Source organism: Eulemur rufifrons, chromosome 2 (assembly GCF_041146395.1).
Source record: "Eulemur rufifrons isolate Redbay chromosome 2, OSU_ERuf_1, whole genome shotgun sequence".
NCBI lineage: Eukaryota > Metazoa > Chordata > Mammalia > Primates > Lemuridae > Eulemur > Eulemur rufifrons.
In genome coordinates this window covers 97,409,531-97,697,888 of record NC_090984.1, presented here as the reverse complement: position 1 = coordinate 97,697,888, position 288,358 = coordinate 97,409,531, and the positions used below count along the sequence as shown (strand labels likewise).

The following is a 288,358-nucleotide window of genomic DNA, read 5'->3' as shown; positions in this document are numbered from 1 at the left end:
AAAGCAAGCACCACCAAAACTCCACAATACCTGGAACTACCAGCTTATAGAGGACCTGAAATATTCCTTTAAGTGAGACTGTAACAATGAATAGTTTCTGTTTTCCTCTTTTCTTACACATACTCCCTGTTACTAAGGCCTGGCAAGACAATGCCCTGATTCAAATTTCCCAATCTATATTCTTTTGTGCTAATTTGTCCTGATGTTGGATATGCCACCCTAAGCCTTGTTCTATTCATGATCATAATGATCTGCTGATACTTTCAGTAATAACACCTCAGGGCTCTGGTGCCTCCAATCCCATACCACCCCAAAATTTCAGGTTACTTATTGGGTCAGACTCATGCATCTTCCAGAACAACCCCAACCCACACTCTGTTTCTTTAAATGTGAAACTCCTGCTGAGGATCAAGGGATAGGCCTACCCTCAAATTTATGCAAGGCCTTTGATCCCCATAAGGGATGATCTTTACCAATATGTGGAAATATCCCTATTTTAATATTACTCAACTTCTCCAACATGCCACACATAACGTTGAGTGTCCCCAGCTACATTTTTATATGCACATGGGATGGCAAAGAATGGGCATCACAATATCTAGGCAATGAAACTTATAATGGAATTTGTCTTATGGGAACTTCAGTGGTCCTTTTTTCCATTGCCAACAACACTGTAGCCAAACATTGGACTAGCTCCCTTAAATTATTCACTAGGGTGGCAAGAGACTTACCAGGAGGTATCCCAGATGTAGACAAATATTTTTTTGGTTATTCCTTGCTCCCCTACTGGGGAGTCGCAGTTCATCAATGGGTATTGAGAAATCTTTCAAAGATCATAATCATAAAAGCAAATGAAACTGCCAATTCTTTAATTAATCTTCAAAATTCACTAGATTTGCTAGAATAGGTAGTTTTAGATAATAGAATAGATCTAGATTATATGCCTGCTGAACAAGGAATAGTTTGTATGATAATTGACTCCTCTTGCACTTACATAAATACTTCCTCACAAATTGAAACTGGCATAGAAAAAATAAGACAGCAAGCCACTTGATTATAACATACCTTAGATAAACATACTTCTATATTTCAGGCAGCAAGAGACTGATTTTCTGGTCTATTTTCATGGATTCCAGATTGACAGGAGTTAGCTACTCTCCCAGCAAAACAGGTCCCAGGCAGGATCATCGCAAGAGATTTGGAAATAATAGAGACAGAGACAAAGTGTAGTTTAAAGTGATGGGGGAGTCAGGGGTCTTCCAGCATTCCCATGAGCCAGGAGGCATTGAGTGAAGTCTCACATCAGTATTTATTGTTACAGCAAGCAGTTGTCCCTGGTCACAGAATTATGTGTACAGATCATTTGTTTAGGTTTCAAGGCTCCCCAAAGGTTTCAAGAGACCCTTACAAGAGTAAACAGTTCCAAAATTTTTCTAAGATAAACATTTTAAGCCCCAAGTTAAGAATAGACCTAGCTGAGCATACAAGTTAAAGATAAAAATGAATAAAGCAGGAACACTGAGTCTGTATACTAATCTAATCTATTTCTCTATATACAGAGACATGTGGTCAGGAGTGAAGCAGGAATAGCCTTGAAGTTTAAGATACTTCCAGCTGCATGTTGTCTGCTGGGCTGGAATTTTGATCAGCTTCTTAGCCTTGGGCCCAATGCCAAGCACTGCCTTGCACAAGCTCCAGGTGATGGCTTGCAGGCCTTGAGGTCATGCCACCTTGCATACGCCTCTGATCGGTGCAGTGCTCCCCTTGTTGCTAAGAAGCTTCTGGTCTGTGAACTAACATGCCCATAGGTTCCTTCAAGGCAAAGCCCTGCCAAACTCCTGAAACTTTCCATATCTCTTAGCTCTATATTCCAACACCAGGTTGCCTACAATCTCTTCTTATGGGCATTGTCAAACTGGGTTTAAGCATTTTACTAATTATCATCAGATGCTATTTGATTTTTAAAATAATTACTTGCTGTATTCAAAAGGGGTACAGACAATTAAATCAGACTATTGATAAACAACTGCCTTTAATTACCACACCTCTGGAAAAAGGAACTAAAAGTTATTTATTCCATCATGCCAAGCTGTTCCATTATAATCTCCCCAATCACTGCCACTGTTCAGCAGGAAATAGCCAGAACAGAGTCAACACCCCATTTCCCATAGAAATGGGAACAGCGATTGACAGTGGTAATTTGTAAGCAAATCCTAAAAGACATTCAGACTATATTGCTAAGCCAGCAAAAGGGAAGCCATTTTGCTTCGAGGATGCTTTTGGCTTGTTCTGTCTTAAAAGTTTAGAATTAACCCGCTGCTTGCTTACACAGCTGCTGGGCACAAGATCAGAAACTGACCTTGAGGAAAAACAGATCAAGAGTCCAGAACAGGCCAACTGCAGAGTGCTGATGACAAAATCCACCAGACAACCTATTGTTTTCTGATACCCATTGAACAAGTCATGATGACTTGTACAAAGCTTGCTTTCTGCCACAAACCCCCTTCACTGCTTCCCTTTATAAGATGTTCAATAAGCACAGAATGATGAGATTGGCTTTGAGACAATAGTCTGCCATCTCCTCAGGCTGCTGGCACTTCAATAAACCACCTTCCCTTCACCAACACTTGCCTCTTATGTCTGGTTCTCATATGATGGATAGTTGAACCAGCATTGGATAACAGTAGTCTTGCCTGCCTCCCACTAGACTGCATTTTCTTTGGTCAAAGGCTCCCTTATTCATGGAGCCTGCCTGTGTCCACATCCCCCTTGACAAGTGCTTTCTGGCTACTGGTGTTCTGGGCACTCCTGTCCCCTGTCTGCTACTTTCATGTCTCACCAGGATGGTGATTCACTTCCTCTGAAATGTTAATCCCCAGGAAGGTGCCCCACAGGATGGGTAGAGTTGAGATGCCAGACCAGCTCTCCTATAGCATGAGGCCAAATACACATGATCCACATGAAGACCAAGAAAATTTTGCTGCACAGCCATTTTCCTGTTATTACTGATGATGATCAAGGGGCCACACAAGAGGCCTCTTTATCCCCTGAGACTGCTGCTACACAGCTACCTGGAAGTGGTTCCTGAGTCTGTGACCACACTGAACCCCTATGGAGATCTGTGTGGCATGCTGCAGGTGGATGATTTGACTGACTTATGAAATCAAACCACTGGAGACCTTATCTCAAAAAAAAAAAATTTAAAAATTAGCTGGGGGTGGTGGCATGTGCCTGTAATCCCAGATACTCTGTAGGCTGAGGCAAGGGATCACCTGACCCCAGGAGTTCAAGGTTACAGTAAGCTATGATGATGATGACAGCGTACTCCAGCCTGGGTGACAAGGCAAGACCCTGTCTCTAAATAAATAAATAACTAGCAGTGATAAGAATACATTTGGGTTTATATTAGAATAAAAAGGTTTTGTCCCCCAACAGCAGTGTCCAATAGGGCCAATTACCATGAAAGCATGAAATAGTGTCAGCAGAGGCCAGAAGAAATATCTTCTAATTTTAAAGAGATTTTGCCTGTGTATATAAAAGCTGCAAAAAAGATGCAGAATTTACATTTTAGCCATTTCTTAGCTATGGGACAAAATATTTTCTTTTGATCGTCTGAAGAAAATGAGGCTGCCTTTTGAAGCTGAATATTCTGGATTCATTTTGAGGGCATCAGTGATGGTAATGAGAACAGCTGAGAGGAATATAGGCAACAGAACCAGGACACTAATGGCTGCAGCAGGTGATGAGGCAGCAAGTGACAACTGCAGTGTGACTTAGCAAGTGACTAAATTTAAGTTTCATCACTGAAATTCATTTATTTATTGAAGGCCTACTATGTGTTGGCAACTCTTCTAGATACTGGAGATAAAACAGTGAAAAGAAGTAGTGGGGGTATATGGCATAGCAAATGCAAAGATCTAAAGCAAAACCAAACTTAATTTGTTTGAGGAACAGAGAAAAGTGCAGTAGAGATGTCAAGTAACAAATGGAGCAAGGCATTGTGGTAGTACATGAGTTAGAGGGCTGGACAAAGGCCAGATCATGGGGTCTTAGAGGTAATATTAAGGACACTGACTTTTTTCTAAGTGAGATGGAGTTGATTAAATATTTAAATCAGGAGAATGGCATGATCCAATTTACATTTTTGTAAGATTACTCCAGCTGAGGGAAGAATGGACAGGGGATAGAGAGTGAGCAGCAGGACAAACTATTAGGAAGAACAGCAGTAAAGGCAATAAATACTGGTGGTTTGTAATAAGATGGTAGTAGCAGAGATGGTCAGACATAGACTATATTTTGTACATAGAGACAACTGGACTTTCTGAAGGGTTGGATGTGAGTGCAAGGGAAAGAACAGAATCAAGGGTGGTTCTTAAGATTATTATACGAACTGGATAAATTAAGTTACTTAAGAAAAGGGAAAGATTAAGGGAGGTATACATTTAGGAGTATAGGGATTAGGCATTCTGTTTTCATCATGATAATTTAAGATGTCTATTAGACATCTACATTTTGATATGTCAGTAGGCAACTTGGTTACACAAGACTGATACTCTAGAACACCCATTTGCTCCAGAGGGTTAGGAGCAACCACCTAGGACAGGCAACTAGGTTGGCCTTCCAATATCCATCCCTGCTTTTTCTAATGGTATCAATAGTCACTCCTCTTTCAGTGGTGGTTCCACCTCTAGTTCACCTCCAGAATCAAAACAAAAGCACGACTGCATGATTTGCTTTAAGAGTGAAGTTATTGCCTCCTTAGTTCCATGTGGTCACAACCTCTTCTGCATGGAATGTGCCAAAAAGATTTGTAAAAGAGAATGCCATCATGTCCAGTTTGCCAGACAGCTGTTATTTAGGCAATCCAAATTCACTCTTAACTATATACATATATATAAAAATACTATATCTCTATATGGACTCATAAAGGCATGGGTATAATGGTACCCCTCAGTAAACTTCCTAATGAATTCTCATGGTTGTTATCAGGCTTTATTGCCGTTAGGCTAAAGTTGTTAGTAAACTTGTAAAAGATGGCTACAGTAACACTAAACCTAAGTGGTCTCTTCTCTATTACTTTGGTTTAAATTATTTATACTATCCTTTAGACCCAGAGACATAGCTTATTTAAGAATTGCTAAAGCTGAAGTTTAATTTTGCTGAGTGAAGATAATCATAGGTTGTGTGAGCCTATGAGAAAGTGTATACATCTAAGATTTCAAAACAGTAGGTTCCAAAGCCTAACCACATTACGAGTTTATGGAGGGTACTTGGCATTACAGATGATTCAGACACTTCCAGTGCTGCCTTCTTTACACTGCCAGTTTGGACAAAACAGGTTTGTTTTTTATTTTACAACTTAGGCCTAATTATGCAGGATTGCAAGTAATTTTTAATGCATTGTGATTACTTATTGGTAATAATAGGGCTGATGGCAATTTACCAGATCACTGATTATAATTTCAAACAAAACTGTTACAAATCTGCCTATGTCTCCTCTTGTTTGGTAAACAGTAGTTGCTGGTTTGGCTTTTTAATCTGAATTTGAATATCTTTATATTGGCCCTGCATTTTCCAATCCTCTAACATCCCCACCCAATCCCTGTCTTCTAATTCCAGGTTTCTTTGCACATTTATTTCACCTTCCTGGCTCTTAAGGCTTTTGTGTTTTTGACCATTGCAGTTTTGTTCAAGCTCAGTTTGGAATGTCTGACCCTCACAATCAGAAAGGCGGGGCTAAAGTCATACCTAGGCCATGAACTAATCTTATTGTAAGAGTGAAAAATTAAAAAAAAAAAAAAAAAAAGATTGAATCCTCCCTGTTGTCAAAAGGAAGAGACTTTTTTCCTCTCCCTTTTCTTAAAGGATTTTCTCAAGCAAACTTGTAATTATAATCCCTCCTCTGTATCTATATCCATATCTTTTAAAAAGCTAAATAAGTCTCTTCTCAGATACAGCCCAGAAATCTTTTTCTTAAGGTCCTGGGAGTCAACTCTTTGAAACGTAAATGTTAATAAATATCAAGGAAGACAGTGCCTCCATCTCCCATACAAAGGGAGCTTAAGTGCCTTGCTCCAAGCTGAAAGGACCTGCTTGTCATAGAGATGAGAAGTTTTATTTTTTCTTTGGATAAAAGTAAGAGAAAGAGCAGACACAGACCGCTACCCCAAGAGTGAACTACCAACGAATGAGTAGCAAACAGTGTTGTCTACTCCTCTTACGTGACGTGAGAACATGCATGTAACGGATTGTAACTGCTTGGCCACATAAAAAGTGAAATTTTTGTCTGTCTTTGCACTCTCATTAGTGGATTGCTTGTGACACCCATCCCAATCTGGTTTGATGCTTACAGAATAATTTTTTTTTTTCTTTTCTACATTTGTGGAGATTTTCAGCGATGGCCAGGATATTTTATTTTTAATTTTTTCTGAACAATATCAGTTTATTTGTGTCCCCTGCTTTTACTAGCCTCCCCCACCCTCACCTTCCCACCTGCTTGTTTCAAAGGCAAATTTGATTGGTAACTTGTTGCTTTCTCACCTGCTACTTTGCTTTGAGAACCGCGTGAGAAACGACCATCGGCCGGCGGTGAAGACCACGACTCCCAGCGCTCCCCGCGCCCGACTTCCTCTTCCGGTCTGGAGGCTGCTGAAATCGAAAGTGCTGTGCTTTGGGCGCAGCGCCGAGATTGATTCACCTTCATCTGTGCGGAGCCCCAACTGACCCCAGCAGGAAGCCGGGCGACCAGTAGAAAATGAACGGAGGAGTGGATTATATGGTTGCTGAGGAAGAGATCAATCTTACCAGAGGACCCTCGGGTATGTGTGAACGGGTCATATCTGGGAGTAAGGAACTTGCTGGTGTAATTGCGGTTATCTCGTCTGCTGAACCAGATTCACCTGGCCTTGGAGTAGGCAGGCCCCAACCTAGAGGTTTCCTGCAACGCTTTAGGGCACTTAGAATACATTGGCATCCATCGTTAGCCAGGTTCTGAAGAATCCACTTCATAATGCAGTCGGATTACCACACATATTTGTAGGCAGGAAGGGTTTCTTTCTACTAATGGTGCTAGAAAGTCTAGGAAAACAGCCTGCTTTTTAAAGCCAACACGCTGTGGACACCACACCCTTCGGCCTGCTGTATCCCTAGTCCTATGACGGACCGTTTAGTAAAAGTGGGAGCATAAACGGTGTGGAGTCTGAATGCATAGCCATTTTCCTGGAGCTAAGATCCCTCCCTCTCTCTTTTTATTTCTGGGAAATTCATTTACAGCGTCAGCTAGAATGGTAAAGCAGGAAGAGACCATAGAGATCTGTTACAAAAGTTCCCAATTTACAGAAGTTTTACCATAAAATTACCCAAAGCTTTTGTTTTTGCTTAAAAAAACAAAAACATTAAAATGTTAATCCCTAGGTCCCATCTCTAGGGATTTGGATTCAATACGGATTTTTTTTTTTTTTTTTTTTATGAATGCCCCCTGAGATTCTGATATAACCAAATCTTCACTTACCCTCCTCACTTAACCCCTGATATCCTGTTCCTCCTTGACGTTCTTCACTAGACTGGGCTCCTGAGGTTACTACATACTGCCCACTTTGAACTTTGTTGCTTTTCCTTTACAGCTGTTTATTTTATCAATTAAGAGCTTTAGCTGTGGAATTACTCTACCTATGTTCTAATCTTATATCTAACCTCTTACTAGTTCTTTGATATTTATTGGCTTAATAACTTAACTGATGTAAGCCTTAGTTCATCATCTGTAAAATGGGGATTTTTATACAATACACTTCATAGCGATATGAGAAATGAAACGACTTAATCTATGTAAAATATTTAGAACATTGCCTGACATATGATAAGCAGTATATGTTTGCTACTATTGTTATCGTTAACGGATGAATGGCTAGACTGACATAGTAAGTCTTGCTGAATTCTGTATTCCAAGAGTCTCTAATAAATCAAATACTAGAAGCTCTATCTCTGAAATGTTTCTGAAATTTTTTCACTCCTTTGTGTTGTCATTGCTACTACATAGAACGGTAGTAGCTTTTGTCTGCAACTTTGCAGTAGCTTAATCATCACTGATTATTTTTTGTAAAATATGGCTGTTAGAATTATACATACTTTATTTCTTCCTGGTACAAAAAATTGAAAGTTGGTTTTACTTATGGGAGTATAACTCATTGTTAATCTTCTTGGATTAGTGTCATGCTCTCCATATTAGCTCCTAAACTTTGTCAAAGGCCTATTCAGAATGCCCAGGTTTTTTGGATTTATTTTTTCTATTTTATATAAATTTTGCCTTCTCTTGCTCTTAATATTGACTTTTGAGGCTAACATGGAAAGTTATTTTTAAGCCAAAATCTGTTTTTCTATACTTTTCATTCATTGATACTTGTTCTTTTCTTAGGGCCAATTATAACAATGCTACTTCCTTTTCTGATTGCTCTGCAAGTTTTTAAAGGCATCTAGTTGTTCTCCTAATCTGTCTCTTCCTTCTTTAGCCTAAATATCCCCAGTTATTATATTACCTCCTTTGATGTTGTTTAAGGTTTGATTCTTCCCTCTTGCTTAAGAATTTAATGTACTTTGACATAGTCCTTTTGCTGTGGCGACCACAGTATTTCCAGAATCTCCTTACTGGAACAGAACAGAACCCTGATACTGTCTTTCTTGTTATAAGCAGTAAATATTTTTAAAATTCAGTATAATATCACTTCATCTTTGTTGCCATTTGCTTAACAGTATAGCCTAATGTTCAGCTCACCATTTTAGTATTTACTAAATACTAAAGGCCTGTTGACCTTGCAGACTTAAAGTTCCTAGTATTAGCATTTTTCCAAAACATTGGCATTAGGACAAGGTCTGAAGGACTAATTAAAAGGAATGATTGTATCTAGCTAATGTATTTCACCCAACAGTGCTTGAATTTATGTATTGTGTATGTATTTATTCAAAATGGAATGGCTTTATTCACTAAGTGACTTCTTGAATTTTCCTAAGCATTTTCATGTCTTAGGCATATAAGTCAATTAATTTACTGGGAAAGTAGAGCCTTAACTTTAGGATTGAATTTTGATAAAAACAGTCATTTGAAATTTGGCTGGTTCATTTAACAAGGAAAGATTTCAAGCTCCTCCTGTTTATCACTCCCCAGAGCTGGTTTCCTGGTATGTGGTATTGGTCTCTGTGTCTAATTCAGCTTTTCTTCATGGTATCATCATGAAGATACACAGGGAAGAAATCAATAGTCACCACTAGAAATTTCTATATAATTTTGGTAGTTCCATAGGAATCTTTCTTTCTATAGAAGAAATATGAAAAGCCTCTAATTCTAAGTATGCATTTCTGTTTGTAGGCAGCGTTGTCATTCTTTGCCTTTGTACAGGTTTCCATTCAGGGACCTGATAGTTTAATCAGGTAACTGCAAGAATGTATATACTGTTGCCCTTTTGTGCCAGCATTCTGTCAGGGACAAGAGTCTTGGATATTTCCAGTGTTTGGGCCCATATTATAAGGCAAATGAATCTATTCTCTGTGATTCTGCTTACTGCAAAGGAAATAATGCAATCTTAGGAAAATTATGACAATAAAATGAGGGGGCAAAAAAGAAGCTTGACATGTAGCTTGGCATCTCTCCTTTGTCTACTTTTTCAACTGTATAAGGAGTGGATTGGGCTAGATGACTTCAGAGGTATCTTCCACTTCCAAGAATTTGTGATCCTTTGGCCCATTCCACATGTTATTTTATGATTCCTCCCATTTTGAACTAACTAGTTGTCTTAGTCCATTTTGTGTTGCTATAAAGGATTACCTAAGGATGGGTAATTTATAAAGAAAAGTTTATTTAATCACGGCTCTGCAGGCTGTACAAGAAGGATGGCATCGGCATCTTCTTCTGGTGAAGGCCTCAGGAAGCTTTTACTCATTGCAGAAGGCAAAGGGGGAACAGTCATGTCACATGGCAAGAGAAGAGGGAGTGCCCATGCTCTTTTAAACTAATAAAACAAAAACTAATAAAGCAAAAATTCACTCATTACTGTGGGGAGGACACCAAGCTGTTTATGGAAGATCTGACCCAAACACCTCTCACTAGGCCCCACCTCCAACATTGGGGATCAATTTCAACATAAGATTTGGAAAGGACAAATATCGAAACTATATCACTGAGTTAGCTGAAGAATATCAGGCAGTGGTCAAAATCTCAAATGCCTTCAAGGGTTGAACAGTTCACCTTTTATCCTTTACGGAAAACTGCCTCTTTTCTTTCTATGAGAGTCTAGCTTGCTTATAGTCCCTAAGGCTCTCACTTTTTCCTTTATCAAATTGAAAGTCTGTTAATGAGTCTTAAGACTCAGTTACTCTAAAAAGTGTGACAGGACTCTAATTATAGTTTTTCTTCACTGTAAATGATAGAGATTGGCCATAAAGGCAACTCTACTATACATTGGGTACCATGATTAGGATTCCTGTGTTCAGGCCTAAGACCTCATGGGTTTCAGTAAGTTACTCCTCACATACTATCTTTAAGGAGGGTAGAGACTCTCTGTTTTCTTTCTGTAAAGGCTTTGCAGAGGATGATGGATTTATACAATGTTTTAGCCATGAATAATTAAGGAAGTATTGTCTTTCTGGCAGTATGCTAGTTACTTTATGTAAATATTAACTCATTTAATCTTCACAGCAACCCTGAGTGGTAAGTGTTTAGTCCACATTATTAGAGGAAGAAATTATCTCAGAGAGATTAAGGACTTGCCCAAGTTTGGATGCCAGTAAGTTTCAAAGGATTTTAACCCAGGTCTCTTGATTCTACTATTCCATATACTACCTCCCACTATAGTAGTCATGCTTAAGAAGTTGATTGCCAACCTTTTTCTGACCTTTATTTTGTTATATCATGCCTTACTACCAGAAGAATTTGAGGCATCTTAAAGGACTAACACAATTTACAGTGGAAAGTTTTTATAGTTTGCTTTTGATAGAGTTGAGTACATATCAAGGTGAGAACCTAAAAACAAGAAGCCCCATTAAGTCCAAGCATTTAAGCCTTTACAGACTTGTCGTGTACTTTGGGCTTAACCCCAACTGAAACTGTTGCTAACAGTTTTCTGATCTGTTCCTTCCTTCATGTATCAAATATATCTGAGACTAAAGTGCTATATCTGTACACTATCCTCTCTTGATTACACAAAGTCTAGCCCTTCATGGAATTTACAATCCAGTGGAGATGTAATGTTCTCATATGAAAGCTAAATCCCAGAGTAAAGGTGCAGATGGTTAGGGAGTGTGATGAGCGTGTATGTAGTGGGAGGGCATAGAAGTTTGGAAGGGAGCATGGTAATCTGACCCTGTGCTGGAAAAGTTCAAGGAGTAGAGCCACAGCTAAGGACCCGAGTGGTCAATTAAAAGAAGGTGGAACTTAATGTTTATCTTGTAGAATGGCCAGGCTTTAGGCTAGGGCCAGGGCCAGGGATCGGTAAAGCCTAAGCAGGAATAGAAGAAAATAAGCAAAGCATATTCTGAGGTCAGTGAGTAAACCAGCCTGAATAGAAGGGAAGTTTCTTTTAGGAGATTCAAGCAAAGAGGTTGCTGAAGTAGGTAGAGGTTGGATTATGGAAGGTCTTCAGTGTTAATGTGGAAACTTAACCTTTCTCCAAGGTTCCATCTTGATTCCTTCCTCTTCCTATTCATTGGTGAAGACTCAGTTCAAGAGTTACCTCCTCCAGGAAGCCTTCCTTACCCAGAATAGATGCTTCCTTATTATCAATATCATATACCATTTATAGATTGCCTATCATGTATCACCAAGCTAAGCACTTTACCTTAGCTCCTCTTTAAAAGGAACAGATGAAATGGTTATTGTTCCCATTTTACAAATGAAAAAACCTTAACTTTTATATAACACAGCTTTATAAGTCACAGATTGAAGATTTGGATCCCCTGTGTGACTTAAAAATCCAGGCTGGGAGCCACTATAGATAATTGTTTTTTCTGTTTGCTTTCTCGTTTGTGTTTCCTCCTCCCTCTGCTTCACTCTGAGCTCCTCTGATTCAAAGAATATATATTTCATTTCTTATTTTCCTAATACTTTGTTTAATGTATGACAAAGTGGTCAGTAAATGTTCTTGAAAAGGCTGGACAGACTGATGGATACCAGAATAATATAATGGAATGTTTTGAAATAAAGAGAACTAGTAACATGGTCTGTTTCAGCATCAAAAAGTCATAAACAAGGTTTCCCAGTAAATACAATTTGAGAAAGAGAGAATAAGGTTAGATATAATGTGTTATGTTGGATAGGAAACTGGCTAAAATACCAGAAATCAGAAGGAATAGATGGAAAACCCATGGTACAAGTCTCTTAAAGATTGCTTCAAGGATCAATCTAAAGATCTTTTCAAAACAATACTTAAGAATAACTGTAAACTAATATATCTAGGAATTACTTTGAGGAAATAGAAAGGCAAGCTGGTAGATGTTCAACTATAGATACATTTTGCAAAGCCATGTGACTAGGGAGAAAAGTAGCCAGTGACTATATTTGAATAAATGCAAAATTATTTATTGAGGAGAAATATCCAAAATATACTTAGATAAAATCAGAACTGTTGGTTTCAGAAGACTCAACGTGAAACTATTTTTTAAAAATTATTTAGAGTTTCCTATGTGCCTATACTATGATTAGGAATCTTGGATACTAGAATAAATAATAAGAAATTATCCCTGTTTTTAAGAATCTTACAGTTCAATAGGAGGGTAAGTATGATAGGCATGTGCTAAGTACCCTCAAAAGGTAGTATAACCAAAGAGCTATGGACCTTCATAAGACATATTCTATTTCAAGTAGATTCAGACTCAGTGGACCATTATAGACAAAAGACCCAACAAACTATTAAATGCCTTTAGAAAATGTTTTGAAAACACATTAGACAATGTAATTCTCTTCTTATAGAAAACTATAGGCCGGACGCGGTGGCTCACGCCTGTAATCCTAGCACTCTGGGAGGCCGAGGTGGGCGGATCGTTTGAGCTCAGGAGTTCGAGACCCGCCTGAGCAAGAGCGAGACCCCATCTCTACTAAAAATAGAAAGAAATTATATGGACAGCTAAAAATATATATAGAAAAAAAATTAGCCGGGCATGGTGGTGCATGCCTGTAGTCCCAGCTACTCGGGAGGCTGAGGCAGGAGGATCGCTTGAGCCCAGGAGTTTGAGGTTGCTGTGAGCTAGGCTGATGCCACGGCACTCACTCTAGCCTGGGCAACACAGTGAGACTCTGTCTCAAAAAAAAAAAAAAAGAAAAAAGAAAACTATGGGATATTCCTGTGTCAAACCAAATAAATGACTGAGGCAAAAATTTCAATCAGTGGAGGTTTTTTAAGCCAAGATTTTGAACATGCATCTGGGAAAACACAAACCAGGACAAGTGTTACTGAAAGTTTAGGACTTGTCCCTGAGGTTGTATCACAATAATGAGGACAAGTGATTTGAGGAAAAGGAAAGAGAAGTTTCCTAATTTGCCAGCAAATAAAGAGTATGCCAGACTCGCATCTTAAAGTACCATAGTCCTTTCTATAAGCAGAAATACAGAGATTTTAAAAGGATTTTTCAGCTTGGGGCTATTGCTGTTTAACTATGGGGTCCTGATCGACCCCATCTCCGTTGAAAACAATCTCATGACCTCCACCTAGATAATTCCATCGAGGCATCTCCTGTAGAACAAAGGACACTCCTCTGCCCTTGGCCTTGGGCAGGGATGCAGGTTTTAATTCCCAAAAGAGTGGGGCGGGGGGTGGTGATATGAAAGAGACAACTCTTAAAACATTTTACGATTTTCAGGCGTTCCCTGTGTTACATATTCCTCACTGTCAATTTTATCCTTCATATCTATGGGAGGAGGAACAATGTAGTCATTGAGCTACTTCCCACTGAATTGGGGTGATGTTTTAGATGGAAGGTTTATACTTACGGATGCGATTTCAAAGCTTTGGCAGTGGATTTACAAAAATAAAGAATGCAACAGGTGAAAAAAGGCATAAGCAACAACTGCAATTGTGAAGATTAACAAGGTGAAGTGGAGGAAGATACCTGGTAAGAGAGTTTACCCCACTTGATATCTAAGACACCAGTAGAACTGTGGGTTTTTACTGTCACCTTGCACACAATGTCTGATACAGGGCCAGGTAAGAAAGAAACATGGGAACTCTGAGTGCAGAGTTATTAGTTGCACCCTGTAGGTGAACCTAGAGACCGGCTTCTGCAAATTCAGAAATCATATACAGGAATATTTGCACCAAACAAGGTTTAGGATGACAAACCCAGCAGCGAGACAGATCAGCAGAAGAGGCGATAGTTTGGGAAATCCTCACTAAGGAGTTGTCTCTCCATCCTATAGACAAAACAAATAACCAAAGAAAGGTTAGCAAAAATATCAACATTTTCATTTTTCCTTCTTCTTAAACAGATACTTTAGATTGCCAAAAGGCAGGCCCATCCACTGGGGGCCTGGGTCCTCTTCTTCCTTGGGACACCTCTTTACTCTGGTATGATGGACCCAAGGTTTTACTCCTGACAATTTCAACAAAGTGTGAGTTGTTAGAAGCACTTTATAGGGTCCCTTCCACTTCTCTGCCAGTGGTTATTCGGGTCTTTGTTCTTTCCAAGCTTTAAGCAACACCTGGTCTCATGGTTTGAAGGGATGGGGAGGGGTGCTTCCAACTGAGGTGAGGACCTGAAAGAGGCAAACCCATGCATAATGGTTAGTATCTTACCCACTCATTTGACATACTGCTTTACTCTGCTTTCCTTACTTATGTTTATATTACCACACCTACTGCGGGGTGCATGGACACCACTGTGGAATAGCCAATCACGGTGATACCTTGTGAAATGCCTACAGCTCCGTAGATAGATGCTCAGACAGATTTAGTATGTTCCTGGGTCCTCCTGACAATGGGGCATTTGGTCCAGAGACTGGGCCAATAATTAGAAGCCAGGGCGGCAACATGGATACACAATAAGAAGAAGATGCTCAGGAAGGAGATGAACAGTCTGATGGTCTTCATGTAGTCCCAGGATACAGACAGCTTGACTATCTCAGTCTCATAGTTTCTGAGGTCTGTTGTCAGTCTTACTCTGTTGTACATTGTGTCCTTTTTTCCTCTAGCTATTTTTAAACTTTTCTCTTTGTACCTGGTTTTGAGCAATGTGTTTATGATATGCCTTTCTGTTGTTTTCTTTTATATTTATACTGCTTGGAGTTTGTTGAGCTTTTTGGATCTATTTGTTTATAGTTTTCATCAAATGTGAACCAGTTGTATTTTTAGATGTTTTTTCTGACTCCCATTTTTCTCTCCTTCTGGAACTCTAGAAACATATATTAATATATTAACTCACTTGCTGTTATCCCACATGTTACTGTGATTCCCCTGCCCCCAGCCTTTTTTTAATCTGTGATTCATTTTGGATTGATTCTGTTGCTGAGTTTTGAAGTTTACTGATCTTCTGTGGTGTCAAATCTGTTGTGTTAATCAAAGAAAGTGCATTTTTTTCTTTCAGATACTATATTTTTCAAGGCTTTAAGTTCTGTTTTTAAAAAATCTTTTATGTTTTCATCATATTTGTCTTCCTTGAATTACTTGCACATAATTTTAGTAGCCTTTTAAACATCCTTGTCTGCTATTTTCATGCTCTCTTATTTCTGGCTTTGTTTTTATTGACTGGTTTTTCTCTTGATTTGGGGTATTTTTCTTACTTAGGAGGCTAGCAGTTGTTAATTACGTTCTGGATATTATGAATCTTACATTATCAATTGTCCACAATTTTTTTCCATTAAATGTTGAACTTTGTTTCAGCAGGCAGCTAAATAACTTGCAGGTCAGTCTGACTTCTTTAAGGCTCATTTTACGCTTTTCTAGGATGGTTCTAAAGTACTATTCAACCCTACAAGTGAGGTATGATTTCAGTGGATCTCCACTGAATTGCCAAGTAAATCATTGAATATTTCTATTTTGGCTGGTCAGAACTTGTTTTCTCTGCCTTGTGTGAACTCTGAGAATTATTTAGTTTAGAATTTCCTGGTTGTTGCTTGTCTAGCTTTGTGGAGTTTTCTCTACATATGAATGGCCTAGTGCTCAGTAAAGACCCATGGAGAGATCTGGAGCTCTTTTCTTCCTAACTTCCTCTTTTCCAGAACTCTGTCCTGCAATTTCCAGCAACCTAACCTTCCCTAAATTTGATCTCCATTTCATCAACTCAGTGAGGCTGTCAGGCTCTGCTTGGTTTCTCCTCTCTGGCCATGATCCAGAAATTAACCTGCACTCAGAAAGTTAGAATGCTTATAGAGCTACATTATTTATCCCTTTTTATTAGATATTTCAGTCTTGCACTGCCTTGGCCTGGAAGTATGTATTCTATATATCTGGTTTAGTTTTCTTGGTTTGTTTTATGGTGAGAGGTTAAGTCCTATCCTTGTTCATTCATCATGGTTGTCACACATAAATGTTTTAGATATATCTTGCATCTTGTTATTTTATATCATCCCACAGATACCTGAGGCTCTATTCTGTTTCTCTTTGTTTTTCAAATTTGTATTTTTCTGCTGATCAGCCTTCAAGTTCTCTGACTTTTTTTCTGTGCTCTCCAATCTGCTGTTAAGCCTAGCCAATGAATGTTGTATTTCAGTTATTGTAGTTTTCAGTAAGTCTTGTACCTCCTTGGATAAATTTATTCCTAAGTGTTTTATTCTTATTGATGCTACAGTAAATGAAAGTGCCTTTTTCCTTTTCTAATTATTCATTGCTAGTGTGTATAGAAATACCTCGGAATTTTGTGTGTTGATCTTACATCTTCAAATTTTCTTAATTTGTTTATTAGCTCTTGGAGATTTTTTTAGGATGTTCTATATATAAGACCACATCACCTGTGAAAAGAGGGAGTTTTACGTCTTCCTTCCCAGTTTGGATAACATTTATTTCACTTTTTTTCCCTCTAATGTCTAAAACTTCTAGTATAATGTTGATAGAATAGTAAAAGCATGCATTCTTTTCTTATTCCTGCTTTTAGGAGATAAGTTTTCAGTCTTTCACTATTGTGTATGATATTAGCAGTAGATTTTTCATAAATGCCCTTTATCATATTGAGGAAGTTCCCTTCTATTACTAGTTTGTTGAAGGTCATTTTTTTATTTTTAAAATCATGAGCAGGTGTTGGATTTTGTGAGATGCTTTTTTTACATTGAGATGATCATGTTTCTCTTTTCCTTCCTTCTTTTAATGTGCTATTTTACATTGATTTTCTTATGTCAAACTACCTTTGCATTCCTGGGATAAGTCCCACTTGGTCATGATGTGTACGTAACCCTTTCAATGTGCTGTTGAATTCTGTTTGCTAGTATTTTATTGAGGATTTTTACATCAATATTGATAAGGAATATTGGTCTGTAGGTTTGTGTGTGTGTGTGTGTGTGTGTGTGTGTGTGGTGTCTTTGGCCCTCATATCAAAGTAATGCTAATCTTATAGAATGAGTTAGGAACTGTTTCTGACTTTTCTATTTTTGGGAAAGTTTGAGAAGCATTGCTGTTCATTTTTTAAAAAATGTTTGGTAGAACTCACCAAATGAAGCCATCTGGTCCAGGGCTTTACTTTGTTAGGAGGCTTTTGGTTACTTATTCAAAAATCTTTGTTATAGGTCTGGGTAGTTTTCTGTTAATTGATGAGTCATTTTGATAGCTTGTATATTTTAAGGATTTTGTCCATTTCACATGGGTTGTTTGTTGATATATAGTTCATATAGTATTCTCCTATAATCCTTTTTCTCTCTATAGTATTGGGAATATAGTCCCACCTTCATTTTTTATTTTGGTACTTTCAGTCTTCTCTCTTTTTTCTCCATAGATAAAGGTTTGTAAGTTTTGTTGATCCTTTAGAAGAACTAAGTTTGGTTTTATTGATTGTATTGTTTTTCTAGACTTTATGTTGTTTATCTCTGCTCTGATATTTATTATTTCCTTTCTTTGACTGTGAGTTTACTTTGCTCTTCTATTTCTAATTCTAATATTACTATAATTTTCATTTGTAAATTCACTTTTTATTTTCTACAGGATTTAAAGCACAAATACATAAAAAATAATAAGTCTATGTTATCAGGCAAATGGTATATGAGCATGTAATTTGTGACATCGGTAACATAAAGGGGGAATGGAGTTGTATAGGAATAGAGTTTTTGTGTGTAATTGAAGTTAAGTTGGTGTCAATTCAAATTAGCTTATCATCTGGTTTGGATTTTATATGTAATCCCCATGGTAATCATCAAGAAAATATTTGTAGAATATACACAAAAGGAAATGAGAAGAGTGTCAAAAAGTGTCATTACAAAAATAGCAATTAAAGGACATGAATAGAAATTTTTCAAAAGAAGATATAAGAATGGCTAACAAACATATGAAAAATGTTCAACATCTCTAATCATCAGGGAAATGCAAATCAAAACCACAGTGAGATATCACTTAACTCCAGTGAGAATGGCCTTTATCAAAAAGTCCCAAAACAATAAATGTTGGCGTGGATGCGGAGAGACAGGAACACTCATACACTGCTAGTGGGACTGTAAACTAGTACAGCCCCTGTAGACAGCAATATGGAGATACCTTAAACAGATTCAAGTAGACCTACCATTCGATCCAGCAATCCCATTATTGGGCATCTACCCAGAAGAACAAAAGTCATTCTATAAAAAAGACACCTGCACCCGAATGTTTATAGCAGCACAATTCACAATTGCAAAGATGTGGAAACAACCCAAATTCCCATCAATTCATGAATGGATTAGTAAAATGTGGTATATGTATACCATGGAGTATTACTCAGCTATAAGAAATAACGGTGATATGGCATCTCTTTGGTTCTCCTGAAGAGAGTTGGAACCCATTCTATTAAGTGAAGTATCCCAAGAATGGAAAAATAAGCACCACATGTACTCACCAGCAAATTGGTTTCCCTGATCATCACCTAAGTGCACATTTGGGAATAACACCAATTGGGTATCGGACTGAGGTGGGGGTGGGGGGAGGGGATGGGTGCACACCTACTTGATGAGTGTGATGTGCACTGTCTAGGGAATGGACACGCTTGAAGCTCAGACTCGGGGGGATGGGGGGGCATGGGCAATATATATAACCTGAACTTTTGTACCCCCATAATAAGCTGAAATAAAAAAAAAGAAAAGACAAAAGAAAGCAGTAATGGATGAAATGAAGGACTAAAAAAACACTGTGAGACATACAGAAAGTAAGAGCCAAATAACAGAAGTAAGTTCTTCCTTAGTAATTACTTTAAGTGTAAGTAGATTAAATTCTCCAATTGAAAGGTAGATATTGGCAGAATGGATTTAAAAAATGATCCCACAATATGCTGTTTATAGCAGACTCACTTTAGAACTAAAGACACAAGTAGGTTGAAGTGCAAGGATGGAAAAAGATATTCCATAGAAACAGTAACCAAAAAAGAGCTAGGGTATCTGTACTAAATATACAAAATAAATTTAAGGTAAAAACCATCACAAGAAACAAAGAGGAACATTATATATTGATTTTTTAAAAAAAAATCAATTCATTAGGAAGATATAACATTTCTAAACATATATGCACCAAACAGCAGAGCCCAAAAATATTTAAAGAATTGAAGGAGCAAATAATAGTTAGACTTCATTTTCAGTAATGAATAAGACAACCAACAGAAGATCCATAAGGAAATAAAGAATTTGAACACTATAAACAAATTAGACCTAATGGTTGTATACAAAACACATCACCAAATAACGGCAGGATACACATTTTGAAAGGTGGTGTTGGGAAAACTGGATATCCATATACAGAAGAATGAAGTTGGATTCTTGCCTTATACTATACACAAAAATTAACTAAAAATTCATTAAATACCTAAATTCGAGAGGTAAAACTTTTAGAAGAAAAGGTAGGAAAAAGCTTCATGACATTGGATTTGGCTATGATTTCTTAGATGTGACAGCAAAAACACAGGCAACAAAATAAGAATAAACTAGGTTTTATTAAAATTAAACATTTTTGTGCATTAAGGGACACTATAAGGAAAGTTAAAGATAACCAATAGAATGGGAGAAGATATTTGCAAATTTACATCTGATAATAAGTTAATATCTAGAATATATAAATAACTCTTACAACTCGACAGCAACAACAAAAAACACAACTCAAAAATGAGCAAAGGACTTAAATAGACATTTCTCCAAAGAAAATGATACAAATGGCCAATAAGCACATGAAAACGTAGTCATCAGGGAAATACAAATCAAGACCACAATGAGTTAACACTTACTATCCATTAGGATGACTATCATAAAAATAAATGACAAGTGTTGGGGAAAATGTGGAGAAATTGGAACCCTGTGCATTGCTTGTGAAAATGCAAAATGGTGCAGCCCCTGTGGAAAACAGTTTGGCAGTTCCTCAACTTGTTGAACATAGAATTACCACGTGATCCAGCAATTCCACTCCTGGATGTATACCCAAAAGAATTGAAAGCAGGAAATCAAACAGATACTTGTATGCCGATGTTCACAGCAGCATTATTTACATTAGCCAAAATGTGGAAAACAACACAAATGTCCACTGACAGATGAATGGATAAACAAAATGTGGTATACACGTACAATGGACCATTACTCAGCCTTAAGGAATGAAATTCTGACACATACTACAATATAGATGAACCTTGAAGACATGCTAAGTGAAATAAACAAGACAGAAAAGAACAAATATTGTATGATTCTACTTATATGAGGTACCTAGAATAGATAAATTTATATAGACAGAAAGAGTAATAGAAGTTACTAGGGGCTGGGGGCAGGAGAGAATGAGGAGTTATTGTTTAATGAGTAGAGTGTTTTTATTTAGTGAAGTTCTGAATATAGACAGTGACGATGGTTACACAATGTTATGAATGTACTTGATGCCACTGAATTATGCACTTAAAAATGTGTGAAATGGCCGGGCGCGGTGGCTCACGCCTGTAATCCTAGCACTCTGGGAGGCCGAGGCGGGTGGATCGCTCAAGGTCAGGAGTTCGAGACCAGCCTGAGCAAGAGCGAGACCCCGTCTCTACTAAAAATAGAAAAAAATTATATGGACAACTAAAAATATATATAGAAAAATTAGCCGGGCATAGTGGCACATGCCTGTAGTCCCAGCTACTTGGGAGGCTGAGGCAGGAGGATCGCTTGAGCCCAGGAGTTTGAGGTTGCTGTGAGCTAGGCTGACGCCACGGCACTCACTCTAGCCTGGGCAACAAAGTGAGACTCTGTCTCAAAAAAAAAAATGTGTGAAATGCTAAATTTTATGTTAAATATATTTTACCACAATACAGATAGACGGGGAGTTGTGTGTCCAATAGAATTTGATCATTGGGGGGAAATTAGTGGGATTGATCTTGGGATAGAAAAAGCCTCTAGATAATGAGAGGGAAAGTGGGGTCTATATAACTCAACAAGCGGCTGTAATCCTTGGTGTTAATGGTCTATTTTGTTTTGTTTTAATTATGTTCAGAATTATTATTTCCAGAATAACAGGTTAAACACTGGTCTTTTTCTTTATAACTTTTAGATTTTATAGACAAGAATTTGGATGAAATGAAGGGTTTCCCTTATCTGATCTGAAGGTAAGGAATAGGGATTCTGACTACAGTAATAGAACTCCAGAGTGATGAATTCTTCCTCTGGACTATATTACCCTTGGGGACTGTTCTACAACCATTGCTTATTCATAGCCAGCCCAAAGACCAGTTGGCTCCCAAGATAACCAGCAATGTCTAGAGGATTTTTTTTTTCTAAAACAGTTCGTTTTCTGCAAAGATGCAGTATACCAAAATGGTTAAAAACTCAAGCTTTGGAATCAAACAGCCTGACTAAGAGTCTTGGCTATGCAAAGAGCTAACCATGTGATCTTTTTGAAAAGTTGCTTAATCTCTCCATGCCTCACCTTTTAAATTTATCTGTGAAAAGTGAGTAATACTTCATATTTGTTAAAAAGATTAAATGAGATAATGTATGTAAAGTGCATAGCATATTCCTTGGTATATAGTAAGTACTCAATAAATATTAGTTGTTGCAGTTGCTATTGCTCTTACTCACAAACATGCTCAGGGTACAGAACTGTAGTCAGGAGTCCAGAAAAAGATATTTCTCGTTTAACTTCCAAGGCTCTTCTGCTAGGACACTTTTCTTTCCCAATCCTACAGTGGTGTCATTCTTATGCCACCTTTACTTTTTTGCATTTAATTGCTTATCTAAATTAGATATCAAACAACCCACTTTACTCTTGCCATGTTTTAAAAATTTGTTAGACCCTTATAACCAGAGTTTACTAAGCAATACTTTTTCATTTACTCACTTTTTTAAAAAGTTATGTCGAGTCCCGGTGTTTTTTCTTTCTCCCTTTCCCCTTAACCCCTTTTGGACCCTAGATGCTGAAAGCTGAATTAATTATACCCTTGAGCTCTAAAGCACACTGCTATCATCAGTACCTTCCTCTCTAGTTCTGTTTTTGTCCTTCATACCTAAACCCCAATCAGTATCCTTCCCTCCACAAGTACCCACTCTAATGTGTCTTTACATGTTCTTAAATATGCATGCATTTTTGTATATAGGTAATATTGTTTTCTGTATATGTACTTTTATTTTTAGGAAGTGTTGTGCTATGAATATCAACATTACATTTTAAACCTATCTTTGTAACTTTATATATGATTATTAAATGCTTATAACTTTTAACTATATTTTAATCTGTTCCCTGAAGGACGGACACCTAAATTACCATCGATTCCATACTACCACAAAATATGCTACAGTGAACATATTCTTGCATTACCCTTTATAGATGGGATGATCCCATTTGTCCAAATGGGATGCTTTTGAAATTGAAGAGAGACTGTTAACGTACACTGGGGCAACAGGTATATACCAAGACTATCAGACAAACCAGGATGTGTGGTTACTCTACTTAGGAAAGATTTTTCTGGGATGCCGCTGATAATTAGCAGATATGTACTGAATAGGTTTTCCCCTTCTCGTTGTTTCCACCTGGCATCTATTCCAATTGGTTGGTGCATGTTGGATGTCTGTTGAAGATTTTAAATGTCACCCTTGCTAGAAACTATTCATGAGGGAGATTTCTAGGTCACAGATTATGGATATACTTAACTTCAGTAAGTTTGAGTTCTAATCAGTCTTTTCTTCTTTGTAGATGAATCGACTTTTTAAATCTGTCTTCCCATTGCTCAGGAGGTTTTGCATTTGTACTGTGTATTTATTCATCCTTTCTCCACCAGATTTTCTTGTTTGAGTCTATAGCAGCCACTAGTTTGTTGACAACTACACCTAGTCCCTTACCCCAATATGGCAATCACTATGTAGTTTATAAAGAATTTTTTTTAACTTTTATGTTATTGGCCCCTAAAAATTACCCTTTGAAGTAGAAAGGGCAGAATTTGTAATCCTTATTTTACAGAAAAGGAAGCTGAGGATCAGAGGTAAACTGACTGGCTTCCATCCACATATCTGGTAAGTTATAGAGTTGAACTTGGAACCAGGTCTTATTTTGATTTGCTTCTGTAATATCTAAAAGGGACAGGGAAAAGGGTAAACTTCTGTTTGTGGTTAAAGTAGGGACTGTCCAATTTAGCTTTATGTCTTCCTCAGAACATAACATCATGTCTGACACATAGTAAATGATCAGTAATTTTTAGTGAACAAATGAACGGGGGATTATGTAGGTATCCACAGGGCCCAGCTTTGAATTGGTATTGCCACTAATCAATGCTGTGGTGACTCTCCTTCCCTGCAGCAATGCTTTGAATTATAAATAAGCTCAGTTCTGTAAATATTCTGGCTGAACAAAGGGCTTCAGGTCAATCCAGGAGTTCTCATGTTAAGTGTTTTGGTTCATTTACAACAGAAGTAGCAATGGGTTATAAATGTACCTATATAAGGTGACTTTACGGGGGTAAGTAGTAGACTGCACTTCTTTGTTCATGGTAAATCTCAGTAAGATTTCTTCCGCTCTGCTTTTTTTAGACACTGTTCTGTAGCCTGTTTAAGGCTTCCAGAAGCAAAGCCCCTCTTCTTGCTAACTTCTCTATTGCATTCAGCTGCTTAACACTTGCTTCCCATTCCCAGGATCCCCAGAGGCAGCTGTAGTGTTTGGTGAGAGAGTCCAGTGATAGTGAGGATGGATTTCATTGGAAGATTTTTCTCCACTTGATCTTATCCAAAAGGTCAAGAAGTGATGAAAAATTTTCTCTAAGTAGTTTTTTCCAGCATTGGGAGAGGTTGGTTGGCCTGAGCCCCCTTGCTCGAACCTCACAGTTTTGAAGTCATTTCAAAGCCTTGCATAATCTTGTTCTACCTACCTTTCTATCTCATCTCAAATTACAGTCCCCTGTCCAAAACTTGCCACCTTTTATGAGACAAATTAAGGGTGCTCTAAGAAAACTGTTTAGTAATTTAAAGCTCCTATTTTTCATACCCTACCCTTCAAGGTAGTTAAAATTGTCATCTTTCAGAAGTAGCACTTTCTATCATGTATCTTGTATCCTTTTTATTCTCTAGCTGCAGGAGACTCTGCACAGTGTGTGGCATTTAAATTAGATGCTTCCTGCTGCTGCTTTCTTTGGTCACGTTTTTCTTTAAATCACAGTTGATTTACTATCGCTTATGTTAATACTATGAGCTTCACGTGTAAGCTTTCCTCCCACCAATGGGAAGAACTTTTTAGAAAGCCCATATATGTCTCTTTAAGAATCTGTAATTATGGCTTATTCCTTCCAATTGCACCACCAAATTTTTGTTTTTTAATTGTTTCCAAACTATCTCTTTTCTCTTTACACTGTGGCCCTGAATTCTACCATTAGCTGACATTGAAAAACCCCTAGGGAAGTTCAAATTTCTTTTTCTTTTCTTTTCTTTTCTTTTTTTAATGCATAGGTAACTGTCACAATGGTTTCTGTAAAGTGAAATCTTTTCCACAGCTTAGTTGTTGGTCCATGGAAATAGCACTGCGGTAGTCAGCTTGCTTTCTTGTTTTCTTTCTTTCTTTCTTTCAATATCTTATTTTATTGTGGTAAGAACATTTAACTTAGATCTACCCTCTTAACAGATTTTTAAGTGTACAATACCAGTTTAGGCACTATAGGCACAATGTTGTACAGCACATCTCTAGAATTTACTTATCTTGAACAACTGAAATTTTATACCCATCTAAAATATTCAAACTCATAGAAACAAAGAAGAGAATTGCGGTTGTCAGAGACTTGGGAGTGAGGAAATGGGGAGTTGCTAATCAACAGGTAGTCAGTTTTTTCTACAGGAATAAAACTTGTCTGTCACTGTACTTAGGTATGTCCCTAATCCAAAAATCTGAAATCCAAAATGCTTTAAACTCCAAAACTATTTGAGCACCAAAATGACGCTCAAAGGAAATGCTCATTGGATCATTTCAGATTTTGGATTTTTGGATTAGGGATGTTCAACTGGTAAGTATTAATATAATTCAAATATTCCAAAATCTGAAAAAATTCAAAATCCAAAACACATCTGGTCCTAAGCATTTTGGATAAGGAGTGTTCAACCTGTATGTGGTTGTTTGTACCTGAGGTAGAAAAGGAAGGAAGAGTGAATTTGGTGATTTAATCATACCATGAAGCAGCAGAACCTTTCTGGTTCTGAGGTTTCCTGCCAACACCTATACCACTGCCCCCCCAAACCAAAATAGAAAAAAGAAATGAAACTCCCAAGACCATATCTTCTAAAACACTACCATCCATAAACTCTGTTAGGAGCTTGGGAGAAGAAAAATATGGAAGAGAAAATATGGTTAGGAATCTCTTTTCCACTACATCAGGAGTTCATTTGATAATTGGTTAAAAAGCATAGCTTCTTTTCCAGAACACAGCTAACACTGTTACATTCCTGACATCAAGAATGTCAGGAATTGGGTCCTCTGAATGCCATCAACAGAATCATAATCAAATGTGAGTAGAACTGACATCTTACAGGAATCATCATTATTCTTTACCTAAGTTCTGTATATATTTCTCTTTATATATTCAGCAAACCATGTGGATTGCTGTGTTTGTATTTTTAGTCCTGCCTGATCTAAGTGGGCAACTCTGAGTACTCTTGACCTCAGTTGGTGATATTACTGACCTTGCTCATGGCTATCCACCAGCTACGTCACGGTCTGACTTGCCAGCCTCATCTCCCCACTAGGCCTTTCCTCTCTTTCTCTAATCCTTCTCTAATCCCTTTCTTTCTTCTTCACCCCCATCTCTTTTGCTCCTCCATGATTTTCTCAGGGCTGGGCTTCAACATCGTCGGTGGGACAGATCAACAGTATGTCTCCAATGACAGTGGCATCTACGTCAGCCGCATCAAAGAGAATGGGGCTGCGGCCCTGGATGGGCGGCTCCAGGAGGGTGATAAGATCCTCTCGGTGAGAACTGGCTTCGGCCTTCTTCACTGTCTTTTGCTCCCCAGACCTTAGGTCCTACCCCCAACCCCTTCCTTGGGAAGCTTCCTGCCTGACTTTTTGGATCTGGAAATATCCAGATTGTAGAGTTGAATGGGAGGAACCTTGATCAGTCATCCTTTCCAACCCTGTTATTTGGCATGGAGGATATTTTCCTCGTTTGAGAATCAAGGCAAGTTAAGCAAAGAGTGTGGAGTTACTTGCCCAGGTTAGAAAACACAAAGCAGGAAACGGTGAGGTACTGGAATGGGGGAAAGATATTTAAAATTCACAATTTTTGTCTTTCTTCCATTATTTACTACCTCTTTTTGTTGATTAAAACACTAATGTGTTTCTTCCTTTGGGGGAATGTCAGCCCTTATAGTTGGATTTAACTTAACTTAAAAAGACGACACAAAGAAGGAAGGTTGGAATTAAGTATCCTTTTCAGACTCAGAGCTTTTTTCACTTATTTAGATGAAAAATTGGAATGCATCTTGATTTGATTATCTGTCCACGTGTGTTCCCATTTCATCCTGCTAATGTCTTTACTAAGACATTTACTACATGGTAATCATTAATTTTATTCTTTTCTGGAATTTCTCAAAGGCAGAGATGAGATCTTTGAAATCTTTTTTTAACTTTTTATACCCTAGCATGAGACTGAAAGGGAAATTTGAAATAGGTTAAGGCTTCTCATGGCAAAAGCTCCTACCTTCTTAAGAGGAGAAAACTATTCCCTCCTTTCTCCTATGAATTGAATAGGGTAGGATAGCTAGATTGACTTTCGGTTGACATAAATGAAGGAAGTACAGACTAAAAGAAGTCTTGATTGTCAGAATTATGTATTAGTCTCAGAGACCTGATTTTGAACCTCCCTGCATAAGGCAGATTCATCCCCCCCTTTTTCTTTTTTTTCCCAGAGATAGGATCTCACTCTGTTGCCTGGACTACTAGAGTGCAGTGGTGTCATCATAGCTCACTGCAACCTCAAACTCCTGGGCTTAGGCAATCCTCCTGCCTCAGCCTCCAGAGTAGCTGGGACTATAGGCACATGCCACCATGCCCAGCTAATTTTTCTATTTTTTTGTAGAGATGGGATCTTGCTATGGTGCCCAGGCTGGTCTCGAACTCCTGGCCTCAAGCAGTCCTCCTGCCTTGGTCAGGTGGTATCCACAGTGCTAGGATTACAGAGGCATGAGTCACCGTGTCCAGCCCAGTTAATCCCTTTAAAAATTTTGTTACTATAGCTTTGTTTTGAATTTTCCCCTTTGAATTACTTCTCATACAATTTGATTGATCAGTGGTTAAAGGCCATATGTGGGAAGTCTCATGGTCCTCTTATTTGCCTGTTTGTTGGACACTTCTTTCCCATCCAGCCCATTTGGTAGCCATACATGAAGGCACAGATACAAAGGAAAGTTCATTTGGCAACTTAATATTTGAGAGATCAAGCTTAGCAGTGTGGTTCTGAACGCTTCTTCAAGAAGACTTTATGACTCCACTTAGTCCCCAGAAAAGAAAGAAAATCAGAACAAGTAGTTAGTAGAGCTACCTAAATTAACTCAAGAATGTTTCTTAAGTAAAATCCTAGCTTACATGATGTAAATATAGTATTTATATATAATATATATATAGTATTGTGGATGGCAGTATTTGAATCCTTCTTACTGACTGTTGGCTCTCTTCAGTCAATTAACGTTCTTGTAGACCCTATTTATTAATCTGTGAGATGGAGACAATGATAATCTACCTTTCATCCCAGAAGGATAGTGAAAAATTTAGAAGTATTTCCTGTAGCTCCCAAGAGAAAGACATTCTTAAAATATGAATCAACTTGGCAATGGTACAGTAAGGAAAAATTGAGAATGGGTTATTAAAATAAAGGTATAGCATATACCTAGAATCTATGCAGTTTAATATTTGACACATAAATCACATTCTCTTCACCTGTGCTCCTTGGATGAAGAAGGACTTGAACAATGTAGGGGTTAAGAAGAGCGCTGTATTATTTGAAAAGCTTTAGTTAAAAATAGATTATTGCAAAGTGAGGATGGTGAGAAGTCTTTTGAGCACTAGCTACCAAGTAGCATGTTAAGAACTTTAAATGTCTGATGTTTAATATTATAGTAACCCTCTGAGGTGAGTGTGATTATTATGCCTGTTTTGCAGCTAAGGAAGCTGAGGCTTGGTGAAGTCAAGCAGCTTGTCCAAGATCACACAACTAGTAAGCAGTAGGGGACTAAAACTTTGGTCTGTCTGAATTTGGAGCCTCTGCTCTTAGCCAGTATACTATGCTACCTCCTGAAAGGTAAATGAGAAGCTAGAATTAGTTATCCTAAAGAGAAAACTGCATAGTGAATTAATTGTAGATTGTATTTATGGTTAGATATAAAAACTGCAATTAGTCTTTCCATAAGAGTAGAAAAGGGATGTAAACCTCAGTGTGAAAGAATTTATTATATAAGCTGAGATGAGGAATCTTTCTTATGTGGGCCATTGCCTCACAGAGAAAAGAAATTATTGGAAGGCCTCAAGTTTTAAAAAGGCCAGACAGTAGTGATGGATGGTGAGAAATAAATGTCAATGAAGAGAAAAGTGGGCATCTAAATTCATAGCAAAGAGTTTACTTTATGAAAATATAAGAACTATAAGAAATATTACAAATGTATGTTTAAGATACTAAATTTTACAAAGATATATAAGATATATTACAAAGAATTGTATGTTTATGTTCTAGCCCATTAAGGAAAAAGCATGGAAAAGAAGAGAGGGGAAAATGCCAGGGGAAGGAAAGGCAGAAATAGAAGACATAAGGAGGGAAATTAAGAAGACAAAGACAAAGATGGAGCATGTACAGGAGTAAAGGCAGCAGCATATCCTCTCCACTCTAAGCCTACATTTCTTTGATTCCAATTTCCCTTCTAAGAGTTTACTCCAAAATTCTTCTTTCTAGATCCTGTTCCTTAAGAAATATTATAAAACAGCTTCTGTTGTTTCACTCACCCACGACATCCGATTCCCTCTCCATCCTTAAGTGAACTGTCAGGACGTAACCATTAAATGCACCTAAGTATTCATTTATTATTGACTTTGAAGTCTCTGTAAAATGATGCTAAATTATGTATTAGCCTATATTCCCATTTATTTTTTTATGGATTTTCCTATTCTCACATGGGTTATTTTTCCATGTTATAAATAAAATATGCCCATTTTTTCCTAGTAACTTTTGGATACTGGATAATCAAACTAAAAATGTTTCTCTTCCTTAACACATATTCATTTTAGGTAACTAATAGAAGTATCATTAAATGATCTGTAAAATCCTTGTGAGTTTCTTTGACTATTAATTTAATCTTTCCATTCTCCCTAAGTAATGCCCACATAGTATCTTGATTTCAAGTTCTAAAATTAATTAACTACGTGAGTATTTTCCTCTTTCTCATCAAAAGTGAAATTAAGATCACTGTGGATGATTTAAGCTAAAAAAGAAAAAAATAAATTTTCTTAACTAATGAATGTAAATGATTTTTTGAGGCCATGTTGCATCTAACAACCATGAACTGAAAACGTGTATTAGCAATGGAAGAACAGATCTGGCGTTGAGATGAGGGCTAGAAATTCCTCACCCGTAGTTCATTTTTGTATGTGTTAGTTGGCGAAGAAGGTTTAATACTGGAATAGGTTACTATGGAACCTGGGATAATTTTCTTTTTGTTAAAAAAAAAAAATGTGAACTGTCTAGGTTTCTCATTTTCCCTGTATGTCTGCCAAAATGAAGGGAGATGGATAGTCAAGAATAGTCAGTCTAGTGAACATTATGTTTTTGTGAAGCTTAGGGTGATGCAGCTGGTTATTTTGCTGCACAGTTGAATATTCTGTTTTAACCAAATCTATTATATAACAAAATGGCACAGCTTGGGCCATTAGCCAGCTGCGTTTCATAATCTATTCAAGTACAGTTCTTAATGTGGTGAATGAAATAGTTGGTTAGTCACCAACATTTATCAACTATTGTACTTGATGGCCTTTAGGGCACTATGCCAGGAGCTTTGGAAAGTTGCAAAGAAAATGAAAGATTGGTCTATGCTCTTAGCTTAGAAGTCAATGGGAAAGACTCAGCAGAAACCCCATTCAATCAGCTGCAGAGACATTGAAATACCAGGGCTGTTTGGAAAGTATCTAGCCATGTAATATGAAAAATAGAGACATATATTGAAGAAGATACAAGAAACATTGTACATAGGACAGTGACACTTCAGTCCCTTCATAGTAGGCACCTTGGGACCACACACAGTTCTCCCAGAGTCTCTAACCTAACCCGTACACATTCAGCATTCTCAGGTGTTCTGCTTGTTATAGGCCTTCCAGAATGTGGATCACTTTCAACAGATTCTTGACCATTTTGAAGCATTTGTGCCACACTTTTATTTGCACTGTACTCATTGCATCGTCTCCAAAAGCCTTCTGAATTATCCACATAGTTTCCGCAGAGATGCAGATTTGTTGCTCTACTTGCTCAGTCATTTTGAATGCGACGGCCACACAGTACACGTGCTCACTCAGTGGTGTCTAGCACCCCACTGAGTAGTACAGTGAAGTGTCACTGTTCACGCATGCACATTTCCAGTCCACTCTCCTTGGCTGCCAGGTTACATCCATGTCAGGCAAACTGTTTTCATTATATTAACAATGGCTGGATACTTTCCGGATGGCCCTCGTATATAACAGAATCCATCAGACAACTTACCTGTAGGGAAGTCTTTGCCTTCTCATCTGTCCATGTGCAACATCTAGGCCTATGTCTGGCACAGAGTAAACATCTAATAAGTTAATTGTTCAGTGAATTAACCACTTCATTGTTATGCACTGACCTTTTTGGTTGGGCCTGATTAATTGGATCTAGATAATCTATTTGATTTTTATTCCTTCAACTTTGATGAAAAAAGAGACCAAAAAAAAAAAAAAAAAGTGATTCATTTCAGGATCTTGGTAAAAAAACTAAAATATCCAGAATATAATCTGAGGTCAATGCTTATTCAGTTGAACCCATTCTTTCTCTATGCTTCTCCATTTGCATTTATATTAGAGCTCTGTACTCAGAACTCCTACTTTAGATTATTCTGAGGCAATTCAAAATTCTTAAAACTAATTTTAACTCAGCTTATTTCATAAGGCAGGAAATAGGAAACACATTTTTAAAGACTGCCAACAACCAGAGTTAAAGCAAAAAAAATTTGTTTCCCTATCAGTTAACTATTAATACAACAACACCATCTTGATTCTCTGAACATTCAGAGTCATCAAAATTTTCTAGCATGTTGCAAATCTGCATATCTCAGGTTCAATAAAACTTACTATGCCAGGAGTTAAGGAAGTTGGAGTAGCAAGTTAACAATTCTAGGATTACTCACCTGAGTAGCTCTTGGTACTAAAAGTGAAGTCCAAGGACCAGCAGTCTGACCGTCTCCTGAGAACTTGTTAGAAATGCAGCATCTGGCTGGGCACAGTGGCTCACGCCTGTAATCCCAACACTTTGGGAGGCCAAGGTGGGAGGATTGCTTGAGCACAAGAGTCTGAGGTGAGCCTGGGCAACATAGTGAGACTCCGTCTCTACCAAAAATGGAAAAATTAGCCAGGTGTGGTGGCACATACCTGTAGTCCCAGCTACTCAAGAGGCTGAGGTGGGAGGATTACTTCAGCCTCAGGGTTCAAGGCTGCAGTGAGCTGTTATCACCCCATTGTACTCTAGCCTGGGCAACAGAGCAAGGCCCTATCTCTTAAAAAAAGAAAAGAAAAACACAGACTCTCAGATCTCCCCAGACCTAGGTAATCAAAATCTGCATTATAACAAGATCCCTTGGTGAGTCTGTGCACAACAATGTTTGAGAACCACTGCAGTAGGTGTTTTTCAAACCTTTTAAATTATGACCTTAATAGGAACTACGTACATTTCCTATTCATCAAGTAAGAATGTGTGTGTGTGTGTGTGTGTGTGTGTGCGTTTGAAACAAAAATTTAACAAAACAATACTTTTCTATAAGTGATACATTCTGTTATTTTGTGTTTTCTTCTAATTTTGCTTTTTTGAAATTAAATACTAGTCCTGACCTACTGGATTGATTTCACAATCTTCTGTAATGGGTGAGCAGACCCATATTTGAAAAATGACTGCTCTAGTAAAGGGAAAATCACTGATGAAATCTGCAGATGCAGGGGAGGTAGTCTGGGAGTGGAGACCGCTTGGAAGACTGTTCAGGCAGTTTAGGTTAAAACTAACTCAGACTTGAGAATCACTTGAAGACCTTGTTAAAACAAAGGATGAAGCCTAAAAATTTACCTTTTTAACAAGTTTCCAGGTGACACTAATGCTGCTGATCATGGGACCACACTTTGAGAACCACTGGTCTATGTTAGTACTGGTGGTGATAAAAAGAGTGGATTCCATAGATATTTAGGGTAAAATCTGCAGAAATTGGTGGTTAGTCACTAGGCAACTGGAATATGTACAACTGCTTAGAGGAGGTCAGTGTTGGAGAGCAAATTCAACTTTGGAGTAGACATTGTCAAGGGAGAAAGCCATAATCATGACATGTTTTATGGGGCTGTTTACCTTGGGCAAAGGATGAGAACTGGTTCTTTAAAAAAGAATTCCCTTTGTGTTTCTAAAAGGTCTCTTATTTGGGGTTTTGTTTTTTGAATAGTAATTAGAATAACTTCTCTTATATTAGAATACCTTTAGGCTTAACTGGGAGGGTTAAAAGGCATAATTGGTGTAACTGGCCTATGCCCTTTATAGCACCTTCTTTTGCCTATGTCACCAATGTCTTTCTTCCCTGTTAGCAGAAAGACTCAAATGAGGGGCAAGATTACACACTGAATCATTGGCAGGTGAAGCTGCTATTATAGTCCAGGCCTTTCAGCTTTGTATAGTACTGAGATTACGTCAGTCGGGCTTTGTGTAGTTACGGCTCCTGCAGGGTGCACTCTGCAGTCATACTTCAGGGAAACGTGAAATTTATTATGCTTAAATGTACAAAGTGCTCTTCAGGTATTACAGGGGTTATAATGATGAACTGAGATACCACCTCTTCAAGTCACTTGCAATAGAATATAAGGTTATATAAGGCAGTTCAATTTGAACTTTGAGATACATAGCATGGAGATTCAAGGAAGTAAATCACATCTAGCGAAGCTGTCTAGAAAGGCCTTGTCAATCAAATGGCGCTTAACTAAATTGCTTTTTAAATTTTAATGCTACTTCAGTGTATACAAATGAATAAAAATAATACACAAATACCATGTGTTTTTATACAACTCTAAGATTTTTAAAAATATAACAAAACTGCCAATAATTTACAGCATAAATGTGATGGATAGTGATATGTGGCTGAAATAAAATCCTTGCTTACAATGTAAATTTGTATAGGTTAGTGTTTTAAATTGAAGGCTTTGGGGCCAAGCTGCTTAAGTTTGAATTCTGGCTTTGCTACTTGCATTCTATGTGCCTCTGGACAAGTTGCACAGCCTCTCTATACTTCAGTTTTATCACTTATAAAATGAGATTCTTAACTTATAGGACCTGGAAGATCATGTTAGCTGTAGGGAAGCAAGCTAATAATGCTCATGGAAGACATACAAATACAGTGACAGAATCCCAAGTGTCAAAATGAGACAGGCACAGAAGGTAAGAGAAAGGAGATACCACATTTTATTTTATTTTTACCTAGGTTCTTTTCAAATGGCCTGTGGAATGTCACTTCTAGGAAGACATAGCTTTGAAAATGAAAAAAGTTCTGAGTAACTTTGCCCATGCTCCTCACCCTTGGAATTTGCTCTGAAAGTTTGTTTTTTAAAAATTTGGACTCATGAAAATAAATTGTTGAATTATACCGTTCTTACTATTCTTTCTTGCTGTTTTGACAGGTAAATGGCCAAGACCTAAAGAACCTGCTGCACCAGGATGCTGTAGACCTCTTCCGTAATGCAGGCTATGCTGTGTCCCTGAGAGTGCAACACAGGGTAGGTGCCACGTATAGCCAGAGACCTGGCTTCGGACTTTTGCTCCATTCTTGTGAATAACCTGGGGGTGTAATCTTCAGTGTTGTTTTTTTTTGTTTGTTTTACCGTCACTCATTTGAAGAGCTTGTCTGACACAGGAAGGGGTCCTCTGGTGCTTCTGCTTAATCATTAAGGAAATTCATAACAGTATGCGCAACCCAGGTTCTAGCTTCAGAGTAATATGCCTTAAAGATAAAGCTTGACAACCAAATTAAAATAGACGATGAAAAAAACAGAGTCAATTTTACTTTTTGTAGGGAAGAAACCATGTCTACCCTTGAGATCTTATTTATAAAACCAATTTATAGGCCAGCCTGTGGCTCACACCTGTAATCCCAGCACTTTGGGAGGCCAAGGAAGAAGGATGACCTGAGGCCAAGAGTTCTAGACCAGCCTGGGCAACATAGGCAGACTCTGTCTCTACAAAAAATTTAAAAACTAGCCAGGTGTACTGGCACTCACCTGTAGTCCTAGCTACTCAGGAGGCTGAGATGGGAGGATCACTTGAGCCCAAGGGTTCAGGGTTACAATGAGCGGTGATTGGGCCACTGCCTGGGTGATGGAGCAAGACCCTGTCTCTAAAAAAATAATAATTTATAAAACAAAACTCCACCTACAAAGATGATGAGTTTTCTGATACCTACAATATGCTTTTTCCTATCACTGCCATGAACCCTTCACTTATCAAGTGGGTGACCCTCTTGACCAAAGCTCTAGTGTTCAAAGGAGAGCTCCCAGAAAAAAGAAATGGAATTCAGAATTCAGTCAAGGCAGCACTTATCCCTGTCTCTATTTCTTATTTTCTTGTGTCTTATAATTTGGATGATGTGAAGGGAACCCTGGGTAGATATAATTCCTCCAATAGCACTGAGGATTTCTGAGTGTATTCACAAGACAGGTTCAATATGCCTTTAAGTTGCTCCTTCTTAAATTGGTGCACTGTTTTTCTTACTCAGTAGCTGAGTAAGGCTTCACAAGCTGAAGAAGATAGAGAGGACTCCTAAAAAAGTAGAGAAGGCAAAACATGAAAGATATCTGAGAAAACAACCAGGGTTGCAAGCAGAATCTGGGTGTAATGGATTAGTAAACAGGTCAGTAAGAGACAGTATTGGTCATCAGCTGCTTCTGCCTTGGCTCTTCTGTGTTTCCAAAGCATGGGAGAACTATGCATTAGATAAAGACAAGTAAATATAGGCATACACTTCAGATACGATTACAGTTCTTTTTGAAGGTATGTGGGAAGTGATTTCCAATGTTCACTTTTTAGGAAACATCCAAAATCATTCCTAATAAAGCAGACCCTTCTGCTCAGGGAATTGGCCTACCCCTGAAAACCATGTCTTCCTGTTGAGCATGCCCTCTCAGGATATCTCTTCAGCACATGAAAGATGTAGAGGTAAAATAAAGGGTATAATGGTAGTTCATGCAGTCTTCCCTTTCAGATTGAAGGGTCAGAGTTTTATGGATTGTTATGAGGAGCTTAAATCTAACTAGAACAAGATGGCACCATGATTATTACAAATTAGCCATTAAAAGTTGGTATTAGGAAGAGCCACCCTGAAAGAAATGACTGAAATGAAGACCATCCAGCCTCAAAAGGAAGCACTTAGGCAATAGAAAATTATAACCACTAGGATACAGTTTCTTTTTACTTATTTATCTCAGAGTTTTTTTTTTTCCTTTTACCTCTGTTCCATATAGGTTTCAACTTTATCTCTCTCTCTAGTATTACAAACTAGGAGATGAAGGACAAGACCCCATTTTTGGAGGAAGTAGGTGCCTTCTGGGAATTGGAAAGCATTTTCAAGTGATGGCATTGCACTTACGTTGACATTGCCCAGATCTGCTCTTACTGCATTTTGATAGAGGATAATCTTTCTAAGTAAACATTTTCAGAAAGATCCCCCTCCTCCCCAGCAATAGGTTTCATTTCATATCTTCATTTTCCTGATACACAAATAGCAAGATGGGAGGCAGTACAGAAAGAAGTTATCTGACCTGACTTCAGGAGTTCCTTTGGGTCAGTAGCAGTTCAAGGTTAAACACCTCCCCATCAGACCTATTTTCTTTCCAAAGATTCTGTGACACAGATGCATCAGCTCAGGACAAAGAGAGGAATCCTTCTGCAAGGTAGTGCTTGGGATTACAGCTTTGGGTGGTCTACAGACTATAGACCCAGGTGATACATCAACCTGTACATTTCAGTTGGGATAAACACACAGTAGTCACTAGAGTTAACATTTTTCTTTCTCTTGCAGTTACAGGTGCAGAACGGACCTATAGGACATCGAGGTGAAGGGGACCCGAGTGGTATTCCCATATTTATGGTGCTGGTGCCAGTGTTTGCCCTCACCATGGTAGCAGCCTGGGCCTTCATGAGATACCGGCAATAACTGTGAAGAACTTGCTTTCTTTCAGTGTTCCCAATGAAGATACATTTCTCCTCCCCTCCTCCCCTGCCATTCTCCCATATCTTTTCCTCTCTGCATAACCAACACATGATTTAAAATGACTGCTACCAACCCTGAACCTTGTTCAAAATCTTCAAATCTTCATATTCTAATGGAAAAGTAAAGGTATTGTTTGAAGGAAAGCTGAAGAAAAAACTTGCTTAGAACAAATGAGGAGTTATATATTTTACTAGGACTTTCAATAGAAATTCAGCTACTACCCAAAGAGGGAAAGGTCCAGTCTTCCTGTTACCATGGGTGATACCTTTTTTCTTAGCTGCATGCCTTAAAGGCCAGCTATGTGATATTAGAGGAAGAGAGGATTTTCCTTTTTAATGATCTTTCTTGGAAAGTTTTTGTGGCCTTTATTTAATTTCTAACTACATACCTGGTGCCTATATCAGAGAAAGGAGAATGAGAAGAGCATTTTTACTTTTTTTAAAAAACAAATACACATACATGATGATAGTATAATAGTGATGCCTATGGAGAAGTAAAGAGGTAAGAAAGCTCCTCTGTAAAGAGATACTTGTGGAGCATGTATAGTAGGAATGAGGGAGCGAGCCTTAAAAGAGGATGTTCAGTCTGGGTCATTTAAAAAATAGTAACTGAAGCGACTCATTAAAAATCTTAGAAAAACAATATTTCTTCTCATAATAGCAATGGTGAGGTAAGTTGCCATAATCCAGCTCTGCTCATGTCAATCTATTCAAAAAAGTTTGAGGGGTAAAGGTAAATCTTACCAGTATCAGGGCTATGCTAGTGACTTTTTTGGTACCTCACAGTCCTGTTAAAGAATTAGCTGGAACAGTTGTGGTCAGGGCTATGGTGATAGGGCCAAACTAACCCAGCAAGAAAATTCCGAAAGAACAAAAGACAGCACCTGAACCCTCTCAGGCCATCAACCAGTCTTTCTGGTTTCTAGTAACAGGCAAAGCTGAGAGAAGGAACTGCCTCCCGGGTAGGATGGGCGTGAACTCAGCTCTGCTTCTGATTTAGTTAAAATGAGAGGGCCTGGATTGGTAGTTGTGTTTTTTTTTTTTTTTTTTTTTTGAAGCTGCTAAACACTGGTTATAGCTTTTAATTAATAAGTTGTTTTGCATGAAAAGGGAGGAAAAATGTTTTGTTTGCTTTAGGGGCGAGGGAAATTTGGTGGGTGCTTCACGGGGCCTGGAAGGAGGATATGGATGAATGGCTACTAGGGAACCCCAGGGACATTTGTGAGACGGGAACCATCTTGTTCATGTTCGTTCATTTAAGGTTGGTTTTAAGCAGTAAGGATGGCTGAACCAAGAGAATTTTCTAGTTTTAAGAAAGTCATTTCCGTTCTCCAAATATACTGGCCATACTTAGGCCTTATATAATTTTGACAGCAAGATTATGAGGACTTTCCCTCGGGCAATGAATTCTATTCAATTTTTAGCATGGTTGCTCTGGTAACTAAACAAATGTTGATTGGACATCAGCTTTGTCAAAACATTTTACAAACAAGTAAAATGTATATCATCCATCCCAAAGGGCTTTTCAGTTCCAATCAGAAGAGAATGCTTAAAATGGAATTAGCCACACAAGCAGGACAGTGTAAGTTGGTGTCAAGTTTATATTGTAGAAAGCAAAAGAGAAAATTCCTGAGAATTGGGGCATTTGAGAAAGTTCCATGGAGGAAGGAACCAAGTTAAGGACCCTTGAGAAGCTCATAGTCTAGTTCAGAGAATTCATAAACAGGTAAAAAGTTAAAAGTATGATTAGATTAATAATTGGAAACAATAATAAAAGAAATGGTACCATGCAGAACACAATGCAGCAACGAAGATATGCAGCCAACCATCATGTTTTTTTTTAGATATTCAGAAAAAGAAAGCTGTCACATAATGGCATCAGACTAGATTGGAAAGAAAAGTTTTTGAAACTGAAAGGTCCAGTAAGATCAGGCTGCCTCTTGGTCAACTGTTGGTATTGGGAGAAACTTGCTTTAAACAATCCTGGCATAACTTATGCCTTTTAACCTGAACTGTTCAGTACCTTTGAGACTCACTTAGACAGCTGGACTCATGGTAGGTTCCACGGAGAAACACTGACAGTATTCCAGTTCTCAGTTCAACCAGCCACACTATGGAGGCTCAGCCTCTGGTGCCCGCTCTGTGGCTTCCATGGTGTGCATGCTTACACCTCCCAGGATTCTTCTCAGGATTGGACATTAACTGCTGAGAGGACTTTGAGACATGCAAAGTGAAACAAATGGCAAGCAGGAAAGAAAAGCTCTTTAGTTTTTTGTTTGTTGGTATATGTAAATAAAAAAACACCTATCCTATCCCATTGTTGGTAGAAGTTTTGCTTTGGTTGATAATAGGGGCTCTGATGCACTTTAATAATTTAGATTGTCTCAGAAATCAAGTAGCACTTAAAGATCAATATATTAAAGTTTTAGGCAGGTACACTAATTGTATTCTGATTTTTATGGAAAACTAAAATTATCATAGATGAGGTATCAGGATCCATTATAGATTGTCAAAAAAATTCATGTTCTTTATAGATTGAATCTAATATTCCTGCCATTTTACAGATTGTAATAATGTTCCTACTACCTAATTATTATGTTCAAGGTTTTGAAAATTGAACAAAGGTATTTTTAAAACCCTATACTTTAAAACATTTCTCTATTTTTTTTATTCTGTATTGTATATAATTCCAATAAGATATTGTTTGCTTTGATTGTTTCTATTTTCTTTTCCTGGAAAGTTTTAACTTCTGTGTTATTGATTTAACTTAATTGTGCCATCTAGCCATGTATAGTGGAAAAAAGAAGTTAATATTTGTTATTGTGTTCTATGTCAGGGACTGTACCAAACCTGAATTGGTACACTATTTGCTCATGCCTCACAACTCTGAGATTTAAGTATTGTTAGAAAGAGACTAAAGATGAGTGAATAAATTACTTCCTAGTAGAATCAGGACTTAAACTCAGGACTTCTGGTGCCAGCATCAGTGATACTTCTTCACTGGTAGTGTTTCTCAAAGCAAGATTTCTGGACAAAAGCAGCAGCATTACTGGGAACTTGTTAGAAAAGCAAGTTCTTGAACTTCATCCCAGACCTGCTGAATCAGAAACTCTTAAGCATGGCACCCAGAAATCTGTGTTTTAATAATCCCTCCAAGTGACTCTCATTCATGCTAAAGTTTAAGATTCACTGCTCCGTACCAATAATTAATTGTCCCCTTTTCTCAGGTTAGAATCACCCGGAGAGCTTGGAAAAGTCCTTATGCCCAGGCTGCACCCCAGACCAATTAAGTAGGAATCTCTGGGGGTGAGACTGAGGCAGCAGTAAAATAAAGTTCATCAGGTGTTTCCAGTGTCCAGCCTTAGTTGAAAACATTCTATGGTATTTAAACCTAGACACTATTTAAATTATTAAGTTATATACAGACATTGCTCCAGCCAAAATGAAAAACTTCACTTGGGCCTTTCCAGAGCCCAGCTCTCTTGAGCTTCTGTCCCAAGTAAGAAGTGGAACATTCTTTCCCTCCTGATTTGCTAAGTACTGATCAACCTACAACAAAATGTATGACTAGTGAACGTTTCAGTTTGTGCGTCTGTAAAATTAGAATCAAATCATAGAACAGTGACACTAATAAGGAACCAGAAAGATTCTAGAATGCATTTGTCTTAGAGATGAGAAAATCAAGGCTCAGAGAGGTGAATTAACTATGATCAGACTTACTCTGTTGCAGAGGTGAACTTTCTGTCTCATATTTAGGTCTTGAATGTATTTACCACATAAACACATACAAAACTATCCTTTTTATCTCAGTCCACTTCCATCTTCTCTCTTTGGGCCTGAATAAAGACCAGAAAACTGATAGACAGCTAAAACGTATTGCAAGCATCATTACTGGAAGATTCCACAGAACAATGTGAGAAAGATCTAATATCAAATCCAATCAGATGAGTTCTGTGACTAATTCTAATAGTTTTAAACTAGGGACATATGTTTTTCGACAGTAAATAAGCAATTTTTAAAATATATTTAAGGAAGTGAAGCAACATACGGGACTATAAGGCAGTCAAGTATATGGGGAAGTAGAGTTCATGTTGTTTCATGTAGAGCCAATAAAGATTTTATTCTAGTCAATTTTAGTGGAAATTTATCTTTGGACAGAGGATTTTTTTCTCTTCCTTTAACAAATAGCTAAAGAGTGCTTACTGTGTGCTAGGTGCTGAAGATACAAAGATAAAATACAGTCACTCTAAACTGAAATAGCTCAGCATATTAGAGTGGGGGGATATTTATGGGTGCTCCTGATGTTAAAAGTATTTTTCTAACATTACCTAGAAGATTGAGTTATGAAGCTCTCTGCCTCTTACCTATAATAGGTTTAGGTTGGTTGCTATCCTGGGTTAAGCCCTTTTTACTGTTTCTATTTTACTTGTAAATCTTTACATCCAAAAGGGCAATTATGATCAAAAGGAAGACAGTATTTTAAGAAATTCTCCTCTGATCAGAACCAGATTTTTAACTGCCATAGACTCTCACGTGATGTTGATATTTATGTATAGAATATAAAGCACCTGATCTGCTTACCTGATGCACTTAATGATACTGTATAAAAACCTATATTATAAGAAAGCATTGCTGCTTCTAAGGAATCAAATTATAGCAAACACTAGGTCTTGTTTCTAAAAGTTTTCCACAATGTTCATGTTCTTTTTCTTTTTGCAGGGGAAAAGGGAAGGGTAGAGGGCTGAAATATGTTTTCTAAATGCAAGTCAATTATCAACCAACAGTCATTTACAAGACAACTTTGTATTTGCTGTAATCATTAAATTTATTGACTAATCACTGGAAAATGGGATGATCCTTCTTCCTAGTATGTAGATTTTCAAGTGGAGACATAGAATTGAATCCCATTTTAATCTTCTATCTGCAGTGCTGATTGAATATGAAATTTCTACTGGACACATGTGCATTTTACCTCCAGGCTATGTTCTTCTAAAATTATTTTCCTTATGAAACTTATCTTGTTTTGCTGCCTTTCTACTTGATTCTAATGTCACATTACATCCGTGGATGTAAACAGCAGTCAGTTTCTCAGATCTAATAGAGCCCTACGTAGAGCAACTTGGAAGACGTGTGGACATAAAACACTAGGGAATATCACTACAGATTAAATATGTTAATGAGCCATCAAAATCTATGATGATCTCTTTTAAGCTTTGCTATTTGATACCAGATAACAGCAAATGAAATAATAGTGTACCTAACTACCTAGCCAGTGCCAGTATTGGCATTCAATAAAAACTTGTTGAATTTGTCATTGAATCTTTACAATCTTTTTTTCACCCTACTTTGGAAACTGTTGGCTAAATATCTATTTTTCTGCTACCTTCTTAGAGCAATATCTCTGACAGAATAAAGAAAAGAGGAAAGAAATCTCAATGATCGATTTAAGGCTTGGCTTTGGCATAGGAGATAAGGAACTGGATATTGCAAATGATAATGGGCTAACAATTATTGAGTTCTTACCAATATTCCTGCTATTGTTCTAAGCCCTTTGCATGTATTCATTTAAACCTCAAAACAACTGTAAAATAACTGCTCTTGTTATTCCCATTTTACAGATGAGATAAGTGGGGCATCGAGAGGTTAAGTAAATTGCCCAGGTTGTAGAGCTATTAAGTTCTAGAACTGGGATTTAAACCCAAGCAGTCTAGCTTCAGAACCTACATAAATAACCATAACAACACTATACTGTCTTCTGCTTTCCGTGGCATCAGGCACTACATTGGGCCATCCTTTTGCATAATTAATACCAAATGCTCACAGCTCTGCAAAGCAGCATCACTATTCCCATTTTTATACATGAGATAACTCAGTGCTTAAAGAAGTTTATAACACGCTCAAGATACATAGCTAGTCAGTGCCAGACCTGGGAATTTACTTCAAGTGAATGAGGAGTCCACTGGTCTTCCACCATTCTAGAAATTAAAGTTTATATTCAATTTGATTCAATTATACTGTTAAAACCTTCCGTTATGGATAATAGGAAATTGCACTAGGTTAAATGTTCTATAACAATAGCAGTAGCAGTACCATTCTGTACTTATATGATGTTTGAAAACAATTGCCAACATTTATTATCTTGTATCCATTCCACGCCCCAAAGCCTTACACATGGAAGGCAGAAATGGGTTTGTGCCACAGGATAAATAAGGACTTGTCAGAACTGAATATTGAACTGTAGTCTAAGTTTGCATATAGCTGACTTCGATATGAAGAGAAAAGGCAGTTTGCACTGGTCATTGTTGCTGTGTTACATGGCTTACGCAAAGTTCAGACCTGAAATCAAGTTGCTAGTAAATGACTAGTGTGTATAGAATGGCCTTTTTCTTCCTTGACGGGCAAAGTTGTGTCAGTTATCAGTTACATAGTCAATTACCCACTGCAAAACTATGGCTTAAGACAAATATATTAACAATTTTATTTAAAGATTCTGCTGGATGACTAAGGGCTTTTTCTGCTGATATCACCTGGAATCACTCATGCAGCTGCAGTCATCTGATGGCTAAATAGGGTTAGGTAGTCCAAGATGATTTCTCTCACATGTCTGGCAGCTAGTGCTGGCTATTGCTAGGTACGTACCTTGGTTCTCCCTGTAGCCTCTCATCTTCCAGTATACTAGATTGGACTTCATCATAGCATTGGGGGCTTTACGGAAGTATTCCAAAAAGGCAAGTCCCAGTGTGAATACACTTACCAAGGCTTTTGCTTTGTCACATTTGCTAATATCTTACTGGCCAGAGCTGGTCATGGCCAAGCCCAAAGTCGTTATTGAATGGGACTTCAACTCCACCCCTTGATGGGAGTAATGCAAAGACTTTGTAGACATTTTTTAATCTACCACAGAAAGAAACCAGACTTAAAAGAGCAAAGACCAATGGTTAGCAAAGTTTTTCTCAAAGGGCCAGGTAGTAAATATTTTAGGCTTGCAGGTCTTAGGTCTGTAGTATGAAAGCAACCATAGGCAATGTATAAGCAAAAGAGTGTAACTGTATTCCAAAAATACTTACTTACAAGAACGGGAGGCCCTGCCAGACTTATAGTTTGAACATCACTGGTAAAGACTATTGTATGTTGAGATGGACATTGAGGAGTAAAAATGAGAGGAGAAAGCTCCCAAATGTTGACCGCTTTGAGTCCCAAATTGAAAGGCATTGACATATTTCCTAGGAATGGCTCTTTTAAAAAAATCTGTTCCCCAAGAAAGAGAATCCAGGGAAAGTCCAACAAAAGTTTCCCCTGGTGTAATTTTGGAAATGAGCAGTGAGTTGAGCATTATCAGACCTGATTGAGCACCTATCATGGCCAGGACTCTATCCACCATTCAAGGATTCACATAAAAATACTAGCTCTATTGAGTGCTCACTTTATAGAAGTTATTTTGTTTAATGCTTAAAATAAGCCTACTAGATCAAAATTATTTCCCCCATTTTAAACATGGAAAAATAGAACATTAGAGATGTGAAGTTACTGTCCCAGCTAATACTAGGTTTTTAAGAGAGTCAAGATTTTAACCAGAACTTTTTCTGTGCTCCTTCTATACCACCCCATTACCTTTGCCTTTGGATTTAAGAGGAAAATGATGTAGAAGAATAACTTTTTCACAATAAAATTATTTGGTAATAGTTATAAAAAGGTATCTATTCAGGTACAGATAGAAGATAGGGAATGAATAAGTATTGGTAGTTTTCTCTTAACCATTGTAAAATAATGTATAGTAACAGAAAAATTTGAGGTATAGTAAGGTCAAAGGAGATGATTTCCATTGAAAAGATAATTTGTTAATCACAGTTCCCAAGAGAAGGAGGCACGCCACGCCACAGTGAGCCCTACAGGGAAGCATTGGGGTTCATCAGGAGGCAGAGGCAGGAGGAGGAATTGCAGGCAAGAGCCTTTATTGTGGTTTTCATGGGAAGGAACAAGTGAGGCAGGGTAAGCAAGTTTAGAATTGGCTAGTTTGAATATATTCATTGGTCTCTGTGATGTAGGGGCTGTCCCTAGTTCTCTGGTACCTAGCCCTGGGGTGATTAGGCAAGTGGATAATGGCCTGGAGTATGAAAGCTTGAAAAAGGAGGTGGGTTAGGATGTGGGCTTTGAATTGGTTGGTTTGTATTTGAAAAGTGCACTCCAAGAATTGGCTAACCCTGGGAGAAGCAGTCCCTCCAAGATCAGCAAGACCCCAGATGTCAATGCATCAGAATACAAAAAAATAAAAGACATGACTAATACACTGCCACTAGTACTGTAGTGGATTCTATGTCCCTCTAATTTCTGCCTTTACTCCCAAATGACTGAGAAAATAGCCAAAAATAAGGAAGGAAGCAAAACAACAAAAATTAAAAAACCCAAGCAACCAAAACAGGTGTTGGCAAATCCATGCACCAAAAGGTCTTAATTTTATTTTATATACCTTTCTAAAAAGCTTGGTTAGCTAATTCCCTAGCACTGCATGCTGGAGTCTGGCAATGGTACCTGCCAGGACCCCAAACAATTAGTGGGGAGTGATTCTTGCATATCACAACTTTCATCTATCTTCAACCACAGTGGAAATGCATTTCAAACTTTTTAAAATTCATATAAACATTATCTCAATATACTTTAGACAGGTTGTTAGGCAAATTACAGATAATTACATTAAACAAAAAATCAAAACCAACACATCCCTCTTTAATGACATATGTAATAGCTTATGTTTCTGCACATTTTATACTAGTCATTTAATTACTTGCAAAATCACGTGTACTTATGAATGGGGAAAAAAAGCTAAGCAATCTTTGCACCATGACTAGTTTTGATTTCACAGGCACTGACCATATCTTCTTAACATTGCTGCCAACATTCAGCCCCTTCTGGAATTAACTGGGGGGCATAAGGCTGAGTAATCTGTCACCTCTCATGGGGTGACATGAAAATTTGAATTTGTAACCAATTCCATATGAATCAAAAGTCTTTAATATTAGAACAGACGTTTCTGTTTAAAGGGAAGTTTTAAAAAAAGAGTGTCAAATATGTCCCAAATTTTTCCAGTCGTGTGCCAAAGATCCAACCCCTCTTTGTTCAAAAAGGAAGTCAGTTTACCAACTCTTTGCTAATTAATGGATGCAAAATTAAGTATTGTCAATGCCCAGTAGTGAAGCACAGCTCCTCTTCTTTCCCCAAAGGGGTACTTGGAATCGTTAATGAATTCAGGCTGCCAGCTCCTGGCAATATATTTGATTGCAAGTTGCCCTCCAAAAAGCTGTATTTCACACTTTGGGCATGAGAACAATGGTTAACTAGGAACCACTCTATAGAAAAGAGGTTTTAAACCAGGTTTGTTGAACAGCAACCATTATCTGAAGCAAAGGCCATTAATCTCTCCTAATAGTGTCTTCAGCCACATCAAATGACCCTGGATAGTCCTTTGGCCTATTTAACTTCAATGACCCATTTGCTTTAAGCATTTTGTTCTGTTTCCCACTGGCTATTACAATCCAATTTCATTGGACTACTACATTAGCTTCCTACCTGACCTCTTCACTATCCACTGGGTCCCCCTCCAGTTTTTCTCCACAGACTATCTAAAGATATCCTGGCAAAACACAGAATCAATTATGTTTCTCCCTTGCTTTAAAATCCCCTAGAAATTCCCCACTGCTCTTAGGATTCAGTCCAAAATACTTGACATAACTTATAAGATATTGCATGATCTATCAATAGTTCTTGCCTCTTTCTCCAAACTGATTTCATTTCACTCTCTCTCCACCCTTTCTCTCTGAAGGGAGAGAGACCCTCATTGGTCTTTCAGTTACTCGAAAATGCCAGGCTCCTCAAGTCAGGGTCTTCCTTCAAATTTTAAAGTGTGTGTGTCTTCTCTCCCACTGATTTTCTGGATAAATTCTCAACTTAGTATCATTTCCTCAGCGAAGCCATCTCTCTCTCTTTTCAAGCTTGTTTGGTTGGTCCTGAGGGCACGTTAGACTCGGTTCCCTAAATACAACCTTCTCTCCCCAAGTGAAGTTGGTCACACTTCAGTAGGCTTCTCTCCACAGCCTAACTGCATCTCTGCAGAATCCTCCATAAATGAACCCTTTAACACCTAGCTTCTCCATCAGGCAGTGCATCCTAATACCAACTACTTACTCATTTACGTTTGTTTTGAAATTTACTTTTTTCTCATTATTGCTCTAGTTTCCAACCTTTTCCCTTGGGTTTCTAAGTTTTCCCTGGGTACTAACTCTGGAGCTTCATAGATGGTGATATATATATATATATGAATTATATATATATAAGTTTTTTGGAATGCCACCCAACATATATAGACAGCAAAGAGTTTTGCATCCAGAGAGGACATAAAGGACAAGCCATAAGAATGCAAATGCTTCCAGAAACCTTCAAACTAGAAAAAGAAGTCTTTGATTTCAGCTCTGTGATCATACATAAAGTCAGAGGAAAAAGGTTTTTGAATTCATGAAATGGCAAATTCCTGTAAGGTACCAGTAAAATTACCCATATAGTAATCCCTATGAAGATTTCTTTTTTCTTTCTTTTCTTTCTTCCTTTCTTCCTTCCTTCCTTCCTTTCTCTCTTTCTTTGTCTTTCTTTCTTTTTTTTACATGCTAGCAGCCATGGAAGCAATTCTTTCCCCCATGAAGATCTTAGTACAAAAAGAAATAAAATTTCTCCCAGGGGTGGAGGGTACAAGAAACATATTTTATTCTGGCTCCGGTGGGGAGGGGATGCTGGAGTACAAGTTGAAGGAAATTTAACAGCATCACTGCAGTGGTCTTTTAAGGCTTGTCGTGACTACAACAAAGTGAGTGACACACTGGTGATAGGGAAAGTATAAGCTTTTGTTTTTTGTCATTTCTTTTTTCTTTCAGGAGCTTTTCTTTATCTCAGCATTGTTTTAGGAAGTCAGGGAATTAATTTTAGACTTTAAATAAATCTGGTGTTTTGGGGATGTGCTAAGTAGAGGTAAATCCTTTTAGATAATGAGTACAAGATCATAAAGTGTCTTTCAAAGGGAACTTCGTGCTGTAATGGATGTTGGGAAATAAGTAAAATATATTTTATTTCCACTGTTAAATCTTGTCCAGTTTATTCCCCTGGTCTGTTTGCTAAAAAGACCAGTTTTTCTCTGGACATTTGAAAGATAGTCACTGCTTGGCTCAATTAAGATGAAATTTTCCTTGTTTGTTAACAGCTAAGGACACAGTCCTTTAATGTTAAATTTTTACTTTTCTTGGTAATTGATATGCTTAACTTTTAAATGATCATTTAGGTTTTATTACAAAACCATCAATTTATTGTTGTTCAATTATAATAGATTAGAACATGAAATTCTCATGTAATTCTTTTTACTTTCTTATATATCTATGTTTTTATTTTCTCATTCTTAACATATTTTTAAATTTTTTATCTATTCATTGATTCTTTCAAATAATCAGCTTTTATCAATCAATTCTGTTTTTACTTGTTTTCTATTTCTTTTATTTTAGTTTTTATTTTGATTAATTCCCCTTTTATGCTTTCTTTGGTTGTTTTAGGGGCTTGGGGGGGTTCTTTTCATAGTTGCATGTTTATTTTCAGTCATGTGCAATCATAGGACTTCATATGAAGTTTTTACCTTTTTGTTAATTGCCATATAACATAATTTCTATTTTGATATCCTCCTCAATCTGGGGGTTATTGAAAATAGTATTATTTGATTTTGAAGCAGGTACTTTAGGAAGTAAATTCATTTTTGAGATGTCAAGTTCTACTTTCATTAGATGTACATTGTCTTTTGTTTTATAAGAAACTTTGTATGTACAACATTTGACTATTATTTTTAAACTAGTGGTAGATAACAGATGTTATTCAAGCATGTTAAAACAACACAAAACACACATATAGACAGGCCATTTTTAATGGTTTCTTTTTCAAAAAGTTTACCTTGAGATAAAAGTATACTCTACTTGCCCTTGATTCAAACATTTGTCTTGCTGTTTCTTTTTTTCTTTTTCTTTTTGGTAGAGACAGGGTCTTCATATGTTGCTCAGGCTGGTCTTGAACTCTTGGCTTCAAGCGATCCTCCCACCTTGGCCTCCCAGAGTGCTGGGATCATAGGAGTGAGCCACCGTGCCCAGTCTATTTCTAACTATAAATGTTTCTGGAAAGTTTTTTTTTTAACATAAATTTCAATAGATAAACTCCTATTTCACCATTGACTTATATTACAAAAACACACATCCACCTACCCAGAAAGGAAGCCCTAGTTAACTAAATTGATAATATTTAGACAGAAAGCTTTCTGATGGGGTTTAACCCCATGGTGACTGGAAGGTTAGACTTACTGCCTTGCTCTACATGTTGAAACTTATTGTAATCTAGGTAATAGTGCACTTGAAGACATTGGAATTGACTTAATTCCTTTTGATTTCATGATTCTGTACAGAGAGATCTCTAGCACTTTCATACAGAACAGTTACCTCTGATACTCTACAGAGTGTTACAGAACAAGTTTTTGTTTGGTTTGAGAATCACTAATGGGGGGTTCTTCACTGTATAGCATGATAAGGGAAGCTCTGGCCATTTCCTTTATTTCTGTAAAAATTATGCATTATGAATGAAGTCATGAAAGATATAAACATATTAGACATGGTCCCATTTATCCCATAGCTTATACTCCATAAAATAATAAGCCAAATTATAGGAATAATTCTAAAACTAGAATATTTATGATCACTATCATAAAAGAAATGTGCATTATAAAGAAGAAACAGTTGATTTTCTAGCTGAATAATATTAAGGACTTAATTTTAACTTATTTCAAATTGCACCAGACTGGAAATGGAGAGGCCAACTCATACCCACTCTAGTTCTAGCCATAGAAATTATTAATAGATTTAATGGTTAGGACCAAAATTAATCTTTGTGACATGGTGACTTTGAGATGTTAGAAAACCATTCAGGCTATTGGAAATATACCAGAAGTCATCTACACTGTAATAAAATTTGAAGCCAAGGTGAAAGTTGAGTTTACCCAGGGAAAGAAGATAGAACAGTGGTCTCACAGCATAGTCCCCAGACCAGCAGCATCAGCATCACCTGGAACCTTGTTTGAAAAGTAGATTTTCAGGCCCCATCTCTGACCTACTGAATAAGAAACTCTGGTGATAGGGCCTGGCAGTCTGTTTTAATGTTCTCCAGGGGATTCTGGTACATACTAAAGTTTGAGAGTCATTGGGAAAGGGAAAAAACAGAAGAGGACTAAAGACTTCAGTTTAAGGTTTACAAGGCTGAAGACAACAAAAAGAAGTCACAGAGCTGGAGGGGATCCATGGCAGTGAAACTTCCATGAAAGCCACAGGAGGAGAAAATTTCAAGGAGACAGTCAATATTGTCAAATTCTACAAGAAATTTAGTTCTATTTGGGATATTTGTACTACACAAAGTGTGACCTTGTGAAAGCTGCTTAACCTTTCTGAGCTTCAATTTGTTCACTTATAAAATGAGTCTGGAATCATGCTCTGTCCCAAACTTTATAAGGTTTTTGAGTGAATCAAATTAAATTAGTATTAATAGATGTCAATAGCATTATGAAAGCATAGATTCATGAAGTAACTAGTCTTTCCATACCACAGTCATGAATTTTGGCCATAATTCTAAAACCTAACCCCAGTGCTAAAGCTCTCAAGAACGCTTGTATTTTTTTATTTTATAGCAATGCTCCCAGGTACTTGCATGAGTTAAATGTTGGTAGAACAGATACTGGAGGATAATATAATTTGCCTAGATATCAAACACATACAAGTCCTCAGGAACTGGCATGGTGGTGGAGATGCCTTGTTTTCTGGATATAAATTTTTATATCCTCCCACTTGGACAGTTAAGATGGATGAGTCAACATTTTTACTGTTTATTCATACTAAAAACACATAACAGTTGGAATTTGAGTCATATTTCTGCTAAGAAAACAGATTGTATACTGATAAATTTTGTGTTAATTTTTTTTGTGAGAATTGTAAAATCATGACAAATTTCACTTATTTGGTTTAACATATGGAGAAACTGAGGTATATAGTAGTGATACTTAAGGAGAGCATTATGCATAGACAATGGAGTTTACCACCTATATAGTATGATTTGAAAGGTGTTTAAATTCCTCACTGCCCCAAATTTTGTCCCCTGACAATCTTCCCACATACTTGTAATTCCAACTCTTTACAGTTACTCATTTAGGGTCATCTCAAGGTTCATAAGAAATGCTTATTTGAATGATCAAACAAATGAGAGACTGAAGACCTATAGTCACTTAAATTGAATATATTCCTTATTTGAAAAGGATAAATTATTGGCTATATCATTATTTAAAATATATGTATATGATTTAACCCAGTATTAACTTGCTAGGTACAGGATTTTGATGGATTGGGATCCAGTAGGGTGATGTTCTATGTAATGAAGTGTTCAAATTCAAACTTTGAAGTATTCTTCTCATTCTGTTTTCAGATTGCTTATGTGCTCTTCAGAGCAATGACTTTATACACTACAAATGATAAGACAGTGGGACAATGGTCTGTGATATATATTAATCAAAGGCTACTGAGCTCCTGAGCTCTGAGGAGGGAATAATATACATTGCCTGTGGAGTAAGAGTGACTTCAAGAACTGGTATCCTTGGAGCTGCATTTTGAAGATGTGGAAGTTTATGGAATACAGTACTCAAGGAATAGCCTTCCTCCAGGATAGAGGGTATGGAGTGAACAGTGGCAGAAAAGGCAGAACAAAGTCATATTACAAAGGGCCTTACACTCCTTGCTAAGAAAATTAGAGTGAACATGTATGTTCTGGAGAATCTCATCATTGTTTATGTTGCTTAGATAAATTTCAGTGGTGTGGAAGATAGACTTGGGAATCACTATGGTTTGTGTTTGTTTGTTTTGGTATTTGACACTATAGTACTACAGACATGAGTGTCATTGGAGTAGCCTAAAGGTAGATCTGGAGTTTCTCCACTGGAGACCACTTAGGGGAGTACTTTAATAGGTGGAAAGATGATAAGGGATTAAACCAGGAACATTTCAGTGGCAATGGAGAGGCAAGAACAGATAGAAAGATTTGAGGGACAGCATGGGAAATGTTACAACTTTACATCACCTTTGGGTGAGGCTTTCTCTGATTCACTCTGGCAAATATGTGGGATGTATTTTAGACACATGTTCCTTTGTATGCCCAAAAGCTCGCCGGTTTCTTTAAGGTGGGGATCATATCTTTTTATCTCTGTTCCTAGAACAGTCCAATGACACACGCAAAAAGGTGGTCTATATGGTTGTTGAATCAGTGGAAAATTGGCATTCATATGGGCTATCTCACAGTAAAAGCATTAGCATTAAAGGTTCAGTGATAACTGATAAGACACTACACTGATTACATTCAACCTAACCTTTCTAGCGATTTCTTTCAAAGCCCTTATTAAGATGGTAAATTCCCCATCCCACACATAGCCATAGCTGCTTGAGTACTAGCTTCAAAATACCTTTTTTCCCCCCTATGTGCCAGGAAGTGTTCTAAAATGACGTTAGTCTAGACTCAGAAGATGGTCTGGCGTGATGGCTCATGCCTGTAATCCTAGTACTCTGGGAGGCCGAGGGGGGGAGGATCGCTTTAAGTCAGGAGTTCCAGGCCAGCCTGACAAAGAAAGAGTGAGATCCCATCTCTACTAAAAAATAGAAAAAGTTAGCCTGGTTTGGTGGCCTATGCCTGTAGTCCCCGCTACGCAGGAGGCTAAGGCAGGAGGATCGCTTGAGCCCAGGAGTTTGAGCTTGCAATAAGCTATGATGACGCCACTGCACTCTACCCTGGGCGACGGAGCGACAGTCTCTCTCAACAAAACAAAACAAAAACAGAAGATGGGAAAGACCACTTTCCATATCAATTAAATGGGGACCGCAAACAGCATTCAAGTCCCTAAATCCCAATTGCACGCCCGGGTTTGGGAACCAAAATCGCTGACGCCCCAATTTCTGGGCGGATGCGCGAGTATGTTACGGTGAATCGATTGCTTTTGCCTGGCGGAGGCCTGTTACTAAAGGACCGCTTCCGGAAGAGCGACGGCAAAGAGATGAGTCAAGGACGTATTCGGTTTGGCTGGAGCTTGGGCTGCTGAGATTTGGGAGTCAGCGCCGGGCCTGATTGGAGATCTAAGTGGGTCGAAGGATTTCGTCATGTTTGCACCCGAGGTGATGCGTGCCTTGCGTAAGAACAAGACCCTTCGCTACGGAGTTCCCATGTTGGTGAGTGGGATGAAGAGAAAGTGTGATGCTGGAGTTCCGGAAGGGGTGGAACCTCTTCTCAGGCGGGCTCAAGACTGCGGGGTTATGTGTACGTGCACCTGGGCTTGGAAGGAGCTGACGACAGGTGTAGAGTTTTTAGACAGTCTTTTTTCTAGTCTTCTTCCCTCGCTCGTAGTGGGATCTCGGGGTCCTCCTGCTTCCCCCGGTAGTTACCGGGATCTACCAGCTTGTGAGTGTGGCATCTTTTCCATTGTCGAACGTGGTCGTTGTTAACTGTTCTTGATTTACAGTTGAGTAAACTGAAGCTCAGAGAACGATATCAGAACCAGAGTTTAACCGAAGTCTGGATGATTAAGCTTGCCTACCCCACCCCCACCTCCCGCTATATTTTGACGATACTTGTGGATCGTTGGGACTAGGTGTATTTAATATAAATGTACAATTTCTGGTATTTCCCTGTCTCAGCTTCCTAGTTTATGAATTGGCTTGATTCTTCCAGGGTTATTGTGATGAACTAAATAAGACTTTGTGAATAAAGTGTTTAGCACACTGCCTGCCACATTGTAGCAGCCCTCAAATGGTCACTGTGTCACAATTTATATTTCTAAAGCACTGTGAAAGCAGCTTTGGTGTTTTTATGTTTGCATCCAATTCTGCAGAGTTCCCTAAAGATGTCATGAGGATGCAGGTTGAGGCTGACATAAAACCAGCCAGTGCTGAAATCCAGACGACTCTCTTTATTTGCTCTTTGATCATGAGCAAGTTTTTTTGCTTCAGCAAGCTTTGAGGTCACAGTAAATGAAATAATTTAAGTAAAGCATATGAACAAGAGCTGCTTTCTTTTAAATACAGAATAGTTTATTGCTTTGGTATAGATGTTTGCGCAGGTGTAGTTACCAGCTTTTGCATTTAAGCAGACTAAAGGAAAGAAGTGACCTTAGAAAAGTAATGAGGTTTTTTTACTTATCTTTAATGAATCTGAATTTTAGAAAACTCCTTATGTATATTTAAAAGAGTTTGAAGATAATTGTCTTTATAAGATAATGTAGTAATTTATTTGTGTACATGACAAGGCATGTATAAAAACTATCCTCTGCCCCAGAATGGAGAGCCATTCAGAAGCACTGTGAATGTCGTCACTGACTTCAAGTCACCAGCATGTCCCAATAGAAGCCAGTTTGATTTTTGTTTCTCACCATTCAAAATCATCAAAGCCAAAGTCTTAAAACCACTATGCATTGAAGTAACTTCTTTGTTTTAGTTCGTGGATTGGAAAATATCACAATGGACTTCTTCGCAAGTATTAAATATATTACTCTAGACTGTTCTCTATGTCCGTATTGGACCTAGAGGATCATATTTCTGAACATGAGCCCTAAACATGTAAATATAGTTGACCCGTGAACAACATGGGTTTGAGCTGCATCATCCACTTATATGCGGATTTTTTTCCACCTCTGCCACCCCTGAGACAGGAAGATCATTCTCTCCTCTTCCTCTTCAGTCTGCTCAACATGAAGACAACGACAAGGATGAAGACCTTTATGATGAGCCACTTCTGCTTAATGAATAGTAAATATATTTTCCTTATGATTTCCTTAATAACATTTTCTTTTCTCTAACTTATTTTTTTGTAAGAATATAATATATAATACATAGAATATATAAAATATGTGTTAATTATGTAATCAGAAAGGCTTTCTGGTCAACAGTAGGCTATCAGTAGTTAAGTTTTGGGGGAGTCAAAAGCTATATACATGGATTTTTGGGGGAGTCAAAAGCTATATACATGGATTTTTGACTGTGTAGGGGATTGATGTCCCAACCCCAGCATTGTTCAAGGGTCAACTGTAATTTCGTAGAGGAAAATATTGTATTCAGTACCCTAAAGCTCATCATTACTAGAAAAAACTCAGAAGATACATTCTGTTCATCATGTATCAGTCAAATATGCCGTAATTACTATACTACGTTTATTTTCAAGTTGATATTATTTCCTCTCTTGGATAAACATTATTGAGTCATAGGAATCTTTATGCAACAACACACAGAAGAGGCCTTCAATTACCAGGTATATGCTAATATGCTAATAATATTCCTTGTCTTCTAAACCACTTGAAGAAGGAGAATATATTTGTTGTTTCAACTACTGCACTGCCCGTTTAGTCCCAGAATTTACTTTTGTAATCTGACCAGTGACCTACTGGTTTCTACACACTAAAAAATGCACCCATTTAGAGGGTTCTATTCCATTGTTTTTAATATATCCTCAGTTATGCAACTATCATCACAATCTAAATTTAGAACATTTTCATCACCTCAAAAAGAAACATCATAAAACCATTAGCAGTCACTTCTCATTCTCTGCCACCCCTTACCCCACCCTAGGCAACCACTAATCTACTCCTGTCTATAGATTTGCTTATCCTAAACATTTCATATTAATACACTAATACAATATGTGGTGTTTTGTAACTGGCTTCTTCCACTTAGAGTGTTTTCAGGGTTCATGCACGTTGTAACCTGTATCAATACTTCATTCCCTTTTATGGCTATATAATATTCCATTATTTGCATATATAACATTTTGTTTATCCACTTATCAATTTATGAACGTTTGGGTTGTTTCCATTTTTTGGCTTTTATGAATAATGCTGCTATGAACATTTGTGTACAAGTTTTGTGTGGAGGTATGTTTTCATCTCTCTTGGGTAAGTTATATACCTAGAAATGGAATTGTTGGGTCTTATGGTAACTCAGTTTAACTTTTTGAGCAAGTGTTAGATGTTTTCCAAAGTGGCTGTATTATTTTAGATTCCCTCCAGCAACGTATAAGGTTTTCAGTTTCTCCATGTCCTTGTCAACACTTGTTATTGTCCGTCTTTTTTATTACCTTTTCTAATAGGTGTGAAATAGTTTCTATCTCATTGTGGTTTTGATTTGTATTTCCCTAGTAACTAGCGATGGTGAGCATCTTTCAGATATTTATTGGTCATTTGTATATCTTTTTTGGGGAAATGTCTGTTCAAATCCTTTGCCAATTGTTTAATTGGACTATTTTTCTTTATATTAAACAGACATTTCCTTTAACACCTGGAGCAAGCAAGTGTCCTAATCTTTGTCAAGGGGCTCTGCATGCTTTTATTGTGCATGCCTTCAACATTCAGCCATGCAATTTACATCCACCTTAAGCCTTCACTTTTTGCTTGCTCAGAGCTTTAAGATTAGCTATAGGTGAGAGTTTAGGGCCTTTTCAGGTCTTTCTTGAGCATACACATTGCTCTGGGCATACACACAGTTCTGTTCATGTGCATGACTTTCTAAATTCTCAGGAATGTGTTTGAGCTTTTTAAAGTACTCTATGGACACCTGATTCCTCACATTTTCTTTTTAAGCATTTAGATTAGCCTGTTGTTAGGCGTAACTCAGGCAGTCGTAATGTTAAACAATTGCCTCTGATTTTTTTCGACAAATACCATCTGGGAGAAGTCTGTTTGTACTACTTGAGTTCAAAATCAGGTAAACGAAAGACAGTCTTGTGAAGTCTGAAAGCAGGAACCGCCAGATCAGTCAAATAATGACAATTCTCGGAAGTGGGATTTTAAGGAGCTCCAACCCCTTTATCCTCTCGTGTGGGTGCTAGGCTTTACATCAGACTTGCAGGATGTAGGTTTTCATGGTTATCATGGAGCTGGGGTGGAGAGGAGAGAATAGTGCCAGTTAAAAATGCCACCAAGCTCGCTGTTCTTCCTGAGAGTCAGTCGTTTTTCTTAAGTAAATGCTGCCCATGTTACTGCAGGACTTTGCATAATTTCCAGAGTTTTGAAAAAGTTAATGTGACAATTTTCCATTGCTTTTATGGAAGAAAAGATTTTTGGGGATCCTTATTTCACCATATCATTGAGGTCACCCATTGGTTCTTTTTTATATCTTCTGTCTTGGTGAGATTTTTAAATTTTCCATTTGATTCAAGAAAATCTGTAGTTGCTGTTTGAAGCATTTTTGTGATGGTTCCTTTAAAATCTTTGCCAGATAATTCCAACCTCTGATTTTTCTCTGTGTTACCATCTCTTGTTAGTCTTTTTAAAGTCAAGTTTGTCTTAGTCTGTTTGTGTTGCTATAAAAGAATACCTGGGGCTGGGTAATTTATAGAGAAAAGAAGTTTATTTGGCTCACAGTTCTGCAGGCTGTACAAGAAGCATGGTGTCAACATCTGCTTCTGGTGAGGGCCTCAAGCTGCTTCTACTCATGGTGGAAGGTAGAAAGGGAGCCTGCATGTGCAGAGGTCCTTTGTTGAGAGAGGAGGCAAAAGAGGGCAGGGAAAACATTGCCAGGATCTTTTTTTTGAACAACCAGCTCTAGAGGAAAGTAATGGAGTGAGAACTCACTCATAACCATGAGGATGACACCAAGCCGTTCATGAGGGATCTGCCCCCATGACCCAAACATCTCCCACCAGCCCCACCTCCAACATTGGAGATCAAATTTCTACATGAAATTTGGAGGGTCAAATATCCAAACTATAGGAAAGTTGTTATTTTCCTGGTTCTTGGGCATTTTGAGTATTACAAACTATTATATAACTATAGGAAACTATATCCTATTTAAGTCTTCTACTTTAGCAGGAGGTCACCATGTTTAAAGTTTAGCATGTAGGTAGTAGCCTACTATTTTGGACTCTCTTTCCTGATAATTTAGTTCCAGAGCCTTTGCAATGCTAATCTGGTCTGCTTTGTTCACATGATGCTACTGGGATTCCTGCCTGATCATGTCTATGTGGAATGTTGTAATCAACATATAAATATTTTTAAAGCCATAGGATTGATTGAGATTATAAAGGAAGTGAGCAGAGAAGACCACCAAGCAGTGTGCCCTAGGTTTGGGGTATACAGGAGGAAACAATAAAGGAGACTAAGAGGGAATGACTCTGAAGTAAAAGAAAAACCAGATGTAAGGGAAGAGGAGGAGAATGTGACCAACTGTATCAATTTTTTTTTCATGAAATAAGAACAGAAAGTTAACCATTAGATTTAGTAATGTGGATGTCATTGATGGTTGGAATTGATCTAAGGTAGTATAGGAGGAGCAGCAAGTATAGACAACTCATTTTAGAAATTTTGCTACACATAGGAACAAAGAAATAGGTTAGTAACTGGAGGGGAAGTGATGTCTAGGAAAGTTTGTTAATAAGATAGAAAAAAAAATAGCATTTTTTATGATGAATTGTTTAGTGGTAAGATTTCAAATATACAGGAAAGGAGAGAATTGATGAATCAGTGTCCTTCGATAGATAAAAGAAGATAGGATCTAGTGCACAAATGAAGATATTTAGTTAGAAGTGTGGATTCTATGGCAACAAGTGGTAGGTGGTGTGGTGCAGTGCATTTCAAACACTACCTGCCCTTCCGCCCCCATGACCGCACACTATCTGTACATAGTCCTCCACAAAATTCCCCTTACTTCAGATACCAGGTGCAAGCTCCGGGTTTCTCGGGCCACCCATCCTTCTAACCAGCTGGTTACAAACTCAGGTGTTCAGCTACCCTTTCAGGTTCAGTAATTCACTAAAATGACTCAGAATTCAGGCGAACACTATACTTGTGATTACACCTTTACTGTACTGTGTTTACTATATTTGTAAAGAATACAAATTAGAAACAAACAAATTAAGAGACTGACAAGGTGAGGTCTAGGAGGGTCCTTTATGTGGAGCTTCTGTGTCTTTTCCCCATGGAATCAGGGCATGTCACCCTCTCAGCACATTGATGTGTTCATCAGCCAGGAAGTTCAATCAAGCTTCAGTCCAGAATTTTTATTGGAGTTTCATTATATTAATATAGGCATGGGTGATTGAACCACTGGGCACATGATTGAACTCAGTCTCCAGCCCTCCTCTTCTCCCTTGAGGTTTAGAGGTTGAGTTGATATCACATAGCTCAAAGACCTAGCCCTCAAGTCGTATGTTTGGCCTTTCCAGCATGGCCAGGCTCTATCCTGAAATCATCTAGGGGCCCACCATGAGTCACCTCCAGTCTCAGTCATTTATATAGCTATAAAGTAATACCTAAGGCTGGGTAATTTACAGAGAAAAGAGGCTTATTTGGCTCACAGTTCTGCAAGCTGTACAAGAAGCATGGTGCCAGCATCTGCTTCTGGTGAGGGCTTCAGGGTGCTTCCATTTATAGCTGAAGGCAGGGGGGAGCTGGCATCACATGGCTAGAGGAAGGAAGCTGGAGAGAGAGGGGAAAAAGGTGCCAGGCTCTTTTTAACAATTAGTTCTCACAAAAACTGATAGAGTAAGAACTCATTTCCATGAGGTTAGCACCAAGCCATTCATGAGGGATCCATCCCCATGACCCAAACACCTCACTAGGTCCCACCTCCAACACTGGTGATAAAATTTCAACATATTTGGAGGGGACAGATATCCAAACTATATCACCTCCTTAGCATAAACTCAGGTATTATCCCAGGAGCCCACCATGAATAGCAAAGACATCTGTCATTCAGGAAATTCCAAGTGAGAAGCTTCTTCCCAGGAACCCAGGACAAAGACTAGGAAAATTCTTTATTATGCATAATGTGGGTGCTGTGATTGCAGTAGTCCAGAAAAGAGATAATGGTGGCCTGAACTAGGGTATTAGAAGAAGATATTGTCAAAAATTGTCAGATTCAAGAAATATTTTGAAAACAAAAGACGACAAAACTCAGGGTTATATTAGATATATGGGGTATGAATGAGGAGCTTAAGATGACTCCAAAGAAGTTGACTTGAAGAATCAGATGGAAGTAATTGACATTTACTGGGATGCAAAGACTGGTTAGAGCAGGTTGGGGCAGGAAGAGTGTTGGAGTAAGGATCAAGAGTTAGTCTTTTATGTTAATTTGTGTATATACCTATTGGATTTTGAAGTGGAAATGTCAAATAAGAAGGCAGGTCTTCAGTTCAGGGTAATATTTCCTATTGAATACACATTTGGAGGTTGTTAGGTTATGGGGCTGTTTAAGTCCATGGAATTGGATGGCATCACCTAGGGATTCAGTGTTGGTTGAGAATGGGTAGAAGAGGTATAAAGACTGAGTCTTTCATGGTACCTCCAATATTTTCAAATGAGAAGATAAGGAAGAATGAATAAAAGGAAACTGAGAGGAGGTGGGAAAACTAGGAGTGTGTCTTTTCATTGAAACTAAGAGACAAGTTTTTTTACTTACGCAAAGAATTCTTACATGTTGATATCGCAGCTATTAGCTGTTTATATATAAGAGATACTTTTTCTCATTTGTTTTCTTTTGCTTTTATATTGTCTTTATTTCACTTATTCATCAGGTAGAAGTTTTAAATTTTTATGTGGTCACATATACTGGGTTTTGAAATTCATAGCCTCATGGTTAGTATTCTTAACTTCAAAATTATAAAGTTTTACAGTCTCAAGAATTTTTGTAAAAAAAATTATAAATGTTTATATTTTATAATGTTTTATGCCTTTTATATTTAATTGTTTTATTAGTAGTATGAATATATTGATATAAAAAGGAAAGTAGGAATCAAACTTTATTTTTTTCCAAATGGCTAGAAATTTGCGTGTTTAGGAGGAGTGATTAAAGCCAGTTAGATTTTTGGATGAGATGATAAAGCAGCAATGACAATTCAGATGATCTTTTTAGGTTACCACATAGTGAGAAGTATGGCATAGTTCATGATTCCTTTATCACTTGGTAAGAAAATGAGGGACAATGCTCTCCAATTGGCTTATTTTGCAAAATCATAAGATTGAAAAAAATTCTGGTTGTGGAGAAACAAGGCCAGAATTTTACTCCTGGGTTTACCCTATGTAATTATGTTGTTAAAAGAAATAAAAACTTTAAACAAAATGAATTTTCTTAAGTTTATTTGAGCAAAGAAAATTCATGAGCCAGGCATCACTCAGAACCAGAAGTGGTTCAGAGAGCTCTGCTCTGCAACATGGGTAGTGAGTATTTATAGATAAAACAAGGAAGTACAGAAATAGGTTGATTGGTTACAGCTGGGCATCTGCCTTCTTTTGACCTGGTCTAATCAGTTGACTGATCAAGTTTTGGTTTCTTTACCTGCTAAGCTTGCATAGGAATTCAAAGTATAGACAGCCTTAGGCCAAATTTAATTTAATAATGGGCAAGTTAGTTGGCTGTGCTGTTATTTTCTCATTTGTCAAATGTTTTATTATATTTTGTTTTGTTTCCTTAGCTGATAGGTTTGTTGTAAGGGTCAAATAATATAATGCTTCTCATGATGTTATTAAACTATAAGATCAAGTTCACGTACGAGGTGCTGATTTTGGTATTTGGTAATGATGTGCTATAATGTTTCCTAAACAGTATATATACTACATCTACTCTGAAAAGAAGAGTGGAAAAATAATCTATAGGATTAACCAGGAAAAATAATGTATAGGATTTTTATAATGTCTCTGTTGTTATTATTCAGATAAGTAATCCGTGGATAGGTTGAATTTTACCCTTCTATTGTGTTTAATTGTTTCCTTTTTTTCAGTTGCTGATTGTTGGAGGCTCTTTTGGTCTTCGTGAGTTTTCACAAATCCGATATGATGCTGTGAAGATTAAAGTAAGAACTATAATTGGAGTCGACATAGGTCTGTGTGTATGTATGTTCTGGTTTAGGAGAATTGTATACTCAGTATACTAAGCATTCTGAGTTTGTTTCGCTTTTCAAAGTTAATGTATGATCTTTGTGCTCTTTTCTTTCTTTCTTTTTTTTTTTTTTTGTTTTGTTTTTTGAGACAGAGTCTTGCTCCTTCACCCCAGCTAGAGTGCAGTGGTATGATCATAGCTCACTGCAAGCTCAAACTCCTTGGCTCAAGCGATCCTCCTGCCTCAGCCTTCTGAGTAGCTGGTCCTACTAGTGGGCACCATGATGCCCGGCTGATTGTTTTATTTTCAATAGAGATGCGGTCTCACTCTTGCTCAGGCTGGTCTTGAACTCCCGATCTAAGGCAGTCCACCCACCTCCACCTCCCAGGCTGCTAAGATTACAGGCATGAGCCACCATGCCCAGCCTTTGTGCTTTTTGTTAATCTTTAAAATAATGTTAATGATCCCATGAAAGTGAATCTTGAAATACAAAGAATTTAGTAATCTTTCTTCTTATTTATTAGAAAATTTGTAATATTGTTAGCTTTCTCCCACAAAATATGATCTGGTCTAGTTGTTTTCAGGATTTAGAAGGGACTAAAGAACATGGGTCAACAATTTCACTTCATTTTATCTCTCCAATTATTAATATCAATTAGCTGTTTCATATTAATATCAGTAATTTAATAAAGTATATTGATATGTATCTTCAGTAACTGTCACTAAAAGAAAGGAATATGATTTTTCATTATAAGTAAAGATACCTATCTTTTTATAGTATCTACTTTGAGGTAGGACTATACTCATTCATATATATATACTTATATATACACGTATATAAGTATATGTATATATACACACATGCTCAGATGCTCGTTGACTTACAGTGGGGTTACATCCCAATAAACTCATTGCAAGTCAGAAATGCATTTATTACCCTGATAAACCGATCGTAAAGTTGAAGAATTGTAGGTCAAACCACTGCAAGTTGAGGACCATCTGTATATTACTGTCATTATGTTACAGGTGAGGAAACTGAGACTCAGAAAGCTTAACTAGCTTGCCTAAGGTCACATGACTATTTAGGGATAGAGCTAAGATTCTTACCCTCTGTGATTATACAATTATTGTCAAATTCAGGCCAGGTATTACATAAAAATTCTGTCTCATTTATTCAGAAATACGTAGTTTTGTTTGTGGCATATATCTGATCTTTGTAAGTTTTTTTCCAAGTAATGTATGTGTTTCATTAGCAGACCTCAGTAATATTGGTGGGAAAGTAAGGAGTATAAAAGCCTATTCATTTTCTCAGTTAATTTTATGGTTTTAGTGAAAGCAGCTATAGCTGGTCTTAAAGATAGTAGATATTAGAGTAAATACTACATTTTAAAAGAACATGTAGTTTCTATGAGGAAATAGAACAATTTTTAGTTAACTAAACAATTTCAGTTAATTTTCAGTTAACTAACAATTTTCAGTTTAACTATGTTAAAAGGTTTCAGTTAGCATCCCAATTACTTTATGAAGGAATTTTTTTTTCTTTCCCTTTAAGATAAAAGTTATGGTCATCTGACATTTAGAAGTGGGAGAACACGTATGTATTTGAAAAATAATTGAATATTCATCATGTGTGAATCATTTGTTAGAACCTTCAGATAAAGTGTCAAGAAACTGATTTTTACAGAGCTTATAAAATAATCAAGGCTGGAAGATATCTGATAAAAAAAAAAAAAAAAGTACCCAAACATACAATATAGCAATGCCCAGTAAAATGCCATTACTAGAACTTCAAGGAGAGGCACAGAGATTAGACTTGGGAAAGGGGAATCAGAGAAGGTTTGCTAAAGGTGTCAACCCTTAAATTAGTCTTTAAGAATGAGTAAGAATTAGCTAAATAGCAGAAATGATTTATATTCTATAAGGTAGAGGGAGTATTGAGTCTATGGTCAGAGTTTCATCTTAGAACTCTCTCTCAGGCAGTGGAGTACAGAATGGAAATGGATGGGGATTGGGGGAGCAATATAGAAAGGGAGAGATTGTTTGGATTGGAAATAAAGAGACCTGTTAGGATTCTGGGGCAGTAGCACAAAAGAGCAATAATGGAACCTGAAATAAAACATTTGCAATGGTGATAAAGAGAAATGAATGGGTTCCAGGAAACTTTTTTTTTTTTGCAGCAAATTGATAGTATTTGATGATTGATGTACGTAATATAAAAATATGAATAAATCTAGGATGACTCAAGGTTTTAGTTTTGAGGACTGGATAACTGGTGGTGCTGATCAGCCACTGAAGGAGAATGAGGGAGGTTGAGATAACAGGAGAGGTCTAGAAGACGGAGAGAAGGTACAGAGAACAAGGTTAGGTAAGGTCAAGAGAATGAAGCTAATTGAAGTTGAGAGGACAAGGTAAGTTAAAGTCAAGAGAATAAGGTTAAAAGAATGAGATTGGTCAAGGTCTAGAGGAGGAGGATGAGAGAACAAGATTGAGGTGAGAAGGACCAGAAGACAAGGCCTACTAAGAGTCAGAGACTGAGGTTGTTTGACGTTCAGAGGTCAAACTCAGGTGAAGTCCAAAGTCAGTTTTTGGGCAAGATTGAGTTCAGATAAGGTAGAGAGGATGAGTTAGGCTAAGGTTGAGTGGAGCTGAGAGGGTGAGTTTTGTCCTTAAAGATTGAGAGGATAGGATTGGTTGAGATTGACAGCAGTTGCAAGGATTGAGAGGTTGAGGTCAAGGGGGGCGTCAAGAAGGCTAGATTGGTGAGTCAAGAGGGGTTGAGACTGGAGTCTAGAGGACAAAGTTGGTTTAGAAAAATCAAAACAGGGTAAGTTCTGTTGAGAAATTTGGAGAAGGGTGGAGAAAAGGCAGTATTGATTTGGGGTGACCATCCATTGTAGTTTGCTTGAGACTGTCCTGATTTTAGTACTAAAAGTTTGGCATCCCAGTACAGAAAAATTCCTGCTTTTCAGTGATCGGTGTGACAGATTCAGAGGAAAGTAAAAGCACCATAAGGCAGCCTAAAAAAATAAGGGCTAAAGCAACAGCTTTTAATTTTTATTGTGAAATAGAAATGGCATAGTTTATCTGTGGTCTGTAGTGGCTACTTCTAGTTTTTTTCCTGGTTGCTGATACTGATAGCTAGGTATCCACAGTAATGGATGACCTATTGTTGCATCACACCAAGTGAGGTGATTTAAGTGTGCAGTTTAAGTACATTGCAGTTGTGAGCAGTAACAGTCTTTGACTTTGCCCATCTGCCCATATGTTGTGCTGTGTAAGAAGATAGTGCTAGTTTAATTTTTTTTCTTTTTCTTTTTTTTTTTTTTTTTTTTTGAGACAGGGTCTTGCTCTGTTGCCTGGACTAGAGTACAGTGGTGTTATCACAGCTCACTGCAGCCTCAAACTTCTGAGCTCCAGCCATCTTCCTGCCTTAGCCTCCCAAGTAGCTGAGATTACAAGTGCACACCACCATGCCTGGCTAATTTTTTAAAAAATTTTTTGTAGAGACAGAGTCTCACTATATTGCTCAGGCAGGTGATGAACTCCTCCCACCTCACCTTCCCAAAGTGAGAGGGATTGCAGGCATGAGCCACCACGCCTAGCCAGTTTTTAACATTATATTTTAAAAAAAAAAAATCTTTTTTATAGTTTTTGGGGAAAGGCATGTACACTAGAAGTCTGTAATGCAGCTGTTCTGATTTGTCCTGTTCACCTGTGACTGCCACTGTTTAAGCCTGTGCTGGATGATGTTTGTGTTGGGAGCTGGGTGAGACCCTCTCCACAGAGGCTGGTATTGTGGGGATTGCTCTGCCCAGGGTCTCCCTGCACAGGTGACAGTGGCAGCTGGGGGAGGCTGTCTAGGCAATGGCCATGGTTCCCGGGCTATGGGTGTTTGCTTGAACCAGGTCCCAGTGTACTGGCAGCTTGAGGCTAGGAAGTCCCTGGTGGGGCGTTAGACCTTGGAGCAGGAATTCTTTGCTATTTTCATTTAATTATTGCATTTCCTTCCTTTTCTTTACTCTCTAATTCTGGAACCTCTAGTAGATACATGTTAGAATTTCTGGATCTAGCTTTCCTAATACACCTTTTCTTTTATCCATCTCATTTTTATCTCTTCGTACATTATTCTAGTGGAATCCTCTGGTTATACTTCTGGTTTACTTATTTGGTCTTATGCTATGTTCATCACTCACTATTCAGCTATTCTATTTAATTTAATTTGGTTTGTTGTTTATTGATTTCAGCCATCACATTTCTTTCCTAAACACTTTTCCACACACAAAAAAGACTTTTTACATGAGTAACATGACATTAGTTCCTATTTAGTACTATAGAATCCTATTTTTTTCATAGATGTCTCTTTATTTCTGGTCTATGGAAGGTGTCCTTTTTTGTTTTCAAGTGCAACATTATGTTTAGTAGTATCTTGCATATCATTTCTATGTAACATAATTTAGGTTGGTGGTCAGTAGTGTGGACTCTGGAAGCAGAGGGCCAACGCTCAAAGCTAAGCTCTGCCTCTTTGACAAGTTATTCAAACTCCCTATGTCCCATTTTCCTTACTTATGATAACAATAATACTTACAGGTTTTTTGAGGATTAAACAAGATAACGTATGTCAAAATGCCTTGCACATAAAAAGTGCTCAGTAAATATTGCCTGTTGTTAGTTGCAATAGTGGTGGTAGTAGTACATTAGTTATGATTACGTGATTAGAGTGGATTGAGAAGATTTTGCCATGTGTTTGTATTCGGCCATATTATTTTAGCCATCCCTTCTATAACTTTTAAAATCAAAAATTGAATCTCACAGACTTAAATAACGTATGATGCCTCTTTCTTTTCTACAGATTGATCCTGAATTGGAAAAAAAACTGAAAGAAAATAAAGTATCTTTAGAGTCAGAGTATGAGGTACAGTATGTTAATATAGTCTCTGTCCTACACAGTCTTACTAGTCAGCAACTGATTTTATCTGCCTTAAAGTAAACTTAAATTATTGGTAGTGCAGAAAAAAAAGAATTTATCTTGAATATATGGTATTTGGTAAACTATATAGTCATTTGAAAAGAAAATAAAAATGGGTGCATACTTAATATACTGCAACTAAATAAATTCCAGATGCACAAAGAATTGAAAAATAAAAAACAAAATGCTGAAAGTGCCAGGAAAAAAAATGGAGATTTTCTTTGTGGTCTTGAGTGAGAGAAGCCTATTTAAATGTGATATAAAGCCCAAAAGCTATAAAAATAAAGATTAATAATTTCATACATAAAAATTCAAAAGTTCAACCTAAAAAACTGATGTATATAAATTCACAAGTTATGGGAGAAATCCTAAAAATATAGTTTGCCTTACCATGGCAAATTAGTTTATTTAAATATGAAGACCACCTACAAATCAATATGAAGAAATACAACTCAGTTGGTCAGTAGGAACATGGGCAAAGCATGTAAAAAGTTCAGATGAAAGGAAATAAGTATGAATTCCTGTGCTCAGTTTATCATAATAGAATGTCAGTCAATTAAAGTTTTAGTGAGGTATCATTTTCCACCCATCTGATTAGCAAAAATCAAAGAGTTTAAAAGCACACTGTATTATGGGATGTGGTGAAGGAGTGTGTTCTCCATCTCTTATAGTTTGATTGTTTTTTTTACCGGATCCTGTTTTCTCGTTTCTATGTCTTGTCATTTTTGGTTGAAAAGTAGAACTTGTGAATAATATATTGAAGAAAATTCTGAAGAGTGTTGACTTTCATTTTAGCAGGCAGTTTAATTATTGTCTAATCACCTTGAACTTGGTTTTGTGCCTTGTAAGAGAGTATCTGTGGAAAGGCTATGGTCTTTTCTAGGCCCCTTTAACTTGTTGGGACTCAATCTTGACACTCTCTCCCCAGAGGATCTTGACAGGTGTTGGCTTTAAGCTTGGGAAGAGTCTAAAGTAAGTCTTAATCTCGGACATAATCTTTACTCCTGAAGAGCAGCCTTTTTAGTGTCTTAGGTGGATGTCAAGGTAGCAACAAGGTATTATGGAGAGATCTCCATGCTGGCAGGGCTGAAAAATCTCTCTTTTTTTGTTGTTTTTTGGTTTTTTTGGAGATAGGGTCTCACTGTATCACCCAGGCAAGAGTACATAGCCACATAGCAGCCTCAGAATCAGCAGCCTCATAATCATGGGCTCAAGTGATACTCTCACCTCAGCCTCCCAAGTAGCTAGGACTACAGGTGCATGCCACCACGCCCAGCTAGTTTTTTTCCCCATTCTTTGTAGAGACAGGGTCTTGCTCTATTTCCCAGATTGGTCCTGAACTCCTGGGCTCAAGCAGTCCTTCTGCATCAGCCTCCCAAGTAGCTGGTACTACAGGCACGTGCCACCACACCTGCCTTAAAAATCCCATATTCTTGACAGTTTTTCCTCAGCATTTCCTGACTCTGTTCCACTCTTAATCTTATAGCTGTTGGTTAAGTGGTAAGTCTTTGGTGGTCTTGCCCAGCACATTTATACAGCCCAGTCTTTAGGCACTCTGCATGTTTTACAGAATTTTACAGAGAATTTTTCCTTCACCAAAGATCTCTAAAGACTAGACCACTTTTACATGAATTTTTTTTTTTGCCAACCTTGCATCTCATCTAAGAATTACCTTAAATTCTCCTAAGCATATATCTTATATTATCTGGATAATGGCTATAATTCTTTATTAAAACCTTTTCATAACTTCAGATTATTTCATAACTATACTTGAAAATGCCTTGCCACCTTCTTGCATGCTAAATTAGTAGAATTTTGTTCCTTCATATATATTTAACACAGACTCTTGATAAAACTATAAGTGAAATTTAGACAATGTTTTTATTCACTACTTTCCCATTATTTGGTTAAAAACTGTAATTTGCTACTTATAGATACATAAGTAGTATGCCAATAGTGATGCTGTGGAGGGTTTATCTGGGAGATTTTCCTTCTAGTTCTTTTAGAAACCGTAGAATTTGAGAACTGAAGAAACCATATAGAACATTTGGTCCAGTCTTTTTATTATTGCTTAGGAGAGAGTTAATGCTCAGATGGCTTAAACCACTTGCCAAAGTTTAAACCACTAGTTAGTAAAAGAATAATGCTGAGTATCCAAGTGTAAAGGTAAATTTATACCATTTTCCCTATCTCTGGTTATAAGCAATTGTTTGTTTTCTCAGCCATTTTTTTCTATCTTACTCAATTATTTCAGAACAATCAAAGCAGCAGATGCATAAAAGTTATTGTCAGAGTAGTGGTCAATAGAAGGGCGAAGAAACATTTATCTTCTTCCCATTTATCCTACTTTCATTTCTTTACTTGAGGGACACTTCAGACTAAATGAAGGTAGGACAATCTAAAACGTGTTAATAGTTAAAATTAGTTTCAATTGCCCAAAAGGGTTTTGCTCATGGTATATGTGGGAAAATTCTTTGCATTCTTAAGCCCAGGTTCATTTTTCAGGCACAAGACAAATCATCTTGGTCTCTTTTCTTTCTTGTGGAAGACTTTAGGACTCCGTCTTTGTTCTTTTCTTCTAATTTTCTGCCATCCTCTGTGATAACCCTTTTAGCCATTATTATGCTGGATCAGCCTTCAGATACAGACTTTTGTTTTCCCAGCTTTTCCATCTTTTTGTGCTCTCAAAAATAAAGGCATATACACTTTTTTTTCTATTTTAGTAGTTTTATGATAATAGAGAAAGATGGGCATTAACAATAATAGCAAATAAGAAAATTTTAAGAAATATGACATTTCTTCAGTTGTGCTTGGTCTGCAGTTGATTTATTTGGTAAAATTGTATTTGGGGGCGTATTGGATTCTTTCCACTCATTTATTCATTTATTCAGTAATGTCCTAATCAAAGCCACAAGGCTCCTGTGCTAATATGTATGCTTTAATTTTTTTTTGGTTCTGTAGAAAATAAAGGACTCCACTTTTGATGACTGGAAGAATATTCGAGGACCCAGGCCTTGGGAAGATACTGACCTTCTCCAAGGACAAAATCCAGAAATCTTTAAGACTAAGACAACTTGACTATGCTGATTCTTTTTTTTTTTTTTTAATTTTAAATAAAAATACCATAAACTGTTATTCTCACTGCATACTCCTTTCTAGGTAAAAGAAAATTCCAGGTTCATGGAAAACTGGATATGAGTAATTTGATGTCAGATAATCTTGGTAAAATGTCAAGTACAGGTCTTCATACTGTTTAGCTATTCCATTTGCAAATAAAAGTAACAGTGTTGACCACATTTACACTTTCAACACAAATGTGAATACTGCTACTAAATTATGTATGTATTCTATTCTCCAGCTACCCACCCATATTCCTTTTCTAATCGCCAGTAGGGCATCATTTTGAAACTTCATTTTGATTTCTGATTCCTAGTGAGAATAGCTGATCTGGATCCAGATTTTCACAGTAAAGCAGTGACTTTATGTCAGACCTATTAGGAAAAGAATAGTGATTTGATCAAAGTCTTGATTTTATATATAATACCTCACATAGTGTGCTAATCAGTCTCTAAAGCACCACCTGATGATTGTATTGATACCATTAACATGTCAAGGAAATTATATTATGGAAAATTTGTTCAGGTAATCCACAGAGGACTAAAATTTGGGAAACACTGGTTTAAGGTATACTTTATGCCTTGGAATAATTTGTTTTCAAATTGACACTCAAGTTTTTTTGTTTGTTGTGTTTTTTAACTTTGAGTTTATGCTATGATATGATCTCTAGGCAAAAGGATAGAATTGAGGAAAGTTAGTTTTTCTGAACTTACTTTCTCCTTTTCACCCCTGTCTGTCTTGGGCAACCTTGTTCCCCTACCTTCTGGTATTTTCATACTGAGCTCCAGATGCATAAAGTCTCAATGGAAACACTCCCCCTATAATTGCCAAAAAATTACAAACCCAACCCACCCTCTCCCCCCATCAAAATTTGTATTCTTTTCAGCAGGTTTGTTTTAGCAAAAAGTAGAGTAAGTTGATTATTTAGTCGTGATAATTTGTGATAGAGTTGATTTGTAAGAGTTATCTGGGAAAGCAATTGGGTTTCATAGGAGAGAGAAAAAAAAAACCCCTACCTGAACCTCACTTCTTACACAAAAGTAACTTAAAAATGGATCATTGATTTAAATAAGTAAAACATAAAACTATAAAACTTTTAGGAAAAACAAACAAACAAAACAGGAGAAAGTGTTCTGGACCTAGTGAATAGTTCTTGATGAATGGTTCTTACCAAAAAATATTCATAAAAGATGAACTCAACTATTAACCTTATCAAAATTACTAACTTTTGCTCACTAATAAAATTGATAAGCCTCTAGCCAGACTGAGAAAAAAGAAGACACAAATTACTAATACTATAAATTTAAAAATGGACTATCACTACTACCCATTTATATTAAAAGAATAATAAATATTAACAAGTCTGTGCCCACAATTTGGTAACCTAGATGAAGCAGCTCAATTTCCTGAAAGACACAATGTACTGAAACTCATACAAGAGAAAATAAATAATCTGAATAAGCCTACACCTATAAAAGAAATTGAATCAATAATTAATAACCTTCCAAAAAAGAAAGCACCAGGCCCAGATGGGTTCACTGGTGAATTTTATCAAATTTCTAAAGAAAAAATTTTGCCAATTCTCTACAATCTCTTCCAGAAGACAGAGGCAGAGGGAATACTTACTAACTCATTCTGAGGCCCTACTCTAATACCAAAAGCAGACAAAGACATTAAAGAGAGGAAAACTATAGACAAATATTTCTCATGAACATAGATGCAAAAGTCCTCAAAAAATATTAGTAAATTAAATCCAACATGTATAAAAATAATATGCCATGACCAATTGAGATTTTTAAAATAAATTTTATTATGTATGTTTAAGGTATAAAAACATAAGATACATATGTTATATATAGTGAAATGGTTACTATAGTGAAACAAGATTTATTGGAGGTTTACAAGGCTGGATCAATATTTGAAAAGCAATATAATCTATCACATCAACAGGCCAAATAAGAAAAATCACATTATCATATTAATAGAAGCAGAGAAAGCATTTGACAAAATCCAACACCCATTCATAAAAAAAAACTCAGCAAACTAGAAATGGAGAAGAACTTCCTCAACTTGATAAAGAACATCTATAAAAAAAAAATCTACGGCTAACATTACACTTAATAGTAACTTGATGTTTTCCTAGTAAGATCAGGAATAATGCATGCATTTTGCCTGTCACCACTCCTATTTAACATCATATGAAAATTCCTAGCTAATGCAATAAGACAAGAAAAGAATATGTATAGATTGGAAAGGAAGAAATAAAACTGTCTTTATTGACAAATGAGAAGATTTTCTATGTAGAGAATCCCAAAGAATCGACAACAAAAAACTGGAAAACTTGAAAAAATAAGCATTTATAGCAAAGTTGCAGGATAAAAGGTTAATATACAAAAAACAACTACTTTGCTATATACCAGCAATGAACAATTGGAATTTGAAATTAAAAACACTATTTGCATCAGCACCAAAAAAAAAAAAAAAAAAAAAACCTTTGGTATAAATCTAGCAAAATATGTACAAGACCTATATGAGGAAAACTACAGACCTCTGATAAAAGAAATGAAGGAAGATCTAAATAAATAGATATTCCATGTTCATGGATAGGAAGACTCAATATTCTCATGATTTAATTCTCAACTACATTCAATGCGATCCCAATAAAATCCTAGTAAATTATTTTGTGAATATCAACAAATTGATTCTAAAGATAGTATAAAAAATTAAAGGAAGGTATGATGACAATGATTCATCAAATAGAGAACATCAATAAAGAGGCAGAAATTATCAAACAGAAACAAATGGAAATTCTGAGGTTGAAAGTACAATGACCAAAATGAAAAATTCACTAGAGAGGCACAAGAGTAGTTTTCAACTGTCAGAATAAAGAATTGAGTAACTTGAAGATGAGAGATTATTGCAATCTGAAAAACAGAAAGAAATGAAGAAAACAAAAAAAAGCCTCAGAGAAATGTCAGACACCATTAAGTACATCAAATATGCTTATCAAGAGTAACAGAAGAAAAGAGAGGAAGTAGCATAAAAATCTTCAAAAAATAGCAAAGATTTCCATATTTGATGAAAAACATTACTCTAAAAATCCAATAAGGTCAACTAACTTAAAATAGGGTTACTACAAAAAAATTCCACACCCAGATACAATCATAGTCAAAATATTGAAAGATGCAGAGAAAATCTTAAAAGCAACAAGAGAAAAACATTTTACAATAAGATTAACAGCTGATTTTTCATCAGACATAATGGAGCCCAGCAGACAAGATGACAGACATATTTAAAGTGCTGAAAGAAAAAACTGTCAACAAAGATACCTAATTCTAAGAAAAATACCTTTCAAAAATGAAGGTGAAATAAAAATATTTCCATATAAACGTAAGTTGAGAAAATTTGCAGTTAGCAAACTTGCCTTATGAGAAATACTGAAAGAATTTGTTTAGGTGAAAAAGAAGCAAAACCATATATAGTAATTCAAATCCACAAGAAAAGACAAATAGCACTAATAAAGGTAATTGGACATGTAATAATATACATTTAAATTATAATTATTCTTAACTCATTTTTAATATATGTGTATATATGTATATTTTAGAGATGGGATCTCATGCTGTCAGACTAGAGTGCAGTGGTGCGATTGATCATAGCTCACTTCAACCTTGAACTCCTGGGCTCAAGTGATCCTCCCACCTCAGCCTCCCGAGTAGCTAGGACTACAGGTGTATGCCACCACACCCAGCTAATTTAAAAATTTTTGTTTTGTTTTGTTTTGTTTTTTAGAGACAGGTTCTCACTATATTGCCCAGGCTGGTCTTGAACTCCAGTCCTCAACTGATCCTCCTGCCTCAGCCTCCCAAAATGCTGGGATTACAATTGTGAGCCACTGTACCCAGCCTCTTAACTCATTTTAAAGCAAGCAAAATGTTATCTATAAAATGTATTTTGAGGCCTATAACATATAGATATGTAATATATTAGAAAATTAAAAAAAAAAAACAAAAGAAAGGGTAGATATGTAGCTCCACTGGAGTAAGAAAATGACACCCAGTGGTAACTTGACTCCACAGGATCAATGAAGACAATTAAGCATTGTAAATAAGATTAATATAAACATTATACAAGTAAGTTTTTTACAATTGCTCATATTCTTTAAAACATAAGATTGCATAAAGCAATAATCATAACACTACAATGGGCTTGTGATATGTATACATGTAATATGCATAATAATAGCACAAAAAGGGGGAATCAAACTCAAAAGGATAATTTCTATATCTTATTGAAATGAAGTTTAGTGTAAATTTGATGTAGATTCTAAGTTAGCATATTGTAAGCCCTAGAGTAACCCATAAGAAAATCACTCAAAAATATAGTTAAAAAGGAATTAAATGTTATGCTGGAAAATATCCATTTAATACAAAAGTAGGCAGTTAGGGAGGAATAGAGAGAAGAAAAATATGTAAGATGTAGAACACAAAGAGACAAAAGTCCTACTTATCAGTTTAAATTAAATAAAAAAGGATTAAATTATGAGTTAAAAGGCAAATTGGCAGAATACACTACAATTCTATGCTATCTACAAGAGGCTCACTTCATTTTTTAACAGCTTTGAGAAAATATTGACATAAAAGTTATATATATTGAAGGTATACAACTTCATGTTATTATATACATGTACATTGTGAAATGATCACCACATTCCAGCTAATTAACACATCTGTCACAACTACATAGTTACCATTTGTGTGTGTTTGTGTGTGCATGTGTGTGGGGGGGGATGATATTTAATTTAAGATCTATCATCTTGGCAAATTTCAAGTATATTATGTGATATTTTAAACTATCATTACTATGCTACACTTTAGATCTACAGAAGCTTAGAAGCTTTCATTTTGTATAACAAAAATTTGTACTCTTTGACAAAATTCACCCCATCCCTGAACCCTAGCCCCTAGTAACCACCATCCTACTCTCTGCTTTTTATATGTTTAGAGTCCATATATAAGTGAAATCATACAGTATTTTTCTTTCTGTGTCTTGCTTATGTCACTTAGCATAATGTCTTCTATACCCATCCATGTTGCAGATGGCAGGATTTTTTCTTTTTTTAAGGCTGAATAATATTCCATTATATATATATATTTATATAAAATATATATGGTTTGTAGATATTTTTGCCCATTCTATAGGTTGCCTTTTCATTTTGTTTTTGTTTCCTTTTCTGTGCAGAAGCTTTTTAGATTGATGTAATTCTCTTTATGCTTTTGTTGCCTGTGCTTTTGGTGTCATAGCCAAAACATTTTTATCAAGGATTTGCTTTTATGTTTTCTTCTGGGAGTTTTATGGTTTCGAGTTTTATAGTTAAGTCTTTAATCAATTTTGAGTTGATTTTTGAGTATGGTTCAAGATAGGGTGCCTATTTCCTTTTTTTTTTTGCATGTAGATATCCATTTAACCAATACCATTTGTGGAAGAAACTATCCTTTTCCTATTGTGTGTTTGTGGCACCTTTGTCAAAGATCAGTTGACTGTAAATGCAGCAGTTTATTTCTGGGTTTTTATTTTGTTCTGCTCTATTCATGTATCTGTTTTATGCCAATACCATACTGTTTTGATTACTATAACTTTGTAATATAATTTGAAATCGGTAAGTGTGATGTCTCCAGCTTTGTTCTTCTCTCAAGATTACTTTGACCATTTGAGGTCTTTTGTGGTACCGTATGAATTTTAGGATTTTTTTCTATTTCTGTAAATAATGCCATTGGTATTTGCATAGGTATTATATTGAATCTCTAGATCACTTTGGATAGTATGGACATTTTGGGAATACTAATTCTTCCAATTCACGAGCATAGGATGTCTTTCCACTTACGGATATCTTTTAAAACTTCCTTTATCCATGTTTTGTAATTTTCTGTGTACAGGTCTTTTACCTCTTTGGTTAAGTTAATTCCTAAGTATTTGTTGTTGTTGTTGTTGTTGTTGCTAATGTAAATAGGATTATTTTCTTAATTTCCCTTTTGTATAGTGTGTAGTTGGTGTTTGGAAATGCCACTGATTTTTGTATATGGATTTTATGTCTTGCAACTTGACTGAATTCATTTGTTCTAACAGGGTTTTGAGTGTGTGTGTGTGTGTGTGTGTGTGTGAAGTCTTCAGAGTTTTCTGTGTCTATGATCATGTCATCTGCAAACAGAAAATTTCCTTCTTTTCCAATTTGGTTGTCATTTATTTATTTTTTTCTTATCTATCCTGGCTAGGACTTCTCATACTATGTTGACTAGCAGTGACAAGAGTGGGCATCCTTGCCTTGTTCTGAATCTTAGAGGAAAAGCTTTCAGTTTTCCCCCATTGATTATGATGTTAGCAATGAGGTTTATATATATATATATATATATATATATATATGTCTTTTATTGTGTTGAAGTAAGTTCCTTCTGTACCTATTTTGTTGAGAGCTTTCATCATGAATGGCTGCTGAATTTTCTCAAATGATTTCAATACACCTATTGAGACAGTCATGTGTTTTTTGTCTTTCATTCTGTTAGTGTGGTGTTATATGTTGAACTATACTTACCTTCCAGGAATAAATTTCTCTTGATTGTGGTATATGATCCTTTCAATCTGCTGTTGAATTTGGTTATGCTAGCATTTTGCTGAGAATTTTTGCATCTATGCTCATCAGGCATATTGGCTTGTGGTTTTCTTTTCTCATGTTGTCTTTGTCTGCCTTTAAAATCAGGATAATGCTGGTCTCATCAAATGAATTTGGGAGTGTTCCCTCTTTTTGTATTTTTGGAAGTGTTTAAGAAATGTTAGCATTCATTCTTCTTTGAATGTTTGGTAAAATTCACCTTTGAAGTCGTCTGGTCCTGGGCTTTTCTTTGTTGGAAAGTTTTTGATTATTGATCCCATCTCCTTTTTTTGGTCTGTTCAGCCTCCCTATTTCTTCTTGATTCAGTCTTGGTAGATTGTATATATTTAGAAATTTATACATTTCTTCCAGGTTATCTCATTTGTTAGCATATAATTGTTCTTTTTTTTTTTTTTTTTTTTTTTTTTTTTTTTTTTTTTTTTTTTTTTTTTTTTTTGTTGAGACAGAGTCTCACTTTGTTGCCCAGGCTAGAGTGAGTGCCGTGGCGTCAGCTTAGCTCACAGCAACCTCAGACTCCTCGGCTTAAGCGATCCTACTGCCTCAGCCTCCCGAGTAGCTGGGACTACAGGCATGCGCCACTATGCCCGGCTAATTTTTTCTATATAGATTTTTAGTTGTCCATATAATGTCTTTCTATTTTTAGTAGAGACGGGGTCTCGCTCAGGCTGGTCTCGAACTCCTGACCTTGAGCAATCCACCCGCCTCGGCCTCCCAGAGTGCTAGGATTACAGGCGTGAGCCACCGCGCCCGGCCATAATTGTTCTTAATAGTAGTCCCTATGATTCTTTTAATTTTTGTGTTATCCATTTTTAACGTCTCTTCTTTGTGAAGGACGTTTGCTCTGCACTGTTTACCAACTCCTCTGAATCTGGTGAGGCAGAACACTCACACAGAACAAGTTATGGAGCAGGCTTACTACTTACAGATAGGCAGCAAGGGACAAGAAAAGCCTAGGATTCATCGTGAGGTAGTCCTCCAAGGCTCAGGAAGTCTACCTTACCTTAGATGGATGGAGTGTCATCTATGCATGCCCCACTTGCACCACAGATTAGGGACTCTAAAAAGCAGCCTGCCCTAGGTTTTATACCCCAGAGAATGTGACACACTGCACTGGTGTTGAAGGACATCCTGTTTCTAGGTGGTACTAGAACTGAGCCTGGCTGGATTGGGCAGTCTCCCCTTATCTCCAGATGTTGCAATCCCAGAACAGTCTATAGTTATTTTTGAAAAGTACAAGCAAGAAAGTAGGTGGAGAACTAGGTTGGTCTAAGGCCACCCAGAGAACTGTCCTACATTCTTTCATTTCTGATTTTATTTATTTGAGTCTTCTCTTCTTTTTTCTAAGTCCAGCTAAGAGTTTGTTCATTTTATTTATCTTTAAAAAAATAAATCTTAGTTTCATTGATTTTTTTCCCCTCTATTCTCTATTTCACTTATTTCTGCCCTAATCTTTATTATTTCCTTCCTTCTGCTAACTCTGGGTTTAGTTTTTCCTTCTTTTTCTAGTTCCTTAAGGAGTAAAGTTAGGTTGCTTGAGATCTTCCTTCTTTTTTTAATGTAGGCATTTAACACTATTTACTTCCTTGTTAGTACTGTTTTTGTTGCATTCCATAAGTTTTAGTCAGTTTTATTTTAATTTTCACTTGTTTCTAGGTATTTTTAAAATTCCTTTTTGATTTCCTCTTTCACCCAGTGGTTGTTCTAGAGTGTGTTGTTTAGTTCCCATGTGTTTGTGAATTTTCCTGTTTTCTTTTTGTTATTGTTTTCTATTTTCATTCCACTGTGGTCAAAGAAGATAGTTAATGTAGATACATAATGTAGATACTTAATGTGACTTCAATCTTCTTAAATTTGTTAAGACTTATTTTTGGACCTGGAACATGCTCTATCCTGGAAAATGTTCTATGTGTTCTTGAGAAGAATATGCATTTTGCTGTTGTTAGGTGGAAAGTTCTATATATGTCAGCTAGGTCCATTGGGTCTATAGTGTTAAGTCAGCTGTTTTCTTATTGAAATGTTCCTTGGATGTCCTATACATTATTGCAAATGGAGTATGGAAGTCTCCTACTGTCATTGTATTGTTGCCAATTTCTCCCTTCAGAGCAGTTAATTTTTTTAATATATATTTAAGTGCTCTGATGTTGGGTACATATATATTTATCATTCTTATATCTTCTTGTTGAATTGACCCTTTAATTATTATATAATGACCTAAAATCCTTAGGATTTTATTAATTACATTTTCTTTTCTCTAGCTTACTTTATTGTAAGAACACAGTATATAGTACACATACAACATGCAAAATATGTGTTAATTGACTGTTTATATTACCAGTAAGGCTTCTAGCCAACAGTAGGCTGTTAGTAGTTAAGTTTTGGGGGAGCCACAAGTTATACCTGGATTTTTGACTGTGTATAGGGTTGGTACCCATACCCCTGCGTTGTTCAAGGGTCAACTGTATTTCATATATATTCTATTTATCAATATTTTTAAAATGTTAAAATTTATTTACTACTTTAAAATACCTAAATATATATATATAAATTTTAAGCAAATGGGTGATATATCAGTTTATCTTGCCTTTTAAAAGCAATTTCAACTTTGCAAGAGATTTTCACTTCAGTGATCTCCTGGCTTCAGAGTAGGTATGACCTCTATATCTGACAGTATCTGCAAAACGGTTTATGTATATTGTTGCTCAACAGACACCTGTAATTTGATTTGGTTTTATGTTCAGTGCACTCTGTGAGACAGGTGGGACTGTATTCTAGTTTCCATTCTACAAATGAGGAAAAGAGATCAGAGAAGGTACTGACTTGCCGAAGTCATCACCTGTTACAGGCCGAATCTTGGCCAGAACCCAGGAAGTGTGGAAGTCCATTGAGAGTTTACTTATTTGCAGCTGGACTGTTCTAATCATCCTACAGCAAAGAGGTGGAGGTAGGAGAAGTAGTGTTCTAACCCTGCTGGTCAGTCAGTTTCATAAGGGGCATCTGTCAAGGAGTGGGTGTTACATGAAGTATAAAGGGTAGGGCTGAGTGTTGGCACATCATTTGACACGATGAGGCCTAAATAGCAGGGCAGTTGAGAAACTAGGAATTTGCCTAGATGTGGCCAAGTTGTTGCCTCCTTCTGGACTTCATTTTCTCTATCTGTGGGGTGCCAGACACCTCATGGGTGGCATTAGGATCTGGTAAGCCTGTAAACCTCAAGGTCAGGGAATGTTTTTTTTAAATGTCCTGCCTCATTTCTCCCTCTCTCTACCACAACCCCAAAGACAATGCTTTCTGGGCTGACCTGAAGGCTCAGATGTACAAAGTATTTTTCTTGTTCTTTCCAAGATCCTGGTAAGATATTAATGTATTAATTTAAGATATCGGTATCTTTTGCCTTTGAGAGTCCATGGGAGCATTTCAATTTACAATGAAGCTGATCAGTTATGTTCTACCATTGTCTTTGTTTTCTAAAACAATTTACTCCAACACCAAATATTAGTAATCAATGTAAAATTGACTGATGATTTCATAGGGAAGAGAGGAGACAGTTTACACTGCACCACATAAGAAATAACTCAGGAAATCCCCTTACCAAATTTCTCTTCCCCACAAAGTCCATTAGGGGCTGCACCCAATCCTCTTCTTACCTTGCTAGTTCTTTACGTAGGGCCTTTTATTGATACTGTCTTTTTTGTTTCTGGGTCTTCTCTTGCTCAGAATGAATATTCACTCTCCCAACTCAGCCCCTTTTCCTTCTCTCCAAAACTCATCACTTTTATATGCAGAGCAATTTAGTTTTTCCTCAGCTCCTATAAACCAGAATACCCATCTCCATATCCTCTGCAAATAATCTTGTTTCTATTACAGGGAACTTCCCTATACTGTAGTGAGGAAAGTTACATTCTATAGATTAAATAGAATGTGTTATCTTGGGAAAACTATTTATATACTTTGTGCCTCAGTTTCCTCATATGGAAATAGGAATAATAACAGTAGCAACATCTTAAGGTCAATATGAGTTAATAACGTAAAGCTCTTGGAATAATGACTGGCAGAGGGAAAACACTCTACGGGTTAGCTCTTGTTAGTAATACAAAACAGGAAAGGATTATTAGTAATAACAAAAGTTCTTATTAAAATGTCACACCTAGAACAGTATTTTAATAACATTGCCCAGCAGTCTATTCAATTAGAAACAATCGATTCTATGTGGAAAGATCTATCTAGATGATTTTGTATGTCTCTTTTCTGCAAATAGCAAAGTTCAGTGGGAAACCATGCAAACTGGTAGACCTGAATTGGACTCTTGGCTTTGTCACTTACAAACTGGGTACTCTTACACAGATTGCATAACCCCTTTGGGTCTCAGTTACCTCATTGTAAACTGGAGTTTGGGGGTGTCTGTGTCAATTAGCCCAGGTGAGGTATGTATGGAACTCAGTGAAGAGACAGGAAAAAATACATAGGTAATAAAGGAGTGGTTATGATTATTGTTCAGTACATAACAAATAGTCTGCTTACAGATGATAGTCTGTACTACAGGCATTGCTTCAAAAATTTCTCTAGTTTGTTTCCTGCCTTTTGACCCTTAATGTTTAGACAGCAGGAAGCATTCCTGGAATGATAGGAGAGTGGACAAAAGGTTTCTGAAATTGGACTTTTGATTGGATGATGTTTGTGTGCGCTCCTTCAGCTTGTGAGAGTGGAGACCAGACTGGGGAGGAAGCGCTTGGGTCTGTGATGCTCGCAACAGAAATCGTCCTACCTGGGCAAGCCTTAGCGGTCACCGCTCGGTCCGCCAGAGGGCGCGCCGAGACCACACGACGCGGAGTTTTGAGGCCGGCTCCCTCAGGCGAGGTCCAGCCCTTGCTAGGGCGGCGCCCTCCACAGGGAGTCCCAGAGTAGAAAACAGCAGTTCTCTCTACATTCTCCTTTTAGAAAGTTTGAGGCCATTAGATTCCTGGCTGCGTGAATTGCCTTGGCTACTTCAGCTACTGCATCCTCTTCGGACAGAGCCGCCTCCCTAAGGAGTGGCTGATGCCTGCGGCCCAGCAGAGCCGCAAAAACCCTGGACCCCAAGAAGAGAGCCGAGGAGCTCCGAGCCATCTGTGTCTGACCGGGCTCTACTCTCTTCTTTCAGCTATTTCCTCCTGCCTTCATGCTTTTTCCTCTTCCTTCTTAGTTCCCTTTTATACCTTGTTCAGTCATGTCAACCACAAGAAACCAGGGGTCCCCTGCATCAGATGCTTCTAGGCAGCAATAATCACATCCTCCTGCTGGTCCCTTGGACTACCTGCTCCACAAGCATCCTGACACATGGAGACACACACACACACACACACACACACACGCACACACCAGCCAGTCCCTCCGAGGCGGCTGATGTATGGGAAGGCACCATCTGAGACAGCAGCATCTGGGACAGCAGCCCTGGGAGGCATCTCCGAGGCCTGCCCTTAGCGTAAGTTGTCAGTCTATATCACACCTTAAGGAGGCACATTTACTCCCATGTGCTGAAGGTACAATATCTTTGCAAATAGCGTTTCCTTTGACCTGGGGAGTCTCTTTTGGGAAAATCTAATTTTCCCCCAGGTGTTAGAAGAACAAGGTAAGAAATTCCAAAGCCTAGGCTGGCCACTGTGTGTGATAAGATGCCCAACTTTCGGAAATCCCAGCACTCTGTTGGCAAAGGCCTGGTGGTGAGATTCTTCAAGGCTTGTTTGGTGATTTTCATGGGAGGAGGCCTGGGTGAGCAGACTAATTAGATTGCAGCGTGACCCTTTTAAACACACAGGGAAAAAAAAATCTTGACAAACCCTTTTAAAGGTGTATACTCCTACTTCCCTGGACTTTACAACGCTGTGAAGGCACAAACTGCCCCAAGGGCAGCCTTCTTGTCCCTACCTGCTAGCTTCCCCTTCCCTCTCCATCAAGGAGGGGCAAGAAGCCACTGCAGTTTTTGCCTCTTTCCCCTCTTCCCCTGCTATGCTCTGTTAATTGCTTTTACTAAGAGCTTTCCCCAAAGTTCTGGTATATGAAGATCTGAGAGGCCTGTACGATGCCATTCTGTGAGTTCAGGCCACAGTTCCTACTGTGGCCCAGAAAATACTATTCTGTACAATTCACTAGAAAAAAGTCTAGGCTCTTCAGCAATTTACCCCAGTTATAACCTCAGCTTTTCCTGCAACTGATATAGGGCCTATGTTTATTAAAGGATAAGACAGTTACAGAGTATAAAACTGAGAAAGAAACTTAGAGATCACCATCCTAGACCAAGCATATCATTTTACAGAATGAAAAGATGAGGCCAGAGAAGAGCAGTGACTTGTTCAAGGTCACACAGTTGGTTAATGGAAGATTCTAGACTGAAATCCAGTTACTCTGACTACCAGGTGAAGAAAGTCCTGTTCACCTTGTTCAGAAGTTGTGTGGAAGCCAGTTAATTTTTCTTTTTCCAAGCTGATAAAGTCTGCATGTTTCTATTTGTGAATTTGTGTGAGAATACAAGGCCCTGAGAGCAGGTACAATGTCGTTGGCATTTATAACCATGCTCAGCAAGTACATGCCAAAAAATATTTATTGAATTCAGGGGTGGATGCGTGTGAACAGAGAGAAGGGGCGTGGTTGTATGCACAATGTTACCCACGATTCAAGACTCAACAAAAGGAAACAAGTCAGGGACACATAGGTATCAGACAGGACATTTGTCCACTGGGTATGACACCTGGGTGAGGGAAGGGCTGTATAAGCAATGTCTGTAAGCAGCAGGTGTGCTGAGAGTCCAGTCTATGATCCTAGCATCAGAATTTACTTCCTTGGGCTCTACTTTCTTATCTTCCTTAATATTAAGTAACTAGAGTAGATACCTAGGGATTGTCCCAGGTCTGTGTCAGACCATAGACCTCAAGGTGGGAATGGGTTTCATAGGAAAGTCACCATATCTTGTGATGGTGTGCTCCTTTGGACATGTAGGGAGTAGAAGGCCAGCATTCCCACCACTTAGCCTCCAACACATCTATTACCAATTTCAAGTCCCATTTTTCCATCTCCTCTGTTCATGAGGAGTTCATTCTCTGGAATGAGAACTGGGAAGAGAGCTAGAAGGTACAATTTTGAAGTGCTTGTAGCTGGTGAAACAGTCTTGGTATAACCAATGGACCATTTAAATTTTTAACACCTAGGTAGCCATTTATTTCATTTCATATACCAGTCCATATCCAGTGACATCAAAGTATTAAAGTCCTATAACCCTTAATTCTTCTCTTATCTGTTAGAGAAAATGTTCCCTGCAAAAGGAGCTAGTTTCTTAAATTACATCTCATATTGCCATCCTCAGACCACCCACCACCACTTATGAATACATCTGCCCCAAAGCTCCAGTGCTGCTGCATTAGGTAGATAATGAGGCAGAGGGAAGGGACTAGAAGAAGAGTACCAGCATAGAATAATCTTTCTCTTTGGGTTATTAGGTTCTGGGCACTTGACAAGTACCCTAAGGTTTGCTGGGAAGATTCTGCTGCTTGCTTCCAATATCTAGGAGCAGGCTTGGCCTGGGTCTGTGATCCCTTGAATAAGGAGCTATATTACCATGGCTGGAGAGCATCTTTGGTGCTGAGCCAAATTATAATATGCTTCTCTACAAATGAGAATTAACCTGAGCTCAAGTCTTATCTTTGTAAAATAAAAACCAGATGAATGAAAAGTTCAGATACCCTGACTCACCATGATATGCACTGAATTTTGTGTGGAGCATGGGCTCAATTAAATTCTCTCTGATTTTACCAACTGATAGATATCAGATTTAAATTCAGCCTCTAGTGTTTTGCTCAAATCATTTTTATGATATGTTGCAATGCACTGAAAGCGCCTGGGTTCTAAGGAGTAAGTTCCTGATAGGCACAATGGTTATCGTGGGGAAATAAGTTTTATGAAGAAAAAAATACTAGGAATGGAAATATTTAATCTGATGCTGGTTAGAATGAGGATGACTTAAGTATGGTCCCCAATTGTGGGAATTTTGCAAAGCAATTGCTAATTAGTTGTTTGTTTGTATTATCTTGTCATGTAACATGGGCCTAAGGAAAAGCACAAAATGCTTTATTGACAGTAAAAACATTACAGATCCTGGATTGAATAAAATGGAAGAAAACACCAGGGGGGCTGTATCATGGACAAATTTTAGCAGAGAAGAGATGGCAAAGATTAGTGAGACAACTATTTATTGAGTGACTACTATGAGCCAAACAACTGTCTCCCATTTAGAATACAACAATGTTAAAAATAGAAAAAGATCTCTACCTTCATGGACCTTATATTTTCACAGACAGATATAGACATTCAGTAATAAATATGTAAATAAATAAATTCTATGGTATGTTAGAAAGTGATGAGTGTTATAAGCACAAAGGTAAAGAAAGATGATGGAATTTGAGAGTTTGTGGGGGAGGGAACAGCAGGTTACAGTTTTAAATGGGATGCTCAGGGTAAGCCTCATCAAGAAGATAATATTTGAGCAAACACTGAAGAAGGTAAGGCAGTTAGCCATGTGCCTATATGGGGTAAGTGGACTCCAGGCAGAGGGAATAGTCAGTGCAAAGGCCCTGAGGTGTGAATGTGATTAGGGGAACATAAGAGGCAAGTACGATTGAATCCAAGTGAGTCAGGGGGAGAATTACAGGAGAAATGAAGTGAGAGGTAAAAGGAGGAGAGGAGGGGCAGATAATAGACTTTGTTGCCCATTTAAGGCCTTTGGCTTTTCTCTGAAGGGAATGGTGAGCTATTGGGGGTTCTAAGCAGAAGAATGATATGATCTGACTTGCATCAGACAAGTTTCTCTCTGGCTCCTGGGTTGAGACATGAATTTGACTTGAGCCAAAGGCCCCCTTCAGATGATTTCACATCTGGATAAAGAAATAAGCAAATGAAATATGGATATATGGCACAGGGCAGCAAGAGAAGTAAAGTTCAAAAGCTGGTAGGCAGTCAGTTTTGGAGACGTTTGTTTTGAACAATCCTGTGCTGAAATTCCAGAAATATTTCCCAACATGTAACAAACCTTTTTTCCGTGATTGTCCATTTTTGTGCCCTAGAAAGTGAGCCTACTCAAGTACGCCACTCCAAGGTTGTGAAACAGGCCCCATTTGACATAGTGGAGGCTCCTCTAGTGGGCAACACAGAGCCAGAAGCCTTAACACCTCAGTTCACCCTCTTTGGCTCATTTCAGGTAGTTTTCTTCCTAAACAGGGAAGAAATTGTCTTCAAATAAACAAAGTATACCTAAAAACTCCTTCACAGCACCAACTTGATTAAGACACTGGCACAGAACACTTTTATTAAAATCATCTACATCATTGTTCATTCAATAAATATTTATCAAGCACTTGCCATATGCCAGGGACTTTTCTAGATTCCGGGGATTCAATAGTAAGATTCTCTACTGTTTCTATATTGCTTATGCTCCAGTCAAAGCAGTAATTTATACATTAAAATGATAAAAGAGTATGATAAGTGCTTTGGGATATATATGAGTCAAAGGCTCTGAGGAGGGAGTAATTTTCATTGCCTGAGGAACAGGGGAGGCTTTATGAACCTGATTTCCCTAAAGCTGCATTTTGAAGTTGCAGAAATTCATGGAGTACTCAGGGAATGTTGTCTTCTCTAGGATGGAGCATGAAGTAAATGGGAGACAGTGGCAGGAAGGCAGCTCAAAGTCATAGCACAGCCTTAAATTCCTTACTAAGAAAATCAGAATGAACACTGTAGGCAAAAGCATGAGAACCCCACTATCATTTTTATCCCTTAGGTAACTTTCAGTAGTGTCAAATATAGACTTGAGAAGCACAATAAAGTTTCTTTCTTTTCTTTTTTCTCTGTATTTGGCCCTGCAGTCATGGGTGTAGCGATCAGGAGTTTCTCCTGTGGAGACCAATAGGGGGCTACTCTTAACAGTCAGGTGGAAAGACAAGGATTAAAATAGAAACGTTTCAGTGCCAATAGAAAGGCTGGGATAGATGGAAAGATTTCAGGGGTATAGCCTGGGAGATATTACTCTATAACATCTGCACTTTATACAGTTCTGTCATCTCAGATAATACTTGACAGGTGAGGTTTTCTCTGACTCACCCTGGCGAATGGCACCGGTGGGGGCTGTTTCCTAACCTAACACCGTACTTTAGACATACGTTCATTTATGTGCCCGTTAGATTCCAGCTTCTTTAAGGCTGTGATCATATCTTTTCATTTCAGTATTCCTCGAGCCTTCCAATGATACACAAAAAGGTGGGCTGCATGGTTGTTGAATTGGTCGAAACTAGTTACTCATAAATGACTGAAGATGACAGGCTGTCTCGTGGCGTAAGCATTTGCATTAACATTTTAATGATAGCAAGACAGTATGCTGATTACTGTTCAACCTAACCTTTCATAGCACATTAAAATTTTTTTCTATTAATTTGGTAAACTTTCCGTCTTACAAATAGCCATAGAGGCTAGAGTACTAGCTTTAAAATATTTATTTTTCCTTGGCTGATTTTATCGAGTGGCCATGTGCCAAGGAGTGTTCTAAGAAGTTAGTCAAGACCCAGAACGTGGGAAGTGCCGGTTTCCACATCAAGTTGACGGTGACCGCCAACCGAATTCAAGTGCCTAAAACCCAATCGTACGCCAGCGTTCCGGAATGAAAACACTGACGCCCCAATTTCCTGGGGGACTCGCGAGTATGTTACTACGGATCCATTACTTTTGCCTGGCGGAGGCCTATCGGGAGAGGACCAGTCACAGGTTAGCCCGGAAAGGGCGGCAGACCTATGACGTCTTCTTCTTGGCGGGAGTTTGGAGATTCAGGGGGCTGCACTAGGCCTGCTTGGCGGGCGTGCAGCCAGTCGGAGATTTAGTCAAGTTTGCATCCGCGGCAATGCGCGCCTCGCGCTAGACCAAGACCCTATGCTACGAAGTCCCTGTGATGGCGATGGAGTTGCAGTGGTGAGAGCAAGGAGGCTTGAGGAAGAAGTGGGGAGGGAATTCAGTAAGGGATGGGGCCACCTGTTGGGCAGGATGGAGACTGCGAGGAATCCAATATTTGAGGCCGAGAATAGGAACCCTGCCTCGATGGGTTGAAAGTTTTTAGGTAGCTTTTTTTTTCTTTGGTCAAGAATGAGAGAGAGACTTGCAGGAGGCAACAAAATTAACCAACATCTGAGCCGGATTTAACCCAAGTCTGGATGATTTACTAAGCTTGCATTTCTCTTACTACGGAATGACGCTTCCCAGGGAGCGTCATTGGTACTAAATGTAGTTCCTTAACTGTACAATTTTGGGAGTCTCCGAAGGGTCAGTTTCTAGGTTTGTGAAAGGGGCTTAATTCGTATTTCACTTAGTTTTTGTAAGGATATATAAAGTGTTTAGCCCAATGTCTGTCAAATGGTAGGGGCTCCCGAAGAGGTAGCTGTTGTTTGTTTCTACGGCTCTTTGTACGTACTTTTTGTTATATTACTGTTCCCATGATCTTAGATTTTGTTCCTTGTGTAATTGTGTCCCGTTCTACCCTGAGTGTCCTGAGGGTAGGGACCTTGTTCGCTTGTTCAAGGGAATGTAGGATGACATTGGTATAGCAACAGAAAGATGTCAGCCTTGGAGTCTATCAGACCTGAGTCTGACTCCCACAGAGAACTCCCTTTATGTGCTTTTTGACCTTGGGCAAGTTGTTTGCTTTTGCAACCCTCCATTGAGGGTATATTTGGATGAAGCTTTGGAACAGGAGCTAGGCCTTTTAGTGTGAGTTAAGTCCAATTGTGCTAACAAGGACACTTCATTTTAAGCACAAAATATTCTTTTACTTTCAGAAGGTTATAAGTCTTATCTTGGGTGGCCTGCCAAATATACTAATTAACTTGTTGGCAACTAAATGCAGTTGGGAAGACAGAAAATATGGGATTCAATGTACTTTATTCCAACAACCTATTTACTGGCATAAACTCAAGTAATAGGTCTTGTCCCATGTAGGAATCTTATGTAAAAAAATGGCATACTATTACATATATGCCATAATTATTATAACATCTTCAAGGTGGATTATTTTCTTTAGTAAATATTGGTGATCTTCATGCAACAAAGATCACTAGTACATATAGAAGAGGGCTGTAAAGTACCAGGTATATGTGCTAATCATTTTCTCGTTTCCTTCTCTGATAAACCTCTTGAAAAAAAAATATCGAATTTTCTGGTTTAGCTTCTTCCCTACCCACTCCCCAATTCTCCTTGCCAATATCATCAGTGACCCACTACTTTCTAAATCTAATACTTTCTCATTTTTATCTTTCCTGACTGTTCTATAGTATGTGCTACATATGTTCACTTCCTGCTTTTTGAAAACTCTTGTCTTACATAAAACCATTGTGCTTAGGTTTTCCATAGCATAGTGCTGAGTTCGCGGGAGCATCTTTGGGAGGCAATATCTGGAGATTGAGTTCCCCATGAATGAGGTGAAAGCTATTTTATTTATTTTATTTATTACTTTATTTGTATTTTATTTTATCTTATTTTTTATTTTACTTTTTATTTTATTTTATTTTGCCTAGCTTCAGAAGTAACTACTTTTGTTTGTGTTTTATTCTGTTAGTTACAAACAAATCACTAAGGCCAGCTAAGCCCAGATTCAAGGGGTGGGGAATTAAGACTCTGTCTCTTGATGGCAGAATGGCAAGGTCATCTAGTGTAAGAAAATGTAGGATGGAAGCTACCTTTGGAAAATACTATCTACCAGATACACACACACACACACACACAAATAATCCCTAATCAAAAGATAGAGAGCAGAGTATCTTCTTTCTATAATTTGTATGATACATGTGATCTCAATTTACTGGTGTTTCTTGGAGTCCATTAGCAGATTGCCAATCCTTTCTATAGTTCCCTGTTTCCTGAATTCCAACTAATAACTTTTCCACCATGCCCATGTTGCTTTTCATCATTGGAAGAACATTATTATTACATGCTTGAAATTATATTGATAGCCAGGTACAAATTTGAATGTATCAAGGATTTTGATATTGCTATGTTGGTCTCCTAAGGTGGGCCTTAGGGCCAGAGAGAGAAGATACCTCATATTCTAGTTAACCCCAGCTTGCTGTTAAATAGTTAGGTTAAGAGACAGTTTCTGCAGAAGAGTAAAATTCCTAATTCTATCCAACTCCATGTTAACCCTACTTTCCAGTGTCAATTACACCTGTAAACATGCACATGTCCCTCAATATCTTCACAGCTTACAGTGCTTCCCCAATTCTTGTCCTACTTTCATATTTTTTGTAGTAGCTGTGTACCACCCTACTATCTGTATTAGATTTCTATTGTTGCATCAAGTTACCACAAACTCTATGGTATAAAACAGTACAAAATTATTATTATACAGTTTTGAAAGTCAGAAGTCTGACATGGGTGTCACTGGGCTAAAATGAAGGTGTTGGCAGAACTGTGTTCCTTTCTGGAGAATCTATAGGAAAATTCATTTCCTTGCCTTTTCCAGCTTCTAGAGGCTGCACTCGTTCCTGGCTCATGACTCTCTTCCATCTTCAAAGGCAGCAATGGCAGGTTGAATCCAGCTCATATCACATCACTCTGACCTCTACTTCTGCCTCCGTTTTCCACTTTTAAAGACCCTGTGTTTATATTGGGCCTACCTGGATAATCCAGGATAATCTTCCTATCTTAAGGTCAGCCTTAGCAACCTTAATTCCATCTTCAACCTTAATTCCTTTTTGCCATGTAAAATAACGTATTTAGTTTCCATGGATTATAATGTGGACATCTGCCTATCACAGGGAGATTTTTATTGTTTTGAAGATATATATGTATCTCAACTCACTAGACTATTTGAATAATGTAAAGCCATCTGCAAGTTATCACTGAATGCTTAGACTCTTTTCAACCTTAAAAATATCCAAAGCGGGGGGGTGGGGAAAAAAATATGAAACTATTGTTTTTAACTTGCACTGTTCACTTAATAATTTATCATGAATATTTCCCATATTATTTCATATCATTGTACAAGAAATAATGTATACATTATGAGGACATACTGTATCTAACAAGATATACTGTTAGACTCTTTGATTCTGTAAAATAAAAAAAAAAAAAAATATCCAAAGCGGTATGAACCAATGAGATATTCAATAGTAGTCTCTACCTATCAGATTGGCAAAGATTAAAACATTTGACAACGTACAAGGTTAATGAAAATATGCAGAAGTATGCATACTCATTCACTGTTGGTTTTATTTAATTTGATATAAATTTGGTAAGTGTATGAAAATTTAAAATAGTTATCGCTTTTGACCTAACACTTCCACCTTTGCAAAGTAATATTCAGATGTTCTTTACAATACTGTTAGTAATTTTGAAGACAAGAAAAATGGAGATAGTTTACATATATGTCTATAAAAATAGCTCTGATATATATAAATTATGATATATCTATATATTAAAATAATATCTATCCCTTTTAAAATTTATGGATAGAGGACTTCTGGTTCTGTCCATGATGTAGTATCCCCATTCTCCCTAGTATTTTCCTTTACAACTGAAAAACCCTGGATGTAGCACAACAAACAATATCGGAAGACTCTGAAAGGTGGAAAGAAAACAGCAGACTGCCTAGGGACTTCATAAAACTGGGCTAAGAACTAAGATGAAATAGTTACTTAGCCTCTGGTTAATGGATATTTCCCTCAATTCTTATTGTATGAAGACCTTTTGGTAGATATAAAGTGTATTTTCAAAAAAAAGGAAAAATATCCTTAGGAATAAATGACAAAGTCAAATGATCCCAGACCTCTACAAATTTACTTCTTAGTTTTAGAGTTGATGCACTTGTGGGATGTGCATCCCAGGATGGTTGAAAACCAGGTGATAGTCCCTGGAGAGTCCCAGGCTGCTAAAGAAACATTCTTATTATAAAACTATATTCATGTAAATAAGTGAGAAATATACAGTAATCATTTTTATCAACAAGTCTCTAGTTCTACCTGAAAGGCATTGACAAAGAGGTTGGTAGGACAACATGGTTTACAAAGCAGCTATGGAGCAAATCCTTTTGAAAATCAGTGGAATTTGAATGGCTCAGAGGATAATGACAGAGAAGGAACATCGGTATTTTGGAAAAGAAAGATATGAGGAATGGATCATGGTCCTCTTAAGCAGGGCATGCCAGGGGAAAGAAAGAAGGGAATCACAATGGAATCTATCTTCCTTGATCATGTTATTCACTTGTATCATCTTCTTAATCCTTGAAAATGTAATGATTCACTTTGGCATGACCCTGGGAATGAAGGAGAGTGTGTCCACCTGTGTCTAATGCTTCTGAGACATTATGTGAGAGGAGGATACAGACCTGATCATTGAATTTGGCAACAGGAAGGCCGTCAGGAACCTGTATAGAGGAAGTGTGGGCATGTAATCTAATTGGAGTGAATCAAAGAGAGAATGGGAATTAAGGAAGTAAAAACAGCAAATATGGAAAACTTCTGAGAAATATTTTGCAGTTAAGGGGAACTGAGAAATGGAGTGGTAGCTGGAGAGAGAAGACTAATTTTGTTACGGATATATTATGGAGAACCTTTTTCATATCTGAAGTGGGAACCCCTGAAGATTTCAGAATCAAATATTTTATTGAAAATGTAGGGTTTAAAAGAGGAAAGCAGCAGGAATAACTTGAAGGAAAGGGTGAAGTTGAGAGACCAGTGAGCAGAAACAGCAGTAGTCCAGGCATAAGGGATAAGGAAATGAGCCAGGGGGTGGACCCCAGGATGAAAATTAACAAATAGAAATGGGGGCCATTGTAGAAAAGAGTGATATTTGCTAAAAGACTTTTGGCAAGGCATTCTAATCACTCGCTCAGAGACGAAACTGTAGAGCTGAAAGGAATCTTACTACAATATTATTTTATAGAAAAGGAAACTGAGATCCAGAGAAAGAGGTTAAAGCATGTATCTTACATAGAAAGAAATTATGTTAAATGTGCACAGAAATTTATATATTTATGCATCCCAAGCATAAATCTACCTGAGAACATCTCCGTTAGTGGTCCTGAATAAGATCATCTGAGCACTTTGTTTCTTGGTCTTCAACAAGCCCCATCTGGCAAGTGGCAGCCTTAAGGCAGCCTTAAGGCTTTCCTCCTTCATGTGTCTTAGGTGTCTCCAAAAGGGCAGGGCCATGGTACACATTATCAGAACTTGCCCTCTGTTCTAGGACATTAGCTTAGACTGCTTGGCTCTTGAGGCCTTTGCTCTGCGGTTCTGTTCTGTGCTCCTCTTGAGTCTATCAACTTGCACATTCTCCTCTACACATTGCTGGTCCTTAGTTGACCAGCTCTCCCAACACTCTTGTTTGTGATGATGCTGCTTGCTGTCAACCTCCAAAGCTCTTTAAGGTTCAGGCACCTGCTTCTGTATTGCTGCCACCCAGAGCTGCCCACCTCTGAATCAGCTGTCTGTAAGGAAACTCTTCCTTTTGTATGGAGCTCTTTTGGAAGAAGAGTTGCTTAAGCTCTGGTGGCATAGCACTTTAATGTTTCCCACATTCTACTGTTCCCCTTAAAGGGTGGGGTTGCTGGCTGAAGGCATGTTCAAGGGCAGACTCACATGGCATCTGGCACACTGCCGTTGCCACTCAGGCATCACTATTAATTCCAGCACAGAATATCTGGTTCCTTCATTACTATGGAGAACACCCTGTAGCTTGGCTACCTCCACCATCAGGCAGGTATGAGAATACTTTAACTCCAAGAATAAACCCCAATAAAGTTATTTCCCATAGGCCTTTGGGCAGCATATGAAGCCAAGAATGTGGCTAGGCCTGCTTTATTATATGCTCATCCATTCAGTGAGAGTTAAAGGAAACTTTGTCAGGGAAGCCTAACTTGGCACTAGTATACTGCCTTGGGCATGCTAGGTCTCATTTTCCTCCTCTGGTGAAGATAAAATGAATAAATATAGGTAAAGCACTTAGAATGATGCCTGGTATCTCAGCTCTGGTTCAAATAAGGGCTGTGTATGTGTGTGTGTGTGTGTGTGTGTGTGTGTGTAATCACATGTGTATAACTCACATTTATATAACTCACATTTGTATAAATCACATTTGTATAAAATATTTACATATGTGCACAGATACTTCAATTGAAAGAGTTTAAGTGAAAATGTTCCCAGATGCTGCCTCTCCTTTCTGTCCTTTAGTTTTCTCTTCCTGGAGGCAATGAGTATGAGTGCTGCCTCCAGGAAGATTCTGTACTCCTCTTAACCAGGAGAGAGGAAGGAAGTGACATTGGGGCAGGAAAGCTTGCTGAGGAGGGGAGGCAGGGAAAGGTTGAATGCTGACAGCCTAGGGTTAGGATTAACCTTATCTGCAAGGTTACTTTCTGCAGATGGACACCATGTGGTGAGAATAATGAGGGCTTTAAAAGATGTGCTGACATCTGTGGCAGACAGCTAGAGACCCCTCTGAGACGGACTGAACAAAGAGCATCATATGTTACCAAGGAAACAGTGCCAAATAGGCTCAGGTGTGGCTTAACAAGAGGAAGATGGCTACAACCAGAGCTCTAGGTAGAATGGGGAAGTGTTTATAAAGTGCAGAAATTCAACTTTGTTTGCTTATGAACTCTCAGGTGAAAATCAAGAAACTCAAAACTGGAACTGTGTGTGTGTGTGTGTGTGTGTGTGTGTGTATGAAAGAGAGAGAGAGAGAGAGAGAGAAAGTATGAATGAACAAGCTGGGGTGATCTTTAAAATATGGCAAAGACTGATTTAAAGCACCATTCCTGAATTGTAGAAATTCCAAATCTCTCCCTAAGATTTCTGTGAATTTCTAGAAAAGTCTGTGTTCGCCAGGATCCCCATCAACTACATATTCCTATTCCACTGAATGCTTTCAGTTATAGATAGTTTCCATACCCTGTTTACCTTGCCTGCCTAAGTTAGAATCTATTTTTGCCTCTTAGCTACTGTGTGACCTTGGACAAATTACTTAACCTCTCCGTGCTTCTGGTGCCTCACAAAATGGTGAAAATATTATTGCTTGCCTTATATGTTTGCACTGAGTATTATTAAATAATTACTATAAAAACTTCAATGTTAGTGTATTTAAAGAGGTGAAACACCATTTAGTACATAATAGGTATTTTGACATTATTAAAATTATGCTGACCTGACATTATTAAAGTTATGCTGACCTGATTATTATGCATTAAACCAGATGTTAAGCTCAGCCTCTTTCTTTTCACTCAAAACAGTCCTATTCAAAAGGGTCTGTGTGTGTGCGTGTGTGTGTGTGTGTGTGTGTCTGTCTGTCTGTGTGTATAGAAGACTTTATTAAAGATTAGGGTGATGGAGGAGTTTTCATTTCATTTCTGCCAACAATTTACAATTTGAAGGTATGTAATTCTGTTCCTAAAAGTTCCTTAGACATTTCCAGTTTGAACTTACCCTCCTCTCATTTTCCTTTCTTTCCGCATTTCTCATCTTTGTGAATGCAAAGTAATTTAGCTATCTCTTTCTCTACCTTTAGCTCTACTGACTTACGCTCTCAGGGTCTCATCATCCAACCTATTTTTCAATAATTTTTAAGCATATTATTTCCTTTTGCATATATCATAAGTCTATTGATAGAGTTCCTAATGGTTCTCGTGAATTCTTCAATACTAAAGTATGTTGAAAGCAATCTGATTATTTTATCATTTTCTGTTTATCATTACAGAAAAATGGCTACAGTTTTTCTGTAAATCCACATTTTCACACTTTAGACTGCAAAAGTAATACAAGAAGAGACTGAGAGCCCCTAGAGAACAGAGATTGAATCTTTTTCATCTTTAGATCCACAGCAGTATCCAGTAGGTGGCTCAAAAATTGATGTACACTTGTAATTCCTTGTCTTTATCTTTTCAGTAAGAATGAAATACCTTCTTCTGGGAGAAGGCTTCATGCCTGGTGCTTATTTGCAATTAGTGAGTCTACAGATGCAGAATTTCTTCACTATCATGATGGGAAAGCAAATGATTCCTTTTGGGCTCAGCTAGATAACAAGTGGCCCAAATGATATCTGTTCCACTGTATAATCCCAGGAACTTTTAAACATCACAAGTAATTCTCATTCTTTTTACTCCACAGGACTTGGTATCTAACTTTATATTATTGTAATAATCTCCCTTGACATTTGATTTTTTTCTTTGGAGCAGTATATAACTTCAATTTCCACCATATTTAACATTTTGACTGCAGTTATTCCTCTAATGGGATATTCCTGGGAGAAGAAAAATGGTTTCTAAAAAGGATAGGTGACATTTTTTTCTCTGCAGACATGTTATTTCCAAAATGGCAAATATTCCCTTTATTTTGTATACAATTCTGTGTAAAAAAATTTTGTAATAAGGAATCTAACTCCATTTTTTTATGTTTAATTCTGACATCTTTTAGAAGATATAAGAATGGCTAACAAACATATGAAAAAGTGTTCAACATCTCTAATCATCAGGGAAATGCAAATCAAAACCACAATGAGATATCACTTAACCCCAGTGAGAATGGCCTTTATCAAAAAAACCCAAAACAACACATGTTGGCGTGGGTGTGGAGAGATAGGAACACTAATACACTGCTGGTGGGACTGCAAACTAGTGCAACCTCTGTGGAAAGCATTATGGAGGTATCTTAAACAGATTCAAGTAGACCTGCCATTTGACCCAGCAATCCCATTACTGGGCATATACCCAAAGGAAAAAAGGTCATTCTGTAACAAAGGCACGTGTACCCAAATGTTTATAGCAGCACAATTCACAATAGCAAAGATGTGGAAACAACCCAAATGCCCATCAATACATGATTGGATCAGTAAACTGTGGTATATGTATACCATGGAATACTACTCAGCTATAAGGAATGATGAAGATACAACATCTCTATGGTTCTCCTGGAGAGAGTTGGAACCCATTATATTAAGTGAAGTATCCCAAGAATGGAAAAACAAGCATCACATGTACTCACCAGAAAATTGGTTTCCTTGATCATCACCTAAATACAAATCTGGAAACAACACCAATTGGACATCAGACTGAGGTGGGGGGTGGGGGAGGGGATGGGGGTATGCCTACACAATGAGTGCATTGCGCACCGTTTGGGGAGTGGTAACACTTGAAGGTGCTGACTCGGGAAAGGGGGGGTGGGGAAAAAAAAATGAAACTATTGTTTTTAACTTGCACTGTTCACTTAATAATTTATCATGAATATTTCCCATATTATTTCATATCATTGTACAAGAAATAATGTATACATTATGAGGACATACTGTATCTAACAAGATATACTGTTAGACTCTTTGATTCTGTAAAATAAAAAAAAAAAAAATGCTAAAAAAAAAAAAAAAAAAAAATTCTGACATCTTTTAAACCTCACCTTTTCCTCCACCGCTTCTGTCCCACACATAGGCAAGCTGATAAGAAAGCCCAGGTGATCTCTCCTTTGGTACCAGCTGGAAGTTCAAGCAATTCAATAGACTCTGGTCTCACTCCCTCGTCACCATAAAAACCCCAAGCCAATCTTCTTTCTCTGCTTTCTCAACCCATTTTTGGGTCTGCTTGGAGCCACCATGTTTCCCCCTGCCTCCTGGGGGAGTGGTGTATAAGCCAAACCAAGCTTTGGGTGGGGGATCCATCCTGAATCTACAGAGTGTCCACAACAATTTTATTAAATATTTAATGCATATAAAGAAATATTTATATGTTTAAAATATAACATTAGCTGTCTTAGTCTGTTCCTGTTGCTATTAATATAAATTAATATAAAAATACCTTAGACTGGGTAAACAGAAATTTATTTGTCAAAGTTATAAAAGCTGGGAAGTTCAAGATCAAGGTGCTAGCGGGTTCAATGTCTGATGAAAGTTGCTTTGTGCTTCCAAGGTGGTGTCTTGTTGCTTCATCCTCAGATGGTGGAAGGGACAAAAACTGTGTGCGCCCTGACGTGGAATGGTCAGGCAGATCTCTGAAGCCTCTTTTATGAGGGTGTCAATCCCATTCACAAGGATGGAGCCCTCATGATGTGATCATTTCCCAAAAGGCCCCACTTCATATTATCTCCACAGTAGAGATTAAATTTCAACAGAAGAATTTTGTAGGGACACCAAACATTCACACCTTAAGAGTAGAAATAAAAGAAAAAGCTCTAGACATATCACCCAGCCTAAGAAATAGAATGTTATATTTGAAGTGTCTACCCCAGATCTCATGCCTCACCCTCCCTAACCTAAACCAACTCCCCACTCCAGCTCGTCAGGGCATTAATGAGCCTGAATTTTTGAATTATTTGTTTATCACTCTGCTTATTTTACTTTATTTTATTTTTACATTTTAACTCAGATGTAAGTATACCTAGATTATATATATTTTTACATGCTTACGAACTCAATATAAGTGAAATCATACTGTGTATACTATTTGGAGACTTTTCCTTCTCAATATTATCTTTGAAAATTTTATTCATATTGATTCATGTAGCTGCATACATTCATTTTCTTTACTATATTTTATGTTCATTGTCCACAGCTAATTCATGAATTCTCCTTTCAGTGGATATGTTGAACATTTCCCCCATCTTTTGATCTTACATATAGTATTACTATGAATGTTTTTGTACATGAGCTCTGGTGGAAATGTGTAAGTTTCTCCAGCATGTATGTCCAGAAGTAGAATTTCTGGATCATACAGTATGCACAGTTTTAATACTATTTGAGGATGAAAAATCAAAATTCAAAGGGGCTATAAAAATTTAAATTCCAGTTTCATATCTAACCATTTGGATAAACAGTTTTCCCAGCAACATTTATTGAAGGATTCTTAACCCAATGATCTGCAATATCACCTCTCATGAATCAAGTTTGCATAAATATGTGGTCTGTTTCAGAGTTCCCTATTCTGATCTATTAGCCTGTTTTTGTCTGTTTCTGTACAAGTGCAATGCAAGCTTATGAACGTAGCTTAGTTATAAGCCTTGATATCTAACAGAACAAGTCTTCCACTTTATTCTTTTTCTTTTGGAATATCAAAAAAACCACTTTTGATTGGGATTGAATTGAATCTATAAATCAATTTGAGAAGACCTGACATCTTTGCAGTATTGAATCTACCTGTATATAAACTTTCCATTTATAAGAAGTCATTTTCAGTGTCCTTCAAAAAGTGTTACACTTTCTCCCAGGGAGGATTTGTATATTTTTGGTTAGATTTATCCTGGTCTTATTTTCATATGTTACATGTAATCTTTTTAAAATTAAGGTTTAAATTTAAAATTAGCCGTGGTTTTGATGGTATATGTAAAAAAAACTGACTTGTGTATCTTGGTTTTGATTCCAAATACAGTAACCTTGCAACATTCCCTCATTAATTCCAATACTTCATTAATTATTTTGATTTTTCTATGCATCTCCAAATAATAACAATTTTGGTTCTTTCTTTCCAGTCCTTGTAACTTTTAACTCTTTTCCTTGCTTTTTACTGGCTAGAACATTCAGTACGATGTTGTATAGAAATGTCTTGTTTCTGATTATAAAAGAGAAAGTTTTTACCATTAGTATATAGATGTTTGTAGAAACTCTGTACTGGTGGTGATCCTGGGAGTGCTCCTTGGTTGCCTAACAATGAACTAGCTGGGACTGGGGACACTGCCTCTCCTCCCTCCTCAGCAGGAGGGGGTAAACCTGAGCCCAACTTCACTGAGGACTGGAGGCTCTCCTTCCTAGAGATGCCTGAATCCAGTTTCCCTGAGATCACCAATAAAAATGAAAACATTCAACCACACAAAAACTTGAACATAAATGTTCATGGCAGCATTATTCACTGTAGTCAAAAAGCAGAAACAACCTAAATGTCCATCAGCTGGTAAATGGATAAATAAAATATGGCATATCCATACAATGGAATATTATTTGGCAATAAAAAGGAATGAAGTACTGATATATGCTACAACATGGATGAATTGCAAAACCGTTACGCTCAGTGAAAGAAGCCAGTCAGATAACACATATTGTATGATTCCATTTATATTAAATGTCCCTAAAAAGTGAATCTATAGTGACTCCATAGAGATAGTAACTAACCTTAAAGCTATGGCTGCCACTGATCATTTTAGGCCCATTGTGCCAGTAGGCCGGCAAGAAAAGGGTTTCCATACTTGAAGGGGTAATTGACTTTGATAATGATGAGGATTCATGATAATTATTACTGCTACATAATGGTAGCAGGAAAGAATATATTTAGTACTCACAGGAGCCACTGGGGTATCTCTTGGTAATCTCAACCCCCATTTAAACTGTAAATTGTCGAGTAGAGCAACTGTGGCCAGATTAAGTGTATGGTAACCAAAATCTCATATCCCTCAAGTGACACTACCAGCCAATCCACCTGGACCAACAGAAGTGCTGTCTGACAGTGAGGGAAATAGAGAATGGTAGTAAATAAAGAGAGGAATCAGTGTCAATTCTGACCTCAGGACCAACTGCAGCAATGGAAGTTAATGGTTTCATCCCACTAACTGGGAGCCAATGATTATCCTGAAACACACAATCCCAAATGCTGAAATCCCAAAAGATTGAAAGCCCTAAAGTCTAAAATCCCAATCCTGAAAGATCAAAATCCCAAAAGTATAATTCTGGGGAAAAAAATAATTTAAAAATTCTTTTAAAGATATTTATTTACATTTTAAAAAGAGGATGTTTGAGAAACACATAAAAACATGACAGAACACTTCATAGGCTACTTTATACGATAAAATAGGCAATAAATAATATTTTTGCAAGCATAAACACTTAAGTATACTAACGACAGTCATATGGATATAATAGTTATAAGCAGATGAACTATATTCATAAAGAAATAGCTTATATTAATATAACTGCGATCATCTGAAATATTGTGACAGACAGCCTGTCTTTTGACAAGATCAATCAAAAACCATGGTGGGTCACCAATGCATATGCAGTAGCCTGAAAAACTGAGATCTTGAGAAATCTTGTCTTTTACAAGTGCAGATAAACAAAAAGGACATCTCTTCATTTACTGAGGAAGTTTCAGCATTTTTATGTACACACAATGCTTACACACAAAGTCACCATTGTGATATTGCCTCTTTGTGGAGTCAAATTTGCAAGAAAATGTATAACACAAATTGGAACTCTCTAAAAGTCTTTATACAATTTATACCTCCAGTATTGAAAGTAATGGGAAGATGAAATATATAACATAATGAATTATAAAAAATAATGCTGACAATTTAAAATAGTGGGGGAAAACTAAAACATCAAAGAAAAAAACTAAAAAGAAAATTCAACATATAAAAAAAGTATATTACAGAGACAAATTATGGACAATTGCACAGAGGTAGTCCATAGAGCTGGCCAACTTTCATGATCATTAACTATATTTTGAAGTCTTACATTGCAACGAATAGCTATTTTGTTTTTTTAGGGCATGGCCTTCCTCGGAGAATACGTTCACATTCATTTTCTACGTGGTGCTGCTCTTTTTGAAATTATTCTATGATTCGATATACATGGACATTAGCATTTCCTATGAAATTTTCCCATCTTTTGTTCCATGCTTCTATGTTGTTTTGGGCACTCAGAAATCCATTTTGCATGCACTCATATAGAGACCACCCATTTGGTGGAAACAGTAGTGATCGAACACCATTGCCTAAGTGTCTTCTTATTCTATCATGTACCTACTAAGTATTTTCAAGCCAGTCAGTAACTTTGTTGGATTCTTCAGGCAAATTCAGCTTTAACTTTTAAAAGCTCCTGATGTCATCAGCTGGAAGAAATGCCGATACACACAAAAGATGCATTTTTAAACTGAAGTTTTCATCTTAACATATTACGTGGCCAATCCCAGTGAGATTTGGCACTCATCTGAATTTTCTACTGAATGCATTGGGCTGAATGGAAAAAAAAAAAAACTTTATTGTTAACACCTTGAAATTTACTTTTAGAAGCCTTGATTGCACCTAATTCAAAATCTGTCATTGTGGCTTGGAGATTCAATTGACATTAATTTTCTTTTGCAAAGTCCACCAAAGCTTCAAATAAACATTTATAAAATGCTTCACTTTTTCCAGTCATTAATACATAAACAAGCAGATAAGTTTTAGAATTTTCAGATCCAACAAGGGCATGAATTGTATATAGTTGATTAAAAAACAAAACAAAACAAAACAAAACAGTGAGGACAGTTTTGAAAGTGCCATCCATTAGCCAAAGTGAACCATGTGCTAGCTTTTCTGTGTTAGATTTAGTGGTAAATATAAGAAGTCTGTCTTCTTCAACAGTCAAATCCCTAGTCAAGAATAGTTCACCATATAATAATATATCTTGTGACACCAGAGGAACTGCAATATCAGCAAGTGTCTATGGTTCAGAGAGTCACTGTGTTTGTCAAATTCTTTTTATTCTCTGACAAAGTGTGTTTTTTGAAGGCAAGCATGGTGCTATGTGTGAAGGGGCAAAAGTCACACATGATTGAATGATATGACGGGAGATTTCTTCTATTTTTCACCCTCATTTTCACTGCTATAGTCTTCTAAATACTCGCTGCACTTGTATTTGGAGAGTGGTTGGGGTCTACAAATTTTGTGAGTATATGCAGTCCATTTGAAAGTCTGGTTGCTGTTCAGTCATTGCAATTAAGCAATTTTCTGCTTTCACAGCACTCAGTAATAATAATTAGCTTTTAAACCTTTAGCTTTCACCATTACATAGCCTCATTACTCTTAACCCATCACAGCCTTTTTTTGAGGGAACAATTTCACAGATCTCTTCCATTGTGTTGTAAGGGATACATTAAGAAGGAATGGTATTAAGGTTAAGTATGAAATGTCTTATTTCCTTAAGTACTAAGTTTGACAGCTGATATCTCTGACATTTCACTTTGACACTTCTTGTTTTATTTTTATTGTGAAGATATTATACATCCTCAGTCTTTCAAACACACGTCTTGGCTTGTGAGTATCTTTCAAAAATTTTTTAGAGCAATTTTTGTGAAATCACAGATAAGTCAAACATTCGTGTTATTTTGGAATATGAGTTCCATCGTGGAACCAGTGCAGTGCAGACAGCTTGAGATATCAATGAAATGTTTGGGAAGGATGTGGCTAATAAATGCACAGTACGTCAATGGTTTGAGAAGTTCCCTTCTGGTGATTTTAATTTTGAAAACGAGCCACACGGGCGACCTGAAACCAAGGATAATGATGAGCTGAAAGCTGTGATGGAAGTGAATCCATCTCAACTTACATGTGAATTAGCAGCAACGTTTGACATTACTATTCCGACAATATTGGACCATTTGAAACAAATTAGCAAGGTAAAGAAGCTGGATAGATGGGTTCCACATGGGTTAAACGAGCATCAGAAGAGAAATCGTTTTGAAGCTTGCCTTTCTTTGCTTTCATGACATAAAAGTGAACCATTTCTACAGTGTATTGTTACATGTGATGGAAAATGGATTCTTTTTGACATTCGCAAGCATTTGGCACAACAGTTGGATAAAGATGAAATAACACAGTCCAAAACCAAGTGTTCATCAAAAAAAGCTAATGTTGTCTGTTTGGTAGTCCAGCACTGGTATTATCCACTACAGCTTCATGAAACCTGGTCAATCGATTACTGCGGCTGTCTGCTGCAACTAATTGTATGAAATGATGAGGACACTTGTGATGAAGCAGCTGAGATTGGTCAACAGAGATATAGGCTAATCCTTTTGCAAGACAACTCTCGACCATGTGTCACACAAACAATGCTGCTCAAACTAAAACAGCTGGACTTGGAAACTTTCTGTCATCCACCATATTCACCAGACCTTGCAACAACTGACTACCACTTCTTCCAGGCTTTGGATCATTTCTTGCAAAGAAAAATATTTAATTCTCAACAAGCTGTGGAAAACGCCTTTGGTGATTTCATCACCACTCGTTCTCCAGGCTTCTTCACTGCTGGTGTAAACAAGCTACCGTTAAGATGGCAAACCTGTGTCTATAGTTTAGGCTCATACTTTGATTAATTGTACTGCTTCTTGTTTGAGATATAATAAACTACACTTTTGACTGATTTGAAATCAGGCTTCCCCAATACCAATCTATTAATCAGGGTTCTCCAGAGAATGAGAACCAATAGGATATGAATATAGATATATGAAAGGTGGTTTATTAGGGGAATTGGCTCATGCAATTTAGGTGACTGACAAGTCCCAAAACAGGCTGTCTGCAAGCTGGAGACCCTGGGATGCCAGTAGCATGCCTCAGTCCAAGTCCGAAGGCCTCAGAACCAGGGAAGCCAGTGGTCTAACACTCTGGGTCTGAAGTCAAAAGCCTCAGGACCCAGGAGGCTGCTGGTGTAAGTTCTGGAGTCCAAAGGCCAGTGAGCCTAGAGTTCTGATATCCAAGACAGCAAAAGAAAAGTTTGTCCCAGGTCTCAGAGAGACCAATTTGCTCTCTTTGCTCTCTCTGGGCTCCCAGCCAATTGGATGGTGCCTGATAACATTGAGGGCAGATCTTCTCCAGCTAATCCGCTCAGACTTGCACACTAATCTCCTCTGGAAACATCCTCAGAGACACACCCAAAATAATGCTTTACTGGGTTTCTAGGTATTCCTTAATCCAATCAAGGTGACACCTAAAATTAGGTCTACAAGTCCACCCCTTGTCAAGCTGGCACCTATACACATCTTCTTAAACCATATTTAATTTCCAAATAAAGACAATAACAAGGTAATAGTTCTGCCTAACATGATGCAACTTTCTTGTGACTGTGTTTTTGGAGATTTTAGACATTAGGATTTTGATATTTCAGGATTATGGCATTCAAGCTAGTGTCTTTTGGGATTATGATCCAACCCCCTACTAACTTTCTAAGTTTTCCTAGAAACTGTAATCAACCAAAATCCTGGAGAAGTCATAAAAGAATAAAGTGAACCTAATGCATGAAGCAAGTGGACCTGAGTGGTACTAGGAAGGGAGCATAGCAGAAAATGTTGGTGTTCTGTCCAGATTACCTGGGTTTCCTGTGATTGATTCAGTGTGCCTATTCTCCACCTATTGCTAATAGCTCACACCTGAACAGTCTCTAGAGGTTTGCCCTCGGTAGATTGACACAACATCACCAGGAGGTGTCTGGAAGTTATGCACTCTTCCCTGTAACAACCTGTAAACAATGACTGCCTGATGCTTGGTGTGGAGGTACAAGAGCCTCACTTCCTTGTTATAAGGCGGGACAGACCCTGTGGTGTAATGTATACTTCAGAGCTCTCAGAGATTTCAGGCTGTTGCTCAACTGCAGGGCTGAACCGGACAGCAGGGACCTTAACGACAACACCCTGCTGCACACAGCAGCCCAAAACAAATGCCCAGCAATCAAGAACACCCTGATCAAAGCAGGGGCCCACATGAACGTCACCAATGCCTTCAAGAAGTTGGTCTACCAGCTACTGGCTGAGAAGCTGCTGGCCAGGGGCACCACGCAGCTCTTCCACTATGTGACCTTGCAGTGCCTTACAGCCCGGGCCCTGGACGAAAACAAGATCCCCTACAAGGGCTTTATCCCAGAAGAGCCAGAGGCTTTCATTGAACTGCACTGACCTGCCCAGAGCTTTCGTACCATCAAGGGAGGAGTCAGGAAGGTGTGTGGCAGATGCCTTCTTGCCTTCTCTAAACAGGCACAGATCAGGAGAAGGGTTCTTCCGCCTCCTGTCCCCTTTACCTGCAGGCAGAAGGGAAGGAGTTAGTGAGCTGTTGGTGCTAGAAGCCTTCAGGATCATGTGCTAGGAGGACTGTCTTTCTCTAGGAGCCCATCCTACCCATCCTGAATTGGGAAAAGACACAAGACCTTCCCTGTATCCTCTCTACCTGGGTTTCAGAGGCCTTTGCCTTCTTACCTAAAGGCAGAGGGACTAAAGCCATTGCCTGCCTTCCCTGCTAGAAACACAGGAAGGAGTTGAGAATCGGTCTGCTTCCCTTACCTCTTATGTGGCTGGATAAATCCAGCTGCCAAATACAGCGTTAGGACTGGGGGCTCCCAAGGTCAAGCGAAAGTCAGGAGCTAGACCACCTCTCTTCCAGCACAACCGGATCCTGCTCCTGCATCACGGTGGTCATGGGTGTGCAGGCAGGGTTCTGCTCAGGGCAGCCTGCCACTTGCATGGCTTTCAGTTGGTTTGGTGTTCTGCTTATTCAATAAGTGGGCAGGTTACAAGTGTTGCACAGAAGTTCTGAGGTTTTACTGCTATTTTTTTTTTTTTTTTAAGAATTTCGTTTGTCGGACTGCCATATAAGGTAATTTCAAGCAGTGAGGGTTTTGTGGTGCCTGAAGTGGCCAAGGCCATAGGCAGTGAGCTTCACTGTTTGAAGAATTTGGTGAGCCAGGGAAGAGTCCATGGTCCCTAAAACATGGGTGGTCATACATTTTTATAAAACTTCGTTCTTTTGCCTTTTACAGGCCTCCCAACTTTCCACTCTTGTTCTCATTAAAAAGAGAGTTATTCTTAAGAACAAGGATCAGATTAAGTGCCAAAGGAGTGACAACAAAGCTTGACAACAGTCTGCCACTCAGCAAGAACTAGCATGGTTGGTTTGGGTCTGGGTTGCCATAGTTTTCCAGTTAAAACTAGAGGCCATTCAGCCTCACAGGTCTCATACAGTCTCTCAGTTTGTTGTGGACATATCCATAAGTGGCCTGAGCCATTTTTTTGGCTGCTCTACCAAGGACCTGAATCCAGGTCTTCCTGAGAAAGGCCCAAGTACAGCATTAACTCATTAAATCTTCTAGCTAAGACCACGAATGTCAAGAACAACCTGCCCGTTGGGGTTTGTACAAAGTCTCAGTTTCCCATCACTCACGGTGGTGCTAGAGAATCTGCCCCAGCAATAAGTTTCTCAGGAATAAGATTACATAAGCCCTGGCAAGCAGGAGTAGATTCTTCTTCGTCTGTCTGGAGAGCGGCGAATAGCGGAAGGGAAGCAGCCGCCCCTCGCAGCTCAGGAGAGTCAAGTTCAGGAGAGTGGCACCCCCTCTTCATGCACCCCTCCCCTGTGGCGGCCACAGACAGGTCCTCGGGAGCAGCGGCAGTGGATGCCTCGACATCCTGCCCCTTGGAGGAAACTAGGCCTCGTTTTGATTTGCTGTGTTTGTTGGGAAATTATTTATTTACAAGACAACGTTTCAACTTAACGCAGCCAAGGCAGGAAAGGCAGTTCCTGTCCCTTCCAAACCACAGAACAAGGAAATGAGACTGTTTAAATTCTGAGTCTCGGAGCTGATATTTAAGTCACTAAAAAGAAGATACTTGAAAAAAATAAAATAAAACTTGGTGAGACTTGTTTTAGGCACTATCATAAACAATATTCTGTAGATACTGAGTGCAGTGTTGTACACATATCCTTTTCATTAAGTTTTTTACTTGTGTTGCTCAGAGTTTTTATATTCCTTTTTTTGTCTCTTTGATTTGCTATGAGAAATTAATCTTCTGTGATGGTAAATTTGTCCCTGTATTTTGAGACCATTATTAAATGCATATAAGTTTAGAATTGTTATATTTTCCTGATGAATTAAAGCTTTTATCATTGTGTAGTGATCATCTGTATCTCTAGGAGTGCTTTTTGCTTTAAAGTCTATTTTGTCTGATATTACTATAGCTACACCAGATTTCTTCATTTAGTATTTTCCTAGTCTATTTTTCCCAGGCTTTGACTCTCATGCTTTTTATGTCCCTGTGTTTTAGACGAGGCACTTACAAAGAGCATAAAGTTGGATTATTTTTAACCCAGTCTGACAATCTCTGCCTTCTAATTGGATAGTTTAGACAATTTCCATTGATTAGGATCAGTTTTATATTTGGTATGGTAGAAACTTGTATTATCAAAATATTCACTGACCCTAACAGCTCCTCCTTATAAGGCCCCTTTCTTCCAGGCATATCCCTGCTAAAGTGTTATACTTCTAACCCCATTAACATGTAAGCCTGTTTACAGGGTTGGCCATGTGATTCTTTTTTAACCAATTAAAATTGAATGGAAGTAAATGTGCCACTTCTGAGTAGAAGCTTTTAGAGTCAACATATTGTTCTGCGTTATTCTCTGCCACCATCCCTGCAGCGTTCCACACTGAGGCTGTTCCTTCGTTCTGTGTCCCAGATGGAACAAACAGCTAAAGCCAACTAACGACTGCCATGTAATGTGCATGAGAAATAAACCTTAGATTCTGTAATTCACTGATATTTGTGGGTGACTTGTTAATGCAGAATGAGCTTACAAAAATCTTTTTTTTTTTTTTTTTTTTTTTTTTTGAGACAGAGTCTCACTCTGTTGCCCAGGCTAGAGTGAGTGCCGTGGCGTCAGCCTAGCTCACAGCAACCTCAAACTCCTGGGCTCAAGCGATCCTCCTGCCTCAGCCTCCCGAGTAGCTGGGACTACAGGCATGCACCACCATGCCCGGCTAATTTTTTTTCTATATATATTTTTAGCTGTCCATATAATTTTTTTCTATTTTTAGTAGAGATGGGGTCTCGCTCTTGCTCAGGCTGGTCTCGAACTCCTGAGCTCAAACGATCCGCCCACCTCGGCCTCCCAGGGAGCTAGGATTACAGGCGTGAGCCACCGCGCCCGGCCCAAAAATCTGATTAATACATTTAAATTTATTTCTGCCACATTATTTGTTGCTCTCTATGTATAGCTCTCTGTGTTTGTTTTTTTATTTCTATTATGCTTTCTTCTGGATTGATTTCTAAATTTTTAAAATTCCTTTTCTCCCCTAATAGTTTAGAATTACATTCTATATGTTTTAAAGTTATTTACCTATATATTTTAACTTGTATACCAATATCCATTAGGATAGGCTATATTCTGCACTGGGAATAAACAATTTCAAATTCTCAGTGGCTTAGAACAATAACGATTTCTATTCTTCCTCTACAATATATGGGCTGCTGGAGGATCTGCCGCTTGGGAACATCATCAGTTGTAGCAACAAGAAGAGAGAATAGATAGTTTGTAGTGGCACTTAAATGTGTAAGACTCAGGTCACTTCTGCTTATATTTCACTGGACAAAAGCTCCATGACCACCAAAATTCATGGGAGCAGGGAAATACAATTCTCTTGTGTGAGTGGAAGGAGAAGAAAACTTGAAATACTGGTGAGGAGATGTAATGTCTACCCATTTGCCCTTCTGCTCACCAGATATTTGAGTCACTCTTCTCCCATGTAGAGCACACTCCCATCTCAAAGGAGACAACCCCCAAATCCCGTCTAGTTAGAAAGTTTAGCTCAGAGTCAGGTTCCCTTTACATTTCAGGGTAGGGCAGGTACACAATAGTCTCTACGTCAGACCTTGATATAGTTTCTCTTGATATAAGCCCTTTGAACCAAAAAGACAAACTGTATTCATCTCAAGCACCCAGTATACAACCCAATATACAATAATGAAACAAGTGCAGCACGACCAGAAGAGCACTCCCATTTGGAAAAGAAAAGCTTCATGATACATAACAATTACTGGTGCATAATAAATGAAATATTGATTGGCAAATATGGTTAAGGCCTTCTATCCTTGGGGGTAGGAGTGGATATTCCTTGAAATCTACTCTCCAGTGGGTGCAGGGACTTGTTTTTCTATAGTTCTCTGTGGCCCTGACTCTACCTTCTGGAAAATTCTTCCTTTTCCATTATCCTTCTGGTCACATCTGAAATAGGGGACAACAGAGCTCCTTGTGGGCCATGCAGGATTCTCAGCCCTCTTCTTGTCCTATTTCTTCTGTCAATAAAACTGCTAAAAATGTAATAGGCTTCCTATCTATTTGATTCCAATCAACTGTATGTGCCAGTATCCATATCCACAGTCCTTTGTAAGATGTGCTTTCTTAGGGGTTACATTTCTCTGCTTTCTCACACATCTATCCTCACCTCTTCACATCCCCTTGATATCAGGTAATGTGAGTCTATTAGAGGTCACTGGGAAAGACACACACTTTAGCTCTTTATCCTGAGTTATTTTATCAAAATGAAGCAGTTTGTTGGGTACCACACCCTTAATTGGCTTTTTGTCCTGAGATCCACCCTCAATCCATCTAGTGGTTTTCACAAGGGTATAATGTCTATACTTTTAATTTGACCTCTGCCTGAAGGTTGAGTGTAATTGGCCTTTGCTACTCAAAGATTTTCTTACACTTGAGTTTTACATTTTAGGGTGGTGAGGTAGTTTTCCATTCCTGAAAGCTCAAGGATTTTTACATTCTCTCTACTCCCTTTTATTCCTGTTTGCAAAAAAGAATCCTGTACAGATTCTTTACCAAACTCAAGAGGTGGCCAAACACAGCCAAGAATAACCAACACTTACCAGTAAAGTTTTGTTTTCAAACTTACTCCCCTAGAGCTACATATAACTTTATTGGGTACATAATATGACTCCCAAGTTATGGCAGATAACATTTACCAACGATTTTGGCATCACATCTTTCTCACCTTCAGTATGCAATTCCTTACTGCTTCCAGTACCAACGTTTGTTTCTGTTGGGATAAAGTAAGTTATGTTGTCATACAAAACCCCAAGTTTTCAGAAGGAACCAGATTTCATTCACAATTTCACTCCAGGTTACAGGCAGTGAAGGTTCAACAGGAATAGTACCTGTCTCTGGTCAAGGTGGCAAGAGAAAGAGAATGGCTACTCAAACAAGGTCTTAAATACTCTCTCTCTTGAAAGTGACACAGTCATACTTCATTTATGAAAGCTAGTTTTATGGCTAAAGCTAACTTCTAAATAGGCAAGGAGGTCCAGGCCCTCCTCATTCCCAAAAGGAGAGGAGAACCATACATACTAAAGAGTAGCATTAACATCCTGCAACAAAGCACAAAGTTAGTATCTTTAGCCTCTTTTAAAATAATGTAAGGACATTAGAAAATTTTAATTCTTATTTCTCCTAACATATAAAATTTCCCAGGATATTAGTTTTTATCTTTTTTATCTTCCAATAGATATTATTAATATTGTTATATTTACCACTTTCATTATTCCTTCTCTTATATTACTACTTAATAGGTTTAATTTGGGGTATGTGTGAAATATAACCTTTAGAATCCTTCAGCTGAGAATCTGTTGGTAGTAAATTCTTTATTTTTGTATGTCTGAAAAGGTTTTATTTCACCACCCTTCCCTTTTCCTAAGCCAGAGTTAATTTTCCTGGGTACTCAATTCTAGGTTTTCATTTCAGATTTTGAAGGTATAATTCTACTGTCTTGACAGTACCATTGTTGTTGAGAATTCAGCTATAAAATTGCCATTACTTTGTACCTAAACTGTCTTTCCTTCTAGCTTCTCTTACAATCTTCTTTTCTTTGCTCTTCTGTAACGCACTATAATTTGTCTGGGTGTGGAAGTCCTTTAATTTATCCTCCTGGGATTTAGATGCTTTGAATCTGAAGATTCTTGTCTCTCATCAGTTTTGAAAACTTTCAGCCTTCATCTCTAGGATTATTGTCTTTATTGATTCTCTCTTAAAACTCTGATTAGATGTAAGGTAGATCATCTTGCTCTAATGTCTAGGGATTTTTCACCTATCTTATATTATTTATCTCTTGGCCTCTCTTTTTTCTATACTATATAATTTCCTTAGAACTATTTGTCAGTTCACTAATTTTTTTTCTTTAGTTGTGTATAACCTGCTGTTAAACTTGCCCTTTTGGTTTTTTTGTTTCTATATATATATTGAATTGATATATATTTATATATTGTTTAAATATACATATTGAATTATATATATAATTCAAGTTCTATTTGGTTTTTTTAAAAGCCGTCTAGCCATTGTTATAGTTTGTTACTAATACCTTTGATACTCTCTTATTGAAATTATAAAACATATTTTTATATTCTGTCTGATAATATGAGTAGCAAAATTCTTTGTAAATCTCATTCTGCTACTGTTTTTTTTTTTTTTTTTTTTTGAGACAGAGTCTCACTCTGTTGCCCGGGCTAGAGTGAGTGCCGTGGCATCAGTCTAGCTCACAGCAACCTCAAACTCCTGGGCTTAAGCGATCCTACTGCCTCAGCCTCCCGAGTAGCTGGGACTACAGGCATACGCCACCATGCCCGGCTAATTTTTTGTATATATATATTTTAGTTGTCCATATAATTTCTTTCTATTTTTAGTAGAGACGGGGTCTCACTCTTGTTCAGGCTGGTCTTGAACTCCTGACCTCAAGCGATCCACCCGCCTCGGCCTCCCAGAGTGCTAGGATTACAGGCGTGAGTGAGCCACCGCGCCCGGCCTCCATCTGCTACTGTTTTTATTGTTGACTTATTCATGGGATCTTGTTTCCTTGTGTGTTTTGTGATGTTCAAAAACTCAAGTTTCATTAATTATATCTGGGAATTTTATGAAGTCTAAGTTGAAAATGCATTTCTTCCAAGAGAGGGTTTGCATTTTTTACTTCCATGCCTTGAAAATACCACCACTCAGTATTCCTTCAAAAATAGATTATTGCTTAAAGTTTTTAATGCCATGTAAATAAAGTAGTGTCAGTTTATTCCCCCAAACTGCACAAGGGCCAGCTTGTATGTAGGAACACAGTGAATTTGTCTCTTTTCCCACCAAGAAAGGTAAAAGGAAATTTTGCTTGTTATTCCTGTCTACAGGTTATATTTGTTATTCATTCACCTTGTTTTTATTCTATGGCTCTCCTAATAGGATGTCTTCCTTGACAAAGCCCAGACGTTGCCTACCATCCCCATCATTACATACGGCCATCGAAGTACAAGCTCAGTTTCTTCAAGGATGGGCAGATACCCTCAGAGAAGGTACCAACCTCAGTGTCACTTTCCTCTCTGGATTCCTGCTTCTATTTCATTTTTGGTCTCTGAGGATTTCCTTTACTTTCTTGCTAGCACAAGTATGGATATTAAGAAATTGAGAGGGTTAAAAAACTTATGCAGAATTTTAAATTATTTTCATATGTGAGCTTGGAACTGGGCATGTAGTCTAACATAGTGCCAAATATGGAAGTCCAGTTTTCCAATTTTTTTTCTTATCATTTATTCTGTTATTTTTAAATAAATACACTGGAAAGATCTTTAGAGAGCTGGTGTTTGTTTCATAGAGCTTTAGACTACACTGATCTATCCAGGAATCACTGGCTTTGATCCCATAAGTAGAATCTCCAGCACTTCCAATTCTAGGCAATTACTTTGACCCTCTCTCTTCCTTTGTCCACTTCCTTTTTTTATTCTCCCTGCTTGAATCCAGAGCATATTCAGAGTCTGAACTTTGTCTTTGTTTTTCATTCTAAACCCAAAATTGACCACCTGGACTTGAACACAAATTTAGCTTTCTGAGTTTTTACACCTTGATACTCCCTAGAACTTGCCTTTACTCATGTCATTGACCCTTCTGCTTTTTACTGTCAAAACTGAGCATGCCACTTGATCTGATCCTACACCAACCATTCTACTCTGTCATTAGCCATCTGACTTATGCCCTGAAAAAGCCTGTCTCCATTCAAAAAAAGGAGACAAATAATAATAATAAAAAGATACCATTAGTTCGACCTGTAACCACTCTTCTGATGGTGATCAAATTTTGACATCCAAAGCCGAATATACTCTAAGAATGTTTGTGTTTTACTACTAGCAATATTAGTGTTAATATTATGGCATCTCTTATTATGTGCCATTTATTGATCTATTGATATTACATTCAAAAATTGTTCTCTACTGCTCATCCTAGATGACTTCTTTTTTTTTTTTTTTTTTTGAGACAGAGTCTCACTCTGTTGCCCAGGCTAGAGTGAGTGCCGTGGCGTCAGCCTAGCTCACAGCAACCTCAAACTCCTGGGCTCAAGCGATCCTCTGTCTCAGCCTCCCGAGTAGCTGGGACTACAGGCATGCGCCACCATGCCCGGCTAATTTTTTCTATATATATTTTTAGCTGTCCATATAATTTCTTTCTATTTTTAGTAGAGATGGGGTCTCGCTCTTGCTCAGGCTGGTCTCGAACTCCTGAGCTCAAACGATCCGCCCACCTCGGCCTCCCAGAGTGCTAGGATTACAGGCATGAGCCACCACGCCCGGCCGACTTCTTTATATATTATTTTTATTTGTACAAAATTCTCAGGCTTTAGAGTTGCAGTTTGTATCAGTGCACCAAACATGGTGCCTAGTTCCAAGGAAACATCTTTTTGTGTGCATATTTTCAGCTCCAAATAAAATAGCATGGACAGAGGAATGCAGACCTCATATCAGCTAGGTTTATGCCATGTGACAACTGCTAAACCAGGAAAGGGGTTAGCTTCATGCAAATCAAACTCTGAGTGGAGGAAGTATGGTGCTCTTATCAGAATAAGAAAAAATAGATGCAGGATAAGCAAAAACACTTGTTAACTACTATTTCTCATTGCCCTTCAGACAAAGTCTGGCTATAAAATTTCTACTAATTTTATATTTAGTAGAAAATATCTCCTCACCCTAAAAGCCTCCACTCCTTGAACTTTTTTTCTTATACATTTAAGTAATTGATTGGATCTACAAATGCTCTCTCCTCCCTTGTGGTTTAGACAGCCTGGACCTTAGATACTGATGGGTAGACAAGGTACCTGTTGCCTGTTAAACGTAGCAGAGTTTCCACCTCTCCCCAGGCCCATTTCCATTTCTTGTGATAGTCCATTCTCTGGCTCACCACAAGGTACAGAAGGCCTACACAATGATGAGTGCAAAGAAGAGACTAGGCGACTAGCAGTTGCTTAGTCCAAGCTGACTTTGATTCAGTTTACCGGTCCTACCACATGAGGGCGATAGGAAACAAGAGAGGGAGAGCCACACATAGGACTTTTTAATACACAATCAGTGACTGTGGCCCAAACAGAATTTGACAGAACATTAGGACTCCTCCTTGGGATTGAGATGAATGGAGGGACAGCAGAAAAGGAGAGTGAGAGAAGGGGATGGAGATTTTCTTTCTACTTCAATATACAACTTTCCGGTCATTTTTCTAAGCATAGGGGATAATGTAATGTTTAGTCATTTTTTTTTTTTTTTACTTAAGAGTATATTTTCTATGTCCTTAAATATTTGATAACACATAACTTTTAAACACTGGATAAATTAGGTATATTATATCTAATCAAAACACTATATTTGGACAGTTGAGGTATTTCCAGATTTTCTGTACTATAAATTATGCTATAATTAACTTACATAGGGTATATCTTTACCCAAAACCATGCTTATTTCCTCTGAATAAATTACTATAGGTGAAAATGCTGGATTAAAATGAACATAGATTTTTAAGGATAAATATTGCTAAGTACTCCAAGAAATGTATCCAATTTATACTCCACAAACAACATATTGCTTATTTGTCTATCTTTACCATGCCAACACTCCGTGATTTATTTTAATCTTTGCCAACTTGACTCTTTGTTCATATTTCTAGAATTGTAATGAGTTTTAATATTTTATTCACATATTTATTGCTTGTTTATTTTTATTTTTATTTTTTGGAATTTTCCATTAGTATCCTTAATCTAGCAACACTTTTTCTGAGTCATTTTGCTCCAGTTTGGATATGTAGTACCCCTGTTGCTCCAGGATGAGAAATCACTAGCAAAGGAGGAATTTGTATCATTATGTTTTGAAAAGATACTTCCCTTTCTTATGGTGCATTTTGTTTAAGTTCTTTGCCTCCCCACCTCATAATGCCCCTGGCTCTCTGCTTTCTCCCCTACATGGCTGCCCCTGTAAAGAGTTTGCGGTAGCATCTAGATCAGCTAGAAGTGCAGTACGCTATCCATTGCGCCACGGAGCCAGCCAACATCTAGATCAGACCCATTCAGAGTTCTCACGACAGGAAATTGAGCCCAGCACTCCACTACCAAAAGGTGACCACCGGACAAAGCATCCTTTTCTGGCCTTCCCAGGTTCCCTGGTTTGTGATGCACAGCCTTTCATTCAGTTTCCTGTGCAACCTGTTCTGTTGAATTCACCTAAGAGTCACTTTTATTATCAGTGGATCCATCATATTAAAATGGCACTTAGGAGTCAGGTGAGGCAGTGAGGCAGAGGGAAATAGAAAAATGAGCAGAAAGAAGAGAGAAGAGTGAGGCAGGAACCCTGATGCTTGCGGGGGAAAAAATTAACTGGTCTGGCTTAGAAATAGACTTCACTTATTTTTGGATCCAATCCCAGTGTTTTATCTACTGGGTTTGACAGTTAGAGTGGATTATGTTTTAAGTTTTCTTCCTCTATATGACCCAAGTTATTTTTAGAAATAATCATGAAATGAAACAAATAATTAATGACCAGAAAAATTTAAACAGTGAACATTTTCTTTTGTTGAACCTTGTAATATATCAGTAAAAATAAATCAGTGAAAATGAAGAGCCCATTTTATAAAAGGAAAAGAGACTGAAATTTTCTTTCATTGAACTTTCTATATATAATAATACCATTGGAAGAGTTCTAAAAAATAAATAAATAGGGTCGTATAAAAGGATGGAGTAGTAAAAAGCTAATAAATTAACATTTATTAAATATATTAATGTATATTTTTCAAAGAATAGTAAAAGTTAATTTATATTGGCCTATCATAGAAATGAATAGCAGCATTACTGTGTCTGTTTTATTGAGCTTTAACTTCCACAGGTTTGTCTATGACTTCAATAAAATGGAACCTCACATACTCATGCTCAATAGATAGTATAGATTTATCACTTAATTTTTTATTAATTTTAACTTCAAAAGTTTTAACATGAAGTAAAATGATGAAACAGTTAAGAAAAGCTTTAAACAAAAGGATAAGCAGAGATTCATATGAATCCAATTTCTCAATAAAATCCAAAAATTGTGAAACTGCCATGTCTTTATTTCTTTAGGATCAATTCTAGCAGTCTTCAAATATCTCTATAATCTAAAATTTTAAACACAAAAATTTCAACTTATCATATAGAATGACAGAATTGAAGGAATTCAAGTTTTATTTCTTTGCCTTTATAATCACTGTGCTATCATTGTTTATTTGATTATTTTGTCTGAATACTGGAGTTTGTTGTATTATAAGAAGTGGAGGCACAAACTGCACCCAAAGTTAGCTTGAACGATTATGCACCTTTATAAGTTTCCTCTTACAATGAATGCATGTAGTAAGTCTGCATGGGTCAGGGCTCTCATAATTAAAGTCTATGTAGAATGCAATGCTTATTAAAGAATAAGCAACAAAAATGCTAGTTTGAAGGTCACATATCCATTATTAAAATACAACAGTAGCCATGCCAATTATTTAAAAGCTAATCCAATAAAATATATCTTTGGGCAACCTGAAGAATGGGACAAAATATTTGCAAACTATTCATTTGACAAGGGATTCATATCCAGAATATACAAATAATTCGGACAACAGCAAAACCCCCCAAACAATCCAATAAAAAATGGGCAAATGAGTTGAATAGACATCTCCTAAAGGAAGCATGCAAATGGCCAACGGGTATATGAAAAACTGTTCAATATCACTAATCATTTGGGAAATGCAAATTAAAACTACAGTGAGATATCCTCTCACCCCAGTTAGAATGGTTATTACCAAAAAGACAAAAAAAAAAAAAAAAAAAAAAAACAACAAATGTTGGTGAGGATGCAGAGAAATGGGAGCTCTTCTACACTGCTGATGAGAATGTAAATTAGTACAATCATTGTGGAAAACAGTATGGAGATTCCTCATAAAACTAAAAATAGAACTACCATATGATCCAGCAATCCCACTACTGAGTATATATCCAAAGGAAAGCAAATCAGTATGTCAAAGAGATATCTGCATTTCCATATTTATTACATAGTATTCACAATAGCCAAGTTATAGAATTGACCTAAATGTCCATTAGTAGATGGATGGATAAAGGAAATGTGGTATATATACACAATGGAATATTATTGAGCCTTAAAAAAGAAGAAATGCTGTCATTTGTGACATTTTGTGGATCCAGAGTGCATTATGCTAAGTGAAAAAAGTCAGAAACAGTTATCTTAACAATGTTGATTCTGCCAATCCATGAGCATGGTATGGTTTTCCACCTGTTTACGTCCTCTGCTATTTCCTTCCTCAGTGTTTCATAGTTCTCCCTGTAGAGGTCTTCTACCTCATTAGTTAAATATATTCCTAGGTACTTTATTTTTTTGTTGTTGCTATTGTGAAGGGTATTGAGTCTTTGATTTGGTTCTCAGTTTGACTGTTGTTGGCGTATAGTAATGCTATTGATTTCTGTACATTGATTTTGTAACCTGAGACTTTGCAGAATTTGTTTATCAATTCCAGTAGTCTTGTGGCAGAATCTTTGGCGTTTTCTAGGTATAAGATCTACAGATTCAATGCAATCCATATTAAAATACCAACATCATTTTTCACAGATATAGAAAAAATAATTTTACGCTGCATATAGAACCAGAGAAGACCCTATATAGCAAAAGCAATCCTATGCAAAAAGAACAAAATGGGAGGCATCAATTTATCAAACTTCAAACTAAACTACAAGGCTATAGTAACTAAAACTGCATGATACTGGCACAAGAACAGGGACACAGACCAATGGAACAGAACCGAGAACCCAGATATAAAATCCTCCTCATATAGCCGTCTAATCTTTGACAAAGCAGACAAAAACATACACTGGGGAAAAGAATCCTTATTCAATAAATGGTGCCGGGAAGACTGGATAGCCGCATGTGAAAGACTGAAACAGGATCTGTACCTTTTACCTCTCACAAAAATCAACTCATGGTGGATAACAGACTTAAACCTAAGGCTTGAAACTATAAGAATTCTAGAAGAAAACATTGGAAATACTCTTCTAAACATTGGTCTAGGCAAAGAATTCATGAAGAAGATCCCAAAGGCAATCACAGCAACAACAAAAATAAATAAATGGGACCTGACTAAGTTAAAAAGCTTCTACGCAGCCAAAGAAACTGTCACAAGAGCAAAGAGACAACCTACAGAATGGGAGAAAATTTTCGCATGCTACACATCTGATAAAGGACTGATAACTAGAACCTATTTAGAACTTGGGAAAATCAGCAAGAAAAAATCAAACAATCCTATCAAAAAGTGGGCAAAGGACATGAACAGAAACTTTTCAGAAGAAGACAGAATAATGGCCAACAAACATTTGAAAAAATACTCAACACCTCTAATCATCAGGGAAATTCAAATCAAAACCACAGTGAGATATCAATATTCCCAGTGAGAATGGCCTTCATCAAAAAGTCCCCAAACAATAAACGTTTGCATTGATGCGGAGAGATAGGAACACTCATACACTGCTGGTGGGACTGCAAACTAGTGCAACCTCTGTGGAAAGCTATATGGAGATACCTTAAACAGATACAAGTAGATCTTCCATTTGATCCAGTAATCCCATTACTGGGCATCTACCCAAAAGAACAACAGACATTCTATAAAAAAGACATCTGCACTTGAATGTTTACGGCAGCACAATTCACAATTGCAAAGATGTGGAAACAACCCAAGTGCCCATCAATACATGAGTGGATTAATAAAATATGGTATATGTATACCATGGAGTACTATTCAGCTACAAGAAACAATGGTGATATAGCACTTCTTGTATTATCCTGGATAGAATTGGAACCCATTCTACTAAGTGAAGTATCTTGAAAATGGAAAAATAAACACCACATATACTCACCATCAAATTGTTTTTAACTGATCAACACCTAAGTGCACATACAGGAATAACATTCATCGGGTGTTGGGCAGATGGGAGGGGGGAGGAGGGGTATATACATACATAATGAGTGCAATGTGCACCGTCTGGGGGATGGACATGCTTGAAGCTGTGACTCGGCGGAGGGGGCAATGGCAATATACGTAACTTAAACATTTGTACCCCCATAGTATGCTGAAATGAAAAAAAAAGATTCCCGAGTTATCAATGTTCAAAAGTCATTCTCCTTTTTTTCTTCAAGCTCTTTCTTTCAGGTATACTTTACATAAAATAAAGTGAACAAATCTCGTTTTCAAAGACACGCATGCCCACTTTTACCACTTCTGTTCAACATAGTACTAGAAATCCTGCCCAAAGCCATCAGGCAGGAGAAAGAAATAAGGGGCATCCAAATTGGAAAAGAGGATGTCAAACTATCCCTGTTTGCCAATGATATGATCTTATATTTAGAAAACCCTAAAGACTCCCCCAGAAGACTCCTGGAATTGATAAATAAATTCAGTAAAGTCTCAGGTTACAAAATTAATGTATACAAATTAGTAGCATTTCTATACACTAATAACAGCCTAGCTGAGAATCACATCAAGAAGTCAATACCATTTACAACAACTGCAATATACTTGCACTATAAAATACCTAGGAATATACTTAACAAAGGAGGTGAAAGATCTCTACAAGGAGAACTACAAAACACTGACAAAAGAAATCATAGATGACACAAGCAAATGGAAAAACATCCCATGCTCATGGATTAGAAGAATCAACATTGTTAAAACATCCATACTGCCCAAAGTGATTTACAGATACAACACAATTCTCATCAAAATTCCAGCATCATTTTTCACAAAATTAGAAAAAGCAATCCAAATTCCATATGGAATCAAATAAGAGCCTGAATAGCCAAAGCAGTCCTAAGCAAAAAGAGTAAATCTGGAGGCATCACATTACCTTACATCAAATTATAATACAAGTTTACAGTAACAAAAACAGCATGGTATTGTTATGAAAGTAGACACATAGATAAATGGAACAGAATATAGAACCCAGAAGTAAAACTATATAGCTATGGCTAACTGACTTTTGACAAAGCAGACAAAACATACACTGGGGAAAAGTCCTATTCAGTAAATGGTGCTATAAAAATTGGAGAGCCACATGCAGAAAATGAAACTGGATCCCTACCTCTCACCATACACAAAAATTAACTCAAGAGGGATTAAAGACTTAAATGTAAGACTTGACACCATAAAAATTCAGCAGCATATTTTAAAACTGTGGATTTTCATATATAAATCTAGATTTCAGTTTTCTCTTGAAAATTCAGATGATGTGGAAACACTGGGCCCACATTCCTCTGTAGCAGAACTTGCTGTCCATCAACGCTCTCTGTACTCAGTACTTTGTTTTTCCTAGCTTCTCTCTCCCTTTCACTTACATTCTGTCAGCTTCACTCAAGGATGTGTTACACTTACTTTAAAGAGGTAGCATACCATAACGGTTAAGATTCCAATCCAAGCTCTGCTACCTATTGGTTCTGTAACCTTGGACAAATTATTTAACCTCTCTGTGTATAGATTTCTTAATTTTATAAAATTGAGCTAATAATAGTATCTTCTTGATAGGGTTTTTGAGGATTTAAAGTAACAATTCAAGTAAAACCGTTAGACCATTCCTTGACATTTATAAGTGTTTCCTATTATTATAATTACTGCCTGTCACAGTGTAAGCACTTCAGTTTTCATCCCTTGCTGTAGAGGAAATTCCATCCCTTTACCCTCGCAGGTGTGGCCTAGCCAGACAATTGGATCAGATCACAATAGTCCAGCCAAAAATAACAAGGTAACTGAAGTTGTGGTTCTAAGTCAGGCTGAGGACAGAAAATCTCTGGCAGTATCTTTGCTGAAGACTAAGAATTGGTTAATTCCCCTGGTTAGAAAGGCCAGCTTATTAGGGCAAAAGTCAGGATGTGTGTGCTATGAAGGACAATTTTAAATGCCATTTTTGTGTGTATGTGTGTATGTTCCTCAGCTTGTTATGCATTGAAACAAGTCTGACTGACAGCTACACACCAAATACAGTAATTTGCTCTAAAAACCAGTCCCTGGGTTTGTGAGTCTCCCCTGTCCAATTTGGCTGAGGTCTTATGAATTGGGGAAGTCAGTCAGGAACTTGCCAAGATTCTAACACAGTGGTGTGTACCCCCCAAAAACAACCACATGTGACATAGTTTTGGCTTTTGCCAACCTCAGCCTCTCCCTGAGCTATTTCCTTGGTGCCACTAGAGCCTAGAGGCCAGTTTGTGAAAGTAAAAGACAGTGTCAGTGGGAAACTGACTACCATATTATGCTAAATTTAAAATTAGAAAAAACTTATAGCTACCAAATGATATCAGGTATACCCAAATATATGTATGTAATTATATAAAATTAGAAAACTTAATAATAGTTATCTCCAGGTGGTGGCATTTGGATGATTCTTCTTGATACTTTTCTGCATGTCTAATTTCCCAACAATAAATATGCATCGCTTTCATAATGAGGTAAAAATCATTAGTTTTTCTTCTTTTTTAATCATTGTCACAGAAGATGCTGTTACAACAGCTGGTCTGTGCACCATCTTGGGAAGGAGCAAACCTTTTAAAAGCTGTTTTCTTTTCATCAAGGAATGCATTTCTCACTGAGGAAAGGGACAATAGTCAATACATCAACACCAGAAGTTTTGTGATGATTTCCTAGGGGAGAGACTGCCCAGGGTACTTGAGGGCTGTTCTGTCTGGCCTGATGCTGCTCCTGGCCCTCTGGAGAATTTAGCAGATTAATCACTGTGCTCCATTAGAGACTCTGCTATTTTTAGCTCTATTGACTGCCAAACTGTAGGCAAACATGCAGTAGACCGAGTACCTTGCAGGTAGGCAACCAAGACCCCATGAAGGGAAGCAGCCTTCCATTAGGAGGAAGACTACTTAAACCAAGAGAAAAAATAACATATCTTAGGCAGGAAGTATTTAAAGGAGATGAAATCAAGCTTCAAACCTCAGGGATTGCAGGCTGTGTGGCTTCCCCAGCAGCCAGAGCTGTGGGTCTTCCCTCATTGCCTCTCACTAGTTTCCCCATTATTCACTAGACGCTGCCAAGACGGCTTCTTGCTCCTCAGCCCCCAGCATCTGTACCTGGCTCACTCCCTCATTTCATTTAAATCACTGTTCAAGTGTTACTTCCTGAGAGAGACCTTCTGTCTTAAACAATTCGTGCTGCTATAACAAAAATAGGATAGACTGGGTAGCTTGACCAACAGTGTTCTGAAGGCTGGGGAAGTCAAAGATCAAGGTGCTGACCTATTCAGTTCCTGGTGAGGGCCTTCTTGGTTATCAGAGGGATGCCTTCTTGCTGTATCCTCACATGGGGAGAAGAGAAAGAGTTCAGTCTCTCTGTCCCGTTATAAAGGCACTAATCCCATGATGAAGGCTCCACCCTCATGTCCTCATTCAAACCTAATTACCTCCTAAAGGCCACACCTCCAAATACCATCACATTAGGGATTAAGGCTTCAACGTATGAATTTGAGGGCCACACAAACATTCGGTACATAATAGATCCTCTGAAATTCAATCTAAATTGCTACCAAAACATCCCCCACCACAGTCACTTTCTAACACCTCACCTGGCTTGAGTTTTCTTCATATAACTTACTTTCATCGGAAGTTTCATTTTATAAAAATATACCCTACTTTACTTGTTTATTATTTCTCTCCTTCTCCATTATGGTAGAAGCACAATGAGACAGGAATTTTCTCTTGTTTACTGATGTTCCCCAGTACCTAGAACACTGCCATGTACAGGCATACCCTGTTTTTTTGTGCTTCCCTTTATTACACTTTGCAGATGATGTGCTTTTTACCAACTGAAGGTTTGTGGCAGCCCTGCATCAAGCAAGTCTATGGGCATTATTTTTCCAACAGCATGTGCTCATTTCATGTCTTTGTGCCATATTGGTAAGTCTTGCAATATTTCAAACTTTTTCATTATTATATCTTTTATAGTGATCTGTGATCAATGATCTTTAATGTTACTATTGTAATTGTTTTGGGGTACCATGAACTACATCCATATATAAGACAGTAAACTTAATCAATAAATATTGTGTGTGTCCTGACTTCTCCACTAATTGGCCACTTCTCCATCTCTCTTCCTCTCCACAGGCATCCCTATATCCTGAGCCACAACAACATTGATATTAGGCCAATTAGTAAACCCTACGATGGCCTAAGTGCTCAAGTGAAAGGAAAAATTACATGTCTCTCACTTTAAATCAAAAGCTAGAAATGATTAAACTCAGTGAAGGAGGCATGTCGACAGTGGAGATAGGCTGAAAGCCAGGCCTCTTGCTCCAGTTAGCCAAGTTGTGAATGCAAAGGGAAAGTTTTTGAAGGAAATTAAAAGTGCTACTCCATGAATTCACGAATGACGAGAAAGTAAAACAGCCTTATGGCTGATATGGAGAAAGTTTCAGCGGGGGTGGGGGGGGATTCCATTTCTAATGAAAATCAAACTATAAAATATCTAGAAATAAAATTCACAAGAAAGGCAAAAGACGTAAATAAGTAAACTATAAATTTTTATTAAAACATGAAAAAAGAGCTATCTAAATGGAATAACTTTATAAGATAGAATCATATTATATAAAACTATCTACCTTTCTTAAATTTATTCATATATTTAATGAAATTTCAACTAGAATACTAGTTTGGTATTTTTACACTGGATATAATGCTTTTAAAGATCAGTGGAAGAATAGCTGAGAGTAGTCAATAAATTTTTATGGAAAGATAAAAGGATGATATGTGACTTACTATGTATTAAAATTTGCTATAAATCTAATGTAATAAAATAGAGTATGGGAGGACAGGGGTATATGGGAACTCTCTGTACTTTCTGCCCAATTTTTCTGTAAACCTAAAACTACTCTAAAAATAAAGTTTATTAATTTAGCATAAATAACAATACCAAAAAGTATGAACTTGGCACAATAAAAGACAAATCAATGAACTGAAATCCAAAATTGATTCAAGTAGATATGAGTCTTAGCATCTGACAAAATGGAAAATATAATGAGTATATTTATTAATAGGAAATTATGCTGTCAGAATTGGCATCTGAAGAAAGACAAATTAGACCCCTGCTTCATCCCATGCACAAAAATAATTCTAGATGAATTAAAACTTTAAAGGGAAAACATAAAAATAGAATCAATTTTAGGAAAACATTTTCATAAGCTTAAGGTGGGGAAGACCTTAAGCAAAAGAATTGTCCCTTAGAGCCTTGAAAAAAGAAAGACGCCCTGCCAATACCTTGGTTTTAGCCCAGTGAGACCAGTGTTGGACTTCTAACCTATAAAACTGTAAGATAATGAATTTGCATTGTTTTAAGCCACTAAGTCTGTGGTAATTTGTTTCAGCAGCCATAGAAAACTAATAAAATTTATTAAAGAAATAGAATCCCTGATTTAAAAATCTTCCCTCACAAAAAGATTCCAGTTCCAGATTGGCTTCACCAGTGTTACACAAACTCGTCCAAAGAATAGAGAAGATGGAATGCTTTCAACTCTTTTAATGAGGTCAGAAAACCTTGATAGCAAAATCTGACAAGGACATTACAAGAATGGAAAATTATCAGTCTCTGTCATGAATGTAGCTACAGAAATTCTCGACAAATTATAAGCTAACCAAATCCAGTAATACACATAAAAGAATAATACAACACAATCAATATGAATTCATTCCAGGAAAGTAAAGTTTGCTTAACATTAGAAAATGAGTCATTATAATTTGCCACTTTAGCAGACTAAAGAGAAATCTCATACAGTCTTCTCAATAGACACAAAGAAAGCATTTGATGATATTCAACACAAGTTTAGGACTAAAAAAACCCGGAAACCTTAAGAAACTAGGAAGAAAATGGAACTTCTTTAACCTGATAAATATTTTTACAAACAACATGATATTTAATGAGAAAATGCTGAAAACATTTTCATTGAGATCAATAAAGAAATAGATTTCTGCTATGGCCACTTCTATTTATCATTGTATTTGAAATCGTAGCCAGTGAAAAAGTAAGATTCAAAAGGAACAAATTTGTAAGCATGGTTATGTATGAGGGAAAAAAAAAAACCCAAAAATATACTAATAAACATTTAGAGTTAAAAGGTAATTTAATAATATCACTGTATACAAAATCAGTATACAAAAATCAATTTTTTATTTACCTTAAAAAACAATTTAACATAAAATTTTGTTTAATGAGAACAAAAAGAAAGAAATGCCATTTTCTTGGTATGACAAAGCCCAAATACCTAGGAATGAATTTAAAGAAATATAATCATCTATTGGTGTACTTGGGGGATTGTTTCCAGGACCCAAATCCTGCCCTGCAGAACTCACATATGTGAAAAGTTGGCCCTCTGTATACACGGGTTTCACATTTGGAGAATATTGTATTTTCTACCTGTGTTTGGTTGAAAAATCCACATATAAGTGGACGTGTGCAGTTTAAATTCATGTTGTTCAAGGGTCAACTGTGTGAGAAAGACCACTACATCGTAAATTTTAAGACAACAATGGGAGAAATTAACAAATATCTAAATAAATAGATATTCCATGTTCACAGGTCAGAAGACTTAATATTGTAAAGATGTCAATTCTCTCCAAATTGATCTATAAATTCATTGCAATCTTAATTAAATTTCCAGAAGACATTTTTATGAAAACTGACAAGCTGGTTCTAAAATTTATGTGTAATTGCATAGGCCCAAAAATAACCTAGATACTCATGAAGAAGAACTAGTAATAGTCAAACTGAGAGTGAAATCAAGAACTCAAAAACCATTTACAATAAAGGCAAGAAAAATAAAATACCTAGGAATATGCTTAACTAGGGTGGTGAAAGATCTCTACAAGGAGAACTACAAAACACTAATGAAAGAAGTCATAGATGACACAACAAATGGAAAAACATCCCATGTTCATGGACTGGAAGAATCAATATTGTTAATATGCACATACTGCCTAAAGTGCCTCAAATGAGTTACAGATTCAATGCAATTCCCATCAAACTATCAATATCATATTTCACAGATCTAGAAAAAGCAATCATAAACTTCATATGGAACCGAAAAAGAGCCCAAATAGCCAAAAACAACCCTAAGCAAAAAGAACAAATCTGGAGGCATCACATTACCTGACTTCAAATTATACTACAAGGCTATAGTAACCAAAACAGCATGGTATTGGTATAAAGGTAGACACATAGATCAAAGGAACACAATAGAAAACCTAGAAATAAAACCGTATAGCTATGACCAACTGATTTTTGATAATGCAGACAAAAACATACACTGGGTTAAGGATGCCCTCTTCAATAAATGGTGATGGGAAAATAGGAGAGTGACATACAAAAGTATGAAACTAGATCCCTATCTCTCCCCATATACAAAAATTAACTCAAGTTGGATTAAAAACTTAAATGTAAGACCCGAAACCATAAATATTCTAGAAAAAACATAAGAAAAACTCTTCTGGGCTTTGGCCTAGGCAAAGAATTTATGACTAAGACCACAAGAAGGAATATAGTAACAACAAAGATAAATAAATGGGACTTGATCAAATTAAAAAAGAAATAATCAACAGAGTAAATACACAGCTTACAGAATGAGAGAAAATATTCATAAACTATACATCCACAAAAGACAAATATCCAAAATCTACAAAGAACTCAAACAAATCAGCAAGAAAAAAACAAATAACCCCATCAAAAAGTAGTGAAAAGACATGAATAGGTTTTTTTTCAAAAGAAGATATACAAATGTCCAACAGACGTATGAAAAAATACTCAACATCACTAATGGCCAGGGAAATGCAAATTAAACCACAAAGGGATACCACCATACCCCTGTCAGAATGACCATTATCAAAAAGTCAAAAAACAATAGATGTTGGCATAGAGGCAGTGAAAAGGAAGCGCTTATACACTGTTAGTGAGAATGTAAATTAGTACAACCACAATGGAAAACAGTATGGGGATTCCTCAAAGAAATAAAAGTAAAACTACCATTTAATCCTGCAATCCCAGTACTGGGTATCTACCCAAAGGAAAAGATGTCATTTTATTAAAAAGCCACCTGTACCTGAATGTTTATCATAGCACAATTCACAATTGCAAAGATATGGAATCAATTTAAGTTCTCATCAACTGATGAGTGGATAAAAAAATGTAGTACATATCTACCATGGAAAACAAATCCCACATGTTCTCACTTATAAGTGGGAGCTAAGTGAGGGGTATATATGTTAATAAAGTCATGTAATGGACATTGAAAACTAAGAAGAGGGAGAGGAGCAGGGGTGAGGGATAAAAATCTACCTATCTGGTATATGTACACTATTCTGGTGACAAGTACACCTTTTTTAAGCCTTGACTTCAGTGTTATATAATTCATCCATGTAACAAAAAACACTTGGACCCCCAAAAGTATTGAAATTTAAAAAAAAAAATAGACAATACCAAGTGCTGGCAAAAAATGTGACAAAACAATGTTGGGAAGGGAGGGTGTAAATTGGTACAAATGACTGAAAACTGTCATTATCCATGAATGATGCATATTCACATACCCTATAAGCCAGTGATTCCATCCTAGGTATAGATCCAAGATGAGTAAGTGCATAAGTGAACCAAAAGACATGTATTCAAATGTTCGCAGCAGCATTATTCAAAATAATAAAAAACTAGAAACAATTTTGATGTCAATCAAGAGCAGAATGAAAAGTTAGATTGCACATTCATTCAAAGAGAACTATAGAGCAATGAAAAGTAACAAACTGCTGCTATACACAACAATATGGATGAACCTCACAAAAATTATGTTGAGCAAAGAACCCAGACCCAACACTACTACTCTCAATCTACTTCCATTTATATAAAGTCCAAAATCACATAAGACTACTATATGGTTTTAGGAGTCAAGAGAAGTCCAGAATTCCCTCTGAAGAGGAAGCATGATTGGAGGGCATGAGGGGAGCACCTGGGTTACTGGTAACATTTACTATTCCGGGTGATGATTAAATGAAATGTATTTAGTTTGTGAAAATTCTTTGAATTTATGCTTATGACTTGTACACATTTGCTGCATGTCCTACTGCAATAAACAGTTTTATTAAAGGAAAAAAGAAAAGATCATTAAGTGACACATTTTTGAAATAAAACTTAAAACAAGATTGTGTCTCACTAAACTACCCTATTATCAAATGGTGTTTATTAAACTTCTCCCTAAAGAACTGTTCCAGAATGTTCTTTAAGCTTCAACTTGATTGTCTGCTCTTGCCTCTTAGTGGCTATCAGATTGCACAATCCAAGGGCTGTGGAATGCTGGCGCGTAAGTTGCCTGTGAGAAGCAACACAGGTTTGTACCAGATGCAGCGTTAATGGTAGCCAGGGTAGGCAGGTCTGCTACTTGTGATGTGCATGAGGCCTCACTTCTGGAGAGGCACCAACTTGCGGGACTCTGAGGCATAATGGTAAATCGTAGGGCATCCCCAAGAAGCTTCATAGCCCTTTCCCACTATTCAGCCAGTATGCCCATGGTGTGCTGCTCACCCTCGGGAAAAAGAAGAACATTCTATGACAAGAACTCACGGAATCAGCCCAAATACTTGGATTCTGCATTAGATTTCTAGGGCTGCAATCACAAAACAACAACGACTGGGTGGCTTAAATAAGAGAAATCTATTTTCTCACAGTTCTGGAGGCTAGAAGTCCAAGATCAAGGTATCATCACATTTGGTTTCTCTCTCCTTGGTTGCGGATGGCCTCTTTCTTACTGTGTCCTTACAAGGTCGTCTCTCTGTCTATCTGTATCCTAATCTCTTTTTCTTAAAAGGACACCAGTCATATTGGATTAGGGCCCACCCTAATGACCTAGTTTTAATTTGATCACCTCCTTAAAGGCCCTATCTCCAAATCCAGGCACTTTCCGAGGTACTAAGGGTTAGGGTTTCAGCATAGGACTTTTAGTGGACATAATTCAGCTCATAATAGATTCTATTGCTTACAAAGCTCTGTGACTGGTGGAATCGCCTAACATTTCTGGGCCTCAGTTTCCTCCCAACTTGAAAATGAGGTTTGGGGCTCTTGTTCCCTATGCTAATGACAAATAGCTTGCTTGCTGGCTTTCCTGTGAAAATCTCCTCAGGTTCTAGCATGACAAGAAATAAATAAACAATGGCAGAAGTGGGAGGCAGATTGTCATCACATTTGATGTTTTCCAAACCTTTATGAATGTAGTAGAGAGGGAAAAAATGTGATCATGTCGTGGTTCTCAAGGCAAAAAGAAAGAAAAAAAAAATAAAAGAAAGTAAAAAAAAGTTCAGAGTTTAAAGGGGTCTGAGACTTCACAGGCCAACATGAAAGTTGGCTATAGAACTCAGAGTGGGAGAGAAGCAGGATTAAGGTGTAGCGAGGGGTAGAGGAGGAAGAAAGAGAATCAACATATCTTTGGGAATTGCTTTATACCAGAAACTGTAATCTCTCTGAATCCTCACAACAAGCCCATGAGGGGGGTATTATTACCATTATTATTATTTTCATTTTACTCATGAGGACACTGAGGCCCAGAATGCAGAGTTGCTATTGCAGTTTTAGTGAATAAGTAATGTTCATTGAAGAAATAGTAATAGATATAAATAAGACAAAGAAAATTCTGGAACAAATAAAACTAACCTATAATGACAGAATACAGATCAATGGTTGCTTGTGGGGAGAGGGAATGAATACAAAAAGGGCCTGAGACAACTTTTGGAGGAGATGGAAATGTTCTGTATATCGATTGAGGTTATTGCTCTACTTACATATACTTTTATCAAAACTCATCGACCTATACACTTAAAGCAGGTGAATTTTGTAGTATGTAAATTATGCCTCAATAAAGTTGATCTAAAGAGAAAAAGAAAATCACCAGAAGTCCTATCACCAAGAAAGAACTATTACCATTTTGGTATTTCTATGCTACCAGGGCATGCACATAATGCACACATATGCACACACACACACACACACACACACAGTCGGTATCACACTCTGTGTTTGGGTTTTTTTCTCTCTCAGTAATATATCATGAAAACCTTTCCATGTCAATACATGGAATGCTGCATCAGTATTTGTATAGTGGTAGAATACACCCTTGTGTCAACTCAACATGACTGACTTCACCAATTCTCTCTGTTGGAAAATTAACATATTTCCAAATTTGAACTCTTATAAACACTAACCATAAATATCCTTGTAACTAAATATTTGAGCATGTCCTTAATTATTAGCATAGAATAAATTTTTTCCAGTAAAATTACTGGGTCACAGTGGTTCACATTTTTTAAGGAATTGGCTATATCTTTCAAAATTGCCCTCCCTAAAAGCTATGCCAATTTATATGCCCACTAGCAATCTCTTGGTCTTGAATGTAGACCATTCAGCATTGTAATTTTCCATAGGAACAGACACAAGGTAAATCTCACTCATTGACACATCCTGAAATCCCACAACTTTAGAAGTTATTGGAAACTTTCCAAGTCACTGTTTCAGCCCCAATCTTAACTGAATTCAAGATCCATAAAGGTTCAGGGGTCTGAAAGCACTCCTAACTGAGCACATCTGGGACTCAAACTCAGGACCGAAACCAGCACGTGACTTGTTCAAGGAACACCGAGTCCAGGGATGCGAAAAGAACTCATGCCATCCCAGGCTCAGACGTTCTCTAGTCCTTATACCTACTTAATCTCTTTGGACCAAACCTTGTTCCAGAGCATCTGGGCAGGGGAGCCAGGGATCCCAAAAGTTGCACACACTGTTGTGGTGTCAGCACAACTCTGGTTGGTTTCACCTTATTCTAATCCTTTGCTCTGCTGCATGTGGCCTTGGGATGGTTATTTAACCTCCGTCAGGCTTAATTTCCACAACAGAAAATTAGAGTTAGTAATTGTACCTATCTCATAGAGCTTCATGAGAATGTCATGAGATAATACAATCAGATTGCTAGCACCACCTCTGGCCCTGAGGAGATGCTGATCATTGGTAAGTATTATATGTTGGCCCCCTCCTACTTGGCTTCAAGCAGCAGAGGCCTGAGAGAGAGAACCTCCTCCCACCCTTAAATTCTGTCCCATCTGCACTGGTGTCACTACAAAAGGCCAGCCACTGTGCTGGTTTTAGATCTGCCTACTGCCACGATAAACTAGGGGCATGAAACCCCATTCTTAGGAGAGGGCTGCCCACCCCTCCTGCCTCCAGGACCAAGCCCGACAAATATAGCAGAAATTACAGGCATCTGATTTAAGGCTACGTGTGTACACTTGGCCTGAGCCAAGCCCCAAGCCCTGGTCCTGCTGCTTCATCAAAGGACCATCTCTCCTCCAGTCTCCAGGCCCAGAGTAAGCAGCAATTTGGGAGGCAGCCCCCTCTTATTTTTAGACTTAAAAACCCAAAAAACCAACATGCCAGAGCTCACCCAAGCATCTCTCGTAAGCTGTTGTTTGATTTGGGTTGAGAAAATGACAGGCTGAGTTCTGCACCAAGAAGAGAAGAAAAAAAGAGGGGAAAAAAGGAGTTTTATTTTCCCTCCACTGCCAACCTCCATCCCCCTCGACTCCTCCCCTAGGCCTGGGTGGACCCTGCCTGGGTAATCGTTCCTTGCTATATTTAAAAACCACAGATGTGTTTGGTGGAGACTTAATTTAGGAATTGCAGGCAGCGTCTCCTGAGGACAAGGGGAAAGCCGGTGCCGCGCGCCCTGCTGCCGAGAGCTCCCAACTCTGCGGAATCCAGGTCGGTCAGGACGCGCCGCCGTCTCGAGGTGCTGCAGGCCAGGAGGCGCGGGGCACCGGGCTCCAACGATTGGGTGGGTGGCCGCGGGGCAGGGTTCCATCTGAATTCGGTTCCTAGGGGCTCTCTGGCTGCTCGGTGCGGCTCCACTTCCCCGCTGCGGGTCGGGAAGCTATCTGGAAGTCTCCCCTCGGCGCGCTAGGATAAATATGCGCGGCTTGTCATTCGGTGCGGCTCTTTCTCCCAGCTGATAGGGTGACGTTCAGTTTGGAGGCTTGGAGATTGGCTTTTTGATTTGGCTTCTTGCGGCAGCTTAATGGGCAAAGCTCTGGGCTCGCCCAGAAACCAGCCTCTCCGCGCGTCCCCTCCGCGCGCAGCGAGGCCGAGACGTCCCCCGCGGTGACAGAGTGCAAGGCGGTGAGCCCGCGCGCTCGCAGCCCCGGGAAAGCCCAGGCGACGCGACCGCAAGCCCAAGCCCGGGTCCCTCGGAGACGCCTGGGAGCGCCAGGCTGCTCGTCTTCCTGCCCCTCCCGGCAGGGATCCCCCGCCGCCCGCCCGCGGCCGGGACTCCGGGCCTCTCCCGGGCGTAGTCTCCAGCCCGCGCTCCAGGTCGGGGTTTTCCCTCTAACAGCGGCTCGAAAGGACCCCTCCCTCGGTCCCCTCGCCCTGGCCCCTGCCACCCTCTCGCCCAGACCTCGCGCTCCAGATGCGCTGCCCCGCAGCTCCCTGACAGCTGCGAGCCCACGAGCCCCAGCGGGCGGGTGGCGGCGGCGGCGGCGGCGGCGGCGGACTGACATGCCCCGGACACGGCTGCGGCCGGCGGGCAGCCCGCGGGGGCGATGAGCCTCTGCGGCCGATGAGGAGCCCGGCGGTGGGCGCATAGCGCACCTTCCTCGCCCCCGTCACTTGCCCACTCTGCTCAGGAGGCCAAGAGGAAAAGGTGAGTAATAGGGGCGAGCCTCCTGCCCTCCCCCCACCCCTTAGCGGGCAGCTGAGACAAGGGAGGCAGAGGTTGGGGGGCTTGGAATGTCCCCAAGAGGGTCCCTGGTTGTGAATGATGGTGTTGAGTTATTTCTCAAGATCATTCATATGAGCCGCCTTCTTGTGGATTTAGTGCCAGAAGGAGTGGGGGGAGGGTGCCCCGGAAAGTGTACATTGTGTATGCGGTGTTGGGGGGGAGGTAGATCTGGCAGAGTGAGTGTCTGCGGGAGGGTGCGGGGGTGGGGGCACAGAAAGCGATGCCTGGGCATATGCGTACAGTCGGGCCGTGGGTTTGCTGGGTCAGCGGCGGGTGCTCATTAGAGAGAGTGCTGTGTTGTGTGCTGGATGCATGTGTGCATGTGTGAGCCGCCTGTGCCAGGGCGTGTTGTGCTCCTGGGACTGTGAGTGTCCGCCGGGTTTGGGGGCTAGGAGGGGAGCGCGTTAGCCGCTTGGCACGCGCCCGCGTGCACACACGCACGCACGCGCACATCCCTGTCTCGGGACTCCACCGCGGCGGGTCGGGAACTGCAGCCCCAGGGCACCTGCCCGAAGTGGCCGAGGGGGTCGGGGGGAAGAAGGGTTTCTCCGGTCCTGCGCTCTCCAGCCCCTAGTGGTCTGCGCGGTCTGGGGCCCGGTGGAGAAAAGCGAAGTATATAACTAATCCTAATCCCCCCCAATACACACACACACACACACACACACACACAGCCACAGCCACAGCCCTCATTCAGAGGCTAGCGCTGCTCCTGCAGGCCCTGGCTGACATGCCCCGAGGACCTGAGCCTCTGGGGGAGATGATAAAAGCGATCTGGTTAGAGGAGAAGCAGTTTTTCGTTTTTATTCATTGCCTTTTATTTTTAACCATGGAGGTGGTGGGGGGGGGGGATTAAATAGAACAAACGCCTTTAATGCAGTGCCATAAATTTACCCGCTCGTCGCCCGCCTCCTCTCTCTCTCCTCCCCTCCGCCTTCCACCCCCTCCTGAAGATTAAAAAGCAAACCCTGGACGTTTGATAGTTAGATCTCCCGGGCAGAAGGATTGAAATTGGGTGCAATTTATCAGAAACGCAGGCTGTACCTGGGAGCCAGGCGCCGAGCTCCTGGGTGCTGAAGAAACACGAGGTGGGGGGCGGGGCGGTGAGCGGGATGCGCTGGGGGTGGGGTGGGTACGTGGTAGGAGCACATCCGGCCTTCTGGTGGGGCACCAAAAGGGAAGCCTCCCAGCCTCTGGCGACCTGGTGACTTGCAGCCGTGTGTGATTAATCTTCCACAGCTGTCGTGCCCCATCCACTTGAGCCGAGCTCTTGTTTACCTCGATTTTCAAATATAGTTGCTGCGCCATGCTCTTCCTGAAATAGGGGCATCAGTTCACTGTGTATGGGCGCTTGGCTTCCCGCCACGCTTCTTTCTGCTGGCCTGGCTGGCTGGATCCAAGTTTGAGAGAAAGCTGTCCGTTCGTGCCTTGCAGTTCTCCAGCTGAGGCTGGCTGACGGTCAGAGCCTGGGGTGACTAGATGTGGGCTGGTCACATCACGGCCCTTCATTGCCATCTACACTTCCTGTCAGCAGTCCCCTCACACAAGTCCATTCCACAGCCTCCTTTTTCTTTAAATAAAATATAGAAATTGGGTTGAGAAGAAACAGATAGAGCCTACAAAACTGAACTTGGTTGAAGTGGTTCTTTCTTTAACTTGATGGAGAGGGTAAGGCCATTCATGCAGTTCCCTGTACTTGGGATGCTTTATTGTTCTTCCAACACCTGTGATGGACTCCTACTCACCCTTGGGCTCTCAGCTCGTTACTTCCTCAAGGAAGCCTTCCATACCTTCCCTGACTAGGCCAGGTCTCCTTTTATTATATATCCATACCTGAACCTATAATTTCAAAGTAATTTAAACATGCACATTAAATTTATTTCTGTGATTGAGTAATTCTGGGTGCACCTCTAGACAGTAAGCTCCACAGAGGGAGGAAAGATCACTGTTTATTCACGTTGTAGCCACAAGGCCTAGTACTGTGCCGGCATAGGTAGGCACTCAGTACCTGTTGATTGAATGAATGGAATTGGAGGGACAAGTTCCATCCTCCCCCCCTCTACTCCTGCTCTCTGATATCTACTTTACACTGCCCTCCACAGCCCCTTGGTCAGGGAAGGGAGAATATGGTTATCAAATTGACTCTGTAAAAACAAGTTCCTTCCCCTGTTCTCCTCCATGGGCTGGGACCCTGAAGCTGATTGGGTGTCCTTTTTCCCCAGCCCTGCTCTGTCCCTGTGCAGGGCAGTTCCTTGTACAGTCTCTGGGCACAGTGACTGGTATTGTTACGGGCAGTGACTGTGGCCATTGTTCGCCAGCCTGCATGGTCCAGTCATTGCCCACAATCTGGATGTTGGGAATATGTCACACATCTTGACTCTTCTTTAAACTACCCAGGTTGGATAAAAAGAGAGGAATTCCCCCTCCACTCCAGCCTAGTTGCTTTGCCTAGAGGTTCAAATGCTTGGTGTGGTTCAGAAATACACTGGACTCCAAAAGCAAAAGCATTCACGTATTCATTCATTCAGTCAGCCATTTATTCAATAAATATTCAACAACCACTTACTCTGCCAGGCATGTGCTAAGCACAGAGGCAAATAAAATAGAACGGTCCCTTTCTTCATAAACATACATTCCAGCAGGGATAATCAACTAGTGGGCAGGCAATTACAGCATAAATTGGTTTCTGCCAGTGGAGGGTAAATCCCAGGTCAATGGAAGCATGTAGGAAGAGCACCTCTCCACAGGGGCTTAATGAAGACTTGTAAGGACAGCAAAGCCCAGAAAGGAAGGGTAGGTAGGAGTTAGCTTGGTGAAAGCAGGGAGGAAATGAGAGAGGAGGAAGGAAATGTTTTGGGCGAGGGATCAGCATGCAAAGTCCTAAAGTGGATAAAACTCTTCCAAATGACTGGGAAGTAAAATGCAGGGGAGACGAGTTTGGAGAGAAGCCACAGGAGGCAAACCTTGAAGGGCTTGTACTCCATGCTAAGGATTTACACGAGTTTTCAGTGAGGGGTTAGGAAGGTTTTAACTATTGATGTGAAGGGTCAGTTTTGCATTTTGGATAGTTTGCTGAACGTGGAACGTGGAGCAAGAGAAGGCAGCAAAGAGTGAGGAGGCTGTCGTAGAAACCCAGGTGTATGGCTTTTGTTTTAGTGTACAAACTGGAGATGCCCTTCTAGGAAGAAGTTCCACTACTTTACTTTGATGAGCTTGGTTTATGTGTGGTTGTCCATTTGATTTTCGAATGGGCACTCTAAACCCAGCACTGGGCAGGGTGCCTTGGGGGAAAGGAGAAAAGAGTCTGCAAGGTATAAGGCACATTTCCTGAGCTGCCGAGCAAGGTAGGCTCCCAAAGAGTTAAGATAGAGAGATCTGTGAGACCTGGGAAAGGCCTCAAGAAGGGGCCCCGAAGGGTAAGGAGGATTTAGAGCCACATTTAGAAACACAGAGACTATAGAGCAAGATATCTAGATAGGAAGAATCACATGTATATGTATGTGGATTTTTTTAATAATATGGAGAGTGAATTAAGGTTAATTCCAGGATCCAGAGTACTTGAATATAGTATACAGAATCACATCTACTAGGAAGACAGCTTTATTTCATCCTGTATCTAATTCGGAATACACCAAGCAGCATTTACTGCCTTGGTATTTGGAATGATAAATAGGGCTTTCCTGGTTGTGTGCAGGAACGCTGGGTCATGTGGGGACTTGATCCGGAAGTGGTACTGGAAACTGGACTCCTGCCTTGGCTTTCATGTGGTAATTTCCAAATCATTTGAGAGGAGAGGACCTCAAAGTCCTAAAGAATGAAGCCAAACAGTGTGAGCTTGGTCAACATTCCTTCCTTTGTACCCTAATTTCCCCACTTGGTTCCTCATCCTTCCATGTTACTAATCTCAGGGAAAAAAATTCTCTTATCCTCCTGCACAGTGTTCAGGGGCCACCCCTGCCCTGCTTTTGTAAACTGCCCTGGCTCCTTCTCTTATCTGGAGTCTCTTTCTTCTGCAACACAGGGTCCTCTCCCTCCACAGACCCTATCTATCTATCTACCTATCTATCTATTGATCTCTCTCTCAATATCTCTCTCTCCCCACCCCCAACTCCCTTCCCACCCCCATCAGATAATATTGACCTTGAAATCTTTGCCCTTTTGGCTTCTTTTGCACTGAACTCTCTAGGTCTCCTTAACTCTCTGTGTGGCCCCTCTTCCACTTCTGCTCCAGGATTCTGCCCTCCCTCCCAGTTGGTCCCTTCTCCATTATCCCTTGGCAGTCTCCCTCAGTGATCTGAGCTGTCACTCCCATGTGGGTAGTTCCCAGAGTCTGTGACTCTAGCTCTCCAAGCCCACTTTCATAATATCTCCAAAAGGATGAGGATGGGTCAACTCCTCAAGTTGAAGTTTTATTAACCTGACATCATCTCCATCCTTATGAGCTGCTCCTCCTGACTTCCCACTTTTTTTCATGGTGCCAACAAACTTCCAGTCACCCAGCTCAAAATCCCTAAGTTTATCTTTCACTGCTCCCCCGTTGTTCCCCAACTATTGCTTGGTGTCTTTAAAACCCATTACCCTCTTCTCCATCCCTACTACCACTACTTACTTGCAAATTTTATAACTTCCTGCATAATAATGATATTTGTGTTTACCACTGGTCAGCTAATCTGTTGCAAAGTGCTTTACATTGCTTTTCCCATTTAATCCTTACCACAGATGTATGAAATAGTTGCTATTATTATTATACTATAAAACATAGCCTTCTACCATCTTCCAAACTTCAGCTTCTCCCTCCTTCAATTCATTTTAACCACATTTACAAAATTCCCCTCCTAAAACACCCTTCTAAGCTCGTCATTGTCCTACACAAATACTTTGAAGTGCTTTCCATTTGTTCCAACTCCTCATATCCAAGGCCTTCTGTGGCCTGGATCCCCACTCCACATCTAGCTTTACTTTTTACAATCCCTGTTTGGTCACCTGAATAAACTTGCCCTTTCTTCTTTTGTGCCTTTGTTCCCACTTTACCTTTCTCTAAGAATTCTACCTTTTCTTCAATGTTCAATTCAAATGCTTCTTCCTGATGGGAAGGCTTCATGGAGAAGAAGTCCCTTCCTCCTGTGAATTTTGATAACACAGCATCTGGTTTTCATGAGCCAGTTACGTTTTTCGGAAATGCAATATTTTTCCTTGCACGTGGCTTACTGCCCCTCCTGTACCAAGAGCTTTTTCTCTCCCCCACTCTATGTCACATGATGCCTGCCACCCAGTGGGTGTTCAGTGAAAAATGCAGGAGTGAGTAATGAGTGAGGCAGGTGAAACAAGGTCAAGAAAGGGCTTCTATACTATTTATCAGAAAAGAAGACAATGGTGGAGTCAAAAATCAAAGCAGGAATAGGCAACACGGTACTATAATAGGAGAGGCGCTGAACTGGTGGTAAGAAGGTTATGTTCCAGTTCTTATCACTCTGACAACCACAGGTAAGCCCCATCTCTCTCTCTGGGCCTTGGATTCCTTGCCCATCAAAAGAGTTTATGTTGGATGCATTGACTTTCAAGCTTCTCCCTCATCTGGCAATTCTATATTCTGTGAGTCTTGTTTCAAAGTACATAGATAGCCACCTACTAAGCATACTTTTAGTGCTCACAGTCAATAGCTTGCATTTCAGAACCATCCAGCTGTAACTTGAAGCCCCTAGTGTGTCTGTTCTCACACTGGGTCTCTAGAGGTCAGCTTGGCCGGTCCACTCAGCTGTCTGCATGCCTGGCCTCCAAGGTGCCCTGCGCTGGGTTGAGTGCCCTGGTGACCCTGGGTTGGCACTCCCCAGTGTGCAGTTACCAGTCAGCCCCACTGCCATACTCCAGAGCACTCACAGAACAACTAATAGTGCTCTAGGCCCCCAAATGTTCCAGCCGTCCTGTCTCAACTCCTATGCTTTCCTACAGCCCCCAGGAAGGATGTATTTAGAGCTCTGTAGATGCTGTTGAGAGTCTGGTGGGATGGCTTTGCTCATTGGGTTTCTAGAGGCTCTGCCCACCCATGACCATACCAGCACACCACCTCTCCAGGGAGACAGGAAGAATCATCTTGAGCCTGTGCCTGATAGCCCCCCAGAGGGAACTAATGGGGGAATCAACTTCAAGGACAATCCTTAGGGGAGTGGGGAGAGAGCACAGCTGCAAAGACAGTAGCTAGATCTTCTGGGAGTCTGAAGCGTCTGCTCCTAGCACCCTCTTGTAATGGGAGGGCCCAGAGCATCCCTAGAGTTGACTGAGCAAGAAAACTCCCCAGCCTTGTCTCAGAGGGATGACTTTGGTGGCTTGCTAGATTTTATTTGTTCTTTACTCAGGCAATGGTATGGTTTAATTCTGTATTTCAACATTTAAAAAATTAAGATAAATTAAATGACATTAAATAAATCAGGCTCATGGAGAACGCTCTAAGGAAAATGTGCACACAGGAGTCTGATCACAGGTATCCATTGATGGCTCGGCAACGGAGCAGAGGGATGTCAGCCCTCTCCTATGGGTAACCTCAAAAGACAGAGCCTGGGAGGTTCTCTCTGGGGAACAGGGAGAGGCAGGAACAATGTTCCTCCCAGGGTGCCTTGGGCTTCTGACTCCTCTGACCCCGGCCCTGATTTCCTTCCAGTTGCAGGGGTTGGTTTTGTCTTGGTCCTTCTCAACATGACATACTCCTTCAGGCCCTGGTGCAAGGAGACCTCTGGCAGCCCGAGCACCAAGCTTTGATTCTGGCTCCATTATTTATTGGCTTAGAAACTCAGCAATGAACTGAGCCCCAGTTTCTTCCTCTGTATGATCACTCTCGCAAGAAGGATTAGATAAGATCATGTGAGTGAGAAGGTCTTTGTGAGCTCTTGGCCCATAGTGTTGCTTAATACTTGTAGAATGAATGATGCAGTATAAATGTTGGGTATCATTATGCCATACTCTGGAGGAAAAGTGAGGTGCCAATGACAGGGCCAGGGTGGGGAGAGGGGGCTGTGTTTGGAAATAGACTCACAACTTCTGTCCAAACAATGTGGCCCTGTTAGTTCTTCTGAATGACCTGCTCTCTGAGGTCATTGGCTTTAACCATTTACCTCTCTACCCCAAGGCTTGTCAGGAAGTTTGAAGTCTCCCCTTATGGTTGCACCTTTACAAAATCACTTGGAAATTATTTAGATTTTAAAACGACCTTTCTGGCTGTTTTATGGAGAGTAGACTGCGAGGGGTGGGGCAAAGCTGGCAGCCCTCGCAGCAGTCCAGGTGAGAGGTGTGATGTTGAATCTCCAGCAGCTAGCACGGGTGTGACACATATTTGGCACTTGGTAAATGTGAGAAGACATCCAGGCAGAAATGATCTTCAAAGCACCTACAACTGTGATGAGCACATAGTAAGTGCCCCACAAATACTTCATTCATGAATCAATGAACAGAATCAGGCTTTCTTGTGGCCACTCTAGACTTTGAGTTAACCTCAATATGTTGGATCTTTTAAAAATAATTTTTACTTTTCTAGCTAGCACTGGTTTTTCAGGAACAATACGTTCCCTGAGTTCATTTTCTTCTGTGTGAAACAGCATTCTCATTTGAAACAGGCCTGAGATATCCAACACCACCACCTCTGTGATGCTCTCAGGCGGTGTTCGTAAGGCACAAAGGCCTTTGCTCACATTTAGATACTGATTTTGTGCACTTTTCTATGTGCTCCTTCAGGGCAGGAACCAGACCTGCTTCATCAGTGCATCTCCAGAGCTTATCACAGTCTGGGCTATTGAATTCACAAATGGTCATTCCCTTGACTAGACCGAGGAGCACTCTAAGGCCTTGGTTGAATTCCAGGAAGTTCCAGCTTTTCTCCTGGGGAGCCTAGAACTCTCACTGGCATTTATCAGTTTACAAAAACATTTGTCCAACTGGTGCAGGAAGTGCCAAAGCTAAGAAGGTATCTAAATGGAATGTTTTGCATTGATTCCTTCAGCTCCCATTTCTTTGGGCCTGCACATCTCTGAATCAGGAGGATCTCTGCAGGGCCAGTGGGATGAAGAGGTGCCTGATGTGGTTTGGTCCTTGCTATTTCATTGTTCTCCAACTTACCTTGATTCTCCTTTTGGTAGCTCTGAAATCCATGCCTTCTCCAGGAGCGCTGCTCCCACGGCCTGGGTTCAGGTTCCCATCGCCTCTCGCCCAAATGCTGGGAGGGTCTGGACTGGTCTTCCTGCCTTTAGTCTTTTCCTGCTTTCGTTCACCTATTCAGGTCCCACACTGCCATCACTCTAGGTTGCCTATCCCAAAGAAACACATTGATTTTGCCCCTCCTCTGATGAAAACCTATCAGTGGTTCCTTATTGCCTCCCAGATAATGCCCACACTCCTTGGCCAGGCACACAAGGCCTTTTACCAGCAATTCCTCACTTACCTCTGCAGCTTCTCTCAAGTGCTGTCTTTCAGCCACACTGCTCACCCATCTAGAACCAGACACTACTCGTTCAGGCTTCCATGCCCCTCAGCATGGGCGTCCTGTTTGCCTTTGTTTGAGATGCACTGGCTTCCACCCAGTTAACTCCTGTTCATTCTTCAAAACCTAGATCTAATGTTACCTGGCTCGTGGAGCTGGCCCCGATGACCCCAGGCAGTGTTACACCTTCCGTTCTTGTGTGCTCTTGGCACATTGCACATGCTTCCAAATCTAGTACTTGTTTTGTCGTAATTGTTTGATTTTCTGTCACTGTTTTCCAGTGAAGTGTGTGCTCCTCTAGAGGGATTATATTTTGTTCATATTACTCAAATTTGAAAAACCTTGCTCACAGCATCCCTGACAGATGGTACTCCAACCTCCATTTGAACACTGCCAAAGATGGGAGAAATCACTGGCTATTATCCCCTTCTATTTTTGCACATTCATTCAGTGTATCCCTTCATTCAATAAATATATACTCAGCATCTACTATATGTCAGGCACTGATTTAGGCACTGGGGATACAGAAATACCAGATAAAAATTCCTACCCTCTTGAAACTTATATTCAAATTTTTTTGAGTATATGCGGAAAAAATGTGTTTGGAACAAAACCAGTGTAACTTTCTCACCATAATTCCGTGAAAGTCAGTCTGTGACACATAAGGCTGGGTTTCATGCAAATGCATGTGTGCATGAATGAATGAATAAATGAGTAAGTGAACAAACAAAGAGGCCAGGAGGAGATGTGGAGAAGTTGATCTAAGTTATTATCACTGAAAGGAAAAATAACTAGAAACATGTCTTGCTGAAAATGGATGAGTCGCATCATTTTCCTATGAAGATAAGGGACCTCTGGATCTTTTATACTTCCTCAGTAAAAGTTGTAAACCCAGCAGACAGCAGGTTTAGGGAGAAACAAAAGGAAAATCTGCTTATGTGGGTAGGGAATTGATGCTGACCATTCTTGGCAAGGTATGAACGCAAGTGAGAGTCCAGGAGTGTGGAATATTTGTCCAGTGCACAGAAAGGCCTTGTGGTTCCTATTTGTAAGTCAACCCATGATCTACTGAGAGTCCCTCTCCCAGCCTAAAGTCTCTAGTGTTGGAATCCCTGAGATACAGAAGCCATAGTCAGGCTATGATCCTTGTCTTCTCTCCCAGGATGCTCAGGCTTGGCCTGCTCCTTTAAAACAAATAAGGAACTTTTCAAAAACATAAATATCTAGGCTCCACCCTCTGTGAGTCCAAAATTTAAGTCTGGAATAGGATCCAGATGTCTGTATGTTTTTTAGAACTCCAGAGTGATTCGGAGGAACAGCCATCTCTAGAATGTGGCCCTGGTTGCATCGCTGTCTCCAACTGGGGGATGACTAATGCAGATGTAGATCCAGCAGTGGGAGAAGCAGAACATAACTAGGCTGAGCAAAGCCCTCCCTCTTCCTAGCTCTCTGGTCCACTCTCAGTGTTTGTGACTTCCCAGATTCGTCAGGGACTTGCAGAGGGCAAAGTCCTTTGGCTTCCACAAGTCTGATGAACTTCAGGCATCTTCGAAACAGAATTTTAGAGGCATAGAGGATATCAGAGGTCAGGTCCAACCTCTTAGCCCTATCAATAGAGTTTCACTGAGTGTGACGTTCACAGTTGCCAAAAAACAAAACAAAACAAAAACACACAAACAAAAAAAACTTCCCTACATTAAGTTGAAGTCCCTCGTGAAGCTTCCAGAAGACAGTGTAAGATGGACATGTAAACAGATAGGCCTATGCAGTGGGACAAGTGCTTCAGTGGTGACCAAAGTGCTAGAGGAACCCACGGGAGTAAATGACTCATTTTGAAAGTAACAGAGGAGAGCACTGTCAGGGATGGCTTCCCAGAAGAGGTAGAGCTTTCCGGAGCCTGAGGTTCTTAACCTAAGGGACCTAGATTCCTAGCCTGCTTTTCTACCACCCCTTTCATCGCCAGGGGCTTAAAAGCAGACTTTAGCATTTGACCGACTAAGTTTCATAGTCCAGCTGTACCGCTGGCTCAGCTAGTGGACCTTGGGTGGACTTTGAGCCTCAGTCTCCTCATTTCTAAAACAGTTGATAAAAGCAGATCTAACAGGGCCTAGTGCAGTGCCAGCCACAGAGCAGGTACTCAGTGAAAGGATATGATCAGAGCTATTGTCATTTTCCTTTAAGTCTTTGGTTTGTGAGGAAACTGAGGGCTGCTGGCCTGTCTAGGGAGCTTTCTCTTGTGTGGTGGCACCTGGGAGAATGTCATTAGGGCTCCATGATGCTGTCATAGGGTTCAGACATCATTAAGGGTCTGAGAGGCTTCAGGGAAGGCAAAATGTGACAATTGCATGAGATTGGAGACGCAAGAACAATATAATATCATCTCGTGTACTACTGTAAGATTCTCTACATTATAAAGCCCTGCTGCATTGCAGCCACTGCTCACGTGGTTTGAGGCATCTATAGAGCCACCAACCTGAGAGCTCAGAGCAGAAGAAGGAAAAGATATTATTTCCCAGGACATAATTGTAATCAATTATTCCTATAATTACTTGTTTGGCTCAATGCCTCATGAGAAGGTAAACTCTGTAAGGCTGGAGATGCGGTTCATGGCTGTACCCCCAATCTCTAGGACAATTTTTGGCCCAAAATGGGCAAAAAGCAGGTGTTTAGAAAATGAATTTGATCTAAGAGGCTTTTGGTAAATCCAGAATGTGGGCTCTCCTTGACTTCTTCCTGGCCCTAGTTCCTACTACCTTCCCTTAGTTTACTCTCTTATCCTCTGTGGTCTCCTTGGAAGTCTAAATTCCATGCCCGGCTCTCATACTGCTCTGGGACAAATAAGAGCAATGTGTCTTTTTGCTTGTTTCCTTTCCTATAATTGAAGCATCTTTGACTCAAAGGAACTATGGAGATCATCTAACCCAACCTGAACTTTATGGATGAGGAAGCTGATGCCTGGAGAGGGTCACTGACTTTCCAAGGTCTCACAGCACATTGAGACACATCTGGGAAGGAAGTTCTTGCCCCCTGCTTCCAAATCTGGGGCTCTACCGTTGCTCCCCTCTGTCTTGGAGTATGTAGAGCCTCTAAGCTTGCGGGGAGGCCTCTACATCTAGAAAGAGTTACCTTGCTCTCGAAGGGGTCACCAAAGCGAGGGTACATACCAAGCACAGCAGTAACACCATGCGCCCTGGTGGCAGACAGCCAGAACACAAATGCTTACCTTCCTACTTACTAACTGTGATCTAGGACAAATTACTCAACCTCTATGAGCTCTAATTTGGCATCTATAATGATGATAATAGCACCTCCTTCACTGTGAAGATTCAAAAAGATAATAATGCAAGAAAAACACTTAGCATCATTACGTTTTCCTCCTCAGATCCAAGTTCCAGTTGTGGCAATTAAGCTACCCAAGCAGCGGAGGTCACTTCTTTCCTACTCTTGAGAGAGTAGGGAGCTTAGTTCCTATGTCTCTCAGGGAGTATTTCCATGGAGAGAAGGACTCCTCGCTGATTCTCACCCCCTGTAGGCAGAGGAAGTGCAGAGAAGATGCAGTGTGCTCAGACTCGGGTGACACGTCACAGCCAGCGCAGCCGGGCTGCACTTAAAACTTTAATGTAAATTGGCTGTGACGCCTGTGCAGGGGCCCAGATTTAGAAGCAGAGCAGGACGGCTCTACCCAAGCTGGTGACAGGCCTGGAGCAGTGTTCCCATTGGAGAAAGTGGAGGGCGTAGCAAGAGGGAGAATTTGCTCAGTCTGGCCTGGTGGCACTGTTTTATTAATGATGTGGAAGAGCAGAGGAACAGTGACTTTAATTAAATTTGCCAGTGATATTAAAAGATGTGAGGAGCCACTGCTGAGGACACAGACACCTTGCACATGGCCCTGGGGGCATTAGGAGGATAGTCCAGGAAAGAGAAGAGAGGCCATGGGCTGAGCCAGGGTACCAGTTTGGCTGAGGGAGAGGAATGTGACGTGGGGGCAGGAGATCATCATAGGCAGAATCTACCCTGGGCCCGGCCTCCTTATCTACATCTGCTCTGTCCACAATAGTGTTCTCTCTTCTTGCTCCACTCTTGTCCCCCTTCCAGCCATCCTCAACCCTTTAGTGAAATTGGTTTTTCTGAAATATAAATCAGACCTTGTCATTCTCCTGTTTAAAATCCAATCATTGGTTTTTCACTGCCCTTAGGATAAAATCCCATCTTCTCAGCCTGGCATGTGAGGCTGGCCATGAACCCCGTCTCCTTACTGCCCGTTGTCATGTCCTGACCCTCCCTGCCGCCCCGCACTGAGCTCCCGTTGATCCCACCCACACGGCTGGCTTTCTCCTGTCGCCATGTCCCTGCTTGGGCTGTTCTCTTTGACTCAAATGCCTTTCCCACTTCCCTTTCTTTCTTTTTTTCCCCCCCTCTCTTTATTTAATTCATTTATTTATTTATTTTGACGAAAGCTCGCTCATGCTTGAAGGCTCATTTCAGGGATCGCCTCCTTCAGAGCGCCGCCCTGAATCCCTAAGCTGGCTCCGTGCCCTCTCCATGTTCCCACCGCATTCTGCCCTTGCCTCCTGCTTTTTTATAGAAAAAGTGTCCGTGTGTGCATCTCTCCACCCCTGCTAGATTGTATCTTTGGGGACAAACACTGTGTCTTATTTTTCATTTTACCCACTGGCATCTAATACCTGCCCTGGGAAATCACAGGTTTTTGTCAATATTTGTCAAACTGAGCTGATGGGAAGGAGACTGTTCAGGGAGGAGACTGCAGCAGGAGCCCAGGGCACCCCTGGTGAGCCTGGGGACTGAGCAGCTCTACCCAGTGGCTAGTCTGTCCTCTGAGCAGGTATGGGACAGTCACATTGCCCCCAAATCTACATCAGGCTGGAAACGGATTAGGGGCCATGGATGCTCTACAGTAAAGTGGGACATCTTGGGAAAATGGAGTGACTAAAACCATAGTTTATGTCATCTGGCTCTGCTATTTCCTTACTGCATACTTTGAGTAAATGACTTAACTAAGACACGGTTTCCCAAAATGTAGACTAGGGATAAAAATATTACCGATTTCATAGGGTTATTATAAAAATTAAATCAGAAGTACTTAGCATTGTGTATACAATAAACACTTGTAAATATTATCCTTTATTATAAGTATTTATTAATTGCAAATTATTAATAATAATTAATAACTATTATTAATATCTTTATTATTTCAAGGGGTCCTAGGGGTCTCAAGTTGAGTCATATCTCTGAGTATGCCTCAGGGTTGATTAAGAGGCTTCTGGAACCACAGAAGATCATTTGGGTCTCTAAAGGGCTGGGGTAAACCCCCAGGAAGTTGGGATCTGTCTCAATGGGTGCGTAGGCCTATGGAAATGGCATGAAAAATGACTGTTGGCTTGGTCACCACACGTGTCCCCTCTCTCTCGAACATCTCAGCCAGTAACCATTTCCTGGGAGGGCTAGAAAGCGCAACTGGGAATTCACAGAGCATTTTCCCCCTTCAATTCCAAAATCTGGGTGCAGGCATTTACTGGCCACCTCACTTTCTTGACTTGTTTTTTTTTTTTTTTTTTTCCATCTTTTCCTTCAGTTCATTTGTTTTCTCAGGGAATAGTCTTTCTAAACTTGCCCTTGCTCAAAGGTGTCTCTAATTCTGACCATATGATAGCATATTCTCCATCAAAACCTTTTGCCACAAAGTGTCTGCAAGACTGAGGGAGAGCAAAGGCCATGCTCCCCCTTAATTCTCCTGGTAGGGAAGATAAACAGGATTCCATGCGTCTTGTTAATCTACTGCCTCAACATTCCACGTCCTTTTACTCCAGAAGGCCAGCCCTCTTCCCTTCCCCGTGGATACCCTGCCACCTTGGGGTTGGTCGGCCTTCACAGCTGCCACCTCCTGTCACCATGTTGGTTCATGATTAAAGAGCTGCTCCAGCTGTGCCTACCTTCTGTCCCCTCCTGCATGGGGCTTATCAGTATCCACAAAGTATCAGTGTTTTTGGAAGTCAAGGCAAAGAGCCAAGATCCTTCTCCCTCCACATTTGTCCAGGACTAGTGAGTGCCAAACCTCTGAATGGGGGTCTCTGTACACATCACGGGTGACAAGAGCTTTCCCAAACTTTGAATATGATTGCTGAACATCTTCAACCACCCTGCTCTTCCACAGTGATCCTCATAACCTCTTCTCCTCTGAGTGAGGTCAAAGGCAGAGGCCCCATGCACCTGTTATGGCAGCCCCCAGTACCCGGACTAATGGGAATTGTGGAGCTTAGCTCTTGGCCAGCGCTCTGGGGAATGTGAAACCAAGTTAATCCACAGAGCCCCTGGAAGGAAGGCCTTTATGGTTATGCATCTGGCATACTGTGTCCTGAAGAGAATTTCTCTTTTTGAGTACAAGCTTTGGGTATTTAAAAAGGTCCTACCTAACCACTAAAATCTAGTGCGGATTTGTCTGTGAGATCTCTATGTATTTCCAAAGCAAATGGCTATAATTTAGATCATAAAATGGCTTTAAAGAAGGCTGATGTCTGAGAAACTTCCTTGGTAGCTACATTTATTTGCTCCAAAAACATACATTTACTAAGTACCTACCAACTATTAGGATACCACATTAAACAGAGGAGAGACAGTCTTTGCTCTTATGTCATTCACAGTTTAATATGATTGAGTTAGACATTAATCATCTAATCCCAAAAATAACATGTTATTTCAAAGTTTAACAAATGCCAGAGTGGAAAAGTAAAGTGTATGATAAGAGAACATAACAAACGGAATTGACCATTTTTAGGGATGAGGGAAAGTTTTTCTAAGAAAGTGCCCTTTAAGCTGAGATCTAAAGCATTCATTATTAAGAGTGGGGATGCAAAGAAGAAACCCTTGTTTCAAGGATGAATAATGGCATGTGCAAAGGTCCTGAGGTGGACAATAACTTAGTTTAAACCAGGAGCAGAAATGAAGGCCACTGTTGTTAAAATGTAATAAAAGAGAGAGTGACGGGGATGAGGGAGGAAGAGAGGGAATGAGTTCATGCAAGGCTTTGAGGTCATGGTAAGGAATCTGGTCTTTATACCAAGAGCAAGAGAAAACTATTAAAGGGCTTCAAATAGGGGAGTGATATGCTTAAGTTTGGGGTGGTTTTTTTTTTTTTTTTTTTGAAGATTGTGGCTATATGAGGCAAGTGGAACTGAGAACCAGCAAGAGTAGGAATGGTGAGTTCAGTTAGAAGGCTACTGCAATAGATTCACCAGGTGAGGACTGTTGGTGGCTTAGGCTGTGATGATGGTGGTAGAGATTGCAGGAGAGTTAATAAGATTTAGTGCTGGATTGAATAAGAGACAGGAGGGAGAGGAAGTCTTGCAGACTAGCACCTGTTTTCTAGCATGAGTAACTGGGCGGATGGAGGTGCTATTTTCTGACATGGGAAACAGGAAAGAGGAGCAGGTAGGAAGGACAAGGATGTTGAACTCTTTGAGGTGCTGTGCAAATGCACGCCAGCACTCCTCTTACTGAAAGTGCCCCACACACGGTTGTAGCAGAGGGGGATGAATGGGCAGGTTGCCTTTTTTGGTTTTTGTTCATTTGTTTGCACGGTTATTTTCATTCCCATTCCATGCAAATGAGGCAATAAGTAGAAAGATGAGTATAGTTTGAATTGAGTTACTTCCCATTCTTCTGAGCTCAAACTCACCTTTTAGTGGTTTGAGACCAGCTTATGAGGCTACATTTCACCCCAAAATATTGTTTCCAGTTAAAAAACTTATGTGAGATCCATTTCCATGTTATACTGATAATGATTTCTACCACTTGGCCCTTCCCACGTTTGGGTTTGGAATTTGAGTGGCTGAAGAGAATCACCTTCCTGTAACTGGCCACCTAAACTGTCCATAAGCATGTTTTGCTGGAGGGTTAAGAGCTTCTGTGGTCTTGGTCTTAGGCACTTCTTACAGGGTGTCAGTTTAGCTATAGTGTGGGTAGCATTCCCTATGGATCAACTCTTTTGATTTCCTAAGCAAGCTCAGAATTACAACTTGCCTCCAGAAGTTTTGCATCTGGGGAAGGAATTTTGTCCCAAGTGGGATCAATTACACACAGAGCAAAGTATTCTACCTGGGGGGACTAACCCATGAAAATTCAATTCAATATGCAGCCTTGCAAGCCTATGTCATGCAAGATTCTTGAGTATTTGACAATGGGGTAAGAAAGGCTGAAAACCCTAGAAATAGTGTACATGGAGATGAAGATTCAGGTCATATGTGACCTATTTTAAGTTGCTTTTTGAGAGCTCTCACAGGTGCCAGTGGGGTTGGGAAACAGGGCTCAACAGGTTTGCTGCGTTTCCATTCCCCAATATTCCCAGCTATTTAAAACCTTTCTTCAACAGAGTCTCCACCAGATGGTTTTGAGGACAGAGCAGCTATTTGTGCCTCCCATTGACATCTATTTTTCCAAGTGAGAGACTGCCCCATATGTTAGTGCAATATGTCACTGGAGGTGAAGCATCAGTTTGTATTGGTGGGAACCTGCCATTTGCTGGCCCCCTTTTCCTCATGCCTGTTCCTGCCTCTCTGATCTTTTCTAGGTCTCTGGCCTGTCAGGAGGACGATTGGTGCTGCGGTAGAAGCCAGCGGCTAAGTCTTGTGTATGGCGTGGTTAAGGTTGCAGCTTCTCACCTCTGCCTTCTTCCATTTTGGGCTGATTACCTTTGTACTTTTCCTGAATGGTCTTCGGGCAGAGGCTGGTGGCTCAGGGGATGTGCCAAGCACAGGGCAGAACAATGAATCCTGTTCAGGGTCATCGGACTGCAAGGAGGGTGTCATCTTACCAATCTGGTACCCGGAGAACCCTTCCCTTGGGGACAAGATTGCCAGGGTTATTGTCTATTTTGTGGCCCTCATATACATGTTCCTTGGGGTGTCCATCATTGCTGACCGCTTCATGGCATCTATTGAAGTCATAACTTCTCAAGAGAGGGAGGTGACTATCAAAAAGCCCAATGGAGAGACCAGCACAACCACTATTCGGGTCTGGAATGAAACTGTCTCCAATCTGACCCTTATGGCCCTTGGTTCATCTGCTCCTGAGATACTTCTCTCTTTAATTGAGGTGTGTGGTCACGGGTTCATTGCTGGTGACCTGGGACCTTCTACCATTGTAGGCAGTGCAGCCTTCAACATGTTCATCATCATTGGCATCTGTGTCTATGTGATCCCCGATGGAGAGACTCGCAAGATCAAGCACCTACGAGTCTTCTTTGTCACCGCTGCTTGGAGTATCTTTGCATACATCTGGCTCTATATGATCCTGGCAGTCTTCTCCCCTGGTGTGGTCCAGGTTTGGGAAGGCCTCCTCACTCTTTTCTTCTTTCCAGTGTGTGTTCTTCTGGCCTGGGTGGCAGATAAACGACTGCTCTTCTACAAATACATGCACAAAAAGTACCGCACAGATAAACATCGAGGAATTATCATAGAAACAGAGGGTGACCACCCTAAAGGCATTGAGATGGATGGGAAAATGATGAATTCCCATTTCCTGGATGGGAACCTAGTGCCCCTGGAAGGGAAGGAAGTGGATGAGTCTCGCAGGGAGATGATCCGGATTCTCAAGGACCTGAAGCAAAAACACCCAGAGAAGGACTTAGATCAGTTGGTGGAGATGGCCAATTACTATGCTCTTTCCCATCAACAGAAGAGCCGCGCCTTCTACCGTATTCAAGCCACCCGTATGATGACTGGTGCAGGCAATATCCTCAAGAAACATGCAGCAGAACAAGCCAAGAAGTCCTCCAGCATGAGTGAGGTGCACACTGATGAGCCTGAGGACTTCATCTCCAAGGTCTTCTTTGACCCATGTTCTTACCAGTGCCTGGAGAACTGTGGGGCTGTACTCCTGACAGTGGTGAGGAAAGGGGGTGACATGTCCAAGACCGTGTATGTAGACTACAAAACAGAGGATGGTTCTGCCAATGCAGGGGCTGACTATGAGTTCACAGAGGGCACTGTGGTTCTGAAACCAGGAGAGACCCAGAAGGAGTTCTCTGTGGGCATCATTGATGATGACATTTTTGAGGAGGATGAACATTTCTTTGTGAGGTTGAACAATGTCCGTATAGAGGAGGAGCAGCCAGAGGAGGGGATGCCTCCAACAATATTCAACAATCTTCCCTTGCCTCGGGCTGTCCTAGCATCCCCTTGTGTGGCCACAGTTACTATCTTGGATGATGACCATGCAGGCATCTTCACTTTCGAATGTGATACTATTCATGTCAGTGAGAGTATTGGTGTTATGGAGGTCAAGGTTCTGCGGACATCAGGTGCCCGGGGTACAGTCATTGTCCCCTTTAGAACAGTAGAAGGGACAGCCAAGGGTGGTGGTGAGGACTTTGAAGACACATATGGGGAGTTGGAATTCAAGAATGACGAGACTGTGTAAGTAACCTTTCTGTATTCTGCCCCTCCCCCACTCCATCCCTTGCCATCTCTTTCTGTCCTTCTGTACTGCTCTTTAAAACTCTCCGTTATGTTTGTGTTAATGTCAAACTTTGGTTCCATCACAGGTATTCAGGATCAGCAGCCACTACTGGACAGGTTCCGTCCACTTCCAAACTCTCCCTCAGTTTTCTTACTTGAAATTGTTCCTGGGCAAGGAATCCTGTGATAGGATCTAAGGTCACAGAACATTTTGTCCACTGAAACTCAAAATGGTGGTTGTTGGGGGTGTGGGGTGACAGAATTTTTGTGATATCAGATTTTGGAGAATTCTTGTGATTAAGCAAGAGCTGGGAAATTGCTTGGGCCTCTCCTTCCTCCCTTCCTCATGGCAAGGGTGTATATGAGCTTTGAAGCCAATCCTTACCATTCTAGGACAGCAATAGCCCAATCAGAATATTCTCAAGGAAACAAGTGGCATTGGCTTTTTTCCTGGATGCCATATTGTATAGCCAGATTTCAGACATCCCTTCTTTAATCTGGAAATTGCAAAATTGATTTAAACTTGGCAGTCTCTATAAATGTCTCTTGCCTATTTTATGGTGTTGAGTCTTGCCTAGCCTAGGTGAGATGACTCAGTATGGCTAGGATACTGGTGGTATCTTGGAGAAGCAGAGCTCCCAGGGCAGTTGCCACCTGTCTTTAGTCACAAGTTTACTCTCCAAAATCTGGCTAAGCAGTGAAGGAGAAGCATCTTAAGAATTATGGGAGAAGATACATCTTCTATGTAGCCTTCTCTTTTCGAAGTCCAGGACTCCCCTGAAATACTTCTTCTCAGGTTTCTGCCCGATTTAGTCCTTCAGAAACTATGGGTATTGCACTTCTGTTGTCTATATTACCCTAAGGTCTCTCCCCATTGAACTCATTGCAAATTGGGTGTTCTGTACTTTTCCCAGATGAATAGCTTTGAAAAAGAAAGCAGAATGACTTTCCCCAGGATTTCCACCTTATGCAAGGGTAGACTTTCCAGGGTAGCCTAGAAGGATGGAGATGAGACAGGGATACTGCTCTGAATACTGTGCATGTCCACAAGCAATAAGGAGGAGCAGGAGACGGTGTGAAGTATAAATTGGGCATATAGGAAGGGAGGATGTCAGATTGCTCCAGGAACCTGCTAATTGCACTTTCAATGGGAAATGAGACTATACAACTTCTAGAAGAGGAAGGAGGGAGATCATGGAAAAGGGGAGTCCAAGGAACCTAAGGAGAGGTGTCATAGAAGTGCTTCTTCCCAGGTCCAGCCGTGAGACAGAGCTCAAAAAGGGTTGGGCTGTGCTGGCAACAGAGCTGAGTGACCCATGGGGTTCCGCCCCTGTCCCTACTCAGTCCCATCCTAATAATGTGACTTTGGGCAAGTCATTTAGTGGCTCTGGGACAAAACTCTCTCATATGCAAAATGGGAATAATAATACTTTCCTTGCTTGGAGGCAGGGTCAGATCTTTTTGCAATTTCTTCCAGCTCTAAGATTTTCTAAACCATAGACACAGGCGCTCAGTGTCGGACATATTTGCACTAGCCAAAAATGGAACAGGGGATATTGCCTCCTCAAGGGAAATCGTCATTGGCAAATTGATTTATTAGAGTTCTGTTTAGTCATTTTGCTGGGAAGGATAATCATTTGTTAGCGTAAGTAAAAACCTGTGCCTTCCAGAGAATACTATCCATTTATATGTGCTCTGGGGAGAGTGTTTATACATGCAAATGAAGGACAGGCTCTTGCTGGGAAGACAAACTTCATGAAATTTCACACGTGTTTATGGCAATGTCAGTATGTAAGAGGTTATTGTCAGACATTAAATGACATCAAGACCACAAAATTTGCCATAATTTAGGAGACTTGTGGTTCCTCTGACTCAGTGCCTTATCTACCCATGCCACAGAAGGGTAGTTTTTGAGAGGTCAGAGGCTGGGCTCCCAATTTCCTCATTCTGTTAATCAATTTTGGACCTAGGATCTCTGCATATGACTAAACCTTCCTCAAACTCGTTCGTGTTTTCAGTTTGTATAATATCTTGGTGTAAATGAGCCTTGTGAATGATTATTTCTGGGTGATATTAGTTCTAAATGTATGTCAACCTCCAGAAGTTTGAGATTCTGGCCCAGATATTCTAGGGTTTGGGAAGCAAATCTATGTTCCCATCTATCCCTTTGCATTTTTTTAGATATCATTCATTGCAGAACAATGAGTCCAAAACCCAGTAGTATGTCCTCACAGAGCGGCCCTACCCTTGATACTTTAAATTGCAAGTTTACAACCAGAGGCAGTATTACGTAGCAGAAAAATCATAGGCTCTAAGTACTCTGGGTTAGAATTCTGGCTCTGCTGCTGATTTAATCATGTGGTTTGGGGAAACTTTATTAACCTATGAGATCATTTCTTCATTGGTTAAATGGGGATAATAATATCTCTCTTGCAGGGCTATTATGATGATTCAAGATATGGTGTGCAATGTACCCGGTACATGATATGTGCTCAGTAAACGAGGCCTTAGTAGGAATACAGATGAATTAGCAATGTTCTTCAGAAGACACTGTTGAGATGATCAGGTGACTTGGATCTATAAGTGACCGTAACTAATGAGCATGCTAGTTTTTTGGTTACCATGAAGAGTCCTAACCTAAACTCATAAAATATTAGAGCCAGAAAGGACTTTAGAATATCTTCTAGACTAGTGCTTCTTGATCAAACCATGAGACCCAGAAAAGAAAGTGGTTTCTCAAAGGACTTGCTCAATTGAATCGTGAATGCCTGTTCTCTGATTCCACTTTCAAGCCCGACTTACCTAGAACCCAGCTCTTACCCCTGAGGCCCTGATAATTGCAATCCCAGTATGGAAACTGAAATTGAAAACTTCAGGGTACTTGGACAGAAGCTGTGTGATATTTGGAATGATTCTGCTTTCTAATCCTTCCCTCTTGGTGTAGTTTTCTTTGCCTACCTAGCCTGGTAGTATTGTAACTTTGCCCTCACCATACTCCTCTAAATGTAATCCAGTTGAAGCCAGGTCTGTGCTTTAACAATAATATTGGATCCATGAATTCACTTGTTTGGTTTTATGTTTTACTTCTTCAAAGATGTCTTTATCAGCATGGTAGGATGGAAAAGTGTGAACTTCAGAATTTAACAAAAAAAAATGAATCAGTAACTTACCAGCTATATAACTTTGAACAAGTCACTTCATTTGTCTAAGGCCCAGATTTTTAAAAATAGTAGTATTTGTCTTTCAAAGGAGTAATAAGTACCAAATACAAATATGAAAAAATGCACAGTGCCTTCTCATAGAAGGTACTCAGTCATTCAACAAACATTTATTAAATATTTGCTGTGTACTGGGTACATAAGTGAGTCAGGCACACTGGCATTTTTGCTTTCAAGGATCTCACTCTCAAGTGGAGAGGATCAAAGTGTACAGACAAATCAAAACATGTGGGAGAAGTGCAATAATTGAGATAGATTCAATAAAAGAGGAAAGAGAGCTCCCTGCCACATGTGTGGCACCACTAAAATTTCTAAAGCAACTGGCATTAAGGACGTAGTAGTGACTGGGGTGAAGTGGGAATAGGTACATGATTAATTTACACTTATGTTATAATAAACCCTTGACATTTGAGAGAAATATTATTGATGTCTTCATGATCTAGAATAATCTCCACCTTTGAGACTATCACTCTAATAGTTCATGAGAATTATGGCCTTTAAGACTGCAGCGTACAATGACAGAACCTCATGGACATACAGGTTCTGCCTGCACACTAATGTCACTCAGTAAAGAAGTGACTGGCTCCTATATCCCAGGCTCGTAGAACACCTCTGCAAAATAACAGATTATTGCAGCTCATGGACCTTTGGGGTCTCTGGGAATAGTGAAAGCCACAGATGTCAAAGATGCAAATGCCAAGGTCTACTATGATTATTAATAAATAGCATAGGCTTCTTTCAAAGAAGACAGTATTGGCTGTGGTGCACATTGTCTAACCAAACCAGAATGTTAAAGCTGGAAGGTATCTGACTTCCCATTTCATAAATTATGAAGCTGAGATTCACAGAGGGAAAGTGGCTTATCCAAGATCACATAGCTAGATATGATAGAAAGTTAGAGTTGGGAAGGACTTTAGAAGCTACTGATTTAATGCCCCCTCTTCCTGATGTGCACTTCTCAATTTTATTTTTATCCATGAGTAAAATGTTAACTTTGAAAAGGATATGGCAATTCTTGCCCTGGAAGTACAAACCCAAGAGTATTATGTGACTAACATCTTAACTACTACTGATAATATACTATAGACTATTTTTAATCTCTTAGTTCACCTTGAAACCGTTAAGGAAGAAAATTATTGAGCCCACAGAAATTTTTAAAAAAACTCTATATCTTAGTTGAGAAAAGGTGACAGGTGTAGCTGGGATATCTTTTAGGCAGTGCCAGTAAACTGTAGACTAGGCCGTGTTCCATGAAAGAATGCAAGTTTTAAAAAATGATGCAGGCCATTCTCTTTCAGGGGAGCTTTCTCTGTAATGTTTCAAACCCAAGAAATCTTTCCATGAAAATCTGTAAAGATCTAGAGTGTTCCAGGATACCATTTGCACATTCTCCACTTTGACTAAAACATGGTAGGCTTTTTTCTTTTTCTTTGGCTCAGCAAGCTGTTAGGACAGTCTCTTTCTGGCCACAGAGGGAGACGGCTTGTCTCTAGAATGCCCTTTCCGTGCTTGAGAGAAGTCACAGGCTGCAAGCTCAGTAAGAGTGAGAGTCGGGTGACGATGGTGACAACTGTCCCTTAGTTGACATCTCTCCCGTCCTTTTTCCTTCTGCCTTCAGTGCCAGCAGCAAGAGCCCTTCCCATCTTGAGGTAAACAATCATTCAGTCACTAGAACCGTGGTATCCTGAAACCCTCAGTAGAGCTATGTACTTGGCACAGATTTGTTCTGAAGAAGAGACTTCATTTCTGAGCCAATTGTTGAGTGAGGGTACTTAGCAGTACAGCGGAGCATTTCAAGTAGGATTGTTCAACCACAATTTCCCCTCCTCTGGACCCACAGGAGTGATTAAAGCCTATGTGGATTTATTGGCAGAAGTGTTGGCTAATGTGTCCAGAAAGCCCCCAGGTCCTGATAAAATGTCTTTTTCCCCTCTTTTCTTCTTAATTAATGAGATTGTCAAAGAATATGTCAAAGACTGACATATTCCAACTCCAGTATCCATAAAACACCCAAATCTGCTGAGAACCTTACATGTCTGCAGAAGTCTCCAGGAAGACCAGAGCCACGCTGGTTGATTTGTTTTAGGGTCTAGCCCTGCAGTATCCCCTGTCAACACTAGATCAGCAATTCTCCTTCTGCCTGACTTGGTCAGCTCCACAGAGCATACAGTGTGCCCGCTTGGGTCTGCTCACGTTGGTTTGCTCTTGGTATCCACAGGGGGTTGGATCCAGGACCCCTTCTCTAATACCAAAATCTGCAGATGCTCAAGTCCCTGTTAAAATAGCATAGTATTTTCATATTACATGGGCACATTTTCCCATATACTTTAAATCCTCTGTAGATTACTTATAATATTAATACCTAACACAATGTAAATGTTATGTAAATAGTTGTTATTATATATTTTTGTGTGTATTACTTTTTATTTTTTAATTTTTTCAAATATTTTCTATCCACGGCACCCACGGTTGGTGGGACCTGCAGTTGGTAGAACCCATGGATGCCAAGGTATATGAGAAAATTCAGAGGTACAGGGTTGGAGATCCCACTGGGGAATGTCAGTATGGGTTTAGGAAAGACACACTGTGGGTGGAGATGATCACATGACTGGCCACTCAGAAAATGAAGCAGTCTCGTCCTCAAAGCAGGCTCTTCTGTGCACCTTAGAGAGGTGCTAACTGGGGTTTCGGGCCCCAGTGATAAGGGGATGTAGATGAGGATATAGCCATGGGGCTTGTTTATTTTCTCTCGACTCTTCTGGATCTTAAGGTCAAAGTTTCCTCATTCACTCAAAGGAATTAAAGTAAAGGATACTTGAGCAAAGTGAGGCAGGTGAGTGAGGAGGACTCTTCCTGGCTGTCCAGCCTGTCCTCGACTTCCCAGATGTATCTGCATGGGCATGAGCACTCAGGCCTTCTCCACCCTTTGGCTGTGCCCTCGTAAACCCCATGAGGAAAGTTGTAGAGATCAGAGCTGTGATCTTTTACTTATTCAAAATATTTCTTTATTGTGGGTTTTTAAAAGAGAAACTAAGCTGTGCTTCCAGAACCCAGTCTGAAATCCTGGCGTAGAGCCAGTAGCATATAACTGACAGTTGAAGAGAGAGAAGCCCTTGATTTATAAATAGAGCAAGGTTCCCATACTTAAATTCTCCACATTCTAGAAGCATTTTTTGAGATTCAAATGCTTTGAAGATTTTGCTAAATGACCATGAAGGAAAGTGCTAGGTAAGTATTCTCAGGTGGCATGAAATTACTTATTCATAGGAATTATATTCCCACCCCTACCACCTACTGGGTCCCCAATTAAGAAATTACCTGGATAAGTAAAGAGGAATTTAAAAGTTGAAAGTGATAGAACTTACCTATGTGGATAAAAGTTATTTTTCTGAAAACTTAGTGATCACCAGATATCTACATGTGTATGTTGAAGTTCAGCTGTCAATGTGGCGCCATCCTTCCCCTTCCTAGCTGAGGGTCAGCATGCATGGCACAACATGGCTAACCTGTCCCTGCCTGAGCCCGGACCCATTACCTTTTGGTGAGTAGGGTTCATGAAGAATCAGTTATTTACAGGGCCCATAGAAAACACTCTGTAGTGGTTTCTTTAGTTGGTCCTTTCAAATTAAGTTACCTTTTAATAGTAACTTAATATTCAGAGTATGGCAAAATATGGCTGTGAAACAAATTAATGATTACAGATGATTACTTCTGCCGTGGCTCCATAGTAATCCATCTTTTCCCAGATGGCTTGGTCTTTATTTATCAACTCTTTGTATTTCTCCTCATGTATCCCCATGACCTTCACTGACCCCCCTACTACCATCACTGACCATATCTTTCTTTTCTTTTTCTTAAATTTCAATAGATTTAGGGGGTACAAGTTGAATTCTGCTACATGTATATATTGTATAGTGGTGAAGTCTGGGCTCTTAGTGTGCCCAACTCAGTTGTGTTGAGGCAGGTGTACTCTGCCACCATCTCAAAGACTAACCATGGCCCTGGATGCAAGTCTTTACATATGTTCACTTTATTTCCTGTTTATACCTTACTTTCTGCTTGGGTACTATTTTCTTACACTTGCTGTCCCTCTAAACATTCTCCACTGCATCCTTTCTTTCTCTAACGGTATGTGCTCCTGGAGCTGCAGAGGCTGGTGTTGGGTGTCCACTTCTCCTTGAGCTCATTGCCTCCCCCTTGATTCCTTCTGCCGCGTCTCCTCTTTTAATCTTACCCTATTCCTGATAGTCCCTTCCTTCGTACTGGTGGCATCTGTACTTGGGTTGCCTTCTGTGTACTGTCTGATCTATGATTTGTTTGATTGATCAAGAAGGTTCTTTGAAAGTGTCCTTTAAGGTAGCCTATCACTTGGGCAGAAAGAACTAGCATCATGATTGCACCGAGAGGACTGACATCTCCCAGGAAACAAACCACTCACTGTGGTGCTCTTTTGTTCTGCACCATAAAGTGTTTGCCTGACTGTATGTGAAGACAGTAAGACTTGATTGTAAGTATCCAGCATAGACTAGGACTGGTATCAGAAAGCCATTAGGGACCACTTTCTCTTTCCAGTGTTCTCCCTCCTGGGCCGTGTAGTCTGTCTCCTGGCATCTCTGCTTCTCTCACTGACCTTCTTCATTACTTCCAACTTGCAGTGACACTCACAGACCAACAGTCATAGCTCGTGGCTCCTCTCTCTATATATGCTTTCTGCTCCTACCTGGAAAGCTCTTTCTACTTTTCTAGCTCAAATTTTAAAGAGAAGAACTCTGATTGGTTCTTTTTCTCTTTTTCCCAACTTGGTCATGTCAAAGACTCCTGGCCAGATATGTGTTGATTTCCCTGTATCAATCATCCACTTCTACCACCCTTAACCCTCCCCCACCAGTTAATCTGTCATAAATGGATGATGGGGTGGAAAAATGAAGTTGCCATGGGAATTCCATGATAAGCTACCTAAGCAGTTTTAGCTCTAGGTAGTGGGCAATGTCACTTAGAAGGGAGTCACAGGTGAGACAGACACCTGTCAACTCCAAACTGGCATACTATCTAAGGTCTGCAGTGCTTCCCAGAGAGCACTCATTTTTCAGTGGTCTGTGCTGGGGCAGTAGGCTAGAAATGGGAGAAAAAGCCACTTCTGGAGCTCCCAGCACCATCAAATGCATCAAGCTGACGACAGACTCTGTAGCCAAGATTAAACTGGCCTCTGTCCAGATCAACAGAAAATATTTTTAGTGGGTGGTGCTCAGTGGCACAAATCTCAAGGCTACCAGGGTCTACTCTTTTCTGCTCTGTCCTTTCCAGGACACTAGAGTCAGAAGATTATCTGCTGTCATTTTCAGGTGCACTATTTGGGTACTGAGTCACTTTCAAAGCCGGTTTCTGGGTTTGGGTTTCCGGAGCAGCCTGTGTCCTAGACTGAGATAGAAAGCCTCCCTGCTTTTCCTGCCTGCCAGGGACAGAATGACGGCGCTCCTGGAGCCTCTCCCCCGTTCTGGACAGCTGGTCAGCTGGATTTCTCTAGAGCCAGCAGGCACCCCTGCTTTATCCTAGGAGCTGTAACTTGATGCCTTTCCAGGAACTCCCCAGAAGCCAGTGTATTCTCATCTACAGGTGGCACAGTGTGTGGCTCCATCAGGTGCCCATGGCTCTGGGCCCAGGGCTGGGGTGGAAAATAGGACTGTCCTCTTGTGTCACCACCAGTCAATGAGCAGTGGCCGCCCAGGGGGCCACCTTGGAAAGAACCTGTGAGGTTGTGTCTGGACTCAGCTGTTGATGTGAGAAGAAAAGGCCAAATATCTGCCAACTCTAATCGTGGGACTAGACACAGAAAGAACTTTATGGAATAAGGAAACTTGGAGTCTCCATTTCACTGACATATGTAAGTATGAAGTTGTCACTATCTCTTTAATACTGGGCCAATCCTCAGTGGAAAACCTGCTGGAATCACTCTCTTCTTTATCTTACTTAACACAGAAGCTTCTTCTATTCCCTGGAGGAATCCAGGGAAAACATGAAATCCATATTTTCAAAAGGCTAGACATAAATTCTCATTGGACACAAGAAGCAGATAATTTCATTGTCAGACTAGCATCTTCCAGAACCTCTGCTAACCTAGTGGGTTTCATATACTAGACCAGTGGTTCCCAGACCAATTCCCTACCACAGACCTCTTTCATTATCTGTCCCCTCCCCCATGGAAACCATGTTTTAGAAGATCATTAGCTCATAATTAATCAGATTTCCATTTTTTCCTCATAAAACATAGCAAAAGATAACTAGTATGACTATGACAAGTTAATGTAATTCTAGCCAAAGCAGAGAGAAATGGCATTTTAATTAACCTGTGTGGACTGTTGGAAGAATATAGACTTTCTATTTTGAGGGTTGACGAGAGAGAGTAGAATGAACACAGCCAAGGGCTGACTATCAGAGGACATTTAACTGATGTAAAATTCTTTGAAAATATCAGGCACTAATTGTTTAAAGTTGTTTTGATGAGGATAACCCCAGAGGGAGATCAGAATATTCTAGAGAAAAGGAGCATAATATTGGTTACCAGGGCTTTATCATTGTGTTCAGCCCTCTAGGCAAACTTACTACTGTTGTTATTTTTTTTACATAATAACACTTCTAATATTTGTATGAAAACATAAAATTCAACTTTTAAAAGTTATTATGGATTTTGTCATGCCATTAGGGTGACTATCATCATTTTGTTCAGATTAAGTAATTTACCTGGAAACACAGAGCTTTTAAAGACTCCTAAATACTGCATGTTCTCACCCGTATGTGGGAGCTAAAACATAATTGAGCTCACAGAAGTAGAGAGTAGAATTGTGGTCATCAGAGGTTAGGAAGTGTTAGGGGAGGGGAGGATAGAGAATGGCTTGTTAATGGATACAAAGTTACAGCCAGATAAGAGGGATAAGGTCTAGTGTTCTGTAGCACTGTAGGGTGAATATGGTTAGCAATAATTCAGTGTATACTTTCAAAATGCTAGAAGAGAGGATTTTGAATGTTCACAGTACAAAGAAATGATAAACGTCCGAGGTGATGGATATGCTAATTACCCTGATTTGATCATTACATATTATATACAGGTATCAAAATGTCACTCTGTATCCCATAAATATGTACAATTATTATGTGTTAGATAAAAATACAGGGGATAAAAACATTCTAGTATATTCACATAACATAAATTATGTAGCCATTAAGAGTAACGTTTTATATTATATCTAAGAGTGTGATAAAATTACATATAGGATGATGCTTGAAAATGTGTAGTAAAAGGTAATATATACAGTTAAAAAAAAAAACAGCAAAGAAGAACTGAGTCCTAAGCCAGACTGTATCCTTCCTACTGCATGGTGCTTCTCTGGCCTCTTTGCTTTGAGGGATTTGGCACCCAGCCATGTCAGATGGTTAGCAGAGGCAGCCATTCTTGCATGTGTGATGGCTTTGAGAGCCATTGTATGTTGGGTAGCTGGGTGCAGAGTGGAAGGGCTGCATGTGGTATTGACGCACTGTTAAGAATCTCTTAAGAGTGACCTCTTTTGGGAAGTGGGACTGATGGTGGAGATACGACTTTTAACTTTTTATTTTATACTAGTCTGTGCTGTTTGGAATTTTTAACATGGGCATGCATTTCTTTAATAATAAAAATGCCAAAAACATGAAAAAAAAAAAACCCCTTAGTTCTTCTGATCCAAAATCACATGTTCTTTCTATTGTGTTACATATTTTAGCATCAGAATAAAGTTATGAAGCTGAAAGTAGCAGGCCTCCTTTTCCTCATATGGAGGAAGCTAGGGCATCCCACGTTTCTTCCTTAATAGCAAGAGTTGGCTTCTTTCCTTTTAAATCAGGGGCAACTGAGCCCGGGGAATTTGGCAAGGGCCAATAAACTCCTTAATGCCCAGCTCAGAAATCTGGATTCATCACCCTTGACTTCTGGCTGAGACCCACCCTTGCACAAGCCTGTCTACAGAGGATCCTTGTTTGTGTCACTTCGTCACCAGGAACTACCAACAGATGGTGCTTTGGCCTGCTGCCCGGGGAAACAGGGTGAGGCTGGCTTAGGACCATGAGTTGAGATCCTGGGGGCCTCCTTTGATGCCGGGCCCACAGTGTCTGAGGGCAGCCGGGACCAAGAGCTGGAGTGGGGTGATGATGAGAGAGAGCAGGGGGGTCCCAGCTGCAGCCCAGGAGAGCCTGTGCTGCTCCAAATCAAGGAGGCCAGGAGCACCAGGAGCTCAGAGGCAGGGAGGTGGGTGTCGGTTGCCTGGTGTACAATCAGCAGACATGTGTGGGGCTCTCCCTGTGGGCTGAGCACAGTGAAAAAAGGCACAGTCTCTGCCTTCAGGGAGGTCACAGTGTGGGGAGGACGACTGTGTGTGCTAGTTGCTATCAAAGAGAGAACTACCAAGGGCTGTGGCTACACAGCCGTGAACCCTCCCTCCTGCTTTTTGTTGGGGGATTCAGTTTGGTGTCACTAGAGGTGACTTGCAAGCCCCTTCCTCCAGCCGATTCAGAAGGACTGTGATGAAGGGACCACTGACTGGCTTCCACTGGTGGAACACACACAGTTAGGCCTAGGAGCTGGCCTCAGGGTAAATGGTCCTCACACAGCCGCCTCCTCAGACCAGAGCAGCACCTGACTCTTCCCCCGTGTCTAGTAGATGTGCCGCACACAGCACAGGGACACAATTTATGTCAGCTGAATGAATAAATGCGTGAACGAGAGAATTCCCAGCACCCCCTCTGCCTGTGTGCCACCTCTAGGTTGCAGCAAGCCCGGGGCGACCTGGGAGTGAAACGTGCCTCTCAGGCACAAGGACCAGGGTACGCCCACCCTCTCTATTTGTCTTCTGTTCCCTCTCTTCTCACAGTGTCAGCAAGATCCACAGAGCCCTCTGCACACTGGTGTCCCTGGGCCTCTCCACACCTGACCCCTGCCCAGGCGCCAGCTCTTCAGAGGGTCTGCGTCTGTGCTGCTCGGCTACCTCGGAGCCCGGGCTGCCTCTGATGCTCAGGAGACACCCTGTAATTCAATTAAGAGTTCCCTCCGGGGAGCATGTAATTATGTCCTATCTGGGCCTTGTAATGACAGCCCCTGCCACTGCACAGGGAGCTGCCCTGCTCAGCTGCCCAGAACCTTTCCCTGGGAGGGAGCTAATCTGCTCAGCCTGGATTGGACGCGGTTCTGTGCAACACTTCCCTGAATGCCTCCGAAACACGTTCCTGGCTGCCAGAACAGGCTTGCCCTGGGGGACTGAGGGCTCCCTCAGCCCTGCTCTCTCTCTGCCATGAGATGCTCCACCCAGGATGGTTCTTGGATGTTGGGGGGAGCCGATTCCCTGCGCATCCCCAGCCCTCCTGAGGGTTGGAAGGGAGAGGAAAGAAGACCAAAGACTTTTGCCTGTTTTCTAGGTTAGCTTGGGCAGAGAGGGGGTAAGATTGATTGAGCTACCTTCGGCATCTTACCTGGGTACTCCAAACGGCAAATGTTTTGGGAGAAAGGTGCCTGCTCTGTCTTGAGCTTTGGGGGAAGTTGCCTTCATTCTCTGCATGACTTTTTTTGCTCCTTTGGGCCTGATTGCTATGCCACAGTTTAGATGCATGAGCGGTGCCTCCGTGAGACAGACACTGCTCAGGGTGGTGCTGCTCCCCTCCCCCACCACACCGGGAGGAAGGGGCCCAGGTTTATTGGAGCTCTCCTTTTGGGGAATCCGAGTCCTTTCCTTGCCTTGATGTGAGATCTGCCCAAATGCCATTGGCAAGCTGTACTGTGTTGAATAGTGTCCCTCCCACACAGCCCCCAAATATATGTCTCCCCAGACCTCAGAATATGACCTTATTTTGGAATAGGATTTTTGCAGATGTAACTAGTTATGATGAGGTTGTACTGGGTTAGGGTGGGCCCTAGATCCTAGTCTGGTATCCTTACAAGGAGGCCATGTGAGGACACACAGGGAAGAAGTCCATGTGACAACAGGGACAAAGATTGGAGTGAGGTAGCCAAGGGACTCCAAAGATTGCTAGGAAACACCAGAAGTTAGGAGAGAAGCATAGACAGAGGCTTCCTCAGACCTCCGGAAGGAATTAACCCCGATGACACCTTGATTTCAGAGTTTCAGCCTCCACACCTGTGAAAGAATAAATTTCTGCTGTATTAAGCCCCCAAGTTTGTGGTAATTTGTCACAGCTCCAGGAAACTCTACATAAGCTCCGCACATTGCCTACTCCGGACTTCAATATGCGAGTTAGGGACCTCACACCTGCGGTCAAAGGACTGATAGAACAGCGGCCCCCGTGCTGCCTGTGGGGTTCACTGTCCCTCGAGGACACCGACCCAAAGCTCCCAAGGCAAGAGGAGGCTAGAACTCATTCAACTGCTTTCTCCAATTGCAAACCTCTTCAATTCCTGTTTGCAAGTAGATGAAGGTTAAAAAAAAAAAAAAAAAAAAAGAAAGGCCACTTTCTCTAAGCCACATACCCCAATCTGTTTAGTCACTTTACCATAGCGGTTATAATGGCCTCCTCTTCTATTCCCAATCTCCTTAGCCCTGGTCCTTGATAGACCTTAAACAACTGCCCAGAGGCTCCAGCTGATGCTGAAGCAGCCTCAAGCTGCATTTTCTTGTCTGATCCTTAATGTCCTCCTGCTTTTCATTGGGGGATTCAGTTTGGTGTCATTAAAGGTGACTTGCAGACCCCCTCCTCCAGTGGATTCAGAAGGACTATTAAGAAGGGGTGACTGATTGCCTCGGCTTGTAGGGCACACATGAATATTCCTAGGAGCTGGCCTCAGGGGTAAATGGTCCTCACGCAGGACACACCCTCATTCAACCCCTTTCTGGGTCATTGAATGCAACACCCCACTGTGTAGTTGAGTTTTTCATCTTGTGATGCAGAAGCAAAGAAGAGCCTGGTCTCCAAATCCTCTCTCCCGTTGGAGTTCCTTGGTGCCTTGAAGCTGGTCCTGAGCTGCAGGTGTGTTACCTGGTGCCCTGAAATGCAGATATGTTACCTGCTTTCCTCTGCAAAAGAAGGCAGACCTGGCTAGGGCACGGCTGACGACACCACAGGAGACCTGAGGGCAGCCAAGGCCATGGCTGTCCATGACTGGTAGGAGGGTGGGGCACCACAAGAATGTCAGGAGCTGGAAGAACAGGTTTTGCATCATCATTGCCACGAGGACATCACCAATAACAGAAGTGTGAAAGCAACTGTGTGGGCTAAAGCCCAGATACACACAGTGGGGGGGGGGGGGGGGGGGTAACAGAGCAGCATGGTTATAAATGCATGGACCGAGTTGGAGTCCCAGGCTGGCTTATTGGTGATGTGATCTAGAGAAAGTTACCTAGCCTTTCCCTTTACTCACTTACGTAACATGGGTAATAACAGCACCTACCTCATAGGGTCGTTGTGCGGATTGAATACAATCATGCTAAATATAAAACATTGAGCACAGTGCCTAGGCTAAATTGCTCACCAGGGGTATTACCTGCTAGTTATTAGTTAAGTAACTAGTAGAATCTCGGACACATCCCAGCCATTTTGACCTATCTGTACCAGCATTTTGTTCAGGTTTCCCCATCAGTAGTTGTATTCCACCCTGAGCCCAAGGTTGGCTTTTAGGAAGAGACAGTTAATCTAAAGATAGAAAGTCAAAGAGTATTGTCTGGAGGAAGGTGGAGGGACGTGTCATTATCTGGGCTTTCTTTGACGATGTCAGGGAACATGACAGGCTGCTCCCCAAGGAGAGAGCAGCCCCAGGCCAGGCCAGAAGGTGACCTTGAGGTGGACTCTTCTGCATCCTAATGTGGACTTTGATGGACTTCATTGGGAGATGAAGGGAAAGAAAGAACGAACGTAGAGAGAAGAGAATAAAAGAAGCGGGAGGAAGAAGGGCTGGGAAGAGGATGCACAAAGTCCTTGTCTCAAGGATAATTACATGTGAAATCACTTGCCAGTGGGACTCTGGGGCTGCAACAGCTACAATAATTACCGTGCAGGCTCTAGAGGGCTCTTGGGCCTGTCTCTGAGCAGCACGTATGCCGTATTGAGGCCTCTTCCCCTCTTCCCATGCCCCATAGTACATACACCCTCCTCCTCGGAGCCCGTGATGATCAAGAAGCTTAAACAGAATGATTACAGCTTCAGAGTGGAGTCACATCTGTGGGCTCATGGGGGTGAAAACCACAAGCCCATTGGGCCTGGACTCCTTCAGATGCAGAGCCCTGCTCTTGATGGCCAGGGCATCTGAGCAAGACTCACAACTCTCCCGTAGCACTGCCGAAGGTGCTGCCCTCCCCCATGCAGCCCCAGAGGAGGAAGTTCAGTAATTAAGGAATTAACTGTTTTCCAGCCTGATTCTGGTTTTCCCAATCAGGACTTTATACCTTTCTTTTTTATCCATATATTTGGAGATTCCTCACTCTTGCCTTCATCTTACCTAAGCAAGGCAGTTTTCTGTTATCTATTGAAGTGCCAAATAATAATATTGCCATTCATTTAGCACCTACCACGTGCCAGGTACTGCAGCAGGTGTCTGACATACATTATTTTTGGCCATTACATGAGGCCTGCAATGGTATAACCCCATCCCAGCCCTGACCATTGCCTCTGCTTCCCCTTTCACAGCACAACTTGTCACTGAATCAAAGTCGGAAATGTGAAGGTTGGGCTTGGGTTTCACAGGTGTTCATCCTTCCCACAGTTGTGCAGAGCCCTTAACTAAAATTTGACATGGTTTAGGCATGAATGTGATCACTGACATAGCTCCTCCTGTCTCTGGTTGTTGGATTTTTGCCTTGACTGTGGCCCCACTCACATCTCTTCCCACTGTAGAACTTCTTTCCTACAGAACACTTGGCTTCTGTCCTGCTTCTGGTTACTGACTTGGCCCTGGTCTAACTGCTGGTTAAGCTTTGTCCTTGCACATATTGGTTGAATCATATGTAATCGCTGTTTGTGTACATCAAAAATATATTCGTATTGGCAATTGTATGTGTTTCATCCAACACTAGGGACCCAGTGTTCTTAGCTTGTCCCTTTGTGAATCCTGCTGTCCCCAGATCCCCACTAGCTATTTCCTGAGCAAAAGGAGATAAAATACTTGCCCATGCCCATCCCTCCTCTCTTGACATGGAGAAGCTCCCCATGTCTTTACACCCAAGCTCTTGTGATAGGGCTAAAACCTTAGTCATTGTATCTGAATATCTTCCCTATCCCCTTCCACTAACCCTCACCAATGCCCACCAAGCAGGCAAGCAAACAACAAACAAAAGGTGGTATTACTGATGCTGCTCGACTTATAACGAGATTACATCCCAATAGACTATTATAAGGCACTTAATCCCATCATAAGTTGAAAATGTCGCAAACTGAAAATGCATTTTATACGCCTAACCTACCAAACATCATAGCTTAGCCTGGCCTACCTTAAACGTGCTCAGAATACTTACATTAGCCTATAGTTGTACAAAATTATCAAACAAAAAACCTGTTTTATAATAAAGTGTTGAATATCTCATGTGCTTTATTGAATATTGTCATTCTAGAATGGTTGTATAGGTACTCAAAATATGGTTTCTACTGAATGTGTATCACTTTTATACCATTGTAAAGCTGAAAATCATAAATCAAACTGTCATAAGTCAGGGACCCTCTATACATGGTATAAAGAGAAAGAACATCAGCTTTGGAGGCAGGCGGACCTGTGTTTGAACAATGACTCTACCACTCCTTGGCTGTGTGTATTAGTTTTCTATTGCTCCATGACTACTTACTACAAATGACATTTATTTCTCAGTTTCCATGAATCAGGAGTCTGGGTACAACTTAGTTGCAGCCTAGGTGTCAGCTGGGGCTCCTGTCTTATCTGAGGCTTGGTGTGTGTGTGTGCAGGGGGCGGGGGGGTGTCTTTTTCCAAGTTAAGGTGGTGGCTGGCAGAATTAATTTTCTTGCAGTTGTAAAACTCATGGCTTGCTTCTTCAAGGCCAGCAGGAGAGAGAACCTCTCACTTCTTTTAAAGTGCTCATCTGATGAGGTCAGACCCACCTGGGATTGTTTCCCTTAAAGTCAAGGCTTAAAAGTCAACTGATTAGGGGAACTAATCATATCTTCAAAGTCCCTTCACCTTTGCCATGTAACGGAATCGTGGCATATGATCATCATCATGTTCACAGGTCCCACTCACACTTGAGGGAAGGGGTTATATAGGGCATGCACGTAGGGGAGGGAAAGGAATCTTAGGGCCACGTTAGAATTCTGCCTTTCTGTCTCTCCTGCCATGTGACCTCAAGTAAATGGACTAATATTTTGAAGGTTCAACTTTCCCATCTGGAATAAAAGGGCAATAAAACCAGCCATATAGGGCTACTACAAAGACTAAATGAGATACAATAGGTTGAAGAAATCTGGCAAATAGTAGACAAAAGTATATAACAATTTTCCACCTATCCTTCCTTTTGTTGTTCTCTTATCCCATTGTCTCTTTGATTTGAAATACCATAGAAAACCATTTCAAGTAGCCAAAATTATCCCCCAAAATACAGCCAATTCTCATTATTTATAGTGGTTATATCCCATAGAGTTAGCACAAACATTGAATGAATACTGAAGCATTGCTCCTGGGGAGCAGGGTTAGGTTCCTGTGAGCCTCTGGTCACAATATTTTCATCAACTGATCAATACATAAACTTGTCTTATGTGTGTTTCTGTTTAAAGACACCTTATGTAATTTATGCAATTGATTGACTTACTTTGAACTCATAGGCAATAGCACTATAACTCATGCCCAAATGAAGCTTATCTAACACACATATTTTCTCCTAAGGCACATCACAGCCTTCTTGGGCTTAGGAACACTGGACAGCACTTCATCATTACACTTGGGGACCAAGTTAAACAGCAGAACAATAGAAAAAAAACACAAAAAGTGAAAAACATGGCACTCAATAAACTGCAAACAGGACACTTGTTTACAGCCATGAGAGCTAAAACAAGAAGAGCATCACCTTGTTCTATTTCAGCTGTGAATGTGCAGTCAGGTCACTCAAATCTTATAAATGTATTTTAAAATATATGTATAAATAACAGATCTTTCCCCTTCAAATCCTTTTCTAATTTTTTTTTTTTTCAATGACTAGAGAGAGGAACTAGAGCAAATGTCAGAAACAAGGACCCTTTTCCCTTGCTGGACCTCTTTGGAGAGCAGTCATCCCCCCAATACGTTTGACAACTCTTCTAGACACCCTTAACAAAGGAAAACTGGGCCGCTGCAGAGAAAAAGCCAAGTGTGCCAGTCACTTGGTACTAACAGATGAAATGTGCTGGGGGAGCCTTTTGAAGACAGGGACTCCACCTCCCTGGCCTCATTGCAGATCCAGATTCCTGCCAAAGGTCATTTGGCTGGAACTTCCCAGCCATGGCATTGGCGACATTACAGATCTTCTGCTGCCTGAAGTAGGAAAACGTCCTCGGTAGCCATTTTATTTAGCAGAACACTGAAGGGATCGTGTTGGCACAAGTGGGCAGAGCTGGCTGTGGGTCGGCTGCACAAGATGCCTTTTCCTCTCTTTCGTCTGCATGTGGTGAAGGACTGTAACCAGCTTCAACTGGCGGTGGCTTTGAAGCTCACTCAGAGTGTTCCGGAAGACACCTTATACTGAGCCTCCCATTCCAACATCTTGGAACAAGCTGTCTTCTAGACCAGCTTGCCTGCCTTCCACTCATCTGCTTTAAAACCACCTCCCTGAGTGCCCGTCTTGGCACTTCCTCATTAGTGGCATTGGAACCCGCCCCTCCTTCCTACCCTGCTAACTGCAGCTCATTAGAGCTTAGCAGCAGCAGCTGTGCGCTGGGAAATAGCAGCTGGAGGGCCAAAAATGGGGCTGAGGATTTGGTGCTGGGGGACAGAGTGTTGGAATGGTTTTCTGGGCCAGGTGAGTTCATTTGTTTCCGTTGTGTTCCCATCCTCCCACATAGACTTTTACTGCACCAAAGGAAAACAGAAAACAATGATCTGTCTGACAATGAGGCTATCTGTGAGTATCCACAGGGAACCCGCCTATATAATCAGTTGGCAAAACAGAGCAGGACCCTGTGTTTTGTAGCTGGTACAGCAGCACAGCATCTCTAGTGAGGGAGCCAGGGCATCTATTGCCTTCATTAAAAAATTAAAACAGATCTGATTTCATATTTAGAAATTATGCTTAGGTGCATGTGTGGGTGTGCAGGTACCAACCAAACCCACTGGGCACCACTGTCTTTTCTCAGCAGTGACATATTGAATTTAATAAAGGAGGTATATGGCATTCAGGGTGATTTAGGGTTTTAAGGTTTAGGGGCTTTGTGTAAAATTGGTATGTAAGGGATTTGCAAGTGGGCGAGGGCTTCTTCCACAATACTTCTCATTCAATTTTGGAGCTGAATAATCAGGCATTTATAAATAGTAGAAAAAGAAATTGAAAGAGGGTTTATACCAAGAAATTCTGTGTCTCATGTGAACCACATCTTATAATAAGAATTATGCTTTTTCATTTCATACCCAGTTAACAAAAATGATTTGTGAGTACCTAATAAGTTCAGGGCACTGGGCTAAAAGGGGTTACCAAATGTCTTCATTTAACAAAGTCCCACTGAGCACCTACTTGTGCCAGCACCGTGCCTGGGCTGTCATATGAAGATTAATGTATGAGACTGTCAGGCCTTAAAGAGCTTACAGTTTGTCAGGAGACTTCAAACAAGTGAGCCAACAAAATGATGCTGCCATCTTAAAAATAGTCCTGAAATTCATGGAGTTTACAGTTTTGTTAGGAAGGTGGAACATAAACCCATGAGCATTAAAAAATAACTATTGAAGATGGTAATGGAAGAATGCAATTGACAACCGAATTATACAGACTGTAATGACTATAAAAATTCATTAAAAGGGATCATTATGAGCTGGGGGCAATCCAAGAGACTTCCTTTTGGAGGTAGGTTTGGAGCCAAATCTTGAAGGGTGAATTACTTTTTTTTAATTTATAGGAAAGGTTTTTTACTTCCTATAAAAAGTCTTTGTGTCAAATGGAGGTGAATGGTAAGATAGGCTGTGGCAACAGACACAGAAAGGTTTTTCTGATATTAGAATCCAGTCGTTCAGGCCTGAGTGTATTCTTTCAACCTACTTTGTCTGGGTCCACCCTCTGTGCCAAGTGCTTCGCCGCACAGTGGGGACATGGAGAGGAGTCAGACACAGCCCCAGACCCCCGCAGCTCACAGTCCAGTGGGGGAGACAGACTTATAAATAGACAAGGACAATACAATGAGATAAGTACTCTCCAAGGTGGATGATCATGCTGTCACGTGAATTCATGAGAGGGAACGATCAACAGTGGGGGAGGAGAGTGAAGGGCCCATGAGTGCAGGGGAAGCATCCGCAGAGGATTAAGTGAGCAGTGAGGTGCTGTGCAATGTGCACATACCTGACAGCCATGTCACATTCCAGAGCCCAGGTGAAAGAGAATAGAGGTGCTGATTCTGGGCTGGGGGTAGAAGGGGGTTGGGAGTCTAGAACAGCAGCAGCCAAACCAGGAAGTTATTGGAGCTGTTAGGGTTCAGATCAGCTCTGGGATGCACAACCCAAACACAGGAAAGATGAGTGATTTTCAGCCTGGTTTATCATTAAAATTACCTGGGGAGCTTAGAAAATACTGATGCCTGGGAGAGAGAGTCTGATTTCATTGTTCTGAAGTGGGGCCTGGGCATCAATATATTTTAAAAGCACTCCTATGTATTATGATTCTAATATAGATCTGTGGTTGAGGACCACTGCTCCAAGTTATCTATCTGCACTCCAAAGGTCTTCCCAGGCCCAGCCCTTCATGAGTGGACAGGCTTCTTGCAGTACCAAATGTGCCAAGGCTCTGGAACCAAGGCCACCTGGGTTAAGACCTGATGTCACCACTTAGTGACCTTGGGCAAGTTCCTAAACTGCCTAAACTTTACAAATCCTTAATTTGAAAAATGTGGACAGTGATAGTACCTCCTTATAGGATTATTAGAGGTTTACAAGGAATAATCCCGGCTCATAATAAGCATGTACACAGATCTGGTGGGCTAGGCCCTCAACATTTAATGTAACCACAGGGAACAGCCATAAGTAAGTCAACAGTAAGAAAGTTCATGTCACCAAGTCAAAAATCTGTGAACACTTCTCAGAGGTAAAAACCTGTCTCCAACCGTTCTCATTTGGGAGGTCCATGAGCTGCAGAGGGAAGAATAAACCACACAGTGTTACCTGGGGATGGCTGGGAACAGAATGAGGCTCAGGAAAACACTTGAATGTTGATCACGTATCTGTGCTCAACAATAAAATAATGAAGTGAGTACAGCCCCTAGACCAAAACTTTGCTGCTAAGGCAAAGGCAATGAGTTAGGTTCGCATCCATTGAGGAAAAACTCTGGAACTATGACCTCTTTTTTAAGAAGGCAGAAGAATCTGGATTATATTTAGTCTAAGTCAATACATAGGACAGAACCTTGTCCTCTAGAGTTGATGAAAAAAAAACTAGAATGAGAGAAAGAACAAAAGAACCCTCCACCAAAATACTAACATTCAGACAACTGCTTTTGAGTTAGGTCTCCTACAGAGGAGGTTCCCTCGTAAATGAGTAGATTTCTCTCCAAGAGCAATCTTCAAAAGGCAGTACATGGACTTGTGTGTGAGCCCCAAGAGAAAATCAATGACCTTCCTGTGTTTACCTTTGAGGGAAATCAACCAGCCTGTGGTTAAATTGGACACAGTTGGTCCCCTCTGTCAAGATTAGTGGGGAAAAGAACACAGCCTTATGCTAATTCTGGCAAAGAATTACCTGATCACTTTATTTTACACATATTAGTGAATATATCATATTTCAGGGAGCCCTGGTAGTCAAATGAAGAATCTTTTAGATAAACTCACGATCCTTTGTATCACCCACCCTGCTTTCACAGAAATCTGGATGATCATAGTCCATCTGAGGTTCAGAAGATTTGGAGCTCCTTTTCTGAGCTCTGCAAGAACAGGGTATGGCATGTCCAAAGAGAGCCCAGGGCAGATTGGGAGAGGCTGGAAAGCTGTCTGATTGTGGCAGTAACGTGAATCAGTTGACGTGTCACCCTATGCATCCGGCCTGCTTCTCTCGTGGGGTTTCCTATCAGCCCAGCTCCGGTCACCAGCCCTTCTGGTTTCTCTCTCCTGGCTCGGATGGGGCTGCATTGGCCATCAGGTGCTGGGGTGGGCTCTGTGTTCTATGGCAGGACTCAAGAGAGAGGACCATTGGGAGGGATCTACATACCCCAGGGAGAGCAGCTAGGTGGGCACCCTTTTCGGAGAGAACAGATTACAGAGGTGAAAGTTGCACCATGAGGTCAGCCGGGGGGGAAGACAGAGCTGATCTAAGAAAGGCACTGAGTCCCTGGGGGTGTGAGAGGAGACAGCTCTCTAGAAGGGTAATATTCCTAGAATGATATTAATAGCATTAACTTCTGGTGGTATGCATTAATTAATTTCTGGTATTCTATTGAAACTAAGGACTATCTTCTTGGTGTCTCATCTAAAACCTCACCATTCTTCCCAGAGTCTGAAGAGAGCTTATTTTGTTAACAAGTATAAGAGGTTAGAAGAGGGACCCATGAACTCTTCTGTCCTATTGAAGAGGTCCACAGATTGAAACAAATGTTCCTACTGCATGTATGAGTTGCTGCTTTGCAGTCCTGCTTCTGCTACCACACATGGGAACCAACTCAGCTCTAAAGCCAGAGGGTTCAAATCTCCCAACTGTCCTTTATTAGCCACATACACTTTGGCGAGTCACCTAACCCTGTGCACTGGGGCACAGGGTGTGCTCCAAAGCAGATTTCAAGGATCTGAATCTGGGGTCTTTCATGTGCTAGCTGTGTGACTTTGGGCAATGTATTTCATCCATGTGTGCCCCCTTTTTGACCTCCACAATGGGTATACTGGTGTCTACCACACAGCTTTTTAATAAGCTCTACATGGGATAACACATGCTGAACACACTTCCAGTAGTGTCTGTGCAATGGTAAGCTCTTGCTGAATGTTAGTTAAAGCCAACCAACTAACCCACCAGCAAACAAGCCTCTGAGCCAGGATTGACGGAAGGAGTCCACGACAGAATGCGTGTGAAGCACCTGGCACCGTGCCTGATGCAGAGTAAGAGCTCAGTACATTAGCTGTTGTAATTACCAGTATCATTATCCTCACCTCTTCTCTGTAGATTTCAGGTTTTCCCAGCTGTTTAGCAGAGCAGTATTCCAGCAGAAGCACTGGTTTAACTGAACTCTTCCTGAGTGTGTGGCTACAGGCCATAGAGTGTTGAAGTGTGAATTCGGTCCTGCCCTTAGGCAGCTCATAGTCTGATCAGAGAGATGTCATCAGATAGAAGGGAAACTAGCAATATACCGAGTGGCTTGTGGTAAATGCTGAGGGCTGCAGATAGAGGGTTCAGCAAAATCTCACTGATGCTACAGAGGGTGAAGGAGGAAGGATGCACCTTGAGCTAGGCTTTCAAGAAAAGGAATGAGAGAATTAGTAATTAATGTCTACTTACCTGCCAGACCCTATGAAAAATATTCTTATCAAATCCTCACAGCACCTTGTTGATAGATACTATTCCCATTTTATAGAGGAGGAAAGCAAGGCTCAGACACATTAAGTAATTTGCCCAGAATCCCAGGGTATGAGGTGGGGCAAGGACAGCGGCCCCCGCTCCTTGCTCTACATGCCCCAGAGCGTCTGCCTGCAGACACATCTGGAATCGATGCCCAGACAGGACGAGGGAGGCAGTGTTCTGCAGAAGTTAGGAGCCCAGGTAACCAGCCCTATATGGCTGTTGGCCAGTTATTTGACTTCCTTCATCCTGTTTCCTCATCTGTTCAATGAAGATTGTATATACACACCTTGTAGAGCTGTTGTATGTGTGCAGTGACATAATGTGTGTGTGACTGGTTCATCAGGCAGTCTGAGCTCAGAGGGTGTAACCATCGGGCAGTTTTATTTTCCTCCATTCACTGTCTCCAAGCGTCTTATGTTAAATTGTCCTCCCTCTCTGGGGCATTTATCCTATGCTCAGAGCTTAATGACATCTTAGGCAGAATCCATGATTTTCTGGCAACTTTTATTGTTAAAATTATTCTGTCTGTCTAGTTTAAAGCACCAATCTCAAAGGTACTTTGAAACTCCCTCCTTTGATGTGAATCAAGTTCATGACTCAAGGGACTTGCAGGCGGATGGGGGACTGCAAGCGTGGTCTCCTGCTCAAGTCTTTCTCGTCCCCACTCCCCCCTCCCCATGGTCTGCTTCCGGGACACACCCCTCACTGCTAGGCTCGAGCTCCTCTGGCGCTTTGGGTCAGGGAAGGGGAAAGGAAAAGTGTGTGAGGCTGTCACTCACACGGCTTCCATCCTCTATCAATGTGTTGGCTGTTGGAGACAGTATTCAGCTTCACCACAGCTCCTCAGTCATTGTGGACCCTCACAGAGGGGACAACCATCCTTTCCGTAGGTTGGGTCCATTCCTCCAGCCCTGGGGGCACCGCCCTGGGGGCACCACTGTGGGGGCACCACCTTGCTTGATCCAGCAGCTGCCTGTCCAGCCTACAGCCCCTCCCCGCCTCCAGCCTTTATCTTCTGCTCCAAGGAAGCGGAACCTCTGCCTTCCTCTTCCACACCCTCTAAGGTCCAGAGGTAGCGGGGGCCAGGAGAGGGCTTCTTTCCCTCTCTGCAGGCACTTGGCACCACTGACCCTCCTCCCCTGGCTGTCTCCACCACCCCAGCAGGCCTCCTTCAGGCTAAGAAGCTGCAGGTGTGAATCCCTGTGTTCTCATATGCCCCAAGCCCATCGGATCACATCCACTCGCTTAAGAACTCAATACTCTGCTCTGCTCATTTTGATGGCAGTACCAGAGGGGGCTGTGGGCTACCAGCTGGGAGGGAATGTCAGTGTCCCCTGTTGGAGGTAACCCGAATCTTTCTGAACAATTTTCCTGGCGCCCTTTCACTTGGCTTGGCCAAGGTGCAAGCAGGTACTTCTTTCCTTTCTCTCATGAAAGGAGAGAGCGAAGCCAAAAATCCATCCGCTAGTCAACAATTCAGGCCCCCTCCTTGTCTCCTGTGTTTTACAGGCTGGGAAGGGGCACTGGAGTGGTGGTTGAGGGTGGCAGAGCCAGTTCAGCTGCCTTTTGCCAAGTCCTGAAGGTGGTGTCTGTCCTCAACTGTCGGCTGCTCTCTCTACGTCTGGGGAGAATTAAGGCCTCTTTGCCTCAGCTCTGCACACCAGTTGCCAATGTTGGGATAGCAGGAAGAGTTCCGTCCAACGTCCTGCTAAATATGTAATGCATATTAGCACAGTGCCTGGCACCAGGCAGGTGTTTTCTAAGTGGTAGCCAATGGGAGACCTACTATATTATTTTCCTCTTTGCTTAACCTACGAAGTGTCCAAGACCATTTGTTTGTCCTCACATAGCAAGATAAACAGAGTGCTGAGACTGTGGTCCTCTCTGCCCTGTGTCCTTATCCCACCCAGGAGTCTGGAAGGCAAAGACTGGACATGCTTATTCCACAAATGTTTATTGAGGCCAGCTCTATTCAAAGCACCATATAGCCACAGAGACTATTTTTTCTGAGCTCCAAATCAGGGTATGTGGTTGAAATAGCTTCAAGTATGGGGACCAAGGAAAGAAATGGTTATTGTAAGCAGAGCTTCAAGTCCTCTCCTTCCAGGACTTAGAGTTGGTGCAATGATGGGAGAGGTTTGAACCAGAATTCAGTCTGCTCCATCCCAATGAGTGGTACAGTGGGTAGAGCTCTGAGCTCAGAGCAGCAGGAAACCACTGGTTCAAAGAATGATCTGTCATGTCTAAGTTGCTTTGTAGCCTGGTGGGAAGTGTGCATAATCATTCATTCTTTCTTTCCTTCAGTCAACAAAGATGTCTTGAGTCCCTACTGTGTGCCAGGCACTCTTCTAAGTCCTGAAGACATAACAGTGATCCAAGCAGATAAAAGCCCTGCTTGTGGAGCTGACATTCAAGTGACTGAACACCCCTTTCTCAGCAGCCACTTTCTTTCTTTGAGAAACCACAGGCTGCTCTCCTCCTGTCCTGGGGCTGACTGCTCACAGAGTCACACAGGCCATACGGATGCTCTGCGGGCCACCCACCCGCTCAAGGTCGGGGGCTGTAGCCCCTGGCAGTGTGAGCAGGGCCACCTCTTTCTTGTTGCCTCCCCTTGTCTGAAAACAAGATCTCAGGGAACATCTGCCATCCATTTTCCCTCCCTGAAGAGCGACGGGAGAGGTGTATGGAAGGGATTGAGAGGAGTGATGGATTGAGGCGCTGTGAAAGTGAATCATTGCCCAACACGGAGAATGAGGAGACTTGCTTAAAGGACAAGCCATGCTAAGTCATCCATTGTTCTCCCCTAAGGAGGTGAATTGAAGATCCCATTTTTCTCAGAGAGCCAAATTAACAAGGTGTTGGGAGATTTCCAAATTAGAAAAAAAAAAAAAATGTCACCACCAGCTCTCAAATCAGATAGGCTATTGGGTGTTTTGGGTTCTTTTTGTTTGTTGCTTTTTTGTTTTGTTTTTTGTTTTATTTTTGAGAAGATCATTGTATTTGGCATCTAACCTTGAAAAAGAGATGGAGGCATGGAATTTATATTGAAAATTCATCCATTTCTGAGCAGGTGGTAAAAATAAACATCATTGCATTTTCAGAAGCAGAAACCACAGTTATGCCCTGATACCAGCTACCTCAGTAACTCCAAAGCTTAGTGTTCACAAATTATGAATTAGGAAATTATTGCTCACTTTAAAAATTGGATTACCTTAGTATTCCTTTTAAGTGGCCAGCTCCCCCAGTACTTTAAAAATATCACTTGATTTATAAGGAAATTTTCATAATATTCTCAACATGAACTGGTAGAAAAAGCATGCATTTTTAAGTCTTAGAGGGCTGGTTTTCATTTCTAATTCCAATAAAGTCTATTATTACCTATATTGGTTAGACCTTCTGTGTTTCATAGGCGGTGCTCCAAGACTGTTAGCATTCATCCTCTAATAAAAGAAAATATCACAGGTTGTACCTTAAATGTAGCATTGATTCCTTCTTTCATTTACTCATTCAAAACGTATTCATTGAGTATTTTCTATATTCCAAGCACTGTGTGAAATGCCAAGGATGTTTGGTGAATAAACTCTTCTGAGACAGTGACCGTGAGCTCGGGTTCAAACAACAATCCCATTGTAATGGTCCATGCCCTTATGCAGCTTGTATTCTAGAAGAGTAAAGTAAACAAATGGTTAAAAAAGAAAAATTAAACATTTTAAAGTTGAGATGGGTGTTGTGAGAGAAATAAACAGGATGCATTGAACCTAGGTAGGTAGAATGGTCTGGAAAGGCCTCCCTGAAGTGGGGATATTTAAAGCAAAACCACAAAGATAAGAACACACCAATCACATGAAGAGCTAGAAGAATAATGTTATGTGGAAAAGGACTAGTATACACAAAGACTCCAAAGAGGAATGGGATTATGTTCTAGAATCTGCAGAAAGGCCAGTGTGGCTGGAGTAGGAGTAGATGGCACAAAAGAAGGTGAGTGAGGTAGGCAGGAGTCTCATCATCCTGGTTCTCAGAAGCCATGTGCATTAGCTTCCTGGGGCTCCCATGCCAAAGCACCACACCCTGGGTGGCTTCAAACAACAGGAATGTATCACCTCACAGTTCTGGAGGCTGGAAGTCTGAGATCAAGGTGTTGGCAGGGCCTCTGAAACCTGCAGAGGAGAATCCTTCCTTGTCTCTTTTGAGTTTCTGGCAGGTGGCTGGCAAGCCTTGGCATTCTTTGGCTTACAACTGCATAACTCGAGTCTCTGCTTTTGTCATCACATGGCATTTTCTCTGTGTGTCTCTGTCTTCACATAGCATCTTCATGTGTGTATGTGTGTGTGTGTGTCCAGAAGCACAGAACTTTTTATTTATTTATTTATTTTGTATTTTTTATTGATGTATCACAGTTGTACATATTTTGGGGTGTGTGTGGTATTTCAATACCTGCATACAATGTGTGATGATCTAATCAGGGTAACTGGGATATCTATCACCTCAAACATTTATCTTTTCTTTGTGCTGAGAACATTACAATTTTTCTCTTTTAGCTATTTTGAAATATACAATAAATCATTGTTAACTATAATTTCCTTACTGTACTATCGCATACTAGAACTTATTCCTTCTATCTAACTGTATTTTTGTACCCATTAACTGACTTCTCTTAATCCTATCCTCCCCCTCTCCTTCCTGGACTCTGGTAACCACAATTCCACTTTCTATCGCCATGAGATTCACCTTTGTAGCTCCCATGTATGACAACATGTGATATTTGTCTTTTTGTGCTTGGCTTGTTTCACTTAACATAATGACCTCCATTTCCATCCATGTTGCTGCAAATGACAGGATTTCATTATTTTTAATGGGTGAATAATATTCCATTGTGCATATATACCACATTTTCTTTATCCATTCATCTGTTGATGGACACCTAGGTGGATTCCATATCTTGGCTATTGTGAATAATGTTGCAATAAACATGGGAGTGTAGATGTCTCTTCAACAGACCAATTTCTTTTCTTTTGGATATATACTCAGCAGTGGGATTGCTGAATCATCTAGTAGTTCTATTTTTAGTCTTTTGAGGAAACTTCGTACTGTTTTCCAAAATGACTGTACTACTTTACATTCCATCAACAGTGTAAGATAAGAGCATTACCCTTTCTCCACGTCCTTGCCAGCATTTGTTATTTTTTGTCTTTTTTTAAATAGCCATTCTACCTGGAGTGAGATAATGATATCTCATTGTGGTTGTGATTTGCTTTTCTCAGATGATTAGTGATGTTGAACATTTTATCATATGCCTGTTGGTCATTTATATGTCTTCTTTTGAGAAGTGTCTATTCAGGTCATTTGCCCATTTTTTAATCAAATTATTTGTTGTTTTGCTATTGAGTTGTTTGAGTTCCTTATACATTCTGGTACATAGCCATCTTCTTATAATGACACCAGTTATACTAGATTAGGGGTCCACCCCATTCCGGTATGATCTAATCATAACCAATTACATCTGCAGCAACCCTATTTGCTAATAAGGTCACATTCTCAGATACTGGGGTTTAGGATTTCAACATAAGAATTGTGGTGGGACACAATTCAACCCATAACACCATGGTAAGGAATTTGAACTTTATTCTACCTGGAAGTCCTGAGTGTCTTAAGCAGTTAGATGGCATGATGTGATATTCTAAAGGCTGTGGTGTGAGGACAGCCTGAGGGTGGTGAGGATGGAAGTTGGTGACTAGGAAAGGGCCAGTCCAAGTGAGAGGTGATGACGGCATTACTAAATGATAGAGTGGAGATGAGAGAAGTGGATAGTGCTTAGTTATCTTTTGTAGAAAGAAAGACAAAACATGCCTAAGGATTGGATGTGGGGTGAGGAAAAGGAAAGACTTGGGGTAGTGTCTAGGCTTTTTAATTTAATCATGAGGGAATTGTGGTGCCATTTACCTTGTTGGGACAAACTTGGAGAGGATCAGGTTAGGGGCTGTGAGTGATGTGAATGGGGAAGGAATGGAGAAAATGCTGAGATGAAGATTAGAAATCCTACCCCCCCAATCCACAGCATCTTGCTTGTATCTGAAATATCATAAGTAATAAAGCATTCCTTTGTCAGAAAGTGCAATCTCTTGTCCAAATGCAAACATCCCTGGGAGAGGAAACACAGTCAGCCAGAGAGCATTTCTCAGAAAAGCAATCATCAACTGGGAGAGGAGACAAAATCACAAACAGGACATCAGAGAGAATACGCTAAGTTCAGAAAAAGCAATGAAGGGCCACAGCAGAGTGTCTTGGCATCACGGTTTTCCCTTAGATGGGCTGTGGGTGAGCTGGAGTAGGACCAGCACCCAAAAGCAACTAGCTAAAAGGGCCAGCATAACAGAGCTAAAAGGTAGCAAGTTCCCTCCACAGAGACCAGCTGGAAAGGAAGACAGAGGAAACTTGAAGGGCATGGGGTGGGGTGAGAGGAGCACATACAACTGAGGAACAGGGAGTCGAGTAACATCTGGGCTAAAAGCTAAGGTTTCTTTAGAGGACTGTTCCCTGGGCTTTACCCACCATGACCATGACTTTCTCTTGACTCGGTTATTTTTGATATGCCATCTTGTTTGGCTCTCCCAGAAATAGCTCTCCCTAGCTCCAGAATTTTGCTTCTACCAGAGCTGGGTTTTCATCTCAGCATCGTATTCAGCCTGTATCTCCATTGCTATTTTTTGTTTGAATTTCTCAGATCTGCTGAATTTGGGCATTTTGGATGATAAACATCAACAGCGACATCCTGGCTTTGGCAACTGGCATAGTGTGACCCCACTGGTCTCTCTCCAACCATCTGATGTGGTCCACACATGGACTTTTCCAAAAGAGGTGCTCCGAATAAGCTCCCCTATAGCCTCCATGCATCTTGTTCTGAATAGAATACTATCACCCAAGAATATTTGAGGGCATTTGCTTATGCCAGACAGGGTCCCCAGCTCTCTTGTAGTTTTTTCTGGATGATAGTGAAGGAAGAGGTAGCTGCACGGCCTACTATCCTTGAAAAGACCACCCCAGAGCCTGATATCAGGACCAGCCTATATTGTCCAGCCTATTGAGTGAAGGTCATTCTGTCTAAATGGGGAGCACAAGAGAGTTTTAAGCATCATTCATATCCTATTTTATTGTCTTCCATCTATTTTCCTTCAAGGTCTCATCTTTGGGCTTGAACAAATGGTAAAGGCCATTCTATTAAAGGTACCAAGTCATCTTGCCTTGGTTTTATTGCCATGCTCCTGGGAAAGGAAGCTCCTCTTTTCTTTGCGTAACTTCAAAAAACATCAGTTGAGTTGGGGAGATTGGAGGAGGGGGCTGTAGTTGAGGGAAGAAAAGATTTCCTAACTAATGTTTTCTTGGCTTTTATTGAGTGTCAAACCTGGCAGTAAATTAGAATCAGAAGACAATAGTCAGTGATAAGCAGAGAGGACAACAATGTTGCCATCGGCGGGCAGCAGGGAGAGGGAAATTGGTGGCTACCCCAAAAAGGGAATGTGAAGATCTCATTCTGTCATGTAGTGAATTCCCAGATGCCTGAGGGTGGGCTGTGATTACCTGAGCTCCCGCATCCACTGTCTCAGCTCACCTCCCTTGGGGCTGACAAACAACACACATTTGCTCACAGAGTCAGGTATTTAGCAGCAAAGCAAAAAGCTGAATTTATCTGGTTAATGTAGATACCTATCCCTCTTTCAATGCCAAATTCCCAGTATCATGGCCTCAAAAGTCTAACCTGAAATGCAATTGGAGAATGGGACAAAGAGTTTCCTGTTTCTTTCACATTTGCCTTCTGAGCTACTTAGAGGAGCAAGTCAACACAGCCAGAGCCCTGCTCGCCTGCCCACACCGCACACATACAATGACGTTCCTGTGGCTGGAAGTCTGAACACCTCAATTCTAGTCCCAGCTTGGCAACAGAGTCCCTGTGCGCTTGGCAAACAGTTCGTCTGTAAAATGAGTTGGCTGTTCCATAACTTTTTTTTAAGCACTAACATTAAGATTCTTATTAATAAACTCAAATACTACACAGTGCAAGGCGACCGGCCCCTAAATCTTGCAGTGAAGCCTGCAGCACTTCCTGACTTCACTACTTTCTCTGAGGGAGGGTTTTCCATTTCTGAGTTTGGTTTCCTCTCTCCCATTCTAATCCAGCAATATGTGGTCACCAAAAGGGTAACTCGCCAAACCAAGGCAACCTAATTCTTTCATTTTTAATTCATTTCAACCAAACAAATGCCACAGAAAGAGCCAAGGGACCCAAGCTCTAGCTCCAGCTCTATCATTAACTACACGTGTAACCTCCGTTAAGTCAGCCATTCTGGTCTTCGGCTTCTTCCTTTGCAGGCGAAAGGGGAAACCTGGATGATCTCTTTACTCTTTTCTCCGTGGTGGAAATTTACTCACTTGGGAACTTTCCCAGAAGGCTTACTTCCTGGAGATGTCTCTCCTCTGATTTAAAGACAGGTGGTCCTCCATGACCACCTCCACGTCCTTCTCTGTGACTTGGCCCTATCTGGCCTCTGGTTCCTGGTTCTTCAATTGTTCTCTCACTGTACCCGCCACTTCTGAACTATCATTGTGATCCCCCAGATTGACTTTCTAATGTAGCTGGACTTCAACCTGATTTTCACATGTATGCAAGGTCTTCCTAAACAATTATAAATTCTGAAACATTCTGTAACTGACAAATTTCCCTCATCCAGGGCAATCTAAGAAACCCACGATTTCTCCCAGTTTCAGCAAAAGAAATCAGCAGCACTTGAATTATGCAGCTTGATGTTATTAGGGCCACTGTCTGAATTTGTCCTGTCTGTCCCTGTCATTTCTGTTGTACCTGTTGTTTAGAAAACCTCTCCTATGACCTGTGTCCTCCTTCAGCTCCATTTGAGAGCACTTACTGTACACCTTGTATGCTAGCTTTTATTATATTCACCTCATTGATGAAGAAACAGGCTCAGAGCTTAAATTATCCCAAAGCCACACAGTTGTACCGAAGCTGAGGTTCTAACCAAGCCCCGTCGGTCTCCAGAGCATGGCAGAAGCTCCCCTCTCTGCTTCTTAATCTTACATTGTTTCAGCTTCTTCACTCTCTTACTTGCAATTCCCCTCCAAACTTCTCGAATGCCTCACTGTCTCTGGGTCCCACCTCTGTTCACTTGGCCCTCTGCAGTCTGATCTCCATTCTGAGATCATTCAAGGCTTCTCTGCTGTGTCTGGCCATGTTGGTCACTGGCCTTCCTGAAGCCCCTACTCCCATGCACTCCAGAACAGAGCATCCTCCTGCCTCTTCTCATTCTTCAGCTGACCCTTGCATTGGCAGCTTTTTCTTCCCCATGCCCATAAATGTGGGTGCCCCTGAGGGTCCCACCTTTGGCCTCCTGCTTCCTTGCTGTACAGTCTGTTCCATCTACTTCATGCACCCAAGTTTTGTCCACAACTTCCGTATTGACAAGACCCAAATCTGCATCTTTAACCATATATGCAGTTGCCTGCTGGGCCCATCTACCTGCATGCTTGACAGGCATGCCGGTGGCTCTCGCTCCACGGCTGAGTCTGGACTCTGCAGCAGAAAGCAATCCTCTTTTTATTAAAGCATAGTGCCTCTTTCAAAATAATTTACAGCACACAACCAGGCCTGCTGTGCAGCATTACAATTTGTCATTAAAACTCCATTCCTCTTGCCAGAGTAAATGAGCCATTTACAGCCGGGGCGCCAAGATGGACTGTTGTTATTTTTTTTTTGCCTTTGTATTATGAGTGTTCATGGCTCTCCTCAGACAAGCCACTGGGGGTTCCCAGAGGAGTTGCCTTGCCACTCAGGTCAGCGCGCCAGGCTTGAGGGTAGTTCCCTGGATATAGGCATCCCCCTTGAGGGGAACTGCAGGAAGGCTGGGTTCCCCTGATGTGAATGGTGACCCTGAGAAGTATCATTGTGTCAGCATATGTTGTCTCTCACACACACACACACACACACACACACACACACATACTCACGTGAGCTTATACATGTGCATGCATGCATGCACAGGACAAAAGCAAACAAGGGGAAACCCAGCATCTCCACCTTCCCAGCCATCGGCACTGCCGCACTTCCATCAAGGGGTGGGAACATATGGATCAGCAGATGAACTTCAGGTGAGTTGAGTGTCCTTAAGGGAGGTTTTAAATCTCCTCTGAGATGTGCATAGGCAGGCTCAGTGAGTAACTTGCAAATGTTTTAGGGTGTCACACTCTTTCCCATAATCTTTCAGATCTCAGAATTCCAGCCCCTGGTGCTGTTCTGGGTTGTCTGACCCAGACGAAAAGAACAGTAGAATAAACAAGTCAGCAAGTGTTCACCGAGGGAAAGACAATGAGGACACAGATGGGGCAGCCCAAGGAGGAAACACTGTCAGTGACTAAGGAAGATGTTTGCCCCAAGACCTGTAGGCCACAGCTCTGTCTTACTTATCCTGAAATCCCACCTCCTCCTCATACACATACTTCCCCAGCAGGTACATCAAAGATGCTTGATAAATATCTGTGGAGTTGAACTACGCATCAAAAATTGGATTCTGCCCTTAACGAGTTTACAGTTTAGTTTCACAGAAAGCACATGCCCTCCTATCTCTGCCTTTTGAAGTCTAACCTATCTGTCAAGGCCACTGGCCCAGATTCTTTTTTCTCAGCAAGACCACTGAGTCAGTGGCAACTTCTCCCTCTCCCTAAGAAAATCTGATTTACATGAATACATAATTATCTCCCTCCCCTACCCCCAGGCTGTGAACTTCTTGAGTCAGGGAGCCTATCTGACTTGTCCTTGTGTCTCTCACAGTACCTGGTATAAAATGCTCAATAAATGCATTAAAGCATTAATGTAGCTTACTAAATGCTCTGCTAGGCAAGCCACAAAACCCAAAGCACCCTAAACTTTGTTTTTCTCCTCTGTAAAATAAAGATAATAATAATAATGCTCACATAGGGTTGTTGGAAGGATCAAGTGAGATAATATATATAAAGCTCTTAATACAAACACGTGGCTCACAAGGATAGTGGCTACTACTGTAATGGTAACCTCTAGGACAAGTTTTCTCAGTGCTATTTAGCCATCCTGTACTCTATGTCCAGGAGTCCAGATCAGAATGACCAGACTCTGGGACACACAATTTCTATGAGAGCTTTCCTAGGAGTATAAATAAGGTCACTGTGCTTCAGCCCATGATCTGTTGCTCTGTCATCCTCCACTCAGACGTTGAGAGTTGCCTTTCCAAGCTTGAGGAGGGTGTGATCTCAGATGGGCTTGAGTATAGAGGGAAATTATATTTAGGTATACACTGTATAGGAAAATATGCCTTCCCAAAGTCTGTCTGGCCTAGGGTATAGGAGTTATATGTTGGTATTTAGCCCCAGAGACCAAGCCAGTAATTGGACCCACTTCTCACATGTAGCCACCTCTTACTATCATCACAGCAACTCTCAAGCCCATAACTATAGCAGAGGCCAATTAACCTGCTGATGACATTGACAAATGTCAAGACACCCTAGGTTCAGACACCCTTTGTGTTCTGCATGAGCTTTTCAATTAATAGAGGACAACTTTTATACCAACACCTCTCATGGAAGATGGATGGTAAGAGCTAAAATGGGGATACAAACTACAAAAGGCAGGAGGGAAGGATTTTAACAGCCTGAGGCCTGATCATTGATTAGTGGAGAGAAAACATGTTCAAAGACGGCACCCCATAAGCACCTTCTCCAGGTTTTTTTATGGTTTTGCTTCTTCTAACATCTTCTTATCATAGTCTTAAATAATCACCATGTCATAAAATTAACTTTAAAATGTTAAAACTTCAACCACTCAGGGAGAATGGGTGGGATGGAAGGTGGCTTTATTAAAGAGGTGGGTCTTGAAGAAGAAGTAGAGAGGAAGGACATTTCTGGTCAACAGAAGAAAATGCAGTGCCTGTTGAAGAAGCAGTGGGTAGTAAAATGTGGCTGGAGCAGGTGTAGGGGGAAAGAACTTCAGAGCATGACTAAACATAGAGAGCCTGAAGCTGAAGGGTGTGCATGTTACTCTGTAGGCAGGAAAGCAACCACTGAGGTTTTGAGCAATGGAATGACATGACAGATCTGTGTTGTAAAAAAGTTAGTCTGGCAGAAATTGTGTCCACTGAAAGGGAAAGGAGGAAATGAACAAGAAGACATTCCATGACGAAAAATAGATTTTCTTTTTCTAGGTGAGAGCCGCATTTCCTCATCTATAAAATCAGGGGTTGGACAGGATGGTCCACTTTCTGTGAACTGTATTGGAAGATCAGGTAACAGACCAGCTAGTATCAGGATGGGACATCCTGAGGCAGAACTAAGCAAAGAAAATTAGATTTGGAGTCTGAGTGGAACTATGGAGATAAAATGGGGGGGAAGGGTCAAAGGTGACTGCCCAACTTCAATCCAGCATGACAGCATAGATAGAATTGCCTGCAAGTAAGATGGAGAATCCAAAGTGAGGAACAAGTCTGTAAGGTATTTGGGGGTCAACGATGAATTCCATTTGGGAAATGTTGCTTTTGAGATAACAATGGGATGTCCATGTGAAAATATTTTAGGCAATTGGAAATATGGACCTAGTGTTCAAGATAGGATCAGGATGAGGGACTCAGATTAGAGGCTAAGCAGAGTGGAGGTGATATAGACGATATGAACACAGATGAGATCACCAAAGGGGAGAATTTAGAGTGAAAAGAAAAGGCCAAAGTTTGAGCCTGTGGTGTCCTTTCTCCTCACCATACCCTTCAGACCTGCGCACAAACCATCAGTGTCATAATGATAACAGCACCTGGCATGTGGCTATGGGCAAGTTCCTTATCCTCAAGGGCCTAATTTCCTCATCTATAAAATCAGATGTTGGACAGGATGGTCCACATTCTGTGAAATATATCTGGAGAGCATGTAACAGACCAGCTGGTATCAGGACAGGACATCAAGGAAGAAATAAGCAAAGAAAGTCTAGAACAGGGAGGACACTTTGCAGCACTGTTCCCACATAAGCAGGGTTCAGCTTAATCTGTTTCCATCACTGCCAGCCTTTAGTTACCACTGATCACCCTCACCAGAAGAGAAGCAATTGGAGTAGAGAGCTAACCCTTTGGAAGTGGCCAAAGAACACTAGTCTACAAGACCGTCAATAAAACAGTAGGTAAGATGCTTGGGCAGGTTCAAAAAGTCTGCCTGCTCAGCACACAAGACCCAGGTGTCTGACCTTTGCAAAGTCCACACTAACCAATTCCTCTGTGGATCTAGTCTCAGCGTCACCCAGACTGTTTTTAAGTAATAGAACATTTGGTTCTCAATTGCAGGTGTCTGGGATATAGCTTACTTTCTCCCACCCCCACCCCCAATCTTTTCTGCCTCCTTCTAGTCTAATTTGCATGTAAATTATTTGGGAATGAATTTGGGAGCCCTTAGTAGGGGAATAGAAAGCAGACATGATGGGAAGGGTGGAAGATGTGCTGAGCAATTAGGAGCCCCTCCCAGGGGCCAGGAATTGGTCATGGCATGAATAAACTTGATATAGGTTGAGTACCTCTTGTCCAAAATGCTTGGGACCAGAAGTGTTTTGGATTTTGATATTTTCTGATTTGGGAAGATTTGCATTATATACTTTCCAGTTCAGCATCCCTAATCTGAAAATCCAAAATCTGAAATGTTCCAATGAACATTTCCTTTGAGCATCATATCAGCACCCAAAAAATTTAGAATTTTTGGAGCATTTCCGATTTTGTATTTTCAGATTAGGGATACTCAACCTGTAGTAGGTTTGGGATGATACCAACATTCTAAGGTCAAAAAGACCTAGCTAGGAATGGCAGGGGAACATGCAACTTTCCCTTCCCTGGGTGCCACCTGAACCTGTCCAGGCCCCAAATTTTCTTCTAAATTGTGTGTGTGTGCATGTGTGTATGCGTGTATGTGTGTTAATTTTCTTTCTTCAGTTACATTCTAAGTTCCTCAGGATTTCTCCCCACACAGCCCCTTGTATAGTTCTAAGTAATAATAAGTCATTAAGTCCTTGAATTCAGGCAGCTTCCAGTTTTTCATGTAGGAGGAGCCTTAGAGGCAACAATCTGGTTGGAAGAGAAATTTAGGGACTTTTCTTAAATCACATTTCACAAATAGGGAAAATGTCAGTTGTGTATATTTAAGAATGGGTGGAGCTTATTGATCCCCCCCCCCATGTTACTCCTTATTATCATCAGTTGATAGATAGATAGATTGATTGATTGAAGAAGCAATGTTCCCAATGGCCAGAGCAGGCTGGAAGAAAAGAAAAGAAAAGAACATATGTTGGGCTCTCCATTTCTTCTAATTCTGGGAGCATCTGATAAAGGCCTTTAGATCCCCCATCATAAGAACTGGTCTCTGCTGATAGAAAGTCTTTAGGAAAAGGAAGAGAATATTGTTGGAACCTGAACACACCTTGGAATAATGCAGTAGAACCACTTTATTTTCTAAAAGGCGAAATAGAGACCCAGAGAAGTAAAGTGATTTGTTCTTGACCATATAGCTATTCAGTAAAACCAGGACTTCTGAGATCCACGGCCTTTTCCATAAACCAGTGGTTGTCAACCTTGGGGAGCTTTTAAAAAGCTACTAATACCAGATACATCCCAGACTAATTAAATCAGAACCCATGAAAATGAGGCCCAGACATCAGAATTTTTTTTAAAGCTCCCTAGGGTTGAGAACTACTGCTCTCTCCTAGGGGACCCCTGCCTCACTGTAGCTCAAAATGAGTATAGAAAAATTTATGGATCAATTTTAAAATATTTACTAAGTGTCTACTGTGTGCAAGGCACTGTGTTAAGTGGCAGTAGAGAAATTAGATCGGGGAAAAAAAGGCAAGGTCATGGCCTAGGTTTCAAACTAATAGAAAAGACATAAGGAATAAGAAAAAAAGCCACCTTCTTCCAGCTCTCACCCCCCTTCCTTTTGACAATGGCAGATACTGCTAATTGGTTTTGGCACCCTTTTTCTCTGACCCAAATATAGTCTTATAAACCTTTTCAACCCAGGGCTCCAGGCAGATGTCACCTTTTGATCTCTTGGCACCTGATCTCTTGAACTCCATTTGCTGTTCTTGGACAGATCATACATATATGGCTGGAGTTAGATGACTGAGTGGGAGAATAATAAAAATTAAACCAAGAAAGATACATTTACAGGCGGTCAAGGAAGTTCTTGCCTATCAGGCAGTGATTTTGAACTTTATTTCATAGGCCATCGAGAGCTATTGACATCTTTGCAGGAGAACATGTAGATAAAATTAACCTGGTTACCATGAAGGAAAGAGAGATTGCAGTTTGTGAGACCAGATGCACAGGTGAATCCTCAGGATCCGAGGTGACAAGGGCCTGGACGTGAGGGGCCACCATGGGAATGGAGGAAAAGGGATAATTTGAGAGGCATTCAGAGAGAAGGATGGACAGGACTTCATGATTGATTAAGTGAAGCAGTGGAGAAGACAGTGAGAGAAGTTAGATGACTACCAGGTTTGGGGATGGGGTGAGGGTGGAAATGGCAATGCCATTAGTGAAAAGAGAGGGGTAAGAGGTCACTAGATTTAGTGCAGAGATAATCAACGTGAGGTGTCCAGACATTTCACCCAGGGGGAAACCTGTTCTGAAGTGGCATCAGCATATCTGGGTTCAGATTCCGGGTTCCACCATTTATCTACGGACTGAAATGGAAATGGAGCAGGCAAGCTTTTAAATTTGTCTCAGCTGTCTCCTCTGTAAAATGGGGATATTGATATCAATAGTGATATCACAAGGCTATCTGGAGGATTAAGCAAGACAAGTGTGTCGGGGCTCAGTAAACACTGATAGACCATGTGCAGTTGGTTCGTTATAGATTCTTCTGGCTCATCCACATGGATAATGCTGGCCCTGGGGGACCAGAGACTGGGAGGGAGGCCAGGTCTGGAGATGGAAGCTTGGAAATATTCTCTGTGGAAAAGATAATTAAAGTTTGGGAACGGTTAAGACCTCTGAATGAGATATCAAAAAGAGAATGGAGATCACATAGTCAGAATGTTGGAGAACAAGAAAAATAACCACTCCATGTAGTCACTACCATCAAATACATTGTTAACATTTTATTATATTTCTTTATTCCATGCTCTTTGCTTTTAATATAAACAATTATTTTTAAGGGAGAATAAGAAAAGGAGAGAGTGAACAAAACATTATAAAAAGAGTCGAAATAATCCCAACCATGGAGAGTAGTCATAATACATTTCTTTTTAGAAAAATGAGAATAAAAATCACAGGCTCTTACAAGTGGGAGAATTGTAAAGGTTATCAGGTATAAACTTTTTGGTTGGTTTGTTTGTTTAGCCTACGTTTATTAAATACACATTATGTTTCAGGCCCTTGGCTAAGTGCTATCCATGCGATATATCATATAATATGGCCAGAAGTCCTATGAAGTGGATGTTGTTATTCACCATCCATTTTACAGATGAGGAAACTGAGATTCATACGGTGGTTTAGTGTCCTGATCCAGATCACAGAGCCAGGCAGTGGCAGAGCCAGGTAAAGCCAGGCCTGTCTGACTTGAGAGCTCATGCTTTGAACCACTGTCCCACCAGAGCCCTCCCCACTGTCCTTGACCCAGTAAAGCTGGAGCTCTTCAAAAGGGATGGTTGAGGGACATGGCCCCGGGGGTGTGTCTGAGTCAGAAACATCTGGGAGTGGGCTGAGCAAGGAGTCCTCTGTGCAACAGAGCAAAAGAAAAAACATGTAGGAGATAATAATCATTGTTCATCTTTGTGTGAACATGTGGTGTGGGAGCAGGGGCAACAGGGGATTCCAAAGTCACATAGAAGAGACCTGTGGCTGCCCATCCTCTCCCATCACTCTCCCCCACCAAGTCTTCTCTGAAATAACGCTCTTTCTGGTTCTATCTCTGGCTCCTTCAGACAAGTGGTGCCCATTCATCTCATCCTGGTGGGACAGGGGCTGAGCTATATCAGCAGAGACAAGGAAGCCTTCCTCCACAGTGAGTTTGAATCCTTAAACAGAGAGCCCTGCTCCATAATCATTTGGAGTAAACCTTGGGCCATGGCCCCTTTTCTTGCCAGACTGAGCAACGCTATGAAGAAAAGATGCCCTAGGGCCAGAGACTGGGGCAACACTCCCAGCCCCTACAGGAATCAGAAGAGCTGATAGAATTGCTTTTTCACAAACAGCTTTCCTGCCTCATTGGAAAGAAAGCCCTCTCCCCAGTTCTGCTCCAAGGCAGCCTCCTGCAGAGCATCCTTAGCATTGCCAAGCTGTTCCCATGGCAACCAAGTAAGGGGCTTTTTGTTTTCCTCAGAAGGTTGAATCCTTTCGACCAAAGGTAACTATTAGCTCTTCCCCACAATCCACACTCCAATCCCTACCCCTGTTTGACAGCATGACTAGTTTTGCAGTATGAATGCTTAAATGCAATTGTAAAAGGTAGATACTTGGAAACTGAGGCTGAAAGGCTTAGGGAGGCAACTAGTCCAGTGGTTTCTCAGCAACCACATATCCGGGCTGTGGATGTTAGACATGATTAGAGCAAAACTTATCAGGATGTGTAGGGAGAGCAGCAAGAGTCTCCCAGTTCAATAGTGTCCGCTGAAGAAATCCAGGGGTTTTCAAAGCAAGGAATTTGGTTGGCATTGCAGTGGGAAACACTCACCTGGCTCCTTCATGGGGCATAGAGTGGCAGTGCTTTTTCAAATGCCCCTTCCTTTCCAAGGTCATGACTCAAGATAACTGGTAGAAGTTTCTCAACTTCTTACATAACCTTGCATTAGTTAAGATGACCTGGCCCAGCGGTGACACACACCATTTCTACTTACACTCCTCTGACCATCTTTCAGTCACGTGGCCCTACCCTTATGTAAAGGGGTCTGGGAAATGTAGCCTCTGGCTGGTCAGCAACACGTCCCAGCAACAACTCTACACTATGGAAGGAGAACCCAAATCTTTACTGGTCTCCAGCACGTGTAGCTAGCATTTATGCAATATGTTATTTGCCAGCAATGTGCTAAGTATTATTTCTAAATGAAATAATAAATATTTTCACAACAACCCCATGAAGTTATGATCCTCCTCCACGTGCAGGTGAAAAAACAGATTGTAGAGATGTAACTTAACTAATGTAAGGTTACGTAAGGAGTTGGTGGCAAATCCAAAATTTAAGCCACAACTTCAGAGCTCAAGCTCATAGTTGATATGTTCTCCTGTTTTGAGCTTCTGGCTTAAGGAACTGCATCGGCCAACTCAGTAGCCTGTGTGATCTTCAGCAACTTACTTTTCTGTCTGGACCTTGGTTTTATCCTCTGTAAAATGAGGATGTTAAACGGGATAAGATATGAGGTTGATCTCCAGCTGGGACACCATATGACTGTCAGGTGGGTGGAATCCCCAGTGTTACTCTACCGTGGCGAGGCCCTTTCAGAAGTTTCCTAGTGCACCATAGAAACATGAAGCCTCACAGTGTCCATGTAGGGGAAAGCAAGTCAAAGTGTTCCCATTCACCTAATAAAGAAATCAATGTACAGGAAAAAGGGAGTGTTTTTCCCCTAAACCCTCAAAGTGAATTAGGGATAGCCTTGGAAATAGGACTTTTTTGGATTTTTTTAGAGATGAGGGTCTCACTCTGTCACCCAGGCTGCAGTGCAGTGGCACAATCATAGCTCACTGTAAACTTGAACTGCTGGGCTCAAGTGATCCTCCTGCCCCAGCTTCCTGAGTAGCTTGGGACTACAGGTGCACATCACTATGCCTGGATAATTTTTATTTTTATTTTTGTAGAGACAGGGTCTCACTATGTTGCCCAGGCTGGTCTTGAACTCCTGATCTCAAACAATCCTCCTGCCTTGCCCTCCCAAAGCACTGGGATGACAGGTGTGAGCCACCATGCCCAGCCAAAATAGGACTTTTTGTATAGTACTTTTGCCACCAAAGTAGAGGAAAAAACACTGCTTCTGTGCCCAAAATGCTGGTTTCCTAAAACCAAAAGATGCCACATGGAAACAAATCATTCCCAACAAAAAATGCTTGCACTTAAACTGCAAGCAGTAGGACTTTGATGAGCAATGTTCTGTAGGATTCTGGCATTGACATGCTCTTAAAGGGCTCAAGATAATATGAATTACTTGGCATTACTTCTCCTTAGAGGTTTCAGATGGTAAAGAGTGAACTCCAAACTCAATGTTAGGGACAAATATTTAATGAAAGGAAAATCCTTGAATGATCTTATATAGCAAAGCTATATTTTACTGTGTACAGAGGAGACCAATTGTGTGTGTGTGTGTGTGTGTGTGCACCTGCTTTGTCCTTTCTACGTCTCCCGATGCCTCCACCCACAGCATGCCAAGCCCCGACCTGGGTTCCTCCTTCCCAAATCTGGAAGTAGGAGACACTCCCTGAGCCACTTATAATGTCTTTTGGAGGCTTTATATTATGATATGTTGGACAGGTGGTTAAGAAACAGAAAGAGCATGACCAAAAGGATTTCTCCTTTTATGTAGGGATATATTTGCCATTACTATGAGCATTCCTTCTTGGGAATGAATTGTGCCTCTAGAAGCAGGATGGTCCCACAGAAGCCAGAAAGGAGAAACAAAGACTTGAGCTTAGACCTTACCACAACCAGAGCTGAAGAGACTGAGTTCTAAGCAGATAAGCTTCAAGAGTAGCTTCAGAAGACCCAAGAGTTTATTGGATAGGTTCCTCTGGAGTAAAAGTTCTTGTTCATGCTTGTTCCAGAGTAAGACAGGAATGTGAGGAGTCAGAGGGTGAATGGCAACAGGGTGGAAAGCACGGAGCAGTTGGAATCTGCCTGTGGTAGCCTGGCCTAGGGAGCGCAGGCAGCTCGCTGGGGAACGACTAACACTGACATCTCGCCATGCTTCCTCCATCTTAGAGGGCAGGATCTACGCAGGGATTCAGACATTCTGTTGGTTTGGAGACACTTCTTCTTAATACCTAATTTTAAAATGTACCTGGAATTCAGTTTAAGCGGGTGCGGTAAGACGCACAGACATGAAAATGCCTGTCCTGAAGGAAGAAGTATTTATACTCACAGATCCCTCAAAAGGGGAGGCCCAGCACACCACGAAGGGCCACATGGAGACGCACCAGGGTAGGTCACAGACAGAGGGAATGGGGGGAAGACACGGACATGTGTCTCTCCTGTGGTTTTTGAGGGAAGGAATGGGAGAGGCAGGGGGAGCAGGCTTAGGGTTATCCAGTTTAAATAATTTCCACAAGCTGTGGGGTGTCTCTGTTGCCTAGTACCTGGTCCTGAGGCAATTAGGACAGGAGGATCATGGCCTGGGTGTGGGACCCAGTGAAGGAGGCAGCTGGAGGCCTGGATTTCGGATCAGTTAATATGTCTGTGAAAGGCACATGTGCAGGTGAGTCCTTTACCATCTCTAGAGATCGGCTGGCCCTAGGAGGGCAGTCTCTCCTGGGACAGCAAGGGTCCAGATGTCGAAGCATCATAAAATAACAGAAAATTAAAAAAAAAAAAAAAAACTAGATCCATTCACACCTGCAAGAGGTCTAGTTTTTGAGCAGCCCGAGGGAGTTGATAGTGTTGCAGGTCAGGTTTCCCAGAAACCAAATTCTGGGTTGGAGATTTGCAGAAGGAAGTTTAATGCTCAGACTCTGGCTCCACGCCTGTGGAGGAAGAGAAGGAAGCGCCACTTTATGCAGCAAAGGAGAAGCTGGAATGTGATGCCGGCCATGCAAAGGCCTCAGCAGATCCTGGTCCAAGGCGACCTCGAGAGCACAGAGGGCCCTTCAAAAATGTCCCGACTGGGGCAAGGAGTCGGGCCAGTCACTGGATGTGGGCTTCCCACCTCACCCCAGGAGGGACATGGGCTTCAGTGAGGGAGCCCTCCATACACAGGGCACTCTAAGAGGGAGACTCAGTGTGTTGGTCGCCAACACCCTTAGCAGCTGGAGGAAGAGGGCTTCAGTGCCTAAGGGAAACCCAGGCAGCACACCTCAGTGTCCACTAGAGCTGCGATGACAAATCAATCTCAGAAGTAGTTTGGGTCCCCTGCTGGGATCCCCTGAAAGACATCGGTCATTTTTTTCTTCTTTTTTTTTTTTTTTTTTTTTTGAGAGAGAGAGGGTCTATCTCTGTCATCTTTGTCACCTGGGCTAGAGTACAGTGGCATCATCATGGCTCACAGCAACCTCAAACTCCTGGGCTCAAGCCATCCTCCTGCCTCAGCCTCCAGAGTAGCTGGGACTATAGGCACGTGCCAATACACCCGGCTAATTCTTCTATTTTTTGTAGTGGTAGGGATCTTGCTCATAGTCAAGCTGGTCTTGAACGCCCAACCTCAAGCAGTCCTCCCACCTTGGCCTCCCAGAGTGCTAGGATTACAGGCACGAGGCACCACACCTACCCCCCCTTTTTTTTTTCTTTAATCAAGCTATGTGTCTGAAGCTATGTGGTTAAGATATCTCAATTTTCTGCTAAGGAAAAGCCACCAAACCAGATTGGCTTATTCGTGTTGAAAAGTCTGAGAATCACATACAGATTTTGTTGACGATTCTTCTCGGATAAAATTTATCTATTGGCATGCTTGTGATATAGCAGTACCATTACTAAAAATTCCAAGAGGAGAATCCAATGCACGGCATTTTCTTTCTCAGAGATTTGTTTTTCAAGGCAGCCATTCATCTGGTGCCCCTTCTGGACCCAGTGTGCAAGTGCCAGCTCCCTCTCAAGTGGAGAAGCAGCCGCTCTGCCAGAAAGGACAGCTGGGGCTCCCTTGTTTTGGGAGGAGGAAGACTTGGTGGAAATCACTTGTTTGAGATCACAAATAAAGGCATACCACTGCTTCCTTTTACCTTCCAGCCCCTGTAAATCACAGACTTACCGGTGTACCTGATAACCAGCGATGAAGTGGGTGACGTGATGTGTCTGTCCACTTGCAAAGGCCTGTGCCAGCCGGAACCTGCACCGCGGCTGTTGGCCAGCTTCCACTGCGTCTGGAAGTGCCACACTTCTTAGAGTCAGAGTTCTCAGCCTGTACCTGCTGCTGGGCTCCACAGACCCTTCCCATTCCACCCTGCACACACACGTGCACAAACACACACGCATGCGTGCACAGTGCAAAATAAACATAATCCTAGGCATTCTTTTGAGAAACTTGGGCCTGACGTTGGAAGATGTCTGACATAAGTTTTGTTAAGAAGGTAATGGGAGGGACAGTCCGGAGATGCTTTTTCAGGTGGCATAGGACCTCTGCTTCTTCCCTTCTGACAATGGGAAGGAAGTTTTTTTTATTCAATTCTACAATGTTAGGGCTGGAATATGCCTCGGGCATCACGTAGTTCCACCCTCTGATTTTTGCAGATCTGAGGCCTAGAAAGGTTTGGTAACCGGCCCCAGTTCGCAGTTCACAGAGTTGCTGAGTGGAAGAACCCAAATTAACTCCTCCAGCCCATTTGACCCCTGGCTGTGTGATCCGCTAGTCAGGTGGTCATTCATGCCACCCACCATCGCACACTCGCTGAGAGCAGTAGCTTTTCCTTGCTCCGCGGCTCTTCCCATCTCCTCTCCTCGTGCACAGGCTGAGGAGTCCTAAGCGCAGCTTGCATTTATCAGCACTTACTGTGTGCCAGGAATTGTGCTAAGTGCTTCCCATGAATCAATCCACTTATTCTTTATAATAACTTTGTAAAGAAAGAGCCATTATTGCGCCTATTTTGCAGAAGGGAACATGGAGGTGCTGGGAGCCAAACCAAAGGAATTTGGGCTTTTAACCAGCACAGGATCTCAAGCAAGTAGCCCGCAGTGAAAAGGCTGGTATCCGGATTCATCTTTGCAAAAGATTATTTTCTTAGCAACTTATCAGAGGAAAGGGCTCCTTTCTTAAATTTTGGAGGGGGAGGAGTAGCGGAGAAAAGATGACCCAACCCAAAGCTCCATATAAGGAAAACACACTGGACACTGAGTTAAGTGCCTGGCGTCTAGTCCTGACTCTGCCACTGTCTTGCCGAGTGTCTTCTGTGTGTCCCTTATCTCCTGGGGCTTCAGGTTTTTCATGTGAGAAAAAACAGGGTAGGGGTCTGCAGGCAAGATGATCTTTTAGTGCCCTTAGAGCACTAGCAATTTCAGAATCTATGAGTCGGCCGGGCGCGGTGGCTCACGCCTGTAATCCTAGCACTCTGGGAGGCCGAGGTGGGCGGATCGTTTGAGCTCAGGAGTTCGAGACCAGCCTGAGCAAGAGCGAGACCCCATCTCTACCAAAAATAGAAAGAAATTATATGGACAGCTAAAAATATATATAGAAAAAATTAGCCGGGCATGGTGGTGCATGCCTGTAGTCCCAGCTACTCGGGAGGCTGAGACAGGAGGATCGCTTGAGCTCAGGAGTGTGAGGTTGCTGTGAGCTAGGCTGACGCCACGGCACTCACTCTAGCCTGGGCAACAGAGTGAGACTCTGTCTCAAAAAAAAAAAAAAAAAAGAATCTATGAGTCTATATCCTTCAAATTATCTCTGCGCAGGGAATCTCCTGACAAAGGGGGTCAGACACTCATCCATCAGCACCTGCATCTGCAAAGCCCACTGTGTATGGGCCCTGCCTGGCCATGGGAGAGGCCGAGACAAGGAAGCACCACCTCTCAGACTCTGTGGAGCATACCCTCTCTCTCTCTCTCTCTCTCTCTCTCTCACACACACACACACACCACACACACACACACACACACGCACACACACACACACACACACACACACGAGAGAGGAGGAATCTGAATCTGCACATCTGAGTCTCTGAGCATCTGCAGACTCGCAGCAGGGATCTGGCTTCCCTCTCAGGCAGCACAGCCCCACCGTAAATTCATCTGGGTTTTGCTTGGTATGATAATGCGTTCGGTGGAGGGGTTATATAATTGCAGAGCCGATGATAATCTCCAGGCCAATTTCAAGTCAAAGCTATTTTAATGGAATTGCCAAAGGATGGTACGGATGGGGGCAGGGAGAAGAGCTGGTTAGAGAGTGCTTTTTGAAGCCAATACGTTCCCAACAATTTTAGCTTTTGCTTTACTGAATTTGAATTTTCAGAGGGGAAATTGGAGAATGCTAATTAAATCAGTGTAGGGGTATGCGAGAGCTGGGTTCACCTTCTTGCACCTATATTTTTGCGGGTGATGCTGTTTTGTAAGAGATGACCCGGCTGAGAGTCAAGAGTCCTGAGTCTATTCCCAGTTCAGCCAAAGGCCAGCAATGTGCCCTTGAGCAAGCCACTTCCCCTATCAATTTCCTCATCTGTAAACGAGAAGGTTGAACCAAAGGATCCTAATGTCCCTTTCAATTCTAAAGTCCTAGATGATCCTCAGATGTCAACAGTGCCAAAGCCCCAGGACTGTGAGCTGTCATGTGGTCCACAAAGGGTTAGTTTTTTCCTGTTTAACTTCTTTATTCCACCCCAGAGTTCTCAGTTACCTCCGTTGATAAAACCTCTCCTGTCTGCCTAAGTTATCTAAGAACATAGGGCTTTGTTTTACAAACTGTCTTGGGCAGAAGATCAAAGACATCTATCTACATTTCTGGATTATGAATGCATCTAGGAAGGGCATGGTTTGAGTTATTCCCAATTCTGGGAGTTCATGAGGCTTATTCTCAAATCTTCAGAGAATAAAATTCCACCAACACCCAGGAACATCAGGAAAAACATGTGCCCCATGCCACGGTCGGATTAGGCTGCTGAATTCTGATTTGACCTTGAACTTGCTATAACTGAACAAGATAGGTAAGTGACCTAAAGAAATGCTTTAAAATGTCTTGCTTCCTTTGGCACAAATGTGGCTTTCCAAACCAATTTTAAGCAATCCTGGCTCTATCTGTGCATGTTGATTTAGCCTGCGGTTATAGTGCTAACAATTTAGTGATTCACCTCATTTTTAATCTCCCTTCCCCTTTAGCAGGATCATTTTCTCTGTGTTAAGGGATCAACATTGAGGTAAGAATGGCTAAATAACAGCCTTTTTGGAATACAAATGACTTTATAAATAAAAGAAGATAAAGGAAGAAGTAGGAAGAGTTCTTAGCTCTGTTGCACTTGGCAAATGCCACATGCTTTCTCCCTGTGTACTGCTCAGTCAAGTCATGGCATTGAGTCCAGTTCTAGATTCAGTCATGTGCCACATAATGATGCTTTGGTCAATGAGAGACTGAATGCATGACAATGGTTCCATAAGATTATAAGACTATATTTTTGCTGTACCTGTTCTATGTTTAACATATATAGATACACAGACACTTACCACTGTGTTCCAATTGCCTACAGTTTCAGTACGGTAACATGCTATACAGGTTTGTAGCCTAGGAGCAACAGGCTGTAGCCTAGGTGTGTAGTAGACTGTTCCATCTAGGTTTGTGTAAGTACACTCTCTGATGTTTGCACAATGATGGAATTGCCTAACAATGCTTTTCCCAGAACATATCCTAGTCATTAAGCGATGCATGACAGTACTATATTTTAAGACCATCTTCAAGCTGGAGTCCCCATTGGGCACAAAGACCAGTGTACTTAATTGAATAGTGTCCCCCAAAAGTTAAAGTCCACCCAGGACCTCAGAATATAACTTTATTTAGATGCAGGGTCTTTGCAGATGTAATAAGTTAAGATGAAGTCAGACCAGAGTAGGGCAGCCCCCAAATCCAACATGATTAGTGTCCTTATAAGAAGAGGAAAAGAGACAGGGACACACAGTGAGGGCAGAAGGCCATGTGAGGACAAAGACCTAGACTGGAGTGATGCACCCACATGCCGAAGAGCAGCGAGAACTGCCAGCAACCACGGAAGCTAGATCCTTCCCTAAGGATACTCCCCTTGAGCCTTCAGAGAGAGGACGGCCCTGCCAACACCTTGATTCCAAACTTCTAACCTTCAGAAATGTGAGACGCTAAGTTTCTGTTGTTTCAAACCACCCCGCTTGTGGACTTCGTTTCGATAGCTCTAGAAAACTAATATAATACCACCGGGATAAAGAGGTGTGCGGGCAGCACAAGGAGAGAGCCAGAAACCCTCATTCTCTTCATCCTCACATCCAGGCTTTGAGGTGACAGGAAGTTGTGGAACCTGCAAACTGTCTCCACCATAAATCCTGCTCCCTAGTCCCAACCTGACGTTCAGGGCGGTGCGACCAGCCTTCCTCTGTAGGTGACTATCTGACTGTCTATCCCACTCCCTCGGTGACTGTTCCAAACCTTTCTCAAGGCCCAGATCCACTCACTGACTCACCCTTAACAGATGATTTACTCTGAGGCACTGACGAGAACATTCTTACCTTCTCTCCTCACCTCAGAGCCCTCCCTGCCTCCTGTATCCGAAGGAAGTCATGTAGCTCTCGAATAGTATCCCCCAAAAGTTAATCCGGTTGCTTTCACCTGTGCTCCAGATCCCGACCCCCTCTGGCAACTGCAGGGACCCTGCTCCATCAGCTCTTCCCACACAGCAGCTGGACTCAGTCTCTCCCCCTGCTCCGCCCCCGTCCATTCTTAGTGCCTTTCTACAAGCAGGCCTTCGTCTCTATTAATAAAACCAAACCAAACCAACCAACAAACGTACCTCTCAAACCACTACCTGATTTCCATTTACCTTCAGATTTCTTTACAGAATTGTTAATCATCACGACTTCTGCTTCAGCAAACATTTATAGACAGACTTCTGCCCACATCCAATACCCTGATGTTCTCTGGAAAGCCACCTGGGACTTTCTAAGTCAACAAGCCCAGTGGTCTCTTTACTAGCATTAAAGATACAAATATGGCAGATATACATTGTAAGCATCACACATAGCCTCACACTTGAATGCAAAACTTGTGTGAGTTTTTGCAATTTTCCTTTCACACATACATATTTTCATGTAGTGATCATGGTTTGCATGGTTTCTGCAGCATTTATGCCTGTGGACCACCCTCCTCTTGAAACTCTGGAACCTGCTTGGCCTCTGGTTCTCCTCCTACTTCTCTGACTGTTCCTTCTCAATATCTTATTTTTTCATGGATAAAATGCTATATTTTATTTATACAAAATTAACAAATTGCTAAATTACTTTTTATTGATATCTACATAGTTAAAATATAATATTACATTGAAAGGTTCTTATGTAATTTGCATCAAGTATTCCCTATTTTTGGACATAGGTCATTTCTACAGTTTTTTTTTTTTTAGATTTTTTTATTTCAGCATATTATGGGGGTACAAAAATTTAGGTTATGTGTATTGCCCTTGTTCCCCCTCCCCCCCAATCAGAGCTTCAAGCGTGTCCATCCCCTAGACGGTACGCATCTCACTCATCATGTAGGTATACACCCATCCCCTCCCCCCACACACACCTGCCCAACACCCAATTAATGTTATTCCTAAATGTGCTCTTAGGTGATGATCAGTGAAATCAATTTGATGGTGAGTACATGTGGTGCTTATTTTTCCACTCTTGGGATACTTCACTTAGTAGAATGGGTTCCAGCTCTATCCAGGAAAATACAAGAGATGCTAGAGCACCATTATTTCTTATAGCTGAGTAGTACTCCATGGTACACATATACCACATTTTGTTAATTCAGTCATGTATTGATGGGCACTTGGGTTGTTTCCACATCTTTGCAATTGTGAATTGTGCTGCTGTAAACATTCGAGTGCAGATGTCTTTTTTATAGAATGTCTGTTGTTCTTTTGGATAAATGCCCATTTGATTGCTGGATCAAATGGTAGGTCTACTTGTATCTGTTTAAGGTATCTGCATATTGCTTTCCACAGAGGTTGCACTAGTTTGCAGTCCCACCAGCAGTGTATGAGTGTTCCTGTCTCTCCGCATCCACGCCAACATTTATTGTTTTGGGACTTTTTGATAAAAGCCATTCTCACTGGAGTTAAGTGATATCTCATTGTGGTTTTGATTTGCATTTCCCCAAAAATTAGATTAGAGGTGTAAAGCATTTTTTCATATGTTTGTTGGCCATTCTTCTGTCTTCTTTTGAAAAGTTTCTATTCATGTCCTTTGCCCATTTTTTGATAGGGTTGTTTGATATTTTTCTTGCTGATTTTCCTGAGTTCTAAATAGATTCTAGTTATCAGCCCTTTATCAGATGTGTAGCATGCGAAAATTTTTTCCCATTCTGTAGGTTGTCTGTTTGCCTTCGTGACAGTTTCTTTGGCTGTGCAGAAGCTTTTTAATTTGATCAGGTCCCATTTATTTATTTTTGTTGTTGCTGTGATTGCCTTTGGGGTCTTCTTCATGAATTCTTTGCCTGGGCCAATGTCTAGAGGAGTATTTCCAACATTTTCTTCTAGAATTTTAATAGTTTCGCACCTTAAGTTTAAGTCTGTTATCCACCGTGATTTGATTTTTGTGAGAGGTGAAAGGTGTGGGTCCTTTTTCGGTCTTCTACATGTGGCTATCCAGTTTTCCCAGCACCATTTATTGAATAAGGATTATTTTCCTCAGTGTATGTTTTTGTCTGCTTTGTCAAAGATTAGATGACTATATGAGGATGGTTTTATATCTGGATTATCAGTTCTGTTCCACTGGTCTGTGTCTCTGTTCTTGTGCCAATACCAAGCTGATTTAATAATCACAGTCTTGTAGTATAGTTTGAAGTCTGGTAAATTAATACCTCCCATTTTGTTCTTATTGCCTAAAATTGCTTTTGCTAAACGGGGTCTTCTCTGGTTCCATACAAAGCATAAAATTATTTTTTCTATATCTGTAAAAAATGATGTTGGTAATTTAATAGGGATTACATTGAATCTGTAGATCACTTTGGGTAGTACAGACATTTTAACAATGTTGATTCTTCTGATCCACAAGCGTGGTATGGTTTTCCACCTATTTATGTGCTCTGCAATGTCCTTCCTCCCTTCTCAATATTTTTGACTTGCTCCTCTTCCTCTACCCACTTTCTCTGGCCACCTACTCTTCTCATCCTACTAGCCAACCATGGATCATCACATGACTTCTATAATTTCAATTAACACCTGCAGGCCAATGGCTCAAAATTTCCTATCCTCAGTCCAGACCTCCTTGCTAATCTCTAGACGCATTTCTCCAACTGCCTACTAGGCAGTTCTGTCTTGATATCCAACAGACACCTCACTCTCAACATGCCTAAAGTTGATTACATCATCTTTTTCCAAACACTCTTCCTCTTCTATGCTATTTCTCTCTGCACCTGGCTCTTCTGCCCATCCCGCCACCCTCTGTTGTCTTAGGGCTCTCCATCTCCATGCCAACCTCAAGCCCACTCCTCCTCCTGAGCCCTTTTGCTGTCCACGCATCACTACTTCCCCAGACACTCTGAAGCCACTTTCAGGTCTGTCATCTCTGTCACTCTCAAATCTAACTGGTGGTCTGGTCCTCTGAATTCTAGCCTCATACTGTCCCTCAAAACTCATTTTTGGGTTTTCTTTCTTTTTACTCCTAATACCATCAAAGAGGCTTTCGTTACATTCATCTAGACCACTGCAGTGGATTTCTAACTAGTCCTCATGGACTGGGGTTCCCCTCTGAGCCAATGTCAACTTAAATGCCGATAGAAAAGATCTTCCCAAGTACTGCTTGAAGTCTGGGCTGGAGAGGGCATGCCTCTGTCCTACCACAAAAACCAAATTCTTCTGCAGCAGCAGACTGGGGCTGGCTCACAGACACTCCTCTGTGTGGTGCGTGTGTGCCTCCTACGTCACTCCTGTACTTCCTCTCTTGCTCAAAGTCCCTGGCACTCTGGATGTTCTTCGGCCTTTGTGCCTTGGCCCACTCCCCTCTCTCCCCTCATCCAGCATGGCCTGTCAAAAATCCAGGACTTACTTTAAAATGTATCCCAAACCATTGTTGCCATCATCACCACTGCCACCTTAGCGTTGGGTTTGAATAGTGTTTCACAGTTTCCAAAATGTGTCCATATGCACTTTTTCAACTAAGCCTCACAAAAAACCCTATAGCTGAGAAGGGCAAGGATTTATTAGTCCTTCAACAGATGTGGAAACTGAGATCAGACAAGGTAAATTGCTAGCCAATATGTTACCGCCTTTGGATTCCTCTTCATATTTTTCTTGCCTCCTATGATATTCTGCCTCCTATTATGATTATTTCTACATTGGTCACATCTTTCCTTCTGTATTGGGCCTTACTTATGATAACAAATAATAAAAAGATTAGTTTACCTTTGTATCACACTTGATGGCTTACAAAATGATTTCAAATTAAGCTGTAATCCCAGTGCTTTGAGAGACTGAGGCAGGAAGATTGCTTGAGGCCAGGAGTTCAAGACCAGCCTGGGCAACATAGAGAGATCTCTTCTTTACAAAAAAATTAAAAGTTAGCTGGGCATGGTGGTGCATGCCTGTAGTCCCAGCTACTCGGGAGGCTGAGGAGGGAGGATCATTTGAGCCCAGGAGTTCGAGGTTACAGTGAGCTGTGATCACACCATTGAGCTCCAGCCTGGGTAACAGAGAAAGACTCTATCTCTAAAAAATATAAAAATAAATAAAAATAAAAAAATGGTGACCCTTAATCCTGATAATATTCATCACTTAAGCATGGTGATCCTCATTTTAAAATACAGATTTGCTACTTGGGCTAAATATTTTTGTTATAGTTGGAACAAGGCCTCATGTGTAAAACAAATGCAGCATTTCTGGACTGTCACTACAGCCTGAAAATCTAGTACTTGAAAATCTGGCACATGGAAGAGTGAGAGTAGATTTAATCTGAGTATCTCCATATTGTAAAACTAAAACCAATGAGTGGACTTTAGAGAAAGGAAATGTGGACTTGATATAAAAACAACTTTATAACATTCAGAGCATCCTAATTCTACAACAGCTGAATTTTCAGCTTAGGGAAGAAAACTGGTATAAATAGCAAAGAAATATGTAATTATAATTTGTAGAAAATGCTGTAAGTGCTATAAAAGGGTGTTGCAATAGAAATCAATGGATGAACTTGAGGTTGAGAAGACTTTTTGACAAAGCAACATTTAGGTGAACCTGAGAGAATAATGGAAGTTAAGCAGGCAGGTATTGAAGAAAGAACAACCTGGGCAGAGAAAGCATCATTTGCAAAGGCCCAGGGTAAGGAAGAGGCTGGTGAAGAAATGAAATGAACGAAGGCCAGTGTGGCAGGCCAGTGGTAGAGGTGGAGAGGCAGCCAACGCCTCTTAGGCCACAGCGAGTAGTTTAGATTTCCTTCTCAATGTAAAAGGAAACATGGAAGATTTAAGGCAGTTTTGCATCCTAAAATAATATCATTGCTATTTTAAAGCTAATTTTTCCAAGGATGGCAGATTCTTAAATAAACTCTTGTACACTTGGACCGTACCACCATGAGCAGCAGCTGCTCTAATTCAGAGCAGGTCCTCCTGCCAAACACTGTGTGAGACAAAGCTCTGATTCATCAAGGGGGCATTTTCCTCTGGGAGGAACCCACTGATCCATCTGGAGAAGTACCTGAGTCTAGGAGGAGATGAGGCAGCAAAAGAAGTCAGCCTGTTAGGAAAAAGATATTGTAAGGATGAAAGGGGAGAGGAGGTGCGAGCCCTTTCCCCTAATCCGCAACCTTCAGCTGGGTTATGCAGAGGAGTCTGTCTTCCCTGTTTCCATTCGGTGGCTGGAGACAATTTGGAAGAGAATCTCAGACATAACCCTGAGTGCTCACCCAGCTGTTCAATGAATTTTTACTGAGCCTCTATTGTGTGCCAGGCTGCACTGGGATCTGAGAGTGAACGAGGTGGGCAAAGCCCTTGCCACCAGAGAGCCCACTTCACAGTGGATATGAGGGAGCTGAAAGCAGCCCTAAGAGGAAATCATCATAAACACGTCCAAGAGAAGAAGGACGAAGGGCAAACACAGGCACTGGTGCCAAACATCTATCAGAGGCAAGAGAGGGAGGAAGTTTAAAACCTGACCTGAATGATGAAAGGAGGATTTTGGAAAGGAAAATAGAGAGGAAAGGCAAGGGAAATTATCTGGGCAGCAAAATTTATCTGCTATGGCTGCAGTCCCAAACGCCCAGGCTGCAGACTGGTACCAGTCCGTGGGCTGTTAGGAACCAGGCTTCACAGCAGGAGGTGAGCATCGGGCTAGTGAATGAAGCTTCATCCGTATTTACAGCCACTCCCCATCACTGGCATCTCCTCCTGAGCTCCACCTCCTGTCAGATCAGCAGTGGCATTCAATTTTCATAGGAGCAAGAACCCTACTGTAAACTGCACATGAGAGGGAGGGATCTAGGTTGCGTGCTCCTTATGAGAATCTAATGCCTGATGATCTGAGGTGGAGCTGAAGCAGTGATACCTGGGCTGCGGAGTGGCTGCAAATGCAGATTATCATTAGCAGAGAGGTTTGACTGCACAATAAATGTAATCATCCCCAAATCATCCCTGCCCTCAGTCTGTGGAAAAATTCTCTTCCATGAAACCAGTCCCTGGTACCAAAAAGGTTGGGGACCACTGTGCTATGGTACCTCACTCTCTAATCCTTTTCCTCCACAAATTTGAAAGGATTGCAGGGAGCGCCTGTTGGAGTCATTTCTGGGGTATGTGAATGCACAGAAAGGAAGACTTCTTTTCTGAGTTTGCAACCTTCCCCATCTTTCATCCCTACTGTAGAAAGCAGCTTGTGTAAAAGGAGGCACTGTGGCCGTTTGAGCTGCTGTGATTGTGTTAGTACCCTACTGGACAGTGTTGGCTTGCATTAATCTACTGCAGCATCTCTACAAATCAAGAGGCTGTCTGGTTTCTACTGGAAATGTCTCAACACTTTGTGCACAGGGCAAGCCAAATGTCTCCTTACCCTGAGACCGAAAATGCTTTGGGTGTCCTTGCTGATAGGGCCTGATGTATAGATGCATGTCTACAATCATGCAGTGGCTGCTGGCAACATTTTTACAACCCGAATGGGAAACGTGCTCTTCTATTCAGGATTCTGATAAAAATTATCAGCCATGGTAGATGGATAAGGAGCCTGGTTTCACTGACTGACTAGAATTATCCTATTTTTAAAATTTCTATTTCACCCATAGTCTGGGAAGCAAGCAGGAAGTTGCTCACCAAATGCTGTCATCAGGGTGTGGTTATTTTGTTTTCTTAGAGGAGATATAAACCAATCAGCTTAAATCATATTCTGTTGATATCAGAACCAAAGGATCCACAATCTGGTCCCAACCTACCTTTTCAGCCTCAGCTCCTACCTATTCTTTGCTACCCTTGCTCTTCCAAACTTCTCATGGGATGCTGAACTTGTCACCTTTGCTCAGACGGGTCTCTTTACTCTTCTCCACTTGGGGAGTTTTCTCTCATCTTTTGTGATCCAGCTGAAATCTCAGTGCTTCTGAAAATTCTTCCAGCCCCTACTGGAGAGCTTTGTTCTTTTGGGTTCCCATAGGTCAGGTCCTGTGTGCTTGGCACCGGGATACAAAGTCAAGTATATAACATCTGTGTCCGCAGATCCTCACAATCTGCTAGGAAGGCAGACACAAGTAAGTACACCATGTGCAACATCCAATAACAAAGGTATAAAAGGAGGTATGGAGGAAAGAATTTAATAGAATGAAATCAAATCAAATTGAACGTGGGTCCCAACTCTGAGATCTCCCATCACAATGAAGTTTCCAGTTTCCTCTAGTGATGTCACGATCCCACCCTGGTACTCTCCCAAGCACATTAGCCTCTGTCCTATTCTTAAATAAAGGTAATCACCATTCTCATTATAAGCAGCAGCAACCTGGCCACCACCTTCATTATAAAATAATCAAAACAGAGTTAATCATGTGTGATATTTCTAAGCAAACATTGCATGAGATGATTATCCATATTAAAAAGATGATTCTTCACTTTCCAAAGGCACCTCTAAATACTAACATTCCTGCCACAAGAAAACATGGGTCCAAGTTACAGATATTGCATATAGTCAGTTTTTTCAAGGATATTTCCTTTTCTCAGAAAACAAAAAATGCATATGAGAGTATTAGCACAAAGATATTGCAAAATTAATTTAGTCAGATATGAAATAAGATGCACGTGCATCATTTTTTTTCTGTTTTATTGCATTGGTTGGGCCCTCCAGTATGTTGAATAGGAACGGTGAGAATGGACATTCTTAGTTTGCTCCCAATTTTCTTTAATATGATGTTTTCTGTAAGTTCCTGGTAGATATCTTTTATCAGACTGAAGAGTTTTGTTTTTATTCCTGTTTTCTGATAACACTTTGGTGGGTTTTTTTTTTCCATGAATGGGTTTTGAACTTTGTTCATTTGTGTGCGTGTGTGTGTGTGTGTGTGTGTGTGTGTATGATCATTTACTGAGATGATCATATGGTTTTACTTTATAAAGTTGTTAATATAATTTAATTATATTTATTGATTTTCCAATGTGAACCAAACTTACATTAGTGGCATAAATCCTACTTGGTCATTGATATATTATCCCTTATATATGCTGCTGGATTCAATCTGATACTATTTTGTTAAGGATTTTTTGCGTTTATTTTCATGAGAGATATTGGTCCACAATTTTATTTTCTTATAAAGTCTTTGCAAAGGTTTAAGGTAGCAAGGGTATGCAGGCCTCACAAAATGAGTCAAGAAGTACTCTCTCCTTCATTTTCTGAAAGAATTTTTATAACATTGGAATAATTTCTTCCTTAGACTGTCAATAGAATATACCAGTGAACCCATTTGGACTTGGAGTTTCCATGGGGGAAGGTTTTTGATAAAGAATACAATTTCTCTAATATGTAGTACTTATATTTTCTCTTTTATTTCAAAATATTAAGGTTAAAAGTAAAATAATGGAAAATGTACAAATAGTAAGCATAAAAAAGATGAAGTGGCTATCTTAACTATCAGGCAAAAAAGACTTCCATACAAATGTTTTTGTTACATGAATACCTTTTATAATACTAAAGTCAGGGATTTTAGTGTCCCCATCACCCAAATAGTGTTCATTGCATCCGATAGGTAAGTTTTTGCCTCTCCTCCCCCTTCTTGATTTCCAACAACCTTTACATTTCTTTGTGCCCATGTGTGCCCATCAGTTAGCTCCCAATTTTCTATTAGTATATTATCTTATGACAATTTTGGTGACTTGTGTTTTTTAAAGAATTTTTCCATGTCATCTAACTTATTGAATTTACTAGCATAAAGTCTTTTATAATATTCCTATGTTATCCTTGGATGTCTATAGGATCTGTACTGGTGTTCCCTCTCTCATTTTTTAAAAGAAGATTTGATAGAAGTTTATCAATTTTATTGATCTTTACATTTTGCTTTTGTTTATTTTCCCTATTGTTTGTGTATTTTACATTGTACTGATTCCTGTTCTTTATTCTTTTCTTCCTTCTACTTACTTTGGGTTTAATTTGCTCATCTTTTTCTGGCTTCTTGAGATGGAAATGGAGATCATTGATTTCAAAACTTACTTCTTTACTAATAAGCATATTTAAAATTATAAATTCCCCTTTAAGCATTGCCTTAGCTGTTATCTCGCAAATTCTGATGTTGCATTTTCATTATGCAACGTATTTTGATTTTCCTGGTGATTTCTTCTTTGAACTATTTAGAAGTATGTAGATATTTTCCAACTATTTGAGGGTTTCACACATAACTTATTGATTTCTAGTTTAATTCTTCTGTGGTCAGAGTATATATTCTATAAAGTAACAGCCTTTTGAAATTTACTAAGAATACTTTCTGACCTAGTAGGTGATTTATCTTGGTGTTCTTCCTTATGCTCTTGAAAAGAAAATGTATTCTGTAGTTATTGGGTGTAGAATTCTATAAATGACAATGAGGTGATTGATAATGTTATTTAGATTATCTATATCCTTACTGAATTTTAATTATTTCATGAATTAATAAGACAAGGATGTTAAAAATCTATATCTATGATTGTGGATTCGGCTATTTCTCTCTTTAGTTCTATCAGTTTGGCTTCATGTAATTTGAAACTCTGTTGTTAGACACACATACATTTACAATTGCTGTATCTTCCTGATGAATTGATTTTTTTAATCATTTATGGAATGTCCTTCTTTATCTCTGGTAAAAATTCTTGTCTGGAAGTCTTTTTTGCCTGATAACTAATATAGCCACTTGATCTTTTTTATGCTTACTATTTGTATAGTTTGTATTTTTCCATTATTTTACTTTTAACCTATTTGTGCCTTTATATTTAAAGTGTATGTTTTATAGACAGTATATAATTTATTATGTCTTAATTATTCTTACTCCTATCTGAAAATTTCTGCCTTTTCATTTAATATATTAGTATAGTTGGATTTAAGTCTACCTTTTTTTATTTGACACATCTCCCATCTTTTTTGTTGTTATTCATCAGTTCCTTATTTATTGCCTTCTTTTAAGTTAAAATTATTTTAGTATTCTGTTTTAATTCCTCTATTGGCTTTATAGATACATCTCTTTGGATTATTTTTTGTTGGTTGCTCTAGGGATAACAATATGCATCCTTAACTTATCACAGTCAACTAAGAGATAATATTGTACTACTTTACGTAAAATATAAGAATCCTGCAGCAGTCTGTATACCCGCATCCTTTGTGCTATTGTTGTCATATATATTATAGCTACATACACTGCAAAATCCACAGAGGAGTTATAATTTTTGCTTCAAACCCTAGCATTTCTAGTGCAGGACTTCTGGCAACATGTTTTCTATTTCCATTTATCTTAAAATGTTTTTATTGTGCCTTCATTTTTGAAATGTATTGTCACTGGACATGGAAATCTAGGTTGGCAGTTTTTTCCCTTACTGTTGGGTGCCATTGTCCTCTGATCTCGATTGTTTATGAAGAGGTCATTCATTATTTGCTCTTTCCCTATATATACTGTGTTGTTTTTCTTTGGCTGCTTTTAAGATTTTTCTCTTTATTCGTGATCACCAGCACTTTGAATATGATGGCCTAAGTGTTTTTGTTTGTTTGTTTTTATATTCATCCTACTTGGTGTTCCCTGAGCCTCTAGACTCCATAAATCAATTTTCAGCAAATTTGAGAGATTTTAAACCATTATTTTATGTTTTTTCTTCCTTATTCTTTCTCCTCTCTTCCTAGAATTTTAATTAAACATAGGTTAGACTGCTTAATATTGTCCCACAGATCACTGAGGCTTATCACACTGAGGCTTACCTTTTTAAAATTTTTTTTTCTTTCTGTTCTTCAGATTGGACAATTTCTCTTGATCTATCTTAAAGTTCATTTATCCTTTATTATGCCACTTCCAATCTGATATTAAGCCCACTAGATCTAGAATTTCTTTTAGGTTCCTTTTTTATATCCATTTCTCTGCTAAGATTCTTCATCTGTTCATTCGTTACAAGAACTTTATTTTTAGTTTTCAAACATATTTATTAAAGCTGGTTTTAAGTCCTTGTCATCTAGTTTCAACCTGAGTCATCTTGAAGTCATTTTCTATTGAGTGATTTTTGTTTTGCCTGTTGGTCACGTTTGCCTGTTTCTTCACATGTCTAGTAATTATTTATTGTCTGATAGACATTGAGATGAAATAGTGTAAACAGTATCAATTATATCATCTTCCTTTAAGTGTTTTGAGTTTTGTTCTGAAAGCAGTTAAATTACTGGTAGATCCTTTTGTTCTTGATCTTATTTTTTATTAAAATGAGTGTATTTTAATTTTAAACTTAATCCTAGGATATGGCTTTTACTCTATGGCATGACCCTTACTTCTATCACGCTCATTCCTAATGCCTAAGATGGTCAGGTCTCAGCACTCCAGTTGGGCTGGATCTGTAATGTTTCCCAGCATGGCCTGACCTCCGTGTTCATCATCCAGCTCTCCAGACTACAGGAAGAGATCTCGGCTGGGCCTTGTGGAATCTTGCCCACACTTGTACAGCCCAGCCTTCAGCCAAAGACCTGCAGGCCCCCTATGCAAACTTCTGTGTCCTCGCACCCTTCCTCTTCTCAGAGATCCTACCCTGTAAATTCCATCCACTTCAACAACCCAGAACTCTTATCTCTGCCTCCTCAGCTCAGCTATACTTCCACTGTCTTTGGGCTCCACCTTCCTGCTCCACAATAAGACAGGCTGGACAATTGTGGAGCAATGGCACCACTTGCTTCATATATTTCCTTTCTCTCAAGGATCACAGTTTTGCACTGCTTGTTGTTCAATACCCAAAAATGATTTCTTCAAATATATTTTCCAGTTTTATGGTTGTATTATATGGGAGGTCAATTCTAGAAGCAGTTATTCTGTCATGGCTGGAGGCACAAGTTCAACTTATATCTTTTTAAAAATACAAATTGGGTCATGTCACTTCCTGCCCAAAACCCTTTGGTAGCTTTCCATTGCCCTTAGGATAACTTTGGGATCTACAACATCATCTTAAAGGCCCTACACAATGTGAACCCCAACTACTTCTCCAGTTTCTTACTGCACCTTTTCCCTCCCATACTACCCTGTTTTTAGTCTTCTTTCTTTCCTTGAACTTCTACCCCAGGGTCTTTTCACATGTTTTTCTTTCCACCTTAAAAATACTCCATCCTCTCTTGCCATGTTCACTACTACTCATCCTCCTGTTTCAACTGAAACATCATTTCCTGAGGATGGCCATTCCTGGCCCAGCCAGTCTAGGTTACATCCTCCTGTTACATGCTCTTGTTTTACCCTATAATTTTCCTTCAAGGCACTTATTTAAATTGTAGTTATGTGATTTTTGTTTGATGCCTGTCTGCCCCTCTAGAATGCATAATCCAGGAGAACATAGATCCTATTTCTTTTATTTACACCACATCCCCAGTATTTATCGGTGCCTGGTACCCAATAGGTACTCAATACATGCTTGTGGAATAAATGAATCAACCTCTGACTTTCAGATCTACTCGTTTTGTCATTGATAATAAATATAATATCTTACATTCGTATAGTCTTTTTTACTTTTCAAAGAGGATTTCCTGCATAGCTCCTCTGAGCCTCACAAAACCCTGTAAGGAAGATTGTGAATATAATCAGATAAAGATTTTGAGACCCAGAAAAGCCAGATGATTTGCCAAAGCTCCTACGACCAGAGGCAGAAACATGGCTAGAACAGTCTCCCAGCATCTAATCAGGAGTTCTATCCAGACGACCCCTTGGTCTCCCATTCTTCACCGTGTGTTCTTTCTACCCTGAATTTATAGGCAAAAAATGTATACAAAATATAACCCTTGTTTTGAAACAGGGTTTTAGTTTTTCACATTGGAATCATGTTGGCTTTTTAGGCCCTTAAAAAATATCAGTGAGCACAGAGGAAATTCTATGTAGGCTTATAATTGTTTTGCTCCTGTCAATTCCCACCCTGAGCAGTTTCCCCATCTCCATTCTTGGCTTCATGAGGCTCTTTGCCATCCCTATTAAAATTTAAAGTTGTTTGGGCCTTTTTGTTGCAAAGATGCATCTCAAACATTCTAATATTCCTTTTTGAAAAAGCCAGTAGAGACTATGCCAAAAATCAGCCATCAATCTAGAAACCCTGCAGTCATTTGCATGCTGTTGTCCCAGGTAGAAGTGATTTTGCTGAGCTCTACACCCTCCATCTAGCTCCTTCTGTAACCAGCGTGGATATTCACGGGACAACTGGCTGAGGCTGGAAACACCACCTGAATGTTTGACCACGCGAAGCTGAGTGGCTGATCCAGGTTTAACCTTGACCTCTTCAGTGCTACCTTCTAGCACCACTTTGGCTCAGCAGCATAGTTATTTATTCCAAGGGATGATTGAATGCAGGGTGAGTGTCTCTTCTGGGCTTTTGAACTCATTTATCTAGCCAGTCATTAATAAAAGGTGAAGAGGAGAAAAAGGTAGGCCAGAGTGGTTTTGTACTACTAAAGATTGTCTAATTTCTAATCGCATGTTCTTTGCCACCTTCCTGCTGTTCCACATTCTGAAGACCATAGGTAAGTTGGCACAAGGTTCCTAATGTGCTGACGCTGGTTTTAGAAGCTCTTGAGCACAATGGGCCCAGGCGTAGAGCACAATGTTGTGAGGTAGTGATTCAGGTGGGCAGCAAATTCTGGCTTTATGTGTTCGTCATCAGAGGCTTTGTCAAACTCCCTGTGGCCCAGGATTCGTGCACACGCACAATACACTGGAGCCTTAAAACTCTGGGAATTCTAATTCCTGAATTAATCAGGAGGCTGCATATCTGATGCTTAGTCCAAACCAAGGGCCAGAATATCTGCAATCAGGGTAATCCTTGAAAAAAATCTAGGTCATTTTCCTGCTTCCCTTCAAACTTCCTCTTCCATCCTTCCAGTGGTGGTGCTAACCACCATGTATAGAACTTTAATGTGACCAACACTGTGCTAAGCTATTAGCATCATTCTCTAGGAGATAGGTGCTTTTAAGCCCAATTTTACAATTGGGAAAACTGAGACTCAAAGAGATTAAGTAAATTCATAAAGTCATTGAGCTAGTCTGTGGAGGAGCTGAGATTTGAACCTAAATTTGTCTGATTCCATAGTCTTTGCTTTTAGCCAGGGGTCAGCAAACTATTTCTGAAAAGGGAAAGTAGTAAATATCTTAGTCTTTGGGGCAACATATAGTCTCTATCACGTACTCCTCTTTCTTTTACCACCTTTTAAAAATATGAAAACCATTTTAAATTTACAAACTTTACAAGAACAGCTCATGGACCAAGTTCGACCTGGGTCTGGCCTAGGAGCCACAGTTTTCTGAGTCCTGCTTTTTCACCAGTACACGCACAGCTTCTCAGGGCATGAAAACTCCGTGCTTTTGCAGCGGGAAATGATGAGAAAAAGCACCTGGAAGAGGTAGCAAGATTACAGTCGGTGCTCTGAGATGAAACCAGGGGTCATTTAATCACCTGACGGTTGTGAAAGGTTTCCACTTTTCCTCTGAGATTCTTTTAGGAACCTCATACCTCCCGCAGCTCAGAGAACACGGGCTGGAGGGAAATGCCTCCCGGAGTGAACAGAAAACCTGCAGGACAGAAATTGTCTTCACATCTGGCTGACTTTTTTCAACTTTTCTCCTCTGTGCTTTCTTGGTTATAATCAAAGCACTGTCAGAAACTTTAGAGTCAGCAGCTTTTTATTTTTAAGCTTTAATTTAACTTTTTTGCAGCTGCTAAGTGTTTGACTGTTTAAGAGACTCGAGTGGTAAATATTTATCTCTAGCCTGGCAGAAGCTGTGGTTCCCTTTGATGAGCTCACACAGTGTGGCTTTTAGAATGCTGCTGACCAGGGCAGCCGGCTGTCCCCAGTGGGTGCAGTCCCCAGCTGTGGGCTGAACCCCTTCCAGAAAGCGCTGCTGGGCCAGGAGGCCTCCTGTGACTCCCCACTGCCCCTGTCTACCCAAAACCTGCGTCTCCTCCCTGCGTGTTTCCCTGCCCGCTCCCTTTCTCTGGTGCAGACACATTCTTCTGCCTGGCAAAAGGAACCTTGTTTCCATGGAAGCCTCATTAAATCTGCATCTTGCTCAGTTTGGGTTTGATCACGGCTGCCAGAAGTATTTTTAGCCCGTGCAGTTGCGTAATGAGATAGAGATTGGGGAAGGGGGAGGGGACTGTATGGACAGAGAGAAGATTAAAAAAGAAAAAGTAGGAAGAGAAGGAAAACCTCAGAAGAAGAGGGTTTCACAAAAGGGGGGGAGAACAGAGCACTTCTCCGGGGCAGCTGCGGCTGCTGCTCCCCTGCTAGCTCCTTCCCACTGGAAGCCCGTGGACGCAGGCAACGACAACTGTCCTGGTCACATGTCAGGGGAACCTCTGATCTCCCTTTCCATGAGCTCAGCCGGCCCCAGCCAGGGTTACACTTAAGCCAGGGAGTGTGACCAACGCTGCTGCTCACAGGTTTCCCTTCCCAGGGGCACGATGGGGCAGGGAGGATGATGGCAGAGTGAGGGCAGTGTGCAGCAAGGGAGAGAGGGCACACCGTGTGCCTGGTGCTGGAACCTGATGCCAAGCGTGTCCCTGGCTGCTGAGGGTCTGAGAACTCTCGCTTCTGCTCTTCAGCCAGACTATGCCCTCACCTGCCCCTGGGAGAGCTCTGGAAGCTGGGTTGGTTGTTTGCATTGGCATTGCAGTGTGTGTGTGTGTGTGTGTGTGTGTGTGCGCGCGCGCGCGCACGCACACTCCCAGGCACATGCATGTGTATGCTTGTGTAAGAACCCATAAAGAGATAAAAACCACAGGCAGAGGTAATAGCTAAGGTTTACTGAGAATTCACCATGCCACACAGTGTTTTGGGCATTCTGCATGTTAACTCATTTTTCCTATCTCTAATTCTACGGACTTAAAGCATCTCCATTCTACAGACAAGGAAACTGAGACATAGAGAAGATGAGAAATTCACGCAAGGTCCTCCAGCTAATTAGTGGCCGAGCCAGGTTTTCTACCTGAGCAACCGGACTTGAGATCCCCTAGAGTCCTAGATCAGTAAGGTTGATCCCTCATACATTTTAAACAACTTCCTGTGCACAGAACCCTTGATAGTAACTTTGTATCGATGAACTGAAAGTATTCTGCAGATGCGCTGCTGGGATTTCATTCATTCTCAGAGGTGGGTTTTTTTTTCTTTTTTTTTTTAGATTTTCTGAGGGCGGTATCTAAATTCATAAAAATCCTTACGATCAAGATTTTCACGAGGTTCCTTCTGACTCCCTTGCATTGCCATTCTTCCCACATTTCCAGCTGGTTTGTATTGATTTCCTTGTCTCCCTTGGGCCCCGGCACCTTCCCGACACTGCTTGCAGGTCTGTTCCCTGCCGTCGCACCCTCAGGCAGCGGGAGCCTCTCCCTGGGCCCCTGCCGCCCCTTTCTCAGGACAGCGCTTGTTTCCCCACATTTCTCTCCAGTCACTTCGCCGGCAGATGGTTGTGAGGGCCTTGCTTGGCTTGGCAGGCTGGTTCCCTCTTGGCCCGCCAGTCTCTTTGATTATCTCTTTGTCCACCTGCCCCTCTTCAAGGCCTTAGTTCTCTCTGAAGTTACCAGCTTCTTTCCTCATCCCTTGAAAAACCAAAGTGAAGAAGATGAGACCAGAATCCACCTGCAGTGCCACCTGCCACAGCCTCTCCTCTAAATGCATTCTCTGTTTATGACATGGAAATAATAGGGGCCATGTACTGAGGATCTGCCTGTTATTTTAAATACCTTTATCTTTACAATATCCCTATGGGCTATGTACCATAAATGCCCCCATTTTACAGATGAGTAAACTGAGGCAGAGAGAGATGGAGTAACTTGCTCAAGGTCACACAGTAAGGGGTTGGAACTGTGATGCAGAACTGGGCAGTCTGACCCTGTCTCTTAGTCACCGCTCCATATGACTTCCCACTTGAAAACATCCAAGGGAGAGTTTGAGATATAGCAGCTGAAATCTTCTTGCACAATAAAGCAGAGACCGACTGTCCTGGAGTGACATTGACCTTATTGTTCATCGTTAATGGCTTGTGTTCAGCGATAGCCTCTAAAGTCCAAGGACTTGCTCGGGTGCCGCAACTACTGGACACCACTAGGAACAGACAGTGATGGAGGTTTCAGCAGTGACGCAGCCCATCCCAGGGCAGGAGGAGGGGTCTCCGTGTCACTTTCTTTTGGTCACGTAAAGCAGAAGCCCACTAAAGCAAGCTTATATATATATATATTTTAAAGTTGAATGTAGAACTCAAGGAAGGACAAACAGGCCTTATGAGGTGCTGAAAACAGGAACTAGGAAGTTGCCTCCTTGTCTTCCCCAGCATCAAATGGTTTCTCACCTGCGTCTCTCAGCATCTCTGTCTCATTTCTCTCTCTCATCTCAGACTATTTTGTTGCTTCATCATGTACATGGAAAAACTTGCTTCGACTCTCCTAAGTTTGCATACCCTCATTTCAGGCAGCTGTAGTATCCTTAAAACTCCACATTCCAGGGAAAAATCTTGGGTCAGGGGCCCAGCCGAAAGGCAGAGAAATGGAGTGAAGACATGGCAGCCAAGCCTATGAGCAGCAAAAAGGGCAGAAAGGAGGCAGTTGTCATAGTCAGAGTGACAATTCAAAAGATCAAGGCAGAAATAAGTCATGTCCTTTTCACAGATGGAGAAACTGAAGCACAGAATGCACTTGGCTGGGATCCAGTCTCTGGCCTTTGTGTAGTGCCAGGTCCTAGACATGCTATCTGATCTTTCTTAGCAATGTGATTTCTCTACTTTGTCCCATAGCCCACTCAGACCACTGGCGGGCCAGGGGGTCCTTGGGCCCTCTTAGGAAGACTCAGGTCAAGAGCAAGAGGACAAAAGAGTCCAAAGTGAAGTTCTGGAAGAGCTCAGCCTCTGGGTCCTGGAGCCAGATTTTGCCACTCTGTCACACGGTGCCCTGTAGGAGCTAACACCAAGTACACCTGGATTTGAATACCAGTCTCTAAAGCTTATATTCTTTCTACCATGTGACAAGACTTCATAAGCCTCACAACCTCCCTACAGGGTAGGTACTTTTGGACCCACATTACAGATGAGCAAATCGAGGCTCAGCGGGTACGCAGCTAGTCCAAGATCACACAGCTGAGCCAGGATGTGGACACAGCTCTATGTCTGACTCCTCAGAGCCTGTGCTTTAACCACTTGCAATGTTCCTGCTCTCTGCTTCATTTCCTTGTCTGTCAGATGGGAATGATAACACTCATCTCACAAGGATATTGGAGGGGGAAAAACAGATAAAAAAAAGAGAAAGTGCTTTGAAAATGTAAGTAGCCCCTGCAGATGAAAATTATCTTTGTTGCTGTCACACGCCACCAGCCCCCAGGGCTGTGCTGAGCTGCACTCAGCTCAGAGCTCTGGGGGTGACTGCTCCCCACCAACGGCAGTGGAGACAGCCTGTCTTCATCCTGAGCAAGGCCAACAAACTGAGCTCCACTCCTCAGTGTCCCATGCCACAGAAGGAGTACAGCTCATGCTGTGTTCTCTGCTTGCTGAGGGAATGCAGAACCCAGAAGTTAGGTCTCAGCAGCGTGGGGAGATAAGGAGATGTATTTTTCCCCGAGATTTCTTTCTAAAATGTTTTTTTGTTGTTGATTCAAATTGTGCATGCAAGTTTCTTCCAGAAATATAAGATCTTCTAACGATGGGAATTGTTTGTTTTATAGTTGAAGGATAGGAAAGGAAACTGACATTTATTAAGCACCTACTGTGTACCAGACAGCTACCTGTCAGGCATTCTTGCAATGTATTATCCCCACTTCATAGACTGGGAATCTGACCCAGCAAGGTTGTGTTCCATGTGCTGGTTCCCACAGGTCAGTGGCTGCATGGCTGGGATTTGAACCCAAGTCTCCAAAGCCTCTGTCTTAAACTGCCTCCCATTGGAGGGGAGGCCATGGTCTTGGTGTCAAAGATGTCCCTTTCCAGTCTAACGGACTAGGAAGCTGCTGGAAGCTACTTATGCAAAGGTCAGCAAAAAAGGAAGCAGAGTCAGAAACTCCCAGGCAACTTGCCCAGGCTTGCCTCCACCATCTGGCCAGCTGTCATCATCTGGTCTTATACAGGGCCGGCTGTGTTCTACGGAAACCTCCTGGACATTGCCCAAGCTGGGGGGAGTCCGTGAAGGAACAGTTTTTCAGGTTTCACCAAGGTTCAGCCCAACTCATTAGCTAAGCACCAGGGGGTATATTCCAAGGGATGGGACAGATAGGAGGCTCAGAATCCAGTTTCATGACCAAAGGCTGAGCTGAGAGTCCTTCTGAGCTATGGCAGAGAGGGAATTGTCCAGAAGCTTTGTTTGACGACTGAGCCAGGAGGATAGAAAAGAGAAAGCAATGTCAGCCTTGGGAAGGCTACCTCAGCTCCTTGACAAAGGTGCATCAGACCAGCTCTTGAAGCACTGACCCTGTCTTAGGCCATGTGTTTATCAAAGCAGACCCATCAGCCATGCAGTGGCCTCTGTGTTTAGAAAAGGACCTAACATGATTCTCCGAGAGAGGATTTGACAACAACAAAATGCTGCCATATGTGTTGTCTCATCTCGTCCTCTCAACAGTCCTGTGCGGTATGTGAGACAGGTGTTTCTCTCACCACTTGGCAAAAGGGGAAAGCAGGGCCCAGAGAAGGGAAGTTGCTTTCCCAGGGCCACACAGCTGGTAAATGGTGTCTATCTCAGCTGTTTCATCTCCCACATCCAATACTCCATGCACCATGCAAATAGAAAGCCAGTGGAGGGCCGGGCGTGGTGGCTCACGCCTGTAATCCTAGCACTCTGGGAGGCCGGGGCGGGCGGATTGTTTGAGCTCAGGAGTTCAAGACCAGCCTGAGCAAGAGTGAGACCCCATCTCTACTAAAAATAGAAAGAAATTATATGGACAGCTAAAATATATAAAGAAAAATTAGCCGGGCATGGTGGTGCATGCCTGTGGTCCCAGCTACTTGGGAGGCTGAGACAGAAGGATTGCTTGAGCCCAGGAGTTTGAGGTTGCTGTGAGCTAGGCTGATGCCACGGCACTCTAGCCTGGGCAACAGAGCGAGACTCTGTCTCAAAAAAAGAAAGCCAGTGGGCAGCAAAATAGTCCATCACTGCATATGCATGCTGCAGTCTCCTTCATGTTGTCTTGTGGGGACGTACTCTAGGAGAGATAATTGTTTCTGTTTAGGTAAGAAATAGCCAACTCTTCTGCAAGATGGTTGACCAAATACCAACAGAACAAACTCAGACCCAAATAGCTGCTCAAAATGTGTGTGGACCTAGTACTTTACTATACAGCTCTAAGGTGTGACCCTCATACGTCCATCACAGTATGACACGTGTTCACTCTCACCTCGATCCTTGTTTCACATTACAACAAAAATGATTTCAGGCTTTGAGCTAACAGTGGCTAAGCTTATGAAGCATGTATTGAATGCCAAATGCTGAGTCAGCTGCTAGAGGTAGAGACATGGATAAGACGGTCAATATTATTCAAGAGAGTTCTTTGGTTGCAAATGGCAGAACCCCAACTTGAATTCACTTTGGAGAAAGGGGAATTTGTTGGCTTACATAAGCGAAGCATGAGAAGAAAAGTCTCAGGGATGACCAAACCCAGGAATTCAGATGTCTCCAGGATTCATTCTTTCTTCTTTCATGCTGGCTTTTTTCCCTTAGACTGGCTCCCTCCACCAGGCTGGAGACGTAGCCACAAGAAGCCATCAGGCCACATCTGCAGCTTCGATACTGGAGATGGATTGTGTCAGAGAATGCTTAGACCATCCACTCTGTGGGATATAAAAAGATGGCAGGTCCCATTTGAACCACAGGATTAGAGCTGGAGGAATGAACATACCCCAAATCAGGGGAGTGGAGGAAGGAGGTTGATGCTCTAGGTGATCAATGATACCCAGTCCCTGACCTTGAGCAGCTTTCAGTCTAGCGGGAGGTGTGGGCATGGACAAGTAAGCCGACAGCTGCAGTATAGCACCATCTGCAACACAAGAGCCCTGAGAGTCCCAAGGAGGGGCGTCCATGTGGGTCTGGATTGGGGTGAGGAGAGGCATCAGGAAAACCTCACAGCGGAGCTGAGGGGCACTCGCACACTCTCCAAGAGTGACTGGGGGTCATGAGCTGTGCAAAGGCAGGAAGAGCATTCCAGATGGAAACAATCACATTAGCAAAAATGCAGAAGCACGTGAGCACCTGGGAAAGGCAAGTAGCTCAGTACTGTTGGAGGCCAAGAGGAAAGGTGACAAGGCCCTGATGTTAAGGATAGAAGAATGAAAGTCCTTTGAAAATACTTGTGGAGTTAGGATCTCAGAACCCAGAAAGGATTTCTTTAAAATAGAATCAAAGAACAACCTGAACAAAGCATAGGGCTGTGAGGATTGGATAGGATGTAACATGGTGAGAAATGTTGGCCTGAAAACTGTATATTCATGACATGATGACCTTTTAGAGGATTTTCCTTTGGGAAGGGAGAGAAAAATCTCAGATTGTCCCTGTAACTAATGAGCTTCCCTGTACATATAAAATCTCCATAAATGCTGTTATGAGGATGATGGTGAGATAGGCAAAATAGATCACAGTGTGGTTTGTAATTCATGGTTATCAAGCTGGTGCATCCTTTGGGTCATGCTTTTAAACATGACTGAAAAAAATCAAAGATCAGTTAAGTTTGAAGAAAGTATTGAAGGAGGGAGATTATGTTGCCTCAAGTTAAAAAAGACCATAGGAGATGGTGATTCAAATGATCAAAAGCATCAAGCTGCCCATTAGGATTCAAGAGAATGGTGTGTGGCTCTGAAACCAGATATGTGCAAAGCAATGTGGAATGAGATAAATAGTAGACATTTGAAAGATTGGAACTGATACAGGATTTTCAGGTGCCAGCTTCAAGAAAATGAAATGAGACCTAATAAAGGAGAGTAGGAGTCAAGGAAATATAAGATATCAGAGAAAGTGAAGAGCTAGGGTTTGTTGGAAGGAAGGGAGGGAGGGGAGGCAACGAGAGCAGCTCCTTTAACACAAGAGCCTCGTCTTCCCCTCTCCTCCCTCCTGCTAAAAAACTGGTTTGTTTTAGCTGAAATGATTGTAAGGCAAATTTTTTTAAATAAAGGAGCTATTTTGTGTTGATTTCCGTCATAAAATCAGAGCTCTGCTGCCGTAAAATTAAATCTCATAATAGGATGAGTAGAAAACTTGAGATCCCGCAAAAGGGAAGATAGCAGCCCACTCAGTGCCACGCTGGGCTTGATGGTACACAAGCCGTGCTTCTCCTGCTGGGAGGTATAGCTACTGCCCAGGGGTTCACGTTTCGTCGCAGTTGTTTTCTTTTTATCCTGAGGTTTATGAAATCCCTCACCCATCAACAACTGATCTTTAGCCCCTGGTCCAAGGATTATTGACCTGGAGTTCATGGATCTTTAGAGGATCAACGACTGGGTTTTCATAGGATCTGTGAAACCCCTAAAATTTTACACAAAATATTGTATATGAGCATGTGCATTTTTCTGGTAAGAGGCACCTGAATTATCAAAGCAGTTTGTAATCCCCCCAAAAGGCTAAGAACTATTTCCTAGAGCTAAGGGATGTTTTGCTACACCTAGAGGTTTACAGATTCGACCAGGGCAGCTCACACAACTGGGATGCAGTTTCACACTTCAACAGCAGATCTGCTTCCAGTATGCAAACTCATCAGGGACATATTGCAGTAATTCTATGAGAATCAGAAATTCAGTATATTTAACTTATTTAGAGTCAGAACCACAATATACAGTTTCCTCCAGAAAATCAAAGGTTCTTCCCTTGGCAGGAAAGAGCATTATTAGATTCACGAAGTGCCCTTGTGTTTACATTTCAACCCTGAAAGATAATTGTGATTTCACTAAATCAAACCTTTATAACTCAATTAGGAAAATGCTGGCTGATTTTGACTTCTAGGGGTAAAGTGTAACCCCTGTGAAGTGCCAATGCACTGTACTTTTATCTATTATACTAACAGGAACTTAGCTTTTGAAATTGACAAGTAGGCAGAAAGATGTGCATGTATTTTGTAATATGTTTAAGCATCCACAAATATTCACTGGGAATGGAGGAAAAGAAAATTCAGAACACAGAATTTCTTATGGAAAATCAGCTTAGAGGAGGCAGGGGGGAGAGCAAGCCAGAATATTTCTGGTAAAACATGTATGGATCAATAGCCATACAGCCAATGTGCTGATCAAAGGAATTATCCTTTGGGGGAAAATAGTAGAAGCCAATAGAAAAACAAGCATCACACTGCATAAAACAGCAAACAGAAGTCACTGATGGTTTCACTGTGTGATGAGGTAATTAACAGCTGGAGTTAATAAAATATGTAAAAAAAAAAAAAAAGAGAGAGAGAGAGAAAGAGAAAGAGTAGTTAAAGGAGAAAAAAATCCCCAGCAGATCTTTAAAACCAGAAACAATGAAAACAATTATTCAGAAAATTAAGAAAAAAATCTCATTTAGACCTTAATTATCTGGATAATTGGTAAAACGTCCTACCTATATAGAAGGCTTGGTCCTCTGCTCCTTTCTCTTTACACAAATAGAAATGTAGGAATCAATAGCTAGCCAATGTGTTGATCAAAGAAATATCTGTTGGGAAAAACAGTAGAAGCCAATTGAAAAACAAGCAAAATGCTGCCTACAAACAACAAACAGAATCACAATGGCTTGATTGATTGATAAAGCCACACAACCTATATTGAAGACATCATCTATGCAGATGGACTCAAAGGTATATATTTCTTTGTGTATACATCCCAAATGTGTGTCTCCTGGGTTCATTGGCACATATCTAGTCTTCCTCAAAGTCAGCATGCCCAAATCGAAAGAGTTGTTTTTATTTATTTATTTATTTATTTATTTTTTTTTTTTGTTGAGACAGCGTCTCACTTTGTTGCCAAGGCTAGAGTGAGTGCCGTGGCGTCAGCTTAGCTCACAGCAACCTCAGACTCCTGGGCTTAAGCGATCCTACTGCCTCAGCCTCCCGAGTAGCTGGGACTACAGGCATGCGCCACTATGCCCGGCTAATTTTTTCTATATAGATTTTTAGTTGTCCATATAATGTCTTTCTATTTTTTTAGTAGAGACGGGGTCTCGCTCAGGCTGGTCTCGAACTCCTGACCTTGAGCAATCCACCCGCCTCGGCCTCCCAGAGTGCTAGGATTACAGGCGTGAGCCACCGCGCCCGGCCAAGAGTTGTTTTTAAAAGCAGCTTCTTGTCCTCTTCTGGAAGTCCCGTTTTCAGTCCATTGCTTCACAATCCCCACCTCATTTGCCTGGTGTAAAGCCTTAAATTTATCTTTTACTTTGTCTTGCTTCCCATTTTTGCATTCAAAATGTTTTTCTCTTGCATCTCTTTTAATTTGTTCACTTCATAAGCATTTATGAGCTCCTGTTATGTTTTGGAAATGATTCTTGTTGCCAGAGGTGGTCTTGTAAACAAGCAATCTCCATTGAGATTGTGTTGTCATCGCAGAGGCAAGCACGGGACGCTGTGGGAGGAGGTGAGAGGCTCACCACGCCAGTCTAAGGAGGTTGGGAGAAGCGTCTCAGAGAGGTGGTGTCAGAGCTGGAGGATGGGTGGGAACTGGGCAAGAAAGACAGCAAGGAACAGCATTTCGGAAAAAGGCCTTTTGCAGCATGCTAAGATGTCTGGAAGACAGTAAAGAACCATTGAAAAGTTTGGAGGGAAGGAAGAGCAGGATGAGATCTGCAACTTGAACAGACGATGTTGGGAGAATAAAGTTAAGTGGGCATGAATCCAGTCTGGGAGATGAGTTAAGAGACTGTTCCCAGAATCCAGGCCAAAGGTGACAGTGGCCAAGAAATGAGACTTTTAGCAGGGAATGAAAAGTAGAAAATGTCTTCACAAGATATAAGTGGGTAAAGACAACAGGATCTGGTGCCTGATTGGGAGCAGGAGTGATCCAGACAGGGAGTCAGCATGCAGGAATGAACAGACAGTGGTGCGATCCACGGACATGGGGTTGAAGGAGCAGAAGCAGCTTTGCAGCTTTGATACAGAAGATAAGAAGTTCAGCTATGGGATGTCTGAATTGGATAGCAAGGGTGTAGACTTCAGAGTGGATAGTTGAAGTGGAGGTGAAGGTCATTAAAAGTGAAAAGGTCAGGGGACTGAGGGCCAAGAATTTTTAATTAGTCATCTTGGGCCACTAACACCTCAAGATGCTGGCAGGAAGACCATAAGCCTATAAGCCAGGTACCAAGGGCTTCAATGTTGAGTCAAGTGACTCAGACATCAGAAGACTGTGGCAGGAAGCAGCAGGAGAGAGGTTTATAGTCTGATGGAGAAGGAGCCATTACCTGAGGGGAGCTGGGAGGATGGAATTATCGCAGCTGACACTGCTCTGCAGGATTTGCTTCTACAGCAAACCTTGGGAAGGAAACATCAGTATGCACAGGAGATGGGTGGGCACTGGCTTCCCCAGAAAACCTATCTAGATGAATTCTATTCTGAAGCAACTCCTATCTAGATAAAAGGCTTTGTTAGTTCTCAGAATATCACCAACCAGATTTATATCTCATTACTTGCTCCCACAGCCCTTCTGCTCTGGCCACATGGGCCTCTCCATTGTCTGCTGAATGTATTAATACTTTCCTATTTCAATGCCTCACTGTTCATAACCTTCTCTCAACCTCCTCACCCCAGCTCCCTGAACCTTCGTGTTCTTAATGACCTGCCCTATCCCAGCCCTTCCAAGAACACTTTAATACTTACCGAGTGACCATTCTGTCCATTGACTACACACTCACTGTAGCACCTGTTCTATAACTATTAACTATTACCTATTATGTACATATATTGCAATCTCTTGGTGGATAGAGAACCCGATTTGTACTTTGCCAATTTCCAGCACATTTCCTTGTATACATAGATGCACCATGAATATTTGGCAGACTGGATAGTTTCCTGTTTGACATGTGCTGAAAATTTCTGGTCATGTATGTCTTTTATATAAAGTAGAAACTACAGATGGTACATGGAGCTCAAATTCCATGAAGCAAAAGCATATGAGAGATGGATCTAAGTTTTTTTTCTTTATAGTTCTCTTGTAGAAATTGTTTTGAACTTGTTGGATTTGCCTAAGAGCTAAAATTGTGAATGGCAGCTCAAGTGATTTTTCTGTACCTCCAGAAAATGGATTTGATAGAGAGTAACTGCTTAGGACAGGAAAAAAGGGAGATTATAGCTTTCAAGTTTTTTTTTTAATAGCAGAGCATTAAAAAAAGGGAAGATACATGAGATCAAATGGCAAGTGTCTAAACCTGCTGGACACAAGTCCCTGTGGTCCTTGATAAGAAGCGTTTATATGCCTGCTGGGCCATCAACAGCTAGATGATGTACGTCAGCAGCCAGTGTTCCAGGAAGTCGGAAGAGATGAATGGAAGTTGCACAGCAGCCCAAGAGCTTCCTCAGAAAGGCCCCACTTCTTCAGAACACCATCTGCCTGTCTGCTCTTCCTTATTCTTCACATTAAACTGTCTTTCTTTTCTCATTTTTATGTTGATTATCCTAATAATACTCTAGCCTGGACTTTGGCCAGGACTGCTGTAGATAGGAATGATCTTGAATTATTTTTCCCTTTGGGAAATTGTAGCAATTTAAAAAATATCTTAGATGGCTTGGAATTCTTGAGAATTTCTGTTTTCTTGAATAATCATCAAAGATAGTGAGGCCTGTGCTTTGGATAGTTGTACCTATGGAAAGTGACATCAGCAGCAACCCCCAGGCTCTAGTCAGTCAGGGCCTTTGGGACTACAAGGGGCTCCTCTATGGCTAATTCCCCCTTCCCTCCAGCACTCCCAACTCAGCACTGGCCCCCAGTCATAGGGTGCCTGGTTTATAGAATCTGATTCATTTCGGCAAGAGGTGGATACAAGCACATTTCCAGAGCAGAGGGTGTGGCATATCTGGTCTTAGCTGAGGAAACTAGAAATACTTATCCTACTGTCCCTAAGATTCCAGCAAAAATAACCCATTATACAGGAAGAGGAAAAGTCAAGGGAAGGCTTTGGGCTTGGAATCAGACTAAGCTGGGCTGGAATCCTGCTTTCATCTCACATCTCTATGCAACTTTGGACATTGTATTGACTCTCTCTAATTCTCATTTCCCTCCTCTGTAAAATGGAGGCAATGCTAGTACCTGCCTCGTGGAGTTGTAATGAGAGTTAAAGGAGATGTCTTGAAAGCACTTAGCACGGTGTCTGACACGTAAGGAACATTCAGTCAGTGCTGATTGTAAAGAAGCCAGAGAGACCTGGAGGTGATGAGAGAGGCCACAACTCTTTCTGTTTCATTGAAAAGCCATTTTTACTATCTCATTTGAAAGGCCATATAGTATAGTGGTTAAGGACATGGACTATGCAGCTAGACCTCAGTTCAAATTCTGTCTCTGCCATTTATTAGCTGTGTGACCTTAGACAAGTGGCTTAACCTCCCTGTGCCTCAGTTTTATCATTTGTAGAAGAGGAGCAATAATAGTTCCTCCCCTGTTGGGTTGTGGAGATGGGATGAGTTAATACACGTAAAGTACTTATAACAGTGCCTGCAACATATTAAATGATATGTAAGGATTAGCTGTTATTTTATTAAATAATGTGTGGCATAGGACATAGAGAAACTTCAAAGTCTTTGAGGTCCTTCCCAGCTTCATAAACCAAACAGAGTTGGCAGTATAGATATTGGCTTACACATCTGCTTTCCCCATTAGACTATGAATTCTTAAAGAGCAGGGAAACTGTTCTACTCATCTGTGCATAGCATAGCATCATCTTATCACTAGATCTGCCATTCATTAGATGCCAAACAGTACTGGGAGTATTGTACAGATTCAGTTAATGTGGCTCAATGCAGGTGGGGAGGTGGGTCAGGTTAAAGGTAAGAAAAGGGCCTTGGAGGCATCACATTAATTAGTCACCAACATGAACTACAAACATTGCTATCCAGGAGAAATCAGGTCAATGTTTCGCCTTCATATCAACACCAACAGGGTCCAAGGAGAATGTGTGGAAGGAAAGAGGAAATTATAATCTGCTTGTATGTGTCTATTATTAACAAATAATAATAATTAGTAGTAGCACTATTACTATATGGTTTTTTGCATATGTGGTGTGTTTTGTTTTAGTGTGCATGGAAAATGGGGTGCCATTCTACTCCCCTTCCCAAGACTAGAGCTTGAAAGAAATTCCCACAGACAGGGATCTGTAGGCTGTGAATTTGGCCATGAAGTGCTCTAGGTTACAGTTTCTAAATATTTGTCCATGTTATGCCAAGCTCTTTGAGGTAAAGAACAATGTCTTACTCACCTTTTTAACTCCTTTAGCCCCTAATGCCAATCACATGCTTTGCCCATGGAAATTCAGCAGCCGTTTGTTAAGTGGAATGGAATTTCTCCCATGCAAATTCTAACCAGGCCCAACCCTGCTTAGCTTCTGAGATCAGCCGCTATCGGGCGCGTTCAGGGTGGTATGGCCATAGATGGAATGGAACTTCTGAAGTCCAAGAAGGCATTTACATTTTCCCATCCTGCCCCTACCACAGTTTGTCTAGCCATATCTTCCCTTCCATCATCCACCTTATAAACAGCATGTAAACTTTCCTTAGGCATCTTCTTCCATCATTGTTCTTGACACCTCCACCACTCCATCCCCCATGTCAAAAATTGCACATGTCATTCGGGAAACAGAATTCTAGGAGTCTGGAGACCTAGAGCTCTTCAGACCCTGCAATCCAGTTTTCTGAGCTGGGACAGGTCCCTGATCTCTCTCCCCAACTCCATTTCTCCTCTTCCCATATTTTCCGAATCCCTATTAGGCATATAGCAATTCGAGAACATATTCCATTTTCCTCTCTCTTACTGCCATGCTCCTGGGCACACATTCCCTCTAGAGATTGAACATTGGAGAGAGATGGAAAAGTACTTTGAAAGTGTGTGTGTGTGTGAGAAAAATGCTAAGTATTCTTCTGATTGCTTCAGTGACAAGTTTGCTTCTTTAGAAACTTGACTAGACAGAGTGTGAGGAAAAAATGAAAAGACAGAAATGTGTTCAGCTTGGCTGAATAATGACCAGCGGGGTGAAAAGATAAGATAACCACCCACTCACAGAGTTTCTATCCTCTAGCCCGAGACTGACAACAAGAAGCACTGAAACTACTCTTAATAGCCACTTCTAGGAAACAGAATAGAAAAGTTTGTGAAATAAAGATGTCTAAGCAGAGGAGGTACCACCTCCGTCTTGGAAAGTAACCAAGTACTGTGATCTTATTCAGGATCTTTCAGTTAAAACAGATTCAGTGATTAATGGCAGTCGTGTTGTCAACAATCACAACAGCAATGAGTATACATTCAGTAATTTTTGCTGAGAAATTTGCAGAAGGGTATCTCACTTAATTCTTACAGATGAGAAAATAGAGGCTTAAAAAAGTGGTGTTCCCCATGTTATTCAGCTATAAGTGAGAGAGTCATGAGTCAAACATGGGGCAGTCTGACTACAAGATCTCTGCTCTTAACTTCTCTTCCATATTGTAATACACCTGGACCATTGACATGGACCATCTTCATACACAGAATTTGTTACCTTCAGAATGCCTAGCTAAGGCTCATAGGCTGGCAAGAAGGGTAGAGTATTAAAAAAAAGTCTCTGGCCTCAGTATCTGAAGACACAAGCCCAATCCAGCTGTACCATTTACCAGCTGTGTGAACTTGGGCAGATCCCATGACACCTCTGGGTCTCCATGGCTGCATCCCTCAAACGAAAGTGAGCATGACTCATGGACTTCACTGGGCTGTTGTGTAGACAAAGTGAAATGACTATAAACAGAAACATCCAGTCCAAATACAAAGGATTATTGGCACTCTATACTTTTCAGGAATTAAAAGTTGGTGGTAGGCAACTGGGAACAGGAAATATGGTCAGCTGTCTGTTGACTAGTGCTGCAGCTAATTTTGATGCTGTGGAAAGAGGACCACTCTCCTCTCTTTCTCTTCCTCCTCCAATGCTTAAGACATTTGCAGCTGACTCTCCAATAGGATTTTGTTTTTCCTTTGGGAGACAGGAAATAGACCAATATGCCCCAAAACTAACTCCATAATTCCATTTTCAGCAATAAAATGAGGTCCCTGATAAACTGTCCTGCCTACCCTACAGGGTAGTTGAGTCCTGCATGGGAAAGCATTTCATAAACTGTAAAGGGCTGTTCAGAGAGAAGAAATCTCAGTCAGAGGGCTTCATGCCTGAGGCATAGATTCTTGGAAAAATAATCATCCTACATATGTGTACAGAAACTGAAGGTGATGTGGGGCAGAGGTGCCAGGTCAGTCTCCAGCATGGAATTGTAGAAACTAGTCATGTGGAACTTGTACTTATGAAGGGTTTAGAACCAGAATCGGCCACCTTCCTGTGGACCATGAACTTGGATGGTGAGTGGTGGCTAGGTCATGTCTCCTTCCTACCTCTGCTCTCCACCCCACCCTACTTAGTCCTCCAGATCCCAGGACAAAGTGTCAGAGTATGAAAGTAAATTGTGACCCCAGAAAATTCGTACAAATGGGGAAGAAATGAATATATTCAAGAGCATTTCCACCAGTATTGAAATTACACAGAATGCTGGTGAATTGGGGCTGCCCATTTTCACCTCCCTCTATGCCCACAACTCCTTGGCCTCCTTCAATTTCATTTCCCTTTGGTTCAACTTACTGACCCCACATGGAATGCTCCATGGCTTAAGTTAACCTCACTCTGCCGAGTGCTGAAGAAACAGAGAGATGCCTGACATGGTCCTGCCCTGATGGGGTTCACAGGACAGTGAGGATGAGAGAAGACAGAAGCAGTGGGTGCTGGGTACCTGATAGTAGCTACAGACTGGAAATCAGACCAGGTTTGGAGGAAGGAAAGGGCCTGAGTCACCAGGGAAGGTTTCTGGAGGAGATGGGATCTCAGCTCTGCCTTGGAGGCAGGGCTTACATAATAAATATACTGTGGTCCTTTGTTGTTATGAATGTTTTAATAGAATTTTGTAAAAAAAAAAAAAATGGAAAAAATGCAATCTACTGAAAGAGCAGGAAGCAACAAAGAGAAAATTGGGAAAATAACCCTCTTGGAGACACTCCTTCACCTACCTGGTGCTGGATTACCCAAAACCATCAGCTAAAGTAGAGTCATCCCCCCAAAAAAATGTTTGAAATAATTTGATGTATTTTTTAAAAATCTCATCATGGGAATTGAATTGGACTATTTACACTTATTCTGTGCATCAGTTTTGGGTAAGAGTATGCATGGGCCCTGGAATCAGACCACTGGGCTCAAATCCTGGCTGTATCACTTCCTAGCTGGGTGACCCTGGGAAAAATTACTTAACTTCTAATAGCCCCAGTTTTCTCATCTGCAAAATAGAAATGCTAATGGTACCTCATAGGGTTCTGGGAAGGGTTAAATGAATTATTATGTAAAGTACAGTGTGTGGTCCATAAGAAGCCATTATTATAAAGAGGGGAGCATCCCAAGATCTTTAGAATTTAGTGGAGCTAAAAATCTTAGTCCAACCCTGACTTCCACCTTAAACAGCACCTTCAGAACTTCCTTCCTTTGTTTTAAGGTTCTTTCAACCCTTCCATGCATGAGAAATCAAGCATTCATTTCCCTGCATAATTTTCCAGACATCGTGCTTGGCCAACAAATATATTTTCAGTTCCAATCTCACATGCTTCTTCGGGACTTTTCATGTGATAAACATCCCTTCTGTGCCCTAGCATGTGGTGTCCTTCCTCCCTGCCCTCCACCGAGAGCCTCCTTGCATAGACATCTGCTCTGTTAGGCACAATGATGACCCCACCAAAGTCAGACAATGGTTGTGGCCGCATCTGGACCCTGACAACCCTCCCCTCGTAGACTAGAGCCCAGGGCTCAGCCACTGATGGAGGGCATTTGGAAAACCTCACACAACAATCCAGCCTGATTGTTTGGGGATGTCTGACCTCTCTGACTGCTAAAAATGAGCTTGAGGAATTAGATAGAAAAAGTAGGCCATGCAATTATGTTCCATCTCCCAATTTTGAGTCGAGAGTTGCTAGTTCTAGTTAAAGTGGTATTGATCAGCGTCTCCTGGGTGCTTGTTCAAATGCAAACATCCCCATATCTACTGCATCAGAATCTGGGACCAGGACCTGGAATCGGCACTTTTACGGTTACCCCAGGTGTTTCTAATATGTGAGCTTGGACGACCACACATGGAGAAGAGCTACCTAGAACTCTCTCTTCCTGCAGGTGAAGTGGGAGGAGGGTTGTCCGAGAGAGATCCTTCACTTCAACCACAGCAGCTCTGCTTCTATCTGCCTTGTTTGGTTATATTTCACTGTAGGCTTTCTTCTTCCCATAAATTTTCTTCAGCTTTAAAAAAATTTTGGGGGGTAGCCTTTGGTATACTGGAAAGAACATTAGATTTGGAGTCCAGGTGGCCTGAGTGCAATTCCCTACTCTGCTATTTATCAGCTGTGTGACATTGGGCAAGTCTCCAACCTATCTGTGTCATCTCCTCATGTAAAGATAATCCTACTTCACCAGGCCATTTTGAAGACCCAATGAAATGATGTGTGCATAACAGCTTTAGGAACGCTGCTTCATTCTCCCGTGCAAAGTTTTATCCTCAGCTTGGAGCCTGCTGTGCCCACATTCAAGTCCAGCAAGTATATGGAGTTCTGCACACAAATAAAGGCACCTTCTCCCCCTTTTTTGCCCTTGTGTGACTTTGGTTCCCCTGTGGACTGAATTCATGACAAGCCTGGGCCATAGCATGGAGATGGAACTTTCTTCCCAGGAAGGACTCTGGTCTGAACACCTTCTGAACTCCAACATAACTGATGTCATTCTTCCACCCTACCCCGCTGGTGGCTGTCTCCAGACCTGATTGCTAGAGAAGCTGCTCAAGGAAGGCTCTAGGAGTTAGGGCTGTGTCTGGGCCAGAGGAGTGAACAGTTTTCATCAATCAGTCCTCTTTTTTGCCCCTTTCCTTGACAGCCTCGACTAGGCAGCACCTCCTCCTATCTCCTCGCAGCATCTCCTGATGGAATACACAGGTGAGTCTCCTTGGAGACCACCAGCTTACTGGGAATAGTCCACGGTCAGAGCCACCGGTCTTCATGGCTCCATCCTTCCTTTCAAGCTGTCCTCCCTCTCCCCTCTCCACCATTGCCATAGCAACACAGTGGTGTAAAAAAATAAAAGAGCTGAGGCATCTAAATATAGTCTGAGTCTCAACACTTCCAGCATGGAGCCTAAAACCTAGGGCATGACAGTTAGAAGCATCCAAAGGATAACTGGCAGCCAGGAGGGAGGATGGGTCCAAGGAAGGGGTCAAGGATAGAAGGGAAGAAAAGGAAACAGTTTTCTACTGTGCCTGCTGCCTGTGCTTTCTCATGCAACCCACATCATCACCTGAGGTGGATGTGACCATCTCCATGTTCCTGTGGAAGAAATAGAAGCTTGAAAAGGTTAGGAATTTGGCCAAGGATGCAAAGCTATAAGCAATAGAACTAAGATGTTAACTCAAGTTTCTGTGATCTCAGGGTTTATATGCTTTTCTTCCATACCTCATGGACAGGTGCAGGTGGGAGATTTTGCTGGTGGCACTGAGCTCTTTGAGCAGGTCATATAAACAATCTGAGTCCAGAGCTCAGCTAAGTTACTGGATGACTTAGGCCAAACATATGGCTTCTATCCAAGCAGCCCCTAGAGGGCTGAGGAAAATGAAGGGGAGGATTGGTAAGGCTGCATTTCCCAGGGGCATGAAGAGATGGTTTCGGAGTAGAGGCCATTATAATGTCCTAAAATGGAACTTACACCAGTGGAAAAAAGGGCATGATTAGAAACCCTATATCAGAGAATGCTCACCGTGATTCATACCATCACTTGTACCCTCACTCATTCAACAACATACTAATTAAGCATCTGACTTGTGCTCAACTCTGGAGATACGGAGACAATGGAAACGAAAACAGCCCCTTCCCTTGTAAAGCATAGACTAGTTGTGAGGACAGATGAGAAGACAATTACACAATTGACAAATTCTTTGCACTGTAACATGTACTATGAGTACATAACAGTGATGATTGCAGTGGAAGAGAAATACAGAAGTTCTTACAAATAAAAGAAATCCACCGGGCAATGCTAAAGGTGATGTGCATTGTCGAGGTGAAGAGAGAGACCGAACTAGCGTCAGCCATGGGCTTGTATGACCAGCACGCCCTACAGATCCACTCCCGACCCTCTGTCTTCATAAGAAACGTGAGGTCTCTCTGATAGCCATACAAGTGAGGCTTCAAAAACCCAACAAACCAGACCCAAATGAAATCTGACAGTAAGGAAATTTATGACATCTTCTTCCTACAGCTCTTGGTATCACTGACATAAAACTGAGTGTGTGTGCTGAGGCTGCCCGTGTCACGGTGATATTTAGACAAGGTAGGTGATCAGGCTACGGTATTGGCTACTTACGTGCCTATGAATTATGCAGGTGTGGGAGGGGAAGGAGTAGGCTTTAAAGTTGTGAATTTCTGCAGATCCAAAGCTTTCCAAACTACCTGCAAGGCAGCAAATATGGGGGATGTTGTATGAATAAGTTAGAATTAGATAATATAATGTGTGTGGAGCCCTTTAGTTCTTCAGAGAAAATGCTGTCTAAATACATCGTGCTCGCATCAAAGATAATGATACATTACCCTATTTTTAGTGCTCTGCTACCTACCTGCCAGATATTTCCCCAGGATGTGGTAAAGATGAATGGGCAAGATCTGGAGAAAGCGCTTTAAAATCCTTGATTAAAGGCCCTCCAGGCAGATGTAGAATTTTAAATGTATTATATTACTGTCACGGTCACTGTGTTTTCTCTTATCACCCTGGAGTGCCACCGCCTTTGTTTCAGGTGAATGGCTCTGCCTGGCTGTTTCATGTCCCAAATGTCATCAGAAAGGCAGCGGCCCCCAGATGTGTAGTATAAACAAACACGTTTTGAACTGCAGGATCCAGAGCCTTTCTGGGCTGGCTCCTGTCAGCTTGTCCTCACCTCTCTATAAATCTAGGCTTCCCAAGCTCGTTTTTTACCCCTTCAACAGGACTATGTAAATGTCCTGCTTGAAATGAATATTCACTGCAAACTTTCCCCGAGCCCCTGAACAGAGGTGAGTGGTGGAGTGTAAGGAAGGGCAGACGTGTTCGGAGAGGGAAACAGACCCTCTTCCACCACTGCTCTCCGGCCAGAGAGAGCTCAGAAGTCACTGCAACGGGGGCAGGGTGGAAAGGGGACTTGAGAAATTGTCTCTGGGACTACAAATGTCAGATTCTGGCATCTCTGGGAAAAGAAAAGAACCTGAGTGAGGGGCTTATCTGTCAACAGGAGCACCCAGGATCAGGCTAGAAGGAAGCAATTCAGTTGCTGCCTCTACGCACTGCGCCATCCACGGACAACTTCTTTTTGTCCAACTTTGAGATGCCCTCAATAGCAGAGGGTGATGCCATTGATTCTTCCACACATTCCCCTTGGAGCTAAAAGAGGACCCTTGAAGGCCCATATGTCTCCAACCAATGGGATTACAATAAGCAAACGAACTACCCTGTAATGGCGCTAGGGCTCCTGTCTAGGAGGGAGCAGAGAGTGTGGGATCATGGGGGAAGGTCACCCCTCGAAAAGCATTCAGCTACCACTGGGACAGCAGCAGGTACAGGGGAACAATGACCCCTATTTCCAAACAACCTTCCTAAGACAGGGTGAGACCAATATGCAGTGACATGAAAATGAGGAAAGGTGTTCAGGAAGCTCACCCCCTCTGAAAGGATACCCCTTTGTCTGTCATTCTTCCTCAGACCCGACCACAGAGCTCCCAAAATACCCTCCTGCTCCCAAACCAGCACCTATCAAACTTCTGTCTCACCCTCTTCCAACCCTATCCTGGGAAGTAGAGGGAAAATCCTTTTATAACTTAAACAGCCCATCATCTATTTAAATGACATTTGTGACTGCTTATTCTATGCCAGTTATTATACTATGGGTTTTACTTGCATTATCTCATTTCATCTTCTCAAGAACGCTATGAGGTAGGTTTTATTACTGCACCCAGCTTCAGTTAAGGAAACTGAGGCTCATAGAAATTAAGTAATTTGCCACAAGCCCCCAAACTTACAAGTATTGCATCTAGGTATCTCTGATTCTAAGGCCAATGCTCTTAACCACAAATGATCAAGTGGATAATTATTTTCATGGCATCAGTCACAAGAAGGAACAACAGAGAATGCGCTTAACTAAAGTCATCACTGAATAATTGAAGTGACAGCAGAGCCAGGATTCTAGCCAAGGTGACTCTTCTCATGCACATTTTTAAGGCCAGGAAAAGGAGTTTAGACTTGTTTGGGAAGGTAAAGGGGAGCTATTAAAGTGATCTTTTCGTAAGAGTGGCCTAGTATAATAATAGTGCTCTGAAGGGAGTAGTATGTGCAAGAATGGAGTCAGGGAGACCAGCCAAGAGTCTGCCTCAGTGACCTTGTCAGTAATCACATGTTGAGTGTCAGTGGGCTCTGCAGTCAGACAGGCCTGGGCACAAAGTCTGGCTCCGCCACCCACTGGTATCCATGAAGCATTCAATCATTTGACAAACATGTCTATGTGCCACAGACAAGACAGATCAGACAGATAAGGTTTCTGCTCTCATAGAGGTTTTCTTCTGGTGGAGGAAACAGACCATACACAGATAGGTAAATAAACAAGATAAAGATGGAACAAGATGATTTGATGGAGAGGAGCCGGAGGACTGATCAGATCGGGTAGACAGGGCAGTGGCACGTAAGCTGAGATATTTAAAAAGAACCTGGTCATGAGGATATCTGGAGAAGGAATGTTCCAGGCAGAGGAAACAGGTAGTGCAAAGGCCCTGAGGCAGGAATGAGGTGGATGCATTTAGAAAACAGAAAAGAAAGCAAGTATGCCTAGGGCAGGATGGGTGGAGGAAAAGTGGTAGAAGGTGAGTTGAGGGGCAGCAAGGTGGAGCTTTGCAGGCTTGATCAGCATATCTCAGGGTGATTCTGGAGCTGCATCTGGGAACTTGTGAGAAATACAAGTTCTCAAGCCCCATCCAGACCTGCTAAATCAGCACTCTGTGTTTTATCAAGCCTTCCAGATGGTTCTGAGCATGCTAAAGTTTCAGAGTTCTTCAGCTAGGTTATGCAGTTTCAATTTTATTTGAAGTGCAATGGGGACCTATGGGAGGATTAAGTGGAGGAGCAGCAGATTATGATTTTCTTTAAAAAGATTTTTTTTTAAAGTACTCTGGCTGCAGAGGAGAAAGGACTGTAACAGGATGAGAGAAATGGAAGCAGGGAGACAAGTTAGGCGTCTATTGCAGGAGTGCTGGTGAGCGGTGACATTGGTGACAATGGTTTGAGTAGAGCAGTGTGGCAGTGAGAACAGGGTTCTCCAAGCAGATGGGACGACGCTGACAAATGGAGTGTGTGCGGCTCACACAAGCCTGGCTAGGGCAGGGAGGCAGAGGCTGGGCCAGCATCTCTCCAGAGTGCAGTTCAAAGACCATATTCTCAACGAAGACATTCCACCCTTCTCCCACCCCCTCCCTGTTGTCTAAAAATAGGGAGCGTGTGGAGATCTGGCCTGTGGCAAACTGGGGCTGGTGCAGGGGAGCTGAGATCTTGCGAAGGGCTGGTACTTCCTCTGGGGAGGAAGGGGAAGAGGAGGGACAAAGGAGGAGTGGTGCAGTGAAGAACAGATAGACTGAAAGGTTGAGAATGTTCTCTGGCTTCCTGAAAGGCTTAAGGGATTAGCTCTGCAGGGTGAACTAGGAGCCCTAGTTACATTAAATAAACGCGCACACACACACACACACACACACAGTTGAATGAGACCTGTAGTTTCTAAAACCAAGAGCTGTGGTTTTTTTGCTCATTTCATTACCCATAAAAATCCCAAAAGAGAAATAGAGCCTCTTGTCTTCCTTGTATAGGCTCAGGGAGGACAAATGGCTTAGGGGGACCTACAGCAAGAAAATAACAGCAGCAGAACTCAAACTCAGGTCCTTTCACAGTGTAACATTCTTTCCATGATACCACAAGACATCAAATGACCACTAGAGAGATCTGACTAGGGTTAGGGTTAGGGTAGATGAGTGAGGTGAATCATGCAAGTGCAGGATAGGAACATGGCTTTATTTACAATTTTGATAGTTTGCTCACCATGGATTTTTTCTTTTTTGCATTAATTTTGACTTTTAAAAATCACTGGCTGGGCATGTGGCTCCCAGCCCTGTAATCCCAGAGCTTCGGGAGGCTGAGTTGGGAGGATCACTTGAGGCCAGGAGTTCAAGATCAGCCTGGGCAACATGGTGAGATGCAGTCTCTACCAAAAAGAAATTAAAAGAATCTTAGCCGGGAGTGGTGGCACATGCCTGTAGCCCCACCTACTTGGGAGGCTGAGGCGGGAGGATCACTTGAGCCTAGGAGTTCAAGATTACAATAAGCTATGATCACACCACTGCACTCCAGCCTGGTCAATAGTGGGAGACCATGTCTCAAAAAAAAAAAAAATCATTGCATTAAAATGTTATTTATCTACATCAGCCTTTTGCTTTGAACATCAGGGAACTTCAGACTTTTAAATGTAAAGGAAATAGGATTTCTGCTCCCCACCTCCCACCTTTGTGAAAATCTCAGCTTCTGCTTTTAGACTTTATTCCTAAGAAGTTGGCCTCCTGTGTTCCTCTCAAGATCACGAGGTTGTGTGAAATTAGCAGTAGGCTAGATTTTCACATGAGAGGAAAGGATACGCCACTCCTACAGCTGAGCTGGGACTAGGACTCAGGCCCTCTGGCTCCTACCCTGTGATAATCTGGGCCCCATTTTGTCTCTAGACAGTGCAAAATAAGAATTTTTCATTTGACTAGGAGAAGAAGGGAAGAAGCCTGAACTGGAAAACAGGTCATTTAGAAGGTGGAAATTTCTGACTACCCCTTTGGGACCTACAGGTCAATACATCCAAAGTGATAACAGTAGCTGACATGCAACCTGGGTGCTGTTCTGTCCCCCAGGGCCACTGCATTACACAAGGCCAAGGAGCAGCATTCTCACTGACTTCCATGTGCCTGGAGCTCAGCGCAGATGTGCAGTGCTGTAGCTCTGCCTCAGTTTAGTCCCTGATTGGTTCAGCCAAGAAAATGTCTATAAAATCAGCTAATCTTCCATGTAGTTAAGTCTCTAATTGAAGTATTTTTTCTGCCCAGCCCAGGGACAGCAATCTTTCCTGGATTTGCTATTTATGGGAATCTCCAGAAATTATCCACCAGAAATATTGGCTTTGTACGTGCTCTAGTGGACAGGGATTTAAGATGGAAGACAAGAGGCTTTGACTGTGTTTGACTCAGGTCCTGAAGAACTACTGCCTCTCTCTTTCTATTATTAGAGGGTTTTTCTTGGACTCAAGATTTCATGTTTATACAATACAAACTTCCCTCCTTTCTGCTTGGGTCAAAATCATTCTTTTATTTTTTTTATTTATTTATTTTTTTTTTTTTTGAGGGGACAGAGTCTCGCTCTGTTGCCCAGGCTAGAGTGAGTGCCGTGGCGTCAGCCTAGCTCACAGCAACCTCAAACTCCTGGGCTTAAGCGATCCTTCTGCCTCAGCCTCCCGAGTAGCTGGGACTACAGGCATGTGCCACCATGCCCGGCTAATTTTTTCTGTATATTTTTAGTTGGCCAGATAATTTCTTTCTAATTTTTAGTAGAGACGAAGTCTCATTCTTGCTCAGGCTGGTCTTGAACTCCTGACCTGGAGCGATTCACCGCCTCGGCCTCCCAGAGTGCTAGGATTACAGGCGTGAGCCACCACGCCCGGCCCTAAAATCATTCTTTTAAAATGAGATCCCTTGGCCGGGCGCGGTGGCTCACGCCTGTAATCCTAGCACTCTGGGAGGCCGAGGTGGGCGGATCGTTTGAGCTCAGGAGTTCGAGACCAGCCTGAGCAAGAGCGAGACCCCATCTCTACTAAAAATAGAAAGAAATTATATGGACAGCTAAAAATATATATAGAAAAATTAGCCGGGCATGGTGGTGCATGCCTGTAGTCCCAACTACTCGGGAGGCTGAGACAGGAGGATCCCTTGAGCTCAGGAGTTTGAGGTTGCTGTGAGCTGACGCCACGGCACTCACTCTAGCCTGGGCAACAAAGTGAGACTCTGTCTCAAAAAAAAAAAAAAAAAAAAAAAAGACAGAGAGACCCAGCATCTCTGAAGCCATGAATCAGATAGCCAGCCACTTGTTCTCTTCAGTGCAGGGAGCAGACACATTGTTAAATAAAATGATTTTATAGATTATTCTTACTGCCTTTCCAAGAAGGAGATTTATCAACTTCACGGCACAGCATCCATTTATTCCCAGACCACTGGTGTTTTCTTACTTCCCCTCTTGACTCAGAAGATGGAGAGAATTGGGGTGGCAAATATTCCTCTCTTCTGTGACCCCACTCCCTTGGGGGTGAGTCAGGGCAAACCTGGGGCCCAAATGGGGCCGTAAATAACTGAGTCACATGCAGAGCTGAAGCCTGCACAGACCCCTGCTACGGAGAATGGAAATGTAATTTCCCTTTGAGAGTAACTAGGCAATGCCCCTCCAGAGACTACTTTCAAGAACACCAGATTCTCCCTCTAATGTCTAGTGGAATGTTCCCAACCTTCACCCTACCCCATTTTACCCCCACTCACATGCACACACACACAATCAGGAATGGGACGCACTCCCCTCCCCCCCACAGGATGGCAAAAAGGGAGAGGAATCTTTATCAGAGCTTAAAGAGTTGAGAGCTGCTGTCCTGGCAGAGGGAGTGTAATGAAACAATGGTTAAGCCCATTCCTTTTCCCACAGGTGTGAGTATACCCACACGTACACATACGTTTATCTTTGCTTGGTAGCCACAAGAATTAGTCAAGCTCAGGAGCCTTCTGGAAGTTTGTTCCTATACTCAAGCAAAGACTTATTTGAGCTGCCTGAAGAATGTTAATAAGTTGGTTCCCTCCACAGAGACATGAAATTGTCTCGGGCTTAATATTGCTTCCTGCCCCATGGAAATTCCACTCAAGCAAACAAAGGGGAGAGGAGGCCAAGGGCTATTTTCTATACATGGACACACCACCAGACTGTAGGTTCCATGAGAGTAGGAACAATCTGATAAATAATGAATGGGTGGGTGGATGAATCAGGGACCATGTACCCAATAAACATTTTCTTCAGAGATTTGTACCTAGAGCTGGGCTAAGCACTGCAGAGGAGCTGGGGGTAAGACATATTCCAAGCCCCCTGAAATATAGCCTAGCCCAGGAGGCAAAATAATTACCCGAGAAGCAACCAGGAAATGCTTCAGGCAGGACAGGATTAATTTAGTGCAACAGTCACAATGTAGGAAACTCAGCATGGACTGGATGTGCAGGAACATCCTCTCAGACCCAGACAGTCCGTGGACTCTATTTTAGTGGGGCACGGGGGACCTGGCAAGATAGAGAGGAGGGCATGCCATCCCCACCTCCTCAGCACAAACTGAACTCATTCCGTCCCCCTTGAAGCCACCGTGTACTTTCTCACCAGCAAGCCTCTTATACATGCCATCCCCTCTTTCTGAAAGACTCTCCTCCTCTTAACCACACCAACTCGACTCATCATTCAGGCCTCTACTGAAATATCCCTTCCTCTGCAAAGACTGCCTGATATCCTTATTCTAAACCAGGTGTGTCCCCAGCCCTGCTCTTCCCCTATTGTCACACTTATCACACTTCACTCTAATTACTTGATTAATTATCTGCCTCCCCACTACACATAAGACTCTTTAAAGGCAGAAATTGTGTCTTTCCTGCTTGATAATCATGCCTGACATGTATTAGGTCCTTAATAAATATATATTGAATGAAAGGGAGGAGTAGAGGGAGGGATGAATGGATAGAGGGATGGATGGGTGGGTGGGTAGAGGAAGGATGGAAGGAAAAAAGGAAGGATCTCCAGGGTGAGCAGACGGATGACCTGCTTTGGACATAATGACGAATCTTGAAGTGCAGAGTTTGTGTGGATAAATTGAAAAGATAAGATTGCAGAGATGGATGGGTGGATGGATGGATGATGGATGGATATTAAAAAGAGCTTCTAGTTCCTAGGATGAAGGGTTAAGTCTTTATCTTCTAAGAAAGGAAGGAGAGGATAAAATTTTTTGATCTAAAATCTTTTCTATCCTGTAAAGCCGCCCTTCAAGGCACGACAACCTTCAAAAGGAAAGGTGCCTACTTTAGAAGACTGGTTTTCTAAAAATTAGAAACTTTGCCCTGACCTTTGGGAGAGAGAGCGAGTGGCCCCCTTGGGATTTTGGGCACCACCTTGTCTCTGATCATATCCTGAAGCCTAGGTCTGTAATCATACAGTTATCTCAGATGCCTTTTTCCTTCTAGCCATCGGTAACAAGCTCTTCAGGAGCTGCGAAAGTGGATATTTAGGAGAACAGAGGAGCCACCCATGGGCTGTGATGCCCAGTTATGTGCCCAGACCTTTCGGAATCAACAGAGTGAGAATCAAGTCCTCATCTGTGTGGATCTGCACTCATGCCCAGCAGCCAGGTCTTAATAGTCAATAAAGTGTTCCTACACTTTGCCAAGGGTAAGCCACACCCTCGTGAGTTTTCTCTGATCAGTCCAGCAGAGAAGCTGCAAGTGACAGAGGCCTCATCGGGAGAGTCCAGAATAGACACCAAAACAAAGGGGACCCTGTGCGCTCTCCCTCACACACACCCATACACCCTTCCCTCGCACTTCATCCTTCCCTTTCTGGTCATCCTCCCACCTACCTGACCATCCCTGCAAACTGCAGAAAATTCTTCAGCAAGATCCATCTCTGTGCCTCAGCCTGTCCCATATGCCTGTTGGTTCAGGCATGGATGTAGAATCATGCACCAGGCAAGAGTCTGCCCATCAGGGTTGTGCAGGTTGTGTGCTACATAAAGACCCTGAAGTTGAGGCTAAAATCCAGCCAGTGTTCTCCACACCAAGCCCTGCCCTGTGGCAAGATGCTACATAAGCCAGAGGAAGGCCCCCTGTCCTTGTCAAGCTGTGTATCTTCAGGGCTGCATCCTTTTCCTACTTTGCGCAAAGAGCCCTTCGGTCGGGACAAAGTATTCTGATTACAAAATAGATGCTGTGAGATAGTTCCAAGAGATCATCTGGCTCAGTTACTGCCTCCATAAAATAAATAAGTCTCCCATAGTAGTTGTGTATTGCTGTGTAACAAATTGTCACAAGCTTAGAGGCTTAAAACAATAACCATTTATTACTATCTCGCAGTTTCTGTAGCTCACAACCACCCAGGCAGGCTGGACTGGGTTCCCTGCCTAAGGTCTCACAAGGCTGAAATCAAGGTGTCAACCAGGCTGGGATTGTACTTGGAGGCTCTGGGGATGTACCTCATTCCAAGCTCATTCAGATTGTTGGCAGAACCCAATCTCATGGGGCTTTAGGTCTGAGGTCTCCTTTTTCTTGCTGGCTGTCAACCAGGGATCACTGTTTGCACTTAGACGTTGCCTATATCTTTTCTTCCATGATGCCCTTCATCTTCAAACCGAAGCCACGTGTGGAATCATCCTCATGCTTCACATCTTTCTGGCTTCCCCTTCTTCTTTAGCCGGAGAAAGCTCTCTGCTTTTAGGGGCCCAAGTGATTAAATCAGGCCCACCTGGGCAATGTCTCTATGTTAAGGTCAACAATGGTGCCATATCACATCCCGTACCATGTAACAATATGGAGGTGATATCTCAGCATATTCATAGGTTCCAGGGATGAGAGTAGAACATCTTTGGTGGAACATTTTAGAAATTCTGCCTTCCACAGCCTCCTATCCACCGACAACCCTTTAAAAAGCCAAATCTTTGAGCCTTTTTGCCAAAGGCTTTTTTGCATAAGCACATTCATACCTCATTTTATCAGATACGTACTCACTTGGAGCAAATAGTAGCACATGGCAACATAATTTGTAAATCAATCCAAACTACCTTTTCCCATCATAACTTCTCCCAGACTTTCTGGTAGAATCTGATGCTGTCAGTGGTGTGCTGGCACCTACCGGCCTGCAAGAGTTGATTCTTCAGTGTGTAGGAATTTTGCAAGTTGGAATTGTTAGACTGTTAAGTAGCTTGAAATTGACCACAGGGAGAGTATTTTCACCATGGAAGGCAAACAGTCCAAATCAGGGTTCCTTTTTTCCCCTCCATTTTTATTTTATTTTATTTATTTCAGGAAATTATGGGGGTACAAACATTTTGGTTACATGTTATGACTTTGCCACACCCAAGCCATGATTTGAGGCATGCCCTTTCCCCCTACAATGCTCACTGCATCCATTAATTGTAACTTTCCCCACCCCCAACCTGCCAACCCGCAAAGAATATTACTACCATGTGAGCACCTTAGTGTTGATCAGTTAGTGCCAATTTGATGGTGTGTACATGTGGTGCCTATTCTTCCGTTCTTGTGCTAGCTCAATTTGGAGGATGGGCTCAAGCTCTATCCCAGAAAATATAAGAGGTGCTAGATCACCATAGTTTTTTGTAATTGAGTAGTATTCCATTGTATACATGCACCATATTTTATTAATCCATTCATGGATTGATGGGCACTTGGGTTGTTTCCACATCCTTGCAATAGTGAATTGTGCTGCTATAAACATTTGAGTAGAGATGTCTTTAATATAGAATGTCTTTTGTTCCTTTTTATTCCCAGAGAGCTGCTGTACCAGCTAGCCCACCACTGGGTGTAGCTCTTTAGAGGCCATCTACCTGACTTCCTGGAACATGCTTGAATCCTTTCCACAGCCTTGTTCATGCATGGTCATCATCTTATTTTTTTAATACCAGCAGGAATGAGACAATCACTTCCTTATAAGCAGTTCATCTCACTGATGCAATGGTACATGGAAGGGGTGCAGTCACCTCTCTGGAACTTCCAGCCAGTAGTCCTAGCCCTTTAGAAGCAGCACCCGTGACAGCTCCGGAACCATCTGGAGTGGGTACCGTGTCCCCCAGGAGACATCTCTCCTCTGGATCCACATATCAGACCCCAGTAGTTAGAAGCACAGTCTTTAGAGCCACACTGAGTTCAAATCCCAGCTCTGCTACTTCTTTGGTTTTCACCTTGGGCAAGTGTCTTAACTTTTCTGGTCGGTTTCTCATCTGTGGAAACGTGGATAAAAAGAGTACCTACCTTGTAGGTTATTGTAAAGATTAAATGAGATAATATTAACATATGCAGAGAAAACAGCACCTTGCCTGGCCTATGCCCACCTCACAGGTTAGTTGTGAGAATTAAATTACTTAATATATGTAAAAGGCTTAGAGCTATGCCTAGCACAAAGTATGCATCAGCTAAGTATTAGTAAACTAATTTGAAATGTGTTTCTAGACTCCTCATCACCCTAGTCACCCCACTCCAGGTGTACTCTAATGTCCCTCTCAAAATGTAGTGTCCGAATTGACCTAATTAGTCCAGCCCTTGGCTGAAATGCTAGACTCTGATTCCAGCCACCCATGTCCTGACTGGCAGTAGCATCTGAGCAGCAGGTCCCCTTCCCTACATTTTTAACAGAGCCAGAGAGACGTCTCCACGGAGTCGGGCCATGGAGCAGCAGCATCTGCATCCCCTGGGACCTGGTTAGGAAGGCAGACTCTTGGGCCCCACCCCAGCTCTGCTGAGTCAGAATCTGCACGTGAACAAGGTGCCTGGGCGATCCATGTGCACAGTCAAGTTTGAGAAGCATGGCTTTCAGGAACCCTGGGACACACTTGTTTTCAAGGGGAAATCAATTAGAGCGTCCTAAGCCTTCTCTTGAGACAGGAGCCTTTCCCCCAGACCTCGGGGCAGGGGTTGGGAGAGTGCCAGCGCTGGGCTGTCAGTGTAGGGGAGGAGGGGTCTGCCTAGGTTCACAGAGTCAGAAGCCTGCGAAGGGAAGAGATGGGGGCAGCTGGCAACCAACTGGGAAGATAAAGGAGACGACAAGAAAAACCCAACACAGAGACGTGAGGCTTCTAAAAGCTCCATGGAAAGGCTCGCGGCTCCTCCACCAGCTCTGTCCTGCTGCCCCAGATCAAGGCAGCTTTGTGAACAAGAGCTGGCCTGGAGCAGCAAGGATACATTTAGAAGTGATGAAAAGGAACCCTTCTTGATATGGTGAAGAGTCATTTAGTAGGAATCGGGAGGGAAAAGGTCACCGAGTCAGAAGCCCAGCCTGTATTTAGAGATTATTTCTGGGATGGGAGGGCCAAAGGGTCAGGAGGCCACCCACTCACAATGCAATGCGGAGGCAGAGCCACTTATTACCTGCCTGTGCTGCCAGAATTTCAGTGGGGCAATTCTGTGGTTCCTCACTGTGGTGGCAGCTTGGGAATGGTGCCCAGAGCTTATCTACCTGCCCGTAGGAAAAAAACTATAGGAGTAGGAAAGGACATGTGCTAAAATCCTAGCTCTGCTGCCTGCTAGCTGTGTGACTCTGAGCAAGTTACTTAACCTCTCTGAGCATCTATTTTCTTACCTTTAAAAAGGAAGTAATAATAGTACCTATGTTAATATAGCAGAAGGATGAAATAAGAAAGTTCTTTTCATGGTGCTGAAAACCACGTAAGCACAGTATTATCTTGGATTTTGTTCTTCCTTTATGAAGTGAAATTCACAGCATCCTCCTCCAATGTATCATTCATCCATTCAACTCATAAATGCTGCTTACTCCCCCTTTCACTCTAGAGGAGCACAACAGCTAAAGAAAATACTTCCCTTTGCAGTACCCTGAGGATCAGAGGCTGATTTAGAACTGGATGTCCTCGATGCAAAGGAATGTTTTGCAAGCCCAGCCAGACAGCCCAGAAATGCATTCCTAATCCCTTCTGGGTTGTTGGTGGGAGATCTCTTGGGGGCATGTTTGCCAAGCAGTGCAGCCAGGTCTTATCTGGCAATGCTGTATGCTGTGGAAGGCTTGGAGGAGAGGCAGGTGCAGGCCCTGGAGCTTCTGACAGCGTTACTGGCTCTAGGAGTAGCTGCCCCTATGACCTCCCAGTAACTGCCACTGTGATCGAAGGAGGAATTGGGAAGGGGGAGATAAAGGATTCAAAAACCCTTACCTGAACCAATGAGTTAGATCCTGGGGTGTTGCTGGAGAGATCTTCTGCAGAGTGGACAAATGTAGTAGCTTATGTAAGCTGAGGGTCAAGGTTTGATGTGACTGGGCTTGCGGCTTCTTTGTCCCACTGAGAATCCTTAGGCATTCCATGAAAGTAGCCTTCAAAATATTTTTTCTCCCTGATGACTTAAACTTTTACTGCAAAAAAGGCAGAGTAGATTCATTTTATGAAGCTCTGGGTGTGTTAGAAATTCACACCAGTCACTCAGCAAGTCATGATTTTTATTTTTTATTTTATTTTATTTTATTTTTTTATTTTTTTTATTTTTTTATTTTTTTTTTTGAGACAGAGTCTCACTCTGTTGCCCGGGCTAGAGTGAGTGCCGTGGCTTCAGCCTAGCTCACAGCAACCTCAAACTCCTGGGCTCAAGCGATCCTCCTGCCTCAGCCTCCCGAGTAGCTGGGACTACAGGCATGCGCCACCATGCCCGGCTAATTTTTTGTATATATATATTTTAGTTGTCCATATAATTTCTTTCTATTTTTAGTAGAGACGGGGTCTCACTCTTGCTCAGGCTGGTCTCGAACTCCTGACCTCGAGCGATCCACCCGCCTCGGCCTCCCAGAGTGCTAGCAAGTCATGATGGAGGCCTCCTATATGCCAGGCGCTAGGTGAGACACTGGACCACGGTGGCAAGTAAGACAGACAAGTCCCCTTGTCCTCATGGAGCTTACACGCTAACGTGGACAGACAGGCAGTAAATGAGTAACTAACCAGCTACCTTCAGGCTGTGATAAGTGCACTGAAAGGAACGAGCAGAGTGATGATATGGAAAGTGACTATCTCAAGATAAGGTGGCCACCGAAGGCCTTTCTGAGGAGGGGGTGTGTACTGGAAGCCCAAAGGACAAGGATCAGCAGAGACCCAGGTGAAGACTGTTACAGGCAGAGGGAATAGCAGGGGGATGCTCTACATGGGAAAGGGCTTGATTTGAGGAATAGGAAGACCAGTGTGTCTGGGCCCATGAGCAGGGGGAGAACGTTGTGAGTGAGGTCTGAGAGGCCAACAGTAGCTGGATGGTGCAAGCTCCCATAGGCCATGGTAAGGGTTTTGTGTTTGTTCCAATAACAGGGGGTATCCTAGGACCTAGATTTCATATTTTATAGATAACCTGGCTGTGGTGTGGGGAAGGGATTGAATGAGGAGGGCAAAGGCAGGAGCAGGGAAATCTCTCAGGTGGATACTGCAAAGTCCAAGGGAGAGGTGATGGTGTCCAAATCTAGGCTTTGATGGCACCGTGAAAGGTGTGGTAAATTAAATATGCTGGGGGCGGGGCAAGGTGGTGGGGGGACGAGTGACCGAAAGGAAGGAATCAGGTGACTCTGGATTTGGGACCTGAGCAGTTTGGTAGATGATGGTGGCATTGACTGAATGGGGGAGGAACAAGTTTGGAAAGAGAAACTCAAGACCGGCTGGTGACTTTTACTAAATTTAAATATTCTTGTGGCCTCATTTGTGACTTGAGCAGAAGTGAGAATTTCCTCAGTTTTCAAGAGCTGGAAGGGATTTCTCTGACCTCCAGGCAAGGTAACACCTTAAGTTCAAACAGACATGCTGCCTTCCCCAGGAGTGATCTCAGTGGGGGAATCCCACACCTGCCTCCTCCTCCCATTCCTCCCTCCACCTGGTGGTTCCAGCTAGCTGACCTGGGTTCTTCCTGTGGCTCCTGAATGAGGCTCCAGAATGAGGGCTCCTGCCCTCATTTCTGTTGTCCCCAACTAAGATGTCAATGGCATCTCTTTTTCTCTTTATCTGCTCACTAAAAATCAAAACAAGCACAAACTTCGCTATGTTGTAGGACATGTGGTCTGTCCAACTCATAGCAGAGCTCATCGCTGATGGGGGCACAGGCCAGGTTTTGAGAGAATGGGAGAGGTGCTCTCTGTTACCACTCTTAATATTCCCAGTCCCTCTAATAACCCATTTGGGATCTATCATTCCTGCTTTATCCAAACCTTTCTTGACCCAACTTCTATTTCTAGCTTGTACCACCTTTTGGGTCAACAATTCTATTTATTGATTTCCCCTTATTTTCTGACTTAATGGCTGGAGATGGTAAGATTCCCTTACATATTACTCTCAAGCCACCAAACTGGGGTCATTGTCAGACTTAGTAATAATGGCTGCTATTTATTAAACATTTAGTAGGGAGCACAAGAGCCAAGAGCTTCACAGGCATCATTTCGTTTAAGAACACTACAGAATCAGTATTACTATTCCATTCTACACGTGAGACTTGAAGAGCTTTTGCAAGTTGCCCAAGATCACCTAGCTAGTGAGGGGCGGCAGTGGGACTTGAACACAGGGCATCAGTCTCCATTACCTGGACAATGGAAGACCAAAGCATTGTGGCCATTCCTGAGTTGAACAGTCAACGCTCTCTATGGTGGCTAGCCAGGTTTTCTGTGACTGGGGTGGGTGTGACACATGCTGAAGGCTTAGAGTCTGTCTTTGTAAGTGGTGGGGTGGCAGGGAGAGGGCTGTGTTAGTAACTGCTGTTGCATTCACTTCAGGAGTGGTGGACCCAGATCTGATTCCACAGGATCAGCAGGATGGACAACGGAGCCTCTGTAGACATTCAAAGCTCTAACGGTGACTTGGGGAAGATTGGGAGAGCAGAGATGTTGTCCCAAGTTAGAATGGAAAGCTATTCCTACTTTATAAAAAAGAATAAAGGGAGGACATCTTGACTGGGATCTGGTCCTGAAAAGTCCCCTCATTGAGCAATAATTTGGAGAGGTCCATTTCTACCACTGTTTTTAAAGCTCCTGGTAATATTGAAAAAGAAAAAAGAAAGAAATGCAAAGCCGGGTTACTAAAATTGTTTTATATTTTTAAATGTTTACATTAACAAAATAACACTTTTTAACATAAAAAGCAATATTATTGTGCTAGCCACAAGATCACTGTAGGACGTAGAAATTAATCATAATTCAGGGTGCCCTAGAATTAAAGGGGTCCAGCTAGTGTGTCCCTGTGACTGCAGAAACTTCTTTGGAGATAACGTCAGTAATCTTTGATGCCCGCTGTGAATTACCAGAATGTGTGACATGGTTAGAACAGCCCTCCTAGCTTCCCTGTGACAGTCAATGCCATGCAGAAAGGGAAAAATTCTATTATCTCTGGGCAAGGTTTCCACAGACCAATTAGTCCCTCCCTTTCTGCTTTTTATTATAAAATAAACCTTTTGGATCAACAGCAGCTGATTTTGAAAGCCAAAAAATTCTCTCTTGTGCCAAAAGCAAGAGGGATAAGGAAACAGACATTATGGGAGGACCTTAGTGCCCGAGCCTCTATGTGAATATTGTTTCATTGCTGTCTTTCATTACAACCGCCCTGGGAAGGTGTAAGCATTACTTGTCCTGTTTGTATGTGGGTTAATTGATTTGTCCAAGATCACACAGCATATGTGGGGCTAGAACCCAGAGTCTTTGGCTGGGAAGCTCGAGCTCTTTCTTTGCAGTGTCCGAATGTGATCGTGCCATGAAGCCACACGAAGCCCGGGAGGATCCCCGTGAGACTGGAGGGGCCCCGGGCAGCCACTGTCCTCCAGGCCCCTGTGGTGTTCAGCAAGCTTGGACACTTGGCTGTTTCCTTCTCTTCTGTTTCTTCTCCTGGCTGACTTGGCCCCACCATACTCCTTGCTTATGATACTTATTTTTCCATCCACAGCAAAACAGTTTACATCAAGGTAATTGATGGTGAGGCGTATGAGAAAAACAAGAATTACTTCATTGAGATGATGGGCCCCCGCATGGTGGATATGAGTTTTCAGAAAGGTGTAGTACCCCGTCCTCCACACTAACACTAGCGCCCTTCTCTCCCCTTCTGTTTCTTCCTCTCTCCACCCCGTTTGTCTCCTCTCCTCCTGTCTTCTGTCTCTCTGGTTCACTTTCCCCTGTTTCCTCTCTTTCTATTTCTCCCTCTCTGTCTCCTCTCTCTGCTCCCAGCTCTGTCTTAACACCTGCAGGGCTGTCACATGGTAGCCATGAGGGATGCTCAAGACCAACGCTGATTTTTCTGGGATGAGAAAATGAGTGTGGGGAAAGAGAAAGAGCGCCAGTGCACTGAGAGTGTCATGTATGAGGCTCTCGGCTTCTTCTGGGTGGCTTAGTGCACAGGAAGGAAAAGACCCAATAGCACCAGCCAGGAGGGCAGCACCAGGAAACAGACTCAGCAGACATCTCCATGGGGCAGTATTCTTGGGGCTAAGCTTGAAGTCCTTGGAAGTTGGGAATCAGTGTCCGTGGATCATGGCTCATCCCACTCCCTAAAGCAGGCCTCAGGAGCCATCTGATCTGCCACAGGCCTACTATCAAGGCCTGTTTCTCTCCCTGACCTTGACTAAACTGAAAGTACAGATTTGAGTTCCAGGTCTAGGTCAAAGACCTACCTGCCTTCCTTTACTTTTCCATTAAGAGCATCTGGGTGTGCAGGCAGAGAGTTAGAACAGCTGGAGAGAGGATTCTGACCGGAATGGACGCTTCTCCATGAAGTCCATGGGACTTCTCAGAGTGGATGAAACCTTTGCCTTCAACTTAAATGACCCCATACATCCCATGGCCTCTGATAGGTAAGTCAGGAAACCCTTTCCTGGACAGACCACACTGTTGGGAAGAAAGACGCCAGTACTGGGGCATCGTTCCTTCCCTGGCCGAGCTATTCCTCATGCCCCACCAGAGCACCCCTTCCCATGCCACAGCAGAGTCCTTGCAGCAGGAAAACAGCCTCACACCTTCTAAATAGGCCCAAGGTCCCATATCGAGGGTTAAGAGAGAAATTCCCAAAAATACCTCTTGACAACCAATGAGCTTTGTCTTTTGTCCACTGAGTGAGGTATGAAAATGCCCAAAAGGTGAAAAAAAATGTACACTCTTGCATCGCTTAATGACGGGGTATGTTCTGAGAAATGCCTCATTAGGAGATTCTGTTGTTGTGTGAACATCACAGAGTGTACTTACACAAGCCAAGGTGGTGTAGCCTACTACACACGTCGGCTCTGTGATATAGCCTATTGCTCCTGGGCTACAAACCTGCACAGCATGTTACTGAACTGAGAATCATGTATTTGTGTAGCTAAACATGTCTAAACATAGAAAAGGTTCAGTCAAAACACAGTATTATAATCTCATGGGACCACTGCCATATATGCAGTTCACTGTTAACTGAAATGTCGTTATGTGGTGCATGACAATACCTGTAAAATACACACTCCCCACAAATGTGCAGCAAGTCCTGCCCAACAAACCACCTCAGATCAGTCTACTACATCATAGGTAGCAAAGCTGAGTCCATCTTTGGAATATAATAGGAGCATCAAAACATTGGAGAAGACATTTAGGCTACCATTCAGTAGCAGCACATCTTTGCCCTTTAGAGAGCATTTAGATTCTGGGCCAAAAAAAAAAGGCAGAAAATAACAATTCTGGCTCACCAGTGGGACCTGCTGGGCTCCATGAGAGACCAGGAGAAGCCACACAGGAAGAGCCAGGCCCATGTAGCAACCTCTCTACATGACTGTGGATCTGAGCCAGCCTGGAGCCAGTCTGTGGAGGGAAGTGAGTTTCAAGAATCTTGAAAATCTTGCTTCCCTGAGTGATTTGTTTTTAAAAGACACTATGCTTTGTTGAGATACCCAGAGACAAACAGAAACCTCCATCACCTTGTGCCCTGGACCCATGATAATCAACATTTAAGGAAGCCAGTTTGGGGACGTATCACCCCTATATGATGGAAGTCCAGAGGTGACTTAGAATTTGATGATTTACATCATTTTCTTCACATTTTTCCAGAAGTGGATCAGCTGCAAATAGCAAAGGATTCCTATACCATATTGTGGTTAATACATATATATTTCAGTTCCCACCACTGAAGCCCTATGAGACAAAGAATGGAATTCTGTCTCCCTTTCTTTTCTCTCTCTCTCTATCTCTCTCTCTCTTTCTCTCTCTTGTTTCCCTTCCTCATAAATACTTATTTTTTTTAATTTTCTTTATGAGGCTCACAATAGAATGGAGTATAAACACAAAGAAGGGACACAAGCCTTGGCTTCTGCTGACATATTTCCTGTTGTGGACCCTGGGTCATTCCTGATGAGCCAGTAGTTTACTTGTTGTCCAAAGAATTGCCACCGTTACCATGTGACACCCAGTGGAATGTGCTGCCCACTCCCTTCCTACTAACCTTCGGCAGGATCTGAAGTGCCTCCTCCCCACCCCTCCTTCTTCCTCCCTACTCCCTGGATTTCCGGCTCCCTCCCGTGCCTACCTTTCCTTGCCTCACTCCCTTTCCCCCTCACTCATGAGAACGACTATAACCAAGGAGACAAGAAAAGCTAAGACCATTTTTTACGTGAGAACAACACAATCCACCATGGTCCCGTCACAAGCCGCCATGGCGGGACCAGGCTGCATGTGCCAAGAGTGATGGGAATGACTTTAAAGGCTGAGCTCCAGCCAACCAATCCGTCAACCACCCCAGTCGACATACTCTCTCTCTTGTTGTCCCTACAGGAAAACCATAAGGGTTAAAATAGTAGATGAGGAGGAATACGAAAGGCAAGAGAATTTCTTCATTGCCCTTGGTGAACCGAAATGGATGGAACGTGGAATATCAGGTGTGAGATTCTTTAAAAAACAAAACAACCACCAAAAGAAAGAAAGAAATAATTTCAACAAACTGAAAAACAAAAGAAAAAGCAACTATATTTTTGTCTCCCCCTGCCTTTTTTCCCTTTCTCCTCCTTTCTCTTTTTGACCAACGGACTTTTTTTATTCTTTTCCCTCCTGTATTCTCGCTCTCACCCTGTTTCGGTATCATCTCTGCCTTCTCAGCCTTAGCTTATTTCCAAATTCCTCCTTTCCCGCCTTCTGGGCAGCACTGCAGCCACAACTCCTTGTGACCCTAATGAGTGACTTCCGTGTTTTGCGACAAGTATCCAATTATCCAATTGCCACCAGCCCGTGCACTCTCCCATCCCTCACCCTACACTATAACCCCTAAATGTGAAAACTCCTTGGTGGGTGGGGAGGAGAAGAAAAAGAAAGGAATGTGATGCGATGCATGCCCATGGCCCCCTCCCTGCCTTCCTCCTCATGACCCTCAATCTCTAGCCTGGATTGAATGTGGGAGGGTCTGGGGTGGGGAATGGGGCCCAGGTTGCAATGATGCTTTGGCAGTTTTCTGCTGCATTCCCCAACCCCCCATTGAATGCTTGGCAGGTTACTCACTTGCAGAGTGGCCCTTAGGCCCCTCTGCCCTTCGTGGAGGTAAGTGTATTATCTGGCTATTTCACAGTTGGGTGGACTGTGCCACGGGAAGGTGAACCAGCCATCAGAGGCCGCAGCAGCTGAGAGCTTTCTCTTAGAGCTGGCTTCTGACTGTGCGACCTGGAACCCTGAGCTATCTTTTCTCTCTTGGGCATCCCACCCTATCACATTCTACCCCTGTTCCTAGCCCAAGGTAGGATACCTTAATGAGGTTACTTTGGAATAGTGCAACCTCTAAAACAGAAAATTGAAAGTCTGCAAAAGAAAGGAAGTAATTTCAGGTATGAAAATTCCCAGTGGGCCCTGGAAAAGGGCTGACATTGGGCAGGTGCAGTTGGTACCAGTCCCCAAGAGGCAAGTGTTGGACGGTTCAGAGATGTCTGCCTTTGCTTGGCGTCTGCAAGTGAGCATATTGCCCAGATCCCAAGATAGCCTTCATCCCACACTGGATAAGTGGCCTCAGCCCTGCTTTCCTCAGCACATGCATCTCAGAATACCTGCCAGGGGTTCATCCCTAAGGGGGTGATATAACATTGCAACCAGGGTAGATGCAAGGAAGGACATCTTCTCTTGAAGAAAAGGATTAGAAGCCACTTCTTTGAATGTGTTGGAGGAATAGACATGGGAATGGGTAGAAGTGCTCTTGGGAAATAGCAAGAGGATGTTCACTCTCCCATTCAGGATAGACATGCGGCTGGGAGCCTCATGGAGAATGCAGCAGTGAAATTCACCTGTTTGTCAAAAAGGGGTGGTCATTCTGCAACTACTTCACATTCACATGACAAGGACAGCACAAAGCCTATCACTCCAGGACAGCTACCTTCCAGAGTCTCCTTTATGGATCTTCTCAGACCCATATGATCAGTCAGTACCCATTATCTGCTGGGGACTCTCTCTGCAGAGCTGACTAGTTCTGTGCTGACACTTGTTTGGACACCCTTGGTATTGTAGGGGCTGAAGCCCTCTCCATCTTCCATTGCTGGTCATCTTCTTGGCTACCTAATAAGATGTTGCCATCAGCCTGACTACCAAAGAGTGCTGGAAGAAAGAGAATATCTGTGGTTCCATTGTTTCCCATGTTGTATTCCTGTGATCTTCCAGTTCCTGCCACCAAAAATATTCTCAGAAGTTGTCTCAGCACCTGCCCTATGCGTTCCTACCTCCCTTGAGCATTTACTCCACATATCCATAATTGGTTGGAAGCAGCAGATACCCCAGGCCATTGTAAGCCAGCTTCATCGATTTCCGTAGTCCAGCTACTTAGGTGCAAATGAAAGCAACACAAAGGATCATACCAGGTACTAGAAGGAAGGCAGTGGCTCTCGACAAGAGGAAGGGACTGGAAGTCCATACATGCCTTTATTCCACTAGTAAAGAGGCTCTTCTGGCTGGGCTCAGTGATACACGCCTGTAATCCTAGCACTCAGGGAGGCTGAGGCAGAAGGATCACTTGAGGCCAGGAGTTTGAGACCAGCCTGAGCAAGAGCAAGACAAGACCCCATCTCTAAAAAAAAAAATGGAAAAATTAACCAGGCATGGTGGCATGTGCCTATATTCCCAGCTACTCGGGAGGCTGAGGCAAGAGGATCCCTGGAGCCCAGAAGTGTGAGGTTGCTGTGAGTTATGATGATGCCACTGCACTCTAGCCCAGGCAACAGAGCGAGACTCTGACTCAAAAAAAAAAAAAAAAAAAGCAAAAAAAAAAAAAGAAACTCTTATTTCCTGCCTCCCCTAAGTACCCCTTCCAACAGCATGACAGAGAGTGACCTACGATAAGCCTTGAGGCCTTCAAAAGACCTGACCAAATACAAACGTCTATGGCTATCCCCCTTTTGAGAAAACTTCCTTTTCTGCACTGAGTTTTTTGTCCAAGGAGATGTCAGCAAAGCCCTGGTGGATCCTAGTCCTGGAGGAGGGAGCAAGTGAGAAGACAAGGATTTCAGCAAGATATCTGTGTGATATGCCCCCAGATCTCCTCAGTGACCAAGACGCCAAGATGGAAGTTGCCAATCAGAAACTTGTCAATTTCCCAGCTTCCTATTCCATTGTCTAGGGGGTTAATTTTCAGTTTCTTCAGTTTTTCCCATATTTTGGCATCAGACCATAAGGTGAAAGTTCATAAAACCTGAATGTCTAGACTCAGAGTCAAATGAAAACCCATCCAGATTTCCAGAATTCCTGCTGTTCTCAGAATGAGAGACAGAACAGTGGCAATTGCTTTTCATTATCACTGCTGCATGGGAGAGGCTTAGACATTCAGAATGATACAGTCTCTCCATCGTCAAAATGACAGTTGCATTTTTTAAAAAAATAAAGAACTGCATCTGAAATAGGAGACTCTACTCTTGGCAAACAAAGCAGGCTTCAGAGGTGAAATTAAAAGCTCTGGATGAGCTGGGGGAAGGAAAATAGGGAGATTGGGTAGGAAACAAGTTGCCCCAGGGTGGAGCAAACCTGGAGTCTAGAAGTGGACTTCTGAAAGCAACATTGAGCACATCATCAGGGCGGTTGGGCCTGGACGTTGGAAGTCTCAGGTGTGAAAGGAAAGCTCTCTTCCCCCAGAATGGGGCCTGTTTGCTCCTCTTCTTTCCACATCCATGGGCTCACCCTGTCAAGCTGCCCAGATGCTTCCTAATTACTCAATGAGCTATGCTCTTTCCTGTTTGCCCCTGGAGTGTCTGAGCAGGAATAAATGAGTCTCACCTGACCTTGGGGATTAATACAAGAGAAAGGTTCAGCCCCAGCTTCTCTCATCAGCAGCAGTAGGAAAAACACCCTCGAGGTATTGTGTCACTCAAAGTTGGCTACCTGGATCTTGCTGACCCATCTATAACTACTGAGTGGGAAGTCTTGGATTCATGGAGACAATGCCCAGAGAATGATACAAATCCAGCTGCTGCAGGCCCTCTCACTACTCTAGGGATGAGACAGATGTTGGGAGCAGGGGGGATGTCTGAGTGAACAACCAGGGCATCCCAGACCTTTTTGGAAGAGCTACCCTTGTCCAGCCTACTTGGGTGCATTGAAGTTTCCACTGGAACTTAGGAAACAAGAGGTGCTCTTCCATGCAGACCCACGGAAGGAGCAGAATAAACAAGCTCTCTTGTTATCTAGCTCAATGAGTGAGGAGATTCATTGATCCATTATGTGTTGGAATTCTAGCTGGGGAATACAAGAAAAAAGTCAACTGCTATTTGCCCTGTTTATATCCCATGCAGACTCTGGTTCTACATGTATCTTCAGTGGCTATGAATATAGGATGATAGATCACAGGCCTGAGTTGCATTCCTAGAGATTCTTGGAAGAAACTATTCACAGACCCCTCTAACCCTAACACACATACACACGTTTCTTCCTCAGCAATCCTCATCAGTCACCAGCTATATCAGGAATATGTGGCAGGGGTTCCCAGACCTTTATCTGACAAGAGCCAAGGAGTGAGGGGCTATACTAAGATACCATGGATATGAAAATGTGGTGTGTCACAAGAATTTTTTAAATTTTTAGACCTTGAAATCTAAGAGAGTTTATCATAAATACAAATTCAGCGGCTAGGAACAACCTGTGTTGGGTGTGCCTTTAACTCAGTCTCCCGGATCACATAGCGTTGTCATCTCCTATTTACATATAGCTGTTGGTATAGTCAGTCATACCAACAACTGTCAGTCTCTCTGATTTAGCTTGCCCTTTCTGGAACAAAAAGACCGCTACCCAGAGATGCAGCACCATAGGATCTATGGAAAAGACAATTGCCAAAACAGATAGCAAACAGCAAACCTTTCTTGAATGCTACTGAGTGTAGGGACTTTGCTAGGCACAGATGATACAAAATGGTAGTTGTCTATGGCCCGACCTCCAGGATATATCTATTAAAAAGACAAACCATTCAAGGAAAACATTCTGCAGAACTTACCCTTTCACTAAGTCATTCTTTTAGGGGAAATCAAAGTTCTGGTCAACACAGTAGCTAGAAAGCTGTTTGTGGCCATGGAAACCTTACTCGTACTGGAAAGCCAAGCATGACCTGATTATAAGGTTAGGGATAGAAGACATGCAACTGGCCGCTGTTTCACTTTTGCACACTTCTACCCAGTTCTCTTGAGCTCCTATTCAAGCCCCATGGTCACATCTGCCACTGGTAAGCTAGCTATTCTGGCAGGGCTGCAACCTATACAATTTTCATGATAACTGGATTCTCACTCCTTTACAGACTGGATCACAAATGCCCCACCCACTGGGTTCCCCAACCCTCGCGCCTCCATTCCCAGACCTCAGGGTTGTTGGGAAGGTGCAGGGAAAACTCTCTCCTGACCACAGGGCCATGGTGCTCAGCAGCCTCTCCAGCTGCTCACACCTCTTGCTGTTGCTACTGCTGCTGCGCATGCCCAAGTACTGCTTTGTGCATGCGGCGGCTGAGCGCTCACTTACTAAGCTCACTGCTTCCCTTATGCTGCCAGCAGCCACAAAGGCTGGGGATATTTCAAGATGGGACCTTAATGCTTTTTCCTTTTCTTTCTTCCCCTTGTCTGGTATCCATTTGCAAACAGTGCTCCTGCTATCTCCAGGTAAGAGGTGTCTTGTCCCCTCTTTTCTACTTCTTGCCAGTGCCATTATTTGGTTGAAGACCAATGTCCTTTGATTTGTCTAATAGAAACCACAGGCTTGAGTTAACCTGACAAATTCTCCCAAGGACTGGGAGATTTATTTCCTCCATGAAGTAACTGTGAGGAAGTAGACAATTCCTTGAGCATCATTTCTGTCAGTGGAGGTGGGTAAAGACAGCTGATCCTCTCTGGGACCAGGGAGAGAAATGAAACTTACCAATGAGATGGTGGTTCATAGACTTCTCCTGAGTTTTAATTCATCTGCCGTCTCATGTTGTAGGGGAAGAGAAGGTGGGAGTCAGAGCTGGAATCTCCTAATAAGATTGTGATGGGATTTGAAAGAATGTAGAATTTTACTGAAACTGGAGAGCTTCCATCTCATCACAGCTGAGACTTAAATTGCTAGAATTTTGTTTCATTTTTCATTGACCCTTAAAGTCACATGTGCCATGAACAAGAAGAATTAGCATGTTATGGGTGGGAGTGGGGGGCAATGTTCTGGCTGGAAATAGAAATATTAGAGAATTTGTTTTGGAGAGATTCTCATGCAGAATCTAGATCCGGTGGAGGACACACACCTACTTTAAGAGTATGTTTGCATGAGTGGAAAGCAATCATAAATGCACCAAATTTCATGAGCAGATATGCAAATGTTTTCAGCACATCTAGCAATACTATAACTCTTCATGCAGGCAGAGTGGCCTATACAAGACAGTTTTCAATATATTTTAAAAGAACAGCTTATATTTCATCAATTCTTTGAACACAGAAAAAAAAATTAAGGGTCCTTAAGAGGCAAAACATCTTACAGAGTTCATTGGTATTCAAAGTCACCTATGGGCTACACTCTGGATTTAGGAAGGGATGTTGTACATAGTAAGGACATTTGCCTTCTGGGAGCCTTAAACAAAAATGTAGGTAATTCCTACATTTTCTTTTGTGGAAAAAAAGTTACTCCAGCTTCCTTGGTTTCTCACTTTCTTTTTATACCAACAGCATAGGCTTGCCCCCAGCCCTGTATTCTCCACTATTCTCCCAGGGAATTGATTCTGGCTCTAACACTGGTTCTTTCTTCTCCACTTCACTCATCCTCTTGCCTGTGAAGGTATTTGGGCTTCTTTGTTCCAACTCTGGCCTCCACCCCATATGCAGATACACACAACAAACAGTGTGATTATGTTTAAGCTTCTTTATGTTTTTAACATACTTGCAAATATCAATAGAAGTGAAAGCAGAAGAAAAGAAGAGTATCTTTTTCTAGATCTTTCTATCTTTAAGCCTTTAATTTAGGAGCCCTCGATTAGGCTTTAAATCCACTAGAAATCTCAAATCCTGGTTTTAATTTTCCTGGGTGGACAGACAAACATGATTAACATCCCTGGTGGTGGAAGGCAGAGTAAATATGTTCATTCTGAGCTACCCCGCCAAGCTCAGGGGACTTAGAGTGACAGCAATGGCTGCATCACCCTGATTTTTTCTGCGGATGCCTGCAGAGTATTCACAGAAACCTGTTCTTGTTTGGCCTGGCGAGCTCTTTGTTCTTCCAATATTTGTTCAATCTCTCATCCTATTCATATTCTCCTCTCTGTCTCTCTCTCTCCTCCCTACCTATCTTCCTATTCCTAGAACTGAAAGTTTGTTTAGTCCGTCTGAATATCCAGATCACCCATCATTTATTCTCTTTACTTGAAATTCTGCAGAACCACATAAAAAGTGATCAGAATCACTATAGTCTTTTGAATTCGAGACTTATTCTCTCAAGAAATTGACTTAATTTGAATTTAAAGGAATGATCACGACAAAAATAGAAAAAGACAGGAATTACTGCCAAACCAAGAAACTAGATCAGAATTGATTTAAAGGCATGTGAATCAATCAATTAACAGATTTTTACAGAGTGCCTCTGTGGGGCTGTGGGGGATCCAAAGATAGAAGATTGGTTATTTGTCAAAAAGATTATTGCAGAAAGCTAGATGGAAAAACTGACTGTCACCACAGGGGTGGACAGGTCAGCAGGTAGATCAATATCCTGCCAGATGGATATAGTGCTAGATTGATAGCTAGACCAGAGGTTAGACAGGTACATTTATATGTCACTGGAGAGCTCATTATATTGGTATAAAGTTCTTGTGTCACATGTAAAGTATGACATGGGGGAATTGGGGAGGGAGGAGTGGAATAACACTGTCACTGCTAAGATAGGCATTGTGATATGGTGCTAAAGCCAGAAAGTAGAGGAAACCAGTACCCATAAGGAATCCATATGTCTTTTTCTAAGGGTTTTCTTTCCCAGAGTACTTTGCAGGTTGGCTTCTACAATCTCTGGCCTCTTAGTGAAAACCCCAGATTCACCCAGATTTGCCTTCAGAATTAACTAATCAAAGACTCGGATTCAGTGGATTAAATGAAGTCAGGCTGCTAAAGGATGTCTGCTGCCTTGGAAATATACAGAAGGACATAGATACTTGTGAAAACATTGTTTCCAAAAGTGGCCATCCACACTGGAGGGAAGACAGCACCAAGGACAGCTCCCAAATATTTGGGGATTGCCTTCTGGTGTTACGCTGAGTAAAGCAGCCTGCTCAGAAATTCTCCACACACTCTCACATAATCTTCATCCAGGCCAACTAAGAAAATCCTGATATAAAATATGAGGCTCTCTGCTTGGTGACTTACACCCTTGGCTTCTGGTCTTTTCAGTGAATTCCTTTCCTTGCAACCTCGGGAGCTGGAGCCTCCCCTCTCCCTTTGCTTCACCAATTGCCCAGCTAGAGAGAAAAGAAGACCTTCTTGGCCTCTCACCCATTTTGTCCTTGAGATTGTCCAAGGACTAGAAGGTTCCCCTGGGAGGTTTACTGTGTGGAATGAAAGCAATTAAGGAGCCGAATAAAAGAATTAATTGCATGTGAGAATGTGGACTTGGATGGGAAGATGTTTAAATGAGCTCTGAAAGAAACAAGCTGCCAAGAGCAATTTTCTAATCAAAGGGGAATAAAAAGATTCAATCTCTATTTTACTCTAATCCAGAAAACATGTCTTCATGGTGAAGTGGTCTTAAAATGGACTCACCAGCTGAAGTGGAAAAAAATTCTAACTGTTCCATATGAGAAGGGACCATTGGTAAATGAGTCAAGATGCTGTGGGACACAGAGAACGCCTCAAAAGAAAATAAAGGAAGAGCTTTCTTTTATTTTGTTTTTGAACGAATATTTGTGTTCAAAAAAATGTGCCTTACTCATATCAAAATGTTGGGGGTCTTTCATTGGAACACCATGAACTTTTGGGGGAAACCTTCCAAGTTTCTCATTGTGAGGATAATATTCACTTATATGAAGTATATATATTCCTAGGCACATCCCCCCTTTCTCCTTTATAAGGAAAAGAGTGCCAAGCGTGTTGGAAACAGATGCTAATAGAAACAGTAGACATTTCCCCTGGATAAATGTACTTCTGTACTTCCAAGAACTCTTACATGAAGTAGCTGAACAAACACTCAGGCCCAAAAATTCAAAATAGGTGAAGGTCAAGAAATTTGGCTTTTGCTCCCAGCTCCCCAACATCTCACTGAATTACTTGAGAACTCCACTTGGTACTATTTCTCAGAAGGTCTTTGCCTCTGGTTGCCCACCCAGGTATGACACAGAAAGAGGAATGCTTATCCCAAGCCTACAAGGAACCCTCTAATGGTCTGACGGTCATAAAGTGTTTAGTACTTCATAGAAAGAGGCACTAAAATACACACAAAGTCCCCATTCCCAAGAGCCATTTGGTTTGTACCCACTGCCCACACCTAATCCTCTGAGTATAGACTTCTGGGAAATGGGAAAGGTGCTAAAGCTAGTCTGATTTTGTTTTGTTGCAGAGGTGACAGACAGGAAGCTGACTATGGAGGAAGAGGAGGCCAAGAGGATAGCAGAAATGGGAAAGCCAGTATTGGGTGAACACCCCAAACTAGAGGTCATCATTGAAGAGTCATACGAGTTCAAGGTCAGGCCATCAGTGAGGTCTAATTGCATAATGAATTAATTAGGATGAATGGCAGAAGACCTCGGGCTTTTTTTTTTTTTCCCTCCAGTTTTGCCACTGAATGTGTGACATTGAAACTGAACCAATCACTTCCCCACCCCAGGTCTCGATTTCCCCATTTGTAACATGGAAAAAATAATGCTGGCCATTTGTATGCTAGGAATATTGTGAGGAAACAACACAGAATATGGAATAAATGGTCTAGAAAGCCCCTAGATGTATCATCACTATTATTTAACTATATCTTTAAAACAAAGATACTAAAACTCACTACTAAGGGGCAAAGTTTATTAACATTGTTATTGTTATTCTCCATTGTATTACCCTAAACATCCAATGTCAAAAGTCACAAACAATAAAAAGGGGGAAATAAAAGGATTTTCCCAGAAGGTACCGTCCAAGGCCAGGTCATGCATAACTTTCAGGACCCCTGGAAGGCGGGGCGTCTCTCATTCCTTTGAAGCACCAGACTCCTCATTGGTTCTGAGCATTCTAACCGCATGGTTCCAAGTTTTTCTCTCCCTGACAGACTACAGTGGACAAACTGATCAGGAAGACAAACCTGGCCTTGGTTGTGGGGACCCATTCCTGGAGGGACCAGTTCATGGAGGCTATCACCGTCAGTGCAGGTAAGGAGGGTCTCAGGGTAGCTTTGTAGGGAGAAGTAGACAACATCTGAGAGGGAAGCTCGTAGCCACATCAATAGCCCAATTCCTGGGAAGGGCTCTGTGTCCGATCTTCCCAGCTCTAGTCCTAGGTGTCTGCCTGCTTCATGGGGTCACTTTGGAAAAGAATCATGCAGTAACCAAAAGAGCATAGCGGTCTCTAGTTTCAAATCCTGGTTCTTCTGTGTGACCTGAAACAGCACATCCTCTCTGACCTCCACTTCCTCTTTCTACAAGGAAACTGGTGCTGCCTTTCTCAGAAAGGTGGACAGGCACAGAGTCTCGTACCAAACACGAACGTCTGGTTTCCATCATTCCTTCCTTTCATTAATTTGGTCCCACTTTTCTGTAAAATGAGAGACAGTTCTGATGTGGAGGTGCTGGAGTCAGAAGTTCGTAAAATGTTTTGCATTGACTCTCCAACAAACCTTCCCCCCGGATGATTCCAAAACTCTCCTTTGACGTTTACTGACAGGGCCCCCAGTAGTGACCCACAGCCTGGCCAGGAGCCCCAGGGCCTGCAGACGTGCTGGAATGGGTGGAAAGGGTCTCCCTGCTATCAGTGCTGCCTCTCAGCACCACCCTGGCATCCTCACACTTCCCAGCACTCCTGGCTTCGTCTTTTTTCATAAGACTTTGTTGTCATAGCAACCCACAGGGTCACATCCCCAAGGCCCCAGAGCCAGAGCAAAAGGACGGCCAGGAAGAGAGGCTTGCTGCTGCTGCTACTGCTGCTGCCCTATTTTTCTCACCGCCCGCCTCAGATCCTTCTAGTCCTCCCTCTGCTGACCCGACTGTGCCCCTGGAGACAGTGAACAGGATGTAGGCCACATAACCTGCCCCCTCCTTCCCCAGATGAGGGAGCCGAAGTCCAGAAACGAGAGATAATTCACCCCAGCTTACAGATTTTCCTCATGGCAAAGCTGGAATTAGAACCCGAGAGTCCTGACTCCTGCTTTCTGTAAACCTGGCCTCTCCCAGTGAGGCCACAACATGGCAGAGTTCGCCTTGACAAGGTGCCATGTGTCTCGGCACACCTTCTACCCCCAGGCTGCTGGGTGGGCCGCTCTTCCCACATTTCCCGGCAAGGACAATCAGGGCCCATCCCTGCTCTGTCCCAGGGGCTATGTGGAGGACGGCACTGGCTCTCTGGTGTCCTCCCACGATCTGGAATGACAGCCGTCCCTCTAGGGACGTATAATGACCAGAACCACGGTGGCTGCTGCAGCAGTCAAGTCAGGAAACTTGAGAGCAGCCCCGTTAGCATCCAGTGAAGAGCGGCACGCAGAGCTCATTTCACTTTCCTTCACCGAGGCAGCCAGATGCAGCCTGCTCCGTCCTCCTCCCTTTCTCCTCCACTTTCTTGTCCCTCTCAAGTTCTCCCAGCCTCTCTCCTAATCTCTCTCTCTCTCCTCTTCCTTATTCCCCTGCCCTCTCTCTCCCACTCTCCCTTGGTGCCCTGCATTCAAAGCGACCAATGAGGCAACCCAACTGGTTTCCCGTTTCCCGACTGTGTTCTGGTGCCCCGACACTGGCCTCCCCAGCTGCCCAGGAGAGAGCTGGAGTCCCCTTTCAACCCATGATGCCCGTGATGTGGGACGGGCCTGGCGTTCTCATGAACAGCCGTCTGACCTCGCTGCCCTTCCTCTGGCCTGTTTGTCTTGCCTCCAGCAGGGGACGAGGACGAAGACGAATCCGGGGAGGAGAGGCTGCCATCCTGCTTTGACTATGTCATGCACTTCCTGACGGTCTTCTGGAAGGTGCTGTTTGCCTGCGTGCCCCCCACAGAGTACTGCCACGGCTGGGCCTGCTTCGTGGTCTCCATCCTCATCATCGGCATGCTCACCGCCATCATCGGGGACCTGGCTTCCCACTTCGGCTGCACCATTGGTCTCAAGGATTCAGTCACAGCTGTGGTTTTTGTGGCGTTTGGCACCTCTGTGCCAGGTGAGAGGGAGAGGTGCCTGAGTTTGCAAAGAAAATATTACTTGGTTCCAATGCCCCCACACTCTGCCTCGTTATCTCAGATCTGAGCTCGACAGAGCCTCTGCCCTTAAGGTGCACAAAACTCAATCAAGGGATTCACGGTGGCATTAATAATGATAGCTAACATTTCTTGAGCACTTTTGATGTGACAGGAACTATGTATGTTAAGCAATTTGCATGTTTCATCCCTGCAATGCTCCCCCAAACCCTGCCTAAGGAAAGTTCCTGTCCCCACTTTGATAGATAAAGAAACCAAGGCCCACAGAAGTTAAGCTACTTGCCAAAGTAAGTGGCCCAATTTCCTAACCTCCACATGATGTGACTAGGCCACAGATGACGCGATTCAAAGAACACAGATATTATTCTCCTTCCATTTGCCTCTGGCAGTCTCTGAGAGGCTAAAGATTAGCCTGCTTGAAGATATCACAGCAGAAATGCCTCCTCTGCTTGGAAGGACACTGTGAGTACAAAGTGTTTCCTAGCAGGACAGGCAAAGGAGGCTTAGCAAGTTTTTGTCCTTTCATATGATGAATTACACACTCTCTTTTTTTCCCTTAAAAACATTCAGAGACAAACGAGAGTAGGCATTCCTTCATTGGACAAGTGTTTACTGAGCATCTATTATGCCCAATACAGTTCTGTGCTGGTGGCAGGGACTATGAGAGGCAAGACAGGCGTGCTTCTTTCTCCAAGTGGAGTTTATAATCTAGTGAAGAAGACTATACACAACTACTGTAATTAAAATTGTTTCAATAAGTTCTATGAAGAAAAATGAAGGTTCTGTGCAAGTAGACAACAGTGAATCTGGGCTAGGCAGGGACCAGGGATGGCTTCCAGGGGAAGTTACATAGAAGCTGGGCCTGAATGGCAAGTGAGGGCCAGCAGGTGGAGGAGGGCTGCATTAACCCAGCTTCCTTACTTAATTCATTTGGGGTCTCCAGGGCATCTGAACTCTGAACTCCTACCAGGGAGCTGGCATCCCAGTTGTCCCAGGAAGAAATGGGGCATCCCCTTTCAGGAAGGTTGAGGCTGAGTCTCACCAGACAGGACTCTGCTGGCTGGACCAAGGGAAACCCTTCTTGTACTAAGAAAATACACTCTTTCTGGAGAGTAACTGAATCTACGTCACATTTTAGGAAAACCTCTTCCCAAAACCCCAGCGCGGACCAGTGGGATTATTTGTACATTAGTGATGCAAGAGGTTTGGCTATCACGAAAATGCATCAGGTGGCTGGAAATTAGATGGATGATCCAGGGAAAGTGTGTGGATGAGATGCCTTGTGATCTCTGATCTCCAGGCCTTGGAGGACCTGAACTATCGTGGTGGGGCCGGGGAGCAAATATGGGGAAAAGAATAGAGATTGGGAGAAATAGCAGAAGCAAAAAAATCAAGGTTATAGGCAAGAAAGGGCAAGAGGTTTTCTCTGGGAGATCTGAGAAAATTGGCAACAATGAGACAAGCCAAGGCATGCCAGGCAGGAAGACAGCTTGGGGCATTTCCAAGCACTTGCAATTAGTCCATAGAACAGCTAAAGCTCTAAGGGGCTTTAAGAAGGTTATGCCATGGTCCATTCATCTGATTTCATGGCTTTGGCTGAAGCTCTTTGGATATAGTTGATGATATGGAAAGGGTTCTTACATGATGGTTTCGGGTCAAGTCTCTTGCTAACTTCCTATATGACCTTGAGTAGATTCCTTGGCCCTTGCTTTCCTTACCTGTAAAATAAAAAGGTTGGGCTAGATGTCCCCGATAGTCCCCTCTGTGCCTACAATCTCTGCCAAGATCTAAAGTCAAACATCCTGCGATCCCCTTGATACACACATAGACCACAGAGACAGTGCCCGTCCTCCTTGAGCCCACAGATCACCTGCATGTCCCCACCATGGCTCTCCACTGTGTCCTCTGTCCCTGTAAATCTAGCACCTAGCCCAGGCCTGAGCCCGCAGGCACTGCCCATTAACCGTCAGTGCCTAGTGAGTAACTGCCCCACGTGACTGTTACAATCAGCATCTACTCTAAGCAGCTTCCCAGGGTGTCAGGGTTCCCTGGGGAGATATTATGGGATGGCAAACTCCTCTTACCGAAAAAGTAGTCAGAGGAGAACAAGAGGCCCACTCAGTAAATATCAGGACTGGAAAGGGCCTTAGGAATCGTACGGATTCCTGAAGATGAGGAACAGGGAACGCAGAGCAGTGATGTGACTTGCCCAAGGCCACACGGTTTGTTAATGGCACAGCTGGGAGCAGCCCCCCAGCCCTGTCTGTCACTCCTGGGTTCAGCCACACGCTCCAGCTGCTTTTGGGGCATACTGAAACATAGGCCCTCCACACCTCAGCCTCCCGCCAGCTCCCATCCTTCTCTCCCTTTTCCAGATACATTTGCCAGCAAAGCCGCTGCCCTCCAGGACGTGTACGCAGACGCCTCCATTGGCAATGTTACCGGCAGCAACGCTGTCAACGTCTTCCTGGGAATCGGCCTGGCCTGGTCCGTGGCCGCCATCTACTGGGCCCTGCAGGGACAGGAGTTCCACGTGTCAGCCGGCACGCTGGCCTTCTCTGTCACCCTCTTCACCATCTTTGCGTTTGTCTGCATCAGCGTGCTCTTGTACCGGCGGCGGCCCCACCTGGGCGGGGAGCTCGGTGGCCCCCGTGGCTGCAAGCTTGCCACGACATGGCTCTTTGTGAGCCTGTGGCTCCTCTACATACTCTTTGCCACGTTGGAGGCCTATTGCTACATCAAGGGGTTCTGAGCCACAGAGCAAGGCCTCCGGCAGGGCAGGCCTGGGACCTCTCCTAAGAGAAGGGCACCTCCCCACCAGTGACCTCTCCAGGATGAGCAGCCATGGAGAGGCAGCATCAGGACCTGAGCCCCCGAACGTCACCTGAGCTAGGCAGTGAACTGAAAGGGCACAGTCTTAATCAATCAACCAGAATGGGGGAATCGCCCACTTGACAAGTATTTAATTAAATACAAACAACAGCAACAGATCCACCTCCACGCCATCTTCCCCCTCGTGTCCCTGACCCACGGTAGAGGTCAGACGCCTTCCCTCCTTCTACTGCACCTTCTCCTGCTTATTCTGTGGCCTCTCGTTTCTTTGGGGACAGGTTTCTCTGTCTAATTCAGTATGTCCCTATTATCTCACGCAGCTGGCAATGTGCAAAAATGAGTCAGATCCACGTGGCTGGTTTGGGTTCTCTTTCCATTGTGATCATTATTGTGTTCGCTTTGTTTTTCCATGGGGTTTTGCTTATTGTTTGTTTCATGTTTTCTTTCTGAAGTTGAGTGATAGAGGTGCTGTGAAGGAACCCCAGGGCTGAGCCGACTAACAGAAGCCCGGGTTTTCAGACACACGCCCTCCTGCTCCCATGGGGTAACGGTGGGCTCTTGGCTCCACCCGGGTGCTGGCCCTGCCTCCCAGTTTCTTCTGTGAGGGCTGGTGGCATTTGGGCGGAAGTAGGCTTGCACACCGGCAGTCGGTGAAGAACAGGGGCTTCACCTGGAGCAGGAGGAGTTTTATGTGCTTATGTGGAAATCAAACAAAATGCCCTTGTCCTCTTCCCTGCCCAAGCCTGTCCCATTCTGTATGCCTTGTTGTGTCAATGTCTACACGTGCATCCGTCTGCAGGAAGCCCCACTAAGTGGGAGAGATGGGACAGAAATAGGGACAGTGTGCGATGACAAAGGCCGAGAACAAAGGGACTCTTCAGCTTTGCACCTGAGGCAGGAGAGGGGCCATGTCCAACCAGTGGGATCCTAATAGGTAAAGATTCTATTTTAAATGTCAGTGTTTCTGAGAAATGTCAGCTTCGCCACCCCCTCCTTTCCTAATGTTCTATATGAAGACGGCCGACCGTATTTCTTGAAGTGATGTAAAAACCTAGAGGTTTATAAGAGAACAAGGGGCTGCTCCCTCCTCTTCTGGTCCCTCAGGTCACATGTGAAAGCATTTACACAAGACAGGAACTGGGAATCCTCACTTCTCCCACGTTCCTGCTTGTTTTTAAACTTCATGAAGCTCTTTTTCCAGCCTATGGGGTATTTCTTGCCCCAGTAAGAGGAATCTTAGTTGCCATAATCCCATGGAGCCTGGGTTTTTAGACAAAGAGATTGCCGTACCCTACAGTACTTTTCCCAGCAAATTTTGAAAGGACCTGGCTTTAAAACACACACACATAAATAACTACACATACGACATCACGAAACTGCCCACAGACCTTTAGGCTTTCTGCAGTGACATAAATACATTTTCTAAGGGGAAAAAAAAATTAAAAGACACCTGTTTAATTTTAAACACTTTTTTTTAAGAAAAAAACTAAAAAAGAAACAGTGCTCGTGCCATAAACTACGTTGACCGTTGCCAGTGGAAATGTTGGGTTGGTTAAAAAAAAATAAAAGCTATATCTCTCTATATACAGTTTGCTTCTTCCTGCGTTTCTTTGGCGAAAGGTCCGGGGGCCACCTTGGGTTTCTTCTGAGAAGATATGACTGAGCTGAAGGTGTCACCTCCTCCAACACTCAGGTGCCAATGTGCCAGACCCAATATTTTTTAAGCAAAAATACTTCAGGGAAATGCCGCCTGTCAAAACCCAGATTTTGAGAAGCCAGAGGATGTTAGTAGTAAGAGCTGTGATGATTAAAGGGGAAGGAGCTTCCCAGATTAGAAAGTTGTGGCAGGGCAAGATTCCTGCTAGGAAAACAGTGCCCTGTGGCTACTACCAACAGACATCCATTCATTTATTCATCACTTATTCAACCATTTTTGAGCACCCTGCTTGTATTGAGCTCCGTTCTGGTGACACAAAGAAGGCCAAGAAACTCACAATCTAGATGGGGGAAATGCATCAGAAACCCATTAAGCTTGTTCAAAGACATGGAGGAGGCAATATAATATGGAGGTCTGGAAGGGGGAATCTTGTGGAGCCCAAGGCAGGAAGTGCAGCCAGGCATGGGAGCCTGAAAGCCCTGGGAACCGAGCCCTCCCCCTGCCCCGCACCACACAGGCTCTCCCACCCCTGCTCCCCTCCCTGTTGGGCCTGTCCTCCCCGTCTGTCTCCCAAGGAGCTTCCTCTGCTTTCGTTCCTTACACGTGGCCCAGCACCTCGCCAGCCCTAACACCGTATCATGACCTCGCAGCTCCACTCCCTGCAATCAACTGGAATCTCCCTCTTTTTCTCCGAGTGTAAATTCTCAATAGAGAGACTATGGCCAATTCCCCACCCCAGAGGGCCATTCCCAGAAGGCAGGATCTTCTGGTAATGCTGTAGAAGGCTGTCGCGGTGGCTGGGACACCTGTGGGTTGGTTGCTATGTGTCAAGTGTCCACTCCGGGTCCAAACAACGCAGGTAAGGAGAGGAGGGTGATGAAGACATCGTGTGTACTGTTGCCCCTTCCAAAAGCTACGCGATGAGAAAGAGTTTATGAAGCATATGAACACCAAGGTGCAAATAAAAACGGCAGTTCTATGCCCTGAGGGTTGTAAGAGCGGCCCAAACAAAGTACCATGGGAACACAATGGAAAGTGACACTAACACAGCCTGGAAGGATTGAGACTTCACAGAGAATGTGACATCTAAGTAGGATCTTGAAGGAAGATGGAATAGTGATTTACTTAGGTGAGGGGGCTTGATACTGAAGGACAGACAAAAAAGGAAGAGCATGTTCAAAGGCACGGGCTAAGACAGGATATGGCATAGTCACAGAAAGACAACAGCTGGCACAGCGAGTAGGGCTCAAGAGGAAGGGTGAATAGCTGTGGCCCCACTGTGTGCTCTGCTGGAGTTTAGAAGCTGTCTACAGTGAAGTCCTGGGCTTGAACTTCTGTCCAAAAATGGGGTTAAGAAAGCAGCATCAAGAATACAATTCCTACCGTGGAAGATGATAACTAGATAGCAATGGGATTTGTAAGTAAAACCAAACAGCGCAAAAAAGCAGGCATGGAGAAAGGTTGGGCCAAAAGGCTCGTCGTTTTTTGCTGGCCACTAAGTTAAAAATGAAAAATGCCTTTTAGCTGACTAAATGGTAGATGCAAAATCACAAAATCTATTTGTGCCCATCACTCCCCTTTTCAGAGTCCCTCCTGGATTATCCAGATGTTAAGCTTTGTCAAGAGAGAAGCTAGAATGGGGAGGAGAATTGAGGGAAGCAGCCCCAGAATCTGAATACCCTTGTAATAGTCTAGGTGCCACCACTGACTTGTTCTGTGGACTTGAGCCAACCCATCTCCTCTTCGGATCATAATTTCCTGAACTATAAGTGAGGTTTTAATAAATGACCTCTGAAACTCGTTACGTCTAGCTTTAACAGTGAGATTCTAGAATATACACAAAAGCGATGTGTATGTGCGCATACAAACTGCCTGACAACCTTAGATGACCTAGCCTTGCAGAGGTCCCTTTGCAATGCCTTGGCCCTGTGGCCTGTGCATTAGTTAGTATGAGGACATCATTAGCCATTGCACACATGCTCATTTTCAGCACCTTTTACTGACTGAGCCACAGCACTCCCACCCCTCTGACTCATGTGTTATTAAGGTAATGTTAGCTGCTGTAGTAAATAAACCCCAATATTTCAGTGGCTTAGCAAAATGAAAGTGTGTTTTTCACTCATGATAATTCAGTGAGGATGTTCTTGGTCAGCAGGTAGCTTTCTTCCATGTGATGATTCAGGGACTTGGTTTCCTTCCACTTTGTAACTCTGCCAGCCTCTGGGGCCTTGGAGTCCTCTTTATCCAGCACCAGATGGAAGGAAATTAGAGAAGGCACACACTTCTATCTGCCTTGGCTCTGAAGTAGTACTCACTGCTTTTGCTCAAATATGAGCTTTTATTAGTAAAAGCGAGTCACTTTCACCCACTCAAATACAAGGGAGAATGGGAAATACAGTTCTTGGCTGGCCAGCCACTTCTCAATGACCAAACAACCACTGAATACTACAAAAGGATAAATTTTTTACAAATGTTTGCATCTGCCACACTCCCTTTGTGATTAAAGAGAGGTATTTTAATATCAATAGCCAACAGCAGTCTGAACCTATGTCTATGTGGATTTTCATGGTTTACAAAAACCCACCCACATGCATGTGTTTTAATCTGATAAGAACCACAAGAGGTAGATATTTTCATTTTATCAGTGAAGTTCTGAGAGGTTAGATGATTGCTTGGGAGTACACAGATAGTGAGAGGCAGGCACAACCACGGGTCTTCTGATTCCAAATCCAAACTCCTCCCAGCATATTGTGACCTCTTGTGCCAAACACCATAACAAAGAACGAGACTTACAGGTGGCTGGATCGAGCCAGTGAGAAAGTTCCACGGAGAGGCAGTCAGCGTCCAGGGAGGAAGGCAGGGGAAGCCAGCCAGCAACTGGTCCTCTCCTTGTCCTACAACTCCCTTCTCCTCTCCTTTGTCTCATCTTCCTGAGCAAGGAGCTTCCTCTGGGTGCACCTGAATGGACTGATATGCCAGGAAAAGCCCAGGGCAGACTGAAATTTTGGAAATTTCACTGTGATGAAGTGATTTGGATGGAGGAGCCTAATTACCGACGATTAATGATGGAGAGTCAGCTAGCCCCAGGGAGGTGGTAATTCAAAAGACATCTTCTTGGAAAAGGGTATCCAAAAAGACTCCTGGAAAACTGCCCTGGTAGGTATGTCGTGTGGCAGTGTTGGCATTTTCAGAGGGGAACAGGGAAGAGGAGAAATCAAACTGACTTTATAAAAACTGAGATTAGCCTTTACTCATAAACTTGAAGGTAATTTATCATTCTTTTGTTTCTTTTTTGTTATACTTTTATTGAAGTGTATTTGACACATAAAAATTATATATATTCAGGGTTTACAATGTGATCTTTCGATATACGTTTACGCTGTGAAATAATTGCCACAATCAAGCTAATTAACATAGCCATCACCTCATGTAGTTGCCCTTTCTTGTGATAAGAATGCATAAGACCTAGCACTCTGGGAGGCCGAGGCGGGTGGATCGCTCGAGGTCAGGAGTTCGAGACCAGCCTGAGCAAGAGTGAGACCCCGTCTCTACTAAAAATAGAAAGAAATTATATGGACAACTAAAATATATATATACAAAAAATTAGCCGGGCATGGTGGCGCATGCCTGTAGTCCCAGCTACTCGGGAGGCTGAGGCAGTAGGATCGCTTAAGCCCAGGAGTTTGAGGTTGCTGTGAGCTAGGCTGACGCCACGGCACTCACTCTAGCCAGGGCAACAAAGTGAGACTCTGTCTCAAAAAAAAAAAAAAAAAGAATGCATAAGATCTGCTCTCTTAGCAAATTTCAAGTATCTAATACATTATTATTAACTATAGTCACCACGTTATACATTAGGCCTATAGAACTTATTCATCTTATAACTGCAAGTTTGTACCTTTTGACCAACATCTCCCCATTTCCACTACCCTGGCCCCGGTACTATGTTTCTGTGAATTCTCTGTTTCTCTGAATTCAACTTTTGTAGATTCCACATACAGGTGAGTTATGCAGTATTCATCGTTCTGTGCCTGGCTAATTTCACTTAGCATAATGTCTTCTAGGTTTATCCATGTTGTCACAACTGGCAGGATTTTCTTCTTTTTTAAAGCCAAATAATATTCCATTGTGTATATATGTGTGTGTGTACATATACACACCACTCTCCAGTCAATTACCATCATGTTTCACGCCTATCATATACCCTAGAAATGTTAGACTGGGAGGTTAAGACTTGGACAGATATCTAACATGTGCCAGGACCTCCCACTCAGGAGAGCCCCTAGGCACGATGGAGAAGTGAGACGGATATATTTGGTCAATGTAACCAACCTGACACTAAGTCAAAGAAAGGCAGCCATGAAAGGGGCATCAGGTCAGATCAGTCTTCCATGCTAATAAGTAAAGGGGGTGGGCAGAAACAACTTGTGGGCTGGGAGAAGGGGGTAAAGCTTTGGGTTAAGTAATCTGTCCAAGGCCATTCTACAAGTGAGTGGCAGAGTTGGACTTAACACCTAGGTCTACCAGTTACCAAAGTAACTTATTACATTTATATGCACCTGTTGGTACATAAGACAGTCATTATTTATTGTCACAGTAGTGAAGAGGAAAAAAAAAATAGGATGACTTGCCTGGTTTTCCCAGGACTATCCGTGTTTTGGCACTTAAAGTCCTATGTCCCATGAAACCCCTCAGTCATGGAAAACTGGGATGGTTGGTCACCCTAAAATATTTTGAGTCTTACATAGCTAGTAAGTGGTAGACTCTGTACATGCACCTTCCACTATGTCGTCCTGTCACCTTTTCCAACCATTCCATGTTTGCTACTCTTAACCATCATCTCAGCCAGATGAAGTTCTTCACCTAATGGGTTAACCCAAACCTTCCTTTCTACAAAATTTAAATTCTTGGCATGTTGTTCCATTTTTCATTGACCGGTACTTTTAGGCAAGGGAGTATGAAGAGGTACACCAAATAAATCCCCAGGTTTCACATGTAGTCCTTCATACTCTCATTGTATTGTAGCACCCCAATTTCCCCCAAGTATAATTAAGACAATCACCCATGGTGTTCAGTGAACAATCTGGCTAGAGGGCAGTCTCAACTTCTAATTCATCAGAACCATAGCTATGTTCCTTGGAAGGATTTTTCCCTTGGTCATTGGGACTTTCAAAGCTACTGAATCCAAGACTATATAAATAGAAAGCAAAATTCTTCAAGTGGATTATTAGGCATCATAATGAGAAGAATCATCCTGTCTCTACCCATTGGTCTCCAGACCTACGCATCCTATCTAAGGGCAGAGAGAACTGTATCTTTGTTCCCAATTAAAGCATGTACTGCATTCAGTAGAACAGCATTCTAATATCACAAGGTCTTATCTTCTAGCTGGTGCTGTAACTGAGCCTGCATGAGACCATTCCACCATTATGTCAAGCCACCTTTGGGTAATGGAACATGTGGTAAACCAGTGCCCCTGGTCAGAGACAGTGTTGTGAAAGAGACCATGGCAATGGATAAAGCATTCTGAGTCCATAAATGAAGATGCTAAAAGAAACACTAGGGGAAAGAAAGGCAAATCCATACCCAGAATATGGGTCTATCCTCTGTGAAGACTAACTGCTACCTCTTCCATGATGGGAATAGTCTAGTATAATCAACGCGACAACAGCTAACCAGCTGGTCTTCCTGGGAGATAGTGCCATATCAGCGGCTCATCAATTGCTTCTACTGTTAGCAAGTTATACGCTCATCAGTGGCAGTAGCCAAATGAGCTTTGGTGAGGGGATGGCTATGTTGTTGAGTCCAAGTACAGCCTCCATCCTTGTTAACATGCCATTTTAGACAGGGATCCACTGAACAAGCACCAAGATGACTGGCTAGAGAGAGAGATCAACTAACATTCACAGCATGAGTCATCTGATTATTGAGAACATCTACCACCATGGTAGCTCACTGATAGGTACTTATGTGGGATACTAATATCTTTACACTACTGGCCTCTTTCTATACATCTTCCCTAAATTTTCTTGCCACCACTTCACTTAAAATCTTCGATGAGACAGTCACCCATCATCCACTGCATATGAGTCACGTAAATCTGTAATTCAAGCCAAAGTGGAGCATTAGATGTACTGCAGGAAGTTCTGCCCACTGGGAGGGTTTCCATCCACCACAGTTTTTGAAGGTCACCCTGAGTAGGGCTATAGATGGCGCTGTCTGTCTCTTGCTGGTGCTGGCATATGGTGCAGATTCATTTCTGAATTAGGTTCGCTATTTTTCCTCTCATTTATTTACTGGTTGCAGAAAACTCCCTGTGAAGCCAAAGTGTGGTTGAGGGAGAGGTAGCAAAGCTATAGGTACAGTTACTTCTGGAGTCTAAGTCTCCTGTTGATGTAGTTTACTAATGCCTTCTTGACCTGACTGGGCTGGGTGCCCTATATACTTCTTCCATTTTATAATGGAATGCTGTGCAAGTCCAATTTTATAATTTGTTGGGTAAGGCACCCAGTTCTACCTGAGTAGGTTAGGTCATAGGTCATACATCACTTGGTTTTACTCCTTTCCTAGCAGTGTCCTTAAGAGTCCTAGTGGGGTTGAGCATTTAATTCATGCTGCAACTTGGTCTTGGTCCATTTCCCTATCTTTCCTGTGGCTACAGGAGAGGAGGGACTCCTTTAAAGTTTCCTGGGAGGACTTCCAGTTCTCCACATGCATATTCACACCTTTTAGTTTGCCTTTTCCCCATATATGATTTCTAAGGTCATGCAAAGAATCAAGGGACTCTACAAGTTTTATAATCCTGCTACTGCATTAGTGATCAGGTGCTGAAACCACCTGATCTGCCAACACCTTGCCCTGCACTTTATTTCATGCCACATTCAGTGATAATTTGAGTAATTGTGATGCCTCCATCTACTATGAACTACCTGTGTCCCATTTGCCCTCCTCAAGGAAGCCATTCTTGAGCTGCTCAAATACATAACCAGCCCAAACCCAGAGTCCTATTTTACCAGTTTGTTTCCTGGGGTTACTTATAGCATCAGTCCTGTATCAGTCAGAAACCCAATAGAAACAAAGGGAACATTTGAATTAGGATAATGCAGAGGTATGGACAGAGTGTGGGAAATCCAGGGCGAGCAGCAGTGGAGCTGTTACCACCCTGGGCCCATGCTGCAGGGAAGGAGAGGTTTTGGGAGCTGAGGAGAGAGAGAGTCAGGTAGATGGGCTTCTTAGAAAGGAGTAATACCTGTCAGTGGAAAAACAGAGACAGCCCAAGGCAACCTCACAGGGAAGAACCCAGGGAATAGGCACCCTCTTCTCCTTCCCGCCCACCCTTCCATACCCTGCTGGATTCCTGGTCACACAGAGGGCACAGGGGCTCCATTGGTGTAGGGCATACATGCCAGCCTCCTGGGCCAGAGCACACAGCAGGTGGAGAAGGGGAAGAATGGATCTAGAGAGGCAGGCAGGAGATTTCTGCACACCGTATAGAGTTGTTGCAATGACTTCATGAGATAACAGGCTTAGCAAAGTGCCCGACATATAGTAGCAACTCCTGGGTGAAAACACTGAGGAGACACAGAGAGACAAAGCTGACTGTCGAGGACATACAGCTAGTCCACAGCACGACCAGGGTAGGGACTCCAGCAGTGGGTACTGTCTCCACTGCCCTGCCTGGCCCTGCCATACTGTGTGGCTTTGCTACTGATATTAAGTTGTTCCTTCACCCTTAACTTTCCTCCAGGAGTTATCTCCCCCTGCTACAGGCCCACATCTTACATTTTTGCAGTGGCATGTGCATCCCATCATGCTGTTTCTACCTCATTTCACCACCTTAGCAGCGACATTCCATTATACCTTTTTCTAAACCTCTCACTTTCTAGATACTGACACAACGCACTACTCAACAACTCAGTAGACACACTCCTCCTTCCACATTTAATGAACTTTTCCATATATATATATCCCTCTTTAGATTTATAGCAAATTAAGCACTGTTAAGAATATTAAATTAGGGGATGAAAGAATTGAGTTCTGATTCTGGCTCTACCACCAGCTAAGTATTTGACCTGGGGAAGGCCACTTCACCTATTGAGGTTTTAGATTTTTCATGTATAAACATTAGAATAGGTGATTATCCAGGCTCCTCCCAGTACCAAACTCAACAACGACACAAAGGAGGAGGAGAAGGAGGACTCGCAGAGAGTGAGGCCAGCTTTGTACCAGGCACTGTGCCGAGGATTTTACCCTCATGATCTCCCTGAGACACCATGGCCACCCACTTTATAGATGACAAAACTAAGACTCAGAGCAGATGAGTGATTTGCCCAGATAGCACACAACTACTTAGTAGCACCAGCCTGTGTACTTGGATTCATCTGACACTAGAAGACAAACTCTAAATCAATGATTCTCAAAGTATGGTTCCCAAATAAAAAACATCAGCATCACCTGGGAATGTATTAGAAATGCAAATTCTCAGGCCCCACCCCAGACTCCACTCCAAACCTCTGGGAATGGGTCCCAGTAATCTGTGTTAAACAAGCCTTCCTAGTGAATCTGATATGCCCTCAAGTGGGAGATCCACTGTTCCAAACCATTGTGCGCTAAGTATGCTCTCTCTCTCTCTCATTATACATGTTACATGCGCAAACATGCAGATATCAACACTGCTCTTTAAACACTCCCCCAGTGTCTTTCCATTTGTATATCCAATTTTATCTTTAAATGTGCTAATTGAATGTTTCCATGTAAACATCTCAGTATATCTCCTACGTTATTTAAATGTTTTACTGTCACTGCTCTCACTCAGGTTTGCAAGGTATTCTGAGCCTTCAGGTGGTGACTGCAGCCTAGTAGTGGAACAGATGTGAGGATTAATGATTAGGCGATGGGTGGGATGTGGACAGACTGATCAGAGCCTAAAGCAGCAGCATTAGATTCTGAAGCAGCGTACAATGGACAAAGAAGTTGGGATTCTTTCCAAAAAGAAATGATGCTTAGGTGGAGTTTCAACCATTAGCCAAAATTGTTATTACCGTTTGTTTGTTTGTTTTAATCTTAGATCCTTTTAAAAATCAAACAAAAAGATAATCTGTTTGCCAATTGAAATTTTTTACTTGACCGTTCCTCCAATGATAAGTTAAGAAAAAAGCCTAAAATAGAGAGAATCCAGTTTTCACCGTGTTCCTCCTGAAAGCTCAGGGCTGTAGCTGAGATAAGAAAAGGGTAGTTTGGGAACACTCGGGAGGACGCATGTGAGATTCAGACTGGGTGAGTGATGTTTGAGCTAAGCTTTGAAGGCCCAGGCAGAACCAGCTAGTTGAAAGGTGATGCGCACACATTCTAGGCAGTTGAGCAACGCTGTAAGGAGAAGTGGTTGAGAGCAGAGAGTGGCTTACTTGTGGAGACCTGGGTTCAAGTTCTAGCTCTCAAGATTACTGACAAAGTGACCTTGACCACGCCACCTAAGGTCCTAAAATCTTGCATTTTTCACTAATTACCTAATTAAGATCACATTTTTGGAGAGATTAAAATACATAACTGATATCATTTACCCATCACATTGCCTTGTAAATTTGTGATTATTTATGTTGCTGTTGTTCCAGGCAGAAGCATGAAACAGGGAGGCGTTGAAGAGCAGTGGTGCAGAGTGGGGTAATGTAAGTGACTTGACGAGTGCCTTGAGTGTGGCAGTAGAAGGAACTGGAGGTACACCAACGCAGGGTGTCAATATTGCCACAGTGAAAAGCATATATCTTACAGGAATGTGTGTATGGGAGGAGTGGCTGAAGATGGGGACCATATCAAGATCATTAGCCTTGTGGGCTAAACTAAGGCAACTATTAACATATTTATCCTGAAAGCTATTGTATTAGTCTGCTTGGGCTACCATAACAAAAGGACACAGAATGAATAGCTTAAACAACAGAAATCTATTTTCTCACAGTTCTGGAGGCTAGAAGTTCAAGATCAAGGTACTATCAGGGTTGGTTTCTGGTGAGGCTTCTCTCCCTAGCTTCCAGATGGCCACCTTCTCACTCTGTCCTCACACTACCTTTCCTCTATGTGTGCAGAGAGAGAAGTGGAAGTATCTGTTCCTCTTGTTAGAAGGCCGCACTATCAGATTAGGGCCCCACCCTTATGACCTCATTTAACCTTAATTATCTCCTTAAAATCCCCACCTCTAAACATGGTCACATTGGGAGTTAGCACCTAACACATGAATGGGGCAGGGGTCACAAACCAGTACATAATAGCTATTCAGAGCCACTGAGGACTTTAAGCAGGAGAGTAACCTGATCTGATGCGCCTTGTGGAGGGTGGTTCAGGCAGGACGTGGATTGGGTGGAGACCGGAGGTCATTTTGCAGCCATGGGCTACTGCAGGAAGTGGGCAGAGGGGTAGCAATGGGGTAGGGGAGGAGAACGTGGGGGGCGGAGAATAAGGAGAGGGAATCTGTGGGACATGGTGACCCACTGAATGGACAGGGAAGGAGGGATGGAGGAGGAAAGGAGGGCTCTGGGGTTCCACTCAGCACTGGTGGGAGGGGGTGGAGACATTTGTTCAGTTTTAGGCATATTGGATTTGCAGGGCTTGGGGGACACCAGGTAGAAGTGTCCAGGAGCCTGGACTCAGCAGAGGCCCGGGCTAGAGCCTGAGATTGGATCTGTGTAGCAGACTTCAAGTGCAATCGCTGTTCACCTGGGCACCTTTTCTGAACTGAAAGTAGCCCACATGCTCCCCTGCAGACCTTTCTAGTTACAAATATGAAAGCCTGCAACACCAATGGCCTATCAGAGCATCTCAGCCTATTTCTAGTGTGTTTCTCCAATTTGAGGCATCTTACTCCTCCCAAGCCCTCTTCCTCCACCCCACCCACCTTCCACCTCCCAAACCTGCCCCTCCCCACCACGTCCATCCCCTCCAGCCTGTCCTGACTTTACTTCATCCAAGACGACCCTTCCCCAGGCTCTCTCTGCCACTCCTCTCATTACCTCTTGCCTTGCTTCTCCCTCCGCCTGCACATCTCCTTACCTCTTGCTCCACCTGTATTTTATTTCCTCTCTAAACATACTCATCTCATTTTCTCCTTCCTACACCGCTAAGCACAGACCTTATGATGTGGATCCATCTCCTCAAAGGAGGCTTTCTCACGCCTGTTCTACACCCAGAGGCCTGGCTCCTGCACTCTCCCCACTCTGTACTGGCCCCTTTCACTGTGTTCATGCTCAACGTGTCTGGACCTCCTCCCGCTGCATGTGTCCCTCCTCCCCAGAAACATACAAATCCCCTTTGTACAAGACCCACTGACCCCATGTGCAGTAGAGGGAAGGCCACAGACAGAAATAATCTACATCTATGGAAGATGAAGGGATATCCAAGGTCAAAGGTAATTCAATGGCTGAAATGGGATGAGAAGCTGACCTTCCCACTCAAGGTCCAGGACTCTGAGACACCGGGGCCAATAACAAAACCAGGGTGCTGAGTCCAGACAGACCCTACTCTCTCACCTCGTGTGGGCTCTTGCTGAGGCCCTGTGGTCCTTCTTCCCATCTCCTGACTCTCCCCACCCTCCCCAAGGAGAAGGCTGCAAAGCCAGTAGTCATGCTCCAGTTTTCAGGCTCTCCGGGGTCCTGGGCGAGTCTCCACCAACCCCATTTCACATCAAGTCAAGGGTTTTGAAGGGACCTACATTCAAGGGAGTCACAGGAAATGTCCTGGGGTCAGCTCAGCCCAGCACAACTCCTACCCTGGTGTCAAGAGTGACCTTCCAGAAAGCAGAGTTCTCGTCCTGGGAGGGAGGAGGTGTGCTGTGGGAAGAATTGCTAAACCCTGGGCAGTGGGGAGGGTGGGAAAGGCTGGGGATTCTGTGTGCAGCTACATGCCACATCTCTAAATTGCTTCGCTTAAAAAGACCTAACTCCTCCACTGTGCTAGCATTTCAAGGGGTTTGATCATAGCAGAAACAGACCAGTTGCAGGGATTTACACAGCGTTGGGGCCTGTGTGAGCAGCAGGGATGAGTGGATCCCCAGGGGTCCCATCTGGCCCCGGAGGAGATAGGAGTCTGGGGCCTCCAAGGACAGAGTTGTCTGGGGCAGGCCCATTAGGGTTCTGCAATGGCCAGAGACTGGAGGTTTCTGGGCCTGGGATTGGAGCTGCTGGGATTCTGTGTGCTCAGGACACGGGGGCCCCAACATCCTCCATGCTGGGTTGGAGGATCTCTCTGGGATCAACTTCCCTGCAACTATCTCTACATCCACCAAAACAGGACTTTGCGGGGGGAGACATTTTGTTTCCCCAGAATTGGTGATTAGGGCCCAAAACTAAGCATATAGAGATGTTGAGCATCCCATATCCTAAAGAACATTTGGAGCCTGACACTCTGCCCAGGGATAACTAATATGACATTGAATTAGCTGCAACTAGCCACCCTCTCCTCATCCCAATCTGTGAAAGAAGATTTGGAAGAGAAAAGAGAGAGAGAGCCAAGAATCACTAGATTGCTTCCTCTCCTCCCCCTTGAAGCCAAAAACATGGGGATGCTCTGAGAGAATTGTTCCTAAGGATTCAGGTTGGCTGCACGCCTGGCATCTCGCTTCCCAGCTGGACACGTGCAATGTAGCAGACACATTAATCAGCCTCTCCACTTACTGAAGCAAGGGAGAAGGAAAGTGGAGAGGGATGCAGGACCAGGGGAGGAGGCAGGTGAGGGTCAGCCTGCATCCTCCGCACATGGCGTGGCCAGGGTGTGTGGGTCTCCTGTGGGTGAATGGGCATCCCAGAAGGGAGCCAGCCATAGCCACATCATATATGCCGAACCAAAGGCAGGGGCCTTAGAGCTCAGTGGAAAGGGGTGTATTGGTATGTACTGGCATGAGCAGTGTGGAGGGGGTCAAGCCAGGGCTGTACTGCCCACATTGAGGCCCCGGGACCCAACATGTGCCCCATATGAGGGCCAGCACTTGGGCACCTACCACATACTGGGAAGGCCAGTGTTGATCTGAGAAGCTGCCACAATGAGCACACAGGGCTACAGCTGTTGTCTGTCTAGAGACCCTCATCGTTTTCCTCTCCCTTCTCTTATCACCTCAGAATTGCTGGGTCAGGATGAAGTGGAGGAGGAATGTCTCAGAGCCCAACCATGGCCCCACTGTTCCCCTCCAAGCAGTCAGGGGACCAGCACGAGATTGTGCCAGGGCAGGGAGGGGAGAAGGATTTAAACCAAGCTAGAGATCGAAGTTCTGTAATTGGACAGAACTGAGCTTGTAAGTATCTGAAGTGCCCGGGAAGCTATGGGAACTGCCTGTACTGTCATTAAAGGATCCACTACACAGTGTGTGTGTGGGGGAGGATGCCACAGCAGGAGACAGCCAAAAGTGATGACTCCAGAGGAAACAGACGTTTCACATGTATATATACCTCAGGGCGCTGAGGTTCCTCAACCAACCACGTTCCCCAGAGTTACCTGGGCCTCCCCTTCGGTCTCCAAGTCTCCAGCACTGTGGGGACAGCAGAGGTGCTGCAGGGCCTCAGTTCCCCAAAAGGTGGCTTCCAAGTAGAGGGAAGGTGTGTGTTCCCCTCTACTGGTCATAGTGTGATGGACCTGTCAGAGGTAACGCCCATAAAACGCACCACGTAAACTGGGAAAAGCAAGTCTCTTTGTCCGTAGACAATGTCAAAATTGCACATTTTTAATTAAGATGGAAAAGAAAGCACAAAGATAACCTACGCTGTGACAATCACCAGAGTTGTTCACCAGATATTTCTGATTCTATTTCTGGGCACTTGCCAGCTGCCTTTGAGTTAGGTAGGGCCATGTGATTTGCTTTAGTCATTGGAATGTGAGCAAAATGACAAATGTCACTTCCAGATGGAAACTTTAGGAACCAGAGTGTGATTTATCACGTTCCCTTTGTTCTGCCTCTGCAATCATGGAGGATGGAGCTGCCCTCGGCCAGGGTCCCTGGGGGAGGACAATGTGGAAAAGCACCCGAGGTGACACTCAATGGCTACATTGCAGGAGTGAGAAAAAACCTTTATGTTCTACGCTGCCAAGGTTGGGAGGGGTGTATGTCACCACAGCTCTCCTGAACCTTCTGAGTAGCTCAGCAGTGTGTCCACCGTCTCATGGAGAGACCACATCTGAGGATGCAGTGCCGTGACCATCAAGCGCGTGAATAATCAAGATTGCCCTGGACCTGCAGACAGGCCTAGTCTGGGGTGCGACTACAGGATCGTCAACCATTAGCTAGAGTCAATGCTTTGACGAGGAGGATACAGGGAAAAGAGCTTTCCCAGAGTGCACCCTGGGAGAGGGAAAAGGGGTGGGGTGGGGTGGGAGAGGATGCCCAGATGAGCTGTTGGTTGGGGGTGGCACAGAAGAGTAGAAGGAATTGGACAGAGTGCCCCACCCAGATTTGACAAGAAATGACAAAAGACACTTATGTCACATACCTGGTGCAGGCATTTGTAGGAGTAGGCAGGCATAGAACCAAGGTGGTGGCGCTTTTCCTTGTCATACAAAGTAGAGGAAGGCAGGATGGGGCTGCAGGCTCGCCCAGCAGTCAAGTGTGACTCACCCAGACCTGCCCCTTCCCTCATCAGGCCAGGTCTCACTGCTGGAGCCAAGGTCAACCCCAAGTCTCCCAGTGAGGTCCTGCAGGGGCAAATGCCTTCCTTATTTCTCTTCCCCCAATCCCTGAAGCCTGTGACAAGCCTCGGCGAAGGTAGTGGCTTTTAAAAAAACCCTTAACTGCCCTAAGGAAAAATATACTCACAGCTCAGTGCAAAGCCCCCGCGTCCAAGCTGGACAGGAGAGAGAAAGTTGCTGTTCTAGCCCCTCAAGGAAGGCAGCTGGGAGTGGGCAGAGCTGTGGGTGACTCCTGCTCTGTCCTTCCCACCTGGGTGGCCCCCCAGCAAGTCACTGAACTCTTGAGTCTGAGTCCACACTCAGGAAGTGGGGGAAAAGATGCCTGTGTCACTGGGTCGTGGTGAGTACTGCAGACGACAGGGCCCGTAGATGCAGCAAGCACAGTGTCTGGCACTTGGCAAGTGTGCCGTGAACGGGCTGTCCTCTCCTCTGAAGCCATGAGAAAGGGGCCCGTGTGGCCACATTCAAGGGCTTAGACCTTTTCCCAGCAAAGCTTAGCTAAAGAAAAGGTAGGAAGCGAGTTTTGCAAGGCGAATTATCTTCTATTCACCTGCAAAGGACAAAGGGACAGAGAGTGTGGCAAAAGGAATCTGGAGGTTCTCAAATGGGTGATCGAGGAGGTCATTTCCAGAAACAGCTGTGTGCAGAGAGTGGGCAAAAGGGAAAGAGGCCAGGCACA

At 41.7% G+C, this 288,358-nt stretch overlaps 3 protein-coding genes across 9 annotated transcripts; all 3 read left to right on the top strand.

Moving 5' to 3' along the window:
• Positions 1-6,654: 6,654 nt before the first annotated feature.
• On the top strand, positions 6,655-37,924 carry SYNJ2BP (synaptojanin 2 binding protein). Its single transcript, XM_069488410.1, has 4 exons — positions 6,655-6,818; positions 26,383-26,519; positions 34,461-34,556; positions 36,854-37,924. Exons 1-4 carry the CDS (start codon positions 6,755-6,757, stop codon positions 36,986-36,988), a joined length of 432 nt encoding a protein of 143 aa, XP_069344511.1. The 5' UTR covers positions 6,655-6,754; the 3' UTR covers positions 36,989-37,924.
• A 15,258-nt stretch (positions 37,925-53,182) lies between these two features.
• On the top strand, positions 53,183-70,053 carry COX16 (cytochrome c oxidase assembly factor COX16). Of its 2 annotated transcripts, XM_069488420.1 has the most exons (4): positions 53,183-53,360; positions 61,891-61,962; positions 66,838-66,900; positions 69,916-70,053. In XM_069488420.1, the coding sequence occupies exons 1-4, from the start codon at positions 53,292-53,294 to the stop codon at positions 70,030-70,032; spliced, it is 321 nt and encodes a 106-aa protein (XP_069344521.1). In that variant the 5' UTR covers positions 53,183-53,291; the 3' UTR covers positions 70,033-70,053. The 2 variants fall into 2 exon arrangements, with proteins under 2 accessions (XP_069344521.1, XP_069344527.1); XM_069488426.1 differs by lacking the exon at positions 61,891-61,962.
• A 62,684-nt stretch (positions 70,054-132,737) lies between these two features.
• On the top strand, positions 132,738-272,955 carry SLC8A3 (solute carrier family 8 member A3). 6 transcript variants are annotated; one of them, XM_069465081.1, is made up of 8 exons: positions 132,738-133,327; positions 150,451-152,296; positions 256,501-256,604; positions 261,804-261,821; positions 265,732-265,847; positions 266,416-266,515; positions 268,223-268,498; positions 270,911-272,955. In XM_069465081.1, exons 2-8 carry the CDS (start codon positions 150,513-150,515, stop codon positions 271,285-271,287), a joined length of 2,775 nt encoding a protein of 924 aa, XP_069321182.1. In that variant the 5' UTR covers positions 132,738-133,327; positions 150,451-150,512; the 3' UTR covers positions 271,288-272,955. The 6 variants fall into 6 exon arrangements, with proteins under 6 accessions (XP_069321182.1, XP_069321180.1, XP_069321181.1 ...); XM_069465079.1 differs by having other exon boundaries at positions 265,723-265,847; XM_069465080.1 differs by lacking the exon at positions 256,501-256,604 and adding an exon at positions 253,661-253,767.
• Positions 272,956-288,358: the final 15,403 nt, after the last annotated feature.

Bases quoted from the DNA above. Each gene is read 5' to 3' on its own strand.
- SLC8A3 (XM_069465078.1), top strand. From the start codon at position 150,513: ATGGCGTGGTTAAGGTTGCAGCTTCTCACCTCTGCCTTCTTCCATTTT. The intron at 152,297-253,660 runs GTAAGTAACCTT...TTCCATCCACAG, and splicing joins TTCAAGAATGACGAGACTGT to CAAAACAGTTTACATCAAGG. The intron at 266,516-268,222 runs GTAAGGAGGGTC...TCTTGCCTCCAG, and splicing joins GGCTATCACCGTCAGTGCAG to CAGGGGACGAGGACGAAGAC.
- COX16 (XM_069488420.1), top strand. From the start codon at position 53,292: ATGTTTGCACCCGAGGTGATGCGTGCCTTGCGTAAGAACAAGACCCTT. The intron at 53,361-61,890 runs GTGAGTGGGATG...CCTTTTTTTCAG, and splicing joins GCTACGGAGTTCCCATGTTG to TTGCTGATTGTTGGAGGCTC. The intron at 66,901-69,915 runs GTACAGTATGTT...TTGGTTCTGTAG, and splicing joins CTTTAGAGTCAGAGTATGAG to AAAATAAAGGACTCCACTTT.
- SYNJ2BP (XM_069488410.1), top strand. From the start codon at position 6,755: ATGAACGGAGGAGTGGATTATATGGTTGCTGAGGAAGAGATCAATCTT. The intron at 6,819-26,382 runs GTATGTGTGAAC...TGATTTTCTCAG, and splicing joins TCTTACCAGAGGACCCTCGG to GGCTGGGCTTCAACATCGTC. The intron at 26,520-34,460 runs GTGAGAACTGGC...CTGTTTTGACAG, and splicing joins AGGGTGATAAGATCCTCTCG to GTAAATGGCCAAGACCTAAA.